We start from the raw sequence: 222,414 nt of genomic DNA, 5'->3' as shown, positions 1-222,414 counted from the left end.
AGAACCTGTTTCATTTGCTTTTTTGCTTTTTTTCCTTCCAGAAAACATGAATCTTTGGGCGCTCCCTAAATGTTTGCATTAACTCCCCCACCAGTGCACAGCCCCTCCAACACATCTCAGTGGTGTTGCTGTGTTTAGCGCTGATACATGGAGCATTTTTACCTTCCAATCAAACTCCCTCCACGATGGACTGTTAGTCTGTGTCCTGCTTTAAATGCTTCTTCCCATTTTTCATCTGTTATTATTGTATTGATTTCTTTCTTTCATTTTTTTCTTTGATCTCTCTGTTATTCTCATTGAATTCATGTTGTAGTGCTTCATAGATTTTAGATATCCTCTTTTTTCATTACTGTTCCTCTGTAAAAGACATGAACAATTCATCCAATTTAGTTGGCTCGTTACGTTCCCATTCCTTATGTCTCTGAAAGCAGAGTCTTAACTGTAAAAATGTATACAAATCATGGCCTGGAAAATCGAATTCCTGTGCCAGTTGTTCGAAGGACTTCATATTTTGACCATTAAACACTTAAGCTACGTATCTTAACCCTTTATTCGTATCTAAAACCCTTATTAGTCCATTTAAAATGTTTTTTTTTAACTCTGCTGGAAACTCACCAGACAGCATCATAGCTACTGATTTACTTCCATTGGTTCACTCATATATGTAATTAAATCATCTGCAAATAACAATATTTTGTGTTCTGAAACCCCTTCATCCCATATTCCCTTTATATTTATATTGTGTCTTATTCACTCAGTCAGTGGTTCAGTACTCATAGCAAATAATAACAGGCTCAGGCAGTCTCCTTGTCTGACTCCTCTTTTGAGGTAGAAACAGTGATGACAGTAACATGTTACTTGGTATCATGTTACTCTAATCTGACCACTTTTTTCAGTAACAAGTAATCTAACACGTTAATATTTCCAAACCAGTAATCAGATTAAAGTTACTTATTCAAGTCACTGTGCATTACTATTATTTTTGTCATTTTCTTTAGTAAGAATATATATTTTTGCTTTCTTCTTGCGTGTCGGGGAGTGACGAGTACGCGACATGTTACCTTTTCAGCACGAGGACAACTCAAGTGTAACACCACGCAGCGACACAAACAGCAATGCAGGGCGGAGAGAGATGTGTGTTTTCTGGAAATAAGTCATTAATTTGAGCTTGTGTCAGCTAAAGATGAGAATATTAAGGTTTGTTGTACACTCTGTGCTGGCAACAAAGTACTATCAAGCTTCAAAAACATGATGTCAAATTTGAAGAAACATCTGGAGGAGCAGCACAGTTAAGTTTACAGAGCGAGTCCCACCAGGTGGCGTTAGCAGAGAGCTGCAAGCAAAGCCACGGCCTCGACGTCTGCAGGAGGTCCCCACCACCCAATCAACAAAAGTGGGATGTTGTAGAAGAAATGCTGCACTTTGACACGGTTGACTCGCCCTCGTTTGGTGCCAAATAAAAATGATCCCTGCTACTATCAATGCCGTGCTCGGCGTTACTGTTAAAAATTCACTTGATAGTGAGTATTAGCAAAATGGGTTGTCATTTTTATGTTGGGGGGGTAAGTAATAAAGTAACTTGTAATCTAACTTAGTTACATTACTGATTACTTGTTTTTAAAAGTAACTTAGTTACTTTTAAAGGAGTAATCAGTAATCAGATTACTTTTTCAAGGTAACTGTGGCAACACTGGGTAGGAACAATCTGAACATACACTATTGATTTGAATCTGTGATTTTGGACTTTTTGTGTTTTGTTTTCACCCATTCTGTAAATGTTGAATGAAACCCGAATGCCATCAGTGTATGATATAAAAAATTCCATTTAATCTGGTTAAATGCCTTCTGAGCATCTAGGCTGAGCATCATGATATGCTGGGATTTATTTCAAGTACATAACATAATATTCAATGATCTCCTAATACTGTTGGCTCCCTGTCTGCCTGGAATGAAGCCTGTTTGATCTGGTTTAACTAATTTAGTTATACATTGCTGAACTCTCTTTGCCAATATGTTTAGGTCCTCACACAGCAGACTAACAGGTTTATAGCCCTCACATAGGGTCGGATCTTTGCCCTCTTTATAGAAAACTGAAATGACGGCCTCTGACCACGTTTCTGGTGGATTGTCTGCTGACAGAGCATAGTTATAGACTTTAGCTAACTCTGGTGTAATCTCTTCTTTTAAGCTGTTATAAAATTATCCCAGGGCCCAACTGTGTTTTTAAGAGTTGTTATAGCACCTGATATTTCCTATGATATGATTGGCCTTATCATTTCACTTGCCTCCTTAGCTGATAATGTAATCTTTTAAGACAATGGAATTGTCCTCTTTACATGATGTCATTTAAAATCTGTCACTTTAATGTAACTTAATAATTAGATAATATGTCCTTAGATTAGTGAAGATCTGTGCAGTCAGTGGATACTCTTCCATGTGGTTATCCTCCACTTAGTAAATTGAAACTCCTCACAGAAGACGTAGCTGACCCCTGCCCACTTCCTGTCTTGTTTACTCCAGCCAGAGTTGATAAGAAGCCACCACCCTGCTATCATCCTCTTTCAGCTAAACCAGAAACTTGTTATTTCTAGCTGTCATCATCTTTGATCCAAATCATGGCAGCTTCTATATCTTTAAATAAACTAGATTTGAGGTTAAACTTGTCATTTCTGGGACATTTGTGTCCAAGTTTGGCCAGCTGAAAGCTCCTGATAGCCCTGACACAAAGTGGGACACATTACACAAGGAGATGCTGAGGAAAGCTAAATGTAGGATTATTCCAAACAATACCATCTGCAGTTTTGTATATCTGAAAATTCAAGGTCCTTAAGGTAAAAACCTGATAACACCTTATGATTGAAGGATAAGATAGGAGAGGCAACATGTTTATGTAATTGTGCATTAATTATGCATTGCAATTTCACTGACAGAACGTTTAAGCAGCCAAAAGGACATTCAGAAAACTGCATCTTCCTGAAAGTGTTTTCAGCCCTTCGCAGTTTTCTTATGTTTCTCTGACAGTCCATTTCTTTTTAACGAGACAATCAGCCTCAAGATGCCATAATTGCAATCAGTGTAACTTTTTGATGTTTGATGCTTATGAGCAGCAGGGGAGGCAAGAAATCTGCTGCAGAAAGGTTGCACCTAAAGACCTGAACACAATCACTGCAAAGTGGAAAGGAAAAGAAAAAGTGTACCAGTCACTGTAACAGCAGAGATTACCAATTTAGACATATCCCAAAACATTTCACAAAGCTGAAGAGCAGGAACTGACTGCAATGTTGATTCCACCTGATCCATCTCATCAAAATACATCACACACAACAAAATTAACCCTGTTAGCATAGTAAGCTAGCACTTAGCCATGTGTAAATGGCAGTATTGTGTTACATTTGTAGGCCAATGTACTAATCTGTTTCGTTAGCTTGTTAATACCATAAACCAATCAAATGTTTGGAAGTTGTCTCCCAAATGTTTATTGTGTTTACAGATGAAAGATAACGAGGGAGAGAAACGTATGGTCAGTGTTCGTGATAGAATGATTGTACCATAGTAATGAGAGATGTATTCCCTGCTTATGGTGTGGTTAGATTTAGGCACAGAAACCACATGGTTAAGGTTAGCTAAAGATGAAGCTATGAGCTGGGCAGAAAGACGCTGAAGAACTGCACATGTGGAGATGGCAAAGCACAGGCTGGAGACAGTGTCCAGACACTAGAGGAAAAACACACAGCAAATAAACACTATAAAACAGTGTGTAGCAAACCCCAGGAAAGATGGTCCGACACTTACTGATGATTTTCAGATTTATTGCAAACCTAAACCAACAACATAAGAGCTGGAAATAAAGCGCATAAAACGAAAATGAAATGCAATAAAATGAGATGACATTTCCTAGAATCCCTCCTCGTTGCCAGCAGAGCAGTACATGCAGCCTGCCTGCCCTACTCTCTCCAGGCATCTCACTATACTGTGAAATGAACACCAGTGGACTGATCTGTTTCCGGTCTCTGATTTTTTTATCTATGTTTTTATTATTCTGAAAAAAACTCAGTCTTAACAGTTAAATCTCATTCAAAAATGTTTTTATTATTATTATTATTATTATTATTATTATTATTATTATTATTATTATTATTATTATTATTATTATTATTGTTATTATTAAATGTGGTCCTTGGTCCTGTTGACATGACTTAGTTGTGTTGACCGTAGTCACTGTGTGTCTTGTGTGTCCTTCACTGTGGTACGACTACCTGGGAACACCTTCCCCAGCTGTTCCCAGTCACCCTGCCCCCCCTGCCCAGATCCCAGTGTTCAGTTTGTTCATTTGACAGTCAGCCAGATGTTCCACCCTGCACCAAGCAGCCTATGAGCCGGTCGTAATATCAAAATATCTGAGCTTTGGCAAACCCATGTCAAGACATTCAGAATTGGAGTGTGTCTACTGTTCAGCAACATGTTGTAGACTCTTGTGGACTCAGCTGATGGTGACATATCATTTGTTTTGGCAGACTTACCATCCATCAATACCAGTCTTAAATCCTTAATAAAATGTCAAAACTCCCTCTTACACCTTGCTCCTTTTTGATATACATCTCGCTACACTGCTGTTTGTTTGCTGTGATATGACTAACAAACTTTGCAGTTCTCTGCTAGATCTTATTTCTCAGTATCCACAATGCAGCCTTTATTTCTCTTCCTTGCTCAATGATCCGTGTTCCCAGCCATCCTTGGCTTTGGTTAGTTGATAGATCAGACAGAGGCCTGTCCAAGACAAATGTGACATGACTTACATGTTAAAAACTCTTAAAACAAGTCAGCAGCAGCCTTCTCAATCTTCCAGTTTTTCATGGTTTGAAACTCCTGTTCCTAACTTCACTCGTAAGGGAATACAGATGAAGGTAATACCAGCCATTGCTGTATGCTCTAACACCGCTTTCAGCAATAAATAGTCATTTAGAATGGAATTTGTGGTTCACTTTCCAATTACATGGCAGATATAAAACCACAGGACTGCACATGACTGGGTGTAGTTTGCACCATCACACAGTATAACATCCATGTTATTTCACAGCCAGTATGATGTTACTGCTTTTTTGCAGGCACATCTGCCCTACTTTGTCAATCCTGTAGTCTGTCTTTGTGTACGTCTACAAAGGAAGTTTTCTGTGAGTTGAGTGAGGAAATCAGGAATCAGGTCATGCAGCTTTCTGCCCTGCAGCATCTATTTCACATAGAGCTTCCATGTGTAAGCTCACTAAGCCCTTGTTGAACATTAGTACACAGCAGTGATTATCCCTCCTACAGATGAGGTACCTCTGGCTGGTAAGAACTCAGTAGGTAATATCACCTGCCCAATAATCACATCAGATGCCAGGCATCTAATTTTGGAGTCAAACAGTAGATGATACTATATAATACTAATAATAGTATAACTTAGTTTAATACATCCAAATCATTTTCTAACAATTTTGGCATTTGCAGGTGTCTCTGTAAAGACTCTTTTGACCCCACCGTTACGAGGCTATTGTTGGTGGTTTCAAGTGTCTCCACTGGCTTGTACAAAATGAACCGGCCTATCATACCACTTATCTAAAGCTGCTGAGCCTGGCAGGGCTTTTGGGGTGTGACAATTTTAAGAAATTAAAGGTAACACAAATAAACCTTAAGATAAATGTCACCTATCCATTATCAAAATGTAAATTCAGTCTTTACATTAATGACTATACTTATAAAGATCTTATCTCAAGTAATTGAGGAGCCGATTCTGATGGCCATCAGATCATCACAGCCATTTAGCCTGGAAATTGATGAGAGCACAGATGTGTCTGTGTCCAGTCGGCTTGAGATGCATGTCAGGTATACATTTATTTTCTTTGTCAGAATCACATAAATCTTGGTCCATGTTAAATTACTGTGGGTGCTACATGCTTTACTCACAGATACATGGATGAAGAGGGGCAAATGTATCATCAATTTCAGGATCTGGTCTGTTCCGGATAGAAAGCTGACACCATTGTGTCAGCTGTCAATAAAGTGCTTTTAGACAAACTGTGAATGAGTTTGATGAGCAGGCCAGCCTGTACTCCTGTCTGAGCCTGCTTGCGAGCATTGCTCTGGTCATCCCCGTTTCCTCTGTAAACTGTGAGCAGGATTTCTCAACAACGAACACGGTAAGAGCAATACATTGAAATTCACAATGAAATTCATATTGTATTTTGCTTTATCTTCAGGTGAAAACAGACCTGAGGAACCGACTGTGAGGAGAACACCTAGCAGCTTGCCTGAGGGTCTCCATCAGTGGACCCTGTCCCGAGGCCTTCCCTCAGGACAGGGTCCATCAGTGGACCCTGTCCCGAGGCCTTCCCTCAGGACAGGGTCCATCAGTGGACCCTGTCCCGAGGCCTTCCCTCAGGACAGGGTGATATGGTATCACAATTTTGTTTTAGAAAGTGCCGCAAAATCAGGTGCTCTGACAAACTTTGCAGCAAGTAGGCTGTTGAACATCATGATGAGAAATGTTATATAGGGTGTGGATTTAGTTTCATCTGTGTGGGTGAATATCATTGGCCACTGCAGCATCTTGGCGGTGGCTGTTCTCTGCATTAGAGCACATTAAACACTAAACTACTGTGCAGCCCTACAGACAATTTACTTGCTTAATAAGTTCAGTAATGGTGGACTTCTGTACTCCCTCCTCTTTCACCACCTGGTACACTGCTACCATAACCAAGGACCAGGGCAGATTGCAGTGCAGCAAACTTATGCAGAATGTGAAAACCTACATGGCAATAAGCTGGGACTCTGAAAGGGGTAAAACTAGCACCTTATGATAAACAACATGCATGGTTCTTTACTTAACACATGCTTTATTTGAACTGTGACCTTCCTTTAACCAGGTGTTTATTTGTCTGTCTTCAGAATCATGGTTGTGCTGATGATTATAAGATAGTGATACCAACAATTTACCAAGTAATGTCTTATTTCACAGAGGCAATTCTCCCTGTCTGAAACAAATACAGTTTACAAACTTAAGGCCAGACAAAAAACAAGTTCAAATGTTTTGTCTCAGTTTCATGTCAAACTCTAGGAAAAAAATATGTTTTCCAAAGGTTAAAATTAGATATTGGCAATAAAGAGCCATTTAACTGATAGACAGAAAAATGATGAACTCATCAATCATAATCTGAAGATGATTCACGTCTCTTTGAAATATTTATATACATGGAACAGTTATTTATAAATGGAACAAAGGGAGAGACCGACATGCAACACTCATCAAGGGCTCTGACATTACTGGGGCCGTAGTAGCGACTGCACACTCGTTATGGTGGTTTTGGTTCTTAACTGAAATGCAAAAGACTGACTGCAACAGGAAAAGCTTAACGTTATGAGTCAACATTAGTAAATGTAAGTAAAACCACAGAGAGCTCTCAGTCAGATATAATGATCCATCTTATACAGCTAACATTATATTTTAGTATTTGTATGCTTTAATTTAGTGAACAACAAAGCAGAAGAAAAACAGAGAAATTCTAAATATATTGATTTGTTCTCATCGAGGGCAGGAAGAAATAAATTCTCGTCCATTTCTTCTTCATTTAACTCTCTGAGATACCAGGGTACAACCAGTAATTATACGTGGCTGCTGTAATACCAACCATGATGTGAGACATGATCTGTAAGTGCAGGACCCCAAGTTGATCAGGCAGGTCGAGTTCACTTGTGCCCAAACCAACAGAACTGACACTGAAAAATCACAGTCGAAAATATTTTGTCTGCTTTTTGTTGACTAAATATATATAGAGAGAAATTTCAGTACACCATGGTGATCTAATCAGTGTTCAATGATGTCAGTGTGTCACGTCAGAATCATCTTGTGTAATTCATGGAAGATAAGTTCATTGACATTAACACTACGGTCCTCCTCACAGCAGCAGCAGGCCCATTTCATGCTTTGTTTCCCAGTGGCCACATTGTTCCTTCATCCTGACGTAGCTGTAGCTGTCTGAGCTCCCAGCACCCATTTCAGAACATCCCTGAAATCTTTCTGGAGTCTTTCCAAGGATCATGTGTGTACAGCATTAATCAAAATAACACATATAATATTCATTACACACACTCAGATCTGTCATAATATGGGCAGAACACCAACAAGGCCCACAAAACAGCTATGTTAGCCTGTTAAATTAGTCTTTATTTTCATGTGGGCACTTCCAGATTGTATCTTATTTACAGGGGATGATCACTTGGCCTAGTTTGATCAGTGGTCAGTGAGTCTGGGAAGCACTGCTCAAGAACCTATCATGCATTTGCACCTCCTGGAGCAGCGAGGAGAGAACACCCCAGAGAGCTGCTCTAGATGTACTTCTTTAATTGAACCCAGCACAGCCTTCTGTGTCACATCATCTTGCAGAGACTTATAATTGAATCTCATGAATTCCTCAACTCTGGGATAGCAATGATGTTTCAAAACTCCCAAGCTTCTCAAAGAGAATGCCTCAGCTGTGCCCCTCTGAAGCATCCATCACCCCGGATGGTTGAATTGCTACTTTATTGCTGGCTCGTATATGTGTCTCAGCTTCTCTTCCCTTTATTCCTTCTCAATCTCTTCCTCTCCACCATGTCTACTCTGCACAAGATAGTATTCAATTTAAATGCAACATGCTGTGTAATGTCTGTGAAATAGATGATGGTGCTCCATCTTAATTCATGTGCCTTGCCACCAGTGTGGCCACCCTACTGCTCTGCCACCCACCACCCTCCTCTAACTCCTCCTCCCACCACCCATTATGTGTCTGAAACAAAAGGTTGTGACCTTTCCAAATCATTAAGACTTCCTGTGAGCTGGTTTTTATGGCTCATCAGACTGTGCAATACAGAGAACACTTTCCCTCTCACCACACTTGACAGAATGGTTACATTTTCCAGATGAAAATTCTTTCGTAACTCCAATGAGTAATGTCAAAATGAATATTTGTCCTTAAGATGCTATTATCAAGACAGACATCATCTTCCAGAGTTAATTAATGGTGCATGTTGGTGTTAAAAGTGTCCCAGTTGCTTCATGAATGCCTTCATACATGTGTTTACAGTAAATCATCAGAATAACTGTACCAGTGACATAATAGCATCAACACAGAAGCTGCTTGGTGTGAGGAGAGATAAAGACTCTGTGTTTTCATTAGTGTCCACATTGTTTTCTTTCAAATACTGACCTGCTGCAGAAATTGCATGTTTTTATGATACTGATACTCACTATCATCAATGGGATTCAGGGTTCATCATGTGGTTGACGAGCTGTGATTATAAAAAGCCATGTCAAAAAAATCTTAAACATTTACGTCAAACATGTCATAGTTCACTTCAAAACCATGAATGAGGATGTCTCATTGAGTCCAATCATCCAAAGGGTTAGAGGCCTGGTAGAGTCGTACACCACTTCCCACTCAGAAGACGTGATCTAACAAACTTGATGGGAGAATGTGTGCACCTGTGAGCAAACTCTGACCCATGTGTACAAACAGTTTGGAGGCAAGGGGACTTTGTGACACAGATGGTGAGGTGGTGAATCGAAGCCAGGTTGTAAAATAACAAACATTTAATCCAACTTTTTATTGTTATTGTTAATACAATAATCATTCATTCTCTGTATTCCACCGTATCAAACAGTCTGTTTTATTCCTGTTCTGTGATGAGCGACTCAGTTCTGTTATTTTTTCAAGCCTGTTTATTTATAAATAAATCAAATTACAAGTAACTTGTATGTCTACTTTTTATCACTCCTCTTCATCCAGTTTATTTTCCATTTAAAAGATATTTGAATCACATTTCTGTGATGCTGTATTCATTTGTCATATTTATGTCATGATCTGCAATAAAAAATAAATTCACTGCTATTATTGTATCCTTTTTATCAAAAATAATCTTCAATGATTTTCTCAGCCTACCTATTTTATTTTAATTTTAATAGCTTGTACAATTATAATCATAATACTGAAATAAAATAGAAATTAAAAAAAAAACAGGTATGACTATTGGATATTTGGGAAGGTTGCTTGAATTAATAAAAATCAAGATGTATCTGAAGTTAAATGAGTATAAGTCAAAGTCAAAGTCAAAGTCAACTTTATTGTCAATTCTTTGACAATACAACTGAATGTGATTTTCTTCATTTGATGGAGACACACTTATTAACAAACTATATGTTTTTCAGGTTCCTGAGTTTCCATAACAGGGTTGTTTGTGCCAAGCGCAGCTCACAAATTGCCTAAAATGCCTAAATTGTCTTCCAGTGCTTGAATGACTCTTCTATGAACAAGCAGAATTTTCCCAAGACAGACCTGCACACAGACTCGTGATCTGGATATGTTCAATTAATCCTCAGTTTAGAAATGTAACTAAGAATTGAGCAAATGCAAATGGATTGGTTTGAGTTAAAGACTATTGAATCTGATGATTTTATAAGAAATCTCCCCTGCTTCCACCCTCCTTAATGTGCTGTGTGATTAACTAATCCAGCCTCGTCTTCATTTCAATCGATCATTAAACAGCTCTCAGTGCTTTCTCAGGAGACATGGCATGCATCCTTGCTAAATTATTCACAGCGCTGGTTGTACAACATATGGCCAGTATGATTTTTCCCTCTGTTCTTCTGTCCTATATTTCCATTTGCTGGTGGTGACGCGTCTTCATGTGTTGGATCTGAGTGTGCTGCTAATTGAAACACATCAGTTTAACCTGGCTCCCCTGCACCAATTTATGGAGTTGGTCGCACCATTGTTGGACAGTGTGTGTGTGTGTCAATCACTTCCTCATAAATCATGCAGCAGTTTGATTCTTGTGACAGGCACTGGACTCCTGTCGGCCCACATTACAACCTCATGCACACACCCTGGAATCTTAGCTGTGACTGAATTCAGGAAAAGTTTGGAGACTAGCTGACAGACCATGTTTAAGCATTGAACATAATTTACAGTCAGGACAACACAAACATGTAAGACTATTTAATGGTTCCCATAGTTTACTAAAAATGTCACAGTAAGGACTGTCAATTCATGGAGGGTTCCTGGAAAAGAATAAGTCACCTCTGAGTCAGTGTTTAATCTGCTCTCTTCTAAATGATTCATGCCAATTAGTGTGTATCCTGGAGGCACTGCAACACTTATATGTATGTATGTATGTATGCACATCACAGCAGTGTTCAGTCCCATGACTTCTACAGCTCTCATGTTTCTGTGATTGTGGAGTGGAACATAAACTACTTTCTCACTAAAACATTCATGAAGTTTGGCTCAGTAATGAAAATGTGACCACATCTGCTGGATCATAAATATACATACAGTAATTCTAATATTCAGTTATGTTGGCCATTTCCACCTCAGGTAGGTCCTTCTGATAGCCATCCATAAGCTTCTGGTCGTCCTCTGGCTGAATGTGGAACCACTCCTCCTCAGAACTGTTGAAGTTCAGCTGCATCTGTTGACTTCTTGGTACAGACTTGTTTCTTCAGCACAGTCACATGTTTGATGGGGTTCAAGTCAGGACTTTGGGAAGATCATTCCAAACCTCAATTCTAGCCTGATTCAGTCGTTCCTTTATCACTTGTGATGTGTGTTTGGGATCATTGTCCTGTTGGACGAGAATACAGCTCTCCTTGAGTTCCTGAGCGTGAACATGGACACAGCAGAAATTCGTCCTTGCCCAGAAGCCAGCCCAACACCCACAGGAACTCCCCATCTAGAATCAGTAATGCTATTTTAAATCATATCCAGATGGGTTCTTGGTAAGTTCTTGGGAATCATGCATACCAAGGAGATGATGTTTTTACTCATGTCCATTTGTTGGTTGGTCGGGTTGTCAGCAGAATTACAAAAAAACTACTTGATGGATTTCCACAAACCTGTCCACCAAGAAAAGACCCTATTAACTTTTGGTGTGGATCTGGAGTGAGGGACCAATCCAAGAAGTTATTTGTTTATTACTGAGAGATAGGGTGTTGGTCATCTTTTTCATTAGTTGCCCAGGGGAATAATGCATCTTGAAAAATCACTGTATTTACATGGCTGGTGTATGACCAAGTATTTATTCATATATTGGAATTTTTTTGTTTTTTTGCAGTAACATTATAATTTGACGGTAATACCAAAGTAAAAGGGACACTATCATCAAACCCGATTCTACCTCTTTTCACTCTTTTCGTAATGTAAGGGAACATACTAAATAAAAGAAAAACTATTTACAAGAAAATATATGTGACTGTAGTAGCTTAACATAGGAATAAAAATGAGTTGTATGTGTATATGTGTTATGGGAGGAGTAGCCTGGAGGTTAATGATTCATTCTCAGAGATGGACAAAGAGTATGATTAGGCATCTCAACAGCAAGAAACAACGCACACACACACACACACACACACACACACACAAAGCAATTTATGTAAGTAAGTGCAGTAGTGACAGGGCTTGTAAATTTAACCAATCACACCTTCATACATACATACCGGAGAGGATCACGGAGCAGAGGGAGCTTTTGTGTAATGTTACCAGAGCCAGCTCAAACTGCATTGCAGTATAAAGTTCCACGAAGAGCAATGTGGAAAAATGTCCTCAATTTAATTGTCTTCAATCGAGGCTTAACGCCTAACTACTCACACATTGCTCCAGCGTGCTATAATAATAGATAGAAAATGGCAAAACATGCAGCCGTGAGTTTGAACTTGGAAACAATCCATTCTCGTGCTTGAGTTAGGGACATTTTTTACCTTCCAAAATATGGCATTAGCAAGAAAAACAGTAATTACTGCATGTTACTGCGGCACTGTGAAGATGACAGTTTTATAAAATCATGTTGTAGCATAATGTTGAACTGGTATGGTGATGGTAATTTTATTTCCCCCTCTCTTGTTTCTTTTTGGTCTCATGCAGTGTTGGGTGGCCTTACATGTTACATGATTATTACCACTAAAGTAACTTATTGTGTTACAGCCTTACCTACTAAGAACATTAACATGTTAGAATCATTTTGCATGACCAACATGGAACAGGATATTCTACAACCCATAACCCGTAACTGCATGATAACAGAATGACAGTCCAGCGTTTCCCACAGATAGATTCAGGTAAATTCACAGTCCCCCAAGTATATTCGGAAACCCATTTTAGCATTTTATTCTTACATTAATTTAAAACCCATCAATGCCATCCGCGATCAATTTACTCAAAGGCAATCCACCCCCGCCCTTCACCTCCCATCTACTGTCAGTCACACATGCTCTACAGAGGGAGAGGTGCTCTCTGGTGTTACATCCCTACTGTAAATGCACTGATGGTGTTATGACTTCTATTCAAGGTCAGCTGTAAGTGCTCCTGGTTTTTGCATTATTGTTTCAATGTACATTGGTTTTGATCTGCTACATGCTGTAATTAACACCAAGCTGCCTCCACACTCAGCTCACCTGCTATTTTGACAACAGAATTGCTGAGGAAAAAATCTTGAATACAAGGTGTGTTTTTCAGCTACTTCATCAAACTTCCTGCTGACGAGGAAAGCAGATAATGTTGCTGGTAGTGGGGGAGTAGAAAGCAGAGAGAAACAGAGCTGAGGCAGCCAGTGTGTGTGCATCAAGGTGGACAATTAAAGTGACAACATGTAAAGTTAATGTAGTCAAACTCTTGAGGCAATTCTAAATAAATAGAGTTTTCTTTTGAGTCTCATTCTCAGGTTGAAATGTCTGATTGTCAGTGTAAAGAGGGAGGAGAGAGGATGGAGCCATTTGCAGTCCCAGAGGCTCTGATATGAGCACATTAACTTCTGTCTCAGGTGCATTCCTGTTTGAGCATCCCAATGATAAACTCACCAAAGAATGATGCGTAGATGCAGCCGCTGACAACATCGCATGAGAGACCGTGTTTACCCATTGGTACAAGTACAAAAAGCTTGAATCACTTAGTTGGCTCATCTAAGTGATCACTTCAGGAAATGTATTTCATGTCATGTAATGGAAATATGCCCAAAATAAAACCCAGTCTGTAAAAAAAAAAAAAGAAAAAATAACAATTCAGACTTTCTCTTCAGATTTCAAACAGCCAGGTAACTTTTTCTCTGTGCACCTAAGAAGCCTGAGGAATCATCCGGCCATAAATAAATGATGGAGCTGTGCCATGTGGTGCTTTATGTGATGAAAGGATTCAGAAATAAATCCTGAATTGGTCCAGGAGCCAAATAAGAAAGCCAACACTAAGAGGTCACTTTGAATTACAAGTACAACAACTTTGAGTTTTTTGAGAGGATGCTTTGCTCTGTGTGATGATATGTAAGAAGTTGATTATAAACCTAGTTAAAAACTATACTTTGGTGATTTTGGTTTCAACATGGAGTTGACAGCCTGTCCAGTGCTCAGAGGAGGGCATTCTGTCATCAGAGACATCTATGCATTTTATGACATGTAGAATTGACTAATGTAATGCTTTACTCTCTGGTCTTTCTAGAAAGAATAACACTCCTCAATTAGCTTCAATTACTTAACTCAGCTGCATGTGTGTTGAAGGGGACCGGAAAGAGAGAAACCATCGCACCAATTTCAAAATCTCTTCAAGAAAGATCCTTTTAATGATTTACAAACGCTCTTAATGGTCTCGGTCCAACCTATTTATCAGAGCTGCTTCATGCCTTTGAACCCTCTAGAACCCTCAGGCCTCATGACAGTGGCCTTTTTAATATTTACAGCAGTCATCTGTATACAGCAGGATCTGTGCTGCTGCAGGGTGCTTGGCCCCCTGTTGGTGCTCATTGGGTTTGGGGTCCTGGGTCTTTATCCTGCTGAAATCTAATTCTGCCTGTGGCCTTCGTTCTAATTCCATATTTTTGATCTGAGCATTAAATATATAAAAAAAATGTATTTTTTTTTGTTTTTGTAACACATGCAATGTACTGTGTATTCATATTATGTACTGTATATCTATACTGTGTACTGCATATTCATATTGTGTATTTGTACTGTGTACTTTGTGTTTGCTCACACAGGATCCATTTCTACTGCCAGAATGTGTTAATATATTGATTCATTATCTGCCTCAGTATTCAGTGACATTCTGATTATGAAATCATCATTTAACAACCCAGAATGTGATTACGGTCTTCTGGACACTGGATATTATTTTCAAGCAGTGAAAACTGAAATGATTTAACATATGAAACCTCAGGAATGATCAGCCTCAGGTGTTTAAAATAAAGAAAATGTTGGCAATGAATGTGGAAAGTTGTTTGTGGTCGTTTTGTTCTCCTGCAGACAGGCTGACGTGTTAACTCTCTGCTGAGTCAGAAAACAAACCAAATATAAAACTTGATGGTGACACACTTGAGTTGACGCTGTCATCTGTACTAATTCCTATGATCTCCTGTATTGTGATTTATTATTGTATTATGAGTCTCCAATAAAGGCAGTGGGAGAGAAAGAGCAAAAGTGCAAAGTGATTCAAAGGCCTGGAATGAATCTGTAGCAGTCCTTGATCTGGGGGCGTGATGGAGCTCGATCCTGGTGTTCACAGAAGAGATGACTGAACATGATTAGCACCTGCACAGCTGATCCCACTCCTGTAATGAGAGCATGACACAGACAGAAAGAGGGAGACGCTCTTGACTAAGACCCTGGCAATATATACACAGCTATGTTTCTTTGTAAACGATGGTTTAGGTAATTGAAAGTGGACATTTTGGAAAAATCCTTCCAGGGTGAAATTATTCAGACACTGTTTTCAGTGTTCACCTCTAGATGATCCATTGTTGATGCATTATTTGGAAATGTGAACTCTCATTATGATAGTGTGGGGTATGGGATTTGTACGTTGACAGAATGGATGTTAAAGTGTCTATATTTTGGACACAAACAGACAATGATAATACGATGATTTCTGATTTAAAAAATGATTGACCTCTTTATTTATTTTCATCAGGAGTATTCATTACAGTGCAGTCATCATCACATGTGTCCTGAAATTAGCCCTGTTCTAAAATAGAAACCAAAAGTATGCAACATTAAAAAGTAAAAGCAAAAAATAATTAATGGTATTTCTGTAACCAAGCAACCAACCAGAGTAGACAGTCTGCTTCCTTTCCACGCCAGTCCCATTCACACTGCCCTTTGAGTGCACTGAATCTCTGCGTCATATTCTCTGTGTTTCAGATGTGAAGAGAGGTGAAATTTCACTGCGACTCTGATGCACCTCTGAGGAGCAGCAGAGGTAAACCAGTGTGAGAATGAATAAGCTGGCAGCGTGGAGCAGCTGGTGTTCACAGTCTGATAACTAAACAGATCTTCACTCAACAAAATAAGGAGAAATGTCCCACAAAACATTATTACATCACCAAACAGTAACGTAGTGACTGGAAATGTCTTCGTCAACTTATATGAGGAAAAAATACTGCAGCTATACATGGAGAAGCATCTGTTCTCCTGTCTGTCCTCCTGTCTGTCCTCCTGTCTGTCCTGCCGACTCTGTCACATTTCTGCCCCAAAAACAGCATCTGTCACCAGCAAAAAGTGTTTGTCTCCTTCCACTACTGTGTTGTTGTAGTTACTGTTTTAAAAAAAAGATCACTGTGACGGTCGGCCCTCCTGACCGGGACTTCAGTAAACTTTTTCCTAAAAAACAGTCTCCCTCCCCACAACTGACGGAGTCAGGTCCTGTTTACGGATGGCAATTGTATAATTATGTAAATCTAAACATGTTTCTATCAGCAGATACATGTTTAGATTAACAGGAGGACACGGGGGGGGGACACATTGAAAAAAAACACATAGACATCATCACCATGACGTGTACCATCATGCCTCTTCATGATCTGCAGCACTGGAGTGCTGTATGAACTGACACACTGGTTCATGTTTACACCAGTGCTGCTTAGTTCTGTGTGAACAAACAAAGGCGAGGAACTGGTGAACCCTCACTGTGGAACTAAAGTGGAGTCTCTGTGGGAAAAAGTCTCCTGACATGCTCAGTCTATGTGGCCACTATGTTTTAGTATAGTACTATTTCTGAAATTGAGCTAAAATGCCATTTTCAAACATACTCGTGTACATGTGGACTTGGCCTGAGACTGACAGCAGGCAGAAGTAGACAGTGGTGACTGAGGTGCTTCACTGTACCCCAGTGGTGCCCAGACCAGGCCACGCTTTTGTTGAGTAGAATATTTTCAAGCCCTTCCCACACACACAGACACACACACACACTTTTGCTTGCAAACTCCTCTGATTATACTATGGATTAGTATTGTTTGGATAATATACAGAACTGCAAATTCAGTTCTAAAAAAAAATTTAAAAAGTAAGAAACAAGTCAAAAAGTCTCTTAAAGTCGACCATTTAAGAGGATTCTGTGTTTGCAACAGAATTTTTTAAAGTTGCCTCCAGATGACTCCCTGTAAGAAACACTCCATACCACTGTACTGGTAAAGCTGAGAGAGAGATTCCTTACTTTTCATCATGTTTGGTCTAGATTCATCGTCAGCTGTAATTTAACCTGGAGTTCTGTCACAAACTCACAGTGTGTCCTTGTTGGGGGCCACCCCCGACACTTTGGGATGATTCGATAACTAACTTTATCCTTATTCTAAAATAAAACACATCCTAACTGTGGGAGAATGTCCTCACATTTCAGGACTGTCCTTTTTTCTAATCTTTGAATCCATAACAACATTTTGTCCTCATGGGGAAAACTAGAAGGACAGACACTTGTGTTTCCTGAGATCACTCCACTCTGCATCGGCCTGCCCGCCCACCAGCTACAGTAATTACATTGAGCCAGAGCAAACTCTGAGGGAATCTTGGCAGGAAAGGGAGAAGCTGTTCGAGTTTTTGATTTCAAGGTCAGCCAGTGAGGTCGGAGTGAAAATCGAGGCAGTCTTGCATGGAAGTACTTTGGAGGAAAGAGTGCAGACAACCCTCTGAGCACTGGGACCGCTCCATAATGAAACACTATGTGCCTGTGAGACCTATTTCAGCTGGGAACCAGCCAAGCTTAGCAGCAGAGGTGTTACAATGAGGGATTCTCTACATAACTGTATTGTTATTTGAAACAGATCTACTGAAGGTGTGGGCAGACAGCAGTATACTTTTCTGCTCCTGGCCACCCAGACCGCCTCCTATCAGGTGCTTTATGGACCACCACATGTGAAAGAGTGCCCGCAGCCATGCATGAAATGGAGACACCACAGACAGCTGCTGACAATGCAGAACGAGTGAAGATGGTCCCTTTTTAAATGTTCTGATTGAAATAATTTAGCAGCTATGGGGATGAATCACTGTGTTCAGCTGTGGACACGCACACACAGTCAGAGTGCAGAGCAGCAGTTTCCAGCTATTGATTCAGTACTGCTGCTTTCTGCTGAATGTGCTGCTCTATTTTGCTTTGGACACAGAAATGTTCACAGCACGAAAAACTGTTGTTCAAGTAGTTCATATGAATTGATTAAAATAACACATTTTGACTCCTTTTATGACTCCACAGCCCAAAAAGATATTTTTATTACTTCCGCTACAATGAATCTTAGATTATAATATTGAGGGTCATCGCTTTACATATTACTCTGCTGCAGCCTGCAAGTTGTTTATTGTAGACATTCTATCAATAAAATAATTCATAAAAACATTCAATAAAAAGAATAAAACAGTGAGTACCTATAAGTCTGTAAGTATCTGTAAGTCCATTAGAAGATCACAAGGTTTGTGTTTAATATGTTCTTACTACATTACACTGTTATTATTGAGTGCCTACTTACTAATTACTGTGTGTTATGGTACAGTGGCTGACAGTCCTATCTATAGTTTTTTTCACATGTTAAATTCTTTATGTATTAGTATGTATCTTCTTTATATTTTGTGTTTTTTACATGTTGATTAAATACTGGGCGTTCCATTATTCACCTCATTCCACTGCAGTTACCGGGTAAGTTTAATTCCAGTTTCATGTCATGTCTCTTGTGAAAGGAAACTTGGACTACTTGACTACCTGATTTCTGGTCAGGTGTCTTGGTACCCTGCATGTAGAACATCTTGACACAAATATATTTACAAAAGAACCAAATGTTCTCTCTGTCACAGTGTACCTCCTGGTCCCTCCATCCGGTCACGTTCCCACCTCCTCAAGAACATTTATCATCGTTCGCCATTTGTTGCCAGTGTCCCCACACTTTGCCTTCTCACCTGATCACCTGACCAACATCACACCTGTTCTCACTTCTTTCGTCAGCCCTGCAGGTACCTGGCCTACTCTGCTCGCTCCCTCACCTGTCTCCACTCTCCTTCATCAGCCCTGCAGGTATTTAGCTAGCCCATATCCACTCACACTCTGCCAGTCTATCCATGCAGCCCTGTTGGGTTCTTGTGTGTTTTCTGTGAGCTGCCTGCCTGCCAACTGTTCTGCATGTAGGCTTTTATGCAATAACTCCTTGTCCACACATGCATGGGTGTTTCTATAAACAAAGCTTTTTCTATGCATTTTGACCTTCCATTCACACATAAATGCCATTTCAGGTCACTGAAAACGGAGCTTTTGGAAATTTGAAAATATTCAGAAATGCCGTTTTCATTCAGTACATTTACCTGCACAGCTTAGTCAGATTACAGTCATAGTTCAACTATGCTACTCAATCAGACAACTGCAATTGTCCAAGTATACATGCCGGTGAGAAAATCAAATTACTGGCCGAAGTATGTCGTACCCCGGTATGATAGGTGGCGCTGTACCCAGTGTACCAACAGAAACACCTCCGACTGACCTCTTCATTCATTCAAGAAAGATGGCGTACGAAGAGCGAGATGAAGTTACATCTTTGTACATTTCGTATATGCTGTACATGATAATTACACAAACTAGATGCACAATGGTGCTCTTGCTTGTGGTGATTTCTGAGGAAAGATGCTGCCGCCACCGTCCTTCTACTTCTGGCTCACGGCCCCAAAAATCTCGATCCAGTCTGCTGGAGCGTATACATGCAGGAGTAATGCGACTATCACTCAAATAACCCAGGAGTTTTAATCCGACTATGAGAAATCCGATCCGGTCCGATTTTAGTCAGACTAAGGTGTAAACATGCATCTTAAAAATCTGATCATAGTCGGACTAACCCAGTAATTCGGTTTTCTTGAGTGTCATGTAAACACACTGAGTGTTCATGTTGTAGACAAGAAAACCAGACCATAACAAGTGTTTAACACAGACAACATGTTCAGGGGCTGAGGTTTTAGTTTTCAAGAACATTTGGTTCTTTTTTTAGTGATTAAATTCCACAGACTTTACAGGTAAATGATGGTTATGCTCATGCTTGACTTATGAATAATTGTGAAAGGCTTAACAAAACTTAGAAGACTCCTGTGGGGGCGAGATTTGAGGTGTTTCAGCTTTTTCCATTTTTTTTGCTGTCTGCACAAATTAAACCATTCAGACATGCCTTATTAAAAAGCTATTTCTGTCCTGCCTGTTCAATTCTGCCACATTTAGTCACTATTCACTCATTTGAAGGGGGAGGACATCCCTTCTGAAGACAATTTTCATATCAGCCACTCCAAAACAACTGTGGACATAATAAAACTGAGCGGTGAAAAATAAAGATGGGAAAAGATCAAATACTAAACATTAACCCTAAACAACAGATCCACCAGTTTTGTGTCAGCAAAATGTAATTGTAATAGTGTGTAATTCCTTTAAACATGAATTTCAACCTGACATTCACAAAACTCAGGCAACTGAACTTTCCAGCATGGGCTGGAGATAAAAACTCTAAATACTTCTTGACACTTTGTTGGCACTCGAACTAAATATAAATATGTTGGCTTGGACAGTCTAACAGTCTAAGGGCCTTTCTCAGTGTACAGTCTGGTCTGTTCTTGTGTTCCTGTGTCCTTGTGCAACGTTGCTCAAGTACTCTCCGTACACAAGTTTGCATCTTGCCAAGGACAGTTAAATTACCATGTTCTTGACACCCCCATTTTACTAAGGATGCATCAGTTGGTCACTTATGCAAACTTGGGGCACCCATTAGCTCAGCTGGTAGCGAAGGCGTCGTATATACAGACAGTACATGTGCAGCAGCCCCATGTCCCCCCTCTCTCTCATCCTGTCTCCTGTTTCCTGACATCTCTCTAAACTGACCTGTCAGTAATAAAGACATACAAAGGTCAAAAAAATCATTAGGAAAAAAAAACAAAAAAAACATGTACAAACTTGCCCGCACAACAGCCCAGAATTGATTACATTCAAGCAAGAGGCAGAAAGCTGCTGAACAAGAGGCCAACAACAAGACGAGTTGAATAGTTTTCATACGTTATTTCATCAAGATATTCATTCTGAGAACTTTTTGTGAGAAATTGGTGATGTAGATTTCGAATATGGACAGTTTTCTGATTATTAATTGAGAAACATACATGTGCCCCAACACCCCATCCCCTATTAATCAGAATGATGGCCTTTATGACCTGTCCTGCCCTCCCAGCAGGCTGAGACTTGCATCCCACATCACCCAAACAGAGGTGCACCACAGCGCTCCTCCTCCAGTTAAATAGAGCAGTATGCTCATGTACAGTCCAACAGAGTTGTTGTCATCATCTTCACTGTTTTTTGATCACTATCACAGTGAACCACCATGTAGAGAGACAGCACTATCTGTAGCTGTGCTGGGTAGCTTGTCTCCATGGTGCCTCCAGCTGATCAATGATCAGTGATTGATTCTTTCCTATATAGAGCCCTATGCATTTTTAAATCCTCCTTACTGTACACATATTGATCACAATGTCCTCCGTTGTGCTCAGTAACAGCAAAATCTTGCTGTGTCTCAACGTCAGCAAAATTGTGTAAATGAGACATTATAACAATGTGATGTGTTGTCACGTTCTAACACAAAATAATAATAATTTATTTGTTATCACATTCTAATCAAAAGTGGGAATCCAATAGATTGATCAATGTGTGACTCAACTTGAAATATAAGTAGACAATTTAAATTAGGAGAATACATCATGACAGTAGATTTGATTAATAAAATATATATGATAGTTTCGAAATGCTACTACTGAAGTGTGATAGTTTTGGGTTTCAGTTCAGTAATTTCCTGGTTTATTTTGTAGGTTTTTCTTTGTGTATCGTTCTGTTTTAAGCTCTGCGGGGCGGCCGACTGTATCTTGCTTTCTAGTTATGTTATTTACAGAATGTTTTTTCTTTTCCTGTTTTATTTTGCAGACCCACTGTGACAAAATACTTTCCCAGGCTGGGATCAATTAAGTGATTCTATTCTATTCTATTCTATTCTATTCTATTCTATTCTATTCTATGCTACCCAGTCATAGTTGTAGCAGATGAGTATAGTTGATGTTGGCTTTGCATGAGGTTGCCACTGAAGATATTGGATCTTGGAGGACAGAGGACAGAAAGCAGTGTTAGTTTAAGTGATTACTATGAATGAACCTTTACCTTCTTTGTCTGTATTGGAGTGTTTATGGTGAATAGAGTGCATGTTAGCTTTAACAGTAGTGTCTGAAATCATGAGATTGTGCAGAAGATTAAAGGAGTCTGTATTGGTGGTGACTTCACTGCACCTGAGGAAGCCATAAAATCCTGTGAAGAAAACTGCTTCTAATAGAGAATCTGTGTTAGCCCTGAAACACCCTTGTGTTGAATGAGTCACCATGTGAGTAAGAGACAAAGAAAAGGAAGGCACTTATCGTGCCTTCCTGGCTGCTCCTCATTCAGCCCCTTGAAGAGGAGGCGTACAGAGGGATGACCGAGGAGGTTAATGATTGAAACTGAATACCTGACACTGATGCTTTAATGGAAGAAGGTCACATTTTGGGAGATTGAAAATAATGAACTATGAAGCACAAATCACTGGCATGTTAACAAGCATCACTGGAACAGAAAAGCTGCAGAGAAGGAAGTGAAATGAGACCAAGCAGATGTGTACATCAGTGTTGGGACAGAGAATTCTATATTTCTGAAATTTAAATCGGGAGTCTGCACTTCTGTTACCATGACCAAGAAGGTGAGCAGCACGGAGAGTAAAATCACACATAACAGATATGGCATGGAGAGCAATTCTTTTAGCCAGACATCTCCAAACCATGATGTTGTAAAACCTCCCAAAACAAACAGAAGGAGCTGCATCAGTAAAGAAATTGAGAAGTCCCAACATTTCTGGCTCCTCATTGTGGAAAAAGATATGCCATTCCAGTTATCGCAGAGCAAGGACCAAAAACAAAGATCTGATCTGCAGCCTTCACGCAGGGTTGTGTAACCCGTTTTGATAAATCCAACAATCTAAAAAAGAAAGCTCTGCCTTTGGGAGTAATTCTCATGACAACTTAAGGTTTCCTAATAAAGACAACAGATCTTCGTCATGGTAGCTACATCTAGAGCGCCTTTCATGATTTCGTGAGTGTCAGTTTCTCAAGAGGCAGCGATGCTTGCATTAAGGAGCGTTCAGACCGAACGCGACAGACGCGGATACAAACGCTTCAGACACTTCTATCGCGCCGCTTGATCACTTTGGACTATTCGCTTCATTCACTTGAAAAAAAAAGACGCGCTTGCTCCTTTTTTGAACCGATATTTCTCAACCCGCTCTTTCCACGTCGACTTTCACCCACGCCTCCTCTTTTTTTAGTTTGTCCCTGTAGAACACAGTGGTGTCATACAGCACCGGGTGCCCACAGACAGCTACTATCAGCTTCTCCTCCATGTTGCTCTGGGCGACCGTAAACAACCATACGTGAGGGAAGTGACATCGTCAGCTTGAACTCGTCGCTGACTGGATGTCGTGGTGCGATGCCGCCTGAAAAGTTGGATATTTTCAACTTTATTCGCGGCGCGCCAGACGCCCCAGACGCTTCATTTGCGCCGCCGGCGCCTGAATCGCGTGTCATCGCGCCATTTACATTGATTTTCAATATAGAGTTGCCGCTCCATTCGCGTCCATCACGTTCGGTCTGAATGCTGAATGAAGGACACTGTCAAGATTAATACCTAAAAATCCAATCTCTTCCTGAGGGCCAGTAGTCTTCTCTGCTGAGAGGGGGATGTCTAATTGAGTGGAGACGTCCTTGTCCATGTGTTCTCCAATTTTAAATGCGTTACTGCAAAAGCCTCAAAGTTCCCCATTAAATAAGTGAGTACAGTGCCTGATTAGGAGTTATTTGGAGCTGCACCAATTGGCCAATGAGCAGATTAGTCAACAATTACTGTCTCAACTGAATGATCATTGAAGTAATGCTTCAACAAACACTGGTTACAGCCCCTTACTTGTGTCGATTTGATTCTTTAAGTTATAACTGCAGGACAACAAGTTTGTCCTCGTGTGGGCCACTTGAGACCAGTTCATCCTGAACTGCTACAAACCCGGCCAACATCACGACTGACGAGCAGCTGCTCCCCTCAGAGGCCCGCTGCAAGTTCACTCAATATATGGGGAATAAGCCCGATGAATTCAGCATCAAATCTTGATTGACTGCAGATGTCAACTCTCAATACATGGTGAACGGGTCTCCATATCTGGGGAAGGAAGAGACGTGGAACACAAGTCAGCTCGTGTGAGAGAGTGATGCTGAGACTGGTGGAGCCATTCCTGGTGAAAAGAAGAATCATTATCACAGACAATTTCTTCACCTCCCTAAAACTGGCCACTGCCTTGCAGGTAAAGAAGAGCAGCCTGGATGGCACCACCAGTAGTTATGGAATTCTGTCCCTTAGTTGGAATTGAAATAAAGGCCAAGTTTGAATGTTAGCATGAAGACATTATGTTGATGAAGGTTCTCAGTCATCCATGGTAATTCTAAGTGCTGTGTCATAGGCCACTGGACGTGTTTCCGTTAGCTGACGACATGTCACCTCTCATCCAAGAGGCTCCCTCAGTTCTAACTAACCTGAGGGGAGTCGCAGGCTTTTAAACTCTGTGTGGGAGTGTCCTCACAGAGTTGTTAAGGTCATGTGTGAGCTCTCAGTTTGAGACCCAACCAGCCTTCATGTGGCCCACCAGGTTGCTACCAGGTGTGAATGGTTGTTAAACTATCCTGGGTGGGGACTCAGTACTGCATTGTGGGTGGGTGATATATTTTCTTTACTTCATTCACTACTGATTAAAATGTTGTTGCCACCTCTACAACAGCATGTATAGAACTGCATGTGCTTTCTACTGTTCACATCTGTTCCCACATCTGTGTTGAACAATGATTAAAGCTTAAGCTCACAACTTTACTTTAAATTGACATTTTTGTTTCTAATGATTTTCAAATATGCTTTGAAAGATGTCTGTCATCTGTATGTATTTATAATAACTTGTTATTCTATACAATTCTATCTTTTGACAAATATTATCTTAATTTACCATTTAACATCAGTATAATATCATTAGTGTGTCCAAATTCAAAGGGTTTACAGATACTGAGGGAGTCTACTGCAGGTGGAAAATTCTTATCACAGCCACCTTCAATCCCAATATGATATCAAATCTGCATCAGGTGCTCGTTCTGTAGACATAAGATAATTTATCACACCACCAGATTAATTCTCTTTGGCTTCTAACCTGCGTCTAGTGAATGAACTGTTACCACCATTTTCATATTTCCCATCATCCAGTCACAAGAGGCGTCTCTCTGTAGGACACACACTCCGCCATCTTTCATCTGTCTAAGAGATGCTGAGTTATCCTCTCCCTTCTAATAGTGTGTGTGTGTGTGTGTGTGTGTGTGTGTGTGTGTGTGTGTGAGGCTGAGGGTTAATCTTGTTGGCTGTGAATGCTCTGCAACCTGCTGCCCCCCTGGGACGAGCTGCCAGCCATGTCAGCAAACACTGTGTGTGTGTGTGTGTGTGTGTGTGTGTGTGTGTGTGTGTGTGTGTGTGTGTGTGTGTGTGTGTGTGCGCACAGCAAATGTAAGATACAGTTCAGTTTGAACTCAGGCATTACTTTGCCGTGGGTGGAAGCCAATCCATGAAATGCTGGTTTCCTTTTTACACAGACATTTTGTATCAGTAATATATTCAGATTAAAAACAACCAAGATGGTGTCATCATAAGCAACAAGTCTGCCGTTCTGCCAGACAGCCCATCCTCATCAGAACAATGATCGAAGGTCAACTGTGAAAGCAGTTTATTACAACATTTCAGTTTCTTGTTAGGCAGCAACTTCTAGTGGTTGTAGAAATGATTACACCAGCAAAAGAAGAGGTTGGTGCCACGAGTGTACTTGGTCCACAACAGTGGTTGGATTTGTTGGTGTGTGGGTGTTTATCACTGTGACCAACAGGCGTCCCAGATCCTTTCAGAGGGAAAACTGCTTTGTTAGGGTTTAGGGAAACATTGTGGTTTGGGTTGAAGTCACTATGTTGCTTTTGTAACTTCTGTTACTAATCCACCCAATATTACTTTGAATTATGTACAAAATGTTCACGCAAGTAAGTTAGAAGAAGTCCCTATAAGAAACCTCTATACTTCTGATTTCAAACTGGACATGAACATCCTCTCACCATCACAGACCTCCTCTCTGTTCTGACTTTTCACTCTTTATACTACTTCTCCTCACTTTCTTCTCTGCAGTCGTAATGATTTGTACAGCCATGCTAGAGGGCCACCTGACAACAGATGGAAATATGGATTAAATACCTGCTTGATTTTTACCTATATGGTCATTTTCTTAGTACTGTCAAAGCTTTTCCTACTCAAAGGTCAACAGTCCACAGAACTGTGCTGCCTGTGATAAATCAAAAAGAATAATGTACTTTGTGAGTGCTCATTAAATTACAGCTCTTGTTCATATCTATCAGTTTACAAACTGTGATATGAAGTTGATTTGTGCATTCATTGGTGTACATCTTTGACCCATATTTCTCTGACAGACCCCACCATGGATATATGTAACAACATACATGTACACAGAAGAAAAGGGAATTTAAACATCTTATTGATGCTGTAGGAAACTGGTCAATGCTTTACTCGCTTCAGTTTGGAAACTGAAAACGGTTTTGTGAATCAAAGATTCCGACCCCAGCAATGTTTACAGTTAACAGTACAGTCACACTTCATGTGAGTACTGATGTGTCAGATTTCATCTTGTTTGGATCAGTACAGAGTGTCCAGATATTAAATTAATTGCACATCCTGCACCTGTTTCTGTGGTGGTAGCAATATAAATGAGAGACAGAGAGAGAGAGTGTGTGTGTGTGTGTGTGTGTGTGTGAGATGACATAATCTAAAAGCTTCACAAGAGCAACTCTTACATTCTCATTATGTCCTTTTACATTTCCTGCAGCATGGCTTCTCCCTCTGTACTGTAGTACATTTAATATGGACTCCTGAGACAGTCAGTGGGACTGAAGGCTGCAGGAGGGTTAACAGCCTTGCAGAGATGCAAAGAGGGAAACTTGGCAAACTGCAGCTTTGAAATCTGTGAAACAAGTTTCCCGCCTCCAGGCTTGATGTGATCACATGAAAGACAAGGCTGTAGCCACATTCCCTCTGTGGGGAGTTAAATATGCCCTCTGAGAACGGAAGACAGAGAGACCATAATGAAATAATGCCACCCAAGAGGAAGACGTTAATCTGCTACCATACCTCTGCTATTCCACTTCCACCCTTTAACTTCCTGCTGTCTTCCTGGGTCCAACCTCACCCAGATGTGTGTATTGTCTGAATACAAGGCTACACGACAGTATATAATACATCTTTATGTCCTTGGTTGATCTTCAGATGTAAGTGTATCCTCAGACTAACAGATGTATTTACTCGCTGTGATAATGGCAGAAAGAAAAATGTAACTACAGAGAATCATCATCATCCCAGTGCAGCGCCCAGGACCCCAAGGTGCCATCTTCAACAAACTGTCACATCATGTATTAAAGTCAAGTATGCTGCACTGACATATTTAAACCATTGTTAATAAAATGTATTGGATTTAAATAATTTCATTCACAATACTCTGTCTTACACTTTCTCTCCCTCTCACTACCCTTTTGTTAATCAGCTGACTATGGGCCTTTAACCAACCACACTGTGCTACGATTCAATCAACTAATCATGTTGTTGCTGTCAAACTTTACGTGTTTTTCTCTCTGCTGTCGTCAGCTGTCAATTCACTGCAAAGTTGTCACAACCACTTCTCTACCCCATATCCGTTCTCCTCCAGTTCATCATGTCCATTGCCCCCTCCCCAGGCTGAGATCAATAGAGTCCACTTGTCATCACATCCAGATCATCACCACCAACACCACTACAGTCTGGACTCCATCTGGGGGTTTCCTATACTACTCACAGCTTCACCTCCCCTCTCATAATATAATGGACATCACAATGGGGCAGATGCTTCAATGGCAGATTATCTACTGTATTCTAGGATGAGGTATGTTGGGGAACAGAAGAGGAAATTCACACAGCTGCAGATTATTTGGGGGTTAATATCTTTACATATTACGATGGCAGCTGGTTAGAATATAGCTGTAAATACAGGGGTGTATCACAAAATTGTAAATTGTACTGGTAACCATTATGAAACTGCTGTTTGTGTTCAGGAACAACAACTACATAGTGGTTATGGTTTCTGCAACCAGCCCCTTCTGTAACAGAACAAGGGGCTGCACAGCTGCAAATGACATCAGTTGTGCTTCAGAGTTTTTGAAAAAGAAGAATGTTTAAAAAAAGAGGATGCAATATCAAGACTGTCTTATTTAGAGAGAAGAAAAAGCTGTTGTGTAATAGCAAATATCATGCGGATATGATGCACAGGAGTACAGTAATCTGAATGTATAAAGGTAAATATTGTGAAGATGTGTTGCACAGACAGAAAGTTCAGGCAAATAGTATGTTGAAGTACTGGCATTGATTTTGAGGGAGGTCCTTTTGTCTCCCTCATCCTACTGTTGATTACTTTTATAGAGTGGAATTTCTGCAGCGTGCAAGCAAATTAGAAAACAAGTTCATCATCTATCACTCTGATGTAACCTTGGTCCCTCCCTGCAGAGGGCTCGCTGTGTCCTTTCTCTTATCCTGGCCTCTCCAGTGTATCAACCCTTCATACCATGGGGCTGATGCTTGTTTCAATCACATCTGTCAACAGGATAAGTACAAGTCTTAATAATACAGGTCATTAATGCATACTGTTATCAGCTTACAGTTTACTAGTGCATAGTGATTTTAGCTTAGCAGCCAGGCACTTGATTCACACAAGCAAAGTAACTCATCTTAACAGTGGTAGTGATGGTAGTGGCAGAAGTAGTAGTAGTTGAAGTGGTGGTCTTGGTAGTTGTGTAAGTTGTGTTGGTGGTAGTTGCAGTGGAAGAAGTAGTGATGCAATGTAACAAAATGCTAAAGTCCAGTGTGTGAAGAGTCTGCTGTCATTTCTCTCACATTTCCTTATGGCAGAGATACAACTACTGATGAAGGGGGTTAAGGGATAGTCCTCTTTCTGTAGAAATTCAAAATGCATGTGATATCACAGATAAGACGCACTGACCTTGCCTGAACCCTTGCTGATGTTTTGAATTATATTTTGAAGTATAACATGCACATTAAGCACAAAGCAGTAGAAGAAATCTTTCAAAGTATTGCAACACTGAAACACATTTAGAATAATAATGAAATTAAATGTGAAGTGGTGACAAAGATGTTTGTGAATATGTTAAACGTAGTATAAACGTGTGTATCTTCCTCATGCTGATTTTCAAACATAACAAAAACCCAATGCCTTCAGTATTAATAGCTATGAATTATTCAACATGGCCCAGATAGCAGTCCCATTATTTGCTCACCAGGATTGAGCAACCTGAGTCAAATATGCAAAAATCAGTGTCCCAAAAACACCTGCTGCTGTGCCTCTGCAGATATCCTTCTTGCCCGGCTAAAGCAATCATACCTGGCTACATGCAGATGCCCAGATCTATGCTATCAATATCACAACAGTGTGAAATCAGAATATAAAGTAACCAGGCCCCTGAGGCAATCACAGTCATTACAGCTGTGACTGCAGTTCAATTGGTGCTGATACAAAACTGTGTTCTGTCATTGCTGGGATTAGTTTTCTATTATCCTACTTGTGCTATGGTTCAAGGCCAGAGATTTATATACAAACATGTTGATGTTTGATACTGTAGCAATATTGTTTTGCATTTCCTAAAACTTATGAACAGAGGCCAATGGAATATACACATGGCCAGCAACATCTGTGATATCTTATGTTGGACCAAGTGTTGGAAGCGTAGATAGATAAACTGATCCTTAGTCTCAATCTGTAACGAGGATGTGTTAGTTTTCCTGTCACATTATGCTCCCAGGGGAATGTCCCGTGGAGAGCAAAACAGCATTCTCTGCTGCCCACCAGCATAGGAAGCAAGTGAGACACTTTGTTTGGAACCTGTTTCATTTTGCCAAAATGCTGGACAGTTGTTGTGCTAACGGATGAACTAACAGGCGAGGAGACAAGCCTGGTCTATGCTTCCACCGAATTCCAGCGCAAAAAGGAAAACCCAGAGAGGAGATTTGTGCCATGAGACATACCTGAACAATGGCAGCTGTCCAAATACACACGTATTTGCAGCGAACACTTCATCAAAGTTCTGCTCAAGTAAACACAAGTATATACTTCTCGTGTATTATCGTGTTTTTATCCGTAAGTGACATCTGTTTGTAACTGTGTTGACATGTTTTGTTGTCGTGTATAGAGACGTACCTGGAAAAAGTAATCTGATTACTGATTACTCCTTTAAAAAGTACAGCCAGCACAGAGTGTACAATGAACCTTAATATTCTCATGTTTAGCTGACACAAGCTCAAAATAATGACCGTATTTCCAGCTAGAAAGCACGCATCTCTCTGCTCCCTTCGTTGTTGTGTGTTCGTGTGGCTGCGTGGTTTTACACCTGAGTGTCCTCATGCTGAAAACGCGACTTGTGACACACGTGGCATCACTCCCCAAGACTCCCCACTTCCCTGACTATAGGCCCACTGAGTGATGTTCATGTCAAAGGTATTATAGCCTGTAATAAGACTTGTGCTGTGTACATAAGCTATTAAAGCAGGTAGAACATTCCCTGTTATCATTTCTTGGTTTCACTGTCTATCTGCATCAGGCCTACAGAGGCTTTGTAAGATGTTAAGACAAAAAGGCCACACACCCAGACTACACCCACCACCACAGTTCTGATTTGATTTACCACAGGGGGCAAAATTTATAAATTAAAATTAGAATAATTAACACATGTGCCTACTGCTCAATCTGTGCAAACAAGCTATCCCTGCTCCTCCTCAGGGGCTGAAGTGGATGATGCCTCAACTCTCCACGTCGTCTTGATCTGGCTGCAACTTTTTGTTTCCAAAAACCTCCGTATGGCCACAATAACTAGTGACTATAAACCTCCATATATCCAGAATAACCAATTACTATGAACATCAGTGTATCCATAATAAATAACTACTATAAATGCTGTAGGCAAGAAACGTATTAATGTTGTTGTTAATGTTAATATTATTAGTGTGAATGCTATAGGCAACAAGTCAATGTTACTTTTAATAGTACTATGTAAGTGAATGGGAAAATCTTCAAATCCTCCTCAAACCCACCTGACCTCAACTTTCCTCATTTTCATTTGACTTACAGACATCGTAAGTCACGTAAGCGCTTCACTTCAGTTCTGCTCCCTCGTCTGTTAACCCCCACCGGCTGCATCTGAGTGTTACAGCTGGAGTTGCAAGATGGAGGAGTTCCTGCAAAAATTACACACACAACAACAAAAGGTGCTCCCAACCACATGATTAGAAGAGGTGCTTGGATTTGTTTTACTTTTGAGATTTTTGTGTTGCCGTCCACACCGGATGTCTGAAAAATTAACTACATGTTCTGTTGTTGTTTGGGCTTCGACTTGTTGTCTGTTCTGTGCTGAATTTGGATCAATTAATGGGTCGTGCTCCAGCATCTGGCAGAAATAGAAGCCTTGTACTCGCTAGGGAAAAGATCCAGAGCTGCAATGGAGCAGATACGCAACGGAGCCAGTAGACATACTCATAAAATACTGTTGGCATTCACAATATTTATTGTCACTTAAAATGTAATTATACAGATACATAATACTGTAGACAGGTTTGCTTTTCTGGTTAGTGAAAATAAATAAAATTGAATCTCCATTCAAACTCTGAAATGTTCATACTCACTCAGAGAACTGTCAGGACGTGATTCTCGTTCGTGCTGTGATTCGTTCATGATTCATGAACCTACTGCACACAGAGAACTGACGCTGAGGACGTGATTCTCGTTCAGGTACTGTGCTGAAAATGGCGCTCCGATTTTAAAATGAATAACGGGACACAAGTCATTTTCTGTTTTTTTTGTTCCATTATTTTGAAGCGAAACATGGGAAACTATATGTTATCGTTATTGTTTCCGATTTTCGACTTAAAAACGGAAGTCAAATGGCTGCAAAGTACACAGACCCAATACAGACATCATCAGATGCCACAGCATCATCAGGGCAATGAACCACCGTGTTGTCAGTGTGACAGGAAGAACAATGTTCCACCATACAAGCGACATGGAGGTCACAGAAGATCAGTACGTGGAGGGGCAGAGGCCCTGCATCACCTGACACTCACCTGAGAGAGTGCTACACCAGACCGGGCCTCCTCACTGCAGAGGACCTGGTGGTGGAGATGAGTTGTTTTCATGGCTTCTAGTGTTACGATGGTAAAGTAGCAGTGAGGGTCCACAGAACTGTGGCAGCCACTTTCCATTTACTCCTGTAACACATAGGTGTTTCATACTAGTAACCTTAGGTTTCAGTCACTTACGATAGCTTTAAGTAACCATTTGAACGCAGTGAGGAATGAAAGAAATACCCGATGGTAACTGATGTCAGAAGTTAACCTGGACGCTGTGCTACAGCGAGCAGCTTACTGCCAACATAACAGCTAACAGCGGTCTCCACGTCGCTCGGCGCTGTAGCGCAGGGTCCAGGTTAACTTAAAGCCATCGATAACCTTAATGAAAATGACTTGTGTCCAGTTATTCATTTCAATATCGGAAACCGAACAGTGGGAAACGACTGGTTAACTGATATTAGATGCTGTGTCATGAATGGGAATTGGAAATAACAGTGCCATTTTTCATTCCAGATTTTGCCGTACGTCTTTTTAATGACCCGTAACGCACCGTATGCCGTGAAAACACTTGACGTGATCCTTAGACCGATTTTCGTGTCATGTCTATTTCTGAATGTTCACAGTTTATATCAGTCAAGTGTGATGTCCTGTGGCAGTTCAGCTGCAGCACTGACTACTGTGGCCTCCTGCAAGGCTTTTCTGAGAAGAATGTGCACTGGTGGTGCTCTGAGCAGGGACTGGGCGTGCAGGGTTTCTGCCCTGACAGCCAACTGGAAGGCGAAGTTGAAAAGCAATTGAAGAGGTACGTCCAGCTTTCTTACAGAACTATAGCCTGTTGACTGACAGTAGATCAAACCAGTAGTGAGTGAAAATGGACTGTGACGTCGCCAGGCCTGGATCAAGAGGGCAGGGGCCCCTGGGCACAGATTCTTAGATGGCCCTCCGAATACAAACACGCACACACGGACCTCCATCAGCTCCATCTCTCCTCCTCAGCTCTCTCTCTCCTCCTCAGCTCTCTCTCTCCTCCTCAGCTCTCTCTCTCCTCCTCAGCTCTGTCTGTCCTCCTCAGCTCTGTCTGTCCTTCTCAGCTCTCTCTCTCCTCCTCAGCTCCCTCTCTCCTCCTCAGCTCTCTCTCTCCTCCTCAGCTCTGTCTGTCCTCCTCAGCTCTCTCTCTCCTCCTCAGCTCTGTCTGTCCTCCTCAGCTCTGTCTGTCCTCCTCAGCTCTGTCTCTCCTCCTCAGCTCTCTCTCTCCTCCTCAGCTCTGTCTGTCCTCCTCAGCTCTGTCTCTCCTCCTCAGCTCTGTCTGTCCTCCTCAGCTCTGTCTCTCTCCTCCTCAGCTCTGTCTCTCCTCCTCAGCTCTGTCTCTCCTCCTCAGCTCTGTCTCTCTCCTCCTCAGCTCTGTCTCTCCTCCTCAGCTCTGTCTCTCCTCCTCAGCTCTGTCTCTCCTCTCCTCAGCTCTGTCTCTCCTCCTCAGCTCTGTCTGTCCTCCTCAGCTCTGTCTCTCCTCCTCAGCTCCATCTCTCTCCTCCTCAGCTCTGTCTCTCCTCCTCAGCTCTGTCTCTCCTCCTCAGCTCTGTCTCTCTCCTCCTCAGCTCTGTCTCTCCTCCTCAGCTCTGTCTGTCCTCCTCAGCTCTGTCTCTCCTCCTCAGCTCCATCTCTCTCCTCCTCAGCTCTGTCTGTCCTCCTCAGCTCTGTCTCTCTCCTCCTCAGCTCTGTCTCTCTCCTCCTCAGCTCTGTCTGTCCTCCTCAGCTCTGTCTCTCCTCCTCAGCTCTGTCTGTCCTCCTCAGCTCTGTCTCTCCTCCTCAGCTCTCTCTCTCCTCCTCAGCTCTGTCTGTCCTCCTCAGCTCGCCTCCTCCTCTGTCTTAGAAAGTCTTGCTTCTTGCTGTCCTGTTTGCAGACTCAGTCATAATCTCATTAAAGTCCAGGTTCCTGACAAGCTGAGACTCGATGACCATCAGTGACAGTGCACAAAGGCACTGTTGTGTTTGCGTTGTTGGAAGTTCATTTTTAATTCTTGCCATCTGAGAAAACAATCTTTCTCGCTCACAGTTTGTGACTGGCAGTGTCAGAAAGATACGTAGGGCTACAAACACATTGTGGAAAATTGATTGCAGACCATGTTTCAAGAGCACCTACAGCAGTTTTGGAGGAGACTTCTCTTGTTCACTCTGCACAAAGCATCTGAACTGAATGATTCATCTGCCAGGTTCTGGTCTAAATCAGAGGAGTATAAGGCACACAGTGCACCACCCTGTTTATGAACAGTGGGCAAATCATCAGGTTCCAAGTTCAGCAGAATCCCAAATCCATCAGTGATGTTCTTGTACGTCTCCATTCTGTGAGCTGAACAGCTGCTTAGCTTGTCTATGATGACACTGACTGTTTCCATTTGATATTGCTCCTGGCTTTTCAGTGTTACCTCATGCTCTTTAGTTCATCACGATATGACTGGCACACACCAGGAACGCTCTTTGCAGCTCATTCAAAATGCTTAAATTGGTCTTGCAGTGATACAAACCATGATCTAACAGATAAATGGCTGTGATCAGATCCAGGTCAGTCTTTTGCAGTGCTGCTTCACACTGTCCCAAAACTGTGACATAAACAACATATCAAGACTGCCTAATTTTGGGCACAGTGCTGCTGCCTCATTGCGCGTTTCACATTTTTCAGATGAAATGCTCTGAAGTACATCACTTATTTATGCATATTTCTACAAAGTGCCCGAGGTGCATCTGCACGGCAGCTCCAACGTGTTGATGGTGGTGATTTCAGTGTCATGTCTACATTGATGTCTGCATTAATGAAGATTCTGTTCCATCTTAGAGTGGAACCTGCATGAGGTCCAAAAAATGACTTGCATCTTGACAACTGCCTTCAGCACTGTTGACACCCACCACATGTAGAGAATGTGCTGCGCAGGGTTTATAATGGATTAAGGGGTTCCTGTTCTTCAAGTGAGCCTGCAGCCCATTACAACGTCCAGACATGTGACTTTTATTATCACATGCCTGCATCTGCAGTTTGCAAGATCTAGACCTAAACTGTCAAGCATAGCCATTACAGTACTGGCCAACTCTCCCCTGTGTGATTCTCACTTGGCTCAAAACCAACACATCACTCTATTATTTTTCCTTCTTCATTCACAAATGGAAAAATTAAGGTCAGCTGGTCAATATGTGACAGATCAGGAGTGGAGTCCATATTCACAGAAAACTACTTGTCATGCTGTATCTCTGCAGCTATGGTAGCTTTCACTTTGTCGCCCATTTGCTTCAACTCAACTCCTCATATATAGTGGATGAAACTTAGGATGTGCTTTAGAAATAATGATGAAAGAAATAATAATCAAAAATATGTAAAGCAATTGGTCAATTTGAAAAACAAAACAAAACACCATGTTCTACCGATTATTTCCTACAGTTACTTCAACACTTCAAAACAAGAAGCTTAGAGGGGACAGATCTGTCTGTCTGAGGCATTTATACATACAGAGATTCATTAGATGTGGTTTAAGTTTCATATGACAACATGTTCAACCATGTTAGAAAACACTTGAACACTGCAGCTGTGACACATACTTACATCCGCCGTGGGCAGTCATCTCCTCCACAGTCATGTGTAATTTTTTCTTCACCTTCAGTCATTACAGTTACAACAAAAAGACATAAGTGTGGTTTTCCTTCATGTCAGTTCTTTTCATTTTACGATTTGGATGTCTGTGTTCATCATCAACTTAAAGCCCAAATGAACTGTCTTCTCTGGAGGAATCAATACTTAAAAAGGACAACAAACAAGAAAAGGGAGGGGAAAATATTACAGACATGACACATTTCAAAATGTATTTCATTTACATTGCAGATCACATTAGCAGATAGCAAAGTGGCAATCACTGATTGTGCAAGCCTGTATGTCAATGTAACAATTTATATAACTATAAAGCAGCATAGTTAAGTTTTAAGTGAAAATCTTGCCACCATGTTTTCCCTCTCCACTTGAATGCAAATGAAAATGCAGAGCATGATGGTAAGAGCTTCTTCTCCTCTGGGCTTCATCATCATCAGTCAGATCTCCCCTGTGGTCAAATACAAAGTCTCCTATGCAGAATGAACCTCAGGTGAATAAACCATGTCCTGTCAGAAGAGGACTAAGACAAGAAAAGCAAATTATGTCCACTACAATTGTTTTTTGATCTGTGGATAAATGCCCTCTCTTTATATGGTCAGACTCAAGAAAACGCAGGGGCTCTTGAAGGAAATGGTCAAGCAAAACCTGAGGCACTCCTGCATGGAGCAGGAACAAAACTACTTTAACTTTTACATCATGGACACACTCCCTGTATCATCTGCTGGGTTCCATTCGCCTGTGGATACCACCAGCAGTACTGAACGCCAACCTACCACCAGATTTCTTCTCATTTCCTGACACACAAGTGGTGCTTGACTGCACAGAGCTTTTTGGTCAGACACCTTCCTCTCTCCGTCTGCAGAGCGAAGTCTTCTCAAATTCCAAGTCTCACACCACCTTCAAAGCCATGATGGGAACTGCACCCCGTGGTTGTTTGGTACCAGGCTGCAGAGAAAGAACAAATATATTACTTTATTTCCATTATATTGACCATTCTTGGGAAGTTGTTTTATTTTGAAAAATGGATTCTCTTTTAACAACATCTGTCTGTTCCTCTTGGTGCATTGACACGTCCTTGTTTCAGTCATGGTATCCCCTAAAAATACATTTAAATTATGTGTTACATGATTATATTTAGACGAATTACTACACCGCGGGACACAGCAATGTAGAGAGTTAAACACTTCTCCTTGTGCAAGAGACTCATGTCGTAAGGCTACTACAGGCTAGCTTCTGCAATAACACAGAATAAACTGGAAATGATCGGGCTGACAAGAGCGCAGCCGGAAATACTATACCCATTGTTGTGCAGCTAGGGAATATATGTGCAAATTCTTGAGACATTTCGTTCAATGTGTACACAAAACTGTATAACATACTAACACACACACGTGCAAGGTTACACTGTGTGTGTGTATTGCTTTGTTACCTTCTGTCAGCTTTGGAACAGTTCTGTTATTCTAGATGAATGATGACAGAGCTGAAGAGCTGGAATGTGATTGTAATAAACACTGTGGTGAACTGGGTATGCTGGTTGAAGGCGACATGGTGGGCGAGGTCCCACTTCCTCTGGGGGGTGGAGAAAGGTGGTGGGGTATGGAGGAGGATGTGTTAATGAAATCACAGCATCACATATCATCCACTCCTTTTCCTCTCTCTTCAACTCGACCTTTCCAGCACCTCAAGCAACAATGAGCGGAACCTGAATTATATGAAATACAAATAATCAGTGGGTGATTTGTGGCCCAACAGAGCACCACCCTGCCCCGACACACCCAGAAGACACTGTTGCATGGATGCCTCAACCATCACTGTGACATTTCTAATTCTACAGTTCCATTGTATCTTCTTTAGTAATAAGTAAAACACCTTTCAGTTAGATGCAGTGGACTGAGTTTATTCAGGCAGGGTTTTCTCATGTTTCTCACATGACCTTCATGACCCCTTGGAATGTTATTATCATCTAAACTGATTGAAGGACACACAGTGAACATCGTGCAAAATAGTAGAGCCCGTCCAATTCTTCGGTAGGCGGATTTTATCGGCTGATATTAGCTTATCACGAATATATCGGTATCAGCATATATATATCGTCCGATATGTACCGATGTGACACCCTTATATTTAAAAATTATAATGCAGGAAAATGCTTGGGGTAGTTAAAAATTGGTGTAATGACCTAGTTTGTCCAGCAGAGATCATGTCAGTGGTGGATAAAGCAGCTGGTGTCAGGAAATGTACTGATGGTTAAACTATAAACCAGTACATATATGACACTTACCAACATAACATAAGCCACCATGTTCTGAACAGACACACTGAAAACACTTTTAGTTTTAGAACATAAATTCAAAACTTACCATTAATATTAAACTGTTAATAAATAACTCATCTCAGCAAAGGGAGTCAATAAATAATGGGAGTGGAATCTATGAATAAAGAAGTCTGTGAAAATCATTATGAACATAGTACAAGACTCTGACTCCAGTCAGTACTATCATTATCAGTTCACTGCTATCATCATTTCACTTCATCACCATCATGTAGCTGTTCATAGCAGACTCCATATTGGCTCATAGCTGTGCCTTTGCTGTTTATTCTCACGTGCTCTTGCCTGGAAGTTGCTCGCCAAGACGTGTTTTTTCTGATGCCAAGACTTCACATAATGTCTTGGGCTGTCTTGGATAAGCTTTTGAGTTCCAGGGTGGGCCTCAGTCCACTTATATTACTATTCATACCATGAATGTATAAAAAGAACTCCAGCAGGAATGTTTCAGAAGCGGAGCCTTTCGCCTGCCCAGTTTTGTTGACATTGTTAGATAATAAGGACTCTGCACAGGGTGTTTTATATTGAATATTGGCCGGATGCTCTATGCCGTTTGTGTGTCTCTGACTTCCTGCCGGTTCGATCTGCTCGATGCAGCTTGTTGCTACTTCTGTCAGAAACTACGGAAGCTGAGAACGGCCATGGATGTTTCTTTTTTTATGCACCATTATCTCATGATAAAGACTTATTATCTGGTTATCTCAATATAACAAAGGTTGTTTTCTCATGATAACTAATTAATTAATATGTTATGTAATATTAAATAATTAATAAACATTTAATTACCTTTCACATTACATTGCTAAGTTAACATTAGCCTACATTTACGTTATCTTAGCTGAAGCAGCGGGATGGATGGGAGTTTGTCAGCCTCTATCTAACCAGCAGCCCCTAAACAAACCCAGTCAAGTAAACAAACATGAAGTCTAACTTACTGGAAGGCTACAGCTACAGCCGGCCACGGATGCCGTTTGTGCCAGCTCTTGTAGGTTGAAATCAACATAGACATATAAAGAGTAGACGCCGCAACGGCTGCCGGGCAGGGAGAAATGCGGCGGCCATCTTGGGGCGGTCATTCTACTCCGAGTTGAATGAATGTAGGCTACTAAGAAGAACATATCATTGACCTGATATGAGTTATATTGATACTCTATATATGATTTATATATATTTTCATATTCTCTGATATATAAATCTATCTATCTATCTATCTATCTATCTATCTATATATATATATATATATATATATATATATATATATATGAATCATATTGATACTCTACATGATTTATATATTTTTTCATATTCTCTGGTATATAAATGTATCTATTACATATATGGATAGATATATATGATTTATATATTTTTTCATATTCTCTGATATATAAATGTATATATAATATATATATGAACATATTGATTTGTTATATCGAGATAATGAGATAATAAGTTGTTATCACGAGATAACAGTGTATTTTTTAAAAAAAAAGAAAAATCCATGGCCGTTCTCGGCCTCTGTCAGAAATGGACCAGGCAGCTGGTTTGCAAAGCAGCCGTGCACGGCTCGACTCCACTGTACGCCGGATTCTGCTTGTCATTTGTAGGATACTATCTGCTACTAGGGGATGGAGACTGATGGCAGCTTAACAAGGGGGATGCTTTTTGGTATTTTGCTAACAAGGGGGACAGCATCCCCTCTCATATCGCCTACTGCCCATAACCAACCAAACTGTTGTGTAGTGGAAAGTGTGATTTGGGCTTCCAGGTTTCAGTCCTGTCCATTTATCACAGTCAGTGACGAACGGTTGGAGAATCTCAGGGCTGAGATGGACATAAAACAGTTCTGTATTCCGGTTCACTACAAAACCCTTGACAAAATATCTGGATCTTTTATAGAAAATGAGAAGACAAGTCTTGGTAAATGATAAATGTAAGGACAGAGATTAATCAGAACTAGAAAGGAGCTTGTCAGTGACAACACATGCTCATACCATAACTGAGAGAACAGACAGGGATAGTGCCAGTGACTCCCCAAACAACATTTATCATCGTCCCAAATACAGCATGACATTTACAGCAAAGGCAGCAACACATGGACCAGACAGCCCTCTTCAGCAGTGTCTCCTGTGACACACTATATAAATATATTGGCCATAACATACACTTTATTTCAAAACTCACAGGAGTTTGGGAGGAGTTTTCCCATTCATTCTTATGGGGACATGTTCAGTTTTGGTTCTGGTACTGGTCCAGATAACTTTCAGACAGAAAAACGTTTCAGCTATCAAAATGTTCAGCTTTTTAAGCCTCTTCAGCCTATTACCTTTGAGCTTTTCCTGCAAAACCTTTACCATTCATTCTTATAGTTTTATGCATTTCAGTCTAGTATTTTAAAGTATATCCAGCAGATTTTCCCAAATCACTTCAGCTGTAAGCATTCACACTGTAATTTTGCGGGAAATGCAAATGTTTCTAGTTCTCATTTGCAATACACATGTGGGTTACATTTATGCATATGTTTGTTTATAACTGTGTAATTTAAATGATTGTACGTCAGTCCAGTACTCACAAAACATGCTGTCCCAAAACAAGAGAATAACATTTCAGTTTGCTTAAGAAAATCATGTAGAATGTATGAAACATACTCTAGATGAAAGAGTAGAATATACAACATATTTCAAACTAAAAACTGTGAGTTTTCAACATTATTTATTCTTATGTTGTGGTTTGTCACAAATGAGTCAATTTAAAAACAGAGTCAATTTAATCCAAAAAGTACAAATTCTGCCCTGAAATAGCAGCATGATTGCAGAGACCTTGTTCCATCAACATTTAACTAGATTTCTCAATACATCAACTTTTTATCTTTTCAGAATTGAGACCTGTTTTATCCAAACTCTCAAGAATCAGTGAGCAGTGTTGAAGAGTCTGCTGGTGTTCAGTGGAAAGTCCCAGTTAAACCACTTGTATGTAAATGTCGCCACTTTTGAGTCCGTCGACAAGCGCAAGTGCCTGATTAGCTACTCATCATCCTCATAGAGGATTTCATCTATGAGCACATCATTGTCATCGACAGGAATTTCCTGACACAGCTGCTCTTTGAAGGCCAAGGCGATGGTGTAGGGTTTTCCTTTCGGGTGTCTGATGCAGCGCTCTAAGTAGGTGTCATAGAAGCCCTTCCCTCGTCCCAGACGCTTCCCCACCCGGTCAAACCCCAGGCCTGGCATCAAGATCAGGTCCAGCCCTCCTGTAGAACAAGAGCAGATTGTAATCAGTTGACTGACTGGAACTGCAGTCACGCATCAGCCAGAAAACAGCCAGTCGCAGCTTTGTTGAGACTCCTTCTGGACAACTTTAAACAATATCCTCAGAACGGTGAAACACAAATGTCAGCAGCATGACTTCTGTCTGTTCGACCTGTATCCATGAAGTACCTCAACAACTTGAGTCTCAATTCAGTTTGATTAGCCAGAGAAGAATCCCTACATGGTGATCCCTGGCCTTTTCTCACCAGCAGAATAATATTTTCATGTATCCAGTAAATATCTCAACATGTAGTAGTGGGCCAGGTGAGCAGAAGAGCCAGTGATCAGGTTAGAAACAGATCCCCTCACTCATTTAATCTACTGCATCTTGATGTACACAAAGTTTTCTATTTCTGTCACAAACTGTTGTGAAGGAAGAGGAAATCCTAGAGGAAGTAATGTGCATGCTCCTCGGAGAATTTTATAATTTCCACAAAAATAACCTTTAAAATTATCAATGAAAGCTAATTTTACATTTTTGTTTTAATCCTCTTTACTGACTGATTGAGAGTTTGCTTGTCAAAACACTATTTCATGGGTATCCATGGCAACGTCCCACTCCACGTCCACTTCTGTTAACTCTTCAGCAGGAGACGTGTTTGGGTCAGAACACAGAACGTGGCTGGGACTGCAGTGCAGCAAGCCTACTACCTATAGAGAGGGAAAACCACAATCATGTCGTGGCTGCAAAGAGCCGGGCCTCTACAGTGAAGCATGTGTAATCAGAATCAGGAGGAAGTGGCTGGAATCATTTGTGGAAGAGTTTGCACGATGCACCTCTCTCCTTATTGCTTTTGGTACAAATAATAGGTGAAGACATGTGACACAGAGGATGATTGTGTATGCTGCTGGATTTATGTGGAACTGGAGTGAACACTGCCACCCCTGAGGATCAGGTGTCAACAACGCAAATTGGGTTTACAGGAGCCACAAAAAAAATCTTAAGGAGAGAGAATGTGATTATTAATGGGATGGAGTATAATCAAAAAACAATTACTAAGACAATGAATAAACATAATATATGATGACTGTGACACAAACAAATAGCGGACAGATGTTGTGGTGTGTTTGGGTTCAGAAAACTTGGATTTAAACATGCCCATCAATGAACTGCAAAATTACTACAAGCTGCAACTGAACATTTGTTTCTTTTGTGAGGACAATCATTTGTGTTCGGCTGCCCTTACCTCAGTACCAGCACCTTCTCTGTACACTCAACACTATGTCCACCTCCACCTGCTCCACTGACTGTGGTGCCTTGTGTATGTTTTGTGCACATGTGATTTGTCCTATTTTGCTGGAAGAGGTCACTGTGAACCTCGGATTTTTTTGGACAAAAACAAAGGGGACGAGGGAAACAATTAATGGAAGTGGCACATGGCCTCCCTTTTATTTGATCCTCACATGGCTCCGATCAGGCGGTCAGTCGATGGCACTGTGTGTTGTGTTGTGGCAGCCCAGGTTGCTCTGATAGCATCCTTCAGCTCGTCTGTGTTGTGGGTCTATTGTCTCATCTACCTCTTGGTAACACCCCATAGATTCTCTATGTGGTTCAGTAACACCATGGTCAGCAAATCAGTTACTAGTAGTTTGGCGCTGTGGGCAGGTGACGAAACTACCTGCCAAAGTTCCTGTTGTCCAGCATGGTGCTGGTGGTATAATGCTGCGGGGCCGTCTCGCTGCCAATGGATCTGCTGCTCTAAAGAAAGTACGTGGAATAATTAATAAGTATTTTCTCCAAATACGTCAGGAAAACCTAAAATCATCAGCCGAAGATTGGCTCTTGGGTGCAGTTGGGTGTCCAACAGGACAATGATCCCAAACACACATCAGAGCTGGTAAATGAATGGCTGACTCAGGCTGGAACTGCAGTTCTGAATGACCCTCACAAAGTCCTGACTTAAACCCCTTCGAGAACAAGTGGACTGTGCTGAAGAAACAAGTATGTGCCAGGAGTCGATGTACATTTTTCACCACTGCTGTAGTGTTGCTACTGTATTTATTTAGAGCAGCAGCCTTTCATTGGTTGAGTCAGATCAATGTTGGCATTGGCACTGAAATCCACTGTCATGAAAATGTGATTATAAATTCAAAGATGTCTTTATGATGACCGACATGAAAAGGAGCATGAAATGAAAGTGTTATATATAGATTTCTATTGGGTAACAATATTTAATGGAAATGTTAATGGAGAATAAGGATGAAATAAAACCTCAGAAGAATTTGTTAAGATAATTTATATTTAGTTCATCAATAAATTGAACCCTAATGATCTATTCATTTTCCTGCCCTATCAAAAGTCACATATAAATCATTGCTTTATTGAGTTAAAATTGGCTTGTTCTGGTAATTGTCACATTCAGATGATGGCGTTGTAAATAAGAATACAGTGTGATCCTTGCAAATTTGCACCAAACGTACTGGGAGACCATAAAGCTCCCATACAGCGGAGCAGCAACACTGCAGGAGCTTCACTAACCTCGCTAGACAGACCAGCATGCTGCAGCTGATAAAACACAACCTGCACTATAGAATTCCTGCTCTGTGTTTCAGTGTAAGACATGAATACAGATTGGAGACTAACTGTTTGGGTCACAGGGTCTGCTGCACTGAAGAAGATGCACGCCGATCCGTAAATACAATACCAAACATTTTGGGATGAACATCTGTTCCTTTATTCTTATTCATTTATTTAAAATGATCCACGGAGATCCTGTTAATATGTTCATATCACTGACATACATAAACAGGAGCAATGCTTCTCCACTTCCTACCACTGTGCAAAAATGAGGCCATAATATCCCAGACACAACCAGTGCCAGTTTCGACTGGTGACAGCACTGGGAGTGTGCACAGCAGTGAGTACAGCGTGTACACCTGCTCCACTCAGTCACAAGGTGGACTCTCTGTCGGTCATAACGTCTCCGCCCCATTTCATAGCTTCAAATAACTTATCAGAATTAAATCTATAAGTAAAAGGAACACTTGCACATCAAACATCAGCGTAATAAGAATGACCTAAAGCACAAACCATCTTTTGGGAACATTTAGGAGACGTGTGTCTTGATTTACAGCCCGATGCACATGGCTTACTGATAAATAATATAAGATTTAAGCTGTTTATTCATTTTGGCATCGTTTTATTGCATACATAATAACCAGCCCTGTCAGACATCACTTTACGATCTAGCACACATGCAGATTCAGCTAAAGACAATGGTCAGTAGCTTTCTAGTTTCTGAATTTGAATATGATAAAGAGCCGTGGTGCATGTAGTCAGTCATCAGCTTTGTGATCATACCTGATCCTCTAGTGCTTTGGTACATGCAGCGGTCAGGGGAACACACAGTTTGGGTAAGTGACCAAGCCATTGACGACAGGAGGAAAACCTCACTGGAGAACAACAGCTCTATCTGCTGGTGAATCTATGTCATTTTTTTCTGGATCACACATCAGAAATGCAGCTGATTAAATCAGAGTTTTAAAATCACATGACAACTGTGGCGAGGCTGTATGTGACAGTGAGAGTCCATGTTAGGATCAGAACAGTGTTGAGCTGTGCAGGCTGAACACACCGTTACAGCATCTGCAATTTACAAGACTGAAAGAACAGTAGTAAAAAACTCCCTACATGGCACTGGATTTAGAATTGACTCCTGATTATGTTTTCTTGAATATGTTTCTTCATAAAAAGAAGACAGGGCCGAGTGCACATAAAATACCTGAACATTAGTCCACCATAGAGACAACATCCACAGCTATCTGACAGGCTTTTATGTTTCATGAGGAGTGCCCAGTATATATTCTTTGTAACCAGTCCCAGCCAGTGTAAGTGGAATAATTGAAAGGGGTCAGAAAAGTGCTGAAAGCCAATATGCTGCTGCACATGGTCTGAATGAGCCCTGTTAATATACTCAAGGAATCTTTACAACCAGATTCAATTATTTTGTTTATTTCAGTTGGCACTATGGTGGTTAAGAAATGCCCCTGCTGAGATAAAGATGGTTCAGCTGCATGGTGTGGTGAGTTCAATTTGTTTCTGCAAATAAGGCTTCTTTATAAGGCTTTAAGTGGAATAATGTTTCATGTCATTACCTGCTTGTACTAATCACCTGAGCTCTCTCGCCTCCTGCCTCCTGCCTGAGCTTTGGCAAATTAACATAATTAACTGTCCAGTCAGCGTTTCTGGCTGAAGTGTGAAGCAGAGAGTACAGGACTTTCTGTGGTGGACATTAGGAAGCAGAGAGGGAATCCTCAGTGCAGTGCTTCTGTTGTGTTTAGTCTCTTCAGGAGTTCTGCTGTGGGATAAACATTATTGCTTTGTCTCATTTGGCCTCAGTTGAAACCCAAAATGTACCCAAACTGGCAACATAGTCTCTTCTAGCAGTAATGAGCATTCTATCATCATTTCATCCCTGACCATTTTTACAGTGCTGGTAAAAACAGCACAATGTGAACAAACACTCATCTTTTCAAAAATACTCAGCAAATGTCAATGTAATCGAGCAAGCTTACATTAGAGGGCTTATTATGCTGAACTAAACATGTCTGATGCTACAGTTGATGGGCTGTAGGGATGGATGAGGGACGCTCTGCTGTGATTAGCTGTTAAACCATCAGTAGCTTATACTTTAACAACTAATCAGTGTTAAAAAGTTTCCAACATGATTTCCTCTGTGTCCAACAGCACTCAATACTCTCGTGTTGCGTCTGTGTGGGTTACAAACGGTAGTGACGCAGTGAATGACCAGCTGTACTTTCCCCAGAGAGAATCTTCTTCAGCTAGCCGAGCATGTTACAGCTGTGTCTCACAAGGCACAGGCTCCAATCCTCATCTCTGGTGTGTGCACATGCTCACCTGAAGCCAACGCTTCCTCTCGGCTGGTGTCATCTTGAGCTGGCTGCTGTATGTTCCAGGATGTCAGAGGCAGCGTCTCCATGTCCTGCAGACTGTTGAGCCTCAACATGTCCATGTGGCTGCTGCTGCTCTCGTATCTGGGAATGAAGCAGCTTTTGCCACATTTAAACACATCTTTGATGATTTCCTCAGTGCGCACTTCATCGTCCATGCTGAGAAACACTGCAATCCGCTTACAGGACACATACTTGGGATGTCTGAACAGCTAAAAGAAAATACAGAAACGTAGAGTCAGTAATATGAACACGACGGGTCAATTATAAATCCTCCATGACTGATTCACAAATAGCAAGGCTTCATTCTGCTCTGTACATAACCGGTAATGGCTTCTCCTCAGAGAATGTGAAGGAGCTGAAATAATAGTCAACTAGCGGATCGACAGAAAAATACAAAAATATATCAAAAATATCAAACATCTAAACATATATATATATATATCTAAACATATTATATATAATATATATATATATATATATATATATATATATATATATATATATATATATATATATATATATATATATATATATATTTTTTTGTGGTTTGGTGTTTTTTGTTTTTTTTTTTTTTTTTTTTTTTTTTTTTTTTTTTTTTTTTTTTTTTTTTGTTTAAATAAGGCGCCTGTGTATCCATCAGAGTGAGACAGCAAAGTGTGAGTATGAGTGAGGGGGTTATCATGTCATCATCATTAGTTCACCTGTAATAGTATACAGCTTACTCCCAAACAGGTAATTAATGGGTATTAATGGTAATTAGTTACACATGTGTTTTCTCTGCTATGAGCAGACACAGAAGTCTCTCCCTCCTGAAAGTGGACGTGAGCAGATGGCAGCAGCAGGGGGCACTGACAGAAGGAAGACAGTTGCCAACAGTGTGAACAGGAAGTCACAGAAACACTCGCATCTCATTGGATTAGTCCCTGTAAGGTGCAGCACATCTTAGATACCCAAGATCCACATGATCTCTGATGTCCTGGCAGGTCGTGAACAAGGATGACAAAATGTGCCAACTTCAGAGCTGCTTTGATTATCAGCAGCTGTGTTGTCGGTCAGGTGGTGACTTTAGGAAGGATAGTCGGGACACATGTATCTGTTCGTCATGGTTTATAAAACACACTGCAGTCCAGCCCCTCTCCACTCTGAAAGCCCTGGTCAGTTATTTTGTGGTGCCTGTTTATAAGAGGTATTACTGTAACACAGGGCAAGAACAGGATTCAGAATAAAAGCACAGACCTATGAAGGCAGTGTGCAGTTTAACATGAATTCAATCAGTCAGTCTGATGATTTAATTAAAGATTAATTAATTAATTACTTAAGTGATTAATCAATTGAGCATTCAAGGAATTCATTCATTGATTATTTAATTAATTTTACCAGCCTAATTCTGATCACACTGAGGCATCTCAGCTGTGTGAATTATCAGTCCAATGTAAAATATGAAAACAGTATCAGGAGCTCCTGATGAGGAATTTCAAAATAAAAGCCCACTTAATGGTCAAATATTTCTAATATTTCCCTTTAAATTCAGATTGATATTGGAAGGAAACTTCCTGTTTCCACAGTCACATGTTAATTGGTAATGACGTCCTCATCCTCAGAGAGTCACTCATATAATAGCAGGAAATTCTGACACTGAATTTCAAAATGAAAGCCCTCTGAAATGCAGATGTGGTTTAAATGAATATAATTATAATGTATATATTAAACTGCGTTCATAGGTCTGTGCTTTTTTAAAATTCAGATCTTGCACTGCATTACCGTAATATCTCCTATATACGGGCCCCACACAATAACCGGGTCGGTCTGTCGGAGTGCTGTCGGGCTGCAGGCTGTCTGAGGACGGGCTGCACGTCACACAGGCTGGACCGGAACACAGTGAGCACCGCGGTCACACTGTTAGTTACCGCAGGTAGGAGACGTTTTATGGGGGTTTGCGTCGACGTTCAGTCTCGTTTCTAAAGCGCAGAGTAGCACGTGCTCAGGTAGGATCAGGTTAGCTAACGGCTCGGTGTTCGTCTCTCACCTTCTGGGACACCAACACAGACTGGCGCCGCTTCTCCTCCACACTCAGCGCTGAAACCCTCCGCTTGATTTCCCTCCTTAAAGCCTGCTTGGCTGCTCGCATGGCGGCCATTCTGCCTCCGGTCGCTCACTGTGGACGTGTCTGCTTCGGTCCTCTGACTGGACCGAGCTGGACATGTACTGTTCTGTCTCTACACAAGTTAAACATTGACGAGTGTGTAAACACATGACAGGCGGATGGTCTCAAGGCTACATGGACCCACGTGAGGCGCAGGCTCCGCCCACGACTGTGATGTCACAAGCGTGCCGGAAGTTGAAGGTCCAGTCTCCAAATCCTCTCGGAACCGGTCTGTTCACAGCATTGAAAGGAAGTCTTTCTTTCTTTCAGCTGTCCAATCTAATATTATCTTAGCTTGTGAAATGTTAATGTAAACTAAACAAAGTAACTATACTTGATTTAGCTATACAGGCTATCAACTAGTTCCCTTGACTGAGAACCTTCATCAACAACAACACACGTAGTTCTGTGTAGCAGAACCTGTCGTCTGTCCTCAGTGGGTGGAAGTCGGGCAAAGAAAGAAGAAATTCCTTCTTCTTTTCTTTGTCTTAAAACATTTAGCCTCATAATGAAACCAAAACGCAACATAAACACAGATGGAAGTTCAGTGTGAAGTTTCAGAGCCTGTCTTCACAAACGTCCTGAGAATGATCTCGGAGAGCTCTTAACTTAGTCTGGAAGCTTCTAGCAGGGAGGCCGATCTTAAGACTGATTAAGGAAACTTCTTAGGTAAAGTTTATGGACTCTTTATTACGCTCTGTGCAAAGTGGTGTGAGGATCTCATCCCTTTCCCCAGTGAAGACGAGTGCTGCTGTGTAATATGGGTCAGGTCCTGGCACACCTGGCTCTGACGGGGTGGGACACGACACGCGGGTTGGATTGATTTATGTTCGGCCCAAAACATACCTCAGAGTCCAAATGCCAACTCTTTGTGCACTGCACTGCACTTTGCACCCAGATTATCCACCATTTAACTATAAAATGAACCTGCACGGCTGAAACACACGAGTACACTGCACTTCGGAGCTGGCACGGTAATAACAATGTAGAAAAAGATCATAGAATCTAGTCTTTACTAAAATAGGGTGTCATAATGAATATTGTTTTTATTTAATGAACATCTGTGTTGGATACATTAGAATAGTTATGGACAGAGCACACTGGTGAGGAGTGTTATATGTTAGGAGGGCGCCATCAGTCAGTGTTGGGAGAATATTTCTCCTTCCTCCTTGTTTTGCCACAGTTCTCTCCTCTGACTGAGAAACTCCTCCCCACTCCTAACAGATCTCCAGGAGGATGATTGAGGAGTTGTTAGTACTAAGATGCTTCATAAATACAGCCAAAGATACCAGGAAATTATGAAGGTTCCATTTGTGAATAAAAAAAACATTGTAATAATGGATTATTAAAGTTTCATTGCTTTTTTACCAAGTGTTTTATCAAGTGTGTAAACTGTGCTCCTCCTCCTCCTCCTCCTCCTCCTCCTCCTCCTCCTCCTCCTCCTCCTCCTCCTTCTTCTGCTCAGACTTTTGAAAGGGATGATGGATTTAAAAATGCAGATAGTTTTTTTTGGTTTCAACATGTAGTCATTTTTTGAGGGATGAAGCCGATAAGACTTGATACAGTATTTGAAAGGGTTCTCACTGAATGAATGAGTGACTATTGAACCGCATCCCTAAATTTGAAACTGTGATCTCAAATAGTCTGATGCAGAATCCCCCCCTCCCTCCAGATTGTCGTGGGAGATGTGTGTGACAGTACTGACCTGCACACTTCAACACTTCTCTCCCCTCGAGGCGCTGCAGACCAGCCCGAGCTCCTCTGCTCTGTTGTGCAGGCCGTGGTGTCTGTGGACGCCCACGATTCATGTGTTCACAACAGAAACTGACTTAGAAGAAGCTGAAAGAAACACAACATGTCTGAATTCCTATTACAGTTGAGCTCAGCCGACTGTGAGTGTTTCTAAATGTAACGGAGCATGATGTGACATTGATTGCTTAATTATCATGCAGTACACCTGTATACTAATTAACAGTATCTGTATCTCTATCACAACAGGTCGGTGCTGAAGGGATGGGCCAATATAAGGGCCATTCACCAGATGCCCACAGCCAATAACAAACAAGTGCTAAATCAATTCAAAGCTGCACAATAAACATCAGATATTTGTACAAAGTCTTCATTTAGAACTATCACCCAGTATGGTTGCAGCCAAAGGTTCAGGGTTATGTCTTGATCTAAACATGAACCATTCTTAAACACTTTAACAATCTGGGCCTTTCTCTCAACTTTCCTCACAATTTTGCTTAGTCATTTACCGGCTGGTTTGCATTAACTTTCAGAGGTCTGGTTGAGGGTGGATTCGACAGGCAGCACGTGATTGGCTGTGCAGAGGGAGGCGGGCCTATCCAAAGTTAAACATCTGGAAGTGCTTTCTGCTGCTGCTGCTCAGTACCTCAGTACCTCAGCACAGTTGAGAGGAAAACCACTGCCAAAGAGAAGATGTCGTTCATAAAAGTAGATCCAGCGTCTGATTTCTCCTTCCACAACCTCCCATATGGAGTATTCTCCACAACTGACAATGTAAGTACACTTTTCATTTTCTTCTAGGCTTGCAAACAGACAAAACAGAGCTCCTCGCTGACACATCCAGTGTTGTCACATCAGACACAATGAGGACTCGTGTTTCAAAATAAAACCTTCATTGATTTGGTTATGGCATGTCTATCAGGGTGTTTCTGTTCATAGTCACAATCACAGTTTGTATATACTGATGTGTGTGTGTGTGTGTGTGTGTGTGTGTGTGTGTGTGTGTGTGTGTGTGTGTGTGTGTGTGTGTGTGTGTGTGTGTGTGTGGCAGGTATGAGTGCAGTGATGATCTCAGGCCTGACATGATAAAGTCACTTGGAATCAGTGAAAATCTGATATCCAGTCAAACAGCATTAATAGAATGTAATACGATACACAACTTTAAAGGTAGAAAACAAATTTGTGTAACTGCAAAAAGTACCCCAACATGACAAGTTGTGGGCAGCAGTGGTTTAGGAGCGTGATTTGAGTCCCCGGCTCCCCAAGCTGCACACCAGTGCATCCTTGAGAAAGATACTGAACCCCAAATCACTGTTGATGAGCATGTTGGCACCTTGCATGGCAGCTTCTGCCATCTATGTATGAATGTGCATGTAGGCTGTCGGTCAGTAGGCTGTAAAAATGCCATTAATAAATGAAAAGTCCATTTACACAGGCTGACATGTGGCTTGCTGGATGAAACATTTTGAGGGAACATATTTAGAACCAATAGGTAAATACAGGGTGGTGGAAGTGAACTGTAGATAATCAGATAATCAGAGTGTGCTTTATTTCCTCAGGCCAGGCATCGCATTGGTGTTGCCATTGGAGACCAGATACTGGACCTCAGTGTGATCAAGTCTTTGTTTCGAGGGCCTGTGGTTTCCAAACATCAGGATGTCTTTGACCAGGTAAGTTTAATTACTAGCAGTAATCAGGGAAAAGGAACCCTGACTCAGTTTATCTTATTATCAGATGTGCTGTGCAACATGGTGGAGCGTCACAGTAATATCATCATACTACAGGCTGACATCACCTATATGCAGCAAACAAAAACCGTTTCAAGATGTAGCTGGAAAATTTCCAGAACCGAATGAAAAACAGGCTCAGTAGGTATCAGACAATCAGCGCAGTACAGATATCTACTGTAAAATAAAACACAGCCAGTGAAAAGTATGAAACTTCACTTGATTTTAAAGAATCATAAACAATGGAGGGTAATAAAACATCTTTGAGTTTTTGGTATTTGTGCAATGAATATCAACACTTTCACATTATAAAGTTTATCCATCAGCAAGTTATAATCCTGCCTGGGAAAGTCTACAGTCAATATAACCCAAACATTTTCTTTTTAGCTCTGAAGCTCTGAAACGACTTTAATACTACACAGAACTACATTAATACTACACAGAACTACATTAATACTACACAGAACGACATTAATACTACGCAGAACTACATTAATACTACACAGAACTACATTAATACTACACAGAACGACATTAATACTACGCAGAACTACATTAATACTACACAGAGCTACATTAATACTACACAGAACTACACTGATGCTACATAAATCTACATTAAAACTACCTAACACTTATTAGTGAATGAATGTTGCCAAGTGTCTTTAGGGTCTGTTGGTGTTCAGGACATTTGAACCCAGTCCAGTGAAATCTGAGTGATTGGTGAAGTTTAGAATACACAGAAATGCTGAAAATTAGCTCTGAGGGCCAAACTTCAAGTATTTAGATTACAGCTGTGGAGATGGATTTAATAAAGTTGCAACGTTTTTGCGAGAAAATCCATGACATGAACCGAGAGAAGTTCTGGATTTTGGGTGAGTTGGCATGGCATGACCCACTTGCCAGACTGCAGTAGTCATGAGGCCCTGGAGTACAGACTGACATGTCAAACACATCCATTTGAAAAAACAAACACCAACCGTAGAACAATGAACTCCAGAGCACTGTAAACGCCTCACATGTGCACACCAGCCAGGCTGAACCAGGTTATAAACACTACTGATCATGTGAACACTGAGCAGCAGGGACATAGAACTATTTGTGATATATTTAGGTATATGGGTGAGTCACGGACACTGGAAGGAACGGGCCGCCATGTTTGGACACCCAGTTTTCCTATTTCTCATGTTGTGTGCTTACAGAATATTTTTTTTAGTTTAGAATATATAAACTGATTGTAGGAAGGGCTGCTTTATGAATCATATCTTTTTCCCCTACAAGCCCACGCTGAATGCTTTCATGGATCTTGGTTACGAGGCCTGGAGGGAGGCCAGGAGGACCTTGCAGGTGTTGCTGTCAGCCAATGAGAGCACGCTGAGGGATGACATCAGCCTTCGGAGCAGGTCAGTCTGTACATACACAGTGTGTAGGGCACAGTCTTCATCAGGCTACTGCTCTCTGTGGTTATGCTTTGCTCACAGCTCAGTCAGGGAGGTCACAGCAGGTCATAGTTAAAGGTTACTGTGACAGCAGACCGGTGAACAGGTCTGGGATGTTCTGCGACGTAGAGTTTTATATGTTCTCTGAATAAAGTAAACCTGGCAGTAAGTATTAACTGACTCAAAGTTTCGGCTATCAATTAGTCAGACTGGCTAAGCTGGTTAGGCTAACATTAGCCATGTTAGCTAAGGCTAGCTCTTTCACTGACTTTGAGTAGTTTAGATGCAGAAATGTAACATATTACTTGACTGTCATATCACAAGCATCCCACGTGTCCCTACTGTCTATATGCATACACCCCAACAACATAACATGTAACATTATTTAAGATATGTTAAGTTGGCATTGTCAGTTAGACTTATCAAATGTATACATTTACAGCAGTACTGGTAACACCAGCCCAATGGCATTATATTTGCATATTGATCAGGGGATTGTGCTCATCTGACTTTAAACTGATAAAAAGTGTGCAGATGATTGTTTAAATAAAAATGCTCGATGCAACAGTAAATTCAAGGTCATCACTTAAGTCTAATACAATCTCTGTGGTTATTAGAAAACCTGTGTTAAACACAGAAAAAAGTCACTTTAGACTAAATAACATTCATTTGATATTCAGTTCCAATCACTGACTTGTAAAGCTGCTTTTGTTTGGTTCAGTGCCCTCTGAAGCATGAATAAATAAATACTTAATTAATTTAAACAAAGTCATGCCAAATGTTCTTGAAATAATTCCTTGGAGTGGAAAGCTAGTCTTCAAATGTCTAAAAGGCTTGTAGTCTTCTCTGTTGGCTGGCTGGTTGTAGGCCCTGTCTTGAGACAGATCATTTCACCAGAGGTTTTTTGTGTCTCTTTCCTTGTCTTGGCAGAGCATTTGTCCATCAGAGTGCAGCGACCATGCACCTTCCTGCAGACATCGGTGAGCTTCTCTTCAGGGTTTAAACTCTGTCACAGCTGTTTGTTTCATCAGAGGTCACCCCGTCAGCAAACGGCAGGTTGCATCCATCCAGAGATGGAAACTCCTCCCTGGCGTCAGCTCCAAAATGGAGGCCCCATCACACCCCATGAATAATGCATTTGGCTGAGTTAGTGGGGCTTTCCCTTGTCTCACATCTCACCTTTTTACATCTAGAGACTGTTTAATTCGGCTGTGTTAATTGTCACTCTGTGTTAATGTCAACAGCTGTCAGAGGTGTAATTTCTGCTGAGATAGTTGACTTTCTAAAACCCCAGTTTTAAACATGATGTTTAACATTTTACAATACGCTTTCACTCTCTTTAACTCTGAAACTTTATCTACAGTGTAGGTGGCCTTGGATTGTTATCATGTACTCACAAAAAAGTCTGCAAAATGAGCAAATGCTTCCTGGGTTGTGCTTGCACCCAAAACCGGGAAAATCATTTATTTTTTGGACCTGGACATCTTTATTGTAACTAAGAAACATGGATCAGAAAAAAAAACACACCAAGTAGACTAAAGTAGACTGTAGATAGATGTGTCCATATACTTTTGACCACATGGGTTAAACGATCAATCATCATCAGTCTTAAATGTGGCAATGAAAACATTAGTTTCCTTTTGTTCTACTTGCAACACAATGAAAAGCACAATGACAGCCGGGTAGCTATTGGCTTGTTTCCCTGTAGGTGTAAATGTATTGGTGTGAATGTGAGGTATCTCAGCACCAGGGGGCACTGTTGAACAACAGATTATATTGTATGGCTTGGCTCATTTGTTCAGGTTTGTGCTGATAGTCTTCACTAATTAAAGAAGCGCACAGGCAATAGATCTGAACATTTCGGCCTGCCCCTCCTCTGAACTGTCCTCTCTGTTTTTTTCACAGGCGATTACACCGACTTCTACTCCTCCAGAGATCACGCCACCAACGTTGGCATCATGTTCCGTGGGAAGGAGAATGCTCTGATGCCAAACTGGTACTCTCTCAGTAACAGTAGCAGTAAACACTAACAGCTGTTGATAGATTGAACAAAGGGCTCACTGAGAGGCCTTGACACACTCCCAGTGTTGGGCCAGATATTTAGACGCAGCTTGAAACAAATCGTTCAAGGCTCTCTGCAAACAGTGATCTGTGGAGGGACACCGCAAGGTTTCTCTAATTGATTTGGGCCTCAGAGCGTCGGCGTGCATTTAAACTGTGGGAGCATCCACGCAGCACAGGCAGCCTTCATTTACTCCCAGGCCCTCGTGGGAGGAATGCTAAGGTGGCTCAGGGCGTCTCCGTCTCCTGCTGAGTCTGACACGCCGCTCTCTGGTTAAGCAGCTGATTGGCAGGCTGCGTTCCCGCTGTCAGAATCTCTCCCTGTGTCAAATTTCAGGAATCATAAGTTTATAGCAGTAGTTCTTTGAAGATGGACCAAAATGTTGTGCATTATACCTAAAGAAACCACTTTATCTTGGGCTACTGTGTCCTCATTTAGCTTATTTGGTCCCTGTCTTTTTTTGGACCTGATCCAAAATATTTTTGAAAAAAAAAAACAAATCCAATGCATGGTTTGTTTTCAGAAAAAGGGCTTTAAGGGATTTTAATCCAATAAAAAAACTATCCCATAAAGCAGCGGACCTAAAAAGTCTCAAACTTAGAGAACAGCAACACTGTCTGCAGCACTGTGTGTAAAATGTTTTTCACTATGGGATTGTTTTCCAATTCTTCTCATGGCCTCACTGCCTTTATGAAGCTGCCACTGGGAACACCAAACACTGTCAGACACTTTTAAATTGCACACCTTTTGAGATTCACATTTTAAACCAGCTGCAAAATCCAAGTATTAAATGAAAATGGGAAGACATTGTTGCAATGCACTGTGGCTCCCTTTGGCTTTAAGGAACTTCATAGCACATTAAAGATCATAACATAGGTTGTTCTCAGTAGAACCACTGTACACCACCTGCTCACCCTTAAATGCTCAGTTAGTCACTGCAGAGGAGTATTTCACAGCTAAAGAAACATATAGTTCCCTCAGGAGACGGTTGAGACCAAAAAAAAAAAAAACAGAGCTGAAAGAGAATTTATATTGGAGTCAGAACTGACAGGTAGCTAGAAACATAAATGAATTAAGATGTTGTTGTGTACCGATGTCACTGTGGTGCTGACAGGTGTTCTGTTCTGCAGGTTGAGGCTTCCAGTGGGATACCACGGTAGAGCATCATCAGTGGTCGTTTCTGGGACCCCCATTCGCCGGCCCTCAGGCCAGATGAGACCTGACCAGAGTAAGAGCTTTATGTTTACCAGCATCAGGATCTATTGTTCACATCATTCATATGACAATTTAAATCTTTGCTCATCACGTAGGAGTTAAACTTTGTCACAAACACATTCTCAATACTCAAATGCTTCATATTCCTCAAACATCATTTTCTCTTGTCACGATGCCTACAGTACCCACAATGCAACATAGCCATGGCTAATGTAGCCTCATCAATCTATTGTACATGATGTATTATCAGGTGACATTCATGAGTTTAGCTACGCTGTCAGATTTATTGTGATGGCTCCAACCATCTCCAACCTGTTGGTCCTGTAAAACCTTCCACAATCACAATGTTCCATGTGTCATCCTGATAACTCTGCTGGCTGGTAATGGGCAGGTACACTGACTTTGTATTTTATATACTTTATATTCATTAAGATATGCGTAATGTGGAAGGTGTGGCTTGTGGATAAGACCCAGCAGCAGCTGGCAGCATTTTGTCTGTGAAGAGGCTGTGATGAACCCACTGTTACACTTCCTTCCCCACACATCACAAAGCGCCTCAGATTTCATGGTTGTTGAAGATAAATTCTGAGCTTAAAGGAAAGTCAATATTGACTTGATAGTAGACACAAATTCCCTGTGTGTAAGTGTTTGAACAGATTTTACTGAGTTTAACCTTTCTTGGCTTTTTTTCTGCCCTTAGCCAAACCTCCCGTGTTTGGCCCGTCCAAGCAGTTGGACATTGAGCTGGAGATGGTGAGTTTAGTGTTTACTTCATCTAATCAACTGTATGCTTGTAATGTTTGAATAGATGGTGAAATAACCTAATTTCAACATCTGGGTGGCCTGAGAGAAGGCCTGAGTTGCCCTTCTCTGCTGCCCTGTGTTAGTCCATGTGATCTTCAGTGTTACTGCTGTTACATTTGCTCCTTCCTCTGATCAGGCCTTCTTCGTTGGAGGACAGACTCAGCTTGGGGAGCCCATTCCCATCAGCAGAGCCCATGAACACATCTTTGGCATGGTACTCATGAATGACTGGAGTGGTAAGAACATCTGCACAACACATCACATCAAACCAACATCTTCCTTGTTGTATGAGTCCTCCCCCTGTATACACTATATTGCCAAAAGTATTCACTCACCCATCCAAGAATGTTCCAATCACTTCCATGGCCACAGGTGTATAAAAGCAGCACCTGGGCATGCAGACTGTTTCTACAAACATCTGTGAAAGAATGGTTCGCTCTCAGGAGCTCAGTGAATTCCAGCATGGTACTGTGATAGGATGCTACCTGTGCAATAAGTCCAGTCATGAAGTTTCCTTGCTTCTAAATATTCCACAGTCAGCTGTCAGTGGTATTATAACAAAGTGGAAATAGTTGCCAGGAGAACGGTACTTGTCTGACTTCATTGTGCCAAGTGTAAAGTTTGGTGGAGGGGGATTATGGTGTGGGGTTGTTCTTCAGGAGCTGGGCTTGGTCCCTTAGTTCCAGTGAAAGGAGCTCTGAATGCTTCAGCACACCAAGAGATGCTGCACAGTTCCAGCTCACAGCTCTGTGGGAACAGTTTGGGGATGGTCCTTCCTGCTCCAACATGACTGTACACCAGTGCACAAAGCAGGTCCATAAAGACATGAGGAGAGAGTTTGGTGTGGATGAACTTGACTGGTGGGCACACAGTCCTGACCTCATCCTGATGGAACACCTTTGTGATGAATTAGAGTGCAGACTGAGAGCCAGGCCTTCCTGTCCAACATCAGTCTGTGACCTCACAAATGAGCTTCTGGAAGAATGGTCAAAAATTCCCATAAACACTCCTAAACCTTGTGAAAAGCCTTCGCAGAAGAGTTGAAGCTGTTGTAGCTGCAAAGGGACCGACGTCATATTAAACCCTGTGGATCAATAATGCGATGTCACTTAAGTTCATATGTGAGTCAAGGCATGTGACAGAATACTTTGGCAGTATAGTGTATATCCTTAAGCCCTTTGTGAACCACCTTTTGCCTAAAGTGTGAAGTGTATTCCCTGTGTGTCCCCAACATGTGAAGCCCCCCAACAACACACTGGGACATGTCACATGCTTCTCCAATCATGGAAAATGACTAGAAAATGTGAAAAAGCTACTAACACCTGCTGTAAAGCAGACATGTAACATGCAGGACTGATATAATTATTGAGACATTAAGACATGTCAGTATCAAATCAACAGCACTAATTATCAGTGACATTTCACTTAGAAGCACACATGTTCCTGAATCTGGCTCTGCATTATACATGTTGATGCAGTCACTTCAGATGTAGTCAGATGGAGATGGTTTTAGATTAAATGGCAGACTCAGTCCTCATCAGAACATAAGTGGAATATGTATTATTGATTTAGCTGGAAGTCTGTGGGGAGGATGTTGCTCTGTGACTGTCAGTCTCTCTGATATCTCCCTTCCTGCTGCCTCAGTCATGCTGTAGCCAAACACTTCACTCCCTCTGCCACAGAATTAACTTACAATCAGCATCACAATAAAACATCAGTATAATCAGAAAAATATGATTTGGTGTTGTTTTAGGGTGAGCCTATTTCCTTGTCTCATGTCCTTTGACAAACCCGGATTATTAGGAGTTTTAAATATTTAACCTCAATAAACATTTTTTTTTTACATGCTTCAGTGTCCCGGCCCTCAGAGTATTAGATCGTTTAGATAAAACCCTTGGGCTCGCAGTGAACGACATATTGATTTAGAACTGTCAGAACTGTGGTGAGATAACACAATTAAACAGTTTGTCTTTTTGACATGGACTTTCTCAGAAACACCACACTGGATCCTCCTGCATAACTCTCCAGCAAGCTGTGAGGAACAGAGGTCATGTGATGTCAGACTGATTTTACACTCCAGTCATTATACCATATGTCTGAGGGCAGTAATGGCTCAAACCTAATACACTCTGAGAGAGCAGTCAGATGTGAACCATCTGGAGGACTGATGACTTGAAATTAAGTCTATCTGAGCTTAAAATAAAAAAAAAAACTGCTGCGCTTAACTTAAAACAAAATGTTCATTTAAAGCCTGTTAAGATCAGTTCTGGAGCTGCTCAGATGTCTGCACTCCTAGAAGTCAACTAGAACCATAAAGGGTTCTTCAGCTTGTTCCCATAGGAGAACCCTTTTGGAACCCTTATTTCTGAGAGTGTATTTGAAGACCTAGAAATAAAATTAGCAGCCAACTATTTTTCTGCAGAACTGCTTTGAAGGTTACATACAGTTGCTTTAAAAAGCACACCTAAAAAGAATCATGAATTTAAATAAGAGAGTATTGAAAACCAAGATTAGATCACTATAGAACTACACCACCAGACTGAACATCCACTTCAAAACACCTTAAGACAATTATGAATGAATAAAAACTTCATGTAGAACCTGCCAACTCACTCCATAAATCAGTAAGACTGGGTTTGTATGATCAGACAAAACCCAAAGTTGGGTGAAGGTATCACTGCTCAGGATCAATAATACATTATCAGAAGCAATATAGAACTGTTATAGCTGTTGAAAACAACAAGGTGCCCATTATCAGGAATAATGGTGGACGGGGAGGCCGGACCTGTGTGATGTGCACAGTCCATTCATTCCTGATTATGGACACCTCGAAGGGCATTATCCCACTGTTACCATGGTCACTTGCAAAATATTTAGACAATGAATGTTTATTTTCATCAGTTTTGTGATTAAATCATGAAGTTCGTGACAAGCCATGACTGTGTTGCCTTGGCAGCACCTGAGAGTTTGACTAATAGCTGGAACAGTCATTACAATCCCACCAGGTTCTTATGTCATGGAAACATTGTTCACTGTCGTCTCAGCTGTTAGCCAGAGAGCTAACGTTATACTAGCAAGACTGTAAGTGTTGTAATAAGATATTAAGGCCTTTTTTGTTTTTATTCATCATTTTCCTTTTTTTTTTTATTTCTAACTCGGAGGTGTCTGCAGGCACTCAGTCAGACACAGGCATGATGCAGATGAACTAAGAATGGTGACTGCCGGTCTCACTGGGGCTGCTGGAGGAGCTCCACAGTTGTGTACATCAGAAGTTCACTGACACACTGCAGAATAGAGAATAAATGTAATCACTATCGCCATCCTCCTGATTTTCACAGCTGCTCAGGTCAATTTGATGGCACTCTGTAATCTACTGTACTGCCTGAAGCTCTCGTGCCCTGCCACAGCCTGCCTGGCTGTGATTTATCGGGTCATTTCAAGCATACAGCGAGTGGCATTTCAACACAACAGCTACTTTTTATTTTTATTTTTTTAGTCCTTTGGCACAGTGCACATTAGCCCTTTGTGAAGAAAGCACAGAAGCTAGTGCTGCTTTATGGCCCACGACAGAGTGAAGTGTGAGATGGAATACATTAAGCTCTCTGTCTGCATCAGCTTCCATATAACTGCATGGCTCATACAGTATGTGGAGTACAGCAGGCCCACTCATGTACTGCACATGAGTTCCTTATTTTAGAAAGACTATATTTGTTAATCACACATTCTCCCCCTACAAGCGGCTCTTTGAAACAGTTTTTGGACCTAATAAAACAAATTAAATCTTAATATTGTCTGGTCTGTGTGGATCAGGCTGCTGCTGGAAAACACGACGGTCATTTTGTGTGTGAGCATGTGAGTGCGTGTACCTGCTCAGTGTGGTTATCTCTCAGAGCCGTGGTTCGTTAACACCTCTGCCTGCTGGCATTTATCAAACCTCATAAACAACCTGAGTTGTATGTCAGGCTCAGAGACACAGAAGTGTTTGCTTTCTGAGGCTGTGGCTGAAATACGTCTGCGTGATCTGAATATAATAAGCATCAAACGTTTCATGATCTGTCCTTGAAGACATTGTATTTTGACATTTCAGGTTACTGAAACTGTGTTTTGATTCAATACATACAGTCTACAGATGTACTAGATTACTAGATTACTACATTCATTAGACATTCATCAGAAAATGAAACCAGAAGTTCCAAAACATTTGAATTTAATCTAAATTGTGGAGTTATTGTTTTGCCTTCAAAATGGCATGCACAGTCCATCATAGTTGAGCACAGAGTCTTTTGTGAGCCCAGTTGTTTTTTTCTCACCAAAGCACAGTGTGAGAGATTTTTCAGTCGGTGACATTTCTGCTGAATGTGCAGCGTGAAAGCAAACTGACATTGCTTTCATTTTGTACTTGCTGAAGCCCTCAGGAGATCAGGCTGAGCAGAGTTCACTACACTCTCTGTGAATATTTACCGGCCAAATGTTCTACCATTCGACTGCACGCTAAGTTAAATGCCTTCCTCATCTCCCCCTTTGTTCTCAGTGGTTTAATTGAATAATAATTTCTAAAAGGCTCACAGTGGGTGAGGGAGGGCTCGGCCAATGAGCCGTGTCTGTTTGTGAGGACAGATGAAGATACAGACTGGCATTAAAGCTCTAACAGTAAAAGATGATCTCACTGTTGCTCCATTAGCTTCACAGCAGAGGAGATATATAACATGTGGCTGTAGAGAGATTCTGGCATCGCTCAGCATGTTCAATTTACAACTGTGTCCCGTGTTCCATACTCGATACACACTGTACACAGTTTGAGCCACAACCAAATACAACCTCATATTTCAGACATACAGGTGCAACTTCCTGTGCAGATCCACAGCTAGTTCAGTCTGCTGCCATTTGTATAGGACCTGTAGGACTGAGTGTCTCAGTGGATTTAAAGGCCCAGTGTGTAGGATTGAGGAAGATCTACTGGTAAAATATATGTTAGCATAAGCATTCTCAACTCTTGTGTTTAGGGTCCTGTGAACTGTTGTCAGTTGTTTCTGTCACAAAGCGCAGGCTCATGTTTTACTTTAGGCTAGTTGCAGTTGAATTGCCTCTTGAACAAATGTTACATGACTGCAAGACAATGGAATATTTTTTAACTCTGCTTTCCATTTACAAAGTGAATGTTCTGACGAGAAATTGCAGCAGTCACTCACTAACTCTGACTTACTTCCCTGTCTTTGGAGCATCATTCAGTCTTTGTATCTGCAAAGTGATACAACATTTGAGTTAAAAAGTTCTGTGTCGTCATATCGTTTGTGTTTGTTTTCCTTGCTTTGCAGAAGGGTTACAGTGATTCCTGTCAGTTTAGAGTGTACATTTATTTAACAAACTTTGAAGATTCTCTGGCATTAGCTGACAATATCTTATCTGCATTTACAGAACCTTAACCTGCAGTAACGTTTGTGTTCACTCTCAGCCAGGGACATCCAGGCGTGGGAGTATGTTCCTCTGGGTCCTTTCCTGGGGAAGAACTTCGGGACTTCCATCTCACCGTGGGTCGTCCCCATGGAGGCGCTGTTACCCTTTGCAGAGCCCAATGCCATCCAGGTCAGTAGGGGGCTAAAGCAGTAAAGAGAGGCTCAATCCCAGGTCAGCAAGTGACTTTGTGTACTCTGTCCCTGGAGCCTGCCCATCAGACTGCTCGCAGGCCTAACAAAGGATTGACAGACGCTACATTTGCATCAGTTGTTACCTGCGAGTCCATAACCCGAGTCTTTAGTTCTGTTTTAAATTAAAGCAAATTGTTTGAGCGAAGGCAGTTTTCCTATCGCAGGTCTTCAGGCAGTTTTACAGACATGTCTTTATTCCTCTCAGCTGACTGTCTGCCCACACACAACAGCTGACTACCTGCATAAAACATGCTGACAAGTAGTTAAAGGTTGTACAGTCACTTTGTTTAGAGCTGAGACCACACAGCGACTTTCACTTGTCTGTTGTTTCTTAGAATTATGGCAATGGTAAAACAGAGCAAAAGTATTCCAGATTTTTTCTAAAGGAACGCGGGGAGAGTACTGTATGTTTTAGGGCTCCATGTATGCACATTATGATTTTTGGTAAAGAAAGCAAAAATGACTTGGGTGTTGTTATTGTGGTCATTCATTTAGTTATGTATAATTAAGCTTATCTAATTATGTTTGTGTAATTTGTGTTTGGCCTGTCCCTCCAGGATCCTGAGCCCCTCCCCTACCTGCAGCACCCTGACCCCTACACCTTCAACATTAACCTGTCCGTGTCAATAAAAGGTACCGTCCACAAGATCACCATGATCTGTCACGCTCTCACATTCACACACGGCCACACACACTCAAAGTCCTGCTGATTATTCATTCATGATTATTATTTTGATGTCTCTCTCTCTCTCTCTCTTCAGCTTTTGCCTCAACACAGTTAACAGTTGTATCTCAGCAGCTCTGTGATCGTGTCTTTCAGTGAGTAAAGTAACTTTGTGCTGTGTGCTCTTCAAGGACAGGGCATGGCAGAGGCAGCAACCATCTGCAGGTCCAACTTTAAGGTGAGAACCTTGTGTGCTGCCTGGCAGGACCCACTGTAACACTACAGCACAGCACAGTTGCTGTTGGTATGTTAATAGTACAAATATGAATAATCTGTTGATTAGACTTTCAGTTAACATGTTAGCTTCCTAGTGTATAAAATGATGTTCTTCACAGTCTAAACCAGAGATTTTCAGTTTTTACATTGTTCACTATGATATGAGGCAGCTACATTTAGATCTGTTTTCTTGATAACTGAATGAAACGACTCAGTGGCAGTTGGCAGTTGGTTTTCTGTGTTTTCTGTTTGAGAGAAAATCGGAGCTGAGTGTGTTTGACTGGTATCCATACATTTTGTTCAGTGTCTCCCACTTCACCTTTGGTCCATTCCTTTTGTTTGGTCATTCTGACAGAGTCAGTAGGTGGTTGTGTGTTCGATTCCCTTTGAGACACCAAGGGACCAGTTTACCCTTGTTGTGATTTGTACAGTGTGCTGTTAGTTGGCTGACCTGTGACCCCTGTCCTTCAGGTTTAGCTCTCTGGCCTGATTTCTGGCCTGTGTTGCGTTTTTGTGACCGACTGTCACTAAATATTACCTGAAATGCAATTTTGGTCCTCTTTGTAATTACTTGCACTAATTGCATGGTCTGACAGTAAAGTTCACTTGGACTTGGACTTCTGAATAACGGTCATATTTCTCCTTTGATTACTAATAATGTGGTTAACACACATCCTGCAGTGACGGGTGTGAAGATCATAGCTTGTTGATAGTGCTGCCAGCAGCACGCAGCAGTGGCAGCTCGAGCCCGCCGCCTCCTTTATGAGGATGGTGAACCAGTGTGTCGTCCTGCAGTCCGTCTCTCTTCACTCATGTTCTGTCTCTCTGTCTGGCTCCAGTACATGTACTGGACCATGAAGCAGCAGCTCAGCCATCACACAGTCAACGGCTGCAACGTCAGATCAGGAGACCTGCTGGCTTCTGGAACCATCAGTGGACCTGTGAGTGCCTGCATGTAACACAGCCTGAACATTTCATGCTTACGGTGGAACTGAATATCTTGTATGTAGTGTGAGGCAGGTCTAAAAGCATCAGAGCCCCAATGTGTAACATTTGGACTTTGATAATCTCTAGATTACCCGTCGTTCTCTTTATATGCCTCCCTAGTTTTTATTTGTTGTATACATGTACACACAGGTACTCTTGTTTAACCCCGTCTTCTTCTCTCCAGTGTAAAGCACTCTGGTTTATGTTGGACACACCATGGATCTGACCTGGAGACACATTACAAGAATACAATAATCTATCACATCAGACTCATTCAAAAGCCGCTAATCAAATCAAATGTGTGCATCAGGGCTTTAAACTTCGTAGCAACAATAAGACCGGTTTCATCATTTTTAATGTTGTGTTGTCACTAACAGATCAACAGGAATAATGTTCTTTAGCTGCATTACATGTGCAGTACATCTGTAGTGTTCTAGGCTTATACAGTATGTACTGTGTCTCATCAGGATCCAGAGAGCTTTGGCTCCATGCTGGAACTGTCATGGAGGGGATCTAAGAACATCGACCTGGGAGGAGGAGAAACCAGAACGTTTGTGAAGGACGGAGATGAAGTCACCATTACAGGTTAGACCAGGGCCTCTGCAGCGTTCTGTACCACAGGAACACTAAGTCTGTCTGATAATTCAGTTTTTGTCACCATTATTAACACATTAATGCAAACAAACAGCAGTTAATGCAGAACATCTTCCCAACTCTTAAATAACTAAATAACTTTGCATTGAACTATCAGATGAAATACATTTGGGCTGTATTTCTCCTGGCAGCACTCCTGCTCATATTTTCTTCATATTTAACACAAAAAATGGCAACAGAAGTAAACATATCAGTTTTAAAATTGCAGTCTTTTTCCATATGAATGACTTATTTAAACCTTTCACTAGACTTGCCAAGGTTCCCAGTGTTACACAGTGGTCGGGCTCACACTGGTTACATTACTTGCCCACCATCCCCGCTTTCAATTTAGACATGACAAAGACTGAAATCAATTTTTTTACTAAATAAGAAATTAATTCAGGTTAAAGTATAATTACTTAAGTAATTGTAGTAAAAAAGCGTAGTAAAAATGTTCATCACTGTGGTACATTTTAAATTTTAAAGCATCTTTAGACTACAATAAGAGGAACCTTCACGAGCACGATGCAGCTGATGACACATGACCTCTGTGATTTGTGGTGCGCTAACTTAAAACAATCATACTGACAATCATGTCCATAATCATGTGTTAATCATTATTAATGTTCCCTCTCCTCTGTCTAGGCCACTGTAAAGGAGACGGATACAGGGTGGGCTTTGGAGCCTGTGTGGGAACCATCACGCCGGCCCTGCAACACTGAAACACACTCACTGTTCACAGTGTTTCATGTGGAGCATAAATAAGTGGAGGACACAAAGTTAAACACCTACATGACCTCAGCCTGCTCTGACCGTCTCTCTCATGACAGACGACAGCTGCTGGGCCTTCCTCACACTCTCTGAGCTCTGTAGAGTCGTGCAGTTTTGTGTTACTGCTGTACCAGGATCAGTATTAATGATGTTTTGTATGTGCTGGTTCCTGATTTACAATGAAATCTTACATTTTCTATCTCACTGTGTTCACGTCCTTGTTTCCTGTCAACTGACAGTACAGTCTGTCAAGTCATGAAGTCATAAAGTGTGTGTAACACATACTGCATAGTCTTCGGTGGAACAAGCTGTAAGATTGTAAAGCCTCTTCAGACACAGTAGTGATTTATGATATTTGGTTGTATGAATCAAACTGACTCGCCTTGATTGGCTACACATGTCAACATCTGACAAGAAGTCCAGTCACCTTCTGAGTGGAGTGAATGATACGCTGAAGTCAAGGTTCACAGCACAGTACAGTACACTGCAAACTGTGGGGCTTTCACACAGAAAACAATGTTAGAATCGTGTATTCAGAATTAGAATATTAAGAACAATATTCATGTGTTTAGGGAGAGTTCAGGAGTCTCCTGTCTTCCTGTCCTGGGCCGTGGTGAACCATGCTGATTGGTGATGTTTCTATAGTTTCCACACGCTTCACAAATCAGCTGAACTGACAAGAAGAACTTGGCACAGGAGTTTTCCAGAGTCCCTGTTTCTTGATTATCATGCATGCACATTGTGTTTAAAGGGCAGAAGCTGTTGTCAGGCAGAAATCCAGGTGAACAAGTCAGCATTTATTCATAACAATGAGACTGAGAAGACCAACAGAAACATGCAGCTGACTGCAGCCTCACGGTGTGCTGCACCTCTGTCCCTCTGTCTGCCAGCCAACTTCTGCATCACCTGCTCAGATAAGCAGGGAAAACAGTCGAGTTAGACACATACAAACTTTGAAAATGTGCACAATAGGAACGAAGTATGAAGCATTCTGAAGGTTTCCCTTTAATATAAAACAATTTTACCCTCCCTTCACAAATCAGGTCCTTGTGAGCCCTCTCTGACATTTTCACCTCAAATGAAATGAAACCATCTTCTGTGTATGTGTGTGCCTTTAAACATCAGGGATCAGCAGAACCAGTGGGTTAGGGTCTGAGTTCCACAGACTGGGCAGGAAAGCCACAAAGTATTGACTTCACCAGTAAAGGCAGGAACACACCGGCCCGACTGTTGGACGTCTGAAGTGTTTGGAGAGACTCAGACGAGGTCAGGAACAAATATGTTTGGTGTGTTCAGCTGTGTTGGAAGCTTTCGGAGCCGCTCGGACGTTGTCTGCTCCGATTCAACATGCGAAGTCTGAGGAGGAGGGCCGTCAGCCGTCTGAGCCAATGGAGTCTCTGATTGGCGGTGTGCTAGCGAATTAGCGGTGTGTGGGAGGGCTGGAATACTGTGTGTGAGTACTGAAACGAGACTAGTTGTTATTACGTCCGTTCAGGATGAATTAATCTGTGTTCGTTTGGTAATGTTAATTAATGTTAATGTGTTATCAGACATGTTCAACATCAGAGGCAGCTACATTAGTGAGAGTGACACTGCTTTACACAACAGGTTTGTACATCCACAGTCTTGGGTTTTCTGGTTGACCTGTGAATGATGACTACAGACTACAGACTACTGTCACCTGACGCAGGCACATGAGACAACAGAACAGTCAATTTAATTTTAAATTTAAATTTAAGGTATTACAAGGTATTACAGACCACCTTCAAGTGTTACAGATGTGCTGTGATGCACTGATGGACTTGTGTGAACATATTAAAAGTCATCAGCGCTCCATATGTAAATGTTATTGCCGTGTCAGCCCAGTGAGCTGATAGTTGATTGTACCTAATGTATTTGCGTGCATGTCTGAGTACATCAGGACCTTATTTGTATGTTTTCACTGCTTCATACTGTCAGTATGGTGCTTATATAAGAAGAGAATCTTTCAACTTGACTAATTCTGATCACCTCTGTGTTATATCACCACTACACCCAGAGAGTGGGTGTTATAAACAGGACAGGCTTCTAATTATGTTTAGGGATAAACTACCACACCACACTAAAATATACCAGACCTGTGTCTGCAGCTGCAGCATGGTGATGGTCGTAAAAAGGTCTTAATACCTGGAAACACAGAGTGTCGCACTTTCAGCCATGACACATTCATTTAGGTGATAGTCTCATTCTCTCTGCCAAACGAACCCTCATGATATTCCAGATGCAGTCACTCCCTCCTGCCCTACAGGAGGCCTTTCCCACTGTTTCCACCACCTGACCCTCCTCGCCGGCTCAGTCAACAGCTTTCCACTTCCCTTAATCAGCCCAGAAGTCTATGTACAGTTTAATTGCATCAGCACTCCATCAGATTGTGTAGTTTGCATCTGCCCGAGCTTTGTTGGCCTTCTGCCCACCTTCTGTGTGTGTGTATATATATATATATATATACATAACATGCTGCCTGATGATGTGGATGTTAACAGTGCATTTAATAGTGTGTGTATGCATAGAAACACTTCTAACATCACTGATGAATACTAGAACTGGTGCTGAAGTGCATTAGCAGGCTTCCACACCAGACATGCAAGTGTGTGTGTGTGTGTGTGTGTGTGTGAATAACAGAGCAGGTGGAATTCCCACTGTGAAGTGAAGCTGGCTGCCTGCAGGCTGTGAAGGTCGACAGGTGCAGAGGAGTGTGGGACAGAGGTAGAGATAAAGACAGGAGTAAAACTCACCGAATTGGTAAAATGAGTCATATGAGATCGGCCTGCTGACTCTGGGTCGCTCTGTCTGCTGGTATTTGAATTATCTCATCCAACTACTGAGGGAGAAGAACATCCATTACTTATTGATGCAGCAGATAAGACACACATCCACATCTGATTTTTAGGGTTTTTGAAGGCATGCTCCATATTTTTAGTTATGGCACATGACACTCCTTTGGTTCACTCTCATCACTCTCATAAACTCTCATTTCCATTCACAGCTTTTAATCAAAAAGCTGTCATGAGCCCCTGTACATCAGACCAAGTTAGCATCTAGCTGGTGAACACATGGAGCATTTAGCAGCTACAGAGCCCGATATCAAGCTAAATGGAGAGTACATCCAGGACATGTGTTACTGATACATGAATGCTCATGTTGCTCTGACCCCGTTTGCAACTTGCTGCTTTGGCCATTAGCAAACAAAAAGCAAAAAAGTATTAATGCAAACAAGTAGCTTTGACTCCCTCTCACCTCCATGTGAGGCAGAGGAGTTGAAAACATATAAATGCATTTGTCTCTCAAAGGCACCCCTTTACCCCTGTCACTGGCCGGGAGGGAGGCTGTTTTCTGGGGGAAAGTTCACTGAAGTCTCAGTCTGGAGGGCTGACTGTCACTGTGACAACAGTATCTACAACAGCACAATAGTGGAAGGAGACAAACAGTTGCTGAGTTTCTTTCTTGGGACAGACACTGTGACACTGAGAAATGTGACAAAGAGTTGGTAACAGACAAGATGACAGACAGGATGACAGACAGGAGGACACACACTACTACACATATAACTGCCTTGTTTTTCCTCATAAAAGTTTCCAAAAACACTACCAGTTGACAGTTACTGTTGTTTGGTCATGTAACATTGTTTTGCGGGACATTTTTCTTTATTTTGTTGAGTGAAGGAGCTGTGTAGTTATCAGACGGTGAACACCATCAGATCGACGCGCCCACAGCGAACAGCGAAATTTCAGCCCTCGCCACATCTGAAAATTTCACACAGAGGAGGATGCAGAGAATTTGCACAGGATCCCTGCACTCAAAGGGCAGGATGGGGCTGTCTATGAATGTAGTCTCCCGAGAGTCTTTGCTCTGTAGGGATGGCAGCTAAAGGGACAGTAAAATTTTCCTTTGTTCTAAAATCCAGGACACAAACGACGGTAAAGAAACACAGACTGTCCTCTGCCACAGCACCTTACTGAGGCCACATGACAACAGGTCAGCCAGCTCCATCCAATGATGATGATTTAAATGATATAAATCTAGTGAATGGCTTCAGGTTGAGATGTGACAATCTGTCCTGAAAACAGTGGAACAGAAAGGTGAAGTGAGGAGAAGGTGAGGGCTCTACACATGGTTACTGTACTGTGGCGGCAGCATCCTGCAGCTAATCGATGCTGTCCACTTGTTTGTGGACACAGAGAGGAGAGATTCAGTGCGAGGCTCTCTCTCAGGCCAGATCTGCTGATGCAGGAGCAACTTCAAAATATCTGATTAGAGCGTATTGATTTCCATTAATAACAGCAGAGAGGCCGGGGGTGGGCAGTGACCCAGGGGCATTCTGGGGCTTAGCCCATAAATGTTGAATGAGTCTGGGCTTAAGTGTCAATCAGTAAATAATGTTATTTGAATAAAGTGCAGACATACAAAGACATTATAATTATTATTGCTTCAAACACAGTGTTAACTGTCAGAAACAGCTCTTGCCTCCTTCAAAATATATGAAACTAAAGTTGAAAGAACTATGTTTAAGGTCTAACTATTATGAAAAGGTTGTGCTAGCCTTCAATCTGACTAAATTATCATTTTATTTCACTTCACTGACTTCAGCTAGCATTCCTTCACTGAGCAATATATCCAACCAGTAAAGCCAACAAGGTCTAGAATGTCACCTAGACTCACATTAGCAGAGGCCAATTTAGTGAACACTACAAAAGTTTCCTGGTAAACAGCAAAATGTTTCAGTCATTTAAACACATATCTCACTCGTGCTGTTTTTCCATTCCATCTGCCGGCCTCACACCTGGGCTGTTTGAATCTGTGTTTTAAACCAATGTGCACTAGTTCTGATCTCTGCAGTATATCAAAGAATCACAGCTAATAAAGTGGCTCTGCTGACTCAGTTACAAAGTGTCATTTACCTTAACCTCTTCCCTCTTCAGTAACTGAACATGACCCCTGAAACAGCTGAAAGTGAACACGATGAAACAGTAAAACACAGCAGATGTTTGAGAGAACAAACAGGACAAGATTCAGTTGGAGGCTTTGAAGTACAGACAGCTGAACACACTGACTCTCAGAACATCTTCCTCTCAGTCCTCCTGCACAGACGTGGGTTATGGAGTATCGACTTGAGGTGAACGTGCTGGTCAGAGTGCTGTTCTGTTAGCAGGCAGTTCTTCACCATCAATCAATCACTTCAATCATTTTTAAACATTTATATATCCCCAAATCACAATCACATTGCCTCAATGGGCTTTACAATCTGTACAGTGAACAACTTCCTCTGTCCTAAGACCCTCGATTAGAGTGAGGAGAAACTTCACATGTTGAGAAAGAAAATCTTTGATCAGAGGGAGAAAGATAGAAGAAACCTCAGGAAGAGCCACAGAGGAGGATCCTTCTCCCAGGACGGACAGACGTGATAGATGTGGCATGTACAGAACAGAACGACAAAATCACAGTTTACAAGTTGCACTGACAGAATATGTGATCAAAATGATAACACAGGTAAAGCGTGTGGATCCAGGATCAAGTGATGCCCAGGCTACACCACCTCCTCTCCACCAAGGGGAGTAAGTTTAGCATTAACTAGCTTTATGTTGTTAGCTGCTGTTAATAAATGTTACAGTCCTTTTTTAAAATGCAAATTAATGAAACTTTTTGCCCTGATCTGGCTCTATAGAGCCATCCAAAGGAGTGCTAATTTGAATGATCAAATTATTCAGTGTGCCCATTTAAAGATATGAATGTATCAGTACTTTAACATATTAATGATTATTGGTTGCCACTCAGAACATTTCATACTTAATTAATAATGTTTATCACCTGGACCTCAGCTGCATGCTGGCAACAAGAGCATGCACAGTGCACCAGAGGCCGGCTGCACCTTGTTCCTGACTCTCTGGAGTCAGAGTTTGACTCCAAACACTGCAGGAAACAGAGAGAGAGAGAGATGCAGGACCCCAACACCAGACTGAAATAACATCCTGCAGTGCTGCTGAAGACGGCTCCAACCCCTGACCCTCCTTGTCTTTGTGTAATATCTTGTCGCCATTGTCTAGTAAATTACAATCAATTATTTCCTCTGAATCATATTCAGTGTGTAAATAGACTCACTCTTACCTGATCAGCAGGAGGTTTCACAGTATTATTGTACTGACTGTGAGTCATATCACTGGTCAACAATAGTCTGCATAATAACCTTTATTAACACCGTATTGATACTAAATTTTTGAGCTATGATTATAAAAACATGTCCTGGACCTGAGGAACTTCAGTAATGCACAGAGAGGAAATTGATATTGATCTAAAAGGCAACTGACATATTTTCCAGAAACAGAGTTTGTAGAAGTCGATGTTCAGCCCGTCTGCCTTTAGTGATATTTTAACAATGAGACAATCGACTTGAGTACAATATGTTGGTCCTCTTTCTACCCCAGCCTGAATACCCTCGGAACACATCATCCATTCCAAGCCCATCTCTCCACCTCCGCTCACTGGCTAGAATCCATTCGGATCTGTCTCAGAGCTTTGGAGAAGCCTTGTCATTGTAATTATCAGGCACTTTCTCCTCTGAGACCCAGGGGGAGTTTAGACTTACCCTCACCTTCCTCCTGTTCCCCAGCATGCTCAGTGATCTGCTGTGGAGAGTTTAAGAGGACGATTTCACACCTGAGAGGGAACATGTGACAGATATCTTTGAGATAACAGTGACGAGGCTCCTGAGTCACTGTGGCTTTGTCAGTCACATTGCAGGCAGAGGTTTCTAATCCTCGATGGTGCAGGGTTAGTCAACCAGACATCTGACAGTCTAATCCATCATGCATTCCAGAGGGGAGTGTGAATGATCCCACCCTGGAATCAGGGAGCAGTAACCAAACAGGAACAGAGACTCAAGAGGAGGATGTTCACTTTGAAACATAAATATCTTAAAATAAAGGAAAAGTAAAGTAAATGAATCTGCACACCAGCCGTCACAACCAGCTGTTACTATTAAACACATGCATGAATAATCACAGAGAACTGCTCTGTACAGTGTGCAGGACTCCTGATGCCGCAACTGCAGTGGCACCAGTCGGGACCTCTGACTCCAGAGCTGAGACACTGGGCAGACTGGGCTCTGAGGTACTGGGCAGACTGGGCTCTGAGGTACTGGGCAGACTGGGCTCTGAGACACTGGGCAGACTGGGCTCTGAGACACTGGGCAGACTGGGCTCTGAGGTACTGGGCAGACTGGGCTCTGAGGTACTGGGCAGACTGGGCTCTGAGGTACTGGGCAGACTGGGCTCTGAGGTACTGGGCAGACTGGGCTCTGAGACACTGGGCAGACTGGGCTCTGAGACACTGGGCAGACTGGGCTCTGAGACACTGGGCAGACTGGGCTCTGAGACGCTGGGCAGACTGGGCTCTGAGACACTGGGCAGACTGGGCTCTGAGACGCTGGGCAGACTGGGCTCTGAGACACTGGGCAGACTGGGCTCTGAGACACTGGGCAGACTGGGCTCTGAGGTACTGGGCAGACTGGGCTCTGAGGTACTGGGCAGACTGGGCTCTGAGACACTGGGCAGACTGGGCTCTGAGACACTGGGCAGACTGGGCTCGGAGGCACTGGGCAGACTGGGCTCGGAGGCAATGGGCAGGTTGCAAAAATGCAAACACAAAGGGAGAGAAGCAGGATTAGAAACTGAAAAGAAAATTTTCCAAAAAGTAAAAGCCAACAAACGAGCCTTTGATTTGGTCTTTGTGTTGTTGGTATTTACACGTCAACAACACAAAAACCAAAACAAACAAATAAGTGTGTGTGTGTGTGTGTGTGTGTGTGTGTGTGTGTGTGTGTGTGTGTGTGTGTGAGCAGAGAGGAGAGAGAGGAAGCAGAAATGAACTGGTGAACAGACTCAGGTGTGATGAACCATCATCTTTGTTCCAGGTAGAAATGTGGCTCAGTGGGCGCTCAGACAGCAGCAAAGTTAACACTATTGATCGACACAGTGGATGATGAGCACAAAGACAAGCGCCAGTCATTACTTAACAGAGTTCAGATGCAGCACCTACATGGGACTCTACAATGAAGGCAGGTTAAGCTTGTAATCCATGATATCAGTATCTGCCGTGGTATCCGTGTGTCCATCCACCACGTTAATTTCCTCAGTGTGGATGAATGCCAGTGGCCACTGTAGCATCTCAGCAGTGTGACAACAGATGCTGTTCACCGTAGCAGAGGAAACAGCGGAGCAGTAGAGAGTGAAGCTCGATGGTGCTCTGTTCCTCTCCTCTGAGGAGATGAGAGCAGGATCAACAGTGTGTGACTCTGGCATAAGTTCTGTTTAAATACAAATCTTTAGGTGCTCCTCTTAAGCCACAGCTGCACTGTAGAAAGCAGGTGGTTCACTCTGCAACATGTTACAGTGGGAAGAGGCATGTAAACTCTGACATCATGGCTCCACCGCAGCTGAGGTGCATTCAGGTGAAGTCTCAGCTGGGTTACATAACAACATGAGAGTTTGTAATTCTTTAGTGCTGTACAGACATAAAACAAATATACAGTTATTATAGGCAGTCAGGGACCCAGAGGCAGGCAAGAGAGACACAGATGTTTGAATTTTTAGTAGCCAAAAAATTAATAACATAAGTACTGCAGAATAATTCTGGTCCCGGAGGTCTGAGGTCAACCTAACAGAACTAAACTGAAGCACGAGCTTAACATGTGACATTTGAGCGGGTTGAACATCAGTATCTATGGCAGCTGTTGGGTTCAGTCCAGGTTTCATTGCCAAGATCCAGGTAGAGTAGGATGATAAACGAGTATACTCGAAGTTAATGGTGGTTTGGCTGCACATTTTGTTGTCCAGAGGAGGACAAAGAAGAGACACTGTCCTTCTGGGACGTTATATTCTATCACCACTGAGTGCTCAGCTGGCAGGTTGCACATCAGTTGTTGTTCTATCAACATATGCAGATGATGCTGTGATATTAATATATTCATTGACTCTGCCACATTTCCACTATGGAGACTTCACTGTGTAGAAAACTCTGTTTGGACTCCCCCTGCTGGGCAGGATCAGCAGTGATAAAAATGTTCTGCAGAGCAGAGATTCTTACTTCTGTAGTTAACGTTGCTCGAGCTGACTTGAACAATGCAGCTGCTCTAGCAGTGAGCCTGAGGGAGATCTGTGAGGATCAGCAGCCAGCTGCTTGTTCACTGACTGGATGTGTTGAAGGACTACTGTAACGGTATGAATGTGCCTAATACTGATGATCCTTTCCTTTGTTTAGGTGTTTGTCCCAGGTATGAGAACTGTGCTGGTTCTTTTCTGGATGACCAGTGAACAGTTGTGGCTCTATACAGAATGATGGTTAAGTGTCTGGACAAAATGAAACTACACTGTTGTGTTGACACACTCCGTCTGCCTCTCTCTCTCTCTCTCTCTCTCTCTCAGACAGTGGAGGCAGATTAACACCACTGAGTCTGGTTGTGTTTGAGCTTTCTGCAGCTTTTTTCTTGCCTCCATCTCCAACTACTTGCTCACTGGTGGAATGATTGGTCTCTATAAATAGATTAATTAAAGAGTATGTTTTAGACCAGCTCAATCTGGACAGTGCTGTGAGATGACTTTTGTTCTGAATTGGTTCTGTACAAATAAAGATTCATTGATTTAACTCCTGTGATACCGACACTATGTACATTTATTGTTACAGGGAGAAATGACATGCTGAAATAGAAAAGTCATTATCTTCAGGGAGTGTCATCATCTTGTGTCACACAGTATTACACCAGACGACCATCAGCTGCATCGGGCCACATTCGTCAAAGTTGAATTAACTGAAAGAGTCTCCAACACACACACACATGCACACACACACACACGCACACACACACACACGTATTCTTTGACAGTTTCAGCAGGACATGAATTCAGCCAGTCATCACCTTCTTCAGACTTAGTGATCCAGGTGCCTCTTCACCCTGCTGAAGCACAGACCCAACCAACAGCAACACATATCAGATACTGTGAGAAACAAGCACTAACATAAATAACATGACAACAGGACTGGCTGCTTTTATACAGTATTGTTTGATCTTATTCTAGCAAGCTAGTTTGTTACCATATTTATTTGAAAATCAATCACTGAAGCATGTTGCATCAGTTTCTTCCCTCCCCATGACAATGATAAAAACAGGACTGCGTGGCTGTTGATCCGAGGCCAGTCTGGAGGAAAGCACTGGTTGTGACACGGTCCACGATTGACCGACTCCTCAGATGAAAATGAGAATTGATTTTGATGTTGTGCAGTTTAAAAGATTTAATACAAGCATTACTTTAACGGTTGGCAGACACATCTTTGATTTTCCCTTCCAACAACGTGACAGAAAAATGTAAAACAATAAATCATTTGCAGATAAACAACAAGATGAATCAGAGCCCATTTATATTTGTCTCAGACACAAAATGGCTACCTGTGATTTGCATATTAAAACAGTAAGGGAACTAGGAATGTGTAATGAATGACCTTATATAAACTCAATGATATTCAGTCTCTTTGCTGAGCACATCTCAGAAGTAATGAACAAGGGACAGGAGATTTCTTCCCTTACACTTTCTGAAACGTGTCCAAAGGTTTAAAGGCACCATGCAGCAGTATCGGTCATATGAGCCCTGAGCCACCACACACACCATCACTGTTTTCATCCAGACTCATGCATTATTCCCTGAGAGATTAATGATAACTGTTAAAAACAACCTATCTGTCACTTTATCCTGATCTACAGCAAAAGTTGATGGGGTCTGTTCTGGACCGAGACCCAGCCTCCATCCAAGTCTGCCAGAAATCCATTGAGTAGTTTTTGTGTAATCCTGTGAACAATCCAACTATCTAACACAGGAGCACAGGTGAAAACATAACCTCCTTGGTGGAGGTAAAAACCCTCAAATGCCATGTTCAGGTGTAGTGATGACTTGTCCCGTTGAGTCGGTCTCTGGTCCTGTTGACTCTTTTTCTGACACTTACCAAGTGATTTTTCTGTCAAAGCCTAACGAGACTATAAGGAATGCATTTTCACAGCATACAACTGGAAATAAACGTTTCAAAACATCAACAGAAAGGTACAGTCACACTTGACCTCATAAGAAACTTACTTCACATAACATCAGCAGGTGGTGAGAGATTTTAGCCTGTGTTTCTGGTCTAAGATGGTGTGTGGTGTTGGATGTCATACACACATCCAGGCATCTTCTTCAGCTACATTCAGGTCTAAAGAGCCCACATCTGCTGTCAGTCTGGCCTGTGCCTGTCACTACAGGGAGGAACTAGTCTCGCTGTAGGTTGTGTCTGACACCAAACCAACAGTCAGTTACATGACGGTGTGAAGTCACACAGGCTTGAATCTGCCAGAGTTAAATACAACTGACCCCACATCAACAATGACATAACATTTCATCTTCACTGAGACTCTGATATTAGTTGAATCAGTAATGAATTATTATCTCTCAGTGTTATCCATGGCTCTCATATGGAGATCATATGAGTGAAATATTCACTCAGAGAGTGTGCAGCACGATGTAAGTGCCAGTGAGGTGTTAACACCCAGCTGCATGCTGACTGGTGAGCGGCGCCCTGCGCCTCTGGAGCATGCTCGACACGAGAGGAGGGCCGACCTTTTAATAGACAGCAGGCTGCCTGCACACAGCCAAGGTGAAGAAAGGAGAGAAACGGGACACACTTTAACTGTCAGGGCAAATTAAATCACTGTTTTACATTCTCACAATGTAGAACTCATTACCATAATATACTTTATGTACCTTGAACTTGACCTTCAAAGCCCTGTGGATGGGTGAATGTGGAGAATATGCCCTTGACTCTGAGCACGACTAGAGATTTTCATCTCTGTATCAACTGGCCTATTATGTGAGACAGAAGTTGATTTGAACAGGCCTTGGGGCTGGCACACTGTTCCCTGTGGATCAGCACTGAATACAATTTCATCAGGCTTTTGGTGTGACCCAATTATGTTTCCAAAATAATGTGAGATTAGCTTCCAGTTCCATTCATGTTCTGTTAAAAAGCACACAGAAGACAGGTACTGTTTTGTCATTCACAACCATCTTTATTGTTCTGTAGTCCAGTCTGCTTTAGATGTGAAGCACCTCAAGGATCCAAAAGGTCCCCACTCATCCATTAGTGTATCCATGTTCCACAGGTAACATACTGTAGATGAGACAGTAAACACATGCTGCTGAGTCCAGCTGGGTCCTGGTTACAGTGGGGCTACAAAGCAGCTCGGTCAGTGTGAGACGACACTCTTCAGCAGATACATTTCTAGCAGCATAAATATGTTTAAAGCTCATTAAGGTGTGGGAACAGATGTTCTGTAAGCACAGTTTATTCAGCTAAAGGGTAACTCCAACAATTTTTCTCATTAAAGTGTGTTTACGTGTGTCTGCGCTTTTCCAAGCAGTTTCTATTGGTGCCTTGATTGTGAAACACACCATCAGGTTCCAGTAAACACACTTTAATGTGTTCATCTGGAGGAGTTTTCCTTTGACACTGGATCTGCTCACAGTTCTTAAACGCAACATTTTCTCTCTGCTGCTAATAGCTGGAAACAAATAGCATTTGGGGACGGTGATGTCACTGCTGGTTTTCACTTCCATAATGGCAACTGAATTGTGAATTCAGCTATATGTGATGTTCCCCTTCCAACATGTTGACTGTGGGATGATATTCACCAACATAAAAGTAGCAGCAGCAGTTCTCTGTCAAGACAATGTTATTTACAGGTCAAAACTAATGTAAAGACTGACAAACCACAGGCTGCTCCAGCCAGAACACAGCCAGGCCATCAGAATAATGGAGACGAGAACAGAGCTGTGCAGCGGACAATACTACTGAACTATACTGGGTGCTTCACCTCATTCTTAACAGCATATTAATCAGGTTATTTCACAGCCATCCCTCAATTTTTAAGTCAAACATATAAGTACTTTGCTGACTTCCACACTGACCCCCTGCCATCAACTTCCCTGTTGTTCCTTGATAACCAGAAAGGACTTAGCACAGCTGTTTAACCCTGCTGCCTTCAGAGACGCATGGTGTGCCTTTTACTGTCCAAAATATGTTCATTAGACCAGGGAGGAGAAGGGAAAAGGACCTGTGGCCTGATGTGGAACTCAGCATTGTGCTAAATGGCTCTGTGATTTACTGTAAACATAGGCACTTCATAACATGCAACTGACAGTCATTTCATAACTGATGCTGTCTATGCAGATACATAAGTCAGAGACAGGTTCAATAACAGCAACAAGAACACCTCAGTTTGTTCCAGACTAATGACTGAGACAGGCGAAGCAAACAGGGCCGATTATGGATGGAAACAGTGGTGCCACCAGTCGAGACATACTGGACTGTGTGTGTGTGCGTGTGTGTGTGTGTGTGTGTGTGTGTGTGTGTGTGTGTGTGTGTGTGTGTGTGCGTGCGTGTGTGTGTGTGTGTGTGTGTGAGAGCATTATTTTCGACGACAGGAGACGACATGCTGTGTCAGTGTCTCATAATCAAGCATGAGTGCTACTGTAAAGGCGAGGAGGCTACAGATTGTCTGAGCGATAATGCTCAATAGGAATACTTAGACACTGAATCTCAAGCAAATACAAGTCAATCAGGGCCTATAAGAAAGTCACAAGTCTTTATAAAATATACAAAATCTGCCTGTGTGGAAATCAACTGACCAGCCTCCCTATATTTTAGTGATGCCTTATATAAATTAAAGGGACACTCCAGTGATTTGGTATGAACAGTAGCAGAGGCTCATATCCTGACTCTTTTAAACCACGCTCTGAAGTCCTCCCATAGTGCAACTCAGAAGGGTCTATGTTGGACCCATGTCCTCTTGTAAACCTTTCACACCCGTCCTCATCAGAAAAATAATGATTAGGTTGACTTGCTAGTGGATAGCTGCTAGCTTCAGTGCGACACTGAGCTTTGGCCGTCTGTACAACAATATTTAAAGGCTGGCTTGTACTCCCCAAACTGAGTTTGACATGTAAAATCATTGAAGTGCCCCTTTAAACCTGCCATGTCTTATGCCAGTTATCATCTTCCACTTTTTGCTCACTTGTCTGTTGTCACTTGCTCACCGTTAAGTGATGACATCACTGACTTGTGTGAGTCTGACTGATGCTTCTGTTTCTTGTTGAGGCCTCATGCTAACATGTTAGCATAAACTGTTTGGTGTCTCCAGTTGAACACAGTGGTGCTCATGTATTTGTCTACACATAACAGCTAACTTGATCAAACAGGCCAAAGTTTGTATGAATCACAATTCCACTGGAAGAAAATTCCTTCTTTTCTTTTTACTAATTCTCTCATGACAGATTGTCTCCATATAGTCTGTTGATAATTCTTGTATCCATTCTCATGTTCATCTTCTTCCAATCTGTCAGTGCGGTGTGTACGGATGTAAAGGGAAAATGCGATCAGTAAAGGATGGCGGCAACTTGCTATTTCTGATTGTGTCCATTTGTCCGACAGGAATGTAAGGCGGGCCTGGGGCTCCGGAAGACATCTCTAGGTAGATACAAAAAGCTTCTGTGCTTTACTCTGTAGTTTAAGTTGTAGTTTTCTCCTCCTCTTCACTCCATGTGTGGATGAAGCAGTCTTTACATGCCAATATATGTTGTATGTCCTCCTAATGTACATCTTACAAAATGTGTAGGATTCAAGTTCATGCCTAATTGTATGTATTTCTCCACTCTGAATAAAAATGTTCTGCATAGTACCAGAGCAGAGTGGTCTTTGGTACCATATAGAACCCTTTCACAACATATTCACTGAAATGCTGTTAAAAAAATGTCAGGAGATGATTCTCCAAGCTGGTACCATAGAAAACAACTTTACAATTGGAATTAAAGCCAAAGAAATGTTGTGCCAGGAACAGACATGTAGTCTAAAGTGCTTCTTCATCATTTTAGAGTAACTGAAGTGCTCTGAAGTGGTCCTACTAAAAGACAATATGTGTGTATTTTTTTTTGGAAATTGGAATTGTGGGCTCATTACTTTTAATTTTTTTTGTAGAGACAGCACTGATACGTCGTGTATGGTTTCCTGGGGGAACACATGTATACATGTTGTGCATGTAGGGTGGAGTGTGTCAGTCATCCAGGTGTTGTTCCTCCCATGTGGAGGTGGGGATGGCGCTGTACGGGTCCATGATGACCTTGGCGCAGCGGATGATCATTGCCACCAGCAGCAGGCAGAGGAATGCGATGCAGGCCAGAGTCAGGCCCTGGTCCACATCCACGAAGGCTGGCTCTGTGGTGCTCTCCACCTCCATGACTGCTGCTGTCTGCTGCTGCTGTCCTCACACCCTGCTACCATCCTGAAGACCCAGCTGGAGACACACACAGAGGGAGAGGATGGATCAGTTCTGTCAAGCAGCAGGCAGACGGATGATATCACTAAACTTGCATCATGCTGAGGCCACATTCACGCCACAGTTTTACATGTTTATCTGTGAACTTTGATTATTTTCCTCAGATGTGAGTGGTGAGTCTTCTGTAATCACTCTGCTTCCACCGCAGGACTCTGTGACTCTTGTATCTGTGGATGTGGTAAGCTGATATACTTGCACTGTAAAATAACATAGGCTTAACCTCGATCTCCAGATGTATCTCTCAAACACTTCTAGAGCCCACCTCCTAATGAACTGTCCCCTGAAATATGGTCATAATATGGTGGTGGTATAAAATATGGTCTTGACAAAAATGATTTCAGATTTTAGGATCGTAACTTCTTACAGATAAGGCAGGACGCCATGGGCACAGGTGCTGACCCAGCATATCCAGCCCTGGTGGTGGCACACTCGGAGGAAGAGGTCATCTAAAACACAAAGGCAAATCCATTCAGAACAAACATAAAACTGGAGGAAAGGTTTTTTGGATGAAATGTTGGTATTCTGGAACAGCACAATGAAAGAACTTCAAATGTTTCACGTATATGTGAAAACAAATAGCTTGTAGTTCACAATGGAATAAACCTTAACACTATCACCTTTTTAAACCTCTACATCTCTAGAGGCCAGGATGGAAGTCCATAAAAACACAAAATGTTCCCTCACCATAACAGTAACATGCATACCAAACCTGCTGATGAAGCTCAGCATGGAGTCCAGCCTACCAAACCTACCGTCTCAGAGAGAGACGTTCACCATGGTGACACCTGCTGGACGCATAATGACTCCAGTCTGAAATGCTTTCAATGAACACGTTCTTAAAAAACAGACTGTTTATAACAGAATCTGTTTCAGCGGTTGCAGCATATGATTTATTTTTCCTCTATATGAAGCACAGTGGGAAGGCCCATCCTCTCAAACACTAACTACTGTAACTTTGTTCCTCATGGTTCAAGTCTCCTCGGGCTGCACATTAGGTCTGCACCAACAACAGTGTTAGTCATTTTCAACCACTGTGGATGATGACAGAGCACATTTATTCAAGCACTTTTTATGAATTCATAAAAGAGTTAATTTATAAACTGAACTGGAGCACGAGCATGGGAATGACCGAGCTAACTCTGTGGAGATACCTTCCATCTAGAGTCTCAAGAGAAGTTGGAACAGCAGTAAATCAGAGATAAGACATCATTATTGTGAGGGATCCTTAACTAGCATTATGAACATACTTGGCTGAATCTTCAATATATGTGCTGGGTAACAGAACAACTTCTACTTCATGCAAGGAAATACCAAGAGACCTAGATGTTCAGCTCGAGTGGTTTTAAGTAAAGGGATTCTTTATTAACTGAGTAACCCAGAGCAGCTTCAGGTTGAAATTCACAGTACACCCTAACAAACTAAGCTAATGCAAAATTCTCCTCCCAACACAAAGAAACCACCCTACGTGATGTGAACGCTGTATGATATACACCCTCTCCACGCTCCCGCTGGGAAACATGAGCCACTCAGACTGTCTCTGTGGACATGAAGACAACAGCACATGCTCTCTGTGAGAAGCTCATCTGAAGGCATACAGGACTATCAATATTCAGAGTGCATGTGAGTAGGAAAGCTGAGCAATTATTTTGTTTCATGGTGATTTCTCTTGACCAGAGAACTCTATAAATCCTTCTTCTGCTGCACAGAGATAAGCTCCACCACCCAGGCTACAGAGCTGAGGGACGTGGGGACGGGACAGGACAGAGGTGCTGTCACCTTCACTGCTGTTCTCTGCTCAGTTTGTCCTCCTGCTCTTTCGTGGCTTACAAAGAATGAACACAATTCAGTGGCCAAAGCAAGGACTTGAGCACGGCAAGAATGAAGCTGACCAGGCTCTGTGGAGAGAATAGCTGAGAAAGCTGGGAACAAGGGTTGGTTTGTTAACTGTACAGGTTGAACAGCATGTAGTGTGCGGACCTCCAGAACAGACTCCAATGTAATAACCTGAGGATGTACCAAGTACCGGAGGGCAGTGAAGGTAGGGATACGGTCGGTCTTGTAAAAGACGAAATGATCGGGGTCCTGCAGAAAACACCAGAGGACTCATTGTGAAATGTCTTGACCTCACAGTGAAGGAAACTGTCCTTTGCTTGACTTGGAGTCAAGAACAGACAGTCTTTCAAAACAAGCCCATATTCTTCAAACTGGTCCTGCTGAAACTAGTTGGTACTGTGGAAGTTCTCTATGTTTTCATATTAGTTATTTTAAGCTCCATATTCATAATATCCATATTACAGAAAAAAATATATGGTCATTATAAACTGTGTTAGTTATAACATAAATCAGATAAATAATCCCATCAAGGGGAAAAACACTCTTCAGTCAGTTTAAGAATCTCAAGTGGTCGCTCTGATCCAAGAAACACACTGAACAGTGAAAGAACATGTAAAACTAAAGTGTGAGTGGGTGGATCAGTTGTAAATTGCCTCCTGTATCAAAGGGAAGAAAAGAGTTGCTATCCCTCTTAATAAATCAATGTATTACCATAATGAAGTGCTGATCCAAGACGATGAAAGCTGATATGTGATGTTAGTGGGAACAGCAGAGAGCGTAAAAGTGACTACACTGAATCTATTTGCTCCCAACGAAGACTCAAGAATTTTTAAGAATCTTGCTCTTATCCAGGATATTCCTGACAGTGGGAGATTTAATTGTATATAAGAGACTGCCAATAGATACTATAGCCAAAACCCCAAAAAGTGTGAATCTTAAGGGGATAATGAAGGAATCAGGATTAGTAGGTGTTTGGCATTCTCATCACCCCAGAGAGAGAGAAGTTAGTTATGTCTCAGATGCATTGGAGTTATTCTAGGATCGACTGTTTCAGCATTGCAAAAAAAGAGCTACACAGAGTTAAGGATAGTTATGTAGAGCCCAACACAATCTCTGATCATGGCCTGGTCACACTCAGCATGTGTTTGGGATCAGAAGAGCACTTTAAATATTGGAGACTTCGTGTCTCATTATTGACTGACCCCTCACTTCAGCAGGAACTTCAGAGGCACCTGATTGATTATTTGTCTTCAATGATGATGAGAGAGTTTCTCCCTCTGTATTGTGGGAAGGAGCTAAAGCAGTGATGAGAGGGACAATGAGGTTATCTGCAAACTATAACACTGAAGTTACAGTTCTATTTGCTCTCAGGATTGAACCTCTGACAGGAGTCATCAGACAGAATCCACACAGTCACTGTGTAACGGACCAAAGAGAGAGACAACATAAGATAGCACTATTCACAGATGATATACTACTGCACTTTACCACACTACTACACACCCTTTGTCCTTGATCCTTGCACCAATGATGTCTGCACACACTGGGCCCAATCTCAGGCTACAAAGTTGATGAGAGTAAATCTGAGGCAATGATGTTATCTGGAGCCTGGACCTCACAAGTGAATGATGATTCAACACTCTCAGCATGTTATGTTGTGGTTTTAGCAAGGTGAGGACCCACATACAGACACACACAGGAGGCAGGAAATAGGAGGATAAAAGTGAGCTTTACCAACCAAAGCTGAAAAACAAGAAAAACAAGAGACTAATGAAAACAAAAAAGAAAGTAGCAACTAAGAGCTAAAACCAAGTGTGTTATGACCCAATCAAACACACTTTTGCAACCAGTCACACACAGACTCAGGTAGAAGAGGGAGATTTAAGCCGAGGCAATTAAAAACACAAATGTTAACACGACCTGTGGAGTTTTAACAAAGTGCAAAACAATGAGAAACAAAAAACAGAACACACCAGCGGGAGGACACAATGGGGAGGACAGAGTAGAGAACAGGCAGACACAGGCGAAGATGGAAGAACACGGAACAAAGGTGGAGTAACATGGACGAAGGCTGAGGGAGAAAGAACGAACTGACCAAAACAAGAAGGAGAACCAAGACTAAATAACCACAAAACTAATGAAGGGAAGGAACAGATGGAGAGAGGAGGGAAACGGACAGGTGAGGGAAGGAACGGACGAACACTGGGAGTAAAAATCACAGAAGAAACAAAAAAAAAAGACACAGGTGGGTAAAATCCAAACAGTACCCCTCCCAAGGGACGGCAATCAGATGCCCAAACAAGGCCTGGAGGGCAGCAGGGGTCTGAAGGAGGGCCAAAGTGAGGTCCTGGGGAGATTCTGGCAAAGGCTGGAAACCACAGGAGGCTGACAGCAAAGGCTGGGACCCTCTGGAGGCTGCCGACAAAGGCTGGACCTCTGACCTATGGACAGGTACAGGACTCCGCCAGGCCTGACCAAGGGACTGGAACAGGACTCTGCCAGGCCCAACCGAGGGACTGGAGCAGGACTCCGCCAGGCCCAACCAAGGGACTGGAACAGGACTCCGCAAGGCCCAACCGAGGGACTGGAACAGGACTCCGCCAGGCCCAACCAAGGGACTGGAACAGGACTCCGCAAGGCCCAACCGAGGGACTGGAACAGGACTCCGCCAGGCCCAACCAAGGGACTGGAACAGGACTCCGCAAGGCCCAACCGAGGGACTGGAACAGGACTCTGCCAGGCCCAACCGAGGGACTGGAGCAGGACTCCGCCAGGCCCAACCGAGGGACTGGAACAGGACTCCGCAAGGCCCAACCGAGGGACTGGAGCAGGACTCCGCCAGGCCCAACCAAGGGACTGGAACAGGACTCCGCAAGGCCCAACCGAGGGACTGGAACAGGACTCCGCCAGGCCTGACCAAGGGACTGGAACAGGATTCTGCCAGGCCCAGCTGAGGGACTGGATGGAACAGGACTCCGCAGGCCCGACCGAGGGACTGGAACAGGACTCCACCAGGCCCAGCCGAGGGACTGGAACAGGACTCCGCCAGGCCCAGCCGAGGGACTGGAACAGGACTCCGCAGGCCCAACCGAGGGACTGGGAAAGGACTCCACCAGGCCCAGCCAAGGGACTGGAACAGGACTCCCCAGGCCCAACCGAGGGACTGGAACAGGACTCTGCCAGGCCCAGTCGAGGGACTGGATGGAACAGGACTCTGCAGGCCCAGCCGAGGGACTGGAACAGGAGTTGGCTGGACCTCAGACCAAGGGACAGGAACAGGTGTGGACCAGGCCGCAGGCTGGGAACCACTGGCAGCGCTGCCCTCTACAGTGCTCTTTATGGTAGCTTCAAGTTCCTGAAGTATTGCCTTGCAGCACTCCCTCCAGAATCAGTTTCCAGCACCAGCAACTGCTTGTGCGGACAAAATCTTGTTTGTCGTGTCCTATCTGCTCACCAGCAGCCAACAAAACTTCCTCCAACCTAATATTCTTTGCTCCCTGCTGTATAGATGGAGGGCCGCCATCTCTCCTGAAGATCCCTCAACTAACACTAAGCAATAATATCAATAAAGCTTAACTGATGACACACATATGACAGGTGAAGAAAACCAGGGAAAACAAACCATTCAATACTCTGTGGCACTCACAAATCTACTGCTCAAGCTCACACTCACCAGAAACAGAGAGCAGAGGGGAGGAGAGGAGAGGAGAGGATTTGTCTCTGTTAGGAATCTCACTGACTCTGACTGCATTCACAAGAAGTTAAAAGGTCTTAAACCTGAGGAGGTCTGTGGAGGAATGAGTATAATCAGGTTTAATAATATCACATCCATCACAGATCTGCTGAACGTCACAGTTGAACTTCCTGCTTGATTTAAGAATTTCATCATTTTTTGTGAGAAGTTGGTAATAACACAGGAAACTGGACTAAAGTTTTACTTTTTACTTTTTTTGACTACTTTCTAAGTCGAGGCAAGATCGTCATGAACCTAACTGAAACATTACCAACTTAATGCATTGAATAATAATAATAATAAATGTAGTGTTTACTGCTTTTGATTTGGCAATTAGATCAGATCAGACAGTCTGTCATTTCTAATGGTGCGACCTGATTGCATTCATTATTAGTGTGGAACTATCTAGTTTAAAGACTTAACAGACACACACTGACTGATGGATTTTTGGATGTCCTGCACCACCAAACAACTTACCACTGACTCGAATTTGATATGAACTCATTTTAAACCCCATATATAACCTATATAACTTTGGATAGACACAAAAATCAGCAGTCTGTCTTGATTTGTATAATTATCACATAAGCTTTGTCTAATAGGCCCGCTGCTCTCTGTGGGTGGTGTGATTATGTTCTGTACCTCCTCTCCTGTTGAACTGAACATGTTCCCTGCACCAACCTTCACAGCCCACGTGGATCAGTTTTGTCACAACAACTAATTAAAAGAAGTGTGCAAAAAGATGTTAAAGTTTCCTGTGATGGGCTGTTAGGTGTGAGCCGAGCTTCTTCCCACTGCATGTGCTCGTCACTGGAGGTGGAAGAGCCAGTTGGCTATCAGCTCTCTGGAAGCGGTAACACACCCCTTGATATGCTGTCATCACCATCATCACCAGTGATACTGTATCCTACATAATACTCTAACTGAGGCTATCAGCCTGGTTACTGTCATAGCAGACAGTCTTAACAGAGGCCTCGATCAGATCAGACACATCACATCTGATATTAACATTATATTATTACTGAGAAAACACTGAAGCATTGTCTACGTCAGACACAGGCAGCAATATATGCACAAGAAAAAGAAAAATCAGCAGAGATACAGAGCCACACGTGTCATGTGGTGATCAATGGTAATGGCACTTCTATGGACTTCTAATTAAAGTGATGAATGGGCTTTAAAATGCAGTGATTCTGCTCAGCTCTCTGGCCCGGGACACAGGACAGACTTCCACTGACTTATAGGTTTGGCACAGAAAGTTTTTGGCTGGTAAGAAAATTATTTTTCTCTTTCTTAGGTGGTTTTTGTTGCTCTCAGGGCGTGTAGTCACCGTCTAAAACTGCCTAAACCTCTGTGAATTTCTGTTGACAACCATCCTGACAGTCTATCAGATGGTGACGAGCCCACAGAGGAACTGTGTGCAGTTAATGTACAGGCCATAATAACTTGATGACTACCAGAGAGCCCACAGCACACGGAAGCTATCTGACCCAGTGTTACAATTAATATGCATATTGATTTAAGCAGCTTTTAATAACGGATGTGAATACGACTTCTACCACTGGGACCAGGACTCTGCTGCAGCTTTGCTCTCTCTCTTCTTCTTTATACTCTGTATACTCTAATGGTAGATCATTGTCTTTGTCACTGTTTGCGTGAAGGTCAGGAAAAAATCAAATTGTGTGTTTTGAAGTTGCAGGAAATACTAACCTTCACTCAGCCATTAGTGTGGAACAGATGTGACTGTAGAATATTTGTCTCTGTAGATTTCCCATCAGTTTTCTCTGTTTTAGTGTTTGAAGGTGTGCAGAATGGTGCGTAACTTCTCACAGAAACACCAACAGGTTTGTTTGCAGTTGCTGGGGCACATCTAGTGAGGGTGTAGTCCAATAATTTGTGGTGTTCAGACTGCTAATGATAAATGGAACACTCTGTTATTGCAGAGCATATAGCTGAATTTGAATAGACACTGAGAGAAGACGACTTAATGCTTTTATAAGTACTGTACTCAGGACCTCCCTCTGGAACTGATGTATCAATAATCTCATCTGACTCCTCACTCAATACCAGAGAGATTAAACCCTATCAACTGCAGTGAGGCATGCTGAACCGCTCCATTGTGAGATCTGTCTTAATAACATTCTTCAGATGATGCTGGCCTGATGTTGTTTTTTATTTTCATATTTTATTTCTTCTGGTTCATTTCCAGAACGTGTCGACTACAGCAGCCTGCTCAGTGTGTCCATGCTTCTGAGTCTGTGGATGGAGTTGCTGCTCCAGTGTCACTTCTTGAAGCTCGTGCAGCAGAATAATGAGTGAGGAAAGTCCAGATCAGGGAGTGGATGTGGTGGTTGTTGGATCATACACTGAACTTACAGTACCTTACCTGTGTTACTGTTGAAGCCTGAAGCTGAGTGCTGTTGCCTGAGATAAATGCTGTCTGTCTGCGTTATCACTTAAGCTGTGATATATGGTGACATCCAGCCAAAAGTCCTCCTATAATTGACTGAGGTGATTAACAGGCAGCAATCATGGGAAGTTCTTTAACTCAAACACACACACACACACACACACACACACACACACACACACACACACACACACACAGTGATAAAGTCCCTCCTTTGGGAGTGGAGGATAGAGACAGTGTGAGCAGGCGACAGTGTCAGGGCTGTAAATAAAGGGTGACTTTGGGGATGTAGATGTTGGAGCTGTGAAACTGTTCTTCAGACCACGTTCAGTTGAGAGTTTTGAAAAGTAGAAGATGACATTCAACAAAGAAGTTAAAAAGTATGAATAAATAAATAAATGAATTCCTTCTTTTGGTCTCCATTTACACCTGTGAACCATCTGTGTTGGTTGCTGCTTCAGTAGGTTTTCTTCAGCTGTCTCAGCTTGTAATCCAAGTAATTATCAGTTGGCTACTCTCTTAATTTAATGTATGTAATGTTATTGTATTAATATTTATCGATACATTAACATATAAGCAGGATGTCATGTTGTGGCTTATGGAGGTGGAGCCAGTTTAAACTGTTCTTTATAGTGTTGGGTTGTTTGATCCATAACAACTTACTGTATCATGTTTTATGACGTTATCAAATGTTTAAAGGTCCCATATTATACTGTTTTTCATCACTTTCACACAGCTGTCAGAGGTCCAACAGCTCTGTATTCAATATGCATCGCCCCAAACCCATCCGTGGTCCTGAAAAATCTAAAAGTCGCTCAGGTGAGCTCTACTGAGAGCAGGCTGTTTCTGTACCTGCACCGTTAAATGCTAATGAGCGCCGTCTGTCAACGCCTACTAGCCTGCTACACGCCCCTCTCAGGGAGAGGAGGCCTCTTATGCTAGCAGTAGCATGCGCTATTGTTACGGTGGATGTATACATGTATCGCTATGGCTCGCCGAGATACTTTCGTTCAACCTTACCAGTTTGACCCAGAATTGGACCCAGAAGGAGAGGCTCCTGAAGAAGTACAGACTCAGTGCAGACTGGCTGCCGCAGGACGTTTCAGAATGGTTAGTCTGTCTGAATAATATTAGTTTGTTCGTATGTGTTGTTACATTTACTACCATGAAGCTAATGGCTAACAGCTAGCGAAAGCTGTGTTTGTCTCCAACAGTCTCCAAACTCTTGAACACTGTTCGCATCGTCTCTGTCTCCAGTCTGCATGTTTCCAGACTTTTTTTTACTGTGACAACCAAGCTCCATCGTGATATTATTAACAATAAACTCGCTTCAAACTCCATTGCATAGTGGACCGAAGCGGAGCTAACCATTTTCCAGCTGACTTCACCAGACTCATAGGCAACTATAAATACTATTAAACCGCGGTGACTCTTTTCGGTGGCTCGGGTGCAGTTGCTGGGTCCGGTATGGTTGGGACTGATCCTTTTACGAGGGTCAGTGTCGAGGCAAAGCCAGCTTTGTACTGACCCTTGTTACTGAAGCAGTCCGATGTGAAGTGGTTAGCACACACACACAAGCTAACACGAACCGCAGCCGGCACATTGTCGTTAAAAAAATAATGCTTGTTGGCAGGCTCAGGGAGGAGCAGCTTATATATGTGAGACCAGAGAAAACCTGTTTTTCATGATATGGGACTTTTAAATAAGAGATGACTGTTAATGTAACAAGTAACTAAAACTGTCAGTCAAATGTAGACACACAACACATTCCGACTAATACAGTGGAGCTGAAGTGTGAGGTCGCACAAAAGTATCCCAAAATTTTACTCAAGCACGCTACTTGAGTGAGTAAATATAATTAAGTACATTCCACCTCTGTAAGCCTACAGTACAGTCCAGGAAATAACCAAGTAAAACACATCTGTTTGTAGCATCACAAATCAAATACTGAACCAAATACTTTCCTTTAGTTCAGCCGGGCTGACATTCATTCACTGAGTATACAGTTCATTTCTTTTCAACCTTAGTTCTTCATTGTTGAAGACAATTCAGTCAGTCAGAAAACCAACAACAGAAATCACCCTGAGCTGACAAGCGAGCTTTTAGTTCCAGAGAAGGGGAGCTCCACTGCAGACAGTCTGTTTTGTACATTGCTGATGAATATTTTCAAGAGCAAACCATATATTTTTAAACACTCACTTGAAACTTGTTTTAGATAGATACCCTAACAAATGATCCCTTATACTACGTCACTTATCCATCTACTGTCAGAACCTCTTCAGGGTTTGTCACAGCTGCAGCCGGCTCACATGACTGTTCTCCAGAGTGAGACCGGTACCAGACTGACTGACATCCTCCAGGTCCTAGTGGAGCAGCGCCCTGCTCTCTGATGCAATTGGAAATTTGATTCAAGGGACACATTAAATATTTCAGTCTGTGATTTAACCATCCTATTATGTTTTGGCTCAGTCTGACCCATTTTCACTGTTGAGTGGAAGTTTTTTCCTCTTTTCATCTGTGACATTCTTTGACTTTACTCATTGAGGGTTTGAACATGGACACAGTGATGTGTGTTGGAGGTAGGTACCCAGTTCATATGCAGGTGGTTCAGTTTGACCTGGATGCTTTCATGTACAGATAAGTACAGGTTGTTGTGACTCACTGTTGCCAACTCCTCAGTGAGGAAAGTCACTATTGGCTGTCCTAGAAGTTGCTAAATGACGTCATCAGCTAATTTGTATAACTGGCCATGCAGGGAGTGTTGCAGGAGGGCTGAGCCACCTGTCAGGACTGTGGGACAGGGGAGGGGCCTGGCAGCACCTGCTGCTCACTGAGAAGTGTAAGAAGGATACATGCTTTCACATCAGAGTCTCCACCAGAAAAAGTCACTAGTTGCTTATTTGAAAAAGAGTTGCTAGAGTCTGAAAACTGGTAAATATAGCAGCTTGCAGCTAAGGTGGCAGCACTGTGACTGGACTGGTCCGTGGTCGACTTGGCTCATATAAGAGGACATTTCACTGAGCATCCAGCTCTCTCCTTCTCAATCTGTGGCTCCTTCTCTCATTCCCCTGATCTGCATCTGTGGCTATAGTCCAACCACCCAAGACTTTCCCAAGCCCCCAACTGGAGAGCCGAGGGTACTTTTAAGGAAAAGATGTGCAAGTCTTATATTAGTAAATACATTCATGGTTGCAGCTACTATGGAGATGGGCATCCAAACTCAGCATGCCTGAGACAAACCTGCCTTATGTGAAAGGAAAAGAGAAAATATAACCATCAACCCTGGTTAACGTCCCTGAGCTGGGAAAGGCTTTAAGAAAGTGTCCTAACTGCAGAATGTTTCAGGGCTTTATAACTAATAACTTACATTACTGGGAAGGAGGTTAAGAAAGGATTCATGATTGGTCAATCTGATTATCGCCCTTCCCAACGTCTTGCATTAATCCTTGGGATTGCTACCCTTAAATCTTCTGGGAAAATGTGCCTAATCATTGATTTATCTGCTCCTCATAATGACATTGCTCGAAGCATCAGTAGTTTCATTCCTTTGGCACTCGTCTCCCTGTTTTAGGCTTCAGTAGATGATGCCATTAGGTTCATTAAGAAAGCTGGTAGGGGAATCTATTTGGTGTTAAATGGAGAAAGAAAATGTATTTCTCAGTTAGGCTCACCTTCGGATGTCACAACAGCCCAAAAATATTGGATTCTTTGTCAGAGGCGCTTTGCTGGACTCTTCTAAACAACTGTAAACTGCCTTTTGTGCTACATCTCTTACGTGATTTTTGACTAGTGGACGACCCAAATTCAACACAATGATGGATGTGTTTATGCTCTCAAACATACAGGGACGCTCCTTGTACGCTGCTGATTCTTTGTCCCGGTTTTAATTTCAGAGATGTTGCCAACGGTGCAGAGGCAGCACCATCCAGAATGACCTGGTGTTTAATCTAGCACAGTTGAAATGAATGGAGGATTAATTTCAACTGTGCTAGATTCAGCACAGCCCTGCAAACCTACATGCTCTCTGCTGCCTGCTACAATGCCATCTGGCTTAGTTAAATCAACATTAAAAACATGTGATTACTTTATCTCCCTTTGTGCCACCTTCTCTGTAGCTACCTTGCCTGTCAATTTTCCACCACATGTGCCTTCATGGTTCACTGTTTTGAATCCCACAAAATGCAGCCATCTTGTATTAAAGGACTTGTTGCAGATATACAGCTCCATCTGCACTGATCCATCCACCAACAGCCTGCTTGAAAATCCATCCATCTCAACTAAAAGTTGAAAAAAAGTCCTGACTGAAACTGAATATAGCATACGTTCAGGCAGGCTCAGCTCACCAGCTAGCCCACATAAGCTAATGGACCAGCTGGTTCATCAGCTGATTCTCCTCTATACATCAGATTGCTTAATCTCACACAGAGCGCCTTATTTAAACTGTTCTAGTCTACCTTCCTTTGCTGCTTCCTCCACAAGCCTGCAGCTGCTCCTTTTCATGCTGTGTCTGACTAATCTATGCAATTTCTGTTGTCACTGATGACTGCTCTGCTCTGTTTCCTGGTGGGGTCTCTGCTGCTGCTGTGGTATGGTCATTCTGGGGCTCCTGGCTGCTGCTCTCCCTGCCTCAGACTTTCCATGTGTGCACATGGAAGTGCAGGGAGGTCCCAGAACAGAGCCATACCACCACATATATGTTTCTGCTATGCAAATGTAGTTTCTTTTACTTAAAGTGGTGACTGAACTGACTGGTAAAATTCAGTGGCTGATGTGAACTGTGAGTGATTATTTACATTTTTGCAAGTGTATTTAAACCTGCAGTAACACAGTGGGTATCATGTTAATGTGGGAGGGTGAATGTGAACATCATGTCTGTGTGGCCCTCCATCTGCTTGTGTCACACAGGTGTTAACCATGTTAACCATGCAGACTTCTGCTGTGTGTTGGGACTGAGTGAACGACCCAGGGACTAGTTTAGTGAGAACAGACACACACACACACACACACACACACACACACACACACACATGGATATAACTTGTTGTGCAGTGACAGGAGCTGCTGTGAATGTTGTTTGGACTGGTGAAGTTATTTACTCTTGAGTTTCCTTCAGTCAGCCAGTTTGTGTTTGCTCATGCTTTGCTCCACAGGCCTCTTTGCTTGTAGTTCCTCTCTGGAAATAAATTACTTTATTTGACCAACAACATTTGGTTTTACATTGCTTTCCTTTGCCCCTTAATCACACATACTGTTTTATTCATTGTTATATTCATTTGACCATATTTACCAACCTATATAACATGTGTCTGTTTGGAGCACCGCTCCACATCTACAAAACTGTTAGTCTTGCAGAAAACAATTAAGATTCAACTGTTTTGTCTGACAGAATATATTGATCAGGTCTGCCAATGCATTTGTAAATGGAGTTTTGAATTTGGTCTGAGAACCAAGAAAATGCTCAGTTCTGTTAACTGTTCAGAGTGATGCGAGCCTCACATGGGTAGTTACTGATCTCAAATGTGGTTCAAAGTCCACCCCAGCCCGTCTCCTGTGGGTGCTGCAGTAATCCTCTCCCTCCCCCTCTGCTTCTGTGAGTCACAGGGTCGAAAAATGTGTGTCCTGCACTCCCATTCATCACAGCCCATCTGCCAGCCCCGTGGAGAGGAAAAGAAATAAATAGGGAGGCCCCAAATAAGTGAAAAGCCGAGAGGGAAATATGGAAATATGCCTGCTCTGACTCAGAATACTGGAGAGGAAAGAGACCAGGTCTGGGTGTAGACCTGAGGAGAGAAAGACCGACAGCACTGTGTTTGTACAGCAGCAAACTCTTCATGAGATGCAGCAAGTAAACCTGAATATGAACACAACATGTGTTATGATAGAGTTCAGGATGTCTGGAGCACAGCAGGGACTTGATTCTCACTGATGGGTAAAATCATCATCAAGTGTCTGAAAACACTAAGATTCTCTGTACAAAAAAATCTTCATTCAAAAATGTAATTCTGGGGATATTCTATATTTTTTTTCAAGAAGTGGAAGGCTTCTGGCGAGACACAGCCCACATCTGCTGTATTTAACTCATTCACTGACTGCTCATTGTGTTGGGCAGAGCCAGATGGGAGGAGAGCAGAGTATGAGCAGAGCTGGTTTCACTCCCCCTTCCCCTCCACTGCCCTCCTGCCCACTCTGTGTTTGCTCTGCACTCCAGGGACCATCGCGCTGAGCCTTTCACTCTGCCTCTCTCTTTTCTTCGTCAGGCTGAACACAGTTGAAGTGGGAGCCGGTGAAGAGAATGACAAAGGCGGTCCTGTAATTCCCACAAACGAGGCTTGGGTGGAAAGGCCACAGTAATTCAGTCCAGCAGGAGCACAGAGAAGATAATACAGCTACAGGGAGGTCTGCAGCTCTGCAGCCTCCGCAGGCCTCAGTGTGGGTTATCTCAGTGAAATGAAGACTCCTCTCTACCACATTCTCATCATGACAAGTTAATCAGCTCGTCACTGACAGAACATTTCTGTTTATTTAAACAATGATCTTTTTCTCATAGTTTTAGCCATTGAATCATCATTAGTTATCCAAATGATGCACATGTACACTGAGGTCTGAGAACACGGTGACTTCACTAGAACAAAGTCTTCAAATGCTGCTCAGTGATCTGACTTGTACTTTATTTAAAGCTTCTGAGAGCTTAAAACAAATAAGCTCATTCTTAATCATTGTAGAATTAACCACATCATGACAATGGAGGTCAGCATCCAGAAATCCAGCAGCTCCCTCTGGGCAGGTCAAAAATAAACTGCTGCCACCTTCTGCTCCAGGAAATGTCCCAGTTTAATCAAAGATCTCTGTGGTGCAACAGACCTGAGGAGCTCTGCAGAGCTGCTGGGAGTGAGACGCACCAACAGAGTCTCTGTCTGTCTCTCTGTCTGTCAGGAGCTCCTCAGGTCTCACTTGATCAAAAAACTACATAAAATCTAATTCATTCAAACCCCCAATCAAACAGAAAAAGCCAAGGGTAATAGATCAGAGAGTGCAGAACCACAGTGTTCTCTGACGGAGCACAGCACATCATTCACACCTCAAATGTTTCCAAAAACTTCTGTCTTTTTGTTGTTCTGTAGAACTCCAACCCTGATCCGAGCTGCCAGCAGCCCCGTCAGCATCAGAACCACGTCCTGTGACCCCTCACACAGTTTTTCCTGTAGCTAATTTGGCCCTGGAATGACATGTATTAGTGAGTATATTATTTCCCTTTGCAGAGTAGTGAGGACTATGGATAAAAAGTCAAAAGTAAAATGTATTTCTAAGCTCTGAAACTATGACTGCAGTAGTCCAATAGTCCAACAAGTCTGGGACACTGACTTAACAGATGGTGTATGATTTCTATCTGTGAGCAGAGGGGACAGCCGTCCTGTGAGCCAGGATCACCAGATCTCTGTATGTAGCTATGATCCCATGTAATCCTCCAATGGACGTCACCTGTCCGTTTGTCAGCAGAGGGTTTGTACAGGGACTGCTCTGCTGCCAGGAAATGTGGTCCACCTTGACACTTTTACGTACGTTTCAAACCTTCATGCTGATAGGCTTTCTTCCCCAGAGACTCGGAGTCTGCCAACACTGTTGTATTTACAGACAGCAGGATGTCCTCCACATCCACTGCCCCCAGCAGGAGAGACAGTCAGGGAGGGAAACACATATTTGTCCTAAGGTGAGGTGCAGCAAAGCATGGTGGGAGATAAAACATCACACTGCCAGGGGCTGTGCAGGGAAAAAATAGGAAGACTTTTAAATATAGTCTCAAAAACAAACAAAGAAACATTTCTTACTCAGCTTCAGACCGTTCTGGTCGCTCTCTTCCCAAGAAAAAACCTAAAGCCCCGCCCTCTCCCATTCCACTCACATATACAGCAGGAGAGTCCGCCTCTCCAGTTCTAGCAGGGAGGCACAGACCCATCATGCCATCCCAGCTCTCTGTCATGGCTTCTCTCGACAAGGATGAACACATGACTGGTTCAGTACTGTTGTTCGGTCCGGTAACGTAGCTGGGTGGGACATTTATCTTTATTGTGTTGAGTGAAGGATCTGTTTAGTTACTGGACTGTGAACACCGTCAGACCGACACACCTCGGCTCCACACCACCCTCTTATCCATTCACACAGGTATGGTTTCACACGGAGGAGGATGAGGAGGACTGGTGAAGGATCCCTGCTCTCAGAGGGCAGTGTGACTGGGGCTGGTGTCATACTCCATCTCTTCCTCCGCATCATTAGCAGCATCACACTCCTTAACAGAAGGTTCTCCCCCTCTCAGCTTTGGACCAGCAGCCTGACGCTGGTCAAATTCAGCTGTCGGCTATTTTCTGCTGCTTTCTCCACTAACTTTGTCTGCTCCTGCTGCCTGTGCATCCTCCGCTCCTGTCATGTCCTCTTTACCTGAATCAGCTCTCTGTTCCCTGGCCTGCCTACCTTTGTCCGTCTTCTGCTCTTCTTGGTATTGAACTAAAGGAGCCCCTGAAACGATGAACCGGGTGGAGGGCATGATAAGTGGGGAAACCTGCAGACAAACATTTCAGAGAGACGCTGCTCACCGTTAACTCAGCCACAAAACGCTCCTCTTCCCTGAAAACAACCACACCTTTGTTCATTCTGGAGGCATAACTCAGGTTGGCATGTCCTACACGTTCTCCAGCAGCCAGGAGAACCACCTCTACCCAAACAGATGGGTCAGGCCAAACACACACCAACAATAACCATAAATCACTAGAAAACAATCGTACAATAAACACAGCAGGAGAAAACTCACAAACACAAACTGAAGCTCCCCACCACCAAACTCCCAGCAACCCTAACCCTCTGAAGATAGAGAGAGACACAGTGTTTGCAGGGAGGCTGGACAGGTAGGTCACACACAGGGCTTTCACCTGGAGGCCATCTATCAAGCAGCACTTATTTACTGACTAGTCTTTGTGGAGCACTTGGCCTCTCACTCACATGGACTTCTCCCACTGAAAAGCTGCAGCTAACCGAGCAAGGACGGGTCGAGGTTAACCACCGAGTCAGGGAAGGCAACTGATCACACTCTGACATCACTGCTACAGGACAGAGCAGCGAGAACAGAGAGCAACGTCACGGAGCTCTGATCTGTCAGAATGACTCATCCAGTGACACACACACACACACACACACACACGCACACACACACACACACATACAGTGGGGGGAGCAGTGACCAGTGTGACATACTGCATCAGTTCACCTCCACACTGCAGAAGTGTAACAGTAGGTGTTTTCAGGTGTCTTTCAGGTTAGAACACAGTCTCTTTATTACATTAGATGGTTTTAAACAGCCTTTAGTTTTCTAGCTTCCCGGTTCAGGAACTGGATCCATCTTTGAAGACATGAAGACTCAGTAGCTCCCACATCACTTTCAATACATCTGACAGCAACATGTGTAGGCTTCCAAAATGAACATACACTGGAGTTTATCTCCGGCTCTTGTATTGATGGTCTCACTGTTCATGAAACAGTGACTTCACACCTGCACCAAAACACCTTGTACATGTGATGTATCTACAGGAATGTACACCAATAAAGTGACTCCATGGATACTGGACACCTCTTTTAACATAATCACGCACACAGAAAAAGAGGAGAATCAGAAGAAGAGATAATAGAAGAAGAAGAAGATGAGAAGAAGAAGAAATGGAACAACAAGAGGAGAAGAAAAGAAGAAGAAGGAGAAGAAGAACAACAACAAAAGAAGAAGGAGGAGAAGAAGAAGAAGAGGGGTGTGGGGTGCTGCAGGGCTCAGTCTCTGGTATGACTCATCAGCAGTCTAAACCTGTGGCAGCACAGCTAATCACCTGTGCAGGACCTGACTATAAGCTTTATCAAAAGAAAGAGTTTTATGTCTACACCTGCCTCATCTACAAACCTCCTCCTGGTAAAGATAAGATAGATAAGATAAGATGTTCTTCTATTGATCCACCTTGGGAGAAGCTTACAGGTAACAGATGACACAACCTTCCTGTTATTTTTCTGGTGTGTCACATTTAAAGTCACTAATGCAGCAGCCAGATAACAGTGAATGGTAGAAAGCAGCATGGAGGTCAGTAGTGAAGCTGACTGCACGTGTTTCAGCCTACATGAAGACGGGGAGACGGGGAGAGCGGTTCTGTCATGCTCCTCTCCATGATGTGTCTTCAAATGCTTTATAAGGTTGCTGGAGTTCAAATTGGCAGAACTGCTGCCGACTCTCCAAATTACAGTCTTGCATCCTGAACATGCTGGAGTTTGACTGGTGAGGTTCACCAGAGAGTAAAATATTGCCCAATAGACTCCTCTACTGACTCATTTAGAAAAAGGGCCTTTCTTTTCTTGTGCTGGCTTTTAGAGCAGAGAAGAAGAATTGATTTCCAGTGTGCAATGTTAAGCAGAGCTAACAGAGCTAACTGAGTAATAGCATGCAGTATGATGAGGTCATACTGGTCCCTTTTCCTGCTGAGGTCATGATGTGGAACATGACACACCAGGAAACACAACAGAGAGCCGAACTCGTCCATGTGGAGGTTTTATCAGCTTTACCCACATGTGATGAACCCACGTACACATGCTAACTTTGGTGTAAAGATGGTTCTGCAGGTATTTCACATGGGATAAATGCTGATTGAACCCTTTTCAGTGAACAGTGAAATAGTGACAAATGATGGAGGAGGATCCTGCTACATACTCAGCGCACTTCAGAATTGGAAAAGTTCATATTTGTAGTTAATTTACTACCAGACTCCACATTTCCACCAGCAGAAGCACACACTGATTGTATGGTTCTAACCACTGCCTTTTACACTAGATTCAATAAAGCAGGTTCTATATTCTACCTCTGCTGACATCGTGATGGATGGTGGAGTGTTTTTGTAGTATTTTCTCCGCACCATACTTCACTGCAAAGGCCTCATCGGCCTCTGTGCCAACTCCCTCAACCAAGATATTAAGACTTTTATTGTTTTAGCAATTTATTGGCGTAAATTGTGAATGTGATGAAACGTAATATTTCAGTGGAATGGAACTCTGATACTGGCCTCTGGAACGGCTTACAGTCTGACTGATTTCTATGCAGACATACACAAGCACAAAAATATTGGTTTCAAAGCTGAAAATTAGAGATGTATGTATGTATGTATTTCATGTTATTTAACTTGATGTCTGCTGTTTCACATAAGATTGCACTGAGGTGAGAGGTGAGGTACCTGGAAAATAAAACTTAGATGATGACAGAGATCTTCTGAAACAACACAGATGAACATAGCACAGTTCTGGATGTATACAAGATAAGATAATCTTCTATGAGTCCCACAGCAGAGAAATCTGCTTTACTACAGCAGGAAAGGTGACAGCAGAAATATAGACCATCAAATAAAACAAGTAAAAAATATAAGTAAAAGTAAAAAAATATAGAAAATATTAGTAAAAACGTAACTCCCAAAATGTTCACGCTGGGATAATGAGTGTGTGTGTGTGTGTGTGTGTGTGTGTGTGTGTGTGTGTGTGTGTGTGTGTGTGTGTGTGTGTGTGTGTGTGTGCGCGCTCCAATCTTCATGAGAGTCCTCAGCAGGTAGAAGCTGCTTTGACCTCTCTTCTTAAGTGCATTAGAAGTTGTCTGTCCAGTCCCTCAGAAGCACAGGTTGTATGGTACTGAAAGCGCTGGAGAATTTAGAAAAAACCTGATTCTCACTGTGCTCCCAGGCTTTCTTCGAGGAGGGAGAGAGCTCTGTGTAGGAGGAAGACGGTGGCATCGTCCAGGCTGCTGGGCTAACTGGACCAGGTCCAGTGATGGCCTAACAAGGGAGCAGAGATGGACAAGGACCAGCCTCTCCAGAGTCTTCTTCAGGTGTGTCCTCACAACTTGTGTCCTCAGCAGGTTAATCTCTGAGATCAGGGAGACATTTTGACAAAGTCTGACACGTCAAGTAACGTGAGCAATCAGATGATCTGACTGGCTAAAGACAAACCTCCGCATTAGTAATACTTTTATCTCCACTGCAGGTTTTGAGAATAAAAGAATACATGAATGGGGATTACATAATTAAAACATTTATTCCAGTGCAATTACAGAACAAAAAGATGTGAAATCGGATTACTAACACCATTGCAAATTCAGACTAAATAATGATATACTAGTGACCATGAACGTGTGCACACATGACACAACATTACTGGTCTTAAGTGAAACCAAAGAACATACACTCACTATTAAGACAAAATTAAAAGTTACCTTGTTGAAATATCGTTCCTCTCGTCTTTATTCCAATATGTTTGGTATGGAGTTAGTCCGAAAAGTAATGGAAAGTAATCAGTTTACCTCACTTTAATATAGTGATACTTGGATTATATTACTGACTACATTTTAACAGGTATTTGGTGAAAGTGTTGAGAAACGTGTTTAAAGTAACTCTTCAGCTGTACTGACTGTAGTTGTGTGCACACAGTATCAGTGTAGTATTCAAGTATTCAACTTAAGAAAATGTATTACTTGGGTCTAGTTCCAAGACATTGAAGTGTGGATATGTGACGCCTTCAATGACATGTAGTAATCAATTCTACTCATATTCTTATTAACTATGGAGTAACATTATGGTGGTAAACTGTCTTGTTACAGGGTGAACGGTGTCTCTGTCCCGATGTTATGGATCATGTTTCCATGGAGGACCCACTCTTCTCCACCTGACTGGTTGACTTTGTTGGTTGTGTTCCTATGACTCAAACCGTTAACTCACACAGTAGCTCTGGTAATGTGTGCTTTCTAGGGTTTATAGGCAGTAGTTCTGCACTCAAACACACCAACCTTCAACCTCTCTCCCAGTCTTCTGCTGCTCCCCTGGGGATCACTCATCCACAAGAGTCAAAGAGATCAGCAACAAGCAAGACTCAAGACACACATACTAAATAGTCATCAGATGAATTCAAAGGGTACGAGCCATAAAGTGGCTAAAGAGAACTATGGTGATTTGGTACTGCATCTCCTCGGCATAGTAGGAGACAGTCAAAAAGAATGACCAATTCAAAGCAGCAGAGATCCTAATACAGGCCAAGCTCCAAAACACTGAGTCCTACATCATCATGCAACTCAGAAATGTCTTTGCTGTAGCCCCTCGTGTACAGTACGTTAACTCCATGTACCCTGTGTGTAAGGCTTCTTGTTATAAACCTTAATGGATTATCTGAGGCTAAACCAAGATATCCTTGATTACATCACTATGATGTCATAAAGCCATTAAGACATTATTCAACTGCTTTCACAGGACTGACCGTGACCAGTGAACTTATCCTGATGTCTACTGAAGGATTCTGCGATTTAGTGAAAATTGCCAACTCTATGGTTTGTTAGTGTGGCTTTCCAAAAGGTAATTTAACTTTAACAACATTTAAAAATGAGTGTATTTATATCAAACCTACCTGTTCTCACACCAACATCTACAACACGTCTTCTCAGCACTGAATGATGACTCTCACTGTTGGTACGTGCTCTATCTTTGTACCAAACACAAACTGTTTGAGGTCAGGGTTGGACTGAACCGGTACATTCATCATTATGGACCAAAATCAGATGGGATAGAACCAAACTGCTAGAATATAGAAGCAGATAACAGAAAACTATTGGTCTGCACTCTCAGTCTGTATCCTTTCTCTAACCTCCTGCTAAAGCCAGCATGTTTCCTTTTATAAAAGCTTTAAATGAAGCAGAGAGAGGAACACTAAAGTGCAGACACAGCAATGATAAAACTGTCGTATTCAAGCCCTGTCATTCAAAATGAGCTGCCACTGTTAGTCTGGCCACCGTCATCCCTGCAGGCTGTCTTGTAGATTGTAAGTCACGTTCAGCTCTGCTCTGCATTACATTGAAAATCTCCAGGCAATGTCCATGCTTGTAACATAAATGTAACATAGTCCCAGGAGTCAGACGTCTTCCCCAGTGTGAGAACAGGCAGCGCTCTTATTCATCTGAGTGAGGGCAGTCTGGTGACACAGAGGACCTGGCAACACAGAAGCAACTTGTCTGGCAACAAAAGTTTAAACCTTTACTGCAAGCTGACTTCCTCTGGCAAAGTGCTGCATGGGCCAATCACATGTAAGCACACATTCTTCACAGAATACTTATATACAGCGGTGGGGATGCTGTATCCTTTTTTGTGATCGTGTTGAGCAAAGATAAAACAGCTGCTTCCAGAATCATTTTCAAGAACTGCACAGTTGTGTTTGCATATTACTGTTGTTGAGTTTTTTGCACCTGATAAGACATCTTTTGCTCTAACTGATCCTGGATCATATGTCAGTGTCTCATCAGTAAACAACACGACTAACTCCAACACAGTCTGCATTATTACAACAGGGCTGCTTTTCGTCTCAGTCGCTGCTCAGAGGTAAAACAGTCAGGGTGCATTGATGGTCATGACGTTTTGAACACAAATGTCTTCCTAAATCTGACCGAGCAGTTTTGTTACATTAACCCTCGCCTCCTTTGTGTCGTAATGCAGCTTTAGTTTTTGCATGAAATATTGAGACTCCTCAAAGAGGAGTGGGTGGACACACACACGCCTCCAAATGAATGCAAAGCATGACAGTGGTACGATGAAAGTTACTATTACTGCTACTGCTACTAATGAAAATAATAATAATAATAATAATAATAATAATAATAATAATAATAATGATAATAGCTGTAATGATAATGAATCATTTTGAAGGCAATGACAAATGTTGTATTGTGAAATAATAATGAAAATGATATTTTGATGTCACATCCACTGCTGTTTCACTCAAGCTGAACATTCCAGGTTTTCCAGGTTGAGAATATACAGTAATGTGATTCTGATCCCAGTGGCACTGAGTAATCAGCAGAAAGTTGCCTGAAGACACCGCTCTGAATCAAGCATCTCCCCCACATCAACATTTTGCTGATCCAATCCAGATTTTAACAGTCCAGCCCAGAAGAGGAAACATACTTTTAGTTCTACTTTTGATTCCACAACACTGCAAAAATCTTGCAGAAAAGAATTTAAAGGCACATCCATCTGAACATTGCACACACTTGTGAAAGCGGCTAAGATATCTGTTGGAAAATCCTCACACAGACACTTGAGAACATGAGTGACTGTCATCATCCAGCACAGCCTGTATCACACATGCACAGACAGACGGAGAACTGTTGCCTGTGCAGTGCAGAGAAGGAAAGAGAGCCAGCGAGGCGGAGAGAGAAGAATCTGAGGGCTTCTTACCTGCTGCCTTCACATCCTGCACGGCTGCTGGAGGCAGGACGGCTCCCAGTCCGCACTGAGGAACCGCTTAGAAAGAGAGCGAGCAGAGGAAGACAGGTGAGGAGTCCAGGGAGGGTGGCAAGTTAGTGGGAAGGCTGGATGGAGGGAGGGCAGATGTGAGGAGAGGGGCAGATGGATGAATCGTGGGGGGAAAAGAGTCACTGGTGGCTGCTGCATCCCCTCTCTGCGTACTGAGCCCCACAAAGCGAGCAGAGCAGAGTGCTGCACACATCCTGCTCCTGCTCCACTCTCACTCTGAGTGCAGCTGCCCAATTGCTGCCACAAGAAAGATGCAGCAAGTGTGTCCGGCATCCGTCAGGGAAACCTGTGTGTGTGTGTGTGTGTGCTGCCTTATTCTCATACAAAATGAAATGTCAACAGAACAGAGAGATAAGAGGTCCCATGTTGTACATCCTGACTTCAACAAGGAGGATGGTGGATACTCTCAGTTCAGGATTAAGACTAGACTGCTGGTTAGGTTTAATCAGGATAAAGTTTAAAGCTTCATTAAAGAAGAAATCTGGCTTTAGTCTATATCAGTGGTTCTCAACCCCCACCAGTCCAATACTGCCCCCCAAAACAACAGATTAGATTAAATGGACAGCAATGAGCTCAGCTGATATCACATTGACACTCTCCTTACAAATACACTGAGTGTATATCTTGGAGAATCTTTGGAAGATTGCACATTAACATGAGCACTGTACAGATATCTGTGCACAGACCCATCTAGTCTTATGGTTCATTCATTCTATTCTTTTCTCTGTGTTAACTTGTTTCTCACGCTGCTCCTCTGTACCGTACTGTTTGCACACTTAGTGTTTCCCTTTTGCTGCTGTGCCACACTGAATTTCTCCTATGGCAGATCAGTAAAGGTACTTATAGGAAATTGTATCTTATCTTATGTTATATAATATTATCTGACATTCAGAAATTGATTTTGCTTCTAATCATGAAAACTGTGGCCTAAAACATACTGAGATCTACTGATTATTTTCTCTTGATTTAATGAACATTCTGAATTTCACAAGTGACTTGGACCATTTAGATTTAACTTGAGTCGTGACCTGATTATATGTGGGTGTGTAGAAGAATAATTTCACTTTACAGTCATGATAACATGTCTTGTAACATGGTTTGACACATTTGTTTTTCTATTTTGGACTCTGAATGTTAGTAATGGCTGAACATATCCTCCAGACAGAGGATGCTCTGAGCACTCTGAAACTGGAACAGGGAATTTCTGTCTGAATGTATAACCCATATTTTAAAGCTAAACAGACAGTGGACTAATAGTTACACAAGGCAGACAACAGGCACACATGTCGACACTGGACTGGGCATTGTTTTTCATGTTCAGAAGAAGACAACATAACTTTAACTTGTTCCACAGTGTTCAGAAAGGAGGGAGAAAGTCCAACACAATAAATCTTATTAGAGCTATGAATAATAAATCATCCATCTTTGCCTTTTAACCTCAGGGGTGCACAAACTACACGTTATGAACTCATTTTTAAAATACAAAAATGTGAACTCATTATTGGTTATTGGTATGGGTGTGAGAGCAGGAAATTATCGGTATCGGCTGAAAAATCCATGGCGTGTCCCTAGTTAACGGTGTGACACACCTGAGGTGGAGGAAGTGAGAAATGACCTATGAGCTCAACAGTCCTGGCATTTCTCTGCCTGCCTCGTTAGATCTTTGGAACGATTTCTTGTGTTTCCATCAGCATACGCAGGAGACTTGTTGCACTAGTGACTAAAAGCACTGTCCTCGTCGGCTTTAGTGAAGTTTAACAAGGCTTTTGAGTGCATGGTCATCAGAGTGTGTGTGTGTGTGTGTGTGTGTGTGTGTGTGTGTGTGTGTGTGTGTGTGTCTGCAGGCTGAGAGAGCCTCTGTCCAATGACCACCTACTTCAGTACAGTGAAGGCTTCTACAGACAGACGCCCGGCTGTGTTATGGGCTCCCCAGTGTCCCCAGCAGTGGTCACCCTCTACATGGAAGAGGTTGAGAGCACTGATCACCTTCACAGGAACTGCTCCAAGCCACTGGATCAGGTCTGTGGACGACACCTGGGTCAAAATCAGAACATAAATGCTGTGGACGGGAAAATCAAGTTCACTCAGGAAGATGTCAGAGGAGACAGTCTGCCCTTCTTGGACTGTCCAGTACACACTGATGATGACTGAAGCCTCAACACTGAGGTGTACAGAAAACCTTCGCACATAGGTACTTTTCACTTTCACCACCAACTGGAGCCCAAGCTGGGGGTCATCACAACCCTAAACCATCGTCAGAGGGAAGGAGGAGGAACAGAGGCGCATCAGGGGAGCACTTAAACCTGTGGTACCCAAACTGGACCTCTGTCCAGAGCAGACAGAGAGGAAGAGACGAGAAAACACAACAACATCATCATTCCATATGTCACAGGGACATCTGAGAAACTGAGAAAGGATCTTTAATAAACATCATCCAGGTTCACTACAAACCTTCCAACACTGAGGCTGTTCATCCTAAAGACAACACACTGAGGCAGAAACCTGTTCATCCTGAGGACAAACACCCGGGATACACGGAGTACGTGGTTATATATCAACATACAAACATATATATCACTAAACAGAGTCATACATCATCATGCAGAGTTATATATTATAGTGTTATATACTGTCATACAGTTATATATCATGTTACTATACTATTATACAGAGTTAAATATTATTATACAGAGGCATATAATATTATTCAGTTGTATATTATCATCCAGAGTTACATATTATTATACAGAGTAATTTATTACTATAGAGTCATCTATTTTTATACAGGGTCATATATTATTATACTGTTATATATTATCAGACAGAGTCATATATTATTATACAGTTATATGTTATTAGACAGAGTCATATATTATTATACTGTTATATATTATTAGACAGAGTCATATATTATTATACAGTTATATATTATTAGACAGAGTCATATATTATTATACAGTTATATATTATTAGACAGAGTCATATATCATATAAACACATTCACAGTTCCAGCTGGAAATCTCACTGCTTGGTATTATTCTGTTTCATGTAGATATAACTAAATATTAGACATTATGGAACCATTTTCTAATAAGTAACCCTTTATAGAGAGTTTGTAAACTGTGATTAATCTGTTAATTGTGAACAGATCGATACTACTGTCCAGATAATGTTCAGACTGTGTCCACTGTGTTTAACAGTGATGATTGAACTTCTCCTGCAGGCTGCTGCACTGAAACAACACACCACCATCAGCAGACAACAACAGTGAGGCGCTGCCTACCTGGTAATGGGTTCACTACTGTGTAGTTATGAACCTATATGATAATATATCACTGACAGAGGCAGTTAAAATGACCGCTTCTCATTCTGTCAGTGCACTCTGCTGATGAAGTTAAATCATATTGACCAGTGATGGACAGTCTTATAAACTACTGTACACAGACGGTTTGTATATGATGCCTCACCAGTTTATGACATATTGCATCATGTGTGCCTACTTATTTACTGTCACCTATTTAAACATGTAGGGTGGTTTCGCTGCTGATGTTCCCTTGAGCAGGGAGGTAAGGATCTCAGCTCCAGCTGTAGCTCCAGTGGCAGGAGGTGGAGCAGCAGCAGCGGGTTTGAATATATGAATATATGAATAAAGTCCATGCTCCGTATTTGAAAGTGAACATGTGTCAACACAAACGACCGAACCAACGCGCCAGCTCAGCCGAACCTCTCCGGGATCCGCAGCACGCTGCACATTTCCCACATTACATCCATCACTGCACCAGTCACACTGTATAACATTAATTTATTCAAGCAAGCCTAAAATCTCGCGGTGCTACCATTCAGACATCTTGCATTTTATTAAGTCTGGTGTCGGGGAACATTTTCTCCTGAAACTCGCCGCGCACAGCGCACAGCAGCAGGCTTTTGTCCCGCTCCTGATCCGGTTCCGTCAGCTCCGTGTTAACGGATGTGAGGCGGTGTTGGACCGAGCCTCGCGTGCCAATCCCGCGGAGTGTGCGCCGTCTCTCACGGGGCTCTCGAGCCGTATTGTGCGTCATCTCCATCGCTGCCGTTTTTTATTTCTCTCCGCCGAGGAAACATGGCAACTCCCGCCGCGGTCAACCCGTCCGGTAAGTCCGAGCTCGGTGTGTTATTGTGCTGGGAGCGGAAGGTGTGTGAATGTTGATGTAGAAGCGGGTAAAAACCCAGAAGCAGCTTTTGTTGGGAGTGTTGCTGAAGAGGGCTGAAGCCCCGCCAGGCCGCCGCAGCCTGGCTCCAGCATCATCCCCTTCCCCCACTCAACAGCGCCGCTATTCTTCACGGCTCTGCGGCCGAGCGGCGCAGCGACCTGCTGGCTGCCGCTCGGGCTCGTCTTTGTGTGCCTGGTTTTTCGGTGAAGCTAAGCTAATTCCGTCATTTCACCGACGCTGCGATACAAAAGGTGGTTTCGCTGGTCGCTGCCGCTCGGTACCGCTCGGTACCGTCGCAGCGCTGCCCTTCATGGGTCGAGTCCGAGCCACTTGAACAGGGAAGCGGGCTGACAGGTCTGATCCCTGGATGTCTGGATGTCTGGATGTCTGCTCCCCGCCTGTTGAATCCTGCCCGCACAGGGAGCTCTCTGTCCGCCGGTACGAGCCGCTCTCACGGCCGCAGCCGAACGTAAGACCCGGGTAACAATCTGCCGGTGTGAAAAGACACAAAGATACAAGTCCTACAGGCTGGAGGTACGGACCGGACACAACGCGACCCGAACACCTCACAGTTCACTTTAACACCATTCGAACCTCCGGCCCATCACATCCAGTCACTTGTGCTGAGGTGAGAAGTAAAGTTCGGGACTTGATGCAGCCCGGTGTCGGCTCGGTTCTTCGCAGCAGAGACTGACTGCATCTGTAATAAAAGATGTGAGGTTTAATTAGGACACCGGTCCTTGCCGGGTCACTGTAATGTCAGGGTGGAATAAGTCTTATTTAGTTACTCTCGGTGCTGTGTTCGTTTCCGGGTAAACAAAGGCAGTGCAGACTGTTAGATGTTTCACAGTCTGATGTGAGAGCAGTGAGCAGTTTCCTCTGGTGGACAGTGTAACTCACTTCTCTCCACATCAGCACATACAGCTTGACAAACACTCCAGCTACTGTCTGGACTTTGGTTCTGATGAGAAGTGGAGGCATGCAGAGAGTCTACCAGCTGATCTAACTGCTCTGTGTTACACTCATCTCAGTTGGATCCAGTCGTTGTACCAGACGCACAGCAGCAGCTGCCTGTTGCTTCATGTGTCTGTGCCATGAAGTTGTTATAATTGTGCATTATTATCATCAGTCCACATGTGCACTCCACACAGGACTGAATACGTGTCTGGGTTAAAGAAAATAACACCACCATGATCCGTCCAAGTCAGGGAAGTAATTATTCTAATGATAAGGACCTCTGTATGAAAACAGGTCAGCCATGCTCTGCCTCACGCTCTGTGCCACTTCATTGGCAATGTAAATGAAACAGGAATATAAATAAAGAATTGGGTGGTTATTAGCACCTGGGCTGCATACAGAGTGTTGAGACGAGGTGTTGGTGGAATGAACAATGAACAGATGAGAAAATAACCCTGTCAGATAGAAGAGGGCACAGTGGGAAGACACAGTGAAAGCTCTCCTCTTTGTGCTGTGTGAAGTCATTGCAGATGAGAGTGTATGGAGGCAGCAGCACATCCTCCAGGCCAGGGACAGCCCTCCTGCTCTGTAATCCCCTGCATCGGGCGCTTGTTGTAACGTACTGACCCGCTGATGTTTGGCGGAAGCGTGCAGCGAGAGCTACGTGCAGCTCCTCTATCCGGTGATGACACCCAGTTAGAATTAAGTCATGCCTAATGCTGCTGCTGCTGTTTCTGCTGCAGTCAGAGGAGGACAAAGTCGGCCTGCTGATCTGTGGTCAGCCCTACTGTTCCTCTGGCATGGCACCACGGCCAGGTGCGTTGACCTCAGATCAGATACCTGGGGATGTGGGAATGCTGTGTCACTGCAGGATTATCTCCAGCTGGCCGTCACTCAGATCCAATTGGTGTAAGAGCATGTGGATCATGACGAGTGAAATGATCTAATGAGGGCTGCGTGCTGAGAGAGGACAGAGGACACAGGTCAAACTGCAGGGTTGATAGAAAACTGTCAAATACTTACAGTCAACACAAAATTAATTAATTACTCAAATCATTATTTTATTTGTGAGTATTTTCTGCTTTTCTGTATTCTTTATCATAGTAAACAGAATATCTATTATGGTTTTGGACTGTTTTTTCAGACATTTAAACACATTGCAATGTGCATTTTAATCTGACATTCTACTGACTGAACAATCAATTGATTAATTGGAGAAACAATCAACAGATCAATTGGAAATAAATCATTAATTGATTGTTACCTGTGGTCTCTAGTTTTGTCAGTTTTGTAGTGTTTTTTTCTCTAGGCACGGCTGTGGTGTGAACATTTTATGAGCTCAACTTCAGTTTGTTAGAATATTGTATAAAAACATTGCTAAATTTGTATTGTAAAAAGACAGATGGTTTTGTTACTCTCTGGGCTGACACATGGCAGTATCAGTATACTGGTGTTAGTACTCTAGACTTTACTAAAAATGCTTCCGTGTCATATGTTCACTAATGTAGTGCCTTTAACTATTTGCAATTGTTTGCTTCTTTTTTGTGTTTGTGTTTATTCGCACCGTGAGATTAAAGTTGTTCTTGAATTGACAAAAACATCAGCATGACAGTAATTCAATGTATCAGTCAGTGTGTTTACATGCACATCTTAGTCAGATTACAGCTATAGTTCGACTCTGCTGCTCAATCAGACAACTGCAGTTGTCCGAGTATACATGCCAGTGAGAAAATCAAATTATTGGGCCGGAGCATGTCACACCCCGGCACGCTAGGTGGCGCTGTACCCATTTCAACTAGTGGTAACAGAAACACCTCCGGCTGAACTCTTTACGTCACCAGCTGCCTCGGCATTCAAGAAAGATGGCGTACGAAGAGCAAGGAGAAGCTACATCTTTGTACATTTCATGGTGTACATGATAATTACACATCTAGATGCACAATGGCGCTCTTTCTTGTGGTGATTTCTGAGGAAAGCCCCAGTAAAAAAATCTTGAGCCTGCGCAGAACGCAAAAATACAATCCGATTTGATGGAGCGTATACATGCAGGAGTAATGCGACTATCAATCGAATAATCTGGTGCTTTAATCCGACTATTAGAAATCCGATCTGGTCCGATTTCAGTCAGACTGAGGTGTATACATGCATGTTAGAAATCCGATCATAGTCGGACTAACCCAGTAATTCGGTTTTCTTGAGTGTCATGTAAACACACTGACTGTTAGAATGGCCAGTGGCTTTGCTGCTCACCAGATCTCATGTTAATGTGAGCTGGTTTGTGGGGGTGTGGGGTTGTCACCCTGTGGTTCATGTGTGTGACGTGTTGGGAACCCCCACTGATCAGCTATGTTGTAATGCTGCCAGCATGCTGGTCCTACCTGCTACTGTTTGTCCTCATCAACAACCAGGACGAGGCAGATCATCACTGTGTGTTTTAAACTGGTGCACAAAACTAAACAAGTGATTACAAGTGAAACATCAGTCTACACAGAGAACTGTCTGCTGTGTATGTATTTTCATAGGTCTACATTGCAGCTCACTGGGTTATGGTGCTTGTATTCATTTCTTGTTTCACTGATCAGACAGTGAAACAAGAAATGAATACAAGCTCATGTTGATTGTGGATTGTCTCACCTCAGCTCACCTGAAGCTAATGTCTGCTGCCATCAATAAAAACTGTTACAGCAAGCCGCGCTAATCAGCCAAGATCCGAGGAGGCCCTGTCAAGTTTGACATTCAGCTCTGAGAGAGATGTGCAGCAGGTCAATAGATGCCAATAGATCTTAAAGCTGCTATGTGAAAACAATATTACTGCGGATTACAAGAATAGTGTAAGTCACTGCAGATATGTGTATAATTTCTGTGGTGGTTATATATTAAGAAGATGCAGCTTTTATTTTGTAGACTGCTGTAGTCTGATTATTGGATGGACTTAATGAATAAAAGGGGAATTTAAATGATGGAAAAAGTAACCATGTGCAGTAATATAGATCTCTGAGGATACCATACACTGAGATTCAGAGAGATGCGTTGCGATGCATTGCATAGGAATTAGACTTTTTGAATGGTAAATGTCCGGAGGCTGTTTGATAGGCTTGGTGTTTGGGGAGACTGGAGGGAAGCAGACGGGGAAGACAGAGAAAAGAACAACCTTGTCTGAGCATAGCAGTGATTGAAAAGGAGAAAGTATGCAACAATCCCCACGGTCTCCCCACAGGCTCATTAATGCATTTGACCTCAGGGCTTTCAGCTTTGGCTGTCTGAAGATGTATACAGTATGAGACTGAGTTAAAACCACTCTGAGTGACTGTAGCTGTGTCTTTAAGACACTGCACCGAAGAAAACCACAAACATTTGCCATGCATTCAAAGGAGCGTAGAGACTGTCGACTTGTTAAGATTACGTGGTTTATGTTACACACTTTGTGTTGCATGTTATGTTTGTTTTGTACTAATCAATAACGTATAGGTGAAGACACTGAGTTACTGATACAAACAGCAAGCAGCAAGTATTAGAAGCTGTGAAGTAGGCATGTGCCCTATTACATCATTCATGATAAGATAAATCTCATTTTGATTAGAAGAAATTGTATATGGCATACAGTAGCTGTGACGTGTTAAAGTCTTAACGTCATGGCTGTTGATATGCAGCAAGACACATGTGAGCACATAGAAAAGTGGAATTGTCAAAGTTGATGAGCAGAATCATTAAAATCAAGACGGTACCCATCCCATGTCTCAGCTAGTAACTCAGCCATGGCTGAGAAATGAACTGGAAACGATGCTGGACTGACAGTGTATGGGAGAGAACACGGCCGGTGTTTGCAGTGCGCTGTTCATTCATGAAATTTGTTTAGGAACTTAGAAGCTTAACTGAAATTTCTTAGTGATTCCTGTAGAATCGGACCCTTGGAACTGGTTCTTATGTGGAAGCAGCACTTGATGAATATTTGTGTGAGGTATCATTTTAGAGGGATTCGATCAACCAGGTTCAGGGATTTCAGTGAATCATGAGCACGGAGTCTTTACGGATATGGAATTGTTGGAAATGATTTATTTAATCATTCACATATCCTCACATGTGTTGTTAAACCAGGATATGGAGGATGAGGAGTGGTGGAATTAAACATTAACCATGCTCTTTTGCATGTTATCAAAGCAGCTGCAGCTTCAGTTCTCTGTCTTTGAACAGGATATATGTGGGATCAATAGGATTGGATGTCCTGGCAGCATCAGAAGCCAACACACAGTCAACATAGATATGAACATTAAGCGGAAGAAAATCATTTTAAAGTGTATTTTTAAGCGTCAGGTTGCATTTTTGCATGTATTGTGTGAGTAAAACACAAATGCCATTCCTTGTCCTGTGTAGACAGCTGAATTGTTATAAATAGAGAAGTGTGAGACACATATCCGAACAGCTGACTGCCGCCTGTGTAGAAATGCTGTAACAGTTGTGTGCAGTTTGACAGGAGTATGTCATCGCCCAAACTGTGTTTGACTGGACAGTTTTGAAGTGTGTTTTATAGGTATTGACATTTGAATGATATCTGGAAATAAGGAGAGAAAGAGCTGAAGGTCACTCTGCTGTTTCTCAGCAGTTTATCTGAGGTGGTCTCATAATTAAGCCCTATATGTAACCATGGTGAAGTGGAACAGTGTGCCTGCTGAGTGTCTTATCAGCCACAACATGACAACAGCACCTTGCGCTCTGAAACCCATTATTTCAGACCACAAAGGCTCCAGCTCCCGGGGCAGCCAGGTTGATCTTCAGGTGCAGCAGCGCTCTGCTCACCTGTGTTGGGTCTGAAAAGGGCAGCAGTGTGTTCCTGCCAGGCTGAATGACCACACTGACTGTGAGATGAAGCTGTCTCCTAATCAGATTACACTGGTTCAGAGCCTGGTGTTACTCGTTCCTGCTTCATGAATGAATGATGGAAGCCATGCACTGCAGAATGAGTGTGTGTGTGTTTCTCTGGGTTGAATGCACACAGTATCAAATATTAACTATGTTACTTGGTGCACTGGGGCATACTGGAGGGTTTGTTTGGCCTATCCATTCCATCGAGCTGAGTGAGTGAGTGAGTGAACAGAGTGGAGAGATGGAGTGGAAAACAGCTAGGCAAACAGAATGGATCTGTGGATGAACGAGGAGGAAAACAATGCAGTGCCAGTGAGAGAGAAAGAGGTAAATATGAGAAGATGGAGGCTGAACTGGCACGTACGATGATTCCTCTCAGCCATAATGACACGCGGCACTGTGGCTTCATATTCAATGGAACAACAAGTGTGTATTTGAGTGGCTCCATTACAAAATGCGAGCTCAGTAAAGGGCCTGTGCAGGAGAATATGTGTTTCTAAAACATCATCAGATAGAATGTGATATCTAGGCTGCTAACCAGAGCCTGCAGCTACAGCTACAATATGTAGGTCTGTGTAGATTGATTTCTCTAGTGGTGGAGTACAGTGCTCACAGCAGACCAGCAGAAGCATGGGGGTTTCACAGTACTGATCCAAGTTTAAGTATTATAATACTTTAAGTAACAGGGAATCTAGGGATGTAATTGATAAATGATCAATTGATTAATGGCATTAAAAAAAATCCTTATCAATAATCACAGATGAGCACAGATACATCAAAAAGTATTTTACAATACCAGATTACAGATACTTGTATTTAAATGTATCAGAAACAAATACAAACTAAATACTGGTGTGAGAAAATGTATTTAGTCGATATACAAGTAAGTTCTCAAAAGATTTCTCTTGGATATTGAGTTAGAATGAAATCATTATTCTGTGTTATTTGGTTCTTCACTTCATGACTTCATGTTTAATACATCTGTTCTATTAACTTCTGATGTGGCGACTCTGATTTTACATCAAACATAGATCAAGTCAGTTAAAACAGTTTTCTGAAGGATTTCTTATATTGTTAATGATTAATTGATAATCCATTGTATTTTAATACAATCTATGTTTTCATATTTAGTGTGAAACGTTGTGGCCCAGTGGTTTGCACTGTTGCCTCACAGCAAAAAGGTCCTGGGTTGGAAACACGACTGGGGCCAGAGTGCCTGCGGAGGTTTTCAACCACAGGTGTGAATGTGACTGCAAATGGTTGATTAACTCTGTGTCGGCCTTGTGATAAAATGGTGACTTGTTCAGGTTGTAACCTGCTGCTTGCCCAATAAGATCAGAGATTAGATAAGGAAGTCCTTTATTAGCCTCACAATGGGGAAATGTGTAGTTGCACACATCTTACTTTCAATGGGAAAAGACTGTAACTTGTTCTTGGTAAGTGACGGACACTTGTGCTAACCCTCGGCTGGTTTGCTGTTACTGTTGTGTCTTCCAGAGATGGCCAGTGAGTTGCCAGGGACAGTAGCCATGCCAGGAGGAGTTGGGGCCGGCCAGGTGAGGATGGGAGGAACCGTGCCAGGCCGTGGGGGCAAGAGAAGATCAGGAGGGTGAGTATCTGACCTGCTGAGGAAATCAAAAAATAGATCATTTTAAGAATCAGTATTTTATAGGACGACCTGAAAATAACACCCATCTCTCCCCAGAAGAAGAAGTTTTAGATTGCTAAACTTTCACATGAGCTACTAACAGTTTAAACAGTAGCATTTAGATGCAGTCTCATTATTGTGTATAGTGTAGAGTGTTGGGAGGAACGTGTCAGACAGTCATATCATCACGCTGTGTTTGAAGCAGCTACAGGGAGCTTTAACACAAAAGCAAAAACGTGTTTGTGTGATGTCGACAGTTATCACAATATATATTTAACAATAATGATTATGTTGAATTTACAGTTTTAATAGTATTCTCCTTAGGACAGAACCCAAAACAAACCAGAAGGTTGATTATGGTTTATAAAATACATTTATTTACTGTCAGATACTAGATGACAAACATTCAACAGAACCAACCAACCACACGGCTTCATCTTAAATACTGAATACATAAAATTATAAAATAGTACAACAAATTGCTTGTTTCAAACATTTCAGAGGTAGTGTACTGAACTGATTAAAGAAAATGTTCAAATGTTGAGGATGATTATGCTACTGTATTCTGTGAACATTGCACATTCTTGAGCTTGAAGTAGTGCACACGCCTTCTGTTGCATCTCTAGTTCTGATGCGAGGTTTTGGAAGTTCCCCAACCATGGCGCTGCAGCTTTGAGGCAGGATGTTTCATTTTTCGTTTGAAAGCATAAACTGAGCTGATCATCAGTGACCACTGTTACGTCTTTTCCCTGCAGTTCTAAATTAAGCTCATTCAACATGTTGGTGAGATCAGTTAAAATACCAAGTCTAGCAGCCACTGATCATCATGAAGTTGCTTGTGCTCTGACAAAGAGAAACCTCTTTATCTCCGGAGAGAGCTCTTGAAATCTCAGCAGGAATTTCCCCCTACTAAGCCATCTCACATCAGTAGAGAGTTGCAGTCATCCTCCTCCAGACGTGTGTGCAACAGTCGTCTCTGACGAGGTCTCGCTCGAATGGAACAGGCGTGCGTTCTTTCATGGGCAGTAATGTTAACAGCTCCTCTTTTACAGTCATATCTGTAAACACCATACAGATAAAAACACACATCTGGGCTGTATCTCTGGTGTCTGTAGACTCACAGTCTGCGATGTCTCTACGAAGCTGCTGTGTCAAATCCTCGGCCATTACTTCATTACTTCGCCGTGTAACTGCACTTCTTGATAGCTGAAGAGCTTTGATTGATGGTAATATTTCTAGTTTGTTTTTAAAAACCTGAAACAAGGAGTCAGCTGCTTCTACAAAGGCCTCTTCATCTCTCCATCTGGGGATGACTTATGCTTAATGATGGAGTGACTCACCCGCAACGATGCTTCGTGTCGGCCTTTGCTTGTGAATTCTGCTGTGTGAAGAACGACTATTGTCTGATTAACTGTGATGTTAGTTCCCTCACTTTTCTTATTTTCCTTCAGTGTCGTGCTTATTATGAACAGCTCGAAAGTGCCTCTCAACATTCCCCTTCTTCGGAAAAGCGACGGTAGTTTGACAAATCAGACAAAGCTCTTCCAATAAGACAGTGAGAAAAAGTCCTCTTCCCATTCTGCATGGAGGTGGTATGTTTCTGGGTTTTTTGAACAGAGAAGAAAGTATTTTATTTACCAGATAAATGCAGTATGACAAGATGCTACTGAGATACAGACTGACTGACATGTGATGTGTATTATTACTAGAAATATGGCCCATGATATACTAAATGATTTAACTGGTTAGAACTGAATTACTTTATTGTTATTACAGAAAGTAAAGTAAAGCAAAAGGGCTCAAATTCCAGGTACCGGTACTGGTACCAGTATCTGTTCCAGTGTGAACAGTACTCACCCCTACTGCTGTGGGAGTGATGGATAGATCTGTGTGTCCAGACATCACCAGCCTGTCTGTGCAGCTGCTGGGGTCATGACGTAGGCGTCAGTACCTGTGTTCTCAGGTGATGCAGCTCTCCAACATAGAAGAATGACAAACTGAGAGTCACTGGTGTGTCATTAGGAGTAAATAGTGTATGGAGATGTTTTAGGAAACTGACCTCAAATCTTTGTCATGAGTGGAGCTCTGTTTGACGTGTAAATGGAGTTTTCAGATTCTGCATCAGTGTGTGAACAATAGGACTCAGGACTGAGGGTTATAAACAGGGGGGCTGCTTCAGTGTTTGTGTGTGTATGGGGGCAGTGTACATGAGTTCAGTACCTCCAATCCTCAAGGGTCAAAGCATGGCATTCAAGTCATGCTCATGCATCAGGCCTACACAAACATGAATAAATAATACAGACCGGGATCTTGGCAAGTGTGTAGACGAGCCAGGTTGTAGCTAAAGATCCTAAGACAACAGCAGACACACTGCTCCCATGATGCACGAGGCCATCAGGTGGACCATGCATACACACTGTGACAGGGACTGGAGGTTGGTAAAACACAGTGTACATATATATGGTATACGGTGCGTTTCTAATGTAATGTAAACGAGAAACCCGGAGAAACCTGATTTCTCTGCTAGCCTTCTCCTGCAGAACTTCAGTTTCAGCTGAACAAAGTATAGAGGAAGGTATCATCACATGGAGCGATGTGTCCTCCCTCATCCGACGTCCACTGAGTGCACTCAGGTGTTTTGGGTCGATGTGATAGGACTGTACTGGACTCTGATTTTATCAGTGGAATCAGATTTGGCAGTTCAATAAAAAAAGATAAAAAGATTGAACTTTTTTTCAGTTCATACCACATTAAACTTCCATCAGCCCACATCAGTATGTTTTATCTGCAGCCTCAGACTCGCGGTTTGACACCTTTCTTCATCATCTGAAAGGCACACACACAGATTCCACACAGTCAGAGAAAGTCAGTGTGCGTCCAGCTCACAGTTCAGTTATGAAATCCCAGCTCACCATGATCCTGCTGGGCTCCTAACAGTGCTGTCAGAGCAGGGCCGGTGCTACACATTCTGCTGCCCTGGGCCAGATTAGGATTTGGTGCCCCTAAATAGCAGCTTCTCTCATCAGCTAATCACATGATGTCAGTTGGATTTTTTGCAGCAGCTAATATAAAAATGTTTTTATGATTCCCTTTATATATAATCCATCACTGAGTTGTTATCCCTGTGCAGTTTTGTAAGCTTGTAAATGCCACAGGATGTGTGTAGATGTTGAGGAAGTCAACAGAATGTGTTAGGACACATTTTCTTTATGTAGTTAATCAAATGGTTTATAGTTTTGTTTATATAAAATCATGTTCTCAAAAACTGGAACTAAGATAAACTTTATCAGTCCCACAACGTTTCACAGCAGAATAAAGGAAGTATAACAACAGATGTGTAATATGATAGCTGTATGTTTTCCTGGTAACCAAGAATAATGTTACCAGTATCAGAAATGCCTCCAATGCTGCTTCACATGCTGGAATTCATATCAGTGAGCACACAAGCCTTTCCACAGATTCCACTGATACCACATCATTTTTTTATTAGCCGGGCCCTGCTACTTCCCAGCAGCATCCTACACACCTGTATGCCAATATCCAGGACCAGCAAGGGGTTTGTGTAATGTATGCACTGTACATTGTGGTCACAATGGGACAGGTGCATACAGGAGAATATATGATAGAACTGAAGATTTATTGAGGATTGAGGATTTACTGAAGTCTTGTTTCACATAACGAACGTGCCGGAAACAGTTGTAACAGAAGAGAAAACAACAACAGACCCACTATGAAAGAACAATCTGTTAACAGTGGATACATTTTCTTTTAAGTGTCACAAACCCTTAAAATGATTCATTTCACTATCACAATTTGAGCCATTCGGTCCAGTAACATTCAGAGAGTCTAGAAGAGTCACATGAATGAATTATTACATCCCCATGTATGTTAGCTGGGCGCTTAAGCAGAAGTTAGCCCACTCAGTCGACAATCCAAGTATTATAAGTAGCTTTTTTGGGCCCAAAACACACTGAACAGCTTTCACAGAATGAACGGAGCGCCACCTCCAGCACTGTCCAGTATTAAATCGTCCTTAATAGAAATTCCTCCCTAATTGACACACCGCCACCAGAATGCATCATCACTTTGCTTGTGGAATTAAGAGTGTTCACCCGGTTCTTTCATTTAGATCAAAGTGGAGCCAAGATAAAAACATGTCGAGTCAACTTACCCTGGATGTAAATGCAGAGTTTACACATTCCTATTGCACCCAAACGCAGGTTTAAGTGGGATTTTTGATGTGTGGAAAAGGAGGTAAAAGACTGAACTAAAGACTGTACTTGAATACAAACCAAACTTGGGGAATGAGGTGCAGCTAGAGTGAGGCAGAGAAACACAGGTGAGGGTAATAACACTTGATCAGGTCTGGGCTAATGATGGAGATACAAGTGAGGTGTGGAGGGAAAACCAGGCTGGTGAGGAGAACAAGAAAACAGCAGGGAAAAATCTGGAAAACATGAAACCAAACTTAGATGACAGGACCATGACAGCACCAGAGCACCTAGCATGCAGTTCAAATCAGTAACCTGATATGTTACACCTGCCAGGTGGATGGATTCATTTGTCTCACTGACTGAGATTTTAACTCTGTGTTCTAGATTTGAGAGTGATAGACCTTGGCTGTGCAGAAAAACTCTTAGTTGAGTGTAACTGAACGTAGAGTTTGCGATGAAGTGAGGCCTCTGTCATTCGTCCTGACTTTGAGTTGGAGCAGTGGTGATCATGTTACTGCTACTAATATTAAGAATAGTTAAACAGCCAAACAAAGTACGAGTGAGTCATGGTAGCTGGTCAGTGAGCTTCTCCACAAACTGTGAACCTCTCAACAAGTGGCTCTGTAACAGTCACCCAGCTGGATGGTTTCTTTGTACATTTCTATGTTAATAGTGCTGTCTACATGAGCACAATGTATGCATAGGCACGAACAGGGCGTGCATGGCGCCGCTCCATGTCACGCTGCTCGGCCTTCTATTTCCATCACCCTGTTCTGTTTCCATTACAGTCAGGTCTGCAGTTTATTACACAAGACTGCATTTGTAAAACGTTACAGCTATGCAGTTATACTGCAGTGCTGTGTGAAATGAAGGTACATCTGTTCATAATGTTCTTCAAGGCAAGTTTGATCATCTCAAAATAATGTAAAAACCAAACAATTCCTTTTCTACCAGATTTACTCTTGTGTCTATTATATGCCGTCAACTGAATAGTTTTTTAAGATGCATTGATGTTGACTTGAAGCCCACCATCATCACACCTCAGCTGGCTGTTGTCTCACTTGAATGGTATCAAACTTTATGTCACAGTAGTTTGAACCAAGTGGGAAGGAAACGTGATGGCTTATCACTTCGTTAGCTCTGTAGTGAGAAGCCTTCCACTGCCGCCACCTAAACACACCTTTATTTGTCAGCTGACTACACTCGTAACATTGCAGCAGCAGAAGTCTTTGGTTCACTGTGTATATTGTGATTTTTGACTGGAAAACAGTGGATTTATTATGAGAGTGCTGTCATCTCTCAGTCTAATAGGAAGTGTAACTGTGTCTCCTGTGGTTGTTTCTCAGAATGGACTTTGATGATGAAGACGGAGAGGGACCCAGCAAATTTTCAAGGTGAGACCATAGAAAGCAGATTGCAGCGGTCCAGTCTGACTTGTTTTAGAACTAGTTCATAAAGTCACATTAAAGCCACAGTTACTTGTCTAAGGGTATCTGCAGGTAAGATCAATTCTAAAAACATCAAACATGTTTAAATAACCAGATGTTACAGTCATTTCATAAAGAAAATGGGTTAGTAGTACGGTGTGTATGCACCTTATTGAACTGGAACATCAAGGCAGAATTAAAACATCCAAATTTGTCTCTGAGAATCCTGCAGATACTGTGTGTTTATAACACTGACTGTTGCATGGACACCTCATAACATTTTTTATTTCTTCATCAGAATTTCAGTACTGTGTTGTGTAATGCTTTTTTTTTTAAAAAAAGAAAGACTCTAGTCTTTCCTCTCACTGCATCGCTCACATTTAATTTATCTCAACTTGTTTTGCTTTTCTTCCTTCTCACATTGTGAAGTGTGTAAGTGTGTAGGATGTACAGTGGGTGCTTTATGTCTGAGCTGACAGCAGTGGATTTGTGGCTGCCAGGTTGAGTAGTGACAGTGGGGAGGAGGAGCTGCTCTCTGCTGAACACAGGAGGAACTGCACTCAGAATAATGGACAGAAAGGCTTCATATTCATAATGTCAAAGGGTTGCCACTGTACATACACTTAGATGCCGTTACCACAAAATAGATTCTTCATCGCCGTCTACCATAGCTGCTTCTCACTCAGTGAAAATTCAGTGAGATTTGATAAACCAGCAAAGTCATCGGTTGTATGTCAGCAGGTTATTAAAGTTATTGTAAGGGGTTTAAATCACTCACATTACCAAATGTCCATGCAGGTGCCGACAGGTACAGTGTGATGTGTTTGTTTTAAACTTGTCAGGCTGTCTCACCTTCTGTGCTGCTGCCAGACTCACTTCACTGATGTAAAGTCAAATCACTGATGTCACCTGCTGAGTTTGGGAGTTATTTAGACAAAAGTAGCCGCAGCACTGAAAATAAAACCCAGAATGTATGAAGAACATAATGTGTCCCTATTTAAGATAGAACATGAAATCTTCATCACGGCACCAGTCACACCAGCCGCTGTTTGGTCTGTTTTGCCATGTTGTTTCCATCACAGTTTGAACCATCTGCTCAAATGCATTACTGTGTACTATGTGGCATCCATGGCATGTGAGGAATATGGACAGTGAAGCTGCAACATGATGGTTTTCCTCTGTTTATCACTGCTTGTATGTACATCCTGTTACATGCTGTGTCCTCTCTTGTCTGTAGGTATGATGATGATCACATTCCTGGTGGGGATAAGGAGAGATACGCCAGGTAGGCCTAGCCAGCTGGGGCCTCAGAGGATTTTCCATTGACTCAGGGATCAACAGACTGTACAACCTGTACACTTCTTGGCTCTTATCAGACTACAGTTAGCTTTTTCCTCAGTATATTTAAAATTCTCAGGACAACCCAATTTTTCAAAATAAGCAGATTGGCGGGCTTGGCTGAGTAAGCTAAACTCACCAGCTGATGTTGTCTGTTTGACAGGGAAGTTACCAAGAATCTGTGTCGATAAAGACGTGAAATACCACAAACACAGTTTATCATCTGAACTGTCACCGTCCAGAGAAAACACTCCCTGTGTCAAACACCAGCAATTAGAGACAAGGGCAGCTCAAAAGGATCATTTGCTAAGAATGGTCCAACATTTATCTACAGATTTGTGTATCATCCATGCTGATGAGCATCGAATCTGTCATGACAATCAAATCCAGACATACAGACAACTTAAGAAATGGAACGCCTCCAATCAAGGAGTGCTGATTTTTGTAGCAGTTTCAACCTTTTGTAACAGTGGAATCAAATCAATTTGCATCATTCTTCCTGAGGCGCTAACATTTTAGTGATACTGTACAGGCTGTCATCACTTGTGTCAGCCTGTTACACCTGCAGCTAAAACCACTGCTTCCTGCCTGATGGAGCTGCCTATAAAACTAGACATCCATTTGGATATTTCACCATGATATGAAGAGATGCATTGACAACTTGAGACCTCAGTGTCAGTTTGCATATTAATAGTTCTGCAGAGCACAAATAAAGACACAGTAGAAGCCTATAAAAGTGCTTCTTGACCTCACGTGCCCCTCCTGGCCCCTTTTAAGAAAATACTCTCGCTGACTGACATGCCCACAAATCTCACATTACAAAAAAATAGCAGATGACATGCGGTTATATTCAAATATGAAATAACATATTACTCATTTATTTCAGTTTAGACTAAAACAGATGTTCAACCAAACCTATGGTGAAGCAAAGTCAGACAGACACGATGATCAGACGCATCAATGCTGTTGATCACCTGTTCACACTGGGCTGGCTGTTGGTTCCCAGCATGTTCCCTCCCAAGTGTCTAACTGCCCTTCTCTCTGTTTTAGAGAGAACCACAGTGAGATTGAGCGACGCCGACGTAACAAAATGACCCAGTACATCACCGAGCTGTCAGACATGGTCCCAACCTGCAGCGCTCTTGCTCGCAAACCTGATAAGCTGACCATCCTGCGTATGGCGGTCTCCCATATGAAGTCCATGAGGGGCACTGGCAACACGTCCACTGATGGGGCCTACAAGCCCTCCTTCCTCACTGAACAGGTACTGTACTATCAGAGACCCGGAGCTCTATCATAGAGGCCAGAGTAATAGAAAACACATTCATCATCCTTTCACTTTATTTTTTATCACAGTGAATCATAGCACCATCGACAGAAATTCACATTAATATCATATTTAGAACAGGTCTACAGATGGAACTGTGGACACTCTGCGTTTGGAGTTGTGTATTTAAATCATCCCAAATGTATACAACAGTTTTGTAACTGAGTAAGTCACAAGTTTGCTCAAGATAACGATGTGTTTCATTTGGTTTCCTGTTGAGTGTGAGGAAGGAAGCTGGTGGATTTGACTAAATGTTGTGTAAAATGAAGACAGTAACTCACAGATGATCACATGCTACAGTCTTTTTTTAAATGACAGTCCGTTAGCACAGAGATTATATACTGTGTGTGTAAATGCTCATCTAGGTTTGAAACCCAAGACATTGTGTTTGCATATTTACATGTGCAGCTGATATCCAGGATACCTGACAAAGCTAGTCCTAACCAGCATCCTAGTATATGACACACTACCACATGTGGTCCAGCTCTTCCAGGGGAACGGGCTCTGAAGGGACGAGGACTTCTGCCTTCTGTTCAGCTGTTTCAGTGACGGTTTACTGTATAAAACACTAAAGCTTCACAATAAAAGCACACCAATAACAGGACCACAAGCTCTAATGCATCCTCAGACGATAGGCGGTCTGGATTCTCTGCTGTGCTTTGGGAGTTTTCTGGGAAACAAAAGCTGTAAAATGACTCCTCGTGTCGATCACCACCTGCTAATCTAGAGCGTGACTTGAGACGCACTCCAAGACACATCAGAGCTTCATGTCCTCATTTGTGATGATCAGAAGCATTGAAGTCCACGTCCAGTGTGTAATTAACAGCCTGCTCTGTCACAAGCTCCCTGTCTGTCTTTTATAACACACTGAGTTGAAGATAATGGAGGTACATTGCTTCGTCAACATTATCTGACTAGTACACTTGTTTTTTGATTAAGACAAATTAGTGAATGTTGTACAGCTGTCAGCTGTTTGTTATGATGCTACCTAATGAGTGATGATGTGCCCCTCTGCTCCCTGTAGGAACTGAAGCATCTGATCCTGGAGGCAGCGGACGGCTTCCTGTTTGTGGTCGCTGCAGAGACGGGCCGGGTGATCTACGTGTCGGACTCTGTGACACCGGTGCTGAACCATACCCAGTCTGAGTGGTTTGGCAGCACTCTGTATGAGCAGGTCCACCCTGATGATGTGGACAAGCTGAGGGAACAGCTCAGTACTTCAGAAAACTCCATGACAGGTACAGAATGTCCTGCCTCTAACAACTCTCTGTCAGCTGTACGTTGTTCTTCTCCTCTGTGTTCTGATGGTTATGGGTTCAAAACCACCTGTCAGTCACACGGGTCCGACCATTCAGACTGCTAGCTTTGCAAACACATTAACTTTAATTATGTCAGTGATTATCAGGGTGATATTGTGAATCACAATTGTGTTGGACGGGATAATTATTATGGAACAATAATATATGTGAATATTTCACAAGTTCTCACGAGGCCAGTTCTGTATGTGCTGGAGTTTTTTAGGACTTTGGATGATGTGCCACATAGAATGCTGGTGCAGTGGTCGATTCTGGATGAGACGAAGACATGAATCAGAGTTTTAGCAGTGGAGGAGGAGAGTGATGGCTGGAGACGACGATCTGTGTACATGGAATTCTCATTGCTACCTCTGTTTACCTGACAAATGTCGACTCAGTTGGTTTGCATGAAATTAAACCAGTTTAAGCTCAAAGACCAGATTGGAGTGACAAAACTGTAAATCTATGAAACCCGACTGTCTGCTGTCTAAACAGTCTGTTATTGTCGATTACAGACGACAGACTTTAGGATAATGAAGTGAAGTGTGTCAGGGTCGAACTGTCCTCCCATGTTGAACAGTGATCACCTTCTGTGAGCCAGGTGAAGCTTCCTCTCCTGTTGGCAGCCCGCCTCTTTGTTTGTGTGAAAGCTTTTAAAGCTGAAATGCGTCGCAGAAACAGACAGAGTGGTTTTCCCATAATGCACTGGTGCCTGTTTCTCTCACTGACAGACTGAGGATAAACAGTTTGTGATATATCTTTCTCCTGGCTTCTCTTTAACACAAGACTTCAGAGATTGTAAAAAGCTGTGAGCTGATCTCAGCTGGTTACAGCTCAGTCTGATGGGCAGCTTAGGCTGAAATGACCCGAGAATTTACTGAATTGCCTTGATAATTTATTTTGATTATTTTATTATGTATTATTTTGACACCAGCTTACAGTTCTTGCAGTGCGTTTTTTGAGTTTGCCTCTTGAGGAATATACACAGTAACAATAAACACACTGGTGAAGATGATATGGTCGACATCTATCATCATCTCATATCTTTTATGTGACATGGTAATTCTTGATGCACGTGTACAGTGACTGTGTTTTAAAGGTGAAAATGTTTAAAATGTGACCATGTGATATTTGCTCATAGTGCTCACTAGAGGGCAGCATTGTCCTCTTAAACCCTCCACATTCCTCTCCATGGCACTCTAGTGGCCCCACAGTGTCAGTGGATCCAGTGTGTTTGTATTTGAATCTGACCCCAGAGGCCCTGTGAGGCACACTGAATACCCAGCAGTGGCATGTAATCCACATAACACAGTAATCTCCATGTAGAGCCGGGACGGAAAATACTCACGAGTACACACCAGCACATACACAGCCTTTGAAGTGAGCTCAGTTTTCTTCAGTGGAACTAAAGCAGTATGTTTTGGAGACATTCTCCCTCTGCTGCTGCTCACTGTGGTGTGTGTCTGTTGCTGTTGGACTACGTGTTGTTTCACATGACGTGGAGTCATCATCCAGCACTGGAACAAGTGATTGTTTCCTGCACGCCAGTTGTTGCTGTCTGTAGTTCAATGTGGGAATGATCAGAGATCCATTCTGAAATGCTTTGGTGTCGATCCGTCCAGTCCGTCAGATACATATCATTTAGTGATATTTGCTTCTGATATTTCCACAGTATATCGATATGATATTACTGTTGTGATATGACACTATATAGTGTCTTATTATCATTATATCATGTTACAGTGTTTCCCACAGACTGGAAAGCAATTCATGGTTAAAAAAAGAAAAAAAAATGCAGTATGTTGATTCTGTGGCACACCGCCACAAATTAGTCAACGTGTGGGAAACACTGATATTATATCAGTGTTGTCTTTTCCTGGTTTTAAAGGCTTGTTACAGTAAAGTGATGTCATTTTCTAAACTAACCAGACTGTATACTTGTTCTAGTACTTTCACTTACTTAGTCACTTAGTCATCCATCCAAAGTACTGATACAAGATCAGGCCCCAGTCTCAGTGAACTAGGAGAAGACGTGAAAAACTGCATGTAGACAAATCTGATAAAAAACACTCAAAATGTTTGGTGCCCTAAAATGATACAGTTTACTTTGTAATAAGACATTTTCCTTATATTGTGCACATTGAGAAGACATTATACAGCAGCAAAATGTTACTAATAAAAGATGCTGGTGTGTAAATTTGATCTATGTCCCGAGACACAGAGAATAGCGTGTTATTTATGTTTCCTGTGCTCTATGGACCAAGTGCCGCTGGTGTAATCTGATCTGTGTTATCGATGCTCATCAGCCTTCTCTCCTCCACATGCATCTGCTTCAGACAACATCAGCACTCTGGTGTGTTTGCGTGTGAAGTTCCAGTCAGCCACATATTTATCGGATACTGAGAATTCCTGTTCCATCTGGAAAGGATCAGCCCTGTTCTAATGATGATGGAGACTGATTGTGCAGGTTATAGTAGCAGAGCCAAGCTGTGGGGTCGCACCTTCCTTTTCTCCTCCATGCTGCACAAGCTAAACCTTATAAGAAGCCTTAATCCTACGTCAAACCACTTTAACCAAGAGACGAAGGAGCACAGGGACTCTCAGGGGTTTATGGAGGAGTAGTTCTCTGCTCCTTGGCAAATGATGCCAATTTAATTCACAATAAGTGCCAGTTACAATATGGTTTATACGTTTGATCATAATTAAGGGATCTTTGTTGTAAAGCACTGTCTGTGTGACCCGTGATGTACAAATCAATTTTATTATTCATACTGAAACAGGAGGTCACACCTTGAAGGTTGATAGTGAACCCTCTGTGCCGTCGAGAGCTCAGTTTCCTCTGGCAGCTGCAGTGATCAGCTGTCTTCACAGGAATTTCTCTCTTTTCATGTCTGCCTCAGTGCTAGTAAAGAGAATCAGCTGAGGAAATGGCTGTGTGGTTAGCTCTCACAAAAGGCAGACTGATGTTTGTTACACTCGGACAAAAGAGACTTTTATTGTAAGTTGATTAAAATCCTGCTGTGATAAGCAGAGAAGGATGTAGTTCTGGTTTAATATTGTAGAATTTACACTAGTGTGTGAAGGAGCCTACCCACAGTTCACTCTGACTGGACTTTTAATGGAGGGATGGGTACAGGGAGCTGTGTTTTGGAGCTATGAACAGTCATCTGGCTTTGGAGCATAAATTGAGTTAATAGCAGATAAATCAGATGTTTAGGATCTCTGAGCGTGACAGTGTTCAGTCATGATGGCTGTGGCACTGCTGGCCAAACTGCTATTTGCTGTGGATACAGTCCCTAGAAAATTGTTTTATTTTATTTTAATGACTGATTTTATTCTTTGCTATCACAGCCAAAAGCATAAATGTGTGAAAAATAACAGCTGTAACAAAGTTCTATTTAATCTTAAATTCAATTTAAAGAGTTTTTCTTATTTTATTATATGAGTCCTGAATCCAGTTCCAGATTCTGAAGGGCTTTTTATAAATACCAGCACATCATTATCTCAAAACTCATCGAAACAGCTAAAGATAGTGTCCAGAAGTTATAAACACATTGAGCCTGGACTTAATAAATGAGTAATGTGGATCTGAACACAAATCTGATGTGTGCTGAAAAACTTTAATGTTTTGATTTACTGAAACGTTTTCCTGCTGTGGAGGACATCATGGAAAAGTACACCAGGCTAACAACATACATATGAGTCAAACTCTTACTGGTTTGCATGTAGAGTGTAAAATCTCCATCACAGAATATGATCACAGGGTATGATCACAGTATGATCACAGTATGATCACAGTATGATCACAGAGTATGATCACAGAGTATGATCACAGTATGATCACAATATGATCACAGTATGATCACAGTATGATCACAGAATATGATCACAGAATATGATCACAGAGTATGATCACAGTATGATCACAATATGATCACAGTATGATCACAGTATGATCACAGTATGATCACAGAGTATGATTACAGAGTATGATCACAGTATGATCACAGTATGATCACAGTATGATCACAATATGATCACAGTATGATCACAGTATGATCACAGAATATGATCACAGTATGATCACAGTATGATCACAGAGTATGATCACAGAGTATGATCACAGTATGATCACAGTATGATCACAGTATGATCACAGAGTATGATCACAGAGTATGATCACAGTATGATCACAGTATGATCACAGAATATGATCACAGAGTATGATCACAGTATGATCACAGAATATGATCACAGAGTATGATCACAGAGTATGATCACAGTATGATCACAGAGTATGATCACAGTATGATCACAGAATATGATCACAGAGTATGATCACAGTATGATCACAGAGTATGATCACAGTATGATCACAGAGTATGATCACAGAATATGATCACAGAGTATGATCACAGGGTATGATCACAGTATGATCACAATATGATCACAGTATGATCACAGTATGATCACAGAATATGATCACAGTATGATCACAGTATGATCACAGTATGATCACAGTATGATCACAGAGTATGATCACAGTATGATCACAGTATGATCACAGTATGATCACAGAGTATGATCACAGTATGATCACAGTATGATCACAGTATGATCACAGTATGATCACAGAGTATGATCACAGTATGATCACAGTATGATCACAGTATGATCACAGAGTATGATCACAGTATGATCACAGTATGATCACAGAGTATGATCACAGTATGATCACAGTATGATCACAGAGTATGATCACAGTATGATCACAGTATGATCACAGTATGATCACAGTATGATCACAGAGTATGATCACAGTATGATCACAGTATGATCACAGAGTATGATCACAGTATGATCACAGTATGATCACAGAATATGATCACAGTATGATCACAGTATGATCACAGAATATGATCACAGTATGATCACAGTATGATCACAGTATGATCACAGAATATGATCACAGTATGATCACAGAGTATGATCACAGTATGATCACAGTATGATCACAGAGTATGATCACAGTATGATCACAGTATGATCACAGAATATGATCACAGTATGATCACAGTATGATCACAGTATGATCACAGAATATGATCACAGTATGATCACAGTATGATCACAGTATGATCACAGTATGATCACAGAGTATGATCACAGTATGATCACAGTATGATCACAGAATATGATCACAGTATGATCACAGTATGATCACAGTATGATCACAGTATGATCACAGAATATGATCACAGTATGATCACAGTATGATCACAGAATATGATCACAGTATGATCACAGTATGATCACAGTATGATCACAGAATATGATCACAGTATGATCACAGAGTATGTCATGCTGGCTTATGATTAAAGCAACAATGGCCAATTGATTTTACATATGTATTACTCTAAGTGATTTTTGGCTAATAGATGACAGCGCATCTATGATTTGTTTAGAAATACAAACTGCTGTGGTCATTCAATTCCTAAATATGTCTTTTGAATTTACTTTGTGCACACATATGTATGAGAACATATAAGAATTTACCTGTTTATAATGTATTAACCAACAGTTAGAGATGATTATCAAGTAAGTACTGGTATGAGGAAATGTATTTGATTAAAATAATGATGAGAAATGTGTGATTTAAATCAGCCTCATTACGAGTTGAATTTTATTGATTGTTGAACAGCAACAGACGGGAGCACTACAGTTAAAATAGCACTTAATAAATGTGTGATATAATTATTTTGTGATTTAGTTCATCAGTCGAATGACTTGATGTCAGTGTTGGTTTTCCACTGAAAGACATGATTCATTTTCATTGGATGTCCAGAGTCAAACTAACTAGCTAGAAGTAGAATAAGTCCAGATGATCGTCCAGCTCTGACAAAGAACAAGCAGAGCGATGTACCACTGCACAGCTTCAGTTAGCTGGATTGTGCTTTCTTATCATTTTATGGTCCTGAGTACAGAGGAAAAACTTGATTGTTGAATATGTTGAATGTTATTTGGTGTGTCTGCACGAGTGACATGACATTAACCCATACAAGAGCATTTACACTTAACCAACTCTGCTGATATATGTTGATGTTATCTGCACACGTTTGCTGCCCTGTTTTAAATCTGCCATTTGTTTGTTATCAGGACGGATTCTGGACCTGAAGACCGGCACAGTGAAGAAGGAAGGACAGCAGTCCTCCATGAGGATGTGCATGGGCTCCCGACGCTCCTTCATCTGCCGCATGAGGTGTGTGACTCAGTTACTCTGTGTATGTTTTCTTTTTTTTTTAACTTTAATGAATCTAACCTTGATTGAGCTGACACCTTAAATTATCTTTCTAGTATACTTTACTCAAACACAATTGAAATGTGTGAAGCTCATAGAAATGATGAGAGTGCTCAGGAGCAGGGACCACACCATCTATGAGATGTACTTGATAGTTTATTGAGATGGAATACGAGTGATGTTGAAAAAGGCAACTGAGTATGAGTGCCATGTTGACTAAGTGTTGAGCGGCTGTGATGTGACGAAGGCTTCGTCAGGGATCAACGGCAGCTCCTGGGCAGGCAGAGAGAGAGAAAGACAGAGGACAGGAAGGGAGGATGGAGAGTGATGGAGGTGTGGTCCTGCTCCTGATCCTCAGCTAAAACTGTATCTGCACCAGATGTCATTTTTCAGCAGTGCTTATCATAATCGTTGTGTGAGAAATACATTCAGATAATGACTCATTAAAGTCAATTAGATGTGGCTACAATGAAGCAAGCTCCCCTCAGGTTTGTAACAGCAAATGTGAATCAATTGACATGCACACAGGCTGAAATGGTTCCCAGTGGTGAACAGCAGGGGTTGAGGCTGACTCACTGACTGACAGTCTGCAGCATGGCGCTCACAGAGTGACAGCCATTAAACCTTTCTTTCTTTCAGCTGCTGCTCACACAGAACAATCGAGAGTCATGCTGAGCTGGTTCTGTTTAGCCCCACAGACCGTTTCACCACAGTGTTTCATATGAGATTGATTGTGGTGTTCAGGCTATTATATCCATAATTATTCAGAACAGGCAGATCTTTGTGGGAGTATCAAAGTGAGGCAGAGGAAAGACTGAGATGAAGATTATTTCCTTCAGCTTCGTTGTTATCCTAAAACACGTTGACTGAAACCAAAGTGTACCCATCCAGCTGACATGACATCTGTGTGCTACACCAGCTCATTATCAACTACCAAGTTCCCCACTTCTATTTCCTCAGCATCGGGCTGAGGCTCTGGACACACACATTGTTAGCTACATCACCTAAAGCTACTGGGTTAAACTCAGACCAGTTGTGTATTTAGATCTGTACTGTTAGATTCTCGTTGTAATTGTGTTTAGCTTACATTAATTGCAGGTTGTATTTGTGATCGTTTCATCAGGTCGCTGGTGTAACTACACCTGTTGTTTCTATGGTTACTACGGTTTACATCATTGCATGGAGCTGTATTTCCATGAAATTATGTCAAGTTAGCCAACACTTTGAATGCTTTGCCGTGTCAGGAACAAATGCTTTGCCCATGAGTATGTTAGGATGAACCAGTGATACATACGTACATATGGCAGCAGTGTTTGTCCAGAAGCTTATTACTGTTTCAGTGCTGACCATTCTAGAACCAGAACCAATTTATTGCAGCTGTCGATACCCATCTCTTATCACGATAAAGTTGTTTCTCTTTAAGGATTTGTTGGCTTTACATGGAGGAGCATTAAAGTACAGTAGTAAAAACTTTACCATAAAACATTGCTCAATAAATGGTTAATGAATAATTTCATTACTTGGAAATAACTGCAAACGAAAGTTTCATTAACTAAACATTTATATTTGTATTTAGTCCCTTTTTCCAAGCTCAAGAATCAACGTTCAGTCTTGTTAATATGTAGATATTTAAAAAAACAAAAACACATTTTAACCTCACATTTCTGGTATTTGCACACTTTGGGACTCCTGCTTGAAGCTAAGATAGAAGTGTTGGAACGAAGTGTGTGTGCACAGCTTGACTCCACTCAAGTCAAGATTCAGATTCATCTTAATGTCCTTGATTGTACTGAGTATATTTAATCACTGGCCTGGAGATGACATTTCTCTCTGTGCAGTATAGAAGGTACCTGTATTTTGTTGATGACGTGCTAGAATCGAATAAAGTGCGACTATGCTGTGCAGCAGAACTCGTGTTCTCTGATGGCAGCTTAGAACCTGTGCAGCTGTGACAGTGTGCACACAGCAGGTTCCGTAATACCACACAGCAGTGGTACAATATATGACGTGTACCTGCCTTTTAATTTGAGATGTTCATGGAGCCATAACCTATTTCACACCACATGAACCTCCAGCCAAATGCCTTTCTATCCTGACGTGACAGCATTCATATTTCTGCTCACCAGAGGTTGTTGGTGACATGATTGATGTTTCCATACTTCATAGATAATTAGACTTAACGGGCCTGCCATCTAAATTCTAATAATTATTGCTGTGTGTTGGACATCACCTCACCTCCACTCCATAGTGTCTGGCCCTGCAACAATGTGTCTTTTTCCTTCCATGTCCGAATATCAAGCAGTTTACCCCAAAGCCCTCATTACTCTTTGGCTAAAAAACCACATCAAAGCAGCTTTGATGGCTCCAAGGTCTTGCATAGCTAAGTTTAGTTTAACTAAATAACACACCTTTTCCATTTTTTATGGCAGGCTGCGGTTGTGTTCGTGCACGAGTACGTAGAATCACCAGGGGCTTGCTTAATCCTGGGTTTGCCTGGATCCGTGACAAAGCACGAGAGCCACAGTGTGTCGCGTTGGAAGGAATTTATTGGACTGGCATGTTCTTCTGTTCTGATGCTATTCCAGGCTCTGCATAATTCAAACAACATGCTGCCGGGACACGGAAAGAGACTGCAGACAAACAGAGAAACACAATTAGTTCTGTGACACATACATAAGAGGAACACAGCCTGATCAGCAGCCTGATCAGCAGCCTGATCAGCAGACTAATGTTTCAGGGCACTTATTGGATCCGGGCAGGCTTATGTAATGTTTAGCCACAGGACCCGCCTTTCCACTGAAAAACACCCACTGACCACCACTCAAGGAAATTCAGCTGGAATGAGTGTTCAGCTGAAAAAATAGACTGGAAAAAGAAAGACCAACTTGACGGTGGTGTATGGACAGAGGATGTTGTCCACTGTCCCACTGCGAGCAGCTCTGCTCAGGGATGGTGGGAAGGGGAAACTGTACCGAAAGCATTTTGCTGCCTTTTCACCACCTTTTCAGGGGTTTCATGTTTATTGTTATGAACATGCTGTGTCACTGTATGGTGTCAAGCGGTTGTGTCTGTGCTGCCCCGACTGTGATTAACAGCCACTCATTGGCACCGTGTACCACTGCAGCTGAAGTCCTGCTGTTCTTTTGTATCTGCAGGTGCGGTAGTGCTCCTCTGGATCACATCTCTCTAAACCGTCTGTCCAACATGAGGAAGAGATACAGGTACAGCAACTTCTTCTCTAACCATGTTATGATCCACTCTAATTAATTTCTGCCTCACCCTCGCTCTGTCTCTCCTCATCCATTATGCATAACATCAATTTAGTACATCACAAAATGAGACCATTTGTAACGAGGCTTGCCTTCATTTCATCATTTCATTTCAACAGTTTCAGAAAAGGAGAAGTTTGGTAGTGTCAGATGTTGAATATACAGCATGTGAGCACATAGAAATCCCATGAGAATGACAGTCACAGATAAACACTGACATCTTCTGCTCATGCTGCTGTGAGTGTGTATAACATGTAGCTGTAGAATGAATCACTTGGCATTATTTTTGAATGCATCACTGTTTCCCAGCAGTGCCAGAGATGTCGTTCACACACCCAACATCAAATGTCATGAAGCATTATAGCTCCATCATAACTGTCCTGATATATTTAAAGTGATAACGGACAACTTTTCCCTGTGGTGTTACTATCAGTGTGAGAAGGCAGAATGTGTTGTGTGATGTGTTGTCTTGATAATTGATCAGGTTTTGTTGCTTTCTGATCTAGTAGAAAGAATGCTGGTTTTGAACTTTGACCATCCCAGTAGTGAGGAATAACATGTTGTTGTGCTTTCACCTTTTTGGGTGAGCTAGGCTTGCTCGTCTGGGTGTGTGTGGGTGGAAATCACTTCACACAACAAGGAGCCTTCAGTTTATGGACGGCAGTGAACTTGGGTAGGAGAGTTACAGCGTGCAGCCACAAACAGTGACAAACTGTACACAGTTATGCTGGCCAGAGCTGTCCATGCTACTAGCTGCTCACGAGCACAGTGCAGCCTCAACTGACTATTTTACTGAATAAACTCGCCACGCCATGTGTCACATTCATGAACCAATCACCATGCTCCAAGTAACACATGGTGTAGGAGGATGAGCACTGAACAACTTCTCTCTTCTGAGCTGCTTTACAATCTCCACGAGGAACAGACTCTGACACAACACAGCACCAGAGGGCTCTCCGTCCAGTCGACGTCTGTGCATCCTCAGTTTCTATCACTCTCCCTCTTCAGTTTCATTGCCTCCTCCATCAGCCGGCTTCTTTTTCTTTTTCACTGTAGGGTTTCCACAGTTACTCCAGTTGTTCCACAGTAACCTGGGGATAGCGACCAGGGAAAAACCAGGCCAGACCGAGCAGCATAGAGAAAGAGACGCTTATAGGGAATGGTGTAATTTTCCTACAGCTAGTTTACTGTGCAATTAGTATTTATGTCAGAATTTGCCAGTATAAGTAGAGCCTTTAAGAAACATACACTGAGGGGGTGTAAACACATACAAATACATTATTTGGCTATGTGGTCCGGTAGGTAGGTTTCTTTTCAAAGAAACTTTGAACACTCACGGTGGCTCGTTACAGCCCTGACTCACCCATCTCCCTTCTGTTCTCTTCATAATTTCCACCCAAACCATTTACACTTTCCCAGTTTCTTTTGAGTTGACTGAAAAGCAGAGAAGCAGAAAATGAAGCAGACTTATGGTATAATCAGAAAACAGATATTGTTGTGACAACAGACAGTAACTTTGCATCACAACCCCAAGAGACAGAAAGTGAAGGTGCTTGTAACCTAAAAGCCACTTCGACACAGGTGTGCACAGGTCTCCTCATTTCTGTCTGAGTAAATAACATGTTGTGTGTGTGTGTGTGTGTGTGTGTGTGTGTGTTTGATGGACAGGAATGGTCTTGGACCCTCTAAAGAAGGAGAGGCTCAGTATTCGGTGGTGCATTGCACCGGCTACATCAAAGCTTGGCCACCTGCAGGTAAACAAACACACACTTGACATCCTTGTCTCCATCCCTGCTGAACCCAAACCTCCCTGCCAGAGTAAGTGTGGCCCGGTCTAAACTAAAGCAGCTGTGAACTCTCTGGATCAGAACCTGGATTAAGCCACAGATCCACAACAGCCCTCGTGGCTCTGGGATCGATCCAGGATATGTGAGCGAAGCGGCAGCGTTTTTGAAAGTCTGTGTTCTCTTTTGACATAAGACTCTCATTAGCCTGTGTTCAGAAACAGGGCAAAGCTAACATTTCACATCGTTGTCTTTGTGTGAATGACTGCTGGAGTGTTTTTGCAGTCTGTCCTCTGGCTGATGGATTTCCCCACTGACAGTACGGATGTTTTCTGTAACAACAAGCTTGTCTGTGTAGTGAGTCTCCCCTACCAGGAACTTCCCAGGAACTCCAGGTGTTCCTCTTGCTCTGCTGTCCTGTCAGGAAGTGGAGTCATACAGCTCAGCATATGTGCAAGTTTTTCCCTCTGACTGAAACGTCAGCTTTCGTGCCTGCCTCTAAATATTACTTCATGTTCTTAAATGTCACTGCAGGGCAGTGTTCACCACATTTGTTCTGGACAGAAACTGGAGTGGATTTTACAAAAATTGGGGCTTTGCTTTAACACATTGTGATCCCATCCACACCCTGACATTAGGCCTGAGATGGACAGTCATACTCATTCATTAAAGTGGGTTCCAGCACTGACACTGTTCCACTGAGATGGTGTCAGAGGCTGTCGCTCCTCAAAATCTGAACCCATAATCAAAGCTGATCACTGGTTGTCCCCATTGTTCGTTAACCAGGAGCAGGTTGTTATATTGAACACTTTACAGCGCTGGTTCTGCTCATTGTGTAAATGTCTAAGTTATTATGTGAGTTTTTGCCTCTCAATGCTCCCTCTGTGTCTACTATCTATTTCTAACATGACACTCTGAAACCTGAAGCTTCATGCAGAATCTACCAATTTTCCAGTCAAAGTGAAGCAGCATGGCACATGAAATAAGCACAGCAGCAACATGTGATAGGTTTGAACAGCAAGCGTTACAGCTGAAAGCAACTTCACATTTCTTTCCAGTGCCAGTCAGTGTCTAGTTGTCTTCCTGGAAGTGACTGTTGTTAGTAGATGTTATCAGAGGAGGAAAGTGACCTAGCAGCAAATCGGCTAAAGAGGCTAAAGACACAATCCAAAGTGGTCTGTAGCTGCTGTGCCTTCATCTTTCTTTTAGTTTAATGCTGTGTACAGTTTAAAGAGTTGAATTGACCAGAAGCAAAGCGGTGTTGTAGTCACATGACAGCAGTTTCATTTGGTGACGGTGATGAAGTATGGCTCAGCAAATCCAACATATTCATATTCCTTCAGCTGAGAGTCTGTTGCTCATAGAGAACATCACCAGGAGACTCTGAGTATAACCTCCTCTGGGCCAGGTTAGGTGTGCAGCATCAGTTGCTATGGTGACGTAGCCACCTTCATGACAGAGCAAACTCTGGCTTTAGGCTCAACATGGCTCACCAACACACTTTGAACAAAAACAACTACATTTATGTTATTTCCTATTTTACTACATAGATTCTTACTGATCCATATGCGCTGAGACAAACCTTTCCAGAGCATGATCCATCCTCCTCCTCTGCCATGAAGCTCCACATGAACGAGCCACACTGTTGCACTGGCTGACATGTTCCTTCATTACCATGAACACACACACCTAGTCTGACCCAATCCCACATTAGTTGGGATCACACCCTGCTCTGGAAAAAAACTTAGCAGAGCAACAGATGTTGCTGAAAACAGTCCTGAACAAATGCACCATTTTCCTTCCAGGGGACGACTGGGTGAGGAAATAAATGCCTTTGAGCTGCTATTAAAGATTCACTTCATCAGTAGGAACCAGTGACCTTTGAGCTGAGAGTCCTGGACGTGAAAGGGAAGTCAGAAAATATTGAGATGGACTAACAAGTTTTTGGTCGGATCTTAGGAGTAGTTGACAAACAGAACAACAACTCTGTTTTTTAGATTTTGAGTAGAGTTGTAGAATAATGTATCGATCAGGACTGTTGGATTTAACTTCCAGACAGGGACTGTCAGCCTCATCCCATCTGTCAGGATTACTGTGGTACAAAGTGAATCTGAGGCACACCAGATCTGAGAAACTCACAAGGCCTCAGATGCACTCTCTGACTCCAGCACACACACACACACACACACACACACACACACATGTTGTGCAGTGTTTACATAGACAGAGATTGGAATGCACCCCCTCAGTCTGAAACGGGATGTCCACAAGGCTGATGTGGTAGAATGGAAGTGAACAACATTGACTAAAACATTGAGGTCATGCTGGAATATCTCCTGGTAGAGTACAAAAACACTCACATACACCATATGTGTTTTGGAATTACTGACAGATGCTTCACTTCCTTGCACTAAAAATACTCCTTTGGAATGTTCTGCAGACAAAACTGCTGGCAAATGATCATCCACATCGACACACACACTCATAAATTACAGCTGGATAGCAGAGAGACTGTGATTGAGCTGCTGCTGCCTGAACTCTGTAGAGGTGAGGAATGTTGCCCCAGAGGAAAACAGAGTCCTGCTTTTATTGTTCCTGTAGGTGAGATGATGGAGGCCACTGTTAACCAGCCTGTCTGTAATTACTGTATATTAAACAGCAGCCAGCTTGTATATATTTTATGGACTTCAGATTGGTTATGCATGCTCCTTAGTTTCTCTCAGAATATCAGATCAGCAGTTCTTTACCTGAACACTGAGGTAAACTAATACTGATGACAATAATGGCATGAAATGTAGATTTTATGGATGAGAATAATGCCGACCTTTGCAAACTTACTGCTCACGCTAAATCTACATTGAAATCAGACTTTTCACCAGAAGGCCTTTACTTTGAAAGGCAGCTACAGGGAGTTTTGAATCTGCATTAACAACTGATATTATTAAAACGTGTCCTGTGGAAACTTCTGTTTACGTTCATTAGTACTGCCGGGCAAACATGCTGAATGCATTTCCTTCCACAGAGAAACACTGGCAAAGGTGACTTAGCGTTAAAGACACAGTGGAGCCCACGTAGAATCAGGCTTCCTGACTTTGTATGCTGTGATGTTTATTCTCTCATGCTAAGAGTAAAAGGAAAGACACGTTCATGATGATGATGGCGGTATGGATGTTACAGTAACAGACAAACAGAACAATCAGTAATGACTACGGAAACAAACACCTGCTGTTTCCAGTTATCATGGCAACACACAAACATGATGCACGTTATGATCATTATAATAACACTATTTTAAATGAAAGCTTAACATTAACAATGCTTTGGCCGGCTACAAAAAACTATTACAATTACAGAGAGCACTGTCACTGTACAACAGGATGGTATAACTTTGGCTTGTTACAAGTCACCCACAGATGTAGTATTAATAATTGTGTTTGCTGAAAACAATAGGATACTAAAATCTGTACTGAACACGTAGTGTTCCCTGGCCTACACTGTAAAGCCTGGCTGTGGTTAAGGAGAGCAATGGTACAGAATGAGTTGGAAAACACAGTGGAGCAAAGACCGGATCAAAATGTGACTGGCTTTATTTCAGCCAGTACCAGTCCATCCATATATTATACCATTTCCAGTGGTGGCCTTTGACTCAGGACGTCTGTACTGAAAACATTAGAGAGTAGTCGCCCAGCCAGAAACCAGATGAACCTTGTTTGAACCGATCACTGATGGATATACAGAGCCATTCAACAATCCCGAAAATGTGGTGGGAGTGTGAGAGAAGGAGTTAACACTGCAACACGCTGTCAGACGTCATGTGTTTGCTCCCACAGCTGTAACAGGAAACACATATGTGCATTTCTGACATTTCACTGCTGATCACAAAGAAACTCACCCCACCTGACCTGAACAGTTCTGTATCCAGATATAATGGTGCCTCACATAAAGTCTCCTCTTTTTCTGAAGTTTTATGGTTAAAATAATCCAAATATACCATGATACACAGTGGAGTCCCGTCCTGTCGGCACCATAAAGACTCTGGGCTGTCAGTCTCACATCATGGCAGATGTTCCTGCTTGGCCTTTTGTTCTGGTTCTCCTGTTGTTTGTTTTGTGTTTACCGACTTTTTAACCTCCTAACAGTTTCTCCCTCAATGGTTTTGTGTTTTGTAATCATTGCTGGTGTGGTGGATAGCATAGCAGCATTCCAGGCAGCAGACTGGGGTTTGGTTCCCTGCCAACACAGCTGTCTGTTACAGGGCGGCGGACATCTCTCATATATCAACCGCGTGTTTGTCTGATCTGTGTGTGTAAATTAATAAGAGAAGGAAAACATTTAATTTCCCCAAGAGGGATCAATAAAGCATGCCTTCACTGTGACTGGAAATGACAGGGATACACTGTTGGATGGAGGCGTGTCATCAGTTTGGAACAGATCTGTCTGTTTGTGTCTCCCTCCTCTCTTATTTGTGTTTGACAGAGAGGAGCGAGTTGGAGTGTTTCTGCTGTTGTTTTGGTACACATTGATCTCGCTCTGTGGAGGCCTAATGGTGAAAACATAACTTATAAATCACTGTGGAGGAGCAGTGGCCACGTCAGCCTGTAGATTACCTCTCACTGCCGCAAAGTTCAAGTATCAAATGGAAAAATGAGCGGTTACACTTCATGACAAATGTCTTTTAAATGGCATTCATGCTCCTTCTGTCTCTCCCTCTCTGTCTCTGTCTCTCTCTGTCTCTCACAGGTATGACTATACCAGATGAAGACACAGAGGCAGGTCAGACTGGAAAATACTGCCTAGTGGCCATTGGAAGACTGCAGGTATGTGGTGGCCACAACAGCATCTCTTCTCTCCGGTGCTTTGTTTGTTCACACTGAACCAAGCAGCAGAACAGAACACCAGAAGAGGCTACACAGCCTCACATTGACATCCATGTGTTGTTGGTTGACATGTTTCCCCCAGTGTCCACCTGTTAATCTGAACATGTATTGGCCGACTGTTTATAATCATATAGGTGCTGTCATATTGTTATGTAATCAGCATCAGTAAACAGAGGACCCTGTCTGACTCTCACTCGTGGGGAGGGAGGGCTGAGCGTCACAGGGATTCATCTCAGTACAAGTTACCAGAGTCAGTAACAGCAACAACACAGCAGTGGAAGGCGTCATGATCATCATCACATCACATAAAACATTCAACTGCAGGAGCCACGGGTCTCTGCTGTCCAGGACAGACAGGATGAAAGAGGCTTCATCACGGAGAACTGCAGTATTTTTTTCCTCATGTAAATTGCCAAAAGACACCACCAGTACCACCACACAGCTTGTGGGTTAATCTGTGGGACATTTCTCTTCTGTTTGCTGAGTGAAGGATCTGTCTAGCTGTCAGACTGTGAACACCTCAGACCGACACACTCCTGATTCCTGCACTGAGGGCCAGTGTGAACAGAGCTTGTGTTATTCCTAGTCTCAGTTTGTCCACTGAAGCTTTTTAAAGTCCTGCTCCAGCATCCATCACGTCCCCTCTGTCCCTCTGCAGGCTCAGTATGTTTCAAACATTTATCATTTCAGCACTTCAGCACACAAGGCTAAATATGCTGCTTCCATCTGAGCTGCCGAGCTTCAAAGAGGGCGATAGCTGGACACACTGTAAATGAAGTCATGTCTTAAAGAGGCCGAGCCGGACCACACAAAGGAGTGGAGAAGTGGATTTGCTGCAGGAGTAGTTCAAAGAGTTTCTCTGATTTGGCTTTGGGTTATTTGATTTATTCCTGCTGAGGAAACTTTTCACTTGGAAATGATCATAACTGAAACCGATAGTTGTTACAGAATATATTTTGATTCAGCCCAAATACTGAGAATTAGACCAATTATTGGCTGCAGCTGATTATCAGATAAATATTCAGCATTAATCCAATTATAGGTGCTTATCTCAGATTGCCTGTAATATAAACATATTCAGAATGTGCTTCTTTGGCTCTGACTTCCATCCTCTCACACACTCTCCCAGCCACAGCACTATCTGATCTCACAATTAATAGCCCATGAACTCTGAATGATCTGAATCTGCAAAGTAACTAGTAACGTCTAAAATAAATGTTGTGGAGGGGAAGTATAATGTAGCAGAAAATGTGAATACTGGAGTGAAGTTAAAATTGTACTTCAGAACAGTACTTGAATGAACTGTACTTAGGTTTATTTAATCTCTGGTGGGGTTCGGGTTTCATCTTCACTGTGACTGAATATCAGTCCAGTTACTGATTCTCACACTCCTCACTCTCTAATAATCACTATCCATATCAGCCCTGAAGAAGCCACATGGCTTCCTCTGGTGGAAATGGTTTCAGACTGTTCTGGTGGGTCTTGGACTGAGCATACTTGTGGTGCTGGTGCTTAACAGACTCAACAGCAACTTACTGTACAAAACGCTGGTATGCTGGTGTTGAGTTCTTCATAACTAAACTCTCCATGTCTTGAATATGTTTGTGATGTATCCTAAATCTGAGTGCGTCCTCCGTCAGGTGACCAGCTCTCCGGTCTCCATGGATATGAACGGCCTGTCGGTGCCCACAGAGTTCCTGTCACGTCACAACTCAGACGGCGTCATCACTTTCGTCGACCCACGCTGCATCAACGTCATCGGTTATCAGCCTCAGGTCAGTAACTCCAGATGGAGATCGTGGTGTTCTCAGCTGTTATCAGTTTCATGCACAGGAAATGTGCGTTGACCTTTCAGCATATTCATCAATAAGTTGCCAACATTGAACTTTCTTTTGAGTGTGTCCTTAATTTACTGAAGCGGCACAGGAAAGCAGCCTTCATCTGAGAGAGTTCCCCAAATTCCTAATTTTGCAAATTTGTATGACTGATGGTTCAGATTTTAATAAGAAGCCTTCCTGTTTTCTCATCTGTCATTAGTTTTCAATGCCAGCTCAACACTTCCTCATGGCAGTGTGAAAAGTCTATAATAAGGTCCACAGGGTCATGTCATGCTGATCAAGCTGTTGCTCAAACAGAAAAGTGTTTTCATTTGGACAGTTTTACACTGCTGCTATCATTCAGTGTTAGCCAACTCCTCCTGCACACGATAAGACCTCTAGCTGCTCAAATACATGATCCCCCTTCCTGATAGGCTTGTGAAACATCTACTGGAAGTGAAGTGATTCACTCTCAGTGGCTTTGTAGTGATCGGAAGAATGATCAAATAGGATCAATTGGAATGAAAATGAAATGTTTGTAAAAGCAGTGATACTGAGAGTAGCAGGGAGGGAGGATGATCTCACTGCTGGATGACTGGATGTTCTTGAATTACTGCTGTGCAAATATTCATAATGTTGAATTCACCGTCCGAGCTCTCAGGGTCATCTCACTCCGCCTCATGTTAGAAGCAGACCTTTACTAGTGACCCAACTGTTACAGAATATATCATTGATTAAAGCAAAGATGAAAAGAATATAAGAACACTGTTCCCTGACATGACCACCTGCCAGTTGTACAGCTTCATACAAACTCTTGTTTTCAGTGACTTCGACCTCTGACCTTTAGATCATTCACAGAGGCTCTGTTGCAGTTCCTAGTCACGCTACGCTCTCAGATTAACTTCTCCTGTTCCACATGAGGAGCAAAGTCATGACCAAGCAATACTTGAAGTTATCAGCACTGCACACGAGGTGCTGTGTTGACAGTGGAAATAAGCAGACGAGGATGAAAAACATTTGTTGGCTGCTACGTCCAACACATTCCTGCGGTCAGCCGGCTCGTGCCTTTGTCGACTGATTGTCCATTACTCAACAAGAAACAGACTCAGAGTTGTTTTTCTGCAACATTATAACAAACACATCCTGTTTAGATGAGCGACCTCAACTTGACATTTAATATTAACTCAGACCCTTTTTGTCTCTGGCTGTAACATATTTATCTTACTTTTCAAATGAGGATCCAGCGTTTACTAGTTCCATCATCTGCATGACAGCAGCAGCTCTCACCTCTAAGGGACAGGTTTAAACACCTCAGCTAACCAACATTTATTATGTTGAGGAGCTGAGTTCATTTCAGAATCAGAGGAAAACACACTGTGGTAGATTCAGATCTGATGCCCACAGTACAATGCAGCTCCATCTGTTACCAGCATTAGTCTGTTGCTCCAGTCGTGTCATTCATACAGAAGTCGTTTCATGTACAGGACACTCGAACAGTGTCAGCTTTTGCTCAACTGTTTCTTCCACTTACTTCTAACACATTGCAGATGTTTCTGTAGGATGCAATAGGCTGTATGGAACATGGTAAGAGATTGTTTAGTAGGTGAAACCAACTCTTTATTTCACAGGGTGAATTTCTGTTGACTGATTTTCTGTCCTACAGGACCTGCTGGGGAAAGATATTCTGGAGTTCTGTCATCCTGAGGACCAGAGTCACTTGAGAGAAAGTTTTCAACAGGTAAGACCAGACTGAAGAGAATAAAGCCAGACAAAACACATGCAAAGCCAGTAAGTATGAGAGTAAAACGTGGATAATATCAGGGTCCAAAACCATGTAGTCCTGGGCCATGAGCCTTAGTTTACTATAATGAACATGTTTAAACTTTCTACAAAGAATTTCTAACCAGTTGTGAAACTGCCTCAATTTAGCACTGCCTCTATATGACCCAGCTCTGCTCAGCACAATTAAGGAAAAACTTAATCATCACACCAAGTCAGCTAAACTTCAGGGACATCAGTATGTCCACATAGGAAGCACAAGTGATCTGTTTCACCTGCTTTGGTGCAAATGACAGTGACAACAGGTGAACGTTCTTCTCAGTGGCAGCCACATGTTTAAGCTGCTGGTTAAATGATGTGGTCACTGATGTGAGTACAGTCAGAATCAGAATCAGAATCAGAATCAGAATCAGAATCAGAATCAGAAAAAGCTTTATTGCCAAGTACGATTTTACACATACGAGGAATTTGTTGTGGTGATATTGGTGCATGCATCAAATAACTATTAAGTGAAAATATAACAAATTAACAATATAAACTATTTAAAGAATAGAAAATATAACAAATTAACAATATAAACTATTTTAAAAAGTAGAAAATATAACTATACAATATAAATATATATACACAATCTGTTTTTTGGGTAAAAGGATAAAAGGAGCAGACCGGCTGGCAGTGAACAATTACAAGAATGATGTGCAAATGAAAATGTGCAAATGAACAGGATGTTCAAGCTGAGCGTTAATGTAACAGTCACACGTTCCCTCATTTTTACAGAAATGCTGTGTTTGGGAATGTGGGAGTCGGGTTGAGTGTTCACACCTGCCATCACTGATCTGTCTCCAGAAACAAGAGGCTGAAGCTGGAGATGTGTCTCTGAGGAAGAAAGCAAGATTTGATTTTTAGCCATTCTATATCTTGAGAGGGAGATTCGATGTGTAATATATGGTTTCAGTAACTGATCTTTCAGTCTTTACAATGATCAGTAAGAGACAGAAGTGAAAGACAGACAGATTATTGATCTCCTGACAGATGATCACAACATGAGATCTGCTGGCAGATCAGACATTACAGGTGATGTGCAGTATCGCCTCTCAGCAGGTTCATGGATGAATGTTTTCCTTGGAAACCTTTGTCTTTCTTCCACACACACAGTCCATCAGCACCTCTGTTACTGAAGTATAATCCACCAGTGTTTGTTTCTGAGACAGGCTAGCCTTCATCACATTGTTTCATCTCAGTTTGACTGACAGTGCTGGCAGGCTGAGTGATGAGGTTCGCTGATTATGTTTGTGCATACATCTACAAGTATTTATCCTTCTCAATCAGTCTGATTACAACTGGGTCAGCTGAACTTCTATTACTTTGTCTAATACTGGCCACTTGATTAGGTGATTAAAATAATCTATTTGATCTGTGCATTGAAAAGATGTGTGTAGGTGTTTAATACCTTTCTGAGTTATTTGCTCTGGTTATCAAAAGTTCAAAGTTACAGCATGTCTCAGAGGCAGACAAACAAACAGGTAGATGAAGGACAGGTGTAGAACAGCGAAGGCCCAATCTCTCTTCTAGACAAGCTGTGATTCAGGAACAGACAGGAGGTTCCTGTCAGAGGAGCTCAAACACTGATCTGGCTTATAAAAACTTAAAAGATCACAAATGTGAAGTGTTGTCTGACCATGTAGGGCTTTACAAAAGCAATAAAACCTTAAAATCAATTCTAAATCTAACTGGTAGTCAGTGAGGGCAGTAATAATGAGGGTTATGTGCTCACTTGTACTAGAGATAGTTAAAATCTGAGCAGTAACATTTTTAATGAACTGAATCCTATGAACGTCCCTCTTAGTGATATCAGAGTACAGTGCATTTCAGGAGTCGACTCTTGAGGTTATGAACGCATGAATAAGCTTCTCCACATCTGAAAAAGAGAGAAAGGGTGTAACCTCAGAGTTCAGTCTAAGCTGTTGGGTGTCAAACGTTGTTTCTGAGTATTAAAAGAGAGACATGAGTCAAAAACCACACCAAGGTTTTAGGCCTCTTCCTTTACATGGATAGATAAAAAGGCCTAAACCAGACGAGAGCTGGTGGATGTCCGTCTGAGAGTTGGAGGGAGTGAATATAATTACTTCTGTCTTAGAGTCTTTCAGTCTGAGACACTGTGAGACGTCCAGCATTTGATGGCATTCAGACACAACAGTATGGAAGACAAGGTGTCAGTGGGACATAAAGTTTGGTGTCATCAGAATAGTAATGGTAATTAATGTTGTATTTGCTGATTATCTGACCCAGTGGGAGTTATTAGGTTATCTGATCTGTAGTCACAGGAGACACCAGGATTGATCACAGTGATCAGCCAGACAGCATCATCCTCACCTCTTCCTGAACTCCTTCCTTCCTCACCTGGTCTTTTCTGTCACAGCTTCTGTTTGTGTGGACTGAAGTCTTGTCTGTCTGTGATCAGCCTCAGCAGTCATTTTAGATCTGTTTCACTCTGGAAGAACTGCAGTGCTTCATTCCCAGTCTGACAGTCAGAGAGGAAAAGTATTGGAACCAGCAGCCTGCCACAGAAGACGTGATGCAGCTGAAACCATGATGATATGATAGTCCAACTAAAATGATTTTCAACAGCTGGTTTAAGATTTTCTCCATCCAGACGAAAACACTTCTGTTGACAAGTTGCAAAACAGAAACGGAGTAAACTATTCACTGTTCTTGTTTTAGGGGAGATTTGGGTGCTAAAATAGTTCAAACTTGATTACAACATGGCTAATTGAATGTTTGACTCTCAGGCGAACACACTGGAAACTGTCAACAGCAACTCTGAAGAGGATTGTAATGGGATGAAAAATACTTGAGGCTGTCACATTACTGTCAGTCTCTGCTTCTCTCTCCTTCATGCCCTGCTGGATAATTGAAGTGAATAATAATGACCTGTTAGAAACAGTCATACTCACTAGAAGTGTTCCTCCCTCTGCAGGTCGTGAAGTTGAAGGGTCAGGTTTTGTCGGTCATGTATCGTTTCCGGATGAAGAACAGGGAGTGGATGTTGATCCGAACCAGCAGCTTCACCTTCCAGAACCCTTACTCTGATGAGATCGAGTACATCATCTGCACCAACACCAATGTCAAGTAGGTTCTTCAGTCTCTCCCACACCACACATTCAGTGTGGTGTTATTGGTACTGTAGTAACATTCCTAGGAGACACTAAATGTATTTATCATGTGTTTGATGTCCTCTTTTCAATCACTTCTTTCAAATCTATGATATTTAATTAACTAGTTTTATTAAAGGAAAAAAAAAATCTATGCACAGATTGGATCCTAATAGGTTTGGGTGATGCTGATGATAATGTCTACAGTGAAACATCAGGATGGATGATGAGGTTGTTGTTTATGAATGTGAGGCAGCGTGTCTCCTCAGTGTTGCTGTAAGGCAGCAGTCTGTATCAGCTCACCACTGTTGCTCTGACATGAATCTCCAGCTGTGTCACCCTGCAGAGGAAACTGTCTCATGTCACCACCGACATACATGTCAGGTTTAAAAGTGTCCTCGTCTCTGCACCACATGTCCAAAACTCAGCTTTGTTCTGCCTCATACTGTGTGTATAAACCAACACTGGCAGACTAGCCAAGGAAGCTAAGCTAAGAGAAGTGTGTCTAAAAATGGCATGACTGAGAGAAACAGTGGCTCATGGGAAAACACTGCTGCCACAGTTTAGCCGAGTGTTTTGGGTTTGCCTAACTAAGGTGGTTTAATAAGAAAATATAAACAGGACATGCTAATAATGTTCTCTCCCCACACTTCACAAACAACAACTCTGAGGGGACACAACGCTGAATTGTGTTTCCTGCTCAGGGGCCTTCTGAGTCATGATGGCCGTCAGCCATCAGCGATGCATCGTCCATCGGCCCAACCCTCATGCCTAACATCCTTTTAGCCACTGGCATTGTACCTGAAATGTGTTTCATTCTAATGTGCCACTACACTATATATTACTAACATGAGATAAATGGCAATGTAATCTTGAAGCTTTGTTTATGCTGCTCGTTACCTTGGGCTGGAGTCTGATGTTGTTTGTGAGCTACAGGAGACATCGTCAGGTACTTTATGTACAGCAGATACCCCTGAACACCCCGTCGTGCTGGGGATTACACCCCCAAAGGTCTTTGGGCCCAACCGATAGATTAGTTGACTGATATTATCGTTCTTTGGGATAATTTGTAACTATGATAATCTCAGTGAAGATTGTTGTTTTAGTGACTGATGTCACTTTATACAATAAAGTCTATTATTATTTTCCTTTGAAACATCCTGTCAAGTGCTTAATAAATACATTTGAGGGATCATTGCAAAAATGTTTATATTAAATTAAATTATTATTTTCTCTCTAATATCTGTATCAGCATCATCCTTCAGGGACAGGTATTTATGTTTTTGATGGATCATTTATTGTATTATTATTATATTTGTTATATCATTAATACTATTATGACCCCAGGTGTCTTCGATAGTCAGTTCCTGACAGCTAAACTCAAACTTGGAGCCGTCTGTCTGCAGTCAGATCACAGTGGCCGTTGAATGGATCATCTGTAGTAGCAGATCATGAGGCTGCTGTGCAGCCAGTGGCATGCAGAGGTGTTTGGCAGCAGGGGGCAGTGGTGTCACCGCTGAGTAAGTCACCAGTGAAGATGGGGACTCTAGTGCATGTGTTGAGTGAGTGGGCACATCTCTGGGCACTGATCATCACAGACTGACAGACTGACAGATTCACACTGTTCACTGGAAACAGTCAGAGTCTCTCAGTCTTCACCTGCTGATATCTGCGTCCTCTCCCTCCTACCAGTGCTCTCAGCTGTCAACACTGGAGTACCAGTGTAAACATACAGCTTATAGCTGTCTGTCGTGTGTGTGTGTGTGTGTGTGTGTGTTACAGGTACATGAGTCAGCAGCACCTTGGGGCTGAAGTGGCAGCCAGAATATTAACAAAGATTTATGAGGTCAATATAAGAAAAAATGGATCTCGTTTATCAGAATCCCACAATATTCAGAAGTAGAAGACTGTCCTCAGCTCCACACAGCAGGAGGAGTGTGTTTGTGTGTGTGTGTGGACTCTATGTGCATAAATAGATATATGTAGTGTCCATATGGGAACACAGCAGGTAATCCCCTTGTGCTGTTGAGATTGTACATTAATAAACGGCATGTTGCACATTTGCAGAGCAGCTCGGTATTCACAGTGAGTGATGCACACTGAATTACTCTGTCACAACCATAGTGATAGAAGTGCATGATAATGGTAATACTGGTGATGAGGTATGAGCTGAACATGATGCATATTGTTAATTATGACTTGAGTTATGTTTCCTGTGTAAATGATCTACAAGATAATCGCCTTAATCTCTTGTTGGAGTTGTGATGTTTTTTAAGTTATTCATCTTTAGAAGCAAACAGTTTCCCTGTTAATTCAGCAGAGAGACGATATAATTGGTAACTGTGAGATGTTTCATCACATCTGCTGTGATAAGTGCAGTTATAATATCTTGTTGTTCATTTTCCTAGATTGTCCTGAAAATTGTCAGACCCTCCATCTGGGCTTTTCAATATCATTGTAACTGTTGTGTTAAAACCTGCAGTGTTGTTCTTATTTTGATGTGATATCATATGAATTGTACACAAGCCCAGAGAGAGTGCTGAGAGATGAGATCAGTCATTTGGTCCCTGCTGCTCTCACAGCATTTCCATGTAAGTTTAATCCCTAATGATGGCACACACGTCACTTCAGCTGCCAAAGTATAGTCAGACAAAACGTCCCGCCTGTTCAACTTCTCAGTCAGATACAGTTTGGTTGCTAATGGAACAGTACACTGAGCCAGTCCGATCAGTGAAACGGTCTGTAGCTAGCTGTTGATTTGATTGCATGGAGAACACAGTGAATAGAGCCGCTCATGTTCCCGGTGCATCCTCCATTTTATCTCCGCGCTGCAGCTGATCACAGGCCATCGCAGCCGTGACTAGCAAACTTGTGCCATCTCTGAGCATAAAATAAGCCTTTGCAGAAGCTCATTTCCAGCCGATTTTGCTGAGAGGACTGTGTGGAGAATGACTTGATGAACCTCATGTGGCAGCAGGCTCGTTTGGCCTCCCTGCTGTGAGTCAAACCTGGAATGGAGCGAAGATTAGCCACATTAAACAGCTGAACGAGGCTGTCCAGGCTCAGCTAAAACCTGTTTGATGCCATTTTTACAACACACTCACTATCTAGAATTCATGTCACACATTTATCACATGTAAGTGCACAAATCTGTGATTTCTGCCCACAAATTAAACTGTTTTAACTGATGGTTTCCTGCCTGGGCTTATAAGAATGTCATGTAACTATATTAACATGTTTGTATGAGCAGCAGCAACAGCTGATCAATAATACATTTGTATTTTTCTCTCCTGGTTGAAATTCTCCATCTCCTCCATCCACCCTTCCCTGTCGCACTCTTCATTTTACTGTGACAATGTGTAGGAGTTTTGTTTTCAGTCCTTTTGACTGCGTTTTATTCAAATAATTACACCTGTGTGGGTTTGACAGCAGCAGCAGTCTTGGTCTCTTTGTAGCCTCATGGTTGGTAAGAGCTGACACTGAGCAGACCTAAAAAAAACATCACAAATTGTTCTGGAAGTTTCACAGCTATGTGACCTTTGTTGTCTGTCACACGTCAGTAGCAGCTGCGTTAACGCACCAGATTTGTTGAAATTGTTGTTGTGGCGTCTTGATTGGAGAAACGTAGCTTGGTGCAAGTGGCAGCAGGGGCGTCTGTACATGTGGTGGTGAGGCAGAGTAGCCTGTCTGCTTTTCTTTCCCTCACTTCCCTTCAGTATTTTGGAAGAGCAGTGCCTGTATTAAGTATATTTAGGTGCATATTTAATATTTAATGTACTTCAGAAATAGTCTGAGAGCTGTTGTTTCTCTGAATTTATTAACTTTTGAATAATACATTCAGAGGATGGTTGATCTGTTGGATTTCATTATATCATAAAGTGTTTGTGGTTTTGGGCCACAGCCACTGATGTCAAATGTGCTAATATTCAGTAAATCATTGATGTCGACTTCTGCATGTAGACTAAATGTTACACTGCTCAAAAAAATCAAGTGAAAACTTTGATCACACATCAGATCCTGATGAACGAGTTTTTCAAGTTGAAAATCTTCCTCCTCGCACCAAGGAGCAGATATTGGTCCTGCTCCTAGGATGACACTCTTCTATGGCCTCGTCCAGCTGTGAGACGCAGCAAACCTTATTGCAACTGCACGTATGGATGTGCCATCCTGGAGGAGCTGGACTGCCTGTGCAACCTGACGTGGCTGCAGGTACCACCTCATGCTACCAGTAGTGACAAGGACACAAATCTAGAGTCAGTCAGGAAGGATCAGGAGAGAGCAACTGTCTGTGGCCACCACATGCAAAAGCATCTTCTTTTTAAGGGTTTGTCTCTATTGCACCTGTTTGATTTGCACCAGAGCAGGTGAACTGTGACAATGAAGTGTTCCCTTGATTTTTTTGAGCAGTGTGTAGCAACACGTTTGAAAGAAAAGCTCGGAGAGGTGAAGCTGTGAGTTAAACAAATAGCCCCCTCTTTTCTCCTTGATGGATATAACATTGAAGAGTCTGCAGTAAGAGAGACTATTTTGGTCTTGGAGTGAGCTGAAGTGATCCAAAGCTCCTACAGCAGCAGAATAAATGTTCTTCCAGCCTATTGCATTCTGTGTATGCACGTTCTTTTCAAAGCTAATGAATTCTCAGGTTGGGTTTGTGTCCCTGCTAACACATGCAGTGTGAGATTGAGGTGGATCAGTACAGCCTTGGTAGTAATGCTGGTGTTGGACTAGTGTCAGTCCTGAAACGTCTCCAGCTGAAGTAGGACTGATAAAACAAGTGTTCACTGCTTGTCTGCAGGATATTGATTAGAATGTTCTCCATCTGCTCAAATGTACATGGTGTTCTTCTCTGTGTACCTTCCCTTGTTATTCTGACATCTTCTTGGTTCATTGTTGTCAGAGGGTTTTATACATCTGCATCTCCTGTCCCACAAACTGTTTGTATCTACACAATTTATATATAATAAATGTTTATTTATCATATAATCATATATTCAAACGTAGGTAGACTGTCAGTGTGCAGTCTGAGGCGCTGACGCTGTGTATGCTGTGCTGTGTTTTTGCAGGCAGCTACAGCAGCAGCAGCAGGCAGAACTGGAGGTTCACCAGAGAGACGGACTGACTGCCTACGACCTTTCCCAGGTAACCTTATGCTGCAGAGCCACGGCTAACACTAGGTGGATAGAAATGTAAACGTCTTACCATCAGCTTGTATCATGCTAATCACTGCAATAACAGAGTAAGAGGGAATATATCTCTGGCACACGTATAAATGATGATGATTTATTATTCATTTATCAAAAATGCACATATCTGTGCTCATGATGCAGGTGCTAGGTTCACTGACTGGTTAAAGAGGGGTTTATATTAGAAAGTTAAATCATTTTTGCACAGTTACCCCTGTGCACGGTCAATATTCACAAGCAGCATCACTGAGCCAGACGGCCAAATACAAGCTGGTAGCTGAAGTGCAGTAAACAAACGAGTTGGGCCATCAGATCTGCGTGCAGCCTGTGACAGTATGCTGCATGTCAGTCGCTGCTCAGAGGAGAGATTCCATGCACTGAGAGTTCAGAAACTCACTGCACCAAACTGAAGCACAGCACAAGCTCCTTCAGACAAAACCCAAACAAAAATGTCATAAATCCAAAGACCAGAAAAATTGTGAATCGATATGAAGGCTGATGCCAAAATAAAGAACACCCTTGTGAGATATATATATATATATATGTTAATGGCCAGCAGCGATTCATGTAAATGGTTGATGTTAGATTATTGTTGAAGCTCCAAGCTAAATGAGAACAACACAGGGCCATCAAGTGTGTCAGAGTAGGAAGTCCTAGTTGGCAAAAACAAAACTCCAAGTTGTTTCTTTCTTTCTTGCTCGTCTACTTGGCAAAAATCTGACCGTGTTTATTGACAGAGAACTATTTGGATGGAGTCCCAGCGTGTGAGACATCTGTTTGACTTGTGTCTATGCTGATGAGTGGATTGTTTGTGTTGAAGTGAATTCATCCCTAACATCAGCCCTCCTCTCCTCATAACCCCGTCCCCCCGCTGCACCCCCACCCTCAGGTGCCTGTGGCCAGCGTCAGCAGTGGAGTCCATGAGTCAGGGAAGAACATCGACAAGACAGAAGCCCTGTTCTCCCAAGAAAGAGACCCCCGCTTTGCTGAGATGTACACCAGCATCTCTGGCTGTACGACACAGATACACAAACATCCCGCACTGCCTCATAAATATGTCTTACCCAGTATCAGCTGTCTCCTCTGTTATTTCTATCATGCTGACCCTGTGTGTGTGTGTGTGTGTGTGTGTGCAGCGGGAGATAAGAAGATGATGGTTCCCTCCTCTACAGCTGGAGGACAGCAGCTCTACTCACAGAGCTCTCCCTTCCAGCAGGGACACTCTGGCAAAAGCTTCAGGTACGTGTCGGTGAAGTGTGTTGCTGATGTGATGCTGCAGCTCACATCCATCACTCACTTCATCACACTTCTGCTGTGAAGTCTGACTGAGCTTCTTATTTCGCTCAATGTTTGTGCACACAGTTCTTCTGTGATCCACGTCCCTGGTGTCAACGACATCCAGCCATCAGGCTCGTCCAATCAGAATCTAGCTCAGATCACCAGACAGCTCAACCCAGGCCAGGTGGCATGGTCAGGCAACCGACCCCCCTTCTCTGGACAGGTACCACACACACACACAAGCACAAACTAACATACACACACACACACACACACACACAGTGTCTGTTACACAAGTGAATTTCCTGTGCTCCTCTGGTGCCCTCTAACAGATGGACTTATTTGCCATGTTTTCTCTGTGCGTGCATCACAGTCTTGCTAAGAGGGAGAATGTGCTGGGCATATGTTAGTTAACAGGCCCGTCTGTCCTGCAGACATGCTGCTGCGCTGCTCAGGTCATTCCACTGGACGCACTGCTTTGTTGTTCAGTAACCTCTGGGTGCATCACAATAACTTGAGCCAGATGATGAGTTGAAGTAACAGCTGAATGTTTTCAGCACCTCTAAACACGGCAGACATGAATAACTAGCAGACATGTTAAGCTGCTGTGTTTAACCAAACTGTCGTGCAGAACACCAGGTTGTTTTGGAAGAATAAAAGAAGACTCAACACAAAGTTATCAGGTTGTGTTTGAACCATTACAAGCTGCCAACATGGATAAGAGGCTGATGTTGTTGGAAACAGCGGCGTTATTGAATTACAGGAGTGAAGTAAAGACAAACATCCGGCTGTGGGTTGTTGGAACATTGTGTCTTTGTCTAGACAGACACATGCAAATGTCTCAGTAATGTTACAGTCATGTAGGTTTTATGTTAGGACCACCTTTTCAAATATTTTAACTTTGTTACTGAGGAAAATGCATGTATACATATGTGTCTGTCATTTGGCATGGTGGTGGTTCCACAATACACACACATCACAGTTAAGTCTGCAACAGATAAATAAAGGTAAACTTATTAATTTGCAAATGTTAGAATGCGTCGTCTCAGCAGCACACCTGCTGTTAGTTGTGTATCTGGCAGAATTATGAGACGTTTCTGGCTGAAATGCATCATGGGATTCGTCATTAACTTTGTACAAGACAAAATTCTTTGCTGATGTAAAAAATGACTTGCATATTCTGAATGGTGTTGCTTGAGATAGTGCTGTGCAATGACTTTTTAAAAATGATTGTCGAGATAAGATTGTATCAAATAAAAGGACAAGTGAGTCTGTATTTTTCAGCCTGGCTCTGTGTTAACACACTTTACACTGGAGAGCTGTGCTGACTCACTCAGAGTCGTCCTGCCACACAGCTGTCCACTGTCAAATGTCCAAAACCACTCTGCTGGTTAACGACATGCGTCATTGTGTTTTCAATCACTGTTTAGTATTTTGGCCTGACATGACACACATTTGGTGTGTCAGTCATTTTTCATGTGGACAAGAATGTGTTCTCACTCATTTAATTTGAAAAGAAAAAAAGAAAAGAGTCTTTGCTCATTTCACGTCTAATCAAAAGATAAAAGTACTCAGTGTTCGTCTTCTTTGACTGATCAAAAACAAAAATAAAAGCATGTTCGGACCTGTGAACGCTGCAGTGTATGATGGATTCTATAACACTGAAGCTTGAGTTGACTGTGCAGTTCCAACTCTGATATGCTGTATATGTAACCCGTCTCTGTGCTCTCCAGTCCAGCAAAGCCCAGTCCAGTCCATTCGGTATTGGTTCTGGCCACAGCTACCAGACTGACCCGGCCTCCTACAGTCCCCTGTCGTCCCCAGCCACTTCCTCCCCCAGCGGCAACGCCTACTCAGGACTGACGAACCGCAGCACAGCGTTTGGTGAGTTCCCATTCATCACTGGGTCGACGACTTCAAACCACACAGCTGTGTGTGTGTGTGTGTGTGTGCACACATCCAGTCATATAAAAACTAAAGCTATCACAGCACAGGTCCTGCTGTCATCAAGCTGAGCCTGACAGTACAGCTGTAACTACAGTTAACTTTACTGTAGATCACGAATCTACACACAGCTGGATCTAATGATCCTGTTGTTGTTTGGACATGGAAAACAAATACAGAAACTCATTTTTAGCTTCCCTGGAATCTTGGAATAATTAATTTTAGTCAAGAGAAATAAAATCCCTGCAGCCAGCCTGTAAATCATAATGACATCATCACTAAGACCTTTCAGTCAGGTCTGGCAGTGCTGCGCTGGTTACATTTCTATGTAAATGATCAAACCACTGGAAATTCATGCAGCAACAACACTGCTGGGAAACAATGGAGAATGAACCGTACAGTACAGTACAGTACTGTCGCTCTGCCCATGTTGTGCTCTCTCTGGAGGACAAAGGTGAGTTGAAATTAGAAGTTGTTAGCATGCTGTACATCTGATCTGTACATCTGTTGCAGAGGCCTCTGTACTGTTGACACCACTGAAGGAAGAAAACACGATACACCGCTTGTGTTGCTTCTTCTGGACAGATAATATGCTCACAGCAGATTAACTCAGCCTCTCAGATATATAATACAATGTGTGTGTTTGTCGTTCAACAGGCAGCGAGTCATCATCCTCATCCAGCAACAGATAATGTTACAAGAGATCACAGTGTGCAGTCCTGTGCTTAAATCAGAGTCTGTATGTAGACTAACCAGCCATCTGATTCATGTGATGTTCTTACTGGTGCCGCCAACATTACCAGCACACTTCAGCTGAAGGTGATTTCACTTACAGTGAAGCAGAGATGTCTGGAATGATCACAAGGCCGGCTTTATTTTCTAAAGCACAACTGAAAAAAGAAAATCAGATAAATTGACATCAGTGTGCTGTAGAGTTAAAGCATTGTCACAAGTGCACCTCTGATATCTGTGTTGTAGTAATATTCTCTATATTACATTCACAGTGTTGTTCTCTGAGCTCTCCAAAGTGTTTCCACTTCTCCTCTCCATGTGAAGCCCATTAAAGATCCTTAAGGAAGATGCAAATATTTATCCTCGATGGCAAAGAGGTTGAGACACACAGTGATGAAGCCCCTGCAGCAACACGCTGGCTGTCGTATGCTCATGTTGTATGTAATGACGGTCTCCAAACTGTATGTATTTAATTATAATGAATGATGAGCAGAGCTTTATAAATATAAAGAGTAAGGAGAAGCTTGCCATGAGCTCCAGCCAGGTCCGGGTTACAGTTGGCATGTGTCTGATTTAATTAGGGAAACCATTTTCCTGCTTTAAGGCTTACTGGCTTATTTTCGTCCTGGTCCAGAGGTAATTACATGGATGGGGAAGCAAAGCAGACAAAGCCAGAGTCACTTCTTAATGGTTCCATCCGCTAATAATGTGCATCATTTTGTGTGGCCTTCAAAGCTTTTTACTCACCTCACACTGCGTAACAGCCGTTTTATGAGAGTCATGAATAACACAGCGAGGTTGCATCTGAGTGCTTCTGTGCACTGCTTCATAAAAGCACCTTTTCCACCAACAAACTGGCACAAAACACTGTGTCAGATTGCGTTCATTGAGATGTCGGCGTGCTGGAGTATTCTCACAAAATGGCAGAAAGGCTTGGTATCATTAAATTCCAGTTCAAACGCTGCCTGCTTAGAAGGCTAATAGCAGTATTACAGAGTGCTTTATTGTGAAAGTTTTATTAAAGTTGAGCAGCTAGAAGTAGCACAGTATGGAAATGTTTCCTGCAGAAAGGCACCAGAGTACAAATGTGTGACGCTGCTCTTCAGTTTAGTGGTCGTACTAGAACTTTTCTGTACCACATGAAGAACAATCCAGCTGCTGCCATGTCTGAGGATGGCTCGCAGACAAAGATCACTTTGCTGCTGGCTGGTGGTAGAAAGAGGGATGTGATGGAGATGCTGTCAGTCAGTAGAGGGTGAGGGAGTCAAAGAGCTGGTTCAACACCTCAAGTCCAAGTTGATGAAACACATTGAAACAAATAGGATGAGCTAAAAGTCAAAAAGCTAATGCTAGCTCTGTAGCATTTGCTGGGCAGCTCTCACAAACCAAAGTTAACTTCCCGACTGTCTGTACCTTCATCAGTGCTGATGGGAGATGCAGAATCTGTCCGACTGCCTCACCGGGGCTGACGCAGGGCATTTGGAGCTCAGTGGAGCTCAGTGGGTTAAGGTCTTGATAATGAACTGGTCTGTCACCGGTTAATGAATGTCAGCTTTTTGAAAGCAAGATGAACTGAACCTGACATGGCTGCATGGCACACCTCAGAGTCAGAACACATCAGCACTGTGTTTAATGAGGACTACCAGGGGCCTGCTGTAGTTTGATAGACACTCAGACTTGGAAATGTATGCAATACATATTGTTCTAGTGATATGAGACCATACATGGTCCTAGATTTGGGATCATCCCTACAATATTGTTGAAATATGGATATTGAAGTATTTATTCAGAAACATTGTGTCACCCAATCGGCCGTTCCTGTCCTGTCAGCTGGGGATCAGGTTTACATGTTCTTTTGTTTTTTCCAAAGGAATCAGTTATCTGAGAAAGTAATCAGATGAATCAGTAATTAAGTCATATCTGCAATCATGGTTGACAGTTAGATTTCTTCTTTCTGCACCAAAATGATGGAGCAACCAGCACAGCGACATCTTGCTCTGTTGCCTCGGCGCTGGTTAGCTGCTACAAATGGAGGCTACAGATACATTAGTGTGTGTTCAGGGAGTGACGGCTCACCGGCCGGCAGCTCAGGACTCCTGCTGCTTGTTGTCCACATGACTGTAGGACTGAAGCATGTCCAGCATGCACTGCTACCTGATGGCCTTTTAATGGACACACACATTAGCCAAATGGATGCTCTCTCTCTCTCTGCTGCCTCTGCTTCCTGCCTTTGTTCCCGCTGGCTGCCTCTCTTGAGTTTGATTCTTACATAACATCTATTTCTGCTCACTGTGTTGTTCTCTGGCTCTTTGCTCCCTCTCCTGTCAGACCATCTGAAGGCTGGTGTCAGTCACAGCCAGTGCTATTCTTGTGCTCTGTTGTTGCATCTGTTTTCATTGTTCACTCATGATAATCTCTTGTTTTCCCTTATCTTGTCTGCTTTCCACTTAATGTACACAGATGCAGACCTGCCGTGTGTTGGGTTAATTACTTTTTCCGTCAGTGTTTGTGCTGGTGCTCTCTGTCTGTCTGCGGCTCCATCAGCAGCTCAGCCTCTCTGCTGCAGCAGCTCGCACATCAGCTGAGCGTTTTGTTTGTTATTGTGAAACAGTAAGAATGTTCCTCTGCAGGAGAGGAGGGAGGGACGTCCATCTGCTTTGCTGTAACGCACTCAGTAGACTCTCAAAACAGCCTTGTGGGGAAATGTGTGTATGCGTGTGCATATTTGTATACTAATATTTTGGAAGAAGTGCGGAGCTGCTGCATTGTCAGTAGGGAATGTAGTTGTTGCTGAGTGACAGACACTGAAAGTCATTTAGCTCATTCTGCTTCTGTCTTCACACTGTGCTGATACACACTACAAAAACAGCTGTCGTTCTTTATGATGATGATGATTTATCGTTATGAGTCAGTCAAATCCAAGTCAAATCTGATATGAACAGCAGCAAAACATTCAGTGTCACGGTCATGATTCCATTTGTAATAGGAAATCAATCAAAATGAGCTTTCAGTGTCAACCGTCGAAATCAAAAGCAGGACTGGTGATTTTTACATGATATATTTGTGTGTGTGTGTGTGTGTGTGTGTGTGTGTGTGTGTGTGTGTGTGTGATGGTGTTTCTTGTTGTGTTTTTGGTGTTGAACTTTCTCTGGAGTCTCTTCTAGAGGGAGAAATATCATCCTTCACAGAAAGCGATGTTTCTAATAGTCCTGTCATAACTTTAGTGAAGAACATGTGTAACTTATCTGATGGCTTCAACACTCACCTCCCTCCCACGTCTGTGGTGAACTAAAGTTCAGCAGCATCTGTTTAGATTACAGAGTGTGAGCCGTGACAGTTAGATAAAGCTCTATCATCAGCATGAAACACCATGCTACCAGCTGTCAGCCACTCAGCTGATGTGTCCAAGATGGTTTGTTGTAGTTTTAAACAAGTATTATTGTAAAACTTAGTAAGTATGCTTCAAACTAATACTGAAATCACTTAATTAATATTATCTCCAGCCAGTGTGGATCTCCGTGTTTGGCATGTTTGCTTTATCGAAGACTCGTTATCATTGCAGATGAATCCGTTATCAAGCTGAGCTAATATATTCTGTCCATAGCTAACTGCTCAATCAGCTAATCGTTTCAAGTTTGGAAGAAAGATTATTTTCATTATTTCCTTTGATTTATTTTATTAAAAGAGATTAAAAAGAGGTTGTTTTCATTCTACAGACACAAAAACTGGATACGTGTAGTCCCAGTTAACACAGCCTCACTACCAAACCTCAAATCACCTGGAGGTAAAAGCAAACAGAATCCAGTGACCTCTAGTGTTTTGGAGACCACAGGGAAGAGGAGGAGAGAGAGCAGGACGATAAGAGAGACGGCCTGATATTTCTAATGAAGTCCACCCAGCGTAGGTTTGAACTCATCCTAACCCACAGTGCTGCCGGGCCAACAGTCCGACTGTGAGAAGCTGTGAGCTCGCTGAAGAGAAAGAAGGGCATTAAATCCTGTTCTGAGCCAGTGATTTCTCCAGTGTCATGTGTGTATGAAGTGTTCACAGTGCTGTACAACACTGTGGCAGCAGTATGTACGCTGCATGGCACATTCAATCAGACCTATTTTGGACACAGGGAATAAAAAATGAAGTAAGATAGAAACAGAGTCTCCACAGTTTGAATATGTAACATGGAGCCTTCTGATGGCAGCGTCCTGAACGTGTTACTGATAACATTCAGACACCACATGAGGCGCTCCGTCTCCCTCCTCCATCTCATTCACACCACAGCACCACAGCTGTTCCACTCACTCGCCCCTTCAAGAGGTTGCCAGTTAGAAACCAGCGATGTCATACTATCAGCTGACAGACCTCGTTCCACTGTGGAACCTTCTTATACACACATAAACAACACAACCATTCTGGACTGGACACACATGTTTTACATTATTCATTCACAATCATAACAATGTTTTTATTCTGCACCTTCCTACAAGCTCTGCAGATGAAAACGGTGTGTCTACTAAGTTATAACAGTATAACATTTGAATATATCACTCCAGTGTTTAAATGGATCCATGGTTTTGAGTGCAGTGTTTGATTTTGAGAATGATCAGACTGTCTGCTATTATCAGTTGAAGAAGCTGCGTGTACCGCATGAAGAAGTGAATTCATAATGAAGTCATATATAATAGTAGTGCACTGTATTCTTTACTTTTGTTTTTGCTGGTTTTAATGCTATTAACACTTTTTGTGTTAATAGCATTAAAACCAGCAGTCATCTGATCGAATGATGTCAAAGAAAAGAAGCTGAAGTTTGATTTTCCTCCGCCCTGTGATCCTGTGTGTGTCCAGATGTGTCGGGGGAGAGCAGCCAGAGCGGAGCCCAGTTCCAGGGTCGTCCCAGTGAGGTCTGGTCCCAGTGGCAGAACCAGCATCACTCCCAGCAGGCCGGGGAGCAGCACACACACCCCAACCCCAGCCAGACAGAAGTCTTCCAGGTAACACACACACTGAGACACACTGCTGGAGTGTGTGTCCAGCTGTTGGCTGCTGCCCAGTGTACACAGACATGTGATGTGTGTCCTCAGCAGCCCACTGACCTGGGACCTCTTTCCCCTGTGTGTCTGCAGGACATGCTACCCATGGCTGGAGATCCCACCCAGGGAACAGCCAACTACAACATTGAGGACTTTGCTGACCTCGGCATGTTCCCACCCTTCTCTGAGTAACCATCTCTGTCCTCTCAGAACTGGACTGAACTGCATTCATCTCTCATGTTGTCTCATTTTTCTATATTGCTGAATCACCAACACACAGCTCATGTGAAGCACGGTGAATGTCTGGGTGCACACACAACCACAAACACACAGTCCACTCATGTTTCCACAGTATGTACCTGTGAACATACACATACCTCATCGCTGCAAAGAGCAAGTCTGCTGTCAGGTGGAAGGAACGTCCGTTGACCTGGACGAGCTGTTCGTCTGTCCTCACCATCCTGGACTTTGTCTGGAGCTCTCTGGAGAAACGATGCAGTGTTTGACTTCCAGCTCTCTGCAGTCAGCATCAGTTGACCAGAGGAGGTCAGTCAGGTGACTAAAGCTGTAACTCTTACAGTCCAGTATCAGTGTTTTTAACCTAGATCTGACACTGAAATCCACCAAGAAGCAACATCCTGACATGACATCATGTGACCAAAAGGTTTGACTGTGCCAACTGCACATACACTGCACCCAGAGACACACACAACACGTACACAACAGTGTGTCAGAGGTTGTTCTCAGGATGGAATGATAACATCTGAAACAAAAGGTTCAGCCAACAGAGAAGGAAACATGGTGGCTGATTCTCACCTGCTGCGTTTATCAACTACAAGTAATTCCTTAGTGATGTCAGCCACGACTCCTGTAGAACGAGTCCCTTCACAGGATGGACAGAGTGTTGTCTGCAGTTAAACACCAGCCCAGATTGTGTCTGCACTTTCAGGGCAGCTGACACTGAAATGAATTACTGCTGTAAATCTGACCTGAATATTCATTATTGAGCTAACAGGAAATATGTTGTGTGTAGACGATCTTATTGTTGGAGCTCAAACACACCGAACAGACATCAGACATCATTCATGTCGCCTCATGCTCCCTGCGTCCTGTTCAACAAGCTTCACCTGAACACACCGTGCAGACTGCAGCTGACAGCCAGCTAGTTTCTGCACCTGTGTGAGTGGAGATAACTCTCCAGACCAGCAGGCAGCAGCTGCTCACCATTCAGAAAGGGAAGACTCAGCACTGTGGAACAGGTACAGACCATTACCTTGATAAAGCAGCAGTTACACATGAAGAACGGGTGCATTACACATTATGTAACGAGTTACAAGCCGCTCTCACTAACACAGCTACTCACATGGCCTCAGTGAAGAGGTGGAGGTGAACAATAAGGAGAAACTGCACTGACAGAGTAAAGTCATGGACACTACAGCAGCAGGATGAAGGGCTTTCCTTCCTGTCTTACTTTCTCTGAGTCGCTGAGCGGAACACAGAACACACAGTGCAGCACACAGTCTTCACATTCAGTTTTAGTGTAAAAAGATGCAGGAACATCGCAGTGATTAATCATCACTCATCTGCAGAGGAATTTAGGCCTGCACTGCTTCACAAAAGTTGCCCCATGCTGTCAGAGTTGTTGCTCAACTGTGACTGAGGAGAATCTCATTGCAGAAGACCGTCTGACTGCGTGCATGATGAGCATGTTGTGTTTTTTGAGAGGAAGCAGCTCTGCACAGTTCACTCTGGGCCTGCAGGTCTGGACACTTACTGTGGACACGTCCTTTGAGCTCACACTGGTTCATATACAGGCAGTGTGTTCAGAACACATGCAGGCTCATCCACCTGATCCGCCTGCTTCATCAGTCGCTCACAGCTCACATGTGTCAGTACATGATGTGACACAGACGCTGCTGTAGTGTCATTATGGGATGTTACCAGTGCCAGACGAAGAACAGGTCTGCGTTGTGTTCAGGGAACGTTCCACAGTCGTGTTATCTTCCCTTCCTGAATAATCGTGTGAGTGTGCTCTGTACTGAGTGTGAACATGTGCATGTGACTGAGCTGCTGTTAGAGTCTTCATGTTTGCATCTGGCTGCTGGTGTCGAGCCGACCAACCACCTCCTCTGGTAGTTCCTGCAGTGACTGTAGAGAGCCATGACACTGTTGATGTGCAGCCACACAGTCCCCACAGACACACGGTGCCATGTACGTGACGGCTGCAGCCTCCTGCACACCTGCTGACTCTGCTAAACATCAGCAGGTGGAGAAGCTGCTCCTCTCCACCTGCTGCTGTCCTCACTCTCCCCATCAACCTTATTGTGTAACCTATGTGTAGTGACGACCTGATGCGAGTATTGAAGGATTCTATGTATACATGAAAAAAAATAAAAAACTCATTGCAGACAGTTGCTAAGCTAAGGCTTAAAGTGCACTTCATGAAGCTAACTGCTAATTTCACCAGCCTGCTTTAAAGGGAAAAACCGCCATACCGTCCAAGCAAAGCGCAGTATTTACTAGTGTATTAGGTGTTCTTCAGCTCTGGCTACTTGACTTTTTTTCTTTGTAATCTTTTCAACTCTTAAGAGACTGAATAATACTTTCTAGCAGGGGAGCTTTTACATGATAGATTGTATAATGTCTCTGACAGACGGATGGGAGAACAGACATCAGAGTCCTTTTGCTAAAGATCTCAAATTGATGTTTTTTTTGTAAATAATGTGATTTTTATGTCGACTCGTGTTACTTTCACACAGTACATGTTTTTCGTGTAGGTTTTAATGATATTGTGTGCAATGTGAGTACATATTTAACTATTGGTATTTAGTTAGTCTGTTAATTGTACATTGAGTTCTAGACCTGTATAAATTGTGTAAATGTGACCCATTATTTTTGTGTAACAAACTGTGCTTGTGACAATAAATTCTTATTGGTTACGTGGCTTCCAGTCAAGGTTTTCAGCCTCCATCATTCACTCATGCATCCAAATCTTTCATTCAGATGCTCTTTGTATTAAAAAGGAATAAAACAAGTAAAACTGTAGATAAAAACAAAGGTGTCCTCTGCCATAACCCATATGTTGATCTGAAGTGTGTAACACAGGAGCCATTACTCTTATTAATGTACAGAAAGTGTTCTGGTTTTACACATGCAAGCCTGATTACAAGGTTTCAGGGAGTACAACTGTTACTGAAGTAACATGTAATATAGTCATTTCATGAGCTGTATCTCTGCTTTTATCTGTAGTAACTGACTGCCAAACACTTCAGACACCACCTATTTACACATTCAGCACTTATGGAGCAGCACGATCATTCATTATCATATCATTTGCTGTCATGTGTCTGACTCCCTGCTGAATCTAAGTCCATTATTCACTCTCCCAGTTGTGTGTTTGGTCCTCAGTAACTCCTGGGGGAAGTAAGCTCTTCAGCTGCTGAACAGTCCTCAGCTAGTCTCTGACATTAGTGAGGAGTTGAGCAGGAAGTGAGCGGGTCATCACAACACAGACACAGAGAGAACAAACCAGAACAAGACAGCACGATGAGTTTGTGAGCTGAGACTCACAGAGAGCCTCAGATCAGCAGTACAGATCAATGGTGGCCTGCTGACAGAGCTGATGATCTGTAGGTGCTGTGCAGAGTCCTCAGGCGGTTGTTCATCAGTTGTGCAGCTGTGCTGTCTCTGTGGTCTCCTCCACACTGAACGCTCATAACCACCTCAGAGACGTGAACATGGAGTCGTGGACCGACAGCCAACCCTCTGATAGTTTTGGTTTTACTGATGTCATTGTACGTCATCAGAGCTACAAGGATCCATGTAGGGAAACCATGTTCCACCGGCTGCCAGCAGGCTGAGCAGCACTCTGATGAAGCTGGTGTGAGATCCAGACGTGACCCTGGCTGTATCTGCCACACAGCACATGATGAAGAGGAGTTCAGTGTTCCCTCAGTGGACAGAATCATGTCTTACCTTTTGAGTTTCTGGATGAAAATCATCTGTTGACAACTTATAATGTTGCAGATGTATAGACTGATGTACAGAGCCCTTCATTAATGTTCATGCTGCCAGTTACGTCACACCAACACTTTTATGAGAAAGTGAATCCATTGTGCGTAATGCTGGAGATGTTCTGGTGCGGCCCGTCTCGAATAGACGGGCCTACAGAGATGAACGTGTCCTTATCGACTGGAAGGTTGATGGATGTCAGGAAGACACTAAGCTGCTGTCAGGCTGAAACATTCAAGGGCTGAGCTGAGCTGTCATCCAGACAGAACGCCACGACAGCTTCCTGTTCCTATTTGTTGTGGTTTGGAGGTTCCTCCTGCCATTCACTGTCCTCAGCCGATCCTCAGATATGCTGTTTCATGGCAGCCAGCCAGAGTCCGACCCTGAACACTTCTGTCAGCACCACACGTTTGTGTTGCCAAAGCTGTCAGCAGACGCAGGTGTAGGTGTGTGTGTGTGTGTGTGTGTGTGTGTGTGTGTGTGTCTGGCACTGCCTACTCAAAGAATCACTCTGAGCAGAACTCAGCTCAGATCAGCTGTTCTGGTCAGTCCACATCCATGTGAACCCTCCTGCTGCTGCCGCCTCTCTCAGATCACGTCTGTTCAAGTCAAGTCAAGTTTGATTTATACGACATCACAAATCACAACTTGCCTCAAGGGGCTTTACAGTCCAAAGTTAATTTCCAGTGCCCGCCCCTGGATGGTCATTTTATTTGTAGATTTTAGTCCAGCTGTGAACACACACCAGCCACGCGTAAATCTTTTAGTTTTTAATTGTTTTTGTTCCTTCTGAACACACAGATCCCAACAGGTAGAGGTTCCCTTCAGCAGGTCAGACACTGGTACAGGTGTGCCACAAGGCTCCTCTTCACACTGTGCACAGATGACAGCCAAATAATTACACCAGCAAATTTTCAGACAAGATATATCAAGCCTGCTACATGATGACTGTCCCTCAGGGTCTCACATGGAGACTGCTGCCTTTAAGAGCTGCGTGACAAAACCACAAAACTACATTACCAAAACTAGAGATGTGATATTTGAGCCCAGGTAGGTGAGAGTGAGCCTGTACTGATTGGAGACAGTGTATCAGAGCAGTATTTAGTCAAACAAACACTCACACTGTCTGATGTGAGATCCAACATCCTGCATCATCAGTAGTTTACGTCTGTATAATATGTTGCACAGAGCCTCTCCCATGACAAACACAGCACAGTGTTGGATGTGGCCAGTAGGTTGATATCTGCACAGTGTTGGATGTGGTCAGTAGGTTGATATCTGCACAGTGTTGGAGGGTGATTATAAACCACTTTCTCTCCCTGATAATGGCCCTTAATGAGGCTGACCCTGCACAAGGATGCACAATAGGTGGTGGGCAGGGAGAGGGTGTGGGGGCTCGTTTGAGAAAATTTCCTGGTCCCTGAGGGTTAGCTGGAGTAGCTCAGTACATTTTTCTTCTAAGCTGCCAATGCTCGCTGGCCTTGCTGCTCAGGACGAGTGTGTGGGAGGGCTTAGTTACATTAAAGAGGAGATTAGCCGGGACTTTTGATGTTGCACTCTGTAATGTGAATGGCTACAGTCTGAATCCTCCAGAGGCATCAAGTTTCATCTTGGGGGGGCATAGTTGTGTTTTGCCATGCAGCGTTTGATCCGTGGAGAGTGGTAACACATTCGCTTCAGCTCTCAAATCAAGCCTGAATTTTAGAATATTGTTGACACTCTGCTTCAGAGGACCGTCCATCATCCTCCTCACACTGCCTGTGAGCAGTGAGTGTGGCCTGTGTCTGTGTGCTGACAGTTCAGAGGTGTTCCAGCATCAAACACTCGATCGTAGAGGTCATGTTCACCACAGGTGTGACATGGAGCTCTGCATGCTGGACAGAGATGTGGCTGGTGGTGCTGTCTGTGGTGTGTGTGTGTCTCAAACTGTCACTTACTGTCCTACATGGCTGTCTTTGTGACAGGGTCTTTACTGCTGAGCAGTCGAGTGCTCTCACCAAATATACATGAGATATCATTAAGCGCTCGTTAGACGGGGACAACACTCCCACTGATTAACTAATCGCTTGATTAATTGATTAGGAGGAAATGAGCCACATCCAATAAATCAGTGTTCTATCTGAAAGTTGTGTGTTCTGATTACACTGACCTCCATCTCTTATTTATCAAACAAGGGATGTGGCTATAAAAAGGACAACTCTTCATATATACATATATACAGTGAGAGTGGATGAATGAAAAGGCATGAATGAATTCTAAATGTGGTTAAACTGTTCCAGTCAGAATGAATGAATGTTAGCAAAAACACAGAAAGGTGAAGACTTCACTGAGATTAGTAAAAGCAGTTAGCTCTGCCTCCACTCTCAGACAGAACAGGTGGAGGTGGCTGTTTCCTGTTTTCTGTAGTGATGGATGGGGAGCTTCCCAGACAGCACCAGGTGAGCAGGCTCCATGATCCTGGTTGCCAGGAGACAGCCAGTAAGTCAGTTCACAACTTGCTTTTCTATAACAGTTCCACTGAATGCACGAATGTATATTTGTCTCTGAGTGATGTAAAAGCAACATTAGAACAGGAGAGATTTTCAGTGTAGCGAGCAGGTTTACAGGAGCAGACAACAGCGCTCGAGGCTCCTCTGCCCTGCTGTGCACAGACACGTTCACTGACTCTATACACATGGCTATGATGGTAACTATACAGAGTTGTGTTCTGGTTGGTACTGTGCAATACAAATAGCGCATCAGTGCACTAAGACAGGATACGTGTTGTGTAGAAAAGTGTCAGTGGGAGACAAACAGCTCTGACTAGTTCCACACAGAGACAGACACAAAGGTGCAGCTGTCCGAGAGTCACTGTTGATTTTAACTGATTTCATTTGGATTAGAAGACAGAAAACATAATCCAAAGGATAACATGTTAAAGTGATAACACTTACTTCCAACATGGTCCTCATTGTCAACACATAAGACACAAAGACACAGAAACAGGAATAATGACATACTATCAGACAAAAGTACCAGATAACATTATTTTGCATAACTTGCAGTTTGTTTTTAAGCTCGACTGACAGTCTACAGAAGCATGCAGAGCAAGCTTCATCAAAGTGGCTCAGTATCACAGGTAACACAAGTCCTGACCTATGATACAAAAACTTGAATCCACTGGCACATTTAGCTAATATTTTGTCTGCAACAGATTCACACATTAGTGATTGTTCTAAAGTTAATCCTAGATATGTGACACTTGACTGAGACACTATTTCAGTACCAACACGACCTTTAGTGCACTGTTTTTTCACACAGAAGATTCAGTCTGACCCAGATGTACTGAGAGCTTGTTGTCTATAAGCCACTGGCTGACCATCTCAAGCTCTTTGCTAAGAGTATTCTCTATTTCACCACTCGCCGGGACGAGTGAGGCAGAGTCATCAGCGTTTAAAGAAGCCCACATGTCACTGCAGCCAGCATGTCATTTATGTATGCTGAGAATAAAAGAGGGCCCAGGATAGAGCCTTGGGGCACCGCACATGTTACGAGCTCAGGATCAGATGTGGTCACTTCCACATCACAAACTTCAGTCCTTCCTGTGAAGTGAACTGCAGTACCACTAAACCCCATGACTGCAGTGTAGAAAGCAGTGTTTCACAGTTTACTGTATCGAATGCTTTTTGAAAATCAAGAGGAACAATCCCAACATAATGTCCTTTATCAAAGCCAGACTGAACTCCTCCACCTGCTAATACACAAGATGCTCCAACACTTCTGATACAGAGGTCAGAATGGAGACTGGCCTATAACTTCCAACATCTGATCTGCTGTTTTTCTTGGAAAGGGGGACCACACTGCTGACACTACTGCTCTGATATCTGGAAGGAATAAGATCCAGTCCAGGAGCTTTGTTAGTTGACAGGGTGGATTCCTGTTCTCACCTTTTCCTCTGAGACAGGTTTTATTTCAAATGTGTCAGTAATAACATGTTTGCCTTTATAAAAAGAACCTAAACATCAGTGATGTTCTGCAAACATGGCTGCTATACTTTAAATGTCTTGTAGCACTTCATCTTCCCACTCAGCCTATACCAGCTCCACATAAGCTGTGCAAACTTTTCTAAAGCCTGTCAAGTATGTGAGGAATGCCAGAAGCTCAGATCTTTTTTTACTCATAAATACAAACTGGCAGCTCTTGGCATCTCTCCTGCTTGGCACTTGAACACCTTTCTTCAGTCTCGGTTCTTGAACAAACTGGTAGGTGATTTGAAAAGAAATAGTTTCCCACATTCCTTCCTGACATGACATGCACTCCGATTAGCCCGTTAAATTCCCCTCTGACATTTGCTAAGCTCTGCAGCATTTGTGATGGACTGGCAGGGACGGGAGAAAGGAACATTTCATTCTCAGGATGTCTTCATTCTGCATCTACATGCTGCTGTCGTCTGGCTGCGCTCCACATCTCCTGCCTGATTGTCATTAGCTGATAACTGTCGAGATGGTGTTTATTTGAAAAGTCTCAACTCAAGTGTTGTAAATAGCGTTCGAATGGCATCTGCTCTCTTTACAGTGCCTCGCCTCGGGCCCCGAAACCATCACCGAGACACTGTGCTGCGCTGTGCTGTGTGTCGGGGCGTGTGTGCGTGTGAGATAGTGTTCAATTTGCATAAGCTACTGAGATGTAATGCAGCGCGTGTACGTGTGTGTGCACAGTGTGGTTGGCAGAGCATAGTTGCATGCTTGTCTGCAGTCAGTGTGTCTCCATGCTGACAGGTCTATCTTAAATCATGCTGCTGTGAATCTCCTCCAAACACACTGACAGCGCCGCTCACACCACAGAGAGAAAACAATAACCCACTGTTTTCTGTTCAGCTGCCTGTTTACCTGCACTTACACACAACATCACTTCACTGTTTTCCACCCAGCTCCATCCTTCCTCCCTGTTTCCACCGTGTTCAGGCCGCACACCATGTTCACAGTGTGCAAATGGGACTGGATATGAAAGCTAGCTGAGTGTAATGAGTCTGACCACAGGACCTCTGGTGACCAGGTGCTGTGAGGTCAGAAGTGTTGCCACAGTTCTCAGTTCAGGGTTCAGGTCTCCTGGAACCACTGCAGATAGAAATGAACAGAAAGTAGGTATTACCCTGTCACATCCAAAATGCATTAAAACTACTGACCACTGTGGATGCTCTGACAGAATCATACTCACAGTATCATGAACCAGCAGTCGACGAGTGTTGCTGATGTGTTGAAGACGTATATTGACGTATATTTGTGTCTCTGTACTGCACGGTACAGTCGAGGTAGATCTGATGTCACAGATAGTTTCAGCTGGGAGACATCAGCTGGTCTATTAAGATAAGTAACACTTTATTCTATTCTACAATTACTCTGGTCAAAATGATCCCCCAATTCACCGACTGAGATATGAAACTACTCCGACTCTACAGACCGTTTTTGAGTTTTGCCCGACTCAGCTCCAAGGATAACTGAGCTGCTTTCTAACTGCTGCTAGTCACTACAACCAAAGAAACCAAGAGAATAGTGAGCAGCAGTTAGCAGTTATACTGCCCCCTGTAGTTCTGGAACTTGATTTCTGGCCATTTCTTTCAATTTACACCATTGATGCCAACAAAAACCCTTCCAGTGTGTTCCAGAGAGGAGGCTCCCAGTAGCAGAATATCTGAGAAGAGCCTGTCTGACATGAGTCTCACAAACTAACCAGGATTTATCTGTGTCATAATGCTGACTTAATAAACCTAATGAGATCACACTGAATCAAGACTTGTGAAGATAAAGCTCCAGTGCTCGCAGCCACAGAGCAACACATTATACTTGTATTAAAGAAAACAACTGCAGTTAATAAAACAGCAGAGAAGCTTTGGCAGCATGTAGCAGACCAGCTGTGAGCTCAGACACAAGTAGAGACGAGCTAAACGTCTCAAGCTCCTGTGTTAGTGCAGCACTGTTGATGTAACCATCTTAATCTCTTTCAGATATGTGAGTTTCCATTCCATTTTTCAGATGCAGCATGGTAATAATAACTTTGTACCTGATAGAACATCAGGTCATTTTACAAAATGATTAGTGTTTCAATAAATCCTCTATTAGTTCAAATTGCTCTGCTTGGTTGTAAAATTGACACATCAGCCTACGTATGATGAGGTTTGATGATATTTTGGATGTAGATGGGGCCACAAAAATCACAGCGTGAAGTCCAAACAGCTCAATACAAGTTTGTTTTGAGGACTGACAACACTGAGATTCAATATTAAGATCTAGATTTAACATTTAGATTTGGATTTAATATTGTATTTAGATTGAACCTTCAGAATTACCTCTATGTGCGATATCATTGGCACCTGTCTCAGAGGAATGATGAGTCTCCTTCAGATGTCAGTGGACAGTCGGCAGTATCCACAGTCTTCACTGTAAACAGTCAGTATCTTTCAGATAGTCTTTGGCTGAAATGAAAAGCACTTTGTGACTGTACATGCTGGGTTTGAGAGGTCCTGACTGACTGACAGCTATTATGATTAATAATTACAAAGTGCAGCTGATGTAGTTCAGCAGCATAAAACAGCATCAGTTCCTTGTTTCTCTCTCCGTCCCCAGAGCTTTAAGAGCTAATTGGTGTGATTAATAACCCTCCTGACAGCAGACTTGTGGTTTGTGAAAAGAAAAGCAACACGGCCTGGTCTGCCCACTTTGTTCTGACACCTGCTGTAAAGCTCCCACAGTCCTTTGCTCTCCTGACTGCACCTCAGGCCGCCAATTACACCCAGCGGGACTGATGCCATCATCGGCGCCATTATGGTGCGGCTCTATCTGGCCACTTTCTGAGCCGACAGCGTTGAGCCTGTCACAACTAACTGCTTCCTGTTTAGCTTGCAGCCTGGACGAAGCTGACCACTGACATGTGGCACCATTCAAATGCTGCTCAAGGAGTCAAGTAGTGGTGCTGGCTCATCACACTTAGTGGATGATGCTCTGACTTACACACCATCTGGAGACAGAGTGGACCTGCTGTGTGTGTGTGTGTGTGTGTGTGTGTGTGTGTGTGTGTGTGTGTGTGTGTGTGTGTGTGTGTGTGTGTGTGTGTGTGTTCTGGCTCTGTCCAGGCTAAGCAGACAGCCTGCATGGAAGCAGGAGTCTGATCTGGTATAACCAAAGAGAGTCCAGTCCTCCTCCTGCTCCTGCTCTTCACAACTCCTCCTGTCCACACACTGAAGAACACTTTGGCAGCAGCCCTCTGCAGAAGACCGCTGCCTTGCATAAATGGGTGAATCAGTGGCAAAACTATTTTAAATCCCACTGTGTGAAGGCAGTCATTCATTCATTTCATGTCCATGAAACTCAACACAGCCACATCGTCCAGTGCACCGCAGGAGAGGCTCTCAGTCTGAGCTGTGCTGTGCTGTGATTAGGAGGCTACTCCTCATGAGGTGTAACCACTGCTGAGAGATGAACACGTCCAATCAACTCAAAAAGTCTTCCGTTTGCATATGTCTCCTCATGAGTCAGGGCTGACATGTAGGTCAGGTTAGTCCCTGCGTCGGGGTCACAGATGCAGACACTGTGGCTGGTCAGTGGTGTCTGTCCTGTCCTGGGTTCTCCGTGACTCACGAGTCACGGCGTGTTCTGATGATGCTGCGGCCCCACACAGTGCAAAGTTAAAGCTCTGAGGTCCAAAGAATCAAAGTTCTTGTTGGCACCTGCTCAGTATGAGTCTGTCAGTCACCATCAGCACACTTCTGTCTGACCCGGGCTGTGAAGTACAGGCTGTCTGACGCATTCATGGGCTTTCATTGTAATTATAACACTGTTAGCTGTAACTGTAGAAAAAGTCATGGGCAGAACAATCAGCTGGTCTGGAGATAATGGTGCTATCTTGCTGTGATAGTTACTCATAGATTGCTGGCCCACCATGTCAGTGTATGTCATGAAATGATAACACAAGTGCTCTCTACATGTGAATGTACAATTGTGTCACACTACAAAGACCACAATTAATGGCACTTAGCAGCTTCTTCCAGTCTCAGCCCACACACTCTGTTTAAATGAGCGCTCTCTGTTTGCTCTGTACTCTCATTTTGAAAGGAGGAGCACTGGGCCATTCCAGCCTCAGTAGAGGTTGCTCTCAGGAAATGAAAAGCCAATTTCATTTCCACCTTAAATATTCTCACACCATATGTATCTTTACAGCAGTGAGTTTAGATAACCTTTACCCTGCATTTCATAAGGGTTTTGCCATTGTTGTCTTCTTTTGGTATTTGGAAATGATATTTGAGGGTACTTGTAATAAATAACAAAGATATGGTCTGTGTGCGTGGGCTGCTAATATCTACATCCACTCTGTTCCGGACTCAAGCTGCTGATAGCGGCAGCTCTGCACTGCACATGATATCTCAACATATAATACTTCAGTATTCTGCATTAAAATGTCTAAACTAAGATGTTCTGAACTAAATGTCCTGAGAGATGCTCATCACGCTCGGTAGGAAAGCAGAAGTTGTGAATGTGTACATTTTGGTAATATTAACTTAGAAATGCAATGGCTGCTTTGAACATAAGACTTGGAAACAGTTAGACGTCATCACCTCAGTAAAGTTTGAATGTACAGAGACAGAGCGGAGTTGACAGGGGATCAGACAGGTGAGCAGACTGTGTCAGACTCCACCTGTGGACAAACACTCAGCCTCTCCTCTGTCTCCATCACTGTCAGTCACTCACAGGAACAAACTGTCATCACATTCACAGCAGCTTTATAAACGTCCTCCGCTCATTGTCAGTGTGTGATGCAGAGGAAAGAACGAGCTGCTGGTCTTCCACTGAGTCACGTATATTTGTCTTCCCCTGTTGTTTATCTAAATCAGGGAAATGATGACTAAGAGACATTGTTATTGGTGTGTGTGACTGTTGAGAACAAAAAAACAAAGAAACAGTGAGCCAGGCTCTGTTGTGACGTTAAGCCGCTGAGTGCCAAGCTGCTATTTATGTAAAGCTACTTGCAGTGCAGCATCTGGCTAACTTGGCTTTTATCTTATTATGCTAATACAAGAGGATGGGTTATAGCAATAAAAGCTGATTTACTGTCCCATTGTTGTAGACTGAGTGATGGGGAAAAGTCATCAGTTTTGAGAGGGCTGCTGACATGGTGATGAAGATAAACACACTGAGCTGACTTAATCGACCCTCCCAGTGTGTCTTCATGTTTCACGTCTGGTCCACATTTTCTGCATGAGTGGTGCGAGTGTGTGGCGAAACGTCTTGCTTTTGATTTCAGCACTGTGTAAACAGGTTATACCAGGAACCAGGGCTTTCCCAGCAGAACATGGCAGCGTTCCCAGGATGATCAATGATGTTGACTTCATCTGCCAGTGCTGTTAATGTGTTGGCTGATCGGTGCATGAACCCCGCTGGGAGGTGGGTGGCAGGCTTATAAACTGTCCCATCAGAGTCTAGGGCTGGCATCCAGTCAGTCCACCTGGTGAGAGCAACAGTTTGATCAGAGATGCTGTGGTGGAGAAGACAGACGCCTCTGATGTCACGTCGTTCAGCCTGCCTGTGTCCCTGCAGCCATTAACCAGGAGTTCTAAGTGCTGTTCCCTTAAAGGCAACTGGACTTTCTTGAAAAGAAAGAAAGTGAAAAACATTATTGTTTTCACACAGCAGCTCAAAGACAGAGTGCTGCCTGAATGAGCCAATCATCACAAATACTGGATGAGTCACACCTGCACACACCTCTCAGAGCTGGATGGCAGAGGTGACAGAGCCTCATCAAGGCTCTGCTCGTTAGCTGTGCTACACACTTACTCACAGCATCGTGCAGAGCTTCCCACCAAGGCAACACACACACACACACACACCCACACACACACACACACACACACACACACACACACACACACCAGTGTATCTATTTGAACTGTACGACTCTCACTGTTCCCTACAGGCTCTTCTGTTTACTCGTTAGTGACAGATGAACTGAAGACACACTTTATTCTGATGAATGTTTTGGCATCACTGTCAAAATGATTTTTAAATCCAGACTACTTTTCCTTTGGCCTTAATACATGTGTTCATGCAGGAGGACTGAAGCTCTGTGTCTGCAGTGAAATACTTTAGCTGTGACATGAGCGCTCAGGACTGCTGAGACTTCCCCTTCCCGGGTCTAAAAGAAGAATGTAAATATATTCTGCTTATGTTCAGTATATCCAGCTTGCTCTGATTCTTTCTGCTCGTTTGAATTGCAGATTTAAATCTCCTGAGCCACGACTACCACGGCTAAGTCTGTGAGTGAGGAAACACAATTCCAGCGCTGCCATGTAAAAATATTGTGTTTGATTGTTAGATGGAGTATGTGGCTCCAACACGACTGTTCACACAGATATCTGATATGGCAAATGTTTCTCTTGATTTCAGTTTTATTTTATCAGATAGTGTTCTTGAGATCACGATCTCTGGAGAACAGAAAACATCCATGAGAATAACAATGGGAGCACACAGAGTGCTTGAGTCTGATTACAGGAAGCAATAATATCATGAGCTGCACGTTAGAGCTGAAAGCTCCGCCTGCTGTTTCCCAACCAGGAGAGAGCATTAGGTCTTTATTCACAATCCAGCATTGTTTCTCACACTGTTCCTGTTCTCAAGCAGCCACTGGTTTGAATTCATTTCGTATGACTATCCTAGAGTATGTATTAAAATGGAAAATATGCCCGTGTCTGCACTCCCATGGTGTGAGGTGTTTAATTAATAATGCATGAGAAGCTGAAATAATGTGTTTTTGCTAATCTTCAGCTATCAGTTAAATCTATTTGTTTTTTATCAAAAGCTGAATAATACATATAATTATTACAGCTGCTGTAATCAATTTGGAGTAATTTCTTGTTAGCAGGTGATTGAACCAGCAGCCATTCATATTAATGTGTCTAACCCAACCTACCTTAAACTACACAGAACACAAATGCGATACTTTTGTTTTAGATCTCAATTTGCATCAACCCATGAATTTGGTAAATCCCTGTTAGTGAGCACTGGTACACATGCACTGGTCCTGATGAAAGGCTGAAGTGTGCAGTCTTATGTCCAAACACAATGTCACGGATGTTAAGAGATTTATAAGTGTGCTGTTGGCTGCAGACTGAAGCAGTGTCTACCAGAGCAGCTGCCCTGTCTAATAAAATCAAACAGGTTGTAGAATATTGGGCCAGTTCTCCTCAGTGGCTGTTTGAAGGTGTTGGATATTGAATAAGTAAAACATGTTGATCCAGAACATCCCAGACATACTTAGTTGATGACACGTGTGGTGAGTGTGCAGCAGAGCATGTGAGCAGAGCTGAGGGGAGAGAATTTACGCTCCCAGCTTATTTGGGTGTTCGCTGCTTCGCTCCTTCGCTCCATCGTTATACCAGACAGCTCCGCTCACAGACCGCTCTCCGCTCACCTAAAATTTCATTCAACTCCGGTGAAATCGCTCCACGCTCGCTGAAATTTAAAAGAGGGAGCAATTCCTGACGTTTTCCACCGAATGAGCCTGGGACACACTGTCCAATGTGGCCTAAACTGACGTGCAGCGGCTCTGTTGCTGGAGAGAGCCTGTCGATTGAAACCCTTTTCAGTTTGTAAAGAACACTAGATTGTTTTGGGCTGTCACCTCGTCCTCTTTCTGTGTTCTGTCTGTTCGAGCCAGTGGATGGCCTTGTACTGCCAGCGGTATCAGAACAGAACTGGAGCGATTCGGAACCATCGCTCTGGCCTTTGGATTAAAACCCGCTCCACGCTCCGCTCACATGCCCTGGTGTGCAGGACCTGCAGAACTGGGATGGTCTTATTTTTTCAGGAATTGGATCCATATTGTTGCAACATGATCTCATGCGACATCGTGCAGCTCCATGAAGTGACACTGGTGGATCAATGGAGCAACAGTTCCATCAGAACCTGGTACACCAACGGTCCCGGGCTCACACCGAGGGGTGCTATGCCAAATTCTCAGAAACAATTTGCACATTTCAGAGAAGCCTTTGTGAGCAGTGCAGAGCACACCTGTGCACTAATCAGCATCTCTATATGACACACCTGTCAGTATGGATAATGATGGCAAAGAAAGTGCTCACTAACATGATTTCTACAAAAAGACTAAAGGGACATTCAGTTCATGATCAGCTTCCCTCAGCTCTAAAGAGCATCTTAGCACCTTTGGCTGATTGTGTTGGGTTTTCCGCCCACAAGCTTTTCTTCCATTAAGCAGCTGCAGCAGGGAGCTGTTTCCAGTATAAAAGTCAGAAAACAGCAGGTAGACACAGTTAAAATCTAGCTTGTGAACATAGAGGAGCTAACATGTTGTCATGGTGACGCTGAGTGCTGTACTGCAGGCAACTAGGCTTGTTTCAGTTTCTTGAAGATGTTTCACTTCTCATCCAACAGGTTTCTTCAGTTATGCCACATTTCAACCAAAGCTGTGTGTATTTAAACACAGCTACAGCTGCTCTCGACCACACTGCTACTTCCTGCCGGCAAGGCAGCCCATCTGTGATGTTCATCTGAAGGTGATGTTGAACATCACTGACATGTTTCACGTCACAAATGTGCCGAAAACTGTTGGAACAAAAGAGAAAAACAACAACAACAACAACAGACCCACTGTGAAAGAAGAGTCTGTAAAATGGTGGATAAACTATTTTGAGCGTCACACCCTCCATGTGACGACTCGTCTTACTGTCAGAATTTGAGCCATTAGGTCCAATAACAATTGGAAAGTCTAGAAGAGCTGCAGCATTACATCTTATTCTCATTCAAGTTAACTCGGCTCTAAATCAGAAGTTAGACGGCTCAGTCGGAGATCCAGGTAATTTCACATCCGGGAAATCAAACAGTTTTGGCTTCAAAACACCAGTGAGCAGCTTTCACAAGGATGAACGGGGCTCCGCCTCCAACACTGTCCTCACAATGTCCTCATAGACCACACCCCAAATTCATTCTTTATTTACGCCCCACTACTGGATGTTGATAACGCCTCATCACTTTGCGTGGTGGAGTTTAGCGCGTTCATCCAGTCGTATGTTTAGATGAACTACAAACCTACTGACCCGGGTGTAACTGCCCAGTTTACACATTCACGTTGCACACAAAGCCCGATCAGTGTGTTCAGGCGGGATCTTTGTGCTTCTGGCTTCACAAACATCTTTTCCACTGGTCAGATATTTTCCTCAGGTGTTGTTGGAGACCGACACTGGAGATTCTTCACTACATTTTCAGAATCAGAATACTTTATTAATCTCCAGGGGGGAATTGTTTAACACTGACATTGTTTTACACTGACTTCACAAAAATGAGCAATTGTTAATGAACATAACTGATGAATTAAACCTCTTAGCTGATGGATGACCTTTTAGAAGTTGTACCATTTCTCTGACCATGTTTCAGAGCTCAGTGTGAGGCAGACAGTCACACTTCTCCAGCAGATGGCATGAATGAATGCCAACTTGTGCTTCGGTCTCAGTTTGAAGCCGGTCTAGATGTGAGGCAGACAGGAAGCCTCAGATGTAGACTGTCAAAGTGCTGGAGTAACTGGCCTGCCTCCAGCCCCTGGTCCCTGTCTCCAGATAAACCAGTCTCCAGGAGTCCAGCATCCTGCCTCCCACTGTCCCAGCTGGGGACTCCTTGACTGGATCTCTTTCAGCATACTCTTCAGATACAGTTTCTCCTCAGGCTCTGACTTAGTGTTGAACAACCCCAAACTACTGCACACCATTTCATGTGAGTTTTTACATGCAGTCATCTTATGGAATGCACTGGAAGCAGCATTGGTTGCAGTTGCTACAGTTTCGATCCATCATCTCCTGACTTGAGCTTTCACACAGTTGCCTTTTACATTTCTGAAGGCAATTTAACACACCAGTCTCAAGACGGCATAAGAACCATGTTTACTTTTCTATAGAAGTCACAAGAGCAGCGTTTTAGGTCTGAAGTGAAGATTAAGTACACTGCAGACTGTGGACTACTGCAGATTAACATGGAAGAGGGAGTTTTACTATCCAAGTCATCCGTTTTATAACTCATTAAACTGAAAAGAGCAAAAAAGACAGTGTTCAAATCATTGTTACTGTTCCATTTCATGTTGTGACCAGATATCTTTATGATGAAATATTTCTTGTTGTCGCTACAATACCAGTGCCAAAAGAAATGGCTAATGTTTAAATGTTTTCCAAACAGAACTGAGAAAGGCCATTTGCACAGCTGCTGACATAAGATGACCGTCAGGTACTTATCATCAGTGTCTCCCTCCAAAATGTCCATGTGGAAACATGCACATAATCCCATGACCCCATCATCTGCGTTAATTAGCTATAATCTAGATACGCTTCATGAAATCGCTAGGCATTTATGTAGCTACTAAGAGAAATGTGATTTTACAGTCCAACCCTACAGAACATATAAAGTGTGACTTTACACTTTCATCTGTTACAGTGAAGTTGTCTTTAAGACCCAAATGCAGAGAACAGAGACTGGAGTTAGTGAGTAAGGATTTATTGGTGCAACTTGCCCTGAGGGAAGGCAGGCAGGTAGGAAGACAGGCAGGCAGGCAGACAGGCAGGCAGGCAGGCAGGCAGGTAGGAAGACAGGCAGGCAGGTAGGAAGACAGGCAGGCAGGCAGGCAGGCAGGTAGGAAGACAGGCAGGCAGGCAGGCAGGCAGGTAGGAAGACAGGCAGGCAGGCAGGCAGGCAGGCAGGCAGGCAGGCAGGTAGGAAGACAGGCAGGCAGGCAGGCAGGCAGGTAGGAAGACAGGCAGGCAGGCAGGCAGGCAGGTAGGAAGACAGACAGGCAGGCAGGCAGGCAGGCAGGCAGGCAGGTAGGAAGACAGGCAGGCGGGCAGGCAGGCAGGTAGGCAGGCAGGTAGGAAGACAGGCAGGCAGGCAGGCAGGCAGGCAGGCAGGCAGGCGGGCAGGCAGGCAGGCAGGCAGGCAGGCGGGCAGGCAGGGTTGACTGGAGCCGGTGTGGAGGAACGCAGGAAAGCAGGCGAGCAGGAAGCAGAGCAGAACAACACTGGAGGTTTCTGCAGATGAGCCAACTAAGATAAAAGCATTAGTGCAAAGGCAGGAACACAAAATACTCTGAGCATCAGACAACACTAAAGTCAGGCACTCTGAAGTCAGAAGTCTGAAGCTGGAGGGTGATGGGTTGATCCCTGTCAGGTGTGCCACTCTGCTGCTGCTGCCACACACACACACACACACACACACACACACACACACACACACACACACACACACACACACACACACACAGGGAAGGAGCAGGTGAGGGAGAACAGAGGGGGGAAGGCAGAACACAGGGAACAGAGGAACCAACCAGGGACAGTACCGTGACAGTATCCTGGTTTTTGGGTCTGGAATGTGTTGTGACTGTGACAGTTTAGTAAAGTGAAGGTTCATAGAATTGAGTAAATATTTTATAGGTTTCTGTTTTTGATGGGTGAATAAATGAGTAACAGGGTAGACTTTGTGTTCACCATGATACAGAAGAGGGAATGACCTTATTCTGTCATCCTAAGGAATCATATGTTTTCAGCTACACTAGCATGGACGCAATGGGAGCAAGGAAGAGAAAAAAAGCTGCTCAGCTCCACACGAACATGAGTCATCGGGTGATAAGGCGAAAGGCCGAATTTGATTGGACTATGTTGGCAGGTTCATAATCCCATTTTGTCTTGTTTTCCTTTCCTTGTCTGACAGGTCTAAAACATGTCTGTGTCCAGGCTTTGAAGAAGAAGCCTCTGGTGTAGAGGACATTTGTAAGTGTGAGGATTCTGAGGTTCGGCATCCGACTCATTAATATTCTACTTAGGCTGGTAAAAGCATAATTTTACCCAATCTATTCCAAATATCAGACATATGGTGCTAGGCGATTGGAACTTTTTTCTGCAGTATTTGTGTTGGAAACTTGGCACAGCCCTCGTCTCTTGCAGTCTGTTAGTTCTGAACACATTAGAATATCTAGTAATGACTTTCCTCCTCCAGGCTGTGACAAATGCAGCCGACTGCTGTCTCCATATGGTTGTTAGTGACAGCGCTGAAATGTGCATGTGGAGCCGATCTCGCTCTCCTTCTCAGGTGAGTTTGAAGTACTTCAGCTATGTAAGGAAACATGTTTCCACTGTGACTGCAGTATAGTAATGACATCCTGTGTGCTGCACTGCCTGTCATGTGTCAGGTTGAGAAAAGGACACTCATGTGCCACTAACTTGTGTTTACAAATATGTTTTCTAGGTAACATGCTTCCTGGATTAAAATGTGTTTTTAATCATCATTACAAATACATTAAAAGACGCAAAGCATTTTTACAGTATATTCTTGTGGCAACGTTGATTAATGACTGAGAACAAACTGAGAGACATTTGGTTAAAAGATGAATAAAAACTGTGAGCTGTCATGGTCACAGCTTCTCATTTGACTAAATACGATGGCACCCAGTTGGCCTAAGAGGATCCAACCTGAGTGCCAATAGCTTTTGTCTTCATTAGGATGAGTGGTGAGTTCAGTGTTGAATGTAGTCAGTGCAGCATGTGTTTTGGTGAGAGTGGAATTACCCTCCACCATGTTCTCTACATACAACAACATCAAATTAGTGGACTGGACCTGAGAACCTCCTAAATGACAATGGATATATAACATTCTTCAGAGCCGTTAGTCAGGAAATGAAGGATGAGCTAGCAGACAAGTGAGTCCCAGTCCTCCTGGTGACGTCATACCCAGTGTGGACTGCTGCACAGAACTGAGACAGTGTCGGCTCAGTGTGGCTCCATTTAAAAACAGTGCCGCTGAGACAAATGACATGAAAAACAGAGGCCGGTCCATTCATCAGAGAGATGTTTCTTCACCTGATGTCAGACATCCTTCAGGAGCTGAAGGCGCTCAGCCTGCTGCTCCGGAGGGAAGGGCTGACAGTACAGATGGTGCCTGGGAGTCTACATGGAGCACTGCTGTCACTCGCTGCTGTGAAGGTCAGGGATGCTTTTACCGAAATAAAGTCTACTCTTTTTTAATAGAACTTGATAAAAGTGGTATGTTGATAATGTGTTTACACACTTACCTGAAAGCTTGAATGTCCCTGACCTGTAAAGAATAATGGCTGTAACGTGTTTTCAGTGTGTGCTCACGCTGCTGGTTGTGGAGTTTGGAAGGTACCATTCCAAAAAATATTCTTGAAAATCCAAATAAAAATTACGCTTTGGGATTTTATTGAGGCCATCCTATAGCATATATATTTTTGTTGTTATTTTTTCCTTAATATTTTCTTCCCTTCGGGGTTTTAGGACAGGCTGGGCTGTGGTGAGGGCAGGGCCTCTATGCAGGGGCAGAACTGACCTACTGAGGCACCAGGAAGGACGTCACTCATGGAAGCACTCATGCCTTATTGCAGACTTATGAGATTTATGTCCTTAAGCTTTGGCAGAATGGAGACAGAAGTCCTGAGGGCTGCTTCCACCCTGGTTGCTCCGTGCAGCAGGTGAGAAGGTACCTCAGGACTCCATTCATGGAGCTTCCCAACACATCCTGGTGCTGACCTCTCCTCTGTGAAGGAAGCTGACAGGAAGTAGCTCGAAATGATCCGAAACACAAGTGCTGAGGAGGCAATATCGCTCACAAATGTTATTTAATGTTAACACAAGTACACAGACACTACAAAAAAAACAAAAAACTCAATTGATTCCATGAGTATGATTTGAATGAAACATATATGCATGAGAACGTATGTAGACTCTGATCATTTACTCTGTCTGAAGAGATGAGGAAACATAAATGCTTAAACAACTATTAGCCTAAGACCAGGCACTCGTTCTAAGATACACAATGAATAAATATGTTGACAGAAAACACACACCGGCAGCCGAACCGGATATCCGGTTCCGCCGGAAGCCCGGCTCCTCTCCGTCCTGCAGAAATGGCTGCTCTGTCTCTCACAATGCATTAGCACCAAACCCTGACGGACAGCGAGCGGGATGTCACAGGGGCGGAAGTGCTGACCCGAGACCAGCCGCCGCACGGGGTTGTGGTGCTGATCGACGTGTCCTCCATTGTAACGCTGTAGTGAGTCTGTGATCTCCATCAGCTCTGAGTTGTGTTGTTAGCTAGCTTCCAGCCAGCTAGCGCGTTAGCTGCGCAGCCACCTGTCATTGAGCGCCGCTCGGTGAAGTGTGTGGATGGGACATCAGTAGCAGCTCTGCCTTTGTTTTCAACAGCGGCTGATTTACTGCTGAGCCCGAGCCTAAATGCCCGAGCAAGGTCCCAGGATGAATGGGTTTTCTCTTGGTGAACTGTGCTGGCTGTTCTGCTGTCCGCCCTGTCCGAGTCGCATCGCGGCCAAGCTAGCTTTCCTCCCGCCGGAGCCCACCTACTCGGTGCACGCTGATGCTAACGGGGCGACGAGCCTCCACCTGACGGAGCGGGCAGACTGGCAGTACTCCCAGCGGGAGCTCGATGCAGTGGAGGTCTTCAGCACCAGGAGCAGCCGGGGTAACCGGGTGGGGTGCATGTTCGTGCGTTGCGCCCCAAACAGCCGGTACACGCTGCTGTTTTCCCACGGAAACGCCGTGGACCTGGGGCAGATGTGCAGCTTTTACATCGGCCTCGGCTCCAGGATCAACTGCAACGTGTTTTCCTACGACTACTCGGGCTACGGGGTCAGTACTGGCAAGCCCTCCGAGAAGAACCTGTATGCGGACATCGAGGCGGCCTGGCAGGTCCTGAGGAACAAGTGAGTATGATCCTGAGAGAAGAAGATCAGACACGTAGTCCTGTAGTCCTAATACAGGGACACTGCAGAGGACACACACCTGTAATGTTTAATACCGAGGGCAGCTTCATCATGAAGGTGATGGAGACATGAAAACATGTTATAAACTGTACACACTTATGGATTAATAAGAACCTGAAGACGCTGTTTCAGACGGTAAACCTTTTACACAGCAGATACAGTTTTTATAATCTTTGTTTATGTTAAAGATGATGGCCGACCATTTCAGTTCAAGGTTGTTTATTGTGCAGTAGAGACAATGAGGAAGGCATTTCTTTGAATGAAGAGCGAAGTCTGTCTTGATTTAGTCCAGCTGAAAGGTTCTTGGCTACACTGGATTTTGTTTTCCAGAGAGTGACATGCAGGATCTCCATGCACAGCAAACCACCATTCACAGATTCACACAAAGCAGGGCCTACTTTGGTTATTTGACTTAATCAAACTTTATCAAATTGCAGTGACACCTGTTTGTGACTACATATTACATTTTGAATCATTCTTTCAACTCAGAAACAGAAAAGTGAATGTTGGCTTGTATGGCTCTCAGACTTCAGTCTCCTGGTCAGGTGCAAGTTAAAGTGTTACTTCTGAATCTGTTGTCCGTCTCAGTTGACCTTCAGAGTGTCTGTGCAGATACATTTTTGCTGTCTAGGCTACGTAAGTGACACAGAAATGGAGAATTTAACAACATCCATTGTGATCACCATGTAAGGGTGTTCCTGTCGGCTGGAAATTATATTGAGTCGGTTTTTGATGAATTCTAATTTCAAAACCTGACTTTGAGCTTTAGAGTTTAAACAATAAAAATAGAGGAAATTCAATATTCAGATTTTGAGCTTTTCTTATGTTGATGTTCATGATCTAGTGATTTTCCTTGTTGTGAAGCTGGGTTTTAAGCCTGTTTGGCTCAGTTTTGTCACAAGTAGGAAGCACTGCTCCAGCTGGGTGTCCAGTATGTGTGTTTGACAGTCTTATTACCGCTGACAGCCGGTGACTTCTCTACCACTGTGAAGCGTTGGATTATCTGGTGGATCCCTCTCCATAGAACTTCCACAGAGGGTATCACAGGTACCAGGAAAAAGAAAGACTTGTGTGCAGTGTTGCTTTCAAACTGAGCTGTAAAATGTTTAATTTAGGAGGCAGTACTGCAGGCGTGGACATCTGGTTCACTGCAACAGGTGAATTGTTATCTACAACAACAATATATTTGTATTGCTCACCAGCTTGTTGGATCGGTAACTTGTCCCATTTTCTCTGATAAAGTGGGGTTCACACATAAGGATTTTATAAATCTTAACAGATCTTTACCTGTAGAGCCCCCACACATGAAGATTAATCAGCTTGATCGTACTGTGTGTGGTGTGCTCCGATACTCTCAGCACAGGACACCACACATAAAGATTATCTGTCTCACAGCTGATCTAGAATCTCGTCCTCCGAGCCAGAAATATCGCGTGATCAAACGTGACAACCTCAGCGTCACCGCGCTCTTCATAAACGGAAAAGAGCAGAGACTGTATATGAAAGAGTAAATAAACGTTTTAAAACACAAAAGACATGGAAGACATAGAAGAGGGAATGTGAGCTTTTCTGACAGCACACAGTATTTGCATTAACCATCAGTATGACGGGTAAAGGTAGCGCCGACGCTAAACCCATTAAAAACATTAAAATGGCTAATTCAAACACCCCCATAAGGAAAACTTAGATCTCCCCTCTGTTTTTATTAACGTCCGTTTCTGTGTTCCTCAGTCAGCTGGTCGGCTACGTTGCGTTTCACGTCACATTTCACGGAGTAGTGACTCAGGAGTCGCCTGCTTCCCCCCCACACATGAAGAGTTTTCGTCGTAAATATTGAACAAGTTTAACATTTATGATTGTCGGCTGCGACCCGTTTCCGAGCAAATTATCGGGACAAATTGACTCTTAACACACCACAGACCTCAGGATAATTGTAGAGGATAGTCTTATAAGACAGGATAGTCTTGTGTGCACCCTCATTAAGGCAGAGTTTGTTATGTGTTGAGGTTGTTGAGGCTGTTTGTGTATTCTGATTGTTAGGAGCTCATCTCGGTCTCTCATACAGGTTAGAGCTGACCTCTCTGCTGTGGGCTGTGTTCTTCAAAGCAAACTACACAGCGCGTCTTTTTTTACTGTGGTTATCACTTCACATATCAACCTTATTTGTTTTTAACTGTAGCAGCGACTGGCACACTCATACTGTACTGGTATCTGGACTTCCACGTGAAAAGCTGTAAACATCACTGTCTTTAGTAACATCCACTTTAAACAGTTCGTCACATCTGTATCATGTATACTGTAACTTCGATCAGGCAGTTAGCCTATTTTAAAAAGCAACAGAGGAGTGAGTGAGCAGCTACATGACCTTTGACCTGCAGCACAGGGGAGACTGACTGACCACTGTTCAGTATTCAACGCTCCAATATCCAGCATCTTGCCAAATATCTGTGTCTGTGTTTTATGTTTTTGATTGCCAGTAAGAAAAACTAATGCTGCTGCAGCCTCTGCCTCTCTCAGGTAATGTCCTGCCCACAGCACTCTGACTGGGTACCCAGTTAAACCACTGGAAATGTACTTGTGATGTTAGTGATAACATTAACCTGTCTGAAAGTGACAGCTTGCCTGTATGAATTGGTGTTTTTTTATGATATTTTATATGTATTGTTAGCCGATAGGGATGCAACAACATACTAAGTATTAATACAATATTTCATTAAAAATGCTGCTATACTGTGGGACTGTGAATTTGTCTCGGAACATGTGAGCTGGATATTTTGCTCATAGAGCTCACAGATCTGTAGGTAGGAGGGTAATCAGCACGGCTGGGACGATACCATACTGTCACAATACTTGTGGTGTCACTTCGATACATATAGCGACATCAGACCAGTCTGTCTCTGCTCAGCGCCATGAGGAAATATTACAGCTGGCTGTGTGGTAACACATGCATCATGTCTGCAGGACATGAGAGGACAGTGATGAGCTCTCTGCAGTGTAATGGGCCTCTATGGTGATGTAACACTCTGTGGCCTGTGAGGGCCACGAGTCCCAGGTAAGCACTACTCGTTTGGCTCTGCTCAGCAGTTCTTTTACTTGTGACTTTACCTTGTTGTAGATTATGAGCATGGCTGACTCATGACGTGATAAGATCCACCATAAGTTGTTCTTGATAACAAGCGTATTGAGAGTTGAGGAATGATGTGCAACATTTGGTTGCATGACAGCAGGTCTCAGCTGTGGGAGGGTTTAGGAGTCGGAGAGCAAAACTAAGGACTAATATCGACTCTGTCATGCAAGCTGCAGTGATGTGATGATCAGAGACAAGCAGCATGAACCACTGAAGCACATGATGCATGACACATTTCAGATAAGATGAATTTACATGCATATATAAAATATCACCAGAATCTATAGCTGATAAAATGTCACTTGAAATCGCTGTTTTCTGTGCATTAAAAGAAAAATGGTTTGATGTTAAACCAGCTTCACCCTGAGCTCTTCAGGAAGGGACTTGATGTGAAGTTTGAAAGACTACTACTGCTATTTGTAAGTTAAGACTCGTTCAGTCACCTTTTTTGTCCAAATCCAGACCCCAAGGGCTGCTTGTTCATTACCAAGCAGAACAGCAAAAATTTAGTATTTTGGCTGATGTTTTCTTACTTCAGGTAAGGCGATTTGTGTAGTTTTCATACTACTGAAATTTAGTTTCAGATGTATTAAAACAACAGAAGCAGAAACTTGACTGCTCATCTCTGACATTGCAGGTACGAGTCGGTCTAATCCCCACCTGATGTTGGTTGTGTAACTTTTTTTCCTGGATTAAATGCTTGTGAAGACTATACAGATTTATTGAAGGAGAGACATCAGTGCAAGTGTCCCATCGTTATTATCACCTCGCTGCCATAATATAAGCCTGGCTGATCATGTTTTTATTTAGAATTTAACAGCCCAGTAGATTCTGAACATGCCTCTGATTAATGTTCCATTTGACAGATAATCTGAAAATCCCTGAAAGGAAAGTGTCTCTTCCCACCTAGTATTAGACACTTTATTGTTCATTGACCCTTTGGAGAGCGATCTGCTCAAGCATGAAGCAGCGCAGATCATTAGGCCCTCCTTAGGGGAGAGAGCTAAGCACCTGAGGAGGAGGTTTATGTTTATTCAATATCTTTTTAATTACATTTTAGGGAAAATCATTAAGAATATGCCCTTAACCAGCAATTTAATTTCATTGTGGTTTTCCTGTTGCTCTGCCTTCAGGGCTCTGCTGAATTGTAAAAGCACGAAATACATTGAAGATAAAGATTTGTTTGCACAAAGACCAGCTGGCTTAACATTTTGATAATTGCTAAACGAGTTTATCATTCTTGTCTTTCCTCCTTGAAATTACATTTCCCTGCACCAAGCTTTAAAGACACACTGTCAGTGTTAAATGTGTATGTGTATAGACTCAATCATAATTTAACTCAGTTTATCTGTCTGCAGATACTGACAGGCCCGAATAATATTACAAAACTCTTGTTTCATTAGTTACTAATACCATTTTTTTTAAACTTGTAAAAGACGCCGTAACTGCAGTTAAAAGAATCTCTTTAAAACTCTTCATCTGCCTTTTACCTTGTTCACTGGAGTGTATTTAGCAGAATCTGAGAATACAGTGCATTGGCTCTGTCCTTCTTCTCCTTTGGGAGTAATGCTGAGCTGTCGGCTGTGTTTTGTAAATGGTTATTTTTCAGGCAGGGTTGTTTAATATTAGATTGCACGGGCATCATGTCTCAATGTTGTTTACATCCATCATAATGTTGCCTCTGGCAATCCTCCTGAACGCCTCAGGCATTGTGTGGCACACCCACCACAAAGGCCTATTTACTCACCTTAATAAATGTGATTTGTTATGCTGGTTGTCGCCATTCTCATGAAGCCCTTTTATTCAATGCCGCACAAGGCTTTATTGAAGTAGCATCAGTCCATCTGCATAACAATCATTTTTTATCTTCGCTGACCAGCAAACAAGGGGCATAATGTCTGCTGAATGAATTCTCACCTGAAATAACTGTTTTTTTATCTTTGCTCAAAGGCTCTTTTGTTTCCTGTGAAAGAAGGGCTGTCACAATTCTCCACATCCATTGATTGTCTATTTTCGATTTAATTTCTTCGCACAGCAGCTATGCTGCCATTTAACTGTTGCATCTGGTTCTCTAAAGAACATTGTCACATTTCACATTTTGTTTTTATGGATTTAATAAAACAGCAATGCTTTTTACATGTTAGGTTAGGCAAGTTCAAATTATATTCACCAGAAATAAATATTCCATAGAAAAATACCTCCCTCTGGGGTTTTAACAATATAAAACAAAAGATGGGAATTACATTTGTTTCACAGTATGTTTTTTCTCATCTGTCCAGTGTAAACCATCTTCTGAAACAAATCTCTGAAAGATATCCAAAACTTGTGAAGCTCATTTTGTCCTCTCATCACAGGCTGGTATGTAGGTAGGGATGAGGGAAAACGTACTGGGAGATGTACCAGTGCTGCTTCTCATTTTGATGATCAAAGCTGAAAGCTCATTTTGATTCCTAATCAAATAATGACTCCTCCTACTCCAGACACACCTGCCTGCCAAAAATAATAAGTTAGACAAATTAAACTTGCCCCTTTTGATCTACGAGGCTTTTTCCATCAGTATCTACAAGGTGTTGTGTACTGGAATGAAGCCAAAGCATTCATGTTCAGCTCCATGTTCACTTTGTTTGAAACAGGATTGGATGACCGTATTGGTACATGGCTAAGATGAAAATTACTTTCAGGATGAAGGAAATGATTATGTTTACAGCATCCGTCGATCCGTCTTGGCAGCTTGTCCTACAAAGTGCATGTGATCCAGTGCCTTGATGACGTGCCACCGCTTTTAGTTTCAAATGCACTGGAGGGTTTATTATATCCTGTGCATGCACTCATTAATAAACCCTGCACTGTGTCTTACATAGACTGACATGTAAGCTCAATGAGAGTCTTTAAAACTGCAATTTCAACTAGGAGACTGTTGTGGCTTCAAGGTTTTCATGCCAGTCTTCATGTTTCAGTGAGATTCTACACAGTTTGTTTGGATATCAGCCTGAGTTTGCAAATAGAAACATGGTTCTCTCTCTCATCTGGATCTCTGTCTCTGTGGAAGTAGCTTTTCATTCACATACTCAGGTTTTTGGACTGGGAAAGTTTCCTCTTTCCAAATACTTGGGTGCCATTTGTTTTAGACAAACATCAGAAGGGAATCAATATAAATTGATTGGCATCAGAATAAAGGAAATGGATTTGTGTGGATTGTTAGGTTACACACTTGACATGTACAGACTCCACCTCTATAGTGAACTGAACCTTGAAAAAGATGGTGCTGCCTGCTCACAGAATAGAAACGTGGCAGCAGCCGGCTGCGACAAAAACGTTGTAATGGACTTGAAACGCAGCCAAATGTCACATTGCCTTCGCCAATCACATGAGCTGGCAATCAGACTCATGGCATGAATGATAGTGAGGGAAACACTATGTGTGATGTGTTTTCACTCAGTTTGAAACACTTGATTTTTCAAATGTGGTTGCTCACAGTCACAGGAGGACCTGCATGCTTAGCCTACTCTGGCAGAGGCTTGATGGCAGATCAGAGGCAGAGTAGAGCGGATCAGAAGCGGGGCGTGTTATTCAGCATGGCCACATGAAGTTTTGTGTTGTTTTTCACTTTTTAACGGAGTGAGATGTCAACCCTGCAAACAGTCACAGTGAGTCGGGCAGCTCTCACAAGTATCTGGAATGCAAAATACAGAGCTGAGCGGGTTTAACGTGTCGAACCTGAGGTAACACCTGGTCAAAGCTCAAAGCCGGAGAGGGTGAGGTGTTTGATCACCTGAAAGCCACGTCAGCCTCTCAGCTTGTGTTGATGCCAAACGCATCAACATCATCATGTGTACACTAACGCTTACTGATGCTTCTGATTCACTGCAAAGCAATGGAGACAGTTTATTTTACAGTTTAAGTAGAATCTATATATGACGGCAGTGCACCAAAACTTAAGTGGGTATTTGTTAAGTATAAATCATCACAAGCATCTTTTTCTGCATTAGAATCTCTCTAAGAGTTTTGGTAAAACAAAAAGGCTGATATGTGATTTGGGTTTATACAAATAAACTTGACTTGAAGTTTAAAGATATTGTTCTTTTTCAAACCTTCTCATTACCAGAACAGCTGACACTGACTGTCCATCTGCTAGATGTCAGAATTGCAACCACGACGCCCAGTACTGGTGATAATCATCCTCAGAGTTGTGTAGTGTTTCCCCAGTCCTGGCCGTGTGCTGTAAGATGCATCAAAGTCCAGTGTTGTGTGAGTCAGCTGGCAGCCTGGGGTACTTTGCCCATTCATGCCCGGTGTCCTAATCTGCTATCAGGACAACTGCTCAGTTCGGTTGCTGCTTATCAGAGACAGGATTTGTCTAGGCCAACAGATTAGTCACACCCAAGCTGTTATCTGAAGAGCTGTTATGATGGCATCACTTCATAGGACACTTACAGCCCAGCACCTCTTGTCCAAATCCTTTGTCATGGTTGTCTGTAAAGCAAGGGTCTAATCCTTCTGTGCATGTGTGTTGTGGCAGAGTGCTGCTGAACATTTCTGCTCGGCCTCTCTCTGCATTCTCAGCGCTGTCTGGAAACGGGAAGGTTTGCTTAAAACTTCCTCCCCACACTGTGAGTTCTGGCGCGGGAACATGCCGTCCCACGCCTCCCTTCCCCGTCAGGCCTGTTTTCTGTCAGTGCCGTCTTTCACCCAGCAGTACTTCAGAGGAGAAGCTGGGAGGAGCCATGCTACCATCCAGGTCCAAAATCCATCAGTTTACTGTGCACCCAGCAGTGTACCTGACACCAGACACCCCCTTCATCTGGAGAATGATTTCCAAGAGTTATCAAAAGGATTCACACGTTCTCTCCCTAACTACTTTATGTTTGTCTGCATGTTGCTGCTCACCTGAGATCCACAAATATCAGGAGTATGTTTGACTGGCCATGATAATTAGGCTATCAAATTATTGTACAATATTTGGACAGGACCTCAATCATTCTTTTTTAACGCAGTTTTGCTGATGGTTTTTTTAGGTGTGTTTTTTTTTTTTTTTTTTTTTAAGGGTCAGCAGCGACCACACCGGCCAGAACATGCCACTGATGAGACGGCTAACTCTCTTTTTCTCTGAGCCATGGATATGGAGCGTGAATTAGTTTAATGTAGGGCTGAGTGATATGGCCTTAAAATCGAATCTCTGATTTTCTTAGGCCAAACTTGATTTACTCGATTTTAATATATTTTTTTTTTCTTCTTAAAAACAAACTACAAATGACAAAGAAATGATTAAAAGCGTTTATTTGAATGCTTTTATTGTGAACAGAGTTGCTCTGCCATTTTAAACAGTGCACCTTCGAACTCACCTGAAATAAAATGTGTCCCTTTTTTGATAAAATGCTTTTGTAAACATAAGTTTAAGATGTCAGATTGCATGTTTTTATAAAAACAGATCAGTTTCCTGGTTGGGATGATAAAGTGTGAACAGAACTTTCATTAAATACTTTTTTACAACAGGTGCCTTTTGTTAACAGACAGTCTGTTGTATCCCTGCAGATGTGTGGACATAATGAAACATCTGCATGCTGCACAGTGAACATGACGTGTTGTAGGTGTTCAGGACATGAGCTGTCTGCTTGATGTCTGTTTTACACATTCTCAGCCAGGAAGACGAGCCTGTCTGCTTCCTCTGGTTTGAAACGTGGCCTGTTGTGGCCTCGCAGCACAAACCTGGGTGGAACATTTCCAGCATGTGGATGAACCTCCGGCTTCTCCTCTGTATATACAGGCAGTATATCTTCAACGATATGCAACCGGGCCCCTTTCTTCTTCTGAACACAATGATTAAATGGTTCCACTAATGTCGGCTGCTTCATAGCGGGTGTTTGTGGGCTGCAGCGGTCTGTACATCTCGTAGTGAACAACAAGTGTCCCACTCTGACACATGCTTCTGTTTGAGATGCTGAAACAAATGTGTTGGTCTGCTGTCTTTAGTTACAACAGCCTTTAAATAAACTGTGGATGTTTGAGGTCTGACGCTACAGAACCAAACTGCTGATGAGACTGTGACTTTTTAAGAACGAACTCTTGGCTTACTGCACGTTGTTGTGTTTGTTTCTGTGTGTGAAGTAAATGCAGGTGGAGGGCGGAGCCTGCTGGGAACTACAGGAGTCCATGTGGAGCAGGCGGAGCAAGTTAAAGAGAAAATCCATGTTTTCATTTTTTAAAATAAACCACAAACTCAAATTACTCGATTTTACCGATTTATCGCCCGGCCCTTGTTACACAGGTTACATATTTCCTCGCATTAGAGGACACTAGACAGACTGGTAGTCACACACACACTCACTCACTCACACACACACACACACACACACACACACACACACACACACACACACACACACACACACACACACACACACACACACACACACACACACACACACACACACACACACACAGACAATGGCCTTTAAAATACACTATCTGGGCAGGTTGGGGTCAGTGGTTTGGTAGAAGTTTGGGTTAGTGATTTTATTAGTTGTAATGTTCATTAGTAGTGCAGTTGCAACTCAGTGTCTGCTTCATTGCCTTGTCCAGGTTTATAACATGAATAACACATTTTACCATCTGAAAGACAAACAAACCCTTTATCCTTAGACCCAGAATGGGGGACAAACTCTTCTTGACTCTAAACTCCTGTTCTCTTGCTGCTCCTTGCAGCACTAGCCTGCATTTGCATATGTGACTACAGCCTGAAGCATTATGGCTGATCATTGCTGTCTGCTAACCTGCGTCTGACACATCCTGGAGGGGTTGCACTGCTGTCATTGACCCTTCCTCTGGCTCTCTACTGGGCACAAAGTGATATTAGTCAGTATAAAGTTGAACCACATTCAAAACTGGCTGTTTGTTTTGTTTCCAAGTATTACAGTAAAAGATATAATGCAGACTCATGGTGGTCATGTCATCTGACCCCTCAACCACCTCAAGCTCTTGATATGCTGTAAGGATGTTGGACCTGTCAGGACGGTGTAGATACAGTACAGGAACCTGTGCTGTCTTGTATATCTCTATGCAGATGTGGTGCAGATTAGATTGTGTTCCTGGAAGGAAGAATATCTTCTGTCTGGGATGGATCATAGTTTTGGGGTTATAGAGGGATGTCTGTGAACATCTGCTGATTATCAGAGAGTATCATCTTCATCTTGATGCTGAAATAGTCCCGTCGCTGTGATACAATCCTCATCTCCTTTGGCACTGCCTTCACTGCTGTCTATATCTTATCTGTCTGACAGCCTCTTCCTCTCCTTTCCCACCTTTCTGCTCATTGTTGTAGTCCTGACATGGAGACAGCCACACTAGAGCTCGATATCATGTAATCTGTGCTCTGGCATGAGCCTCTGTGGTTATACAGACATTGGCACTTCATTAAAAAAAGGATATTTAGCAGTGAGTGTAGTCCACATCTGATAGTAACAACACCATGTGTGCTAACATCAGAATGAACAAGCACCACAGTACAAAGTGTTGCAGTTAATTGCAGTGATTATGATTCCTAAGATGAACCCTCGATCTGAATTCATTGTATTATAACGTTTAAATCAAATTCTATTACAGAGGTAAGTGGGCAGCTACTCTCTGTGCTAGCTTTCATTTGTATTTGGGTAATGTGTGATAATGTGCACCTTCCAAAACCACCGAGTGGCAAGCAGAAAGGTCAGAAACAAGAACTGAAAAAATGAATTCACGTTATCATCATTATTTGGTGTCTGAAAACCACTTATTCATATTCTACCAGCATACAGTTGTTAGCTTGTGCTACTTTTCCACCTAGATATAAAATCAGCTTATAAACAAAATTGTCTTGTGTATGTGTGTGTTGTACAGGTATGGTGTAACACCTGAGAACATCATCCTGTATGGTCAGAGCATCGGCACTGTGCCCACCATCGACTTGGCTGCTCGCTATGAATGTGCTGCTGTCATCCTGCACTCACCGCTCATGTCAGGGCTGAGGGTGGCCTTCCCCGATACACGGAAGACCTACTGCTTTGATGCCTTCCCCAGGTAAGTCTCAGACACCTCATGCATGCACACCACAACAACAGTTACCTGGCCAACGGAGGTCAACGTTTAACTGCCAAGAATAGTTTTGTGCAGTCACGCATGTTGGTCGGTGGGTTAATTTGCATACGGACAGGCTGTCTGCCAACTGCTTTGATAGTCTGAGAAAAATGTTGAGTTACACAGTATGGATACATTTCCTGCAGAAAGGACCCAAATTTAAGTTAAATTGTGTGATGCTACTCTTTAATGTAGCAGGACAGCCCGATGTTGTACCACATCAAGTACAAAGACCCTGCTGCCATGTCTGAGGATGGCTCGCAGTGAAGGATTCAAAGACCTAGTTCAGCACTTCAAGCCTCAGTATGTTATGCCAACAAGAGCGACTGTGATTAAAGGATGAGCTTATAGTCAAGCTAGCCAGGATAGACAAGCCAGCGTTAGCTCTGATAAGCCTTTCACTGGACAGCTCTCACAAACCAAAGTGAACTTAACAGATATCTGTTCTGTGTAACTTCATCTGACACTGCCACTGTTGGCAACCAGACCAACATACCGTGCCCCTTTCTCAGGGTTTCTAGACTATCCATAACATCCTCCAGCGCTCTTATGTCATCTCTATCACTTTTTAAATTGTAGAATAAAAAATCAGTGCATCACTTCGCGCTCCAGAGTCCATGTACCTTGCCTAGACGTACGGAGTGAATCGCACAAATACTTATGATTAAGGTGTGTTCCAAGGCTATAGTGTTCGTCATTTGCATTATTACAAATATCAGAAGGATTTTGAATGAGCTGGTCTTAATTTAGTTTGGGTATTTAGCTCAGCTCTCTATTGATACCAGTGCTGTACTTTAGTATTTCACTGTTCTGTGCCACTCATCTTTGGCTATGCAAGGCGGCCGATACATCCTTCTGCCCACATCCTCCAGCTCCTCCTGGGGAATATTGAGGCATTCCCAAGCCAGATGGAAAGTGTAATTCCTCCAGTGTTTATCTGGGTCTATCCCGAAACCTCCTTCCGCTAGGATATGCCCTGAATATCTCCAGGGTGGAGTCCAGGAAGTATCCTAGTCAGATATCCAGATCACCCCAACTGGGTCCTTTGGACATGAAAAAGCAGTGGTTGTCCAAGCTGTTTCTCCTGTCTGAGCTCCTCTTCCTGTCTGTAAGGGTCAACCCAGACACTTGGCTTCTGTTCAGTTATACTGTATCTACAGTCTCAGTCAAATGACAAGTCATCCTCACTAATAGAGATGTTCTAATCTATCAGTATGTTGGAAATGAGTAGTGAAACAATTTCAGATATTCAGATTTGATGTGTAGCGATGCATCTGTATGATGTGGTGTGGTGTAAAGCAGCAGTAGTCAGGTAAAGTACCTCAGACCCGCTCTGACCAAAGATTTTCCTTTTTACAGAAATGTCTTCTGGTTGTAGTTAGTTTGTAGTAATAGTCTAATAATGGCTATGGTATTGGCCCTGAAGGAAAAAGAAACACTGACCAGTGCTGCTAACCCCGTATGGATGTTACATCATGGATGTGCCTGAAGCTTTCTAATCACAGAATACACAAGACACCAGTAGTGAAACAAAAAGCTGCGGCCTCGACCGTAAAGTTCGTTCTCTAGTTTTATTTTATTTTCTCTAGTTTATTTTTCAAGAAGAGTTATTGTATCTTGCACGCTTCATTTCTTTTGTGTTGCTGCACAAGAATGTGATGGAATTTGAACAAGTTATTCTGTAATTTATTCAGATTTTTCCCAACCTACCATACTACAGCCAAACATAAAGTGCACTGCTTTATACTTGTTACCTTCACCAAGGAGGTAATGTTTTCACCCTTTTCCCTTGGTGGGTTGGTTGGTTGGTTTGTCAGCAGGGTTACACAAAAACTACTGAAGTGATACAACCCATTAACTTCTGGTTCTGATCTGGATAAAGAAACATTATAGACAGTACTTTATTCAGACTGCAGGCTTGTGATCGATTTTTTTAAGGGTTGACAGAAAAAGTACCAACTTGCAGTTCTAGAATTTACAGCCACATGCGACAAAGTAATGGCTTTTAATATGCAGAGGTTTTAGTGGAACTGCTGCTCAATTAAATCCATCTTGCTGCAGATGGTCCATGTTATCACTCCTGCTTAGAAGTCAGAAAAGGGGGCATGCTGTTACTGCATATTAAGTGTTGTCAAAGCAGAATATTGAGGTGGATTGATCATTTTAATCAGTTACATCAGTTCAGCCATCTGTGAAGTTAGTGCTGATAAAACGGTGGGAGTTGGACAACTTAATGTAGCATATTTTATAAGTGCCACACTGGACGAGAACAGCTATTACTACACACTACAATGGTTCAGTTGCTCTCAGTGCTGTATGTTAGGAAGGGTTATTAAAGGTGAGTGGGGGCGTTTTAGACAGCTAGTGAATGCAGAGCATAACAGATTAGTTCAACAAAAAATCAGAAATTAATTGGGTCTTATGAAGCTAATAGCATCCACACAAAATGTCTAGATTGCCATCAATAATGCCCCTAATATAAACCCTTAGCCAAAGATTTTAGTAAAATAATTTTATCAACCTGCTCAACTCAGAAAATCACATTCTTATCCAGAATTTATGTTGCGCTCCAGTTGTTGAATGTTTTGTGATTGCTTGGTGACAGTGAGTTTATTCAAACTTGCAATATGGAAAAGAGAACGCTAGTTTCTGCAGAAATCAGTGGTCTCACAACATTATTCTCTCTGAAACCGGGGAAATGCAGCAGCCCACAAGAGATGATGCTGTCAGAAGTCTGTCAGCATTAAGCAAACACACTAAAGGCATAGTTAACACACATCATGCCATCTCATCTCTTACTGTTTGATATCAGTGATAAAACAGCCATACCATACACAATATCACTGTTGCAGTGTCTTGAAGAAACTGGAACACATGATGTAATGGCTGAACAGAACGCTGCATTCTTTAACTGTATTTAACGTTAAAATACTAAAGCCTCATCCAGCATAATTATTCATCCAAGCCGTGTGTCAGTGCACTTCATGCCGTCAAACTCATCATTTTTAAACACCAAACTCTTACTAGCCTTGTGTTTGTGTTTGCACCATGCACAAAATGAACAGCTGCTGCTTCAGCACAAACTGTTTGACCTAAAACTTGTGCTTCAGAGCCAAGAAGTTGAATTTTGATGGTGTTGTTATCAAAGTATCATGCCACCTCAGTGGGCTCATAATTTAGTCTCTCAATGGATTACAGCCTATGTAACCAAATAATGAACAGTGTGACCATGTTAAAATTTAATGAGTCTTGGGCGTCTCCACAGATTTGTAGTCTGCAGTGTAGCATCGTGTGGAATATTAAGTGTCAGTTTCAGGCAAGCGTTGTGAGATGCTTGTGTTTGTAAATCTGTGTCTTCATATTAATCATTTTGAATATATCAGTGAAGCATCAGCCAAGGGATGTATGTTCATCTCTTTCAGTCAAGCCGATTCAGCAAGATTTAGTTACAATTTGATGTTTTTTTTAATTATACGTGAATAAGACCTAATGGTGGTGTTGGATTTTATGTAATACTGACATGTCTTTCTATTATTTTGTCCTTCCCCTTAAATCAGTCAGGTTAAATACAGAAAGGACTCCTGTGTAATGCAAAACAGTTCAACAGCTGCACAAACTGCAGACAAATGATCAGCACCTCTGTTGTTTATGATATACGAGGACACAAACTGTGGTCATATTCACTTTATCTGCTCGAAGGTCCAGTGGCAGCCAGGACACAGTAAGTTATTACTGTACTTATACTGACAATTATTTTGATTGTCACCTATAATGAAGATTGTGAGCTGATGCAGGCAGCAGAGCGTCAGAGCAGTTTATGTGGACCAGGGGCTTCAAAATGATCTCCCAGGATTGTATTGGTCGGACCAGATTCAGTTCTGATCTGGAAATTGGGTGTTTTAAAGCAGATCAGAAGCTTTCTGATCCTGAAGATTCAGATTCAGATTTGGTAATCCAATTCTGCCTGAAACCTGGATAAAAAATGCTGCTTTTTGGTATTTCAAACTTAAAGGCAGAGATTTGAATGACTTTGATGCCAAAATCCAGGATCGTTTGGATTGCACCTCAGAGCTGGATTTGAGGTAGACAGTTAGGACAGTCGATTACATTTTAACTCTAAACTGAATGTGCCCCTCTAATGTAAAAGTGTTCTAGTTTTAAGAGAACAAGTAGTTTAATTAAAGAAAGCACTTGAATTAATTCTTAGGTCATTCACTGGTGTGTTTGAGTTCACAAAGGTTGCGTTTGAAGTGCATCTCAAGCGTCCTGTGTGAACGGTCTAACCTGGTAACATGGAAAGAGGTAACACCATGCAGTAGTGCTGCACATGTGTCCCATGTGTGAAGCCTTAGGACTGAGGATGGTGCAGCACAGAGCAGCCTGAGTGAAAAGACCAGACATGGAGATAGATGTGATGGTGAGAGAGATGCATTGGTTCTCGTCTCTCTCTCCCCTTGTTGTCCAGCAGAATACCAGGGCCAAGAACCTTTCCTCGCTGGTAAACACACCGCCGGGATGTCGCGGCTGCAGTTACTCTGGGCTTGTTGTACAACACAGATGCGCCTGGTGGCAGAGCAGCAGCAGTGGACGGACAGCCTGCTTGCTTCCCTCAACGATACGAGAAGCACTCAGTCAGCAAAAAGCGTCACAAGCAAAACAAGCATGTGATTGGCTGGTAGATATCATCAGAGTCCCAGCATGTGTGTCTGTGTGGAGCAACAAGATGTCTTGTGTCAAAGCTCCCCAGCTGGGCGTCTATAGAAACCAGCAGGAGAGCCCACTGTCAGCATGTACCAGGGGTCTCCAATCAAGTGTGATGCTGGGGTTTGGCCCATTTCTTATTCTATGTACATCACACATAAGTTGTACCGTTCTTCTGAGGGATTGTTTTTTTGGTCAAAGTTGATGTCTTGATTTAAAAGTGTGTCACAAGTGTCAGTCTGGTTGTTTTTTCTTCTTTTGCAGTTTATCTTGGAATCAGATTATTTTCAGTGTGAATAGCTGCAGGTTGTCAGAATCGGAAATTCAATAGTTCAATAAGACAATACACAGGAATAATAATCAAAAATAAACAATGTAATGATAATAAATAATATTGTATGATATTAGCTTGTCTTACACTGGGCACACTATATTCCAACCAAGGCCCAAAATATGGCTGAGTAAATGAAGAGTTAATTTTTAGAGCACGTTGAAGTTCTTGCACACCATAAAGTCTGTCAGGCACTGATGATCAAAACTCTCAGCTCGGACTGTCTGTCTGTGAATGTTAATAAAAGATAATTCCTTAATTTGTTTCATGCAAAGTCTATGAGTAGGGCATGTTTATTCCCCTAATACAATCACCTCCTCATTTCCCTTCCAGCTGTTCCCTGTAGGAGTCACCACAGTGGCTCATCTCCTCATCAGCCAGCAAAATGATCAGCTGATCAAGTCCCACCAAGTTACAGAGCTAGTATCACTCATTTAGCCCATCAAACACACATCACACCATCCAAGCTGTTAACAGCCTGTCGACAGACTAGCCTGTTAGCCTGTTTCTGGCTAATGGTGACAGTTAAATGTTATTGGATTATACGCAGGCTTCGGCAGGATTCAGATACTCTAAGATGATTATATTGGAATAGTTTAACAAAAAAATCCAACCCTGACCCTAATGGTGTCTGTAAACCATTTCCCATTGTTAGAGGGGTAATTCACTCCTCTGTCAGTTTACTCTGCGTAGCTGTGAGCTCACATTTGTTCAAATGTTAGAGATGATGTCCATGTGTGACAGCCTCGCCTGCCATCATTCAGTCTGTGCACCCCAGCTGTGAAGTCAGCAGTAATTGTTTTATCCCATCTGGAATGAAATTAGCTCACAATAATTTCCCCGTGTTAATCTTCCACCTAACCTCTATCTGAGCAGCAGGGCAGTACAGAGGCTGAGCTGTCGAACCTAGTTATGGTCGAGGATGATGAGTAATGGATTTGTGTGCATGGCAGGGACCGGACCTTTAAACAGTTCCATTCAAGCCACAGCAGAGCTGAGCATCATTTACCGAACTTGGTGAGAGTGTTATACACAGACACATTTACACAACATGTTATTCTCTTTGGAAAGAGACAATGTTTCCACACATCACGTTCACTAAACAGTTGGAATTAATGAACACCAGCTGAACAAGAGCGAGGGGAGTTCCAACAAGGACAAACATCAGAGCTCCTGAAAAGGCCACAGCGTCGCAGTGAATGATCACAGAGCAGCTTGAAAAATAGGGTGATGAAACAAACATTTGAACTTCTGTTTGACATGCCTGGAGATGACATCACGTTTGGCATCTTCACTAATTTGTCTGACCATATCACAGTAATGGAGCCACACACAGTCCTGCTGTCTCCCCTGGTTTCACTGTTCTCAGCTCAAAGATATTGTAATTGCACACATAGTGACTTTAATATGATGTTATTTTAGACTTTGGTGGTTAGATTTGAGGTCTTTCTCATTCTCTAATGGGCTTCATTCATCATGGCCAAGCACTGGCCCAGTTCAAACTTACATTCACATTGCAATTGCACGGACGAGCCAGATTGTGTGTGAATTTGATGGAATCCCAGAGTTGTTTGGATTTTTGACCCAGAGTTGTCACTAAATGAAACAGTCTCAACTGTCCAAGGTCCTCCTCACTTGTTCCAGAGTTTCTGACCAGGTCAGCGGCTGAACTTTGGCCAGTTGACAGTGACCCGTATTTACTTACCCGTAAGTAAATGACAGTCACAGAAGTCACATTGCAAAGACAGACTTTCTCATCATGAACTTAAGACCAGAAGTTCCTACGGCATCAGTGAATGTAACTCAAAACAACTTTACGGAAACTGGATCAGTTGTATCCAAAACACAATCAGACAGAGCCAAAATGAGCTTCATCAGATACAGAATTCATTTGATAAACAACACAAGAGTCCAATCAGCAGTCGTCCAGTCAGAAGAAGGCCGTCATTGTAGAGTCTCAGAGGACAGACAGCGTCAAGCACCCCAGCAGGGAAACAAGGACAAACACTGGAAGAGGGCTAAGAAAGACCAGAATTTCACAGTGGGTGATGAAAAAGTCTGTTTGCTGATGAGTCTGATGATCACAGTGGTAGATAAGAGTCAGTAACAGAAGGATGTGTGTACAGAGACAGACAGGAGAGAGAATGATGCCACAGTGAAACAGGGTGGAGGAAGATTCACATCCAGGGCTGTTTTCACTCAGACACTGACTGCGACTCATGTTGTAGTATGAAACCAACAGTATGTGAACTGCAAACTATCTATGTGGAAATATTATACTAGACGTTATAGTATTGATCTGGGAATCAAATAACAAGAACTTGCTAGTTCAATGCAAACACATCATGGGAATTCCCATTTATCACATATTTAACATAAAACAATGTGTGCATACATTTACAGGCATGTACAGTAAAATGAAATTCTAACTACTGACTTCAACCTGTTGGCTAATTCAATCTGTTACTGTGTAGTTTCATCACTGGCCAGCTACAGCAGGCTCAAGGGGTCGACAGTTGTCAGCCTTAGTGATCTGAGACCTTTGGACCCTTCTATGGTTAAAATAACAAACAGATTGTGTGATTTTCCATCTTGTTTTATTGTAAATGTTCTGAAGATAACGGGTGGATCTGTTGTGTGTCTCTGTAGAGTAAATGATAAAGTATGGTACGTCAACAAGGTCAGTGTTCTAATCTCTTTTCATCTCTCTCCTCTCTGTAGTATTGACAAGGTGTCCAAGGTGGCATCCCCAGTGCTGGTGATCCACGGCACGGAGGACGAGGTGATCGACTTTTCCCACGGTCTGGCAATGTACGAGCGCTGCCCCCGTGCTGTCGAGCCCCTGTGGGTGGAAGGAGCCGGCCACAACGACATTGAACTGTACGCTCAGTACCTGGATAGACTCAAGCAGTTCATCTCCTTCGAGCTTCCCACTTCCTGAAGGGAGCTCAGCACTCAGGCCAGGGTTCATCTCAACACACTCAAGAAGCCTCCTCCTTATCATGTCCCAGCTTCCTCTCTTAGCAAATGGACGGGGCTGGACTGGACTCCTCTCCTCCCCTCCATGGAACCATTTCAGGGCTGGAATATGTGGTGGACTGGAAGAGGAGGTGGTTTTAGACTGTTGAGGTGCGGCCGAGGATAAGACCAGTACCAGTCAGGCGTTAAGCTGAGGCTTAACATGTAGTGTCCTCAGAACCTGGCTGGTGCTCGTACATGTGGACACAGTTTCCCAGTGAACCTGGGCCTAGACGGTGTTTGCACTTCATGCTCAATTGGATTCATTTCCCACTCCAGCTGTCAGCTTCCTTCCCTTTGGACTCATTCTGTCTGCCACACCTCTCACTCTGAGCTTCAGTCCGTCACATTTCCCTCTTTTTCCCTGTTTCTCCCACAATCCCTTGTTTTTCTTTTGACTGACAGTCTTTCAATGTTCAAGCTTGATTTTTGTATTCTTTTATACCAGGTGAAGAAGAATCAATTTTGCGCCTCAGGATGCAAATGAAGTTTTTTACTTTTTCTGTATTTTTAAGTTACCATTCAGGGTTGATTAAACAATTGCACTTTTAATGTGCAGATATTTTCAGGTAATGATTTGTTCTGTTTAGATATGTAAATGTTGTTTTCTTTGTTTTCTTTTCTTCAATCTGCATTCCATGTTTTTCTTAATTGCAGGTAGAAGTTTCTGTTCAATGGATGTATGTGCTCAGAAGCTGTTAACCAGAGTGCCCCCCTGCACATCTGGCCTTTGTAGTCCTGATGCATGCTACTCTCTCATGCAGGGAGCCGTTTACACCAAACTTTATGAAGAAGCTTGCTTTGGCAAACACAGAGGAAATACTGAAGTTACTTTATGTTGGAGCCATTGGTAAATTCAGCACACAAACAGCAGAACTTGTCTCAGTAAAATTCCAACATTTGAAATTAGTTTGCCTGTTCATAAATGTTAAAATGATGCACAGTGAAAAACAGGTGGATCTTATGGATGAATCTAATGCTGAATTTACCACACGCCTAAATGATTTCTAAAATGGCTCTACAGATGGTTAAGTACACTGATTTAAATCAACCTGTGTTAGAGGAATACAGATACTGTAGATATCCCAGGACCTGGTGTGAAGCCGTTGTTAGAGAAATGATCTCTCTCTGTAATCCATGGTCCACTGTAGTCCATATTCTCACAAAACTCTCACTTACCGTATCTGAGTTGTCAAAACAGTTGTGTGACTTTGTCAGTAAGCAGTGCAGCAATGGGTATCCCACAGTGTGTTTAATACAGAAGCTTACCTCAGTAGCAGAGAGCAGCATGTATCCTGGCTAAGTGTTTGTTAACTGAAGATCATGTGTTAATAAGACTTGACAGCTGGTTGAGACGCACACTTGACTCAGTGCTGTAAACTGAGGCCAGGGAGCATGGTGCTGCGTCTACCTGCAGACAGAACACAAACTGTGAACTCTGCACCACTTGAAGGTATTCAAGGTGAACATGCTGGCCATTGGTTTGTGTGTGTGTGCGCGCTTTTATCATCTCACACGACAGATGAAGCCTTATGTTTGTGGACATTTCACTCGGTCCTGTCGACTACAGCAAGGCACTCGTGGTCTTCAGGGGGACTGATAACTGCTGCTATTCATCAGAGGAATCAATCAGTCAATCACTGTGAAAGTCAGACAGTTTGGGGAAGACAGAAATGACAACGAAGGTACTAAAACCAAATTCAGCCCAACCACTGTCCTCCTCCTGTGTCAGCCATGTGTTCCTGCCTGCAGTAGGAGAGCAAGCAGCCAGGGTTGCTGTCTTTTTCCAACACTTGTCTGTTGAAGCCTGTGATACTTTGCTCTCATCCCAGCTTGAACTCCAAAGACATCTGAAAGAACCACGGCGGGGAAATGGAATGTGGAAGTAAAGAGCGCATGCAGATCACCTCTCGTAGTTGTGGATATTTCAACTTGTATCGACTGTACTTGAATCATTTGTTCTTTTACCCTGCAAATGAAAACGTGAACTAAGTGAAACACTAAGTAAGAAAACCTGAGGATGAAGTTAAACAGTCACATGAAGTTAAAGGTCGTATGACACTATTACATTGAAGTAAGTGCTGAAACTATTTTCAGAGCAGAATTGTATTTGAGGGATATTTGCATAGCAACTTGTGCTGATCGTTTGATTGATCTGTGTATTGCTGTGAAGTGGTTTGTCAGTTGGGTGTTTTCTCATTATAGCTAATGTCGGCTGATGTTTTTTGGATAAGGAGCCCTCGATCATCTCTAGCGTATTTCCTCTAGCTCCTCTTTTTAAAGGAAATGAAGACCCTGCTTTAGTCCTGATTATTGTTTTGATACTGACATTTTTATGAGGTTTTCCAGTCTAAATGTTGATAGATTTACACTGTCTCTGAAGCTGGTTTGTACGATAATCCTCTGTAATAATATTCTTCAATATCTTCTCTATACATATTAGCCCTTACACAGGGCACTCTAGTCTCATTGATTTAACACTGGAATCACAATATGCAAATGAAAGGCAAATGAAGCTTGTAGAACCAGATTTTGGTAATAGTGTGTAAAACATAAAAAAAAGCCTTAAACACGCCGTGAAACAGATTGTCATACATGTGGTTGTTGTTGCAAGAACGCAGCACAGTGGATGTTTTAATGCTTATAATGGAATAAAGGATGCATGGAAGTGTTTGTCTGACCTTATTGTTTCTGTGTTCATTCCAACTAGGCCTCACCTTAAAGGGTCAGTTCACCTAACCTGACCTGTACCAGTCTCTAGAAGAAGAGGCACTGTCATAGTAACTGACACCAAGTGTGACAGTGTGGAGCCAACAGCAGGAGAGTGCCACCACCAACACTTACTGGAACCAGTTGAAATATTAATAAAAAAATAACCTTCAGGGCTGTCAGTATTTTGTACTTTCAGTGAAACGCTGACAGAATAGCAGCTGTGCTAGACCCTGTAGAAGCTGCTACAACTGTAGCTATCGTCATACCTCAGCCACACCTGTAGCTGCCAGTAGTTCTTCCTGCGATGTGAAACAGTTCGCTGCCTGTGTTTGGCAACAAGTGCAACAAGTGCATCCAGTCTGCATACATCTATCTCGCCAATCCAGCTGCCATGCAAGGTAACAGGTAACACAAATCCAATGGTGCCTCCATCATCTGCCCACGCTTCCCTCACAAGTGGTGAGGTCAGTGATGTCGACGACCATGATGAAACGGCTGCGTTCACTACTCAATAAGCAAAACATTAGCTGTGTCATCTCAAGCAGCACACACGACACTGTGTGTGTGAGGTCATGGGCGTAGGAAGCCTTTACTGTAAAATGTGGTTTGTATTGTTCATTATAACAGGTGATGCTTTATCTGGCAATAGTAGCATGAGAAAAAAAAAGAACAGTAGGCCTACAGTACATTTCACACTTTCATCCATAAGAAAGTGCCCAGATATTATATTTAAATGCAATAAAAAGCTTAACGTATGTAAATTGATTCAATGAATAATTCCTAATAGCTTGAACAGTTCATGAAACAAAAATGGCCGTCAGTTGAACTGCAAGGCACTAAAATAAAAGCTTTTCTCAGTTCAAATGTCCACAGAATTAAGTTATGATTGCAATATGTCAACTTAAATGATGCAATGACACTTTATTTTAGAATTGAATACACTGACTTATTGAGTGATAGTATCATATAAAAAGTTAAATCGCATTTAATTCACATCAAAGTATATCTTAATGAAAAAGTCAATGTATTCAATTAATCACTTTTCATTTTCAATTAATTTCTATAACGTCCAGCTCTCTTAAAACACATTCATTACTTCATTCATTACACCAGACAGCCACTGAACATACAGTTTGGAAATCACATAACAAACATGTTGCTAAAGGTTCTCAGTCACAGAATCACATTAGATAAGTCATTCTTGTCTCCTTTGTCATCAGTAGCCCTGTTCACACTGTCTTCTCAAGGCGTGAATCTTGCAGCGATACTCGCCTCGCCTTCTGTGTGAAAGTTACAGAGGTGGAATGGGAGGAAACATTGGTTTCGCCTCTGATCCACCAGCGGAGGCAGTAACTGAGCTGCGACTGAGGAGACTGAGTGTGATGAACTGATGCCGTTCAGTCTGACAGCAAACAGATTCTTCACTCATCTTAGAGACAAAAGAATTGTTCATAGTGATAGATACAGTTAAAAATGTTAAAGGCAAATCAGAATTCATGTTTTATGTGATTTGATACAGTCGGTTAAAAAGTGTACTTTCCCTTTAAGACCATATACATACGTTAGATATTCTGTTGATTTGGAGGAGGTGGTGTCAGTGCTTGAGAGCTGTGGAAACGGTTTTCTTAACTTGTGATCAGTGATTAGTAATTAGTTACAGCAAGTGTGTTAGCCAGTCACATTCATCTGTAAGTCTGTGGAATTTACTTTACTTTAACTTTGAAACAGGGTAATAAACAGAGATTTTTGATATTTTTCTTCATTACAACGTTTCTGAAGTGGACTGTTGTTGAACTGTATTGCTGGGCTGGCTCCAGACACTGCCTGTAGATCGTAACTTCTTGCTAGCAATAGATAACTGAGTAAGCCATTGCAAGACAATTCAAATCTCTATACTTATCAACTCAAAATAAAAATAAAAACTTCAACCCTTAGAGCAATGTTACAGGACCAAACAGCAGTAATGTGGCAGCAGGTCGTGTCTGCAGCATCTGCTGTGAAGACTAAAATACCACAGTTATACGTGGAAAAGTGTTTGTCCTCCTGTCTGTCCTTCTGTCTGTCCTCCTGTTTGTCCTCCTGTCTGTCCTTCTGTCTGTCCTCCTGTTTGTCCTCCTGTCTGTCCTTCTGTCTGTCCTCCTGTCTGTCCTCCTGTTTGTCCTCCTGTCTGTCCTTCTGTCTGTCCTCCTGTCTGTCCTCCTGTTTGTCCTCCTGTCTGTCCTTCTGTTTGTCCTCCTGTTTGTCCTCCTGTCTGTCCTTCTGTTTGTCCTTCTGTTTGTCCTCCTGTCTGTCCTCCTGTTTGTCCTTCTGTCTGTCCTCCTGTCTGTCCTCCTGTTTATCCTCCTGTCTGTCCTCCTGTCTGTCGTCACATTTCCAACAGATATACAGCACCTGTCCCTGGCAGCAGAGCCGGGAGCCTCCTGCAGTAGAATGGTGGTGATTATGTGATGTGATTCAGATTGAACAACTTTAACTTACTATGGCTTTGTTGTATTTACTGTAGTTACTGTAGTTACTGACTCGTAAATGTAATGATGAAAAGTCACAGGTAACTGACAGCCGCAGTGTCAGTAATCAGTGACGTTATCCCCACTGTGGGTAACAAACATTTCATGCTGCTTCTAGTGAATTCTAAAAAGCATTGAGTTGATAAATTGAGTGTCAGTGATTCTACCTAATAATCCTCAGTGTTTAGGTGTAGATGATGTCACACTCAACTTACAGGAAGCAGGACGACTGTTGCTGACGGTACAGAATCAACCCTGAATGCTAACGGTCCGAGTGCTACAGAGGTCTGTTCCTGGCCCATCACTAATTCTACTCTGACAGTTTTCTATTCAGCACTTCAGCATTCATTTTTCAGCAGAATTTCTTAAGGCCCAGGATCGAGTCCCACCCAGGCTCTGATCATCTTCTGCTGCCTCTGATCTTTTCAAATGACCACTTATTAATCATAGATGTGCAATATTTGAAATGCAGATTAGACTATGTACACGGGAGTCTCCACATCTACAAGTGGCCCTGCCTGTCCAGACATTAAACCTTTAAATGTTACCCAGATCCTTTCTGCTCTGTGCTGAGTCATGCAAAAGCCTATGAAGAAGTTGAACCCTCCACTGATAATGATGTAGGTCATTGTATCAGCACAACCCTCCTCCCAATCCTCTGCAGCCACTGGAGTCTGGTTGTAGTCCCACTGTCACTCACTTTGCTGTGCGTGGAGATGATATAAATCTGCAGACGGTCGATTGTTTTGCCAGCTGTTTGAGCGATTCTGTCAGAGTAGTTTTTGTGCTGAGAATGCAGAGCCATCCATAGATATTTGATACCAAAATCCCCTTACCAGACTGCACAGTACTGACACTGCTTTCCTCAGTAATAACAAGTTAGAGCAGTGAAAATAAAAAACACTTGGTTGTATGGAGTAAGTTGAGAGAGAGTTCATCACTGTTAGAGAGTAAGAATGTGTTTTGTTTCCCTGCCAGGCCTGGTAAGATTACCCTGACCTGAACTTCATTTTGTACAGTTATTGAAGATGTCCTGTCCTGAATGAAAAAGCTAATATTACAAACAGTTTTTTATAGATTTGTCTGTTTGATTTGATCACTGCTATTAGCTCCGGAGTCTGTCTGCAGCCCAAAAGCTTTTATCCTCGTCCAGTATTTGCTGTATATTGATTAAATCTCTTTCAGTGAACTAACCATAACCTTATTTATTTCATAACCACTGTGACAGCTGGATTTGGTTCATTCACTGAAGTGTGTGAACAGTACATGATGTTGAACCGAATACACCAACCACACACTGGTGTGTCAGTGGACCTCACCATCAGTAGACCTTGTGCCAACTGTCTTTAACATACAAGTAAGAATACTGCATTAAAAAGTCACAAGTTTGCTCAAAGTAACACTGTGTTTCATTTGGTCGCCCGTCCCGGTGGAGAGTCAGACAGCGAGGAAGGAAGTCGGCAGATGAGACTAAATGTCACGTGAAAAAACCTTTGAATTGACTCACTGATCTCAGCGCTCATCTAAGACTGTCTGGTTCTCTCTCTCCCGCTCTCCTCTCAGAAATGTTAAGTTCATGAAGTCAGGAACGTTTCCCCTCCAGCTCCTCCACAATGGAGGCCACCTGCTGCTGCTGCTGCTGCAATCAGCTTGATGAACAGGAGTGAAGATTTTTACAGTTTTCTGTCCCAAAAGTTCAAAAGTAATCACTCCTGGTGTTAGTGAACAGCTGCAGATCAGAGCAGCATCTCATGTGACTCTGGGTGTTGATTCTTCCAGAAGGTTTGGCTCTGCAGTGGACTGGCTGAGACAGAGGTTTCATACTGTGTGTTGAGCTCATACTACATGATCAGCCTTTATCAAATACTGGCCCAACATGGCTGCTCACACTGTATTTGAAGTTTGATGAATAACTCTGTCAGACAGCAAAGATCATCAGCACTGCATACTATACTTTACTGCTGCCCATGTAGCACAGAGTCAAACTGTTATGTTATTGGATTGATTTGTTCCAGTTGGTTGATGAGACTCACATCCGCCAGTCAGGTACAGTAACACCACGAGGACAAACCACACAGACACATGCAAGGAAAAAAAAAGGAACATTTTTGGCCAATATATGACTATGGTTACATTTGCTAATGATTATTTTAAGTATGTCTCCTCTGGACTTCCTAACTTCACCTGCAGGACTCGTCTTTAGCACTAAGATGCCTTGTCAATTTCACTTAGACCAAAACTTTAGGACCACGTTTTTTTACCAACCATATTTTTTAGCAAAAAATTCATAAATTAACCAAAAAGATCTGAAAACTACAGACACTGGAGAATCGAAAGGATTCAAATTTGTTAAGCACGACTGACACTGGATTCAGATTTGATGAAATGATAAATAATCCCACTGACCGAACCATCGTTGTTGTAGATTATATATCTTTACGCCTTTACGTTGGCCACCTGTATACGTCTGAATGTCCCAATATTGTGAATGCAACATCTCAAGATCACTTGAGGGAATTTCTTCAGATTTGGCAGAACTGTCCACTTCGACTCAGAAATGAACTGATTAGATTTAGTCAAATTTCAAAGGTCAAGAGAGTTCACTCAGTGTGAACTCATGGTGCTCCATTCTCATCATCACAGATCTCAGAAACACTTTGAGTCACCAAACACATTTTTGGCAAATTCTCACCAATTAATATGTTAACATTTTACACAAATATGTAATAAATAAAATAATGAAGTTATGACATTTCATATCCAAAAGGTCAAAGGTCAACTTCACTGAGAAATCATTATGTCCTGCAAAAATAGATCTGTCCATGATTCAGTGCTGTAGCTCAGGAACATGATGTTGCACTGAACTTGATGTTGCACAAAAAGACTAATTAAAGACTGATTAAAGATTAAGTAGGCTAATCAGTAATTACTGAGTTAACACTGCATCACGTGTCATGGTCATGGCCTAAATTCACTCTTCTTTCCTAAAAAACTAAACCTTGTTTCTGCCAGGCGGTCTTCACAATGTCTTCTTGAATACGGTTACTGGAAAATTTGAACACGAGCGATCTTGGTGGCCCATGTTTCGGTGGTCCGGTGCCCGGTGATCTCTTTCTATTTGCAGGTCCAACAAGGGCGAAAGATCCAGGTTTTCCATCAGTAATTCTCAACAAAAGAGATCTTGTTTCCTCCGCCGGCCGACTCTCTGCGGTTAGCTGGCACAAGCTAGCTCTGTCGGTCGAGGGGCTCTGTCTGGACACTTTGCCGAGGATTCTTTTGTTGTGGCCTAAGTATATTATGTGTCCCTACAATAACTTTATTAGACTTGAAATGAAAGGCGGCCAAGTTAAAGGGGCTTGAACAGGTGCTGGTAACACACAGACCGGGGGAAGTACAATCCCACATCGAAATACCCCAACTATCCCTTTAACTAAGAGCTCACCCGCAGGTGTCCTCATTCGTGGACACCTGCTTCTGCCATCTAGTGGCAGCAGTAGCACAATACATAAATCTGTGTAAAGCAAGATGGCTGCCTTCCTCTAAAGCCAATCCTGTATAAATATATAAATATATATATATATATATATATATAGCTATATATGTAATATCATATTATACATTACTTTACATACTGCCTGTGAATTTTCCTCCGAGGGACCAGTAAAGCCTTATTGCTCGACGTTAACGCCTGCCTGGGGCAACTAACTCTGGATAAAGTAAAATGCCTGGATCAGTTGTTTAAGTAGGCAAATGAAACAGATGTGACGTCTGATGTAAAGTTGTCTGAAACTGGAGTGTACGGTATCACTGAGTGTTGAGCTGGACTGATGAGACGAGGACATGCTAACATGAACACTCTGGAGGCTAACGATGGGGCTGACGATGATGTACAGTCACTCTGCAACGCTGCACGACGCACACTTACTGTTTTGCCAAGAAGCTGGCTCCTGGATGCTCTGTTCAAATGAAAGTGTGATCGTAATCTCTCTCAGGTTTGTATGCAGCCTTGAACAGCAGTGTCTTTTTAAAGATTTTGTAAAATAAATCTATAAAAATAAATATTATCAATGTGATTAATTATCCATTATACTGTGTTAAAAAAAGCTGTGCTTGCTGCTGTTAGCCAAGTGTCCTTGTTAGGTCCACTGTGACTTTTATTCATCCCACATCAGGGAAATTCACTTGTTACAGTAGCAGTTAGACAGACATAATAAGATACAATAAGTACAAGACTTAGAAAATACTAAAAAAGATTTAGATAGGAGAGAAAGATACAAAATAGAAAGGACCGTGTGCTATGTGCATTATATACAGGAGGCTGTACTATGCTGTTGATTCAAAGGCTATGCTCCTGACATATCCACCAATCAGAACCTTTGTTTCAGAACCCGGGACAATCATTACTGTGCAAATCACTTGAGCAAATAAAGTGCCAAGTCCTGACATTACAAGTTCAACAGTGTTCATTAACTGTAGCTACACACACTGCACATTTAGATATCATGGTCTCCCACATGCCCAGTGTGTCTCTGCAGGTTGTCCCTCCCTTGGGCATCTTGTTTGTTCATCTTTGTCCTCTCGGTGTCTCTGTGCTGTCTGTCTGGGTTCAATGCTTCGTCTACCTTCAGTCACCTCCCTCCTACTGCCATTCAGCCTGCACGCCTGCAACCCATCCAGTAATTAAGCTCCTACAGAATATACACCCAGCTCCTCACTCCAGTCTTTGGCAGCTCCTTCAGATCACCAGTGTGGTAATAACACCACCAATTCTAGTTTCCAAGTCTAGTTAATATTCTTCGAGTGTGTTTGTGTCTGCCTCGCCAGTCTGCCTTCCAGCCCACAATTTAGCCCTCTCTGCCTCCCCGCTCCCCCGTTTGACCTGGATTATCTCTCCAAACCTCCGTCTTTACATCAAGTGCAGCTTCCAACCTTACATAAATACAAAAAATACATAAATACATTTTCTCCACTTCAGCAAAACATCCACCCACCAACCAATCTATCCTAAATGTTTTTACAGAGGGGTTTGATCATATCTGATGTATAGCATTATTTACAGAACGTTTTATTTCTGAAAACGTGGCAAAAATGACATTCTTATGGCTGTTGATAGTGTGTTCTGATTCATGGAGTGATAAAAAGAGAGAATTCCCTCTGTATCACTCTAACACCCATATATCAACAAAATTAAACAGTCAGTTTGGACCTGGTTTCACACAATGTTCAGATTTCTGCTCAGGAGGTGTATAACTATATATTGCCTCATTTGTAATGTATCTGGCCCTGTGGTGGAAGAAAGAGATCCAGAGAGTTAAAAGTCTTCAACTAGAACTTAGTTTTATTGTAGCCAGCAGCCAAGTGCAGAGAGCAGTTGGACAGACATAAATGGTATTAAACATGGAAAGTGGAAGAAATACAGAGAACTGAAAGCTAAATGCAAAGACTTGAGGAAACATGTCAGGCTGGACCACTCAGAATCAGCTATACACTTCAGAGCTGTGCAGTGGTGTGGGAGTGTTCTGTGACGTTGTGAACTTTAACCCCTGCTGGTCCAGATGGTGACGTCAGTGCAGTTTGTCCATCACCATTAAAGAACAAACACCAAGCTGCTACGCTGCTCTGCTGCTGGCATGTTGTACCTACTGTATAGACTGATTAAAGCGAGATGCTAGCCAGGTCATTATAAGTGTGATTTAAATTGGTGTGCAAAGTGAGTGAACACAAGTGATACACAACATTACTCAGAGACATGTCCAGTCTGCTCCCTTCATAGCATTTAGCTACGACTTCCCTCTGATCTGTGGGTCAGTAGGAGGGTTGGTAGATTAGCATGCCAGTCCAGTAGTGAGCGTCCACGTCACCAGATGGAGGAAAAAATGTTGGTGCACAAGTTCAAACTGAGTGACTGCACATGAATTATGTTACACAACGTTGTGTTTTGGGTCATTCATTTCTGCTAGCACGATCACAGGCTTATATGACTGGCCACTGTGTTGAGACTGGGCTGATGCTTACGACCGCATCGCTGTCGTACCTTACAGTCGTTAGATCTCACCTGTAATATTACTTCAGTGAAGGCAAAGGGCAACCCTGTGGCCTGCGAGTACAATCAGAACGTTTCAGAACATTTGTAATACAAATAATAATTGTCTAAATCCACTATTGACATACCTGTACTGTGTTCCCCTGTGGTGTCTTTGTAAACACACAGGTCATGTGGTGTGTCACACTGCAGATGCTCCCAGTGAGTCCAGCTCCCCTCTGCAACACACACTGTTAATGAATACAAGGGAGGAATTATCAGCGTGGTTTGGCAGTTCACCCTGTAAAGCTGGTCACCCTGGCATGCTTGAGTTAATGAAGTGGAAAAAAATGACACCCATGGTAAGCTGATTTCCATTAAATTGCACTCGCTGTGCCACTGGCATTTTTCCAGTATCATCACACTACAGTGAAGTCAAAGACGCTTTGTGGAATGATGTCTGAGGAATAGATCCAAACATTTCAGATCATTCTGCTGTCAATTGGTCGTCCTTCATAGCCTGTAAACACTGTGGCTTTGTGGAGAGTCGGTGCTAAAGTGAAGTTAAACCAAGATTAAAACTTTTTTTATGATTCCACCTCATTCATTATGCACTTCAAGAAAAAAACTAAAAACATTGAGAATAAAGTTGAAATAGAATTTTGTTAATAAGTAGAAATGTGGAAAATAAAGTCAACTCTTCTGGTCCATCAAGTCCAGTTAGAGGAGCGAGTGAAAGCCATGCGAGCTGGCCGAGCCTACCGTCTCTGCCAGTACTACATCTTTGGAGCCTGACATTTTGTGTAGAGTGTAACAATCTCTTCCTTATGCTGACAACTACACTGTGATTATGAGCTAAAAGACAAATACTTTCTTTGTTACTAAAGCCGATTCCAAAGTACAGTTTCACCAGTTCATCTACAAAAGGCATTTTGTTGAGGCAGTCATATGTGCTGTTTGATGACATTTTAAAAGATCTTGAAAACTTTTGATCAATATTTCAACTTTTACATAATTAACAAAAAAAAAAAACCCTCTGACTGGCAGTCAGACCTTCATCAGTGGAGCCCCCCAGGGCTGTGTGCTCAGCCCCCTCCTGTTCACACTGTACACCCAGGACTGACTCCCAGACATCAGGAGGTCTTTACTGTGAAGTATGAGGATGACAGACCACCATCATCAGCTGCATTATAAACCACAGTGAGACTTCATATCAGGAGGAAATCAACAGTGTTGCAGGAAGGCTCTACAGATGATTCAGACCACCAGGACATCACTGGTAGCACCTACAGAGCATCAGTGACATCAGTGAAGTGAGATGTCTGCACAGAGCCCACAGTGCTGTTCTAACCATCGTTGCTAGCATGTGCATGTGTTCTGTTGCATTAGAGAGGCTGCAGAATGGATCATGGTGTATTTTCATGGGATTCATATGTGATATCTGTAATCTGAGCCGAGTGCAGGCACTGATAATTACTGTATAAGAACAGGCAGTCTTTTCACTGATGGTCTCATATGCTGTAGCAGGTGGCGGACCGCCCCAAATAAATGAATGTGTGGGAAACACTGGTTTGGTATCTGTATTTTGTTAACCCGCCTTACGTGTAAGCTAGCTCATGGAGACCCAGTCGCTGCGCTGCTACATCTGGTTATTGTCTTCTGTCTGCCATTCAAGCTAGTAACTGTCACATTCATGCTCCTGCTGTGAGATCAATGTGATCATGTTGTCACTGAGGAGCCACACGACAGTAGGAATAAGTTACTTAAAAACACATACTGTGCTCATAATTCATTCTTTAAATAGTATGTTAGCTAAAAAGATAATTTAAACAATTTAAACTAAGTTAAAAAGGTGCATTTGTAATGGTCCTGATGGTATTTTCATACTGGGAAGAACGATTTTAAATGTAACTCAATACAGACGAGTGAGTGAGTGTTTTCCTCATTCCTCTCTCATTACTGTTCCCCCTTTTTAAGAGCATAACATTCACATATTAACATTAGCAGGTTTCAGCTGATGTTACTTCCATGAGTTTGACAGTTTTACGGTTTATTTACCTCAAACAGCCAGAACAGCTTGTACACTGGCCACAAGACACCAGGCAGCAACTGGCACTGAGGTGAATGTGTGCTGCTGCATCTCACTGCTGCCAACTCCTCAGTGATGAAAGTCACTGCTGGTTGTCCTAAAAGTCACTATACGTAATCACCTAATCTGCAAGCAAGAAATGATTCCACTTTAAAACATGCTGGTAGTTTTTTGTATTGTGTGAATGAATCCACCACCTCGTTTATAGCTTGCTACAGTTAACTAGTAAGACTGAAGACCGCAACCATGTTTTCGTTTTTTGTAACAGTTTTGCATGTTGGTGTGCATCACATGTGCATGTTCATGTGTGTTTCATGTGCACTCTGGTACCTAAAGCAGTAGCAGAACACCGCTGGTGACCACCAGAGAGAGAAGTGAGTACACATACTGCCGCAGCAAGATGCTGCAGGAGGCCGTCATCAGATGATCAGGAGGCACAATCAGCCAGTGATTGGCAGCACTTTAAACAACTGAATATTATTTTAATACTTCATTAACTGATGCTGAACACAACCCCACAACATTTTTGGAAAATGGTGAACTCATTAAAAATCACTCCTGCTCCATCTTTCCCCCAGTACATCTCGCCCGCTAATGACAATTTTTGTTTTTGACAATCAAGAAATAGATAATAGTTTTAATTGCCATTTCATAGCAGCAGGAAATATCTCTGTGAGCACAAATGATGCTGCAGGTCCCAATCACCCGTTTTTTTGCTGGCGTCAACAAAAGTTTTTTTTTTTTTTTTTTTTATTAACCGGATGTTATATGGTTGTTTCAGTGTGTGACTTCCTGTCTGTGTCATGCCCTGCATGGCATCCAGCACAAACAGAAGCACAGTGTCGGAGTGTGTACGTAACGCAGCCATGACGGAGCGGATCCAGACCAGACCAGACCAGACCAGACTCGACACGTATCAGGTGGAATCTAGCTGTAACTATGCTCAACAGAAAGAAGACAGGCAACAATATTGCCAGTACTGGACTATGGAAACACGCTTTATTCTGATGTACCAGTCTCAGTCTTGAAGCCACTGGATGATGTCTATCACTGGTGCCGGGTTTCAAACACATCCCTGTGTTCTGTATAGAACTGCTGGTGGGTCGTCTCTGACTCAGCAGAGGAAGCAACACAGTATACTTTATATTTATGACATGCTGATTGGAAAGTTTCTGAATTATCTTTTGTCAACCAACAACCTCAGACGTACAACTAGATCTCAAGACTGGAGGTGAAGGACAGCGATAGGCAGGCTGCCTTCAGCACTGATGCTGCTGACGTCAAGTAAGAAGGAGCTAGTGGCTGAACTGCTAAAATAAAGGATGAATACAAAAAATAATCCCACTCAACAGCTGCATTAAGGTCAAATGTCCGACTAATAATTCAGTACGCTCAGCAGAATTTAGTCCTCTGCCTCCATCACGATGACACACTCCAGCAGGTCATACTGTCAGATAAACCAGAGGACTGTAGATTCACATTATGTTCTGGCTCATACACATGAGTGTCTCTGTCTTTTCCTGTGCTGCCAGTCTGCTTCACACCTTTTTCTACCAGCTGATGTGTTTTAAATGCATTGCTTTAGAGGACGCAGCCCCCTCAGCACCTCCTCTTCCCTCGTCTGTGCATGTACCTGAAAACGTTTCCATCTTCTGGGTTTACGTCCTCGTTATGCGGGCCACTGAACATGTACAGTCAATGTGTTTCCTGTTTGGCCCACAGACTTTACATTGTGATGGCTTCTCTCAGCGCGAGGAAAGTTTGTTTGCAGTTTGAGGTGTCATGTCGACAGTTTTACAGCCGTCTCTGCTCTGTGGCAGAAATACTTGTTGGTCTCAGGTGAATTTTTCACTGTAATACTGCAAGTGGCCACTGGGCAAACTGGGAGCAGGACTGAGGATCTGGGCTGCATTCAGGTCTAAACAGCAGATTCATGTTCCAGCTGCCAGTAATTCTTCTTAGAACGCAGATTAATTCAGCCCTTGTGTGTTGAGCCACCACTGCTGAGCCTGAAAACTGCCAATTGGATTTACTAGATCACATGATTGCATGATGTTGAGAATCTAGCTGCCTTGCTGCCTCTAATGACTTTACAACAAATGGTGCTTATATTGAGTTTAGATCTATTTATCCTGAGTCAGGATACTGTTATCCTGACGTGTGACAGCCCCGTTGTTTGGGTCATAAATGTTAGTTAAGTTTGGGGAGCGATGTGTTTTGTTGGCCCATCCATCCATGACCTCCTACACAACATGTCACAGTGAGAATGTCACATGCCTTCCTCCCTATAGATGCTCCAGGATTATGAGCCCTGAGAGGGAAACAGCTGCACAGACTGCAGTTACCTGATGGAAATACACCGCATGCAGACATCATCGTCTATTTGTTTGACCAAGATTAGAAGGAACACATTGATCCTGCATGCTGACTGTGTGTCTGTGTTGTTAGACTCTTGACTGAACTTCCACAGTAAAATGTCCTCAGTGAGTTCAGCTGCAGTGACGGGAGACCAGACATTTGTTACAGATGCCACATGTCTCTGTTGGAAATGTCGTGATTTACCCATACTGTATGTCATTTCAGATTAGTCCCATTTAAGATGGCCAGGAACTACAAAGCCTCGCGCAACACAGACGCCTGTCTGAACTCTGTAGTTTGATCTGAAGATCCTGGTCCAAGTCTGAAGTCCAGAAGCCTCTGACTCTGTGGACCGGTCCTGATCTCAATCCTGCTCTTCAGCTCAGGACGTGTAGATCTCGCCCACTTTGGTTTAAAGCCAGCGTTACTTCCTGTCTAACCACTCATGTTGGGGGTGTGGCTGATAGTTGGATGTCATCCATTACCACAGCAACCAGACTGCATTCGATCAAGTTCAACAGCATTATGATGGATAGAGACTGAGAGTTTATT

At 42.6% G+C, this 222,414-nt stretch overlaps 5 protein-coding genes and 1 long non-coding RNA gene across 14 annotated transcripts; 3 read left to right on the top strand and 3 right to left on the bottom strand.

Moving 5' to 3' along the window:
• Positions 1–41,268: 41,268 nt before the first annotated feature.
• On the bottom strand, positions 41,269–48,965 carry mthfs (5,10-methenyltetrahydrofolate synthetase (5-formyltetrahydrofolate cyclo-ligase)). Its single transcript, XM_037095913.1, has 3 exons — positions 48,824–48,965; positions 46,742–47,006; positions 41,269–41,825 (listed from the first exon to the last, which is right to left on the bottom strand). The coding sequence occupies exons 1-3, from the start codon at positions 48,932–48,934 to the stop codon at positions 41,599–41,601; spliced, it is 603 nt and encodes a 200-aa protein (XP_036951808.1). The 5' UTR covers positions 48,935–48,965; the 3' UTR covers positions 41,269–41,598.
• Positions 48,558–67,116, top strand: fah (fumarylacetoacetate hydrolase (fumarylacetoacetase)). 5 transcript variants are annotated; one of them, XM_037095910.1, is made up of 15 exons: positions 48,558–48,709; positions 51,223–51,463; positions 52,249–52,359; positions 53,698–53,819; positions 54,786–54,835; positions 55,761–55,851; positions 57,048–57,145; positions 57,833–57,885; positions 58,073–58,172; positions 63,389–63,519; positions 64,139–64,214; positions 64,437–64,483; positions 65,361–65,462; positions 65,976–66,093; positions 66,787–67,116. In XM_037095910.1, exons 2-15 carry the CDS (start codon positions 51,383–51,385, stop codon positions 66,861–66,863), a joined length of 1,257 nt encoding a protein of 418 aa, XP_036951805.1. In that variant the 5' UTR covers positions 48,558–48,709; positions 51,223–51,382; the 3' UTR covers positions 66,864–67,116. The 5 variants fall into 5 exon arrangements, with proteins under 5 accessions (XP_036951805.1, XP_036951806.1, XP_036951807.1 ...); XM_037095911.1 differs by lacking the exon at positions 48,558–48,709 and adding an exon at positions 49,037–49,169; XM_037095912.1 differs by lacking the exon at positions 48,558–48,709 and adding an exon at positions 49,805–49,914.
• Positions 67,117–82,072: 14,956 nt separating this feature from the next.
• LOC119018277 (cortexin domain-containing 1-like) lies at positions 82,073–105,703 on the bottom strand. Its single transcript, XM_037095811.1, has 3 exons — positions 105,603–105,703; positions 82,719–82,800; positions 82,073–82,312 (listed from the first exon to the last, which is right to left on the bottom strand). Exon 3 carries the CDS (start codon positions 82,253–82,255, stop codon positions 82,073–82,075), a length of 183 nt encoding a protein of 60 aa, XP_036951706.1. The 5' UTR covers positions 82,256–82,312; positions 82,719–82,800; positions 105,603–105,703.
• Positions 105,704–108,613: 2,910 nt separating this feature from the next.
• arnt2 (aryl-hydrocarbon receptor nuclear translocator 2) lies at positions 108,614–167,024 on the top strand. 5 transcript variants are annotated; one of them, XM_037095806.1, is made up of 20 exons: positions 108,615–109,810; positions 117,185–117,296; positions 122,896–122,943; positions 124,214–124,261; positions 125,365–125,578; positions 126,666–126,879; positions 133,093–133,195; positions 136,390–136,455; positions 138,172–138,257; positions 143,028–143,104; positions 144,805–144,939; positions 146,645–146,719; positions 149,738–149,889; positions 154,976–155,051; positions 155,985–156,108; positions 156,232–156,334; positions 156,458–156,596; positions 158,107–158,257; positions 163,889–164,034; positions 164,167–167,024. In XM_037095806.1, the coding sequence occupies exons 1-20, from the start codon at positions 109,780–109,782 to the stop codon at positions 164,263–164,265; spliced, it is 2,199 nt and encodes a 732-aa protein (XP_036951701.1). In that variant the 5' UTR covers positions 108,615–109,779; the 3' UTR covers positions 164,266–167,024. The 5 variants fall into 5 exon arrangements, with proteins under 5 accessions (XP_036951705.1, XP_036951701.1, XP_036951704.1 ...); XM_037095808.1 differs by lacking the exon at positions 108,615–109,810 and adding an exon at positions 109,829–110,404; XM_037095807.1 differs by lacking the exon at positions 108,615–109,810 and adding an exon at positions 115,805–116,014.
• On the bottom strand, positions 117,178–121,725 carry LOC119018278. The gene is made up of 4 exons (XR_005074701.1): positions 121,507–121,725; positions 119,395–119,483; positions 119,193–119,309; positions 117,178–117,312 (listed from the first exon to the last, which is right to left on the bottom strand). It is a non-coding gene; the product is annotated as an uncharacterized LOC119018278 (long non-coding RNA).
• An 18,946-nt stretch (positions 167,025–185,970) lies between the features above and the next one.
• abhd17c (abhydrolase domain containing 17C, depalmitoylase) lies at positions 185,971–208,854 on the top strand. Its single transcript, XM_037095665.1, has 3 exons — positions 185,971–186,831; positions 197,888–198,067; positions 205,878–208,854. Exons 1-3 carry the CDS (start codon positions 186,347–186,349, stop codon positions 206,095–206,097), a joined length of 885 nt encoding a protein of 294 aa, XP_036951560.1. The 5' UTR covers positions 185,971–186,346; the 3' UTR covers positions 206,098–208,854.
• The last annotated feature ends 13,560 nt before the right edge of the window (positions 208,855–222,414 follow it).

Source organism: Acanthopagrus latus, chromosome 4 (genome assembly GCF_904848185.1).
Source record: "Acanthopagrus latus isolate v.2019 chromosome 4, fAcaLat1.1, whole genome shotgun sequence".
Classification (NCBI taxonomy): Eukaryota; Metazoa; Chordata; class Actinopteri; order Spariformes; family Sparidae; genus Acanthopagrus; species Acanthopagrus latus.
The sequence above is the reverse complement of the archived record's forward strand: the minus strand, read 5'-3'. Positions and strand labels throughout refer to the sequence as shown.

What these genes read in the sequence shown, in the direction of transcription:
- mthfs (XM_037095913.1), bottom strand. Translation starts at nt 48,934, where the DNA reads ATGGCCGCCATGCGAGCAGCCAAGCAGGCTTTAAGGAGGGAAATCAAG. An exon ending in CTGTGTTGGTGTCCCAGAAG is followed by an intron (nt 47,007 to 48,823) that starts GTGAGAGACGAA and finishes ATTTTCTTTTAG; the next exon opens with CTGTTCAGACATCCCAAGTA. An exon ending in AGAGGAAGCGTTGGCTTCAG is followed by an intron (nt 41,826 to 46,741) that starts GTGAGCATGTGC and finishes CTTGTTCTACAG; the next exon opens with GAGGGCTGGACCTGATCTTG.
- fah (XM_037095910.1), top strand. Translation starts at nt 51,383, where the DNA reads ATGTCGTTCATAAAAGTAGATCCAGCGTCTGATTTCTCCTTCCACAAC. An exon ending in CAGAGCCCAATGCCATCCAG is followed by an intron (nt 63,520 to 64,138) that starts GTCAGTAGGGGG and finishes CTGTCCCTCCAG; the next exon opens with GATCCTGAGCCCCTCCCCTA. An exon ending in CTGGAACCATCAGTGGACCT is followed by an intron (nt 65,463 to 65,975) that starts GTGAGTGCCTGC and finishes GTGTCTCATCAG; the next exon opens with GATCCAGAGAGCTTTGGCTC.
- LOC119018277 (XM_037095811.1), bottom strand. Translation starts at nt 82,255, where the DNA reads ATGGAGGTGGAGAGCACCACAGAGCCAGCCTTCGTGGATGTGGACCAG.
- arnt2 (XM_037095806.1), top strand. Translation starts at nt 109,780, where the DNA reads ATGGCAACTCCCGCCGCGGTCAACCCGTCCG. An exon ending in CAAAGCTTGGCCACCTGCAG is followed by an intron (nt 138,258 to 143,027) that starts GTAAACAAACAC and finishes TGTCTCTCACAG; the next exon opens with GTATGACTATACCAGATGAA. An exon ending in CTGCCTACGACCTTTCCCAG is followed by an intron (nt 155,052 to 155,984) that starts GTAACCTTATGC and finishes CCCCACCCTCAG; the next exon opens with GTGCCTGTGGCCAGCGTCAG.
- abhd17c (XM_037095665.1), top strand. Translation starts at nt 186,347, where the DNA reads ATGCCCGAGCAAGGTCCCAGGATGAATGGGTTTTCTCTTGGTGAACTG. An exon ending in TGGCAGGTCCTGAGGAACAA is followed by an intron (nt 186,832 to 197,887) that starts GTGAGTATGATC and finishes TGTGTTGTACAG; the next exon opens with GTATGGTGTAACACCTGAGA. An exon ending in TGCTTTGATGCCTTCCCCAG is followed by an intron (nt 198,068 to 205,877) that starts GTAAGTCTCAGA and finishes TCCTCTCTGTAG; the next exon opens with TATTGACAAGGTGTCCAAGG.